The sequence below is a fragment of the Talpa occidentalis genome, unplaced genomic scaffold (assembly GCF_014898055.3).
Source record: "Talpa occidentalis isolate TD23 unplaced genomic scaffold, MPIMG_talOcc4v2.1 talOcc4.5, whole genome shotgun sequence".
NCBI classification, from domain to species: domain Eukaryota; kingdom Metazoa; phylum Chordata; class Mammalia; order Eulipotyphla; family Talpidae; genus Talpa; species Talpa occidentalis.
In genome coordinates this window covers 123983817-124223961 of record NW_023604861.1, presented here as the reverse complement: position 1 = coordinate 124223961, position 240145 = coordinate 123983817, and the positions used below count along the sequence as shown (strand labels likewise).

Here is a 240145-nt window from a genome sequence, read left to right as displayed (position 1 = left end):
CCAGAAGAACAACATTTGCCTCTGGCTTTGCAAGAGAAAGAAATCTAGACAAACTTCCTCTCCCAAGCCCTTGTTTACAGCAAAGCTGACATGGACAGGCTGATGTGTGTTTACCCGAGGCACTTGGGTTTTCAAAATACAGAGGGGTTCAAGCCCTGTGCATGTATGTGGGCTCGGAGGGGGAGCTGGAGAGCAGAGGGGAGTTAAAGATTCAGGGCTTCCTCTCTGGATGAAGTAGTTGCTTCCCCACCTGAAAGCTCATGGCTGCATTATTTGTGAGGAAGGCCTGATGGATCCCATTTTAGAAATGAGGAAAGTGAAGCTCAGTGAGATGAAAAGAAACTCCCTCGAAATACCCAGATTCTCTGAGCAAAACCAGGATTCAGAACCTTTACAACCACTGTGCTCAGGAAGTCAGCGAAATTCTAGAACCTCCCCGCCGGTCCCAGAGAGGACAGGAGAAGAGCCAAGCCAGTGGAAAGTAGACTTGTAATTAAAGCTTGGAAAATCCATGACATCCTTGGAAACTATCTTGCTGACCCTTCTTCACCCCATGCTGTTTCCCAGCAATGGAATTGGAGCACTGGTTCCTACAGGCCCCAACACCTTTCCCCGCCCTGAGCCAATCCTGGCAGGTGTGTCCGCCTCTCACACACCAGCTGCAGCCACTAGAATTACCCTTCCCACCTCACAGCTGTTGCAACAGACACCCACGCATCCACCAACCTTTTTACACCACACTGTCACATCCCCGGCTCTCGGGGAGCTCCTGCTTCTAGGCCTGGGGCCCCTACCTCTTTGGCTGCCCCCTCTCTGAAGCCTTGCCTTGAGCCTGGTTCACTTAGCCTGATGGCTAGGTGATGGGCTAGGTGAAGGCTAGGTGATGAACGCCCATCACCATATCTGATGGGCTTTCAGTTGGCCACCACCCTCCTACCCTTGCTTCACACCCATGTCAAGAGACTCCCCTTTCTGTGTCCCACCCTTGGACCCAAGCAAACTCTCGCCCTTTGTCAAACCTAATCACTGATGTAGACACGGTCACTCTTTGGCTACCTCCCCCAGAATCCAACTCCACAAATGGGTCACCCTGCCCACCCCCCAACCCCACCCCCACCTTCCCAGTATCTGCCTCTTCCCCACCCCCAGAACTAAGATCCCAGCCTGCTTCCAGCCCAACCCAGCTGTTCACAGGTGCAGACAGTGACGGCGACATGCATGCATTCTTTAGCATCAATGTGTAAAACACGTAGGAGAGAACTTGCACTGTCTAACGGTCAACATGGAGTGGCAGGAGTTAGTCACAGCACTGGGGCAATTAATGATTTCTCACCAATAACTTCATAAAATGATTTATTGATTTTGACATGCTGCATCTCACCCGAGCACTCGAGTCCCTGACATGTTACACCAGTATCCCATGCATCCTCCTGCGGCTGCGACGACAAAGCACAGAAGGCAGAGACGTGACAGGGAAGCTGGACGCCCAATCAAGCCGACAGCGCCTGTGGCCTAATACCCAATGGCACCCTCTTGGAGGCAGACCAGACAGCCACGCATGGTGCTGGAAATGGGGAATGAGCAGGACAAGGGACACCGGGCACACTAACACATGGAGATCTCAAATTGCTCATCCACATGGTTTGCTCATGCAAGGCCCTCTTGAAGGACATGGCCATGCAAAAGAACAGCCTAGAATCTTTGGCCTGGACCCAAGAGCACAAGAGAAGCTGACCAAGAAGGTAGCCTCTGCTCTAGGCTGGCTGCACTTCAGGTTTGCCCGAAAGGCCTGCCTATCCCGGCTGGCTGCCCCACCCTTCTGGCAGGCCCCATTTTCATGGCCCCTCCTCTCGGTGGACCTTCTCCTCCCAGGAAGCAATGTGCAGTGGAAAGAAACCTCTTAAAAGCCAACACCCCTGACAAGCCAGGACACACCTCAGCAGCCTCCCCATGACGTTTACTGCAGGCCAGGGACGCTGCACTTTCAACTTTCTCTGGAGCCAGAGCCAGAGCTCTGTTTCTCAGCATCACCTGGAGGCCTTGTTAAACACAGACCGCTGGCATCTACCTAATTTAGTAGCCCGGGAGGGGTGGGGCAAGGCAGGGTGGGGTGGGGGTAGTCTAAGAATTTGCAAATCTAACATTTTCCCTGGGATGCTGAGGCTGTGGTTTCAGGACCACCTCTGGAGACCCGCTAGGAGCCTAGTGAATGCAGAGCGTGCTCTGAGTCACTGCAAGGCACAGGGACTGCTTCCCCATCCCACTGGGCCTGCCTATCCCGAGCCAGAGATGGGACTAGCCAGGAAGACACATAAACGACTCTATTCTCTTGTCCCATATAAGACGTTGTTCTTCCTGAGCCACAGTCTGGCTCTACTATTACTCTGGAGTTCCTGCTTGCTGGGGGCAATCAACGATTAAAAGAGGCACTTAGGGCACTTTAACAACACACCAAGTGGGACAGGGCCCAAGACAAACTTCTTACTGAAATCCAAGCAGCTGTAGATTCCAGCTTCTAGGTCTCCCTGTGTGCCTACAGGGCTGTGATTGACAGGGGCCAGACGGCCTCCTGGGGAGGGCTTGCTCTCAAGTTCCTCTTAGGGCCTCCCCCAAGTTGTGGCTTCCTCCCAGACAGCAGACTTCTGGGACTTCTTTCATTTACAAAGCAAAAGAAACCTGGAGCTCCCTGCACTGAGGCAGCAGGAGTCAGCATCAGCTCTGGCCTCCCACTTTCTCCAGACAAGGACATGGGCTTGGATTGAAAGCAGGCAGGCTCCAGGCTGTTGGTCACTCCCCAAATATGCGACCTCAAGGAGTCTCTCTGCATCTGGTTTTTTTTTTTTTTTTCTCTCAAGGGAAATAAATCTGTCCTAATTCATCAGTTTATCCCATTTTAAAGGACATGATTATTTTCCCAAAAGCTGTAGTTTCCCCCTCTTCTGTGACACTTTCTGAGCCCCTCCTTCCTATTGTATTTTTTTCCTATGCTATCTGTTATTCATCACACACTTGTTGAGCTCCTTCTCCTCACCAAACACTGCACCAAATACCGGACTCCAAAAATGAAGCAGATTCTTGGCCTCACCAGGCTCTCAGCCTGGTGGGAGTGATAGCAAGTATCCAGCACTCCCACTTTATTGGGATGGTTAATAAAAAGGTACACAGAGGGCTGTCTTAAGCAGAGATGATCCCCCACCCCACCAGACAGTTAGTTCCTACCCAATATTTATTCCCCCTTCTTTCTTAGCAACAGAACTCCCAATTTTTAGGTTAACATAAGGCCACCCAGAATGAAGATGAAATTTTCCATCTGCCCAGGCAGCTAAATGTGATTATATGACCAAGTTCTGGCCAATTAGGTGTCATTGGGAATGGCGTAGGGATACTTCTAGAAAGGCTTTCTGAAATCAGTGCCCTTTCCCCTTACCCTTTCTCTCTCCTTACCCCAGTCCCCTTCCCCTCCTCTTGCCTGGAATGCAGATGTGATGGCTGGAATCAGTTGCATCTTAAACCATGTGGATAGGGAATCTCCCACCCACCACCCCAGAAGACAGTACAGTGAACTAGAAGGGGCCTGGATCTCTAACAGCTTTGTGGATGTGGTCTGGGATGCCTATTTCCAAAATTCATTAATATGAGAGAAAATAAAGTTCTATCTCGCTTTCAAGCTGCTGTTATTTGGGGTTTTTTTTTTTTTTTAGATTTATTTATTTTTATTTATACAAGCACTGGGTACAGTCAGAAGCGCGGGAGGGTGAGAGAATTCACCAGAGCCAGAGCGGGGAGCAGAGCAGGCAGAAGGACCGAGGTACACTGCTGAGGGGAGCAGCGGGCGGCAGGAGAGGTCTGCGCACCATGCGGGACCCTCACCCAGCAGTCGGGTCGGGGATCGAACCAGTGCTGCAGAGGCTGCAGGCAGCTTCTCAACCCAGCGCTCAACCACTGTGCCACCGGGGAGGCCCATATTTTGGGGGTTTTCTAGTACACACACTAAGCCAAAGCCCAATTAATTCAAAGCCAGATTGTGCATGGCGTGAGGACTTTAGACTTCATTATGTAGGCTACACAGAGCTACACAGGCTGCAGTAAGCTGTGGAATAACTTGATATGGAGAGATAAAGTAGGAAGAACTAGGTATGACCCAAGATGTGAAGAGAAGCTTATTTACATTGTTAGAAATAAGGGACTTGGGGCCTCCCTGATGGAGCAAGGGGTTATGCACAGCACTATGAAGCAATCGCAGCCTCTGCAGCACAAGTTTGATCCCCAGCCATGGAGCTGAGCCACATGGCGCAGCAGACCTCTCCTGTCTCACCTCAGCAGTGTATTTCAGTAGATCTGCCTGTTCTGTTCCCCACTCTGCACTCTGTCTCTGGTGAATCCTCTTACCCCTCAAACCTCTGGCCTGTAGCACAGCTCTTGTATGCATAAATAAATAAATCTTTAAAAAAAAAAAAGGGAAATGAGGGACTTGGCTTAGAGGAAGGCAGGTAAGTGTGGTGTTAGACTTGTGGACTTGGAGGTGACTGCTATGAGTCCTTATTAAAGAATCCACGTGGGAGCTAGAGATGTAGAAGTGAATCCTGAAGGGAGGTGAACAGCGGGGCTGCACATCTGGAGTCACTCGTGTCAAGGCACTAGCTGGCATCTAACATGGGTGAAGCTGTGGACATTATATGAAGTGAGATAAGCCAGACACAGAGGACAGACACTGCTTGATTCTGTGAGGCCCCTAGAGTAGTCAGATTCATTGGAAGGAGATGGGGGTGCCAGGGCAGCAGGGAGGGGAAATGGGGGGCTGTCTTTAATGGGAACAGAGTTTCAGCTTTAGAAGATGAAGAGCCTGGAGATGGGTGGCGATAATGGTTGCACAACAATGTGAAAGGACTTCGTCACTGACAACATCTTATAATGGTTTAGATGGCAAGAGATAAAGGGAGACGTATATGTAAATACATGAGTAAATAAATAGAGGAAAATCTAGCAACTTTTTACAAAAATAGTCATGCCTGAAACCCCAAGAATAGATGAGGTTTCCTGTGAAAGAGAGAAAAGTGAGCCAGAAGGGCTCACATTTGAGACCAGAAGAAGGAAGCTAAAGAAAGAAGACAGTTGGTCTGAGAGGGAGAGAGAGGAAGGAAAGCCTCTGTCACAAAAACCAGAGAAGGAGAGAATTTGTGGCATGACCAGGAAGCTTCTGGAAAGCAGCAAAGCAACACGAGCAGAAAGAAAGAGATTGCTCCAGAGCACCTCGCCAATTATTTCAATAGCGGCCGGGTCTCCGGTTTAGCATTGAGTGCGAGACTGAAACTACAGGTGGGGACCCTCTAAGCCCGGCTTTTCAAAGCTGCTCAGAGAACGAGTCGTGTACAGCAAGCCTGGCCGCGTGAAGAACAACCCAGGCCCCACTGCGCTGTGTAATCATTTTCAGAGTGACAAGCTGCCTGCATGAAGTACAAAGGAGAATCCACAGAGTCAGCACCTTCCAAGCAGTGGTGGAAACTCAGCAATGTGGACTCAGAAGCGCCTGCAGTGTGCTGGGGGCAATGGCAAGGAAGAGGGTGCAGAGAGAAGGGGTTCCAGGGAGCAATCTTCACTGTCTTCAAACTGCCCACTCCACTTTGGATCTGCCCAGGGAGGTGACCTTTAACAGCTGACCCATCTGTGGTCACCTTAAGAACTAATGGAGGCATATGAAAAAAAAATAAAGCCCAGGTCTCCCTGGTGGTGCAAGGGTTTAGGCACAGCACTGTGAAGTTATCCACAGCCTTAGCAGCATGAGTTCGATTCCTGGCCGGCCAGGGAGCTGAGCCACATGACACAGCAGACCTCTCCTGTCGTGCCCGCTGCTCCCCTCAGTAGTGTATTTCAGTGGATCTGCCTGTTCTGCTCCCTACTCTGTCTCTGGTGAATCTTCTCACCCCCCGCACCTCTGGCCTACATGCCAGCTCTTGTATGCATAAATAAATAAATGTTTAAAAAAAAATGGAGGTTCCTCAAGAAGTCAAAAATAGATATACCATATGATCCTGCAACCCCACTTCTGGGTATTCACCCAAAGGAAATAAAACCACTATCTCAAAGAGATAACTGTACTCCCATATTTATGCAGCACTATTCACAATAGCCAAGATATGGAAACAATCGTATTTTGTGTCCATCAACAGATGAATGGATTGAGAAAATGTAATATATTCACACATACGTATACATGTATATGCAATAAATATTATTCAGCACAAAGAGGAAGACAATCCTGTTTTTTGGAACAATAAGGAAAACGTATGCTAGGAATAATGCTCAATAAAATAAACCAGACAAATACTGCATGGCATCATATAGGTGGAAGTTAAAAAGGTTTTTTTAAGGTCAAACTCATAGAGTAGAAAAGTAGTTTCCAGAGGCTAGGATTGGGGACAACAGGGAAAGATAGGTAAAGGGGTACAAACTTCCAGTTTTAAGATGAATAAGGTCTATGGATCTAGCATTATGTGGTGACTCAAGTCAGTAACACAGTAGCATATGACTGAAATGTGTTAGGAAATAGAAATTAAATGCCCTCACACATCCAAAAGACAAATTTATGAGGAGATGGGGGTGTTACTTAACTCGATGGGGCAATCCTTCCATGAGGTATCCCTACCTCAGGGCGCCACACTGTAACTTTAAACATCTTATAATTTCATCAGTACACCTCAATAAAATAGAAAAACAAACCAGAAAAGGATTTCCTCCTCTGGAAAATGAAGGCTTTAGACTAAAAAAGAAGATTCTGTCATTCCCTCTCTTTGCTGCCCTCCTGTGATTCTGTGGCTTGGGTCTGTTCCAAAGGGGATACGGATTAGGCTGACCCACCTTGGAAATGTGCAGTGCTCATCAGAACTGGAGTCAGCCTAGAAGAAATGCCACAAACACACCCTCTCCCTTCTGTTTCCATGGAGCTCGGCTCCCCTGGAACGCTGTGTCTGTGGAGGAAGGTGGAGCATATTTCCTGTAGGCAGTTGCTTATGTTTTCTAAACCCTCTGGGGAAGAGGCAGCATGACAAAGCTAAAAGCTCGTCAGACATAAAACTGAGTAGACCTGATGCCGGCCCCTCACCAGAGGGTGAGCGTGGCGATTCGGCGGTCCTCTTGGGTCTCCGTTGGTCCATCTGTTATGAGCGGAGTGCCTGCCCTGCCAGCCTCACCAGACAGTTGGGAAAAGGCCTCACAAACATTTAAGGCTAAAGACGAATCCAGTCAAAATGACTGGTAGGACAAGAAAAAGGAGGGGTGAGGGCAGATGATGCATAGTTTGGAGACACCGAGGACTTCCTAAAAGACTTGTACAGTCTAGAAAATTAAAATTCAAACTGGACTGAGTCTGGTAAGAGGCATCGTGGTATAGGTGTGAAACCAGTAAAATTAGAGCATCACGGTTCCAACTTAGCCATTGACTAGCTGGGTAACTTCACATCATCACTTCATCACTTCACCTCCATTGAGTCTCAGTTTTCTCATCTAAAAAATGGGTATAATCTTCTTGCCTTCCTGCTTCCCCAAATTGTCATAGGATCTTCTGTTTCTAGACATGTGGCCCGCTGTGAAGGCCTGTGCACAGGTGGCAGAGCTCCTGGGAATGCTGGCATGTAGCAGGAACTCCTAGGAATCGACCCAGTGAACCAGTGGAGCACAATCCAGCCTCAGCACAGCTGCCAGAAGAGACAGCATGGACAGACACCTATGGGAGGTGATTTGGGAACAACTAGAAGGCTTCCTCTGCCTCCCCACCCCCAGGTTTCTCCCCCTCCCAGACCTGGAAAGCTCCCCATTACAATCACTCTGTGGGGCACCTCTAGCGATAGCTCAGAGCACAAGGGTGTCCAATCAAGGGGCAAGTAAGGGCTAGAGTCCAACCCAAACCCCACCCACAAGGGGCCTGTGCCTGCCCAGAGTGGGGGTGCCTACCTCTAATTCTCACAGAAGGCCTGGCACATGGGCTGGCACATCTCTGTCCTGCAGGTTAAGAAACAAGTGATGAGTGTTTCAGTGAAAAATGTTTCCTGGAATTGGGGGTGGGGGAAGGTGTCACTCTTTCCCTGACTGGTTAATAGACAGACAGCTCAGATGAAATGTCAACTATGTGTGTGAGAGAGAGACAGAGCCACAGACTGAGTAGGTGTGTACGAACATACGTCATACTTGTGTGTGTGTGTGTGAGTGAGAGAGAGAGAGACACACACACACACACACACAAGCAGGAGAGTATGTGTACACCTATACACATACACGTAAGTAGGGGGTGTGTGTGGCAAGAGGTGCTGTGATGAGGCCCAGCCAGGAAGCCCAGCGTTGGCCCTGGGGAGCTAGGAGACATGGGTCAATGCTGGCTGGAGCCAGGGCACAGGCACCCCCACCCCTGCCCCAGGCTCTGGGGGAAAGGGGTGATGGAAGGTAGCTTGACTGACACACCTAACCTCATCCTCTTGCTGAAGCCCAGTCCTCCCAGCACAAGTGACAGGAGAACAACTATAGTGTGTGATATGTGAGGATTCGCCAGGCCCCACCCTCTGACCTCTCCGTTGAGCCCTCAGCCTTCCTCCCGAAGCACTTACAAGAGCGCTGTGCCCCTCCCCTCCCCAGCCCTGCCAGGTGGCTTCCATCAAACAGTAGTGAGAAGCCATGGCCACTCCAAGGTCACTGGTGGAGCTGCATCTATGTGGACTCTGCTGACTGCAAGCCCCTCCTTTCACTCCAGATGAGACACCTCATTGTCTGGGGCTTGCGAATCCTCCAGAGAGTTCTGGGAACTGGATGCTGGGCATGACAATAAACAGAGGTGGTGGAATGTGCCAGCATGGGAAGGGAAGGTTTTCCTTCCTTCAGGGAGGGCAGCACAATAGCTCAGGGTGTAGCTTCCTATAAACCTTGGCAGTGCAGCCTCAGAGCCAAGGGCACTCTCACCTCCCAGCAAGAGGGTGGGGCAGCAGCTCCACCTGCTAGACAAGCACAAGGGCCACAGCAAGGGCTTTCCTCCCAATGGGGTGAGTCTCCACCTCACCGTTTTCTACGGGACTCGCTCCTTCACCACCAGGGCCTGAGAACTCACCCATGAGGAGGAGGAGGCCTGGGTAGAAACCCTTAGCCTCCCTGAGCCTCTCTGAGGAATGGGACCCCTTCTTGCAAAAGGCCTTGCTGTTCTGCATGAAAGTCTAGAAGTGAACCCTTTGAGGCATTTTCAAAGGTTCCTTTAATTTTATTTCTTTTTTTTAAAAATTTATTTTATTTATTTATGCATACAAGAGCTGACATGGAGGCCAGAGGTGCAGGGTGGTGGGGGAGTGTGTGTGAGAGCATTCACCAGAGACAGAGTGGGGAGCAGAACAGGCAGATCTACTGAAATGCATTGCTGAGGGGAGCAGCAGGCGAGACATACATGATCTGCTGCACAATGTGGGTCAGCTCCCTGGCCAGGGATGGAACTCGTGCTGCAGATAGCTTCATAGTGCTGTGACTTAACCCCTTGCACCACCAGGGAGTCCCAAGTTCCTTTAATTTTAAAGCAAGATTGATCTGAAGGCCAAAGGGTCCCCTTCCATCAAGAGCGACGTCACATGTCAACACCACAGGTGTAACCGTTCCCGGCGCTCACTGACAGCCCCCTCACATTGCCCAAAAGTTATCGACTGGTACCCACGCCTTTTCATGCATTTGACCATCCAGGGGACATAAGGGAAAGAAACGCTGGGTAATGCTTTCCTACTCACCTCAGTGTGGGGTGCTGCCTTTTTAATTAGGGTTTCCCTTGGACTCTCATTACAGATACCCAAGATGCAGGCCACCCCCAACATCTGTGGGGAACTGTACAAGAAAGCAAGTAGAGCCTCATTTATGTAGGTCTAATATTTATATCAAGCTAACAAATAAAATACATTTACATATTTATATCATCCTATTTTGACAGAGATATATTCACAATGACTTATATGGTCAGGTTCCAGTTTAGACTCTCACCTTCCTTGAACTCTTGCTACACAGAGAGAGCTGCCCCCCCCCCCCAAAAGGCTCAGCCCCGGGCTCGGGGACTTCTCTTCCCATTTCCCACTCCACTTGCCCTTGTCGCAGTCCACATGCCCAAGCTCCATCCACACAGATGCCCCTTGGGTGCAGAGGCTGGCTTGTGCTGGCTGTGGCCTCTGCTTTTAAGAGGACAGACCTGGGGGGAAAGACCTGAAGATGGCTGGAGGCAGACTCGGTGCCATTCAAGCAGGGAATTCAAAGTACCCTAGAGATTCTGCTGGCACTCAGAGAATGTTCTAGAATTCTCTAGGTATCCAGAAAATGTTCTAAAAGAGATGCATGGGTTCTGGTAGTCACATTCCCTTGATCTGATAGAGACTTTACCCATAGAGAGAGAGAGGCATGGCTAGAAGAGGGTCACAGTGGGAATGCTGTAAAGTCCTGGGCTCAGGGGAGGGGAGGGCATCTAAGGGCATTATTGTTATGTAAAGTCTGAATCCAGGAACTCAGTGCTCAGATGGCAGCCCATGTGACTCTGGGCACACTGCTTCAGCCCTCTGGGGCCCAATTTCTTCCTCTGTAAAATGTGGGATTTGAGCCAGGAATTTTAAGTCTCTTTACAGAACTGAAATCCTATGTGTCCCGTCTAAATTAAATTCCAGGGGCATACATGGCAGGTATTCCATACCTGCCATGGTCCAGGCACTGTGGTGAGTGGTTTCGCATACACCATCTTATTTAATTCATGATACCATCACCCCACATCCTTACCAGTCAGACGAGTTTAGGGTGCTGTGCCCAGGCTAAACAACCCGAAGATACTCAGGGATGGATACTAAGAGTGATGTGATCCTAGCAAGTCCAAGGGCAACCAAGAGGGAGCATCTAAGATTTGAACAAACCGCAGTCCATTGCAGCAGCAATCCCGAGAGCTTTGTGACAGAACTAGGGGAGAATGGAGGACCCCGCCTGGTGGGAAGGGGCATTTTTAGGGCCTCCCATCAGATACTGCTTTATACTCACAAAAAAACCTGGATTATAATATTTACTCTTAGAGTAACAGGTTTGGGCTGGGCTGGGAGCAGTAATGGGGAAAAAAGACAAAAGAAGGAAGTGGGAAGGTAAAGCCTGTGATTCTTGTATTAAGACAGAGGTGGACCTGCAGACATGAGAACAAGACTGCTCCTCCCTCTTTCTATTTCCCTACACGTCTTTAGAACTTAAAAGCCCCCAGTCTGTGAAAATATCTCTTCTCGAAGATTCCTGAGGTCCAGGTGACTCATCCCCCTCTTCTTGGTTAGCAGGTCCTCCTGATCGGGACTTAATTCTTTGACCTCGAGCAAGTTTTCTAACTCACCTGGCCTCAGTTTCTCAGCTGTAAAATGAGCTTTCTGAAGAATCAAGGAAATAACACCTGGCACAGTATAAGCCTGAGTTAAAGGTAGGTGTCATACTCTTTTTCCTCTCACACGGGAGGGCAAGAAAAGGAGAACAGCCCATTTTCGGCCATATTGGCCCTGCTGTCATCCGTAAAGAACCATGTGTCTCTCCTTCCCTGAGGACCTGGGTCTTTGGCACATCGTGTCAGGTACAGGACAGCTTGTCATCACAGAGCAGAGTCGGTCAGTCAAGCACCCCACACCCTCTCTCCACGCAGGGCTCATCAAATATTGACGCAGTGTATAAAGTCTTCTGAACACAATACCCTGCTTCTCAAACACCTGCCTGCCCTTCCCTGACCCTGGGAGGGGAGATCATTTCACATCCCCTAAGCTCTGGCTCACCGGATCTAGCTCACCACGTGGGCACTCCTTCCCTAGCAGGATGGAAGCCCCAGCTGCCTGCTTTTAGATTTTTTTCCTACTAACGCAGTTTCCCAAGAAAGGAAGTTAGGAGATACAAACTAAGGTTTGAAGTACCTCCTCCGTGTCCGGCATTGAACAGGTATCGACCATTTTAATCCCCCTAGGAAGCCGATGGAGTGGGCCGTGCTGGCTACAGTTTACAGTGAGGGCAGGGAGATGAAAGGTGGCCCCCGCCAGATCACATTTGCCCGCGGTGCAGTTGAGATTGAGATTGCACCTGGGCTCCCACCAACACTACACGGGAAAAGAGAACTGAGGACTGTGGGCAACCCCACTGTGGACACACATACCCCCTCATTGTGGACCACTGCCTGGGCCAGACCCACCTAGCTGTACCACATTCCCCAGAGCCGTGTCATGGAGCTGGGCAAAGTCAAATCCATAAGTTCTGTCTTGGCCCCTGCCAAAAATCCCTGCTCAGATCGCATCTCCTGACTCTCAGAACCAAACCTGCTTTCAGCGTCTTTGAAAATAAAAGTACATGTATTCTTTAAGAATCCCCATTAATAGGACATTTACTGAGCTGTCCTGGTAAAGGGCCCTGAGCTAGGTTAGGGCAGGAAGGCACATCCATTCCTTAGCTGAAAATCAATATTGCCCTCAAGTTATTTAAGATCTGTTTACACATCAAAGGAATGTCCATAGTGATCGTTACTTATAAAATGCATTGAATTTAGAATTTAATTCCATGTTAGGACACCGGTAAGGGAAGATCCTCCATCTCGTGTGACCTTCATAACAACCCTGGGTGGTCATAGGCATTATTACTTGGTCACAGAGCAGGTAGGTGACAGCCCCAGAGTCACGCAGCTGCTTAGTTTTGGGCCGAGGCTGGAACCTAGATGTGTCTAAGGAATGATATGAGCTGCCATTTTAGAGCCAGCAAAACACTGAGGCAAGGAAACATAGAGTAGAATGTCTTGCCTAAAGCCACACCGCTGGCCAGGATTTGAGGCCAAGGAGCGGCTCCAGCACCTGGGTGCTTATCCCAACACACTTCCGAGAAGCTCCCAGCACTGGGGAAGCGGAAACCTGAGTTCTGCACTTGGCGATTCCTCCTCCCTTGCCTCTGAGGTGTTTACAAGTTCTCCCAAAGCTTGGCCCAGGTTGATTGACCCAACTAGCCCTCATGATGCCCTCCACGGGCTGCACTAAGGTCTCTCTTCCAGTTCTCCAGTGGGGTGCTCCATGTTCAGGGCAGGGGGGTTGTTCTTCTATTGCAGAAGGGAAGCCCTGTGAGGTTGGTCAAGGTCTCATGGGTCAAGGCTCACCACATGACCAGCCCCTTCGGAGGTCACCATGCCATGCCAACCACTTCTGCTGTGGAAGTGGGGTACAGATCCTCTTTCTCAGCTCCCCCTCTCACTCCCAAGAGCTGAATTCTTTTGCTCTAAGCCAGGTGTTTCCCCCAAACATTCTGCCTGTGCCCAGAGTCTCCTCTGACCTCCTAAAGATAAAGTTTATGGTGCCCAAAGCGCGGCAGGCACCTGTCTCTCCTTCCCCCTGTCAGCACCCCCTCCTGTGACACATCAGACAGGCCCAGCTGCTTGTAGCTGGTGGGAGTCACAGCCGGGGAGTAAAACAGTAAGAAAGAAAATCTGGATTAATACAACAAGAGATCTAGCCGCTTACATGGATGCACATGAGGGAGATCTGAGAGGTGAAGATGGGGTGCTTCGCCAAGTAAATGTATTGAGGGAGGGCTCCACGCAAGTAAACACAGATCAGCCCAGAGGAACAGAGTCATCTCTCCACCCAGCAAGCCAAGGGAAAAGAATACCCCCGTCCAGAGCCCAGAGAGATCTAGTGGTGAAGAGCCTTCTGTTGTTTCTTTCAAGTTCAAATTAGACTAAAAGTGAGACAACTAACTTCATTCATTCTTGAGCACCTACTATGTGCCTGGTGCCGGGGATTCAGCCAGAACAAAACTGATACCAAAATGTGCAACCAATTCAGGAGCGGTGAGAGGCCAAGAGACCCAGCATTCCAGACGGATGCCTTGAACACGCGTCCCCTGGAGCCCTGGCTCCCCCGGCGGGGCTGTCCACCAGGTCACAGAGCCTTGGCAGAGTGCCTGCTCGCTGTGTGTGCTCAGCAAACAGTAGCTGCTCCAAGAATCTTGCCACTATTCTCAGTCTCGCACTCAGGAACCACCAGGCTGTTTGGACTCAGCGGGCACCTCCTCTGTAGACAGGGCCTGGGCAGAAGCAGCCAGACGCTTCACATCACAATCAGTGGCTCACGGACCTCTGTCTCCCTGTGTCCGAGGCATTGGCCTCGGCCCAAACATGAGCTTTGGCTCGAGCATGCCAGGCCCCCGAGCTTAGAGAGAAACCTGTTTCTCAGCACGACTCCCGCATTCCTTTGGAGAGGAATGCCTTTATATGGCCAAGTCCCATGGGCAGGGGTTTAATTAACTCTTTACAAACCTTTACAAGACTCTCACGGAACAATCCCTCTCCCTCCACAGAAAGTGCTGATGCCAAGGGAACACTGTGACTGGGTGACTCCACGGCTCCTCTTGCTAGTTAACCAGGGAAGGGGTCTGTCCGAGCTCCTGGCGGATGGGGCTAAATAGCTCTAGCTGGGAGGGAGCTTGTTGAGCTGGGTCTGTGGTTGGCAAAAATGTCACATGCCTCCTAGGAACAAAGCGCAATGTGAGGTGGTGGAAAAGACGAATTTTGGTATTTCAAGGTAGTCCCTCACATAAGATAGAAAAAATTAGTGGTAAATAAAAATGAAAAATCATCTGAAAGGAGGTTGACCCCCTAGAACATCAGGTGCTCACAAAAGGCCTCAGTTTTGAAGCAGAGGTCTCCCCCTCAAGGGAAGAGCCGGTGCAGCCACTTGATCCTCTCCCACCATCACCCCAAAGTGACTGGCAAGGTCAGGGCGTGTGAGAGGATCCCTGCTTATCTGTGACACACCCACAGAACTGCAGGGCCTGCCCTACTGCCTGTGTAACCTGGCCACCTTATCAGGAGCCCCGTGTGACACAGGGAGTGAGGGTCAACTCAGAGAGGAGGGTGGTGAGGTGGCTCTGGGCCCCATGATGAAAATAGAAAGGCTCAGGCTACTACTAGAAGGTACCAAGAGCCTTCTAGAAGGTCTCCCTGGTGCCAGGCACTCCCTACATCAACTAATGCAAGGCAAGACTTCTATTCTGAAATCTCTGAAAGTGAGTTTGAATCATGCTAATGTCAGTGTGTCCCCTGCCCTCAGTCTGCTCTGCCATTTCCCATGAGCAAGCTCCTATTTAAATGCCTCAGCCCAGCATTCAGTGCCCTTTCATATTCTGATTGCAGTTTGCCACCTTCACCCCAGTACTCATGCTGGTCCCCCTACCTAGAACTCGCTCCCTGACTCTTTGAAATCCTACCCTCTTTTCCAGGGCAGCCTCAAGTGCCCTTTCAGAGAGACTTCTCACACCCACCACCTACCCTTCCTGCCTGCTCACCCCACTCCTGAAAGCACCCTGCATTTCATACCTGTCTGGCATCGCCCATCACTCTCCACCCAGGATGGGGGCTTGGAGGCTGCCTGAACCCCACCTCTGTGTCCTTGCTCACGTCCTGTACATTAAAGGTCTCTGCTTTCATCCCTCTGTGATCCCCACCTGCTCCCTCTCACAAGGCCACGTGAAGCAGGCTGGGAAGAGTCTATGTTGTTGTTCAGCTTCGGCAAGCATACCGAATTAAAATGCTATGAAGTTCTCTCTCCCCTAGCCCAACGCAGAGCATGGCAGACGAGCACTCCAATTTGGCATGACTTGGTAGGTTATTTTTTGGGTCTGGGGATGCTCAAATTTTTTCATGTAAATTAATGCCACAATTTCCATTTACATTAGTGTTAATCCAATATAAATTAATAGCATTCCCAGACCCCCAAAATAACCTACCAAGTCATGCCGAGTAGGAGAGTTCTACTTCATGCCAAATCGAACATTCTGCTTCCCATAGCAGGGGGTCCTGTATTGACTTTTCACTCAGAACTTTCACTAGAAATAGGCCCCTCCTGAATCCAGAAAGCTTGGTCTACCATTTTCTTTCAGGACACCTCTTCCACTTCTCGCCCTACCCCTGATTCCACTTTCTCTGACTTCTCAGCTAGTACCTCTTTCTCCAGAGACTCATTCCCTTTGGCCCTCAGCCCTTTTACTTCCTTGACAGATTTATTTATTTATGCATACAGGAACTGAGGTACAGGCCAGAGGTGCCAGCAGGTGAGAGGATTCACCAGTGACAGAGTGGGGAGCAGAACAGGCGGATTTACTGAAATACACTGTTGAGGGGAGCAGCAGTCAAGACAGGAGAGGTCTACTGTCCCATGTGGGTCACCTCCCTGATCAGGATCGAACTCATGCAGCAGTGGCTGCAGATAGCTTCCTAGTGCTGCAACTTAACCCCTTGCGCCACCAGGGAGGCCCTTCCTTGACAGTCTTTTCTTTAGAGGATAATTTCACTGCGACAGCTCAGCAAATCTTATCAAAGTTATTGACCCCAAAACTCAAATTCTGTTCTCCCAAGAGCCCTCTGGGCATTGGTGCTTGTGGGTGCAGATAGCATCTCAGAATCAGCAGGCTACCTCCCCAAAACAGCTCAGTTCCCTTTACACCCTTCTGAATTCCCTATTCACCAACAAAACTCCCCAGTGCCTAGAGTACCTCCAAAACCCCACCCCTGCTCAGTCATTCTCAGAAACAGTACTTTCAGAACTTATTCCTGAACGATTCTTCCAGCTACCCGTGTCCCAACCAGCCTTCTTCTTCAGGCCACCTGCTCCAATGCCATGCACAGGTGGACCTTCTTCCCTGGCCTCCAATCTTCTTGCTGGGTTCTCTTCCTTTACCAAGTATGTCTGTAGGTGAAGATAGTAACAGACTTGGAACTCAGGACACCAAGAGAAAGAGCCAGGCTGAGTACTGCAGGACTTCTAAGAAAGAAGAGGTGGCCAGATGCGGGGGCTTCAAGGGCATCCACTAGAACAGGTAACTTGGACAAGCAGGAAAAGTGTGAGAATGCAGAGGAGAGTTCAAGAGGCAAAATAGCTCATGGCTGATGAGACAGAACATTTGGAGAGTCCAAATGGAAGAAATGGGCTGAGTCCAGCTGCAGTGTCAAAAAATACCAAACTAATGACAATAATTTAGCTCACTTTTATTGAGTACCTGCTAGACAGCAGACACGAATCTGTGTTTTGTTCATAAATTGTTGTTTATTTCTTGCAACCTTCTGAGGTAATTACTATGATTTGACCCATTACAGAGATAAAGAAACTAAGACATACAATGGTTTTATTACTTGCTCAGGGTCACAAAGTGATTAAGTGGTAGAGCAAAGGGTACAAACCCAGAGAGTTTGGTACCAGATCTCGTTATCCTTGACAGTCTCTCAGGCTAAGGCTTGGTCTTGATGCCAAAAGAATCGAGGGAAGATTAAAAAGCAGGGAGAAGCGTAGGGCGGGAGAGTAAGAAGAATGTCACATCCCAATAGAAAGGAGTATTGATCTATGAGCACTCTGTAGTGTAGATTTGAAAAAAATCCAAAGTCTAGGGGGTGAATTCAGATTCAGAAGGGACAAAATGATGTTATAGAAAGAGTCTTGAGCTTCCAAGGGAAACCCTAGTTTGAACTTCATATCGGTACCTATTAAGCCACTCAGTTCTTTCTTAGGGACTCAGTTTTTCCATCTATAAATTGTAAGAAATGCTGGGGTTCCTTCCAGCTCTGAGGTTCCATGGTTTAATGAGGACTTTATAATATGAGATGATGGATGGTCTCCTGAATTAATTCATGGCAAAGGATCAGCCAAACTCGAGCTCCAGGCCCACCCTTTATGGAGTGTTCCTGATGCAGCCTCTAAGCTGGGCCCTTGCTTTTCATACCATACACTGGTCACTTGTCAGACACACTGGCTCACACCACTGGGGACTTGGAGGGTTATGTCCTCAACTATGCCCACAGCCCCTGGAAGCCAGGCCTCCTTGTCTTTTGCTTCTCTGGACTCAGCATCAAGAATCAGCAGATCTTTATTAAAGATATTTGAATTTTGAATTACCCACAGTGCATACAGGCCTGAGGTTACTGTGCCTGTGGGTTTAGGCCTGTCATTTATATGGTTCACCAGAGAGCCAGGACTTACTCATGTGGTGAATTCTGAACTACACAGATTTTAGATCCCTTCCTTCCCTGGAGTCAAGGTCCAGCCATGTCGCTTTTTGGCTGAAGAGTGCGTCACCCCATTAAGAACCTCTCATCTGTAAGATCAGACTAGTAATACCTCCCTCCCCAGGTGGTTATGAGGACTAAACAAGACCATATGTGTTAATGGCTTCTGTATCCCATGAGATGCTATCTGAATATAAGGTGATGTAAATTCTACAAGGCACCTAGCCGGGTTCTAGTTCTGACTCCAAAGTTGTATGTCTTTGGACTTACCATCTAATTTCTAGTCTCTTCCATGTTCATATGTAGTATATTCCTTTAAAATTTCTCTGGCCCTTCTTGACATGCCCATTCCCATCCACTCAAGTTGTTACAGGGCAGAATGAGAGGCACCCCAGAACCCTCAAACTTGCCTGCTTTAAATGCAACATCAAGAGAAGCATACTCTTTTTTTTTTTTTAAGATTTATTTATTCATGCATACCAGAACCGGGATACAGGCCAGATGTTCAGGAGGGTGAGAGGATTCACCAGAGACAGAGCAGGGAACAGAACAGGCAGATCAACCAAAATACACTGCTGAGGGGAGCAGCGGGCGAGACAGGAGAGGTCTGCCGTGCCATGGGGGATTCTCGCCGGCCAGCCAGGATTGAACCCGCACTGTAGAGGCCACAGACAACTTCACAGCGCTGCGCTCAACTGCCTGCGCCACCAGGGAAGGCCCAAGACAAGCATACTCTTAATGCATAAGACATTCAATATAAAATGAATTTAATACAAGTAGAGTGCAATAAAGAGAAAAGAAAGAATATAGTTTCCAAATGAAGCACCCAAAGTTACCCATCCCTTGTGGATAAATGCCCAGCCAAATAGGGTTAACCCAAAGCAAGGCCACTGAGGCCCAAAGCTTGCCTCGGGGACCCTAAAGAACAGGGCATAAGGAGCAAGATAAATCTGGAAGGAAAAGAGCAAAATCAAAATCATGGTCTCTCACCCACGTCCCTTTCAAGTGTCTCCTTTCATGTCCTCCAAGTCCCTAGTACAAGTGCAAGGCCAAGAAGCAAGCTCATCTTCACATGCCTCTGCTCCCTGTGCCTCCTCCAGTCTTTCTCCTCACCTTCTTCCTTTTGCTTCACTCAGTCCTTTCTCCCAGTCCTTTCAGCTTCCCCTCCCTGCCCAGCTCCATCCCTTAGGGTAGGGCAGGGAACTCACACTGTTACATTATTTCTAGCTTCACCTTCCTGCCCAGCTCCATCCTTCCTTAGAGTGGGAGAACTTACACTGTTACAAAATCAAAATTGATTATTTACTGGATCATCAGAAAATTACCTTTCCTGCCAGTAACTTCATCATGATCATATATATCCATCTTCCCCTCTAGACCAAGGATCAGCAAACTTTTTCTACAAAGGTGTAGATTATAAATATTTTGGACTTTGTGAGCTACATGGTCCCTGATACAATTCCACTATTGTAGCAAGAAAGTAGTCACTGTGAAGTGTAAGTGAATGGAGGTGGCTGCTTTCTACTAAAACTTGATTTACAAAAACTCTGGCACTAGGCCAGAACGAACCCAGAAGATGGTAGTTTGCCCACCCCCTGCTCTGGATATCAGTCCCTAAAGTACCAACATGATCTTATTCATGCTCATGCCTTCACTTGTCGCCTTGAGAAGTTGCAATTAATTAATTGATAATACCAATAATAACAGCATTTTTTATTGAAGCCTTTTAGGTAAGAAATAATTAGAACTCTCTAAAGTGAATATTTATTATTCCATTTTACGAATGAGGAAAATGAGACGTTAGCTTGCCTGGGTCTGCATCCAGCTAAAATGCCATGCCCGAGACTCGTATTTGCAAATGTGGACTGGATTGCATTGGAGTGATGTGGTTGAACTAGGTGTCTTCTGGCATTCCCAGCAAAGTCAGCAAAAGACTTTTCAATTCCCAGCCAGGTTTCCTGTGCAGTCACAAGCTGGCCTGCTGGGTTGTGGGGGAAACAGTTTGACATGCTCATTTGTCTTCTCCTGGCTTGCCCAGAGCCAGAGTTCTGGCACACAAGGCTCGCCAGCAGGCATCTCTGAGCAGAACAAAGGCTGCCTGGGGGACTGGGCCCTTCACACACTGAGTCTGGCACCCCACTCCTTCTCACCCAGAGGCCCAGAGAGTGAGAACTACTGTGAGTGACCCCAAATTTGCTGGGATGGCATGACCAACCCAGACCCTTCAGGAGCCAAAAAGGAGTTTACAGGAGGAGGGGGAGCAGAGGTTGGGTCAGCGGCCAGATCTACATTCAGTGACCCACCTTCCTGGCCCCCAACCCTATCTCAAATCACAGTAGGGCCCCAGGTCTTAGAAGGGCAAGAATGGAAATAAGGAGAAGAACTGAGGGGAAGGGCCAGGCCTTAAAAGTGAACGTCCCCTTCGGCATTCCAGGATCGGGGAACAATGTGAGGAATCTGGGCTGAAGCAGCGTGAACGTACACAACAGAATTTAATCGCTGCATGTCTAGAAGCCATTAAGTATTCTGGCTCAAGCGAGTGAGATTGCAATTTGGGGGAAGGCCTCTAAAGCAGTGGCCAGGAAGAAGGAGGGCAGGAAACCAGCTAGGAGGCTGTTGTTAGCAGTGAGCTGTTTGGAAGCCCTGACGTAGGAGTCTGGAAATGCACACAAAGGCCCACTTGATCGTTGCCAGCACTGCCCATGCCACGGTCTCCACCTGTTCCTTCTGTGTCCTCTGTTCTCTCCCTCACCAGAGAATGGCTGAGCCCTATTCTACAGACACTGTACAAAACATGGCCCTTGTTCCGTTCTCTTTCTGCCCCACCCCGCCTTCCCTTGCCTTCCTTCTTCATGCCAGTTCATCTCTCACCAACCCCTTGCTTCCCCGACATCTTCCTGTGTGCTGCTTTCCAATAGGATCCCAAGGCTGTGGCCTGACCCCCATCCTACCTGACCCCCATCCCACCTCTGGGGGTAGGATGGGGGCAGGGATTGGGTAGAGTTGCAGCAACCAGAGGGCACATTGCCTTTGCAGAACTTGCGCAGAAGCCTTTGGAGCGCAAGCTGAGCTGCAACATGGTGGCAGACCAAACAAATGTGCCGGCTCTTCCCATCTGGCTCAAACATACACCCCACACACCCCTACCTATAATAGACTAGAAAAAGACAAAAAGAAACACACCACCTCCTCCAGGGTAAACATCAGGGACCTAGCTCCCTGCAGTGGAGTCACTAAATGAAACCTGTATATTAGAACAACTGAAAAAATAGAAACTACACTGAATTTTGACCACAAAGGAGATTTAATTTGGGGAGTCACTGACATGAATGACAGGGGAACTGGGGACCCTACCAGGGAATGATGAGGCAAGTAGCTGGAAGCCACTTACAATGACCCACCACACACAAGGCTAGAGAGACAAAGGGAGGGACAGGCAGAGTGACCTAAACCCAGAAGCAGGGTCACCTGTCTAAAATGGAAATAGAGGGCTTCCCTGGTGGCGCAAGGGGTTAAGACACAACCTATGAGGCTGTCTGTAGCCTCTGCAGCCCAAGTTCGATACCCAGCCAGCCAGGGAGCAACCCACATGGCGCAGCAGACCCCTCCTGACTTGCCCGCTGCTCCCCTCAGCAGTGTATTTCAGTCAGTCTGCCTGTTCTGTTCCCTGCTCTGTCTCTGGTGAATCCTCTCACCCTCCTGCTCCGCGGCCTGTACCCCGGTTCTTTTATGCATAAATAAATAAATAAATAAATAAATAAATAAATAAATAAAAAGTAAAATGGAAATAGAAACAGGCCTATTTGGCAGGAATCAGACACCCAAAAGGGGTCACTGCCAGGCATGTTGGTAGAGGCCAAGTAAGACAGGAGAAATACCCCAGCTTTTCCTTCCTTGCCCCTTCCAGTTTGCCACCAACACCTCCCTTTGGTCTCATTGATCAGAAGCTGCTGGCACAAGGCCTCCCAGTGTCTGCCTCCCTGTAGTTCGGCAAAGAGGTGGCAAGGAAGAGATGGGGGGCAAATGGGCTCCTCTGGTGAAGCCTTGCGTTTTCTCATACCATGGACACATGCCAGGCCTCCAGTGCCCACCTCACTTTAGTTTTCGTCCATAGTCAGGACTACACAGTCCCTTCCTCCCTCCCTCCCTTCCTTCCTATTCTCCCTCCCTTAAGCCTTCTTTCTGGTATTCCTCATTCACTCACTTGCTCATGCATGGATCACTGTATGCATCAGGCACTGTGCTGGGAACTGGGGATATGTTGGAAAAGAGAAATACTCCTTGGCCTCCAGGAGGTCAAAATCGAATGACAGTTCCACATAGACCTTTGCAGATGGGTCCATACGTGATCGCCAGGAGAGAAGGGGAGCAAGGGCACCTGCAGGTGATCAGGGAAACCCACAGAGGGGCTGAGGCTTAAGCTGAATCTTGGAGAGCATTTCACAGCTAAGTGAAGGCAAGAGATAATTCTCATCTGGCTGGGGGGAGGGTGTGAGTGTGTGAGTGTGGCGAAGGATGGGGTCACACTGGAGGGGCCAAGTGAGACTAGTCTCCTGGGAGCTTGCAAAGGGTTGCAACAAAGGGAGCCTATCAGAACTGAGCTCGGAAAGGTCACTCTGGCTACAGCATGGAGGAGGGACTGGAGGTAAGGCCTACGGTTGGGAGACCAAGGAGAAAGGTGGAGTCTACGCAAGCAAGAAAAGATGAAAATTGGTGTCCCTGGGAAGATTTCACAAGTCAAGTTTTGAGTATTTAAAAATAAAGAAAGAAGGCAGGCAAGCAGGAAGGAAGGGAGAAGGAGAAAAAGAAAAAGAGAAAAGGAAAGACAGGAGGGAGGAAGAGAGAAAGGAAAGGAAAACAAGCAAAGAAAGAAAACCTGTTTGAAGAAAGTCAAGCCTTTTTCCAGTAGATCAATTGTCAGAGGCTCAGGTTGCTAAGCTACAGGAAAGTGGAACAGCCAGCACTAAAAGGAGCTTTGGGGGGAGGTGGGTGTAATCAGTCAGGTTGCTCCCTCCCCCAGGCCCAGAGCACCAGGTCTTGCTGGGGCAGCTAAGGGGAAGGGAGGGGTGCTGTTCCACCTCCAGGAAGGATAGGAGGGCTCAAGCCACACCCCTACAGCTGGGAGGGGAGACCCTGGGGCCCTGGCGGTGTGTGGTGGGGGGGCCTATGCCCCCAGTCCTGCTTATGGAAGCCTTGTCCGCTACTTAGGGTCACACATTCCAATCGCTCTTCAACCGCATTTTAGGCCATGAAAGTGTGGCTTTTTCTGGCTCTCCACTCTTCCAGGTTTGTTCTGTGTGACTTCAGCTTTTTAAAATTATTTCATCCTCTGAACTCTTTCCATTGGCTAGAACTGGAGGGCATCATGCTAAGCAAAGTAAGTCAGAAGGAGAAAGAAATATCAGATGGTTTCACTTATATGTGAAACACAGAGAAACAAAACAAAGCGCCAGGCAGAACCAGACCTAAAACAAACCCTAGAAATCCGGTCTGTAGAATTGAAGGTAGCAGAGGGGAGGTGGGGGAGGGGAGTGCAAGGTGAGGATGGACTGGGGGGGACTGTGGGTGCCATGGTAGCAGTGTGAAGTGGTGACACGCTCTGAAGGGGTGTGCTGCTGTACCTCTGAATCATACACAGTGTTGTAAACCAATGTTACCTCAATAAAGAAAAAAATTTCATCATCAAATTAGCCACCACCACCTATAGCTCCTTAAACACAGTCAGATAATGAGGGCAAGACAGCTGCCTTACAGCTAGAAGGCCAGGGGCGAGGGCTCAGATATCTTCCAAGACTTTGAATTGATGGTTTTGTCCCTGGAATTCAAACGTGCAGCCTCATGGCCTTATCTGGTGGGGACTCTCTGTGACCAGAGCTCAGAGCATTCCTTCCACTGCTGCTTCCTACCCCAGGCCTGCACTCGCTGCTGGGCTCTGTGTTTGCTTTATAATAATAGTTGCTTGGAGACGAGGTATTCTTAAAGGTCAATCACATCCACTCTCCCTCCTCCTCTGACATGTAGACGCCCCTACGGCCTCTGCCAGTCCCACCGGAGCATGCGCTCCTGGAGGTTAAAGTTTAGGGAGCTGAGGCCAGTATCGATTTCTTCCAAGACCAGACTCAGAAGCAAGAATAGAGAAGTGCTGGACTGCCTAGACACTGAGAAACCACAGAAACAAACGACAAGAAACCAGGAGTCTGGGTGGGGGCTGGTGAGGGATGGTGGAGTCAAGCCTTGATTGAAGAAAGAAAGTCTGACAGAAGAGGTAAACTGAGTCACAAGGTCATAAGAGCTACAGCTGAGAAACAGCAACGAGAAAGTCAAGACTGAAGACAGAGAGGCCTCTGGGGGGAAAGATGAACGGATGAGGGGAAGAAGGGAGAGCCCAGAACACAAAGCTGACCAGTCAATATAGCTGTTGAACGCCCCTTGGGCAAAGCCAGTGCATGTCCAATGTGGACACACGGCCACATGTGCCCAGGCCGCAGAACTCCATGCCCTGGTCCCTGTGTGGCTCTCACTGTAGGCGCTATCCTGCGCACCACCTGCAGGGCCTTGCCGAAATTACTTAACAACACATCAGTTTCCTCCTCTGTAAAATGGGGGTAAAATCTAAAAATAAATTTCATAAAAGTCTCTACTAGAATTGCAAGACTTAAATAAGGTAGTAATGGGCATGTTTAGGACACTGTCTGGCACATAAAAATTACTTAATCAGGGTTAACAATTACAGTTTTTTCATTATTATCATCCTCTGCATTTCATTGTGAGTGTGAAGAGAATGGCTTCTAAACAGTGTATGGAGGGGAACTGGCACCACATTCTATCACCAGGGAAAATGAGGCTGAGAAGATCAAACACTTGTGCAGGCCACACAACAAAATGAGTGTGGATCCAAGAGTCAAACTCAGACCCGCTGGTTCAGGTTATGTCCACTGTGTCCATCTCTCTTGGCTCTGTGCAGCCTTGGTAACGATACACGGGAGAAGCAGCCAAGGGTTGGTGGGAAGAGCACCCTTGGGTCCTGGGCCCCACCTGCTAACTGGGTCCTCTACTCTCTGGACCTCAGCTTCCCCATCAGGTGGATAACAACACCACTCCTGCGGGCTTGTGAGGAGTGCGGAGCTAGCACGGGGGAAGTGGCCCCCCAGAGCATGGTCTGTGTCTTGTCTTAGGGGATCAAAAAACATTAGGTGATTCTCAATCTTCTTCCCAAAACCTCTCATTGCTTTTTCTTCTGGCTCCCTGTCTTAATGCCCTGCCTGCCCTGGGAAATCATTTTAACTTCAATTTCTGAAATCCCTTTCTGCGCTGTGCTCACTCTCTGTGGTTACATTTTCTTTCCTGAAAGTTTACATCTACTAACGAGCCTCCAGTCACTATTTGCAGTTCGTGCTTAGACCTGTGTCCATACCAGGTCTTTAGTTGGAGAATGAAACACGGCCTCACTCCCAGGGCCAACCCAAGCCAAAGGTGGGAATGGGTGGGGCTGGTCTCCATTTCTCCAGCTATGCCAAGCCCAGCCCCAGCCCTGCATTCTCTCTCCCTCCATCTAAAATTGATCTCTGGACAGAATCTGAAACGCCTTCCTCCTGGGGTGATAATAATAACCCGAGGTAATAATAACCATTCTCACCTCCCAAGAACAGTTCTCTTTCCATGAGGGCCAGAACGTCTGCCCAAGTGCTGAGATCTCCCTGCGGAATTTGGCGCATCTCCAAAGGGAAGAAGCTCCTTTCCAAGCACAGGGCCTTCCCTGGTGGAGCCTGGCCACGCAGGTCCCTGGGACCAATGTCTGCATCAGCCAGGCACAGCAATGTCTCTGCAGTGTTTCCCTGCTTGGGGGGAGTTCTGTAATCATGCTTGCCGTGCTTGTGACAGCTCTTATCTCTGTATCTCACAGAGCTCTGAGAATGTTAATTAATGCAAGACATAGTCACACACTTGCAGGCGGCAACCTCCTGCTACAACTGCAGCTCCTTTCATACTGGGAGCCTCCATGAAGAAGAAAGTCAAGTTTCATAAAGTCCTTGTTGTAGCAAAAAAGTAACCCCCCCCCCCCAGGGTTTGGGACTTGAGTTTTAGTTACCTTCCTAGCTGATTTCCAAAAGCATGTCATTATTATTCCACCTGCACTGGGCATCTCTGTCAGTACACAGGTTCAGGTACCAGCTCCCAATCCAACTGCATGACTGTGGGCACATCCCGTGAGCTTCCTGTCTCAATTTCCTCACCTATAAAATGAGGTCATAATACCTAACTCTGGAGATTGTTGTGCACCTTCAATGCGACAATTATCTGCAAAGCATCTCCCTCCATGCCTGCTGCTAAGAGACTCTCAGCGGAAGCCAAGTGCCCTGCTCCCTTCCTCCCCAACATCCCCCCCTTTGCTACACAGCACTGTAGAAAAATAGATACATGCACTGTTTTCCAGTGCATGTGTTTTAAAAAGAGATATATTTGGTGGGGCCTCCTGGGTGGCGCAAGGGGTTAAGCGTCAGCACTATGAAGCAATCCGCAGCTACTGCAGTAGGCGTTTGATCCCCACCCAGGGAGCTGACCCACATGGTGCAGCAGACCTCTCCTGTCTGATCCGCTGCTCCCCTCAGCAGTGTATTTCAGTCAGTCTGCCTGTTCTGTTCCCCACTCTGTCTCTGGTGAATCCTCTCACCCCCCTGTACCTCTGGCCTGCACCCCAGCTCTTGTATGCATAAATAAATAAATCTTTAATAAAAAGAGAGAAAGATTTGGCTATAAAAACCTCAGATATATATATTCCTTTTGTTTCAAGACTTTGCAAATGTTCCCTTTCATCCATTTCTACCCTTTACTAGGAAAGAGAAGAAAGAGTAAAAGATGAGCTGGACAGAAAGCTGTGGAGAGCTGCCTACGCTGATCATTGTTTGACACCCCAGAACATACAGATTGCTTTGAACAAAGAGATTATTTACAGTCTGCAAAATGGATATTAACCTGACCTCGGCGGCAATGTGTAAGAAAGAGACCAGGCAAGTGTCCCCTCCTTCTGAAAGCACCTTGGCAATTCAGTTGCCAGTGGGTGTGGCTGGTTCGTCTCACACGAACAGTGATAAGAATCTGTCCAGTTTACTGTGGCCTTCTTTAAGCCGCCCTGAGTGCCTCCACCATCCTATATGCAGGTAGGTGGGGGTAGGTGAGGCAGGACACTAACTGAAATTGCTAACACCTTTTGGAAATGGGTCAGAACCAAGAAAGCAAGAGTTTGGTGGGATCTAAAGGACTATGAACCTACATTCAGGAGACAAGGCAGGGTGTGAGGAGACCAGGTCAGGAAACAGAATTGCAAAATGTGGGTGTGTCCAGGATGGGGTGCTGGCTGCCAGGAGCAGTCAGTGCCAGCTGATCCAAAAGTGCCAGTCTGGGCGAGGCATCCAGCAGGAGCCAAGTGCCAAGCCTGGAAAGGGAAAGGAGCAGATGGAAGAGGAGCAGGACCAGGAAATAGCTGAAGCTGAAAACAAGTACAGCGAGACCAGGTTAAGGCCAGAGCTCAATGTCTGCAACCCCACTGCCAAATCCAGTGTGAGTGGCAGCAAGACCGGAGTCCAGGAGGCAGGCTAACGGCTGGTGCAGTGCCCCCAGCCGGGACCCAGGAGCACGGTGAGGGCAGGGCTCCGCCTGCCTTGCTCCCTGCCTGTGCACAGGGCCCAGAGCAGAGTCTGGCAGCTCCATCATAAGAGGTACATAAGTGCGAGTGGTCCTTGCCGCTGTTGGAATAGCAGGTGTAGAGGAGCGAACAGGTGATGGAAAAGGGGGGAGAGACTAAGCTGAGGGTACAGAACTTGCAACTCGCCCTTTTTGGGGGGGTTCTACAGTCTTGGAGCGCTGGGATGCGACGCCTCTATTCAGACACACCGGATCTTCCCCTTTCTCCTTCCTCTGTCCTCGCTTAATTTCCTGCGGTTGCCTTAATGGATTGCAACAAATTTGGCGGCTTACAACCATAGAAATTTCACTATCTCACAGTTCTGGGGGTTAAAGTCCAAAACAAGTATCAAAAAAAAAAAAAAAAAAAAAGATCTCCGAGCCGGAACCCGTGCCCTCCAGAAGCTCTCGGGGAGAATCCTTCCTTGTCTCCTCCAGCTTCTGATGGCTGTTGGCATTCCTTGGTTTGTGGCCGCATCACCCCAGTCTTCGCCTCTGGTTTCACATGATCCTCTCTCTCTCTTTCTCTCTCTCTCTCTCTCTCTGTGTGTGTGTGTGTGTGTGTGTGCGTGTGCGTGTGTGTGTGTGTGTGTGTGTGTGTGTGAAAGAGAGAGAGATAGAGAGAGCGAGAGAGCGAGCTCCCTACTTCTCTTGCAGGGACACTTACAGTAGCATCTGGGGTCCCCCTGGATAGCCTCTCCATCTCAAGAGCCTTTGTGTCCTCACATCTGCCAAGACCCTTTTCCTCAGAAGGTAACATCTGCAGGTTCTAGGGAGGAGGAGCTGATGTGTTTGGGGGGCTGTTGTTCTGCTGACCACAGGGCATGAAGTCCAGGGTGCGCGAGAGGACACCAGCTTGCCTTCCCTGGAGCGAGGTGGCAGGGACAGGTGTGTGAGGAGGAGGGGAGGAGAGCTGTTGCCAGGGCAGAGCAGGCATATGGGGGAGGCAGTGGTGGCCACATGGCAGCAGGCAGGGTGACATCAGAGCAGCCAAGGGGCAGAGTGAGCTCAGCACCAGCATCTGGGCAGGGGCATGCTCATGGCCTCCAGGAAAGGGATGAGTCACTTGGACACCCAGCCAGGGAAGGGAGGACCAGGCTGCCCGCTGGTGCTGCTGGGGTGCAGAGCCTTGGGGGCTGTGCTGGGGGCTCCAGACTGAGAGCCTTTGTCCAACCTCCCTGAGCTGGGCCCGGTTGGGGGGCAGAGCACAGGCTGGGGTCCCTCTCGTGGGGGTGGGGAGCCCCCATCTTCATGGGAGGTGGGCATAGCTCCATCTTTACAGGCCTGTCTTCCCTCTGTCTCCTTTTCCTCTTCTAATGTGTCTCTTCTCAGTTTATCTTTTTTTTTTTAAAGATTTATTTATTTATGCATACAAGAACTGGGGTGTAAGCCAGAGGTGTGGAGGGTGGGAAGCAGAACAGGCAGATCTACTGAAATACACTGCTGAGGGAGCTGCGGGCTCAATAGGAGAGGTCTGCTGTGCCATGTGGGTTGCTCCCTAGCCAGCCAGGGATCGAACTTGTGTGGCAGAGGCTGCGGATAGCTTGATAGTGCTGTGTCTTTAACTCCTGTGCCACCAGGGAGGCCCAGCATTGCCAGGTTTTAGAGTTAATGTGGAACTCTGACAAAACAGAACTCCAAAATTGAAGTTAGAAGACATAAGCTCTCTGCCTGTGCTAAGTAATTTACAAGCATCTTATTTAATCCTGGGACGGTTCCTGCAAGGTGGAAACTGGCAGTATTGCGCTTTGCAGAAGACATGGAGTCTTAGAGGTTTAATGGCAGAACCAGAACTTGGACCTGGGCTGTCTCATCCAAACCCATCTTCTTCATGTCTCTCCTGAAGAAGTGCAGCTCTTTGAATGAGTGGTCTTGCTCTGCGATGAGGGCGTGCCTCTGCTTCCAGAAAGTCAGAATGAAGGCCTGCGATGGTTGACCCTGGGGATCTGAAGTGCGCATGTGTATTTACTAGTCCTCCTTGACTCATTTTTAGGAGTGGGCAGTCTCAAGTCAGCAAAATTGAGAGGGGCAAGTGAGCACAGGATCTTTCCAGTGCTTTCTGTGATCATAGGGAGAGAGAAGAATGAGGAAGAAAATTCATTTGAGAAAACAAACAAGTCTAGTTTCTGGTAAGGTCGGAAGCCTTTGACACACATAAAGGTACCAGGCAACACTCTTGTCCCGTCCCAGCAGGCAGAGCAACTGCCGCTGCCGTGCCAGGGTCTGTCATACTAAGCTGTTGTCGCCCTTGGGAAAATCACATGTTGCTCTTCAGACTACTTCCCTTGCATTATTTTACTGGATCCTGAAAATACTCATCAGAGGAGAACATTCCTACCCTCGCGCTACAGAGAAGGCAATGGACTCAGAGGGCATAAGCAGTTGGCCCAAGGTCACCCAAATCATCCATGGCAGTGCCCTGATTTGAGCTTATGTCTTCTAACTCCAGTTTGCGAGTTCTGTTTGTTAGAGTTCCATGGTAACTCTAAAACCTGGCGATGTTCTTCGAAGTTCAGGTGTAAAGGGTAAAGTCAGGAAACAGGGAAAGTCACAACGAGTTCCCTAACCCATGAGCCTCCTTAGCTTTCAGCCAGACTCTGCCCTCTTGAACTTTAAGACCCACCTCAAATGTCTCATTTCCTTGAATCTTTCTAGATTGATCACCTTCTGACTCCAGGTAGAAAAAAAATGTTCTTTTATATATGTTATGTTCCCTCAGGCCCACATGCTAGTAACAGAGCACTTTTAATATGCCCGCCTCCCCATGAGGGTGGGGGCTCCCCACCCCCACGAGAGGGACCCCAGCCTGTGCTCTGCCCCCCAGCCGGGCCCAGCTCAGGGAGGTTGGACAAAGGCTCTCAGTCTGGAGCCCCCAGCACAGCCCCCAAGGCTCTGCACCCCAGCAGCACCAGCGGGCAGCCTGGTCCTCCCTTCCCTGGCTGGGTGTCCAAGTGACTCATCCCTTTCCTGGAGGCCATGAGCATGCCCCTGCCCAGATGCTGGTGCTGAGCTCACTCTGCCCCTCGGCTGCTCTGATGTCACCCTGCCTGCTGCCATGTGGCCACCACTGCCTCCCCCATATGCCTGCTCTGCCCTGGCAACAGCTCTCCTCCCCTCCTCCTCACACACCTGTCCCTGCCACCTCGCTCCAGGGAAGGCAAGCTGGTGTCCTCTCGCGCACCCTGGAACTTCATGCCCTGTGGTCAGCAGAACAACAGCCCCCCAAACACATCAGCTCCTCCTCCCTAGAACCTGCAGATGTTACCTTCTGAGGAAAAGGGTCTTGGCAGATGTGAGGACACAAAGGCTCTTGAGATGGAGAGGCTATCCAGGGGGACCCCAGATGCTACTGTAAGTGTCCCTGCAAGAGAAGTAGGGAGCTCACTCTCTCTCTCTCTCTCTCTCTCTCTCTCTCTCTCTCTCTCTCACACACACACACACACACACACACACACACACACACACAGAGGGAGGGGATTGGGGTGATGCGGCCACAAACCAAGGAATGCCAACAGCCATCAGAAGCTGGAGGAGACAAGGAAGGATTCTCCCCGAGAGCTTCTGGAGGGCACGGGCCCTGCTGGCACTTTGGTTTTGGCCCAGTGATCTGGCTTTGGACTTGGGCCTCCAGAACTGTGAGAAAATACTTTTCTGTCATTTGCAGCCACAAAGATTGCATTCACTTGTGACAACAGTCACAAATCACTAGCACAGCCCCAAGGGGTTGCCCTTACTCTCCTAATTTCACACACACCTGCTGCCCCAGGTAGACAGCTGTCTCAGCACCCCCAGTCCTGTGTTTCATATGGTCCCTTTCTCAAAGAACCTAGAACACAAGCTAGCATTTATTGAGCACCAACTGCATGCCAAGCACGAAGTCGGGAGCCTCCCGTGGACCACATCAGCAATCATGCCACAACCCCATGAGAAAAAGACAGCAGAAGCGACAGAGCTTGCCTAGGAGCTCACAGCTAGAAAGTGCTAGAACTGGGACCCAAGGTCCAGAGTATCTGACTTCAAAGCCTGTACCCATCATGTGGGTGCCTCACTACCCCAGCAGCGGCCTTCTCTTGTTGACTGACCATCGTTCTCCAGAAATAACTGGTGCTCATTACTGCCCGCCATTGTGCTCAGCATGTTAAATATATTGTTTTGTTTTTACCATCAAATTAGCTCCCTAAGGTAGTGGCTATTATGACCTCTTTTTACAGACAGGGAAACCCATCCGTAGAACCAGTGCTGATGCCTGAGTCCCCTGGGGGCCAAGGACCAGGGTCATTTCCTCTGATTTGCTCTGCCTCCCCTTTGCACTAGCACATTGGGCCATAATTTGACTTGGACACAATTTAAACTTCTGAAAGACTTCTGTGTTGTCTGAAGTCTGGAGGACTTCCATCAAGTGAATGGGTGGTGCTCGCGAGTTAGTTTCCAGAGAGTTCAAAAACACCCACCATGCCACAAAAATATTCCACTGCCCAGACATTCACAAACACCCTGCCCACATTTTCCAAAGTCCCCTACCTTGTCCTATCTGCATCCTCCTCCTCCTCCTCATGAGAAAACTTTGGAGTTATACTTCGAAGTTAATATACTAAAAGAGTCTGTAAGATATAAATTAAAATGACAGTCATTACAATGATGATAATATAAACAGCGGGAAAGTGGGAAAATGTTAAGGATTTCACCTAAACATGTATCCCAAGTAAAATTTTTTTCTTAAAATATAGCTTAAGGAGTTGAGTAGAGGAAGGAGGGGGTGGAAGAGGAAGGGAGAGAGAGAGAGAGAGAGAATGGTAGAGTCAGCGAGGTCCCCTATATTTGTAAACACTAAACATCTGAATTTGCCTGCTTTCCTGTGAAATGTGGAAACAGCCTGGCAACAGGAGGCATCTCACTGCCTTTGGAAATGAATTAGGATTTCCTGGAGCATCTTCGCTTTTTGTGGGATTGGAGAAGGAGGAAGAGACCAAAGACAGGGAGAAGAAAACCCTGCCATGGTTATCAATAGAAACAGAGTGATGAAGAGAGAACAGACTGGGCCCAAAGACCTGGGTTTCAGTCTTAGCCCCTGAACTCACTCGCCATGAGACACTGGATGAGCGTGTCCCTTCTCTGGGCTTCAGGCTTCCCTGCAGATGATCTCGACGGTGTCTTCAAATTCCAAAAGGATGTGTGTAACTAATAGAGAATTGCCACCATTGTTGCTTTTCTTCTCAGAGTTACATCATTGACTAAGAGAAGGAGACAAGGAGATATGGTCCGTGCTCTACACACACATTTATCTAGAGGCCAAAGTCACACAGATATTTGTGTAAAAATCTTCAGATAGGGGGCCTCCCTGGTGGCGCAGAGGTTAAAGACAGCGCTATCAAGCTATCACCAGCCACTGCAGCACAAGTTCGACTCCCCAGGTGGCCAGGGAGCTACCCACATGGTGCAGCAGACCTCTCCTGCCATGTCCGCTGCTCCCCTCAGCAGTGTATTTCAGTAGATCTGCCTTTTCTGCTCCCTACTCTGTCTCTGGTGAATCCTCTCACCCCCCCTCCCCCTACATACACCTCTGGCCTGCACCCCAGCTCTTGTATGCATCAATAAATAAATCTTTAAAAAAAAAATCTTCTGTGTTTCACACCCGAATGCAGACTCCATGGAGCTGCCCTCACTGTGAGGGCTGAGGCACTCTTGTTCAGGAGGAGGACCAAGGAGGTCTTTGACTGAATCTCTTTCATTGCAGCACTCCCAGAAAGCCAGAGCTGTCATTAGCCTGCAAAGTAAACATCATCCTTGGCAAAAGGCAGAGTTAGCAGTTACCTAAAGTCAAAGGCACTCATTTAAGGGAGTGCTTTCACCATTCATCACACCACCCAGCCCCGGTTTTTTTTAAAACCTGAAAAAAAACATGGGGCTCCCCTAGGAAATCACTCTGACCTTTCATGCAAAATCTCTGAAGGCTGTGGCCAGCGTTCAGAATTCTGTATCACTGGCTGGCCCAGAACACTGTTTCGGGAGAGAAAGAGGCAGGGCACAGAGGCAAGGTGCTAGATGCAGGAATACAGGAAGACAGTCCTCTCCTCTGTAACTACCAAGAGCTGCAGGTGTTATTAACACATCCAGAAAATTTTACCCAGCGTTCAGACCCTAATCTTATCAATATGCATTTTGTGCACTAAGCATTAATCATAGGTATATTGTGTTTTCACTATATCATTTTATGCTTATGAATTAATATTTGGCTTCATTATTATGTTAAAGCTGTATCTTTTGTATATGTCTTGAATTTGCATGTAGCTAGTAAATTCTTCAAAGGCAGAGGAATTTTCAATTGCTTGGTTTCCAAGCTTAGTGAGATACCCAGTTGAGAATTAGGCCAAGACGAGTGGACTATCTTTACCAGGAAGTCGACAGCAGCTCTTCAGTCTGTGCTCCCCAGGGTCCCTCTCTCACCATGCCATTCCCGTCCATTTCTGTGACCCATAAAGCAATACTTTCCCCATTCCACCCTATCCCCAAGCTCTGGGCATTGAGAAAGGTGTTATTAGTTTCCTAAGTAGCCCAAACTACTATATTCCATCTTGGACTTTCTAAATATTATTATTATTAATAAACATTGAGAACTTACTATATTCATGCACTGCTAAATGCAATACAATCCTCATGACAGTCCTGTGAGATTCATTTTTTCAGATGAAAACACTAAGAGGGAAAATACACAATTAAGAAATAGCCCTGGGGTTCAAATCAGAGTTGGCTGACTTGAACCTGTGTTTCAACACCAAGGATTTAACTGCTTCCCAAACTAGTTTGTAAATTTCTTAAGAGCAGAGATGCTGTCTTGTTCTTTTCTGCACCCTTGCAGAGCCTAGCAGTCAGACAATAGCAGACTCTTGGCATCTACCAACTAACTGATTGATTGATGGGAGATCCATGTCCAGGGCTAACAAACACCAGAGATAAGAGTGACAAACAGATAGAGAGGGATGTTGCAAAGAGAATTTCGAGTGTTGCTTAGCACCAAGCTGACTTAGGATGAGGGAGTGTTTAAGTGTAGAAGCCCCCTCTGGGTAATACTGAGAAATTTCTAGAAAGCCATTAGAAAGAAAGGTGTTGCCTTCTCTTAGAAATGAGTCTCCAAAGAATCATGAGACACAGCAAGGGCATAAGGGTGGCTACAGGACCGACCTAATTTAATGTCTACATCATCAGTGGTCACGTACATTGTCCTGTGCTAGAAAGTGCTCATCTGTTGAATGGGCTGCATCCAGTTTAGAAAAATGAGTAATGCTCGACTGTTCCTACACTTCTGGTGGTCTGCAGAATTTTTTTCCTTTTCCTTAACTAAAGATGTAAAGGATGGCCACTTCATTTTTTTAATGCTTATGTTAACCTATGTTACTTGAACATCAGTTATTTGGAACTGAAGACCCCTTTCCTGTAGGAAAATATAGTGAGGTTGGGATCTCAGGTAGGTCCTAAGAAACTTACTTTACCCATTGCTGATACTATTGTGTCCACTGGTACTGATTACCTATAAATAATAACATTTGTAGGAAAATGCATTCCCGATTCTAACTCAGCACCCCAGGACAGAACACCCACTAGCCCTGAAAGCAAAGATTTCTGAGAATGAATTGGCAGCATTGTGGTAGCTGATTCTCTTACTGGGTTTGGAAAGGATGTGTGGATTTGAGGGTATAAGATCATGAGAACCTTATCAAGGAGGCCACATCTGCTAATGCAAAGAACTCACTCCTTATATCTCTTGGTTCAGGATGACACACATGAGGATATGTCACAGTCCTGACCTCCTTCGAGGAATCTTAGTTCAAAGGCAAGTCCACCATAATCAGCCTGTCAAATCCCTGAAGCAAAGGGTTCAGTACTCGCTAGTTTTAGCCTTATCTCAAGATCCTATCCCAATAAGTCCAGTTATTTGTGCTAAGAGAGTGAGAGTGGAAGAAAAATTGTTTTCAAGAAGCTTTTGCTTATATATATAAAAAAAAAATCACTATAATAGCTACTGGTTTTTTGAATACTAACTTTATGCCAACAACATTATATTATACTTGAAATTTATTAAATTCTCACAACACTATATGTAGATTTATTATTAGCCTCACTTAGAATAGGAAGAAATTGAAGTTTAACATGAAAATACTAACCAAAAAAAAAAAGTGGCCATTATTAATACCAGACAAATGAGTTGAAGAAGGAAAGTATTTATTAGGGGAGGAGATTAAAATTTTAATTTGTGAGGGAGATGTAACAATTCTAAACTTGCATGTAGTTAAATTTCATGTAGGAGTAACTGGAAATGGTCTTATAGGATATACAAGGGGCGAAGGGCATGCCAGACAGAGGCGCAAAAACAGCATGTACAGAGGCCTAAATCATTGGATAATTGTATTGAGAAAGAAAAATTACAACATTTTAAGTGATAGCAATTTCACATTCATGAAGCCTTAGCTTCTATGACACTTTCATGTACCAGAAAGACTGGATCAAGGGCCTCTTTAGCATAAAACCAAAGCCACAACTTACACAGGGGAGGAGTGGAGTAAGAAGAGTTAATGGTGTCATTTTCCTTGGCAAATCCTGCATTGCACTTTTGCGAAGCCCCAAAGTTATTCGCTCTGGTGATGTCATGTTCGCCTCCTCGGGTGATTGCACAACTGCACATCCTAAACACCCATGTGACCCATACCCTTTGGCTACCACCGAGAGTTCTGAACAGTACAGCAGCATTGCTCAGCTGCAGAATGCCAGCAAGCTGCCTTAGTGCCTCACTTTCATAATTACCATCTGACTTGTTACATGTAAGAAAGAGAGAGAAAGAGCAGCAGAGAGGGAAGGCGGGAGGGAAGGAGGAGGTAAAAAAGGAGAAAGAAAAACAAGTGTTGAAAAAGATTTCATATGAATGCCATGACCTAACACTTTCATTTGATTTCAGTTGGCAAAGGAAGCAGAAGATCCAGTTTGGCAAAAAAGATCAAGAATAGTTGCACAACAGGGTTCTGATTTGGGAACGGCCTTTCTATATTGTCAGTTTCTACCCTAACAGGTAATTCACTCAGTCCTGAACAAAGCCCCTTAAAGCCTAGTCAAAAAGTTTTAGGAAATAATGTGCATGTTAAAAGGAACTGCTTTTTTCATTTCAGGCAAAATTGTGTCCCTTGAAATTAGACCCCGTGTATGCTGGTACTTTTAACTAAGGAGTTGTCTAGCATGTGGTGGGTGTTAACACTCATTTACTCATTTTTTATTTTGGATAAGAAAACGGGAACCTGAGATGGGGCAGGGAGGGTTGTCTCCTTTTCCAGATTCTTCAAAAATGTCCTTTCCTGCATATTAAGCCAGGTTTTTGTTTTCACCACAACAGAGAGCATTCTCCACATCAGAAAAAGTGAAGAACAGTCTCAAGCCCTGTGCCCTAGTTTCCCTCCGGCTTTCCATTTTTGTCCTCTGTCCTGCAGGGGCTCTTTCCCCCTCTTCTCTCATTTGCTCCTCCTTCCTTTCTCAGCTCACTTCTGTTCCTTTCTTGTCCAACACAGAATGGCAGAAACTATGCAAGTGAGCACTTTTTGTAGAAGTTGCTTTTAATTCAGCAGGTATTGATCCAGTGCTTGCCAGGCGCCAGCACTGTTCCAGGTGCTGGGAATGCCGCAATGAGCAGAGAGACAGAAGCCTCTCCTGCCACTGGGCTGCATTTGAAGGCCATCAGGGAAGTGCTATCTGAGCTCAGATCTGACTAATGAAAAGGAGCAAGCCCAAGGGAGAACACCTGAAAGAGTGATCCAAGCAGAAGGAACAGCCCATTGCAAAGGCTGCGTGCATTCCAGGAAAAGGGAGGAATTTGGTGAGCCATTCCTGGGGTTCAGTTACTCATACATGAAGGCCATGTGTAACTGCTAGGTCACTGGGCTGGAGCCTTGCAAAGAGAGATGGAAGCAGCCCCTGCCTAAGGTGAGAAATTCAGATTAGAAAGGGTCCCTCACTCCGTGCCAAGCTCTGTAATATCTGAAAGTCCATGCGGCAGCATGTGGCAAGGGCACAGAGTATAAAGATGAGGGCCCAGGGAGCAGAGCGGGGAGGCCAGTGCAGCAGTCCAGGCTGCAAGGTGGTGGCAGAGAACAAGCAAAAAATGGGGTCTCAGACAGGGAGAATAGGGTATGTAGCTTCAAGAGAAAATAATCAGTTTAGATGAGGAACTACGGGCGGGGGTTGGAAATATGAAATAATTTACTTGCTTAGGGCATTTTGCACACTGCATTCCAGAGTTTGCATAGAAGCAGAAGACAGAATCCCTTCGAGACCTAGAGAGGGAGAACTGGAGACAGGTGAATGGAGAGGGAAGCCTCCTGTGAGCCGACAGCCAGACCAAAGCTCCCTCCCCCACAGGCATGTAAGTGAACTTACGCAGTCACACTCACACACATGTGGTGATAGCAGGTGCACCAGGTCAATGTAGTGACTAAAATCAATATAGTGACTAAAAAAACAATGCCAGGTGACTTCAAGTTACTGGTGGTCCCCTCTGTCCCCTTCTGACCCGCAGACTTTCCATGAGAACCCCTGCAGCCTGAATGTTCAGCCGGCCTGTGTGCATCCCAGCCTCAGGCTGGGCTCATTAACCCCAAAAGGAAAGGAAAAAGGCAACAATTTAGCGGTCTACAAAGCTTGTCTTTAAAAATATGTAGATCGGGCTTCATAAAGTGAGGAAGAAGGATGCTGAAGTGAAAAGACAGCCTGTCTTGCTTCAGAGAGCAGAGCTAGACCCATGACTAAAGTTTCAGAAACAAATTTCAGGTTGTAGAAAAAAGGACCTTGCTGATTGCCAGCAGTGGAAGCAGTGAGTGTGCCCAGCGCTGCAGGTGAGTGTTGTTGTACAGCAGGAGTCTGCCCTGGGTCTGAGGACCCTTCCAACTCTCTCAATCTATTAACTGGTTTGTACCTAAACATGACGAGTGTGGCATGGAGCAAGGGCGCTCACAAAGATTTTTGTTCCCTCCTTCTTCAGGACTAGCCAGCTAAAAAGAATTTTCGATAGCATTAGTCATTAGAGAAATACAAACCCAAATCATGCTGATACCCACCCACCCCCACGGCCCCACTAAGATGGCTGTAATGAAAAAGGCAGACAAGAGCAAGTGTTGGAGAGAATGCGGAGAAATCGGAACCTTCATACACGGCTGGTGTGAATGGAAGGTGGTGCATTCTCTCTTGCAAACAGTCTGGCAATTCCTCAAAAGGATAAAATAGAGCTGCCTTATGACCCAGTAATTTCACTCCTGGGTCTATACCCAAGAGAAATAAAAGCAAATGCACACAAAAATGTGCATATGACCATACATAGCAGCATTATTCATAATAGCCAAACATGGAAACAAATGTCCATCAAATGAATGAATAAATGTGGCATATTCACACAATGGACTATTATTCAGCAACAAGAAGAAATGGAGTCTTGATGCATTTCACAACATGGGTGAATCTTGAAACCACAGTCAGTGAGAGGAGCCGGTCACAAAAGACCACCTGTTATATGATGCCGATTAGATAAAATAATAGGCATCATAGACAAATAAGCCACAATAAGCACATCTATAGAGACAGAATGTGTACCAGTTGTTGTCTAGGGTCTAGGAGGGGAGGAGTTTGAGGGGAAAAGGCCACAGAGCTTCCTTATGGGATGGGGAAAATGTTCTAAAGTTGATTGTGGTGGTGCTTGAACTCTGTGAATATATGAAAAGCAACTGATGTGTACACGTGGAATGGTAAAGTGTATGGTGAGTGATACCTCAATAAGACTACTACCATAAATTTTTTAAGAGTTATTTATTTAGGGCCTCCCCAGTGGCGCAGCGGTTGAGCGCCTGGGTGCGAGGCTGCCCGCAGCCTCTGCAGCACCGGTTCGATTCCCGGCTGCTCCCCGGCCACCGGAGGAGGGTCCCGCATGGCGCGCAGACCTCTCCTGCCGCCCGCTGCTCCCCTCAGCAGTGTACTTCAGTCCTTCGGCCTGCTCTGCTCCACGCTCTGGCTCTGGTGAATTCTCTCACCCTCCTGCGCTTCTGACTGTACCCAGTGCTTGTATAAATCAATCAATAAATAAGTCTTTTAAAAAAAAAAGAGTTATTTATTTATGCATACAAGAACTGGGGTGTTAGCCAGAGGTATGGGGGGTGTGAGAATTCACCAAAGACAGAGTGGGTTGCAGAACTGACAGATGTACTGAAATACACTGAGGGGATGTACTGAAATACTGAGGGAAGCAGTGGACGAGACGGGAGAGGTCTGCTGCACTGTGTGGATCACCTCCTGTGCCAGGACCGGACCCAGGCTGCAGTGGCTGCCTTATAGCTTGATAGCACTGTGCCTTAACCCCTGCACCACCAGGGAAGGCCCCTACTATCATAAATTTAAAAAAGAGTCTGGCACCAACATCAGAATGAAAATTGACTGATGGATCCCAGACTAATTAAGATTTTTGGTGGCAACACATGTAGGGTCAAATTTTTTTAAAGAGGTAAATAGGCAAAGAAAATGAAAAGTAAAAAACTACTCTCACAGAAAAATGGGAAATAACATTTCAGCATGACTTATTTGTGATTTGCTTATTAAATATCTGCTTCTGAATTCTGATACTAGAGGGCTTTTTAGAATCATTTCTCCTAAACCTGCATATTGTACCACTCTGAGACCTAGAAAACCGAGACCTGTGACCTACATCCTTATTATACACACACACACACACACACACACACACACACACACACACACACACTAATTGATTAGAAGACATGTGGGTGCCTCTGGTCTTCCAGTTGGCCCAATACAACCCATGACCCTAAACATTTCTTCTTGAGATAACACCTTCTAGGATTCATGAAACACTTTTGTATTTCTCTTATCCCATGTCTTCAAAACAAAAGAAGTTTTGTGGGTTGTGTTGCAGCCGATATTAGAAATAAAAGCTGCTTTGGAAAGACTTGAGTGGCGGAAGCTCTTAGGTAAGAACAGACAAATTAATTAAGTTGTCAAATCCTTCCTCTCAAAGAGTCTGAATGCAATGGATTCTTGCATAACGAAGTATCATTATCCGGGAGTGCCTATCATCCCTGTTCTTGCTCCTTCGTGATCCATCTCTCAGATCTAGAAGTACTTGAATTAGGTGGTGTTCACAGTAGTTGCACACAGTGATAGCATATTTTGCTACAGCAAATAATTCACATTACCTTTACGATATAAATCTATAGAGGCAGATGTAGCATGTATGAAACGTAGTACTGATTCTTTGACAACTAGATGGATATTAATTACCAGGATTGCAATAATTTAATTTTGATAAATATACTTAATAAGATTTGATCCATCAAGGATTCAAAGGTCAAATTTAAGAGTTCAATTTTATTTAAATAATTTTTACTTAAAAGTGGTTGGTGATCATTTTTTTTTTTTACTTTGCCTATAAATGTTAATAGAAACAAATATTTTAAAACAATAACTATAAACATACACAAAGTAATTATAATTTCAAAAATTGCATTCACTTATTTATATTACAATAACAGCTCGGTCTCTACAGACCCAAGCAGAAAAGGGCTTGTGCACCACTGCTTCCCAGTGGGGCTGGAGAGCATCATTCAGAGCCTCCCTCCCGCCTCCCTGAAGCCCCAGAGGACATGCTTTAAAGCTGAGAGCCTCCCTACAGGACTTGACCACTGGGAGATACTGCTCTTCTGTGCTGATGCTCCTCGCATGAATAACAGCTCCAGAGACTGCAGGCCTGGAAGGTGGGGACAGGAAGGGGGCCAGAAGTTCTCTGAGAGACATCCTCAGTCTTGGGCTTGGGCCTTGCTAACTTCCAAGAATTCTGTGCTAGTAAGAAAACCCCATCCCTTCTACACATATGCAACACGAAAGATGCCCTTTCCTCCTTGCAGAAGCAGCCCGGGGCCAGGGAGCTGGGTTTGCCAAGAGGAGCCAAGGCTATGTTTTAGAGCCCAGGCTCCCCTGTGCCTGGGCACCAAGCCTGGGGTACCGCTTGTACCACCAAGAATGTGGTGCTGGCCTGGACAATGGTGGCCACTTTAGAGCAGGGACCCAACTTCTACTGGCAGCACACTGGAGCAGAGATTCCAAAATTCCATGCCATGCACCCCCCAGGGTTCCACTGAGATACTTCTGACCCCCATCTGCAAACCAGAGGCCAACCATAGTAGTTTCTGTTGCCTGAAGTGTAGCACAGGTTTTGTGCTTGTTCTTGTTTTGTTTTTGTTTTTTTTTTAGGAGAAATGTACAACTTAAAACTAATTTTTTTGTGTTATTTTCTGATTTAGATCAGCCCTATCTCTGGAGGTGATGGGAGAGGTTGGGTAGGGAGGAAGGGGGAGATTTCTAGGGACACCAACTTTTGTTCTGTATACCAACAGACATGCTCCCCGATTTGACCCTACCAGTTATTGTCCTTTACAGTTATTTTTCTGTTCCTTGGTTGCTCAGGGAAACTCTCTGAAAATCCAAATTACTAGTTTTAATAAACCTTTCACTCTCAAAGCAGACTAACAATACACATGTCTTAACACACATATCTGAGGGCCTCCCTGGTGGCACAAGGGGTTAAGTCCAGCATTATGAAGCTATCAACAGCCACTGCAGCACCAGTTTGAGTCCTGGCCAGGGAGCTACCCACATGGTACGGCAGACTTCTCCTGTCTCGCCCACTGCTCCCCTCAGCAGTGTATTTCAGTAGATCTGCCTACTCTGCTCCCCACTCTGTCTCTGGCGAATCCTCTCATCTCCCTCCTCACCCCCCACCTCTGGCCTATACCCCAGCTGTTGTATGCATAAATAAAATACACCTTTAAAAAAAATACACATCTGAAAATTCTTCTCGGTATAATCCACTGTAATGTACAGCCAGCAAAGCAACCATAATATTCCCTCATTTCTCAGACTCAATTTAGAAGCAAACATTTTCAGAATATGAAATTAAATAACAAAGGTCATAGGACAATGAATAATATGCTGTGTGTGTGGCTAATTATACTTAGTTCTAAAAAAAAAGTCAACCCAGCCTCTATATAAAAATTGTGTGTGTGGTTATTTCACTTTGAAATGTCATAGGGTTACTTGGTTTCAAAAAGAAAATGGAAAAGCACAAAGATATTTATGTAATACTGAAAGAAAATATTTCTTAAGAGAACGTAGTGTTTAATTCTTTATTGCTTCCCTTTGTCTTGTGGTTGATTTATAAATATGCAATGCACAATTCTTTGTGCTATTGAAATTAAAAGTTCACAGTATTTTTAGTCTTTTCAGAAAAAAAGAACCAAAATAATTTAGATACAGAAAAGATGATTGTTTCCCTACTGTTACTAAATCTGATGAACCATTACAAACATAGGTAGACAGAATTATATCTCATCTTTTCAAAAAATATTTATTTATTTATATTTTACATCATTGTTCATTTTTTTTTTTTTAGAGGCATGTTTTTATTTATTAATTTATTATATTTGTTTGTTTGTTTTGTTTATACATGCACTGGGTACAGTCAGAAGCGCGGGAGGGTGAGAGAATTCACCAGAGCCAGAGCGGGGAGCAGAGCAGGCAGAAGGACCGAAGTACACTGCTGAGGGGAGCAGCGGGTGGCAGGAGAGATCTGCGCACCATGTGGGATCCTCCTCCGGTGGCCGGGGAGCAGCCGGGGATCGAACCGGCGCCGCCGAGGCCGCGGGCAGCTTCGCAACCCAGCGCTCAACCGCTGCGCCACCGGGGAGGCCCCATTGTTCATTTTTGTACAATGTTTGCTTTCTCCTCTCAGGTGTAGTCCCCATAGAATTCCTACCACCGATTCACCTGTGCACCATCGCCAGAGTCTCTTGTGCTCTTCCTTCCCCTGTTTTGATCCCTCTCCTCCCCCTCCCCTGCAGAATGTCTCTGATTTATAGTTCCCCTGATACTTTATTCGATTCCCCTATATTCCTCCTATAAGCAAAACCATCCAATATTTTTCATTTTTCTTCTGACTTATTTCACTAAGCATAATTCCTTCTAGCTCCATCTATGTTGGTGCAATTGGCATGAGTTTATCTTTTTTGATTGCTGAGTAATATTCCATTGTGTATATGTACCACATCTTCTTGATCCAGTCATCTAATTTTGGGCAATTGGGTTGTTTCCAGGTTTTACCTATTGCAAATAGTGCTACAATAAATAGGAGTGCAGGTATCCTTTTGAATTAATGTTTTTGTGTCCTTTGTGTAGATTCCTAGGAGTAGAATTGCTGGATCATATGGTAGCTTCATTTTTAGTACTTTGAGGAACCTCCACACAGCTTTCCATAGTGGTTGGACCAGTTTGCACTCCCACCAGCAGTGTAGGAGAGTTCCTTTTTCTCCACATCCTTGCCAACATTTGTTGTTGCTAGTTTTTTTAATATGTGCCATTCTCACTGGTGTAAGGTGGTATCTCATTGTGGCTTTGATTTTCATTTCCCTGATTATGAGGGATGTTGAACATTTTTTCATGTATCTATTGGCCATTTGCATTTCCTCTTTGGAGAAGTGCCTTTTTAGGTCTTCTGCCCATTTTTTAAAAAATATTTATTTATGTATGCACACAAGAGCTGGGTTATAGGCCAGAGATGTGGGGGGTGAGAGGATTCACCAGAGACAGAGTGGGGAACAGAACAGGCAGACTGACTGAAATACACTGCTGAGGAGAGCAGTGGGCGAGACAGGAGAGGTCTGCCTCACCATGTGTGTTGCTCCTTGGCTGGCCGGGGATCCAACTCATGCTGCAGGGGCTGCGGATTGCTTCACAGTGCGGTGCTTAAACCCTTGAGCCACCAGGGAGGCCCACTTTTGACTGGATTGTTTACTTTGTTTTTGCTGAGTTGCGTCAGCTCATTGTAGATCTTTGTGATCAGTCCCCTATCAGTTGTATAGAGTGCAAAAATTTTCTCCCAATCAGTAGGGTGTCTCTTTGTTTTGGCTAATGTCTGTTTTGCTGTTACAGCTCATCTTTTCCACACAAAAATAACCATACTTTTTAACTTGAAACAAGATGCTGGTTTCACCTACTCTTAATACTGCAGACTTCAAAAATAAAACATGTCTGAAATACCTGAATGAAAGTCACTTGTCTGCCTTATTTTTATTTCTGCTGTAATTACAGCAGGAAACATAATTGTGACTGAATTCGTTCTAATGCTCCAATAAGACAAAATAAATGGGCTATGTTGTGAATAGCAATGATGAAAGTGATAGCTCTGGGCAGTCTTGCAAAAGCTTTCCTGAGACTTAGGGTGTGCAACCTAAAAAAAGACACATTGTGGTCAAACTCACATTTGTTTTACTTTTGCTAATTTTTCCCTGCCATGCCCTGGGACATGAATTTTCCCACTGAATTTTTTATTAGATTGTCCTGGGATTTACACTCTTAATTCTTCTCATTGGTTTAGCAAATGTTATTAGATACTTAATAAGTGTCAGGCACTGTGCAAGATGTCAACAATTCAAAGATAAAGAACACAGTGTTTGGGGCCAAGGACTCCAGTCTACCGGATTCAGACAATGCCAAGACTGTGTGATAATGAGCCACTCAAGAGACATGTGCCGGTTCCTGGTCCAGCCCAGCCCACAGCTTTTGAGACCAGAAGGATTCAGTTTCTTTAGGACAATTTCTGTAGGGCCCACTCAACTTCTAAAATGTTTATGATTCTAGTTGATGCCTTGATGTTTTCAGGGTTCAGTACCCCTTCAATCCACCCTCATTTGGTGGAGAATGATTGTGCCATCTTACTCATTACTTAGTTGCCACAAATTCAAATTCTAATGAAATTTGTCTCTGATCCTTTTGAAATGGCTTTGAGTCTGCAACACATTCGTGTCTCATGATTTATTGGGCAATTTCTTGCCAGTGAATGAGGGTGACCTCAGCCACCATCTCTTGGTTTGCATCATCTAAGTTGGTGGGGTTTGCTGATTCAAGAATCATTCTGTTCTTTACAGCTCTTCTCTGGCCACTTCTAAATAGGTAGAACTATTCTCCACTTTGGTTTGTAAAACTCATGTCTCCTTGCTTTGTTTTGTCTGAAGAAGTTTCGAGAAGACACAAAACAAAATGAGATTGTAGATCAGTGAATTTCAACTGGAGGAAGGGAGGGAGAGTTTTTTTCAAAGTATACAGTGCCCACTCTGCACCACAACCTTCCCTATCCATCGCGCCACTTGAAAATCATTGCAGTAGACAACCATAAGAGCAAATTTGGACCTGGAGCCCATCTGATATCTTGATAGCTTTCATTCTTGGCCTCACTCATTATTCCATCACGAGGTAATGTGAGTTAGATAATCAGTGATTATGAGGAAAGGAATGGAGCTTGCCCTAGGTAGCTTCTTCTCAAACCCTGTCACATGCATTATAAATTCTGGTCCACTCTTTGCCATACATTATGAAGCCAACACAAGTCACTCCACTCTAGGACTTTATATCAGGGGATAGATTCACACCAACCAAAGCTCATAGAGAACACTGTATAGACAGGATTCAAGTTTATTCCATTCTCATGATAAATGCAACCAGCTAACAGACCAGGGCATTTGCTCCCTATAGACAGGCAGAGAACACAGGAACCCTGCTGTATCAGAGCATGAAATCTGAGTAAGGACATGTGGATAAGGGTAAGGATAGTTTATCAAAGGGTACGTTGGTCACAGAGACCCGAGAGCTCAACTCTTAGGACAAAGGCCTTCTCCCCTTAACAGATTTCTGTGCCATAACCTGACAGAATCTCTGCCCACAGCTTCTGTTCATCCAGGCTTTCTCCAGGCAATTGAGTAGTTTTCCACTTGTTAAATGAAAGTCACATTTGGTGCTTGCCATCCTGAGATTACCCCCAGGTCACCTTGGCTGAAGTTACAAGTGTTCCCAAAGTCTTCAGTTACACACTGGTTATCTCTCAATTTATTTCTTTCGTCTACTTATAATGTATGTGTGTGTGTGTGTGTTCACATGTGTGCACATTACAGATTTAACTCTTAGAAGGGAACTTCATCTTCTATTACCAATTTTTTTCAAAGATACTATTACCGCACTTACGGCCAACAACGTATTTTTGCGCTCTTCAGAAAGAAAACCTTCAGTATTATCGTTTTTATTGTATTTTGAGACTTAACTACTTGAATTCAAGCTCTTAAACAAGTTTTCCTGATTTCATAGTGTAATAACTTATGAGATTAAGCTAATAATGATAAATATCTAATAAAGATTCTCAGTGTAAGTCTTTTTTTAAAGATTTATTTATTTGTGCATACAAGAACTAGGGTACAGACCAGAGGTGTAGGGGGTGAGAGGGTTCACCAGAGACAGAGTGGGGAACAGAACAGGCAGATTGAAATACACTGTTGAGGGGAGCAGTAGGCGAGACAGGAGAGGTTTGCTGCGCTGTGTGGATTGCTCCCTGGCCAGGGATTGAACTCATGATGCAGTGGCTGGATAGCTTGATAGTGCTGAGACTTTAACCCCTGTGCCACCAGGGAGGCTCGGTGAATGACTTTTTATGCACTTTTTTATTAAACTTGATAAATTGACCCTTTTGAAAGGAGGGAGCTATCAGGATTCTAGATCTCAGAACGTGTTTTCCAGCTCAGTGATAGGTATGCTAAGGAAAAGATGAACCAGGCCTCAAATGGAAGTTGTTCCTGAGGTTTGCTGTGTCATAAATTCGTTGCTCTTGGTTTGTGTGGGAGGAAGCTGGTTCTGGGGAGTTGGTTCACATTAATCAGAGTTATCATAGACTAGAAAGTACAACACTGTGTATTCAACTGCCAACTATTATAAAATTCATGTCTGTTGATCAATAATATGTTAATATGTTATATCTTCATGTTAGGAAAATATGTTTAAGAACTTAAACTCAGAAGGCTAAATGTCAAATATGGAACCTGGACAAGTCAAGTTAGATGTTTTAAAGAGGAGCTAGTTTCATCAAGCAATGGCATCCAGATACCGATTTTTTTTCACTACCAGGACATACAGTGCTGGCTGGACAAATTATCTACTACTGAGTTGGATAGGGAAGACCAGTGCTTGGAGACATACTGGCAAATTTTACTCCCAATCTCTCCTTTTTCTATATCTGGGCTATCATTTCTCACAGGATTGTCTCAAGGCTACCGACAGTAAAATCACCTTAGGTATTTATTTGAAATTAATGTTTCTAGACTGTCCAACATTTCTAACCTTGGACTGGGAAATGAATTGTAACTCATTTTCTAGGATACTGTAGGCACACTAATGTTTTGAAAACCAATATTAGCTTCTAAACAATATAACCTTAGACAGGTTAGTTACTTAACTTCCTGTTAAGCAAAGAAACATCAGGTTCTTTGTCTACAAAACAAGAATAATAATAGGTCTTATCTTCTAGGATTATTGCCAGAATCAAATGAGTCAAGACTTGCAAAGCCCTCCTAGTAAGCCCTCAATATGTACTTAATATTATTTTCACCACCATTATCTTCATTGTCTTCTTGTCATTCAGTCCACCACATTCCAGTTTGCCAAAGAGTTTATTTATTTTTTTTAAATCAAGCAATGTTAAGTTTATTAGTTACCAGTGTAAGGGAGGTATTACTCCCGTGACAGTCTTAGTAGCATCTCCCAGATTATTTTACACTGGTGATATTTCAAGGTTTCTGTTTCTTAAGGGTGGAAAAAGTTGTATTCTGAGCCATTTCCACCTCAAGTAGCAGAATGGATTTACTTTTAGAAGGGTTTCTAATGGCATCCTCAGTGATTTAAAGTTTGCCTTTGGTATCAGAGTGGCATATCTGTCTTGAAAGTAGATTGCATCTACTTTGGGGCTAAAAGCTCTCTCCCTACTGACAACAGCAGCAAACCAATTTGTTTAAAGTCATCCCCCTGGATGTCATCACTTGCTATGAATTACATTTACACCTCACATTTATGAATTACCCTCACATTTACACCTTCCTCTAAATAATGAACAAAATGTAGGAACAAAGTCCTTTCTGCCAGTATTGGCTGAATGATGGCAATTCTCATTAAAATCAGGTGGCATTCTGGCAGTACCATACTGGCATGAGAGCACCTTTGGAATGAGAGGACCACATACCCTGCTCTGTAAGTTGTCAGAGCTTGCAAGTAGAACTTAGAACAGAACCAATTTCTATCAACCCTCTTCATCTGAATACTTCAGACCAGTTATAAACATTAATTAAACCTCAACATCTCTATGACACTGATAATTACACCAGTCATTCCTGCAGCTTAGATGGCACATTAAAGAAGGAAGAGGTTAAGTGATGTTAATTCTTAGCATTAGGCTGATTCAGCAGCAAAACTATTCAGGGAATTTTTCATCCCTACAATCTAAATAATCCTGCAACTGCTTTCCTTAAGCATAACATTTAAAACTTGGTTGTTGAAAAATGAGTACATTTTTTGCAAACACAAAAATTAAATGTCTACTCTGGTGAAGGAAGATCTAACCAGAGCTTTCTACTCTGACTTCCCTGATGTCCCATCTACTTCCCAGGCCTGGACCTCTCCCCGTCTGGTCACTTTGGAGACTTGTCCCTTACTCTCATTTTCACCTCCCAGTAAACTGTGAGCCAAGAGTTGTTGGGCTGCAGTGGAGAAACAGCAGAATTGCTGGTGATAAGTACAGTCGAAACAGCCTGCTGGGAGAGCGCCATGCCTCCCTGGCCATGCCTCCCTGGCCCGCGGGGTACCTCACTTGGCTCCACCCCAGCTCACTTGCTTGCTGGCTTCTGCTAAACATAGCCCAGTTGCAGGTCACTGGCTGGCCAGGCTTTAAACTATTTTTAGCTAGGCCCAGGGTTCAGGGCACTAAATCTGGATAGGTAGCTGAGATTCAACTCTAGTTTTTAAAAATAATCAATTCTGTTTTGTTTTTCTCTCCTTAAAATTTATCATGTCTTCATTGTAGATGTTTTGGAAAATACAACTGAGTAGAAGGTGAGATGGTTTAGAAAACACATAGCAAAAATAAGAAAATTTTAATTTCCTGTAATATTCTTAATTGATGTTTTAGACATTGATAGATGGATAAATATAAATATACACATATACATTTTAAGTAGACATTCTGATACACTTACATATAAATATATACTTGATTAACCAAAACTAGATTAACATAAAGGATACTCCAGCACTCCAGAAAGTTTTCATTTGCCCCTTCCCAGTCAATAGCCTTATGTCCCAGAGTAAATTCTGTTCTCACTTATTTCATGTTTTATCTGTTTCTGAATATCATAAAATAGAATTCTACATAAAAGATAGTAGATATTTTTTGCCTTTCTTTTTTTCACTCATTATAATGTCTATGAGATTCATTATTACATTACATGGGTAGACTGAGTTTGTGTGTTTGCTTTTGTTGTATAAAATTCCAACATATGAGGCCTCCCTGGTGGCACAGGGGTTAAGTCTCAGTACTATGAAGCTATCCACAGCCACTGCAGCAGGAGTTCCATCCCCAGCCAGGGAGATGACCCACATGGCACAGCAGACCTTTCCTGTCTTGCCTGTTGCTCCCCTGAGCAGTGTATTTCAGTAGATCCATCTGCTTTTCTCCCTACTCTGTCTCTGGTGAAGCCTCACACCTCTCTGCACCTCTGGCCTACACCCCAGCTCTTGTATGCATAAATAAATAAATAAATAAATCTTTTTTTAAAAAATGTAATCCTCTGCTTCCAGTGCTGAGAATTAGATATGACTTTCTTGGGGGAAGGAAAGGATAGCAAACTTTGGTATTTTGAAAAGCTCCCTAGGTGACTGAAAACAAGCAGTCACTTTTTTTGAATGGCACTGATCCACCTGAATTACTAATATATGTGTCAATTAAACTTCAATTTAAAAAAAACGGATCATACAACTACCCAAATATGAGATTGCTCAATCACCTTTTTTTTTTTTTTAAGATTTATTTATGTATGCATACAAGAACTGGGATACAGGCCAGAGGTGTGGGGAATGAGAGGATTCACCAGAGACGGAGTGGGGAGCAGAACAGGAAGATCAACTGAAATACACTGCTGAGGGGAGCAGCAGGCAAACCAGGAGAGGGCTGCTGCACCATTTGGGTATCTCTCTGGCTGGGGATCGAACTTGTGCTGCGGTGGCTGTGGACAGCTTCATAGGTTGCGTCTTAACCCCTTGCGCCACCAAGGAGGCCCTCAATCACCTCCTTTTGGGTGGTTTGTTCCAACCTGGATTGGAAGGGAGGGATTAGAATAACCTTTTTAGCAACTAGAAAGTTGTTCTTTCTAGCAACTAGAAAGAGTTCTTGGTGGCACTGTTAAATTGCATTGAGGTAAAACAGGAAAATGTTCTGCTGATCATTGACTCTGCCACCCTGGAAGACCAGATAATAAAAAATAGGATGAGGATGGGCATGATGGTGCAGGCTCTAGGGGATTCCTGAGTAAGAAGGAGAGAAATGGAAAGAGTAGTCTGCACAGTGCTGTTGCTTTTAAGTAAAAATCAGAGGGAGCGAGGGATAGATAGGCACGTAGCTGAGAATTGTAAATTCCAGATTAAAGTCCTAGCTTTGCAGTTAAGTCAATGCAATTTAATCTTCCTAGATCTGAACTTGCTCAACTGCAGTGTGAGTAAGATTAAAAGTAATTGTACCTTTTTAAAAAGTTCCTAGCTCATATATTCATGCCCTTTTTTCTTTCTGCCTTTCATTCCCCATCCTTTGGTTTCGAGCCAACTCCTTCCTAGCAACCAAACCTCCAGACACCATGAACAGTAATCAGCACCCCACCAACACCCTATGGGATCAGAAATATCAGAGCCTCCCTCACTCTAAGCTGCCTGTCCAGCCTTTGTCTCACAATCAGGGCCCCTGTCTGCCTGTGAATTAGAACTAGAATTATAACCATGCCTATTGCTCAGGGTAGTGGAAAACACTGAGAGAAGTTTTCTGCAATGCCAAATTAGAATTCTCAATGGCTTTCCCCATAAACTTTCTTATAATTGGTGGTGAGAGTCCATATTACCATGGATACTCTTCTACAGTTACATTAAGGATTAAATTGATTTTGCAGACTGATCTGGGAATTTAACCACCATTTGTACCACAGTCTCTGTGGGAAAATATATTCTGTGTTCCAAACAATTGACCTTTTGGAGTTGATCCAGTTCCTAAGTTGGGGACAGCCTGTACAATATTATGTTACAATTTGGGTTTCATTTGTGTGTCCTAGAATCAAAGACTTGTTAGAGCTGGAAGGAGTTTTGGAAATCATTCATTAATAGACTGATTTTGTAGGTAATGAAACCAAAGCTTAGAAAGCTTGATTTGTCAAATATTATTCAGCTACTTGGGCCTCACACCTCCAAGCTAATACTTTCTCCACTATCCAAATCATTTTGTGTTCCTTTCCCCACACAACAATTAAACTATTGGAAAGCTGGAAAGATTGTGTCTTCCTCAGCTCAGACTCAAATACACTAAAGGTTTCATAAATACTTAATTGGTTCTGAATTCACTTTGTTTTAGAGTTCTATTCACTGTGAGGTTTCCTTAAATAACAAACATCACTGGGGCATTGCAATCACAAACTTATTGTAGATTCATTTAAATCGAGTTTAAACCAGCTTAAGTCAAATCTTGGTTTAAAATCAAGACTTAATAACGCCTAAGTATTCTACTTAGGCAGCATTCCACACATAAAAAGAGCTATTGGTATTAGATGTCACTCTAAAAAGTATTTTTCACAGCTCACAGACACTTGGTTTTGATTTCAGGAGATACATGGTGTTAATTTTCATGTAGTCTTAGGAAAGAGCTACTCATTTTATAATTACATTAGAAAATATAATAATGTTTTATGTACCAAAACCAATTGAGACTTAGGACATCATCCAGAAGTAAACCTCCAACTGAAATGGTGACTCATACAGAATTTAGATATACTGTATCAGAAGAACAATCATCATTAGAAACAAAACATTAAAATTGTTTCATAGGAAACTTTTACATTTTGTATACTTTTCTTCACCAACAAAGATATTTAATTATCTTCTGGTTTGAATGAGCAGGCTGGGAGAAAACTAAAAGAGAAACAATCTCAAGTATGTAGATAGTGTGGTTTCATTGTAACAAACTAGGACTGACCTAAATAGACAGCTGGCCCTGTAATCTAATTACAAGGAAAAAGAAGGGTCACAGATAAACAATTAGTCAACTTTAATTGCCTTACAGTTAACAGTTCTATATAGCCAGTTAACTCCTCCAATTACTAGGTGTTTAATTTACCATCTCTTGAAGGATATACCAGAATTATATTAATTATATTAGTTAGCTTAAGAGAAAATAGGGGGTGAAGGGGAGAGAGCGATCAAGCACACAAAGAGAGCATGCACTGGGGTTGGGTAGTGGGGTTAAAATGGGGGAAGAGGGGTTATTAGTCACAGCAGGGGCAGAGGCATTTGGTTATACCTGGCTGTGTAATTTGGGGGCTAAAATGACTGAAGACGTGACTATTGGCTTTGCCGGTAACTGTGGTGCCTTAATTATTCTCTCATATATGTACTGAAGAGAAATTAAAACTAAATATTTTTTTAAGATTTATTTATTTATGCATACAAGAACTGGGGTATAGGCCAGAGGTGTGGGGGGTGAGAGGATTCACCAGAGACAGAGTGGGGAACAGAACAGGCAGATTGACTGAAATACACTGCTGAGGGGAGCAGCGGGCACGACAGGAGAGGTCTGCTGTGCCATGTGGGTTGCTCCCTGACCAGCTGGGGATCAAGCTTGTGCTGCAGTGGCTGCGGCTGCTGAGGGCTTCATAGGTTGCGTCTTAACCCCTTGCACCACCAGGGAGGCCCTAACACTAAATCTAAAGGACAAATCTTGCCTCTGCTCAGGCATGCCATCTAGGCCTGTCTCTGTTTAAGAGAAGTAGCAAGAGGGCCTCCCTGGTGGCGCAGCGGTTGAGCGCTGGGTTGCGAAGCTGCCCGCGGCCTCTGCAGCACCGGTCTGATCCCCGGCTGCTCCCCGACCACCGGAGGAGGAGGGTCCCACATGGCACGCAGACCTCTCCTGCCACCCACTGCTCCCCTCAGCAGTGTACTTCGGTCCTTCTGCCTGCTCTGCTCCCTGCTCTGGCTCTGGTGAATTCTCTCACCCTCCCGTGCTTCTGACTGTACCCAGTGCATGTATAAATAAATAAATAAACATAAATCTTAAAATAAATAAATAGAGAAGTAGCAAGAGCATGTGCCATTGTCTGGTTTCCCAATATGCTTGAATTGAGCTGACTACAAAAGCCTATAATATCTGATTGGCAGAATGGTTACCTCTAAGTTTAACAGTAAAATTTACAACTTAAATACCACTAAAGACTTATTTAAGACTTGATTGAGAGGACTCATATTTATGTAAGGACAGCCCCAAGAGTGTCAATTCATTCATTCATAAGCAATCATGGCTTAGTCAGGACAACAAAGGTCTATATCACTATAACAATGTCTACACTTTGTGACCTAAACTTGTTTTCACGCCATATTGGCTTTTGGCAAATACTGAAAGGCCCATAAAACATCCCTATGAAAGTCTGTGTGGTGTTCTCTATAAGGAAGGAGGGGGCTGCTGCTGCTGTGTTCCAGAGTATCTTTTGTGAGGACAGTCCAAAGGGACATCTCTCCGGTCTCAGCACATTATGTTTGGGTTCCTCAGAGCACTGATCTACTTTGTCTAAAAGGCACAGTGTGTCCCAAGCATTACCTCTCAGTAAATATGAATAATATCATAATGTTGTTAAGACTCCAAATCATGATGCTTGAAGGCCCTTGCAATCAGGAAATTCAATTTCCCTTCACAGACATTTCTGGAATCACCCAAGGATAACAACATGCATGATCCAATGTGATGATCCATCTAAGTGATGTGCCTACAAATGTTTACCAATCAGCTCTTCTGGGGAAAAAAAAAAGAAAAAACACAAAAAAGCACAAAAAAGCTATTAGTTTTTGCTAATTTTCTTGGGGTATATACTTCTACCACAGCCAATATGATGTCACTGAACATGAAATTAGCAAAAAATGCATAGTATCATATCATTAAATAGTGTTTCCACCATATAGATAGAATAAATATAAACAACCTCTACACTATTGATAACAGTAAACTGTAGCAAGATAAATAGGATGTTTATCATGACCTTTGCTTTTAGCAGTTTACCTATTTATAACTTTATATAATTTAATGTTTAGATGATGACTGTTTAAACTGGCTTGCAAAAATCCTGGAAGTTTCACAGTGGCTCTCATGAGTTTAACATTAGTTCTCATCCAAAGTTGACTCCAGCATACCACTATCTAAGGCCTCACAAGGTTGGGAGTCCCTGCTAACAGTTTGCCCTTCAGTCTTTTAGAGTAACGATTCCTCTCTAAAATAAAACAGAATCTTGGCCCAATTCCATTCCTGAGTCCTCACATTCCCAGAAAGAATGGGAAGCAATTTTCTATATGCAGTCAGAACCACTACCATCTGCCAGTCCCCTGTTCCAAAGTCAGCCGGTCAGGCTTGGGTGCTCTACGGGGGTGCTGTCTACCACATTGCCTGGTGCCACCAAAGCTTCCTACACTACTGGCAGCATTCTCTGGGCTCTGTATCCAAGTTGCTGGCTTCCCTGACTGATGACCTCCACTATGCTCACTGGCCACTGTTCACACTCAGTTCAAGAGCCTCCTCAGTAACAGGATCTACCAAGCAGGATTTCTCTCGCCTTGAAACCTACTTCCCCTTGAACCTCACAGTGGTTCAACGGCAACTGCTACTGCTGCTGCTGCTGGCCTCACTATCCCTTCTAGTGTCCAATTTCTAGTCCTTACCTCTTTCCCTGTACTCAATCTCTTTCTTTTTTATTTTATTTATTATTATTTATTAATTTTTTTTGTGGGACCCTTGCCGGCGGCCGGGGAACGAACCGGCACTGCAGAGGCTGCAGGCAGCCTCGCAGCCCAGCGCTCAACTGCTGCGCCACCAGGGTAGGCTGGCTCTCTTTTTTAAAGATTTATTTTTATTTATGCATACAAGAACTGGGGTATAGGCCAGAGATGAGGGGTGTGAGAGGATTCACCAGAGACAGAGTAGGGAGCAGAACAGGCCAATCTACTGAAATACACTGCTGAGAGGAGCAGCCAGAGAGCCAGGAGAGGTCTGCTGCACCATGCGGGCTGCTCCTGGGGTGGCTGGGGATGGAACTCATGCTGCAGTGACTGCCAATAGCTTGGTAGTGCTATCTTTAACCCCTGTGCCACCAGAGAGGCCCTCAAAGTTATTTTTCATGGAATTTCTGGACTCCATAAAAATTGGAGGATTAGCAGACACCTTTAAATGTCCCAAGCATTTTGTTTCTCTTAAAGGAGCTCATGGAAGACATGTGGGGAAATGGCATTCAAATCTACAAGTTGGTATCTTCAAGTCCCAGTTTCAGTTCAGGAAAAACATCTACTCCAATTGTAACTGATCTTCTGCTTGGTTGCAAGAACGGTTTGAATCATATTTGTGGTCTATCTCTAGCAAACCAGTAGGGCCTTAAACCCATGCATTTTGCAAACAGAACTGCTGGGTTTATATTATCTTTCCCACTCTCAGTTTTCTTTTATCCTACTTTGTCTGCATTTATTTTTTGATTTATCCTACCACACATTTAATAAATCCCTGCTACTGGAATAAAGCTTTAAACAAAGATTTAAATAAATGTACTTTGGAAAAAAGAAGAGTGATGAGGTGTCATTTCCTTAATCCAGCGGGCCCCAAGATGAACTGGCAGCGGTAAAAGACTGTAAAAACTACTCTAGACAGAGAACTATTCCAAAACTACTCATCACTATAGCTTATCGATCATTTTATGTCCACCATCAATGTACAAGCTAAATTCTGAAAAAAGAATGATAAAAACACAGAGGCATTAGGAAATCGTAGCTCTGTGAGTCATGCAGATCACTATACAGCACTCAGTCGAACAGTGCTTTTCTCTCTCAAAACCTTTGGTTTCTACTTTGCAAGTCTGTGACATCGCACATGCATATTTAAGCATCCCAGCTCAGACACACTCTGAGGGAGTAGAGCACTCCATGCCTGGGCGTGAATCCCAGATTTGCCACCCACTTACTTCTGTGATTTGGGGCAAGGTATGTAACCATTCTGTGCCTCAATTAATGCCAAGTACAAAGTAAAGGTAATTATAGTACCTACTTCGCAGGGCTAGTGTAAGGACTAAATGACATAACAAGCGTGTAACACTTTAGACAGTGCCAGAACACATACAGGAATCTCAATAAACGTTAGCTATTATTAGTGAAATGTGATTGGGAAAAGCAATGCCTTGAACTTGGACCAGCTTTTCTTGTCTGAGTTTCTGGACAAACACCTGGGGAATGAATAAAACCCTTTGGTCTCTCTGCCTCTAGAACCAACCCCCAACTCTGGCCTGCCTAGATCCTTTGCGTGGTTCTTCTTCTGCCTGCTCTCCAGAGAATGCCATAATTCCATGGCAGAATTACGCCCTGGAAAGAACAGCTGGGCAACCACCTTTCTGAGACTCCTGTCTCTCCTCTCTGTCTTCCACATGCCAGATCCAAGTGGTGGATGCTGCAGCAGCGCAGCGTTAAAAGTAGGCTCACCCAAACGATTATTGCTCCCAGGGAGAGGATGAAGGAATGTAACAGAGGGATGAAGGGTAGAGCACTGTGGACGGCTGTAGCCAGAGAGAGGACAAACAAAAGGTCAGTGAGGCGCTCCCCAGAAGGCGCAGTGGTAGGCACCCCAGTAAAAACACTGCTGACCCCCCCAGGGCCCACTCTTTCCTCATCTGGGGTCACGTGGCAATTAACCTTGTCCAACAGCAAGGTATGAGCCCCCTTATTTGCACGTCCCACTTTTCCAGCGGGGTAACCCCTTCTCGCTTCCACAACGCGCCAACCCGGGCTTCAAAATGGGGTCGCGGCCGCCCGCGTCTCTCGGGTAACGGAGACGTGGGGACCCCCTCCGCGGAGCAGGCACCGAAGCCAAGAAGAAAACTGCGGCGGGCGGCAGCGCGCGTGGGCCCGGGGAGCGCGGGCGGCGAAGGGCAGCGCAGCCTACGCGCGCCCTGCGTCACGCGAGCCTCCCGGGCGCGGCAGCCCCCCGGCCCCTCGGGGCGCCTGCGCCGCCGCGGCGAGTCGGCGCAGTGGAAGAGGCGAGCGAGGACGAGGCACCTGCGGCAAGGCGGCGGCGAGAGAAGCGAGCCTAGTGCGCCTGCGCGGAGCCCCGGGCGGCGGGGGCGGGGCCGCGGGCGCGGCGTCGTGCGCCTGCGCGCGGGGTTGCGTGGCGCGGCGGCGGCGGGGAAGGGCGGTGCGGAGCGAGCGGCGCTGCGGGTGGGGCGGGCGGCGGCGCTGGTGAGCTTTGCGGAGTTGGGCGGTGCCGGGGAGGAGGCGGAGGCGGAGGCGGAGGCGGAGGAGGTGGCAGCGGCGGCGGCTGGGTCTGACGCGGCCCGGTTCTTGGGGGCTCCGCTGCTTGTTTGTTTATTTACTGTGCGGGGCGCGGGCGCGCGGGCGCTCGCGGGGGGGGCGGCGCGGGGGGCCGAGCCGGGCGCGACGCGCGTGACTTGCAGGTGAGGGAGCGCGAGCGTCGCCGCAGCTGCGCGCCGAGAGCCCTTGTTCCCGCGGCCGGGAGGAGCGCTGCTGCCGACAAGATGGCGGACGGGGAGCTGAACGTGGACAGTCTCATCACCCGCCTGCTGGAGGGTGAGTGGGCGCGGCGGGCGGCGGGCCGCGGGGAGGGGGCGCCTCGGCCCCCGCCGCCGCCCGGGGGACCCCCCAATTGCCCGCCCCGACGCGGGCGGGCGGGCCGGGGCGGGGGCGGCCCGGGGCGCGGGCGGGCCTGCGGGGACCCGCGCGGAGGCGCGCCGGCCGGGGATTCGGGGGCCCTCGCCGCGGGGGCGCGAGGCTGTGCGCCCCTGGAACGCGCGCCTGCCGGGCGCTCTTTGTGCCGGGCCCTGGGCTGCGGCGCGTTCTCGTCCCGGGAGTGGGTTTGGGGAAAACCTCCATGAAACGACTGTTTTCGGTCTGGTGCCCTGTGGTGCTGATGCGGTGCTGCGGGGCGAGCTCGCCGGGGCGAGGATAGCGTTAGCTGGAGGGGAGCATCTCCAGGGCCTCGTTCTGCTTCAAATAAATAGTGAGATCCTTGGTGGAGCCCAAATACACGCTGGAATCATGAAGTCTGTGGACTCGTTGGCTCGCCCAGGGGTGAGCTTTCGAGGTTGAGGATTTTAACAGGTTGGAGCAGCATTTCATATCTTTACGAACTTAGTAAATGTCTGCTGTAAAAGCTGCTCGTGTTTGAAAGGTATTTACAAGCCTCTGCAGCTTTTGAAGTTTCCGGGCCCTTGTGTTTTATTGAAGAGTTTCATGCTGGGGAAGGGGAAGGAGAGATGGTGAAGCCGGAATGTTGTTGAAAGTTTCTCTCCATCTTCTGCCAGGGAGTTCCTCCACCCTAAAATTTGCACCATCACTAATTGTTTTGCGAGTGTGTAGAAAAGAAATGAAGCCTTTTTTTTTTGAGTCTTCTGTCAGAAACTGTGGAATGATCGTACCTGCACTCATCTATTACTTGCTGTAGGTAGTGTTTACTGCAGTGAAGCAGTGTGTGCTTTTATTTGGAAAATCATCAAAGAAGGTTGTATGATAGGAGGGCACTAGTTCCTTTTTTCGACTTATGTGTCGCTGCTGTCCTCCTCAGTTCTGTGAACCTGTTGTGTAACGAAATACAGTTTATATTCTCCAGATATGAAAGCCGTAGGGCAGTCTGTCACTAAATTGAAAGCACGTTTACCAGGAACTCTATTTACCTTTCCCTCTACTATCAAGTTATTCCTGGGAGGCCCCCTGGTGCCTGCAGTCAGTGTTCGCTGCTTAAGGCTTCGTGGACTTCAACAGATAGGCAGTCTTGCGGGTCTGTAAAACGTTTGCTTTGTGTTTTCTGCAGTCTAAGTGAGAAGTAGAGTTATTTACAAAATTTAGTATCTTGCTAACTTTGTAAAACACTTGGGCCCCCACCCCATTTTTATGTTGTTTCTTTAAATCTTTGCTTGTAGATGTAAATATTTTAAAAATCTTAGGCTGGCATCTCTGCCACTTCACTCCCCCCCTCCCATGTAGTTATATACTGTGTAAGCATAAACAGTAGCTTGATGTGTTTTCAAATGTTTGACCTGGAACCTTTTAAATTAGACAAGCTAATTATGATTGTAGATACTTCAGAAATTTAACTGGTGAGTTTTTCAAGGTTATTGGGGAAAAGGTATGGTGGGGAAGTATCCTAAGTGTGTGATTGCTTTGGGTGTGTGAATTCACATTAGATATTTGGTTCTGGTTGGACAGTCTCTTTTTTTTTTTCTTTTTTGGTGAGAAATCTAGTCCAGACACATTTTCCCTTTTTTAATCGGCAGCGTTTACTGACCTTTGTGTCAGGCATGAGGAATCCAAAGTTAAGACAGTCTCTTGATTCAAGGAACACCCAGTCTAAACGTAGTGATTTTCAAGCTTTTCAACTCTACTCCTCTGGGTAGAGTTATATTACTTTTCTTTTAATCCTCGGACATATATTTACTTTGATAGTGTTTCCCTAGGAGTCTCAAATTTTCCAGACTCCTTCCCACTTCCAAAATCTAGACCCATTCAAAGACTTCCAAAACAGGCTTGGATTTTCTATTAAGTAATTATTTTCAGTCTTCAAAAAAAATTTTTCTGGTCTGATTTTAAATATATATATTTGTTTACTAATAAAACATCAAAACACATAAAGCAAAATCTGTTAGGCAAGCAGAGAGGAATTGACAGAAACATAATTACAGTAGCAGATTTTATTATACTGCTCTCAGTCTGTGATAAAACAGAAAATAAATGAGCATGTGATTGAACTATTAATAAAAGAGAATAGATAATCTCAAAGTATGTACCCTATAGAGAATGTATGTTTTTCAAATATTCGCAAAACATTACCAATGATGGCACTGATAAACACCATTTAAGTCTCTAAACCAGAAATTAGTCTGACTATACTTTTTGATATCTGGCACAGAGGAATTCTGAAAAAATGACAATAGCTTCAAAAAATGTAAAAACCTCAACTATTCAGAACTATGCATATTTTTAATATGCATATTTTAATATGCATATTAATATGCATATTAAAAATAATCTCCTAAATTACTATCTGTTCAAAGAAGATTGGAAATATAAGCAACAGATTATTTTGAAATGTTAGAAAAATAAATTAGTTTGAATAAATACAGCACTGCATACCCAAAAAAAAAAAAAAAGATTTTTCTTGTCTGGTTTTTTTTTTTTTAAGAGTTTTTTATTTATGCATACAAGAGCTGGGGTGCAGGCCAGAGATGCGGGGTGGGGGTGAGGGGGGAGAGGATTCACCAGAGACAGAGTGGGGAGCTGAACAGGCAGATGAAAAACACTGAAATACACTGTTGAGAGGAGCAGTGGGGCAGACAGGAGAGGTCTGTTGCACCATGTGGGTCACCTCCCTGACCGGGAATTGAGCTCTTGCTGCAGTGGCTGCCAGTAGCTTCATGGTGCTGCATCTTAACCCCTTGCACCACCAGAGAGGACCCTAGTCTGGCTTGATTTTCAGTGATGCACATGCTAATTAAATTTAACTCAGATTGAAGTGGTGGTATTTTGCAAAGCTGCCTAACATAATAGTTAGAGGTTTGGGGTTTTTTGGGGGGGGGGTTTGGTTGGATTTTTTGCTGTGGTGGTTTTTTGGGGGGAGGGGAGTAAATGGACATACAAGTTAAATTTGGCCAGATTTTATATTTGGGGGGAGAAGAACCTGTTCTCATTTAAAAATGTTAATTGTTCTACGTTTTTTCTTCCTTTTACTTTTTCGTTATGTTGAATTGCCAATCAGCTAGAACACATTTAGTAACTACATTTTATGATTTGCTTTGTATTTCTTTGCTAGATGAGTATATATCATTGATGTAATATTTTCACAGTGCCTTTAGAACTTTATTTTTTAAAAAAAGATTTATGTATTTATGCATACAAGAGCTGGGGTACAGGCCAGAGATGCAGGGGTGTGAGAGCATTCACCAGAGATAGAGTGGGGAACAGAATAGGCAGACTGACTGAACCACACTGCTGAGGGGAGCAGGGGCGAGACAGGAGAGGTCTGCCACGCCATGTGGGTTGCTCCCTGGCCAGCCGGGGATTGAACTCAGGGATGGAACTGGTGCTGCAGAGGCTGCGGATTGCTTCATAGTGCGGTGTTCAACCCCTTGCACCACCAGGGAGGCCCCTAAACTTTATTTTTATTGTTTGTTTGGATAGTGCATGTTCTGCCAGTAAGTCAAAGACATTTTCAATTTTATTCTCTGTAAAAGGATACCTTGTAGCTTATTGTAGTGTTCTTGACTACTTACTTAAATTGAAGCTAGTTCCTATGAATATCTTGGAAAATCCTGTTAAAAATCTTGACTTTGATGAATAATAAGCTAAGGAGTTCTAGGGTAGCAGTGGCAGGATAAAAGAAATATCAGAACTTGATTAAAACTAAGTGTTGTATTATTTTGGAGAAGGTGGATCAGGATTAGTAGAATCTGATGTGTTAGAGAAGGGGATAGTGTGGAAAACTCTTTCCCTCTGACTTATAGTGCTAACTGTACCAACCACAGTCTTGAGCCAAGTGTTTAAAAACTGGACTATACCATAATCAATATATGCTTATTTTATATATCATATTGTGCACGTATATCTATATACATATCATAGGTACATGTAAAACTGTACTTTGCTTATTTTTTTATCATAGTTAGCATTTTTTTAACGATTTATTTATACATATAAGAACTGGGGTACAAGCCAGAGGTTTGGGGGGTGAGAGGATTCACCAGAGACAGAGAGAGGAACAGAACAGGCAGATGTACTGAAATACACTGCTGAGGGGAGCAGCGGGCAAGACAGACGAGGTCTGCTTCAACATGTGGGTAACTCCCTGGCTGGGGATCGAACTCCTGCTGCAGTGGTTTTAGTTTGCTTCATAGTGCTGCATCTTAACCCCTTGCACCATCAGGAAAGTTCCCATAGTTAACATTCTTAACATCTGTGAAACAGAAGTAGAACAGAAAAAATCCAAGTCCACTCATAATTCTATGATCAAGATAACTTGTTGAAATTTTGTTCATAAAGTTAGCATCATTAGAATACTGTTTATCTATCTTAGTAGTACATCATGATATTTTTTTTTCCCTTGTCGTTGAAAGTTTGGCCAAAAGATATTTATTGGGTGATGGAAAGTTTTCTTAGGTTTTTTTTGAAACTTTACAACAGAGCTAAGCTTGAATATTAGAACGTGGATTGTAGAATATTAGCATTATATAAACTTCCATGGCAAAAAAATTTTAATTTTTTGGCCTACAAATAATAGTTGCATGCTCTTCTTACTTTGTGTTTAAAACTGTTTTCCGCTTAACATTAATCTGTCAGATGTCTGAAGATGTGTGTGGAATTGCTGTAGATCATTTATTGTGTAGCTCCCTTTCTTGTTGATCATATACTCTTAAAATGTAGTTAAGCTGACAGACTTAGCAGATAGGAAGCTTTCCTCTTATTTGTCCTTTTGGAGTTCAAAAAGGAGTGAGTTTGAACAATGAAATAGAGTCCTGAAACGCCATTAAAGCCCTCCCTTTTAAATAACAGTTTTGTTGAGATATAATTGGCATACCACACAATTACCTATTTCAAGTGTATAATTCAGTGGTTTTTAGTATATTCAGAGTTGAGTAGCCATCACCACAGTCAACTTTAGAACTTTTTCACCAATATTTTCAGAAAATCCCTTTTCTCATTAGATACTACCTTTCCCCTTAAGGTCGTGTCGTCCCCCTGTCGTCGTTGTCGTACCCCCCCCCCCCCCCCCCCCCCCCCGCAACCACTAACTAATCTACTTTCTGTTTCTATGGCTTTGCCTGTTATGGCCATTTTATCTAATTGACATAATTCAATACATGATCTTTGTTATGGGCTAATGTTTTTTCAAGATTCACTCATGTTGTAGCAGTATCAAAGCTTCACTTTTTTTTTAACTTCACTCCTTTTATAGCTGAATAATATCCCATTTTATGAATATACCACATTTGGTTTATCCATTTATCACTTGATGGGCATTTGAGTTGTTTCTCCTTTTTGGTTATTGTGCATAATGTTACTGTGAGTGTGTACAAGTTTTTTGTGTGAGTATGTGTTTTCAATCCCCTTCAGTATATAACTAGGAGTGGAATTGTTGGGTCATATAATTATTTATTGTCAATTGTTTTCTTTGAAGTGACACACTGTTCATTTTCAAGTGTTTAATATCTAAGTGTGTATAGTAGTTTTTCTCAGTTGTACTTTCCAGTAAAAAAAGGTATCCTGTGTAAAAAAGTGGCTAGCAGGTTGGAACTAATAGAGGTTTGTGTTTTTTTCTTTGAGATAATCATATTGGGCATGCAGCAGAATGTTTTATGACTACTTTCCATTTCATTGATGTTGGAGGCGGCCACCCCGCGTAGTGAGCAGAAGGGCCTTGACCCACATGAGTCTTGGAGGAAAACCTCTTGAATGACAGGACTTGGTGTTGAGAGCCTGGAAAGTGACCTGCATGGAGGCAGCCTTCTACATTTCCACAGTCTGAGAATAACAAAATGGAGAGACCCTGCGCAGTGAGCAGAAGGGCCTTGACCCAAGTCTTTAAGGCATGTGAAAACACATGCATTTCAGAGGAAAACCTCTGGGTGACAGGACATGGTGTTGAGAGCCTGGAAGTGACCTGCGTACATCTCCACAGTTTGAGAATAACAAAAATAATGAGCGAACTTCCCAGGCTCTGGCTAGGGGGCGATAAGATTATGTGTGTGAGAACTAACCACCTGGTACCCTACTGTCTGAAGTAAATAGATAATAGTAAAAAAATAGACTAATCATTCATACATGTTATCATTATATGGTATGCTTTGATGTTACACCTGCTACAATTAAAATAGTATATAATGAGCACTAAGACAATAAAGATTTACTGCATGCTGGACATGACAGTCCCCCATGTCTGATTTTCCTCCCCGTCGTGTCCCAGGTTCGGACTCACTAAAAGTCCACAATCATACAGAACATTCAAAAGATATACTCAACAGTCAGGATTTAATCAAATTGTTTTTGTTGATTCATCAGGGCATTCTCAAATAAAACTGGACTTTCTGTGTGTTCCCTTTTTTTCTTTTTTTAAAGATTTATTTGTTCATACAAGAGCTGGGGTATAGGACAGAGGTGTGGGGTAGGGGGGTGAGAGGATTCACCAGAGACAGAGTGGGGAGCAGGGCAGGCAGATCTATTGAAATACACTGCTGAGGGGAGCAGCGGGCCAGACAGGAGAGGTTTGCTGCACCATGTGGGTCGCCTCCCTGGCTGGGGATTGAATTCGTGCTGTAGTGGCTGCTTATTGCTTCATAGTGCTGACCCTCAACCCCATGTGCCATCAGGGAGGCCCCCTTTCTGTGTGTTTCACTAATTGCATGGCAGTGAACACCACCAGTGATCAGTATAGTTTGGCACCACTGATTTTGGCCTAAGTTGCAGCAATTTTACCCACCATTACTTTTATACCATGCAGATGTCAACATAATGAAGAGGGATCATGCTCTGAGAATGGTAGAACTAGCTTACTCTTTCCTCTAGTCATGAAATGTCTAGCCCTTATCTATATCTGTTGTCTTACTCTTTTCTTATTATCTGTTTGCTTACCAGTATATGTGAAGTGACTTTTTTAACTGAAAGAGAATTCATTATACCTTTGAGAATTGTTTTTTCCAAACAGATTTAAGATAAATTGTAATTATGGCAGGCATCTGCCTAATTCTTTAATTTGAAACCAAAAGTCCACATTTGAGCCAATTGTAAAATTTTTACTTACTCTTTGTTGCTTACAGGTGTTTAATACGGCAGAATTGCCATTTCTTCATACAGAAAATTTTTGAGAAATTTGGATTTACGTTAACTTTGCTGTCCATTAGTATGTAGCCTTAAGTGAATCTTTTTTTATTGGTAGTAAAGGTTAGTAAAGATTCCTAATATTTGATGGGACAGATGTGATAGAATTCAGTCCTGCCCCATTCCCAGGCCTGCCTGTCTCCCTCTCTTCTTCCCCCTCACCCCATCCTTTTCTTTTAGAGCAGGTGTTTATTAGTAACTTCTTGCTAGAAAAAATAGCTGCGGTACCTTATAGCTGACATACCTTATATCATTAGCTGACATACCTTATAGCTGACATACCTTATATCAATAGCTGACATACCTTATATCATTAACAATTGAAAGACTAACCTACATTGGCAAAGTTTTTACACAAATATTAAATTTTAAATGTAGTGGGCCTCCCCAGTGGCGCAGCGGTTGAACCCTGGGTTGCAAAGCTGCCCGAAGCCTCTGCAGCGCCGGTTCGATCCCCGGCTGCTCCCCGGCCACCGGAGGAGGGTCCCGCATGGTGCGCAGACCTCTCCTGCCACTCGCTGCTCCCCTCAGCAGTGTACTTCGTCAGTCTGCCTGCTCTGCTCTCCCCTCTGGCTCTGGTGAATTCTATCACCCTCCCATGCTTCTGACTGTACCCAGTGCTTGTATAAATAAATAAATAATTAAAAAATTTAAATGTAGTGATTATACTTTTTTGGTAATCACGAGAATGGAATTCTTTGAGGACAAGATAATTTGCTTAATTGAGGTTCACAGTATGCTCTATCAAAATAAATTGTAACTGTTTATCTGCTAATCCTGCTCTATGAGGTTTTATATATTTTATATTGGGAGATGTTTTTTATGATACAAATAAGTACTGCCAAATATGGATATCAGTCAACAAGTGTGATTTTGAATAAGCATGTTCATCATTTGAAAAGACATTTATAGAGTTGTTACAATGTGGGTTCCAGTGAAGGGTTAACTATGAAGTTTTCAGCTTCATAGTTAATGGATTTTTTTTTTTTTTTGTTAATGGATTTTTGATCAGGTTTGCACTTGCATTGAGATCTGATGCTGCTGAAGCTGTAGTTTGAGCTTAGAGAATATATATCCATTGCAAATTGTGTGGGAATGAAGATCTCACTTGTTTTACCTTTCGACAGCACTAGAAGTGTGTATCTCAACTTAAATGTGTGCTAGTGATTCAGGCTGCATTTAGTTGTCACAGTGACTTACCACAATATACATTTCATGCATAGGAATTTTTTGCCTTATACTAGGTTGGAAAACAGCAGGTTAGTGGCAAAATCTAATTTATAAAAATATAAATAGTAATGAGAATGATTCTTCTCATTCTGAAAAATTTTAATATTAACCCTGAGCTAAAAAACTGTTAACAATAAAACTTCCTTACTACTAAACCACGCAGTGTAGTATGGCAAGTCAAATTGTTCAGCCTTACTTCTGACAAATAACTCATTTGCTACACAATGAGTAACAAGTTCATGAGAGCTAATGAAGTTAGTGATTGATACCACTGGTTCAGTAATACATGGTAGGTTATTTTTTCATTGAGCAGATTTTGAACATTTTAAATTTTCATAAGCTTTGTAAAATTGTCCAACTAAGTCTTTTTCTGCTCCATGTGAATTTTTACCATCTGTATTTGTAACATGGCCTAGCATATTCTACTTCAGGTTGTACTAAATCACTTTTTCCCCCTTCAGCTTCTGTGCAAATATCTTGCCTATAACTGTTCAGCAAAGACTATTCACAGAAACTAACTCTTCGGTTGTTTCAAATTAGGTGTTGGATTATTTAATAGGCAACATTAAGTATTGGTAACATCTGTGAACTTATAAAAAGTCAAGGAAAACCACCCAAAATCATGGTTTTTTAAAATTGCTTATTTTACATTGTTCCTTATGTCCTCCTCAATTCTTCAAGAACTGTTTTTACAGAAAGTTTATCATCTCAGGACATACTCTTTTGGCTTTTCCAATCAAATGGGATTAGTAAATGACTTTACTCGAGTAGCTAACACAAGAGCCACTTGGAAATTTCTTTTGCAGCCTCATTTTGGTTTTATGAGGAAATTCTATTGTGATGGAATTCCATTTTGAAATTAAAATTTTTCAAGCTGTTATTCCTGTGAATTGGTTATGTTAAGATTTTATTACTTTTTATGCATACAAGAACTGGAGTACAGGCCAGAGGTGTGGGGGGTGAGAGGATTCACCAGAGACAGAGTGGGGAGCAGAACAGGCAGAACTACTGAAATACACTGCTGAGGGGAGCAGCAAGTGAGACAGTAGAGGTCTGCTGCACCATGTGGATCAGCTCCCTAGTCAGGTATCAAACTCAGGCCACAGTGGCTGGCAATAGCTTGATAGTGCTGAGACTTTAACCCCTGAGCCACCAGGGAGGCCCAACATTGTATTCTTTTAACACAGCTATAATGTCATAAATGCAGTGCCTTAAATCCACTACATTTATAGTCCACTTCTCTTGCTTTGACATGCTGAACATACACTGATTATAAACAGCAGTAAGAAAGACACGACACTATTGAGTTAAATACAAGACACTATTGAGTTATAACTGCATCTCTGCAGTTTGTAATACAATTTACAGTATGAAGAGAAGCATTGTGAAGGGATGAGAGTGCCGTCTGTGGTCTGTAGCTACTAGTCATCTCTGCCATTGTAGAGTAAAAGAGTTCAGGGATACACAAGTAAGTGTGGTTGTGTTCCAGTAAACTTTACTTTTGGGCACTGAAATTTGAATTCCATCTAATTTTTATGTGTCACAAAGTATTGTGTTCTTCCCCCCAGCTATTTTTTTGGTGTGAAAATTATTCTTAATTCACATGTTACACAAAAATTGGCCTTGCACCCAATTTGTCCGTTGGACTAGAATATTTTTCTTTTATGATGTAAATATGATTGTGTGGGAAGATTATCTTCAAAGGAGTCAGGAAACCATGGTGTTCCTACTAAAGTTGTGTGACTGATTCAGTCATATAAAATATGGGGTTAGGGCCCAAAGTGTCTTTTTATATAATCATGTGGGTTTTTTGTGTACATATCCAATAATATTAATATATACATATCCATTAATATTAAATGTCACCATGACATTGTTGAAAAACAATCAGCTTGGGAAATTTTTGAAGGTTTTGATCTTTGAGAGAAGGGAAGGGCACAACATGGTCTCTACAGTCACTCTGGCTTTTTTCCTGGAGACACAGATTAATGGACCCCAAACAAAAAGAGACAGTCTTGCTGGACCAAAGAGGAGAAAGTAAAGTCTGGGGCTGCTAAAGTGGTTGAAATTTTAAGTCTAAGGGAACACACTCTCATCTCAACAAAGGATGCATTTGGAATATATAAAATTTCTGATGAATTAACAGAAAAAAAGACAATCCAGATTTAAAGAATATACAGACTTAAAGCGAACTTTGCAATTAAAAAGTAAAAATCAAAATCAACAAGCAACTATAAACCAGAGACACACTACAGGATGGGGGAGGAGGGAGTAGGATCAAAACAAGGGGGGTGGGAATTGTATGGAGACAGTAACCAAGATGAAAATGCATACATTGTGCAAAAATGAAAAATGATGTAAAAAATGTATAAAATAAAAAAATAGGGATAAAAAAATAATAGCTAAGTGGCCTATTGAGTGTATGAAAAAGTGCTGAACAAGAGCCAGAAAATGCAACTTAAAATCTCTTTTTTTTTTCCAGACCTCCCTGGTGGCGCAGCAGATTGAGCGCAGTGCTGTGAAGCTGTCCGCAGCCTCTACAGCGCGGGTTCGATTCCCAGCCGGCCAGGAAGATTCCCACATGGTGCCACAGACCTCTTCTGCAGCGCCCGCTGCTCCCTTCAGCAGTGTATTTCAGTCCTTCTGCCTGTTCTGCTCCCTTATGTGTCTGTGGTGAATTCTTTAACTTGCCCACACCTCTGGCCTGTACCCCAGTGCTTGTATAAATAAATAAATCTTTAAAAAAAAAAATCTTTTTTCCCCAAAGATTTATTTATTCATTCATACAAGAGCTGGGGTATAGGCCAGTGGTGTGGGGGCAGTGGGAGGGGTATGTGTGAGAAAGGACTCACCAGAGACAGAGCAGGGAGCAGAACAGGTACATCTACTAAAATACACTGCTGAGGGGAGCAGCGGGTGAGACAGGAAAGGTCTACTGTGCCATGTGGGTCAGCTCCCTGGCAGCCAGGGGAATTGAACTCATGCTGCAGTGGCTGGTGATAGCTTGATAGCACTGTTTTGAATCCTGCGCCACCAGGGAGGCCCATAACTTAAAATCTTAATGAGTACTACTATATACCCAACAAAATGACTAAAAAGAGTAATGATAGTGTTGGCATAGATGTAGAACAACATCATTAGTGGAATTGTAAATTGGTATGCCAATTTTGGGAAATTGGTGGTATTTACTTATTAAAATGAAGCCTTCCTTGTGACCCAGCAATTCTACTCCTATGTTATATTTAACCCCAAGGAAATATAAATGAATATTCATAGCATTGGTAATAATCCCAAGCTGGAAATGACCTAAATAGAATACATAAAAAGTTACGATTTATTCATATTACTTTAGTTGGCTGTCTAACACAGTAGCATGGATGAATCTCACGTGAAACAATGAACAAAAGAATATAATATACTGCTACTAAAAATTCAAAAATGTGATTATACTGAAAGATAAATGGTAACCATGGACATGCAGAACTGCTGGAATTAAAACCTGGGCTTTGTGATCTTATGCAAGATGGTTAATCTCTATCATTGTACAGTGAAGACAATAACTTCCCTTTCTTATTCGTGGGATATAAAAATACTTAAATGAGGTTATATGAAATTGCTTTGCACCTAGTAAATTATGCAGTTACAGTATCTTCATTATCCATTAAGACACTTGGATCTAGGCTCATATACCCAAATTCTGGAATCCCTCATGGGCGTTGTGATAGTGATCTAGTTTCCCTGTGTAACAGATTGTCCCAACTTCTCTTTTTAAGATGACTGGGAAATTTGTAGTGCTCTCGGAAAACTGGGACTACTAGGAGTGCCTTTAAGGAAAGACAACTGGTACTGCCCTGAGCCCAGTCCTCCCAGACGTTGAGCTAAATCATTACTAGGATTTGGTCACTTGACAGAGGCTCACGTTAGAAGTTTTGCCTTTTTTAATTGCATTTCATCAACTTTTAAAGATGTAATTGATTATGAAATACATTGTTTTATGTGCCACAAAGGAGCAGGGAGCAAACTACCAACTACAATTGTAAGAAATTACTGCTCACAAAGTGTGTCTGAGCTTCAGAGATACTAATGGGTAAAAGTGTTCATTTTAGAACCAAAGAAATGTAAGAGATTTTGCGTGGTATGTTTTTGGTAACATATAAATTGACTTATAAATTGAATAACTTTTTTGTTCTATAAAAATATTAGAGTACACATACTCAGGAGCACAGACTTAAACAGATGTACTATTTATGAAGACAAGAGCCAAAGTATTTTGCTTGTCTTGTTTATTTTGTCCCCCCTTAAACTAAAACAGATTGGTATTGGATGCATTGGTGGTAAACCTGTGCTTGTGACCATCATTTCCCACTTCCAAAACTAATGCCAGAATTAAAACTTATTCCTATTATAGGGATTTGAAGCTAAACCAATATTTTTTAGATACTTAGTGAAAGGCACAAAGTTAGGGGTGTGTCTCTCTTTTTTTTTTTATTCTTTTTCTTTTGGTCTGTATCCATGGGAAATAGGTAATTGACCTTTGAGGGCTAATGTAGAGCTGTGCTAAGTTCCCATAATGCAAGCAATTTGGATCATTGTTTTGAATTTTAGGGATAGTTTCAATAACTTATCATTTTTGAAAAATCTGAATAAGGCACATACCAACGTTATGTCTCTTCTTTGCTACTTTTATATATCTGTATTAATGGAACTTGGAATGGCTTTTGCATGTGGAGGTGTTTTTTTAAAGATATACTTATTTATGCATACAAGAACTGGAGTACAGACCAGAGGTATGGGAGGGTGAGAGGATTCACCAGAGACAGAGTGGGGAGCAGAACAGGCAGACTGACTGAAATACACTGCTCAGGAGAGCAGCGGGCGAGTCAGGGGAGGTCTTCTGCGCCATGTGGGGACAGCTCCTTGGCCAGGGATATAATTTGTGCTGCAATGACTGCAGATAGCTCCATGGTGCTGCAACTTAACCCTTTGCGCCACCAGGGAGGCCCCCCCATTCCCCCCCCCCCAAAATAAGCCTATCTCCTTGACCTGGCAAAGGAATCATAGCCTCTTTCAGCAAGAAATGTCTGGACTTAATTGTAAATGGAAGTTGTGCGGTTATATAGAAGTAGAGTCTGTATTTTCCTTTTTAAATGCCATTTCAGTCAAGATTAAATGTCAGCTAGCAGTAATTTAAAGATTAAAGAGAAAGGGCCAGTGGAAAAGGTAATAATGAGAGAAAATGATTACAAGTTTAGTTCAGTAGTGCAAATAGGAACTCCCCATGCATCATTCCTCCTCACTTCATCCCAGAAGTTATTGAGAAGCATATTAATTAAAGGATTTCATTGTTCATTCATATGAAAACTGCTTTGCTCCATCAAAATAGTTTTTGGCGTTTTTTAATACCCTTTAGTGAACATAGTGCAATAAAATTTATTAAATATCTGGCACCTTTTCCAATGTGTTTTGATCAGAAAATGGAGGAAGTAGTTGCTAAAATTGTTAGTACCACTCATAGTATTCTAAGAAAGTGTGTGAAGCAAGTCACCTACTGAAAACTACTTTTTGTCTAGTCTCCCTTTCTTCATAGACATTGGTTCTTCATGGTGGTTTGTCTATTATGTCCTCCTAAATGCAAGATTTTGCTGGGAGACTAGGCCAGAGACTCAGGGGTGCTGTTCTTCAAACTTTTTTGGTTCTCTTGAGCTGCTAAACCTCAGGTTGACTAGTGGAGAGCAAAGAAGAGGCCAGCATTTCCATGGCAAGAACCTTGAGCTGCATCATCAGGAACCAGCAATGATGGAGACAGAGAGAACCCAACCTTACTGTTAGCAGTAGGATACAGCAGCATCTATGGTTGTTTGCTGCCTATGTAACTTCTGATCTTCAAAATATGGACATAACTCTTTTTTAAGGATTATTATTTTATGAATGAATTTCAGAGAGCTGACTTTTATTCATTGTTTACTCAGTACGAGGATGTCGTCCAGGAAAGATTGTGCAGATGACTGAAGCAGAAGTTCGGGGCTTATGTATCAAGTCTCGGGAGATCTTCCTCAGCCAGCCTATTCTTTTAGAGTTGGAAGCACCGCTGAAAATTTGTGGTATGTAACTGGGTAAAATTGGATACAGTATTTCAAATCATGATGTAGAGAAAACAGTTTTGTATAAAAGAAAATTGATGGGTTTTATGTATAAAATTAAATAAAATTGAAACTTGGTAAAATGACAAGATGCAGATGAGGAAATATTTACTATATATACAGCAGGAAATATATATATTTACTATATATACAGCTATTCAAACCATATAAACAGGTCTTTAAAAAAAAAGACAATAAAATAGAAAAATAGCAAAAAGTAAAATAGAGGCAAATCTTAAATCACGGTGATAAGTGAAATGCAAATTAAACCTCAAACTATTCATGGGGAGGCATGTCAAAAATTGATAATCTGGTGTTGTTAAGATGTGGAAATTGGGCATTCTAATGCAATGATTAGGAAAAAACAAGTATACAATTTTGAGGGTGAATGTGGCAATACTTGTGTTCTTACAAATTTTTACTGGTCATTTTAATTTATTTTGATTATATAGCTTTGCAATTTGTATCTGTTCCTCTAAGTGTATTAGTTGTTTTTAACCAAAAGCAATAACTTTCACCTTAATTTGAGCAAGCACGTTGTTATAGCCAGAAAACTTGTTGCACAGAAAGCATTTCTCTCTAGTTCACATAACAACAGGAAGTGGTATAAATAATGCATCACTGATTGTTGGTTTTAAAGTACAGCTTTTTGTTATAGTGGTTATTAGTGTTTATGACATAGCTTTGATAGACTTAACCATCAGTTTTGCACATTTAAGTATTATTTGCTTTATGCAAAAGTGCTCATTCTCCTGCATGTTTCTTAGTGATCCACATTCACAGCATGTAACATGCAGGTGCATAATATGTTCTTTCAACACTTTTTTTCCTTCATGTGCTTTGTGCTCCTTTGTATAGTATCTAGCAAAAACGATACATTAGTAAAGTAAATATTAAATAATTAGCTTGGCGTATCACCTTTAAGAGGTTGCAGTTTGGAATTTTGTAGAAATGATCTATAATATGATTTCAATGAAACATATATTAAGATTAAAATTATTTTAATTCTTTGCAAGGTACGTGTTAAAATTCATTAATATAGAAATAATTTGAAGGTAATAGAAGTTATTTGTATTAAATACTTATAAATCATTGCTATTTGGTGTAACAAAGTGACCTAAGTTAAAATACCAGATAATAAGCATAACTGTACTTGTTATCCATTGTTGTATAACAAATTACCCCAAACTTTGCATCTTAAAAACATTAATGTACCATCTCAGTTTCTGTGGGTTCGAAATTTGGACACAGCTTAGCTGGATCCTGCGGTTCTGGGTCTCTCATGAGGCTGCAGTCAGGATGTCATCTGGGGCTGCAGTCATCTCAAGGTTTAGCGGCAAGGATTCAGTTCCTTACGTGTCAGTGATCTGAGGCCTCAGTTCCTAGCAAGCTATTGGCCAGAGGCCTCCTTTGCCATGTGTATTACTTCATATGGCATCTGGCTTCATTATTAAGCAAGTGAGAGGGCAAGCAAGATGAAAGTCACAATCTTTTATAATTAATCTCAGAAATGACAGCACATCTCACTTTTGTTCTATTTGTTAGAAGCAAGTTATTAACTATAGCTCACACGAAGAAGATTACATAAGCATATAAACATTGCAGTCATTTCGTAGAAACTTAACCACATTAACCAAATTTTCTAAAACTGACTTTTTCTACTTCTAGGAGATATTCATGGACAGTATACAGATTTACTGCGATTATTTGAATATGGAGGTTTCCCACCAGAAGCCAACTATCTTTTCTTAGGAGATTATGTGGACAGAGGAAAGCAATCTTTGGAAACCATTTGTTTGCTATTGGCTTATAAAATCAAATATCCAGAGAACTTCTTTCTCTTAAGAGGAAACCATGAGTGTGCTAGCATTAATCGCATTTATGGATTCTATGATGAATGTAAGTAAAAATAAAAAACACTTTTAATGATGGAAAGATTGCATAATTTTTCCATTCTGAGTTCCTTTGATTCAGATTTTTTTTCCAAATATGACCTAATAAGCGTAGGCCTTTAATGGAAGAGAAACCTGAAACTAGGAAACATGTTACCACTTGTACTGGTTTGGGGAATTCTGGTCTTGTTTCAGGTTAACTGTAGCTTATTCAGCTGAAAGACCCTCTTATAATCAGTTTACCTAATAAAAACATATAGGCAAAACAACTCATTTATATAAACAGTAGCTTCTGGCTTTCTAATATACATTAAGGTTTTAGCATTCTTGTGCTGTAAAATAGGAACTCTTACTGGCCCTGTGTCACAAAAAATACTGAAAAGTTCTGTGCAGTTATTTAAAAGTTAATTATTAGGGTTTTAGTCTATGTTCTAAGTATCACTACTTACCACACTACATTTTAATTTCGTCTGTTACTTTTGTTAGAGTATAAGAATGAATTATGTTTGGGAGCCTCCCCTGGTGGCACAGCGGTTGAGAGCTGGGCTGCGAGGCTGCCCGCAGCCTCTGCAGCGCCAGTTTGTTCCCCGGCCGCCAGCAAGGGTCCCACCAAAAAAAAAAAAAAAAAGAATGAATTATGTTTGGTTATTTGCAGTTAAAATCAATTTCACTGATTTTCTGATTGAATTTTTAAGTGCTGAATTCTGCATTTATTATCTGTTTTTGCTTTTTTTCCATCCTTAAATATGGTAGCGCCCTGTTCAGACTCATACATCCTTGATTTTGTATAGTCATTTATTTGACAAATATGACAAATAGTCATTTATTTGACAATATTTGAGAACTGGTATGTGCTGGTCACTATCCTAAACTCTGGGAATGCAGCAGCACATAAGAGGGAGAATCTCTGTTCTTATGGAGCTTATGTTGTAATTGGGATGATTTTATATTGCATTTTACATTGCATCTTTGTTTCTGACTTGTTTAAATCAGACCAGAAGACAGTTGTATGTAGAACTATAGTGTCCTGTTACTAAATCTGAAATAGAGGTATATGATTTTTTTTATCCTTAATAAAGTTATTTTATTAAACTTCTCTATTTAGCACAAAGAAAACATTATTTCATTAATGGTTCCAAAATTTCTTTAATGATATTTTGACAGTAATTTCAAATGGAGTCACATTCATATGCATACATAGATATGATTATTAAAACACACACACAATTATTACTAGTTGAATCTATATCTGAGGTAGCAAGGAAAGAAAAGGAACTGCCTTCGTCTGGGTTCTTCAGCCAAGAGATATATTCTTAAGGGGTAAATATGGACTTGAATATCTTTGAGGATGGAAATGACATAGAATGAAATAATATATAGGAGGGCAGCTTGTACACATTAAGAGGCAGGTTATATCAAAAGCATAGGAAATTAGTGCTTGTACCTTTGATCCCTTCCCCGGGTTAATTCTGGCAACTTTTTGCCAAATTCAGGAAACTTGACTAAAAAGTTAAACATAATTTGAGACTGTATGTTGTAACCCTTCATGCTGGGCCACAAGAAAATTAGAGCTTTTGTGTTTCTATTTATACTTGCTGTAGAGCCAAGTTGTAATTCACTCAAGTGATTACCAGTTAAGCACTTGAAAAATCTCCTTTCTTGGCAGTAAGTTTATGCTGTTACTCAACATGTCAGAGTTCAGAGGCACTTTTTTCATTTCTGCTTCTTTAGCTAGCTGTTAGGTTATTTCAGAGTTGCTATGTTATAGTGGTCTTAAAAGACAAACTTGTTTGATGTACTTGTTTCATAAAACACCTAGCACAACTTTGAAGTCTTTGTAATAACTTTACTGAAGTTACTGAATGTTGTTTATATTCATTATTTTTTTTAATATACAAGTAACATTACAGAAAAAAGAAGTGCTAGGTAAACGTAAAAAAGAAATCATTTCTAGTGCTGTGACTTTGAGATAACTAATGAGAACAGGTTTAGATTTATTCTGTTTGTTTCTTGTCCTTTATAGGCAAACGAAGATTTAATATTAAATTGTGGAAGACCTTTACTGATTGTTTTAACTGTCTGCCTATAGCTGCCATTGTGGATGAGAAGATCTTCTGTTGTCATGGAGGTAGATTAGTAAATTTGCCTCATGAGTTTTTCTTATTCTTCCATTATTTAGAAAAGACAAATTAAGATGATATGGGAAAGCAAAATGGTGTTTGTGTGAAAACCCAAATGTTTAAAGCTTTTAAACATGAATGAATTCTCAAATTTATTACGTATAATGAAAAATGAAAATTTAGTACTTGTTTTTGAAGAATTTCACATGAGGGGCATAACCAGAGTTTTGTTCAAGAAAAATGGCTTTCCTTTGCCTCAGTTTTAACAGAAATAGATACCTACTTTAGTAAAAATGAGAGAATCGTTATTATTGTTCCAGGTATAATTTAGTTTAATATTCTCACATGCCAAGAATTTAGACTTTATTTAATTAATATGCCTCCTTTCATCCTAAAATTGAGTTTGGTAGATTGATAAGTTATTATTGTGAAATAGTCGACTATGTAAAAAGCTCATTTGAAAGACTTACTTAACATGTGTCTAGCGTTAGCCATGAAAATATGTAGATTCTATATGATTTGTCTGTCTTGAGGAATTTTAAAACCTGGCCCAAATGAAATGTCAGGTACATACTGGAGAATGATGGGATTGGATTCTAGAAACTTGACTGCTGCACACAGAGGTTTGTTGAATGGTTTAATAACCATAATGGGAAAGTGTGACCCTGTTCCCCTAAATCATACACAGTATTGTAAGCCAGTGTTACTTCAATTAAATAAATATATGCAACCATATTGGGGTTTTGTACAAGGAAGTAACTTAATGAAAATACTATAAGGAAAAGTTTTCATCAATATGCAGGAAGAATTTAGGGAAAATGCTAGAAAGATATATGCACTTGTCTGAACTGAGGTAATAAATGGCTTATTACTTGATGGAATATAATTCACTATTAATTGAAACAGCTTGTAGTAGATACTAAACATATATATATATAAGAAATTGTAGTTTTGCACATTAGTATAGCTAAGAATAGCAATGTAGTGATATAAAATTTGAATATTTAGCTTCATTCTTTATGATGATATTTGGATTATCTACCAAGATTACAAAGTATTTTCATATTCTGTTTTTTGCTTTATATTATTCCTGATCAACAGTTCTGCTTTCATAAAGACAGTGTGTTGGAGTGAGATGTAGAGAGAAGTATATTAACTTGGAAGTAAAAATGTTTAAAATTAGTTGATAAAAAGTGGCAAAAGCAGTAGTAAGGATTGGAATTATGTTCCTTTGAAAGGCAGGAAATAGTTGGAAAGAGCAGTAGGACTTCTTTCCTTGAAAATATTTTTGAAATTAAAGGGTATTTAATTCCCGTGGTGGGAAAAAGTGGAGGTGACCGAGTCATAATTTTCTTTTACGGCAGAGTGGGGTTTTATTTAGCAATTCAATATATGTTAAAGATAACATTAAAGGGAACACTTTTAATTTTTTAAAAGATTTATATATGTATACAAGAACTGGGATGTAGGCCAGAGGTGCTTGGGGGGTTGGATGAGAGGATTAACCAAAGAGTGGGGAACAGAACAAGCAGATCTATTAAAATATGCTGCTAAGGGGAGCAGTGGGTGAAACAGGGGAGGTCTCCTTCTGCCATGTGGGTTAGCTCCCTGGCTGGCTGGGGATCGAACTCATGCTGCAGTGGCTGGAGATAGCTTGATAGCACTGTATCTTTAAGCCCTGTGCCACCAGGGAGGCCCAGGGAACACTTTCACATAGGGGTTAAAGAGATTTTGTTTTTAAAAATATATATTATTTATTTATTTATTTATTTATACAAGCACTGGGTACAGTCAGAAGCGCGGGAGGGTGAGAGAATTCACCAGAGCCAGAGCGGGGAGCAGAGCAGGCAGAAGGACCGAAGTACACTGCTGAGGGGAGCAGCGGGCAGCAGGAGAGGTCTGCACACCATGTGGGACCCTCCTCCGGTGGCCGGGGAGCAGCCAGGAATCGAACCAACGCTGCAGAGGCTGCGGGCAGCCTCGCAACCCAGCGCTCAACCGCTGCGCTACCGGGGAGCACTACTTTTAATGCTTTCTTATTTATTTGAGTGACAGAAAATTTTTCAGATCTCAGTACCACACTCTTTTTATTTATAGGACTGTCACCAGACCTGCAGTCTATGGAGCAGATTCGGAGAATTATGAGACCCACTGATGTTCCTGATACAGGTTAAGTATATAGAGAAGTTTATTGCTTTATGTAAAATGTTGGGAAATTTGAGCTTTAGCTATGGTGGAAGTAGGATTTGTTGATATAAAAATAGTAGAGGGTTTTTTTTGATAGTCTGCAAGCTAACTGCAAATGATTTACAGTAATGTAAAATGTTTTACTTGGCACTAATTATTCACCAAAACTCAGAACTCTAAAATTTTGTATCTAATCATAATAATTGTTCTTTTTAGTTTGATTTATTTATACAAGAACTGGGGTGTAAGCCAGAGGTACAGGGGGTGAGAGGTTTCACCAGAGAGAGTGGGGAGCAGAACAGGCAGACTGACTAAAATACACTGCTGAGCGGAGCAGCGGGTGAGCCATGAGAGGTCTGCTGTGCTATGTGGGTTGCTCCCTGGCTGGCCGGGAATTGAACTCCTGCTGTAGTGCCTGGCAGTACTTGATAGCGCTGTCTTTAATGCCTGTGCCACCAGGGAGGCCCCAATAATTGATTGTTCTGTCAAACTTACTTGTCACAGAAGATGTTCATTGATTCCCCTTACCTTTCCTATCTTTCTAAATGCCCTTATTCATAACAACATTGCGTATGTCCTTCAAAGACTTGTTAAAAATTCATGAAGCGGGCAATCTTGTGTCAAGACTGCCCCCCTATAGCTATGCATGTACCCCTTTTTCTTTTTCTTAATAAACCTTCCCTTTTAAAATGGGAAAAAAAAGAATTAGCTCAAGCGTTTTGTCATTGAAATCTTGGACAAGGATATAGTTATCTTCCTTTAAATTATCTGGTAGTTATCTGTTACTTTCTTCATCATCGGTACTTAAGGTTTTGAAGAGCTGTTTAAGCTCTAGAGATGTCAGTTTTATACCATTTTATGTGGAAAAAATCGACTACTCACACTTTCACTGTAATCCTTAGATAAGTCAGAACAAAGCAAGTTCCAATTGAAGATAATACACTGTTTATTACTAATGAACCTAATGTGATTTTATAGATAAATGCAAGCACATTTATCACTATATTTTATTCATTTTATTCATAGAGTACTAGTATATATAGCAAAGGATGTACTAATGATGACAGTCATATAATAATGCTGTGAAATCCTATGAATTGAATGCAGTCCAGCTCTGTTTCCCCAGTTCAGCTTTTAGACAACTGATTCTAAAGTTTATATAGGAGAAGGATTGAAAATGAAAAATCTAGTGTATTATTGGCTCGGGGATAAATGACAAACTAATGGAATAGACTACAGTGGCCAGAAACAGACATTGAGATGACTCTGTGAGGAAAGAATGAACTATTGAGGGAATGCTGCTGAATCAGTTGGTTATCCAAGTGGAGAACCTGTATTCAAAAGCCGAATAGCCCTTTCCAAATACTGTGTGCTCGGTGTACCACACATATTTCCTATAATGGGAAAGTACTGTCTTAGGAAGCCTGACGAGATTGTATGGTCACTTGCACAAAGAGTAGCTAAGTTCTGTGGATTGGGATGCTAGGGAGCCAAGCGATTGTAGTGTTTCATTAAAGGGTAAGAGGGCAGGAGACAAATTGAAAGTGATATAGATATACTTTATTTTTAAAACTTTGTTTTTTTCATTGCTTTGGTCTTTTTTTCCTTCAAAGGTTTGCTGTGTGATTTGCTGTGGTCTGACCCAGATAAGGATGTACAGGGCTGGGGAGAAAATGATCGTGGTGTTTCCTTCACCTTTGGAGCTGATGTAGTCAGTAAATTTCTGAATCGTCATGATTTAGACTTGATTTGTCGAGCTCACCAGGTATGAAATATAAAAACTCTTGGGTATTTTACGGTATTTTAACTTAGCATAAGTGCATTCCTTGTTTATGAGGAAGCAAGAAAGGTAATTATATAAGGATAGCAGAAGGAGAGATAAATGAAGCCTTTGAGCTCATAATTAACAATCTAATGACTTGTTAGCCTTTTCTCACCTCTAAGGGGAAATGTTTCAGAATATATATTTGTAGTACACTGCAATGCTAACAATATTTTCAGTATTTGAAACTTTCTGGAAATATTTTATCTGTTTTAATAGGATGTTTCTAAGTGATAACATAAATTCTGCGGCTATTGATAAAAACAAATGACATTGTAAGAAGACACATTTTTGAGTTGGGGGAATTTGATTATAGACTAGGTATTAGATATCAAGAAGTCATTGTTAATTGTTTCAGCTGTTTCAACAATGATATTGTTAATATAAGAAGAATGTCCATATTTTTCAGAAATGCACCCAGGTATGTAGAGGTAAGATCATATGTCTAGGATTTACTTTAAAATATACCAACAGAGAAACGGGTGGGAGGCTCAAACAAAACAAACATAACGAACTCTGGTAATCACTGATTTTTATCATAAGAGTACGTTCACAGTATAAGGATTTTCTTTTTATATATCTTCTGCCATTAACTCAATTGTACACCCTTTAAGGGGGGAGGGGAGACTGTGACTTGTTGACTTTAGAATATCTTCTGCCTTCTAGAACTAGCATGTATTTTTTCTATGTTGAATAAATGAATGAACAGAAGCTTGTTTTAATGATTTAATATATCATGTTCTCTAAAACATACCTGGTATAAAAGACATTGTATATTTTAAGATTCATGGCTTTTTTTGGTCTGTTAAAGCAAAATTTATTACACGTAGTATATGCTTTCCCATAATATTTCCCTTTTCTCTGGGGTTTCACTCCCCACGATAGTTAACTACGTCTACTTCTTTATGTGATTTTATGTTGACTGGTCTCATTTTCTGCCTGTTCATCAGGCAGAATTTTCTAATTTAGTTAAAATGAAGTCATGTTCCCAGATCCCTTGCTTTTGGCAAAGTTTTCTTTTAATCAGTAAACATTGTCTTTATGATTTTGATAATTAGAGTATTTTTTCCATAGATAACAAGTAGAGTTGCTAGGTTTCCTAATAAAATACTGATAATTAATTTTTTCAGCTGTAGTTCCATTCACTGGTCTTTGCAAAATAGATGATTTTTTGAAAGGTTACTAAGATAACTCCTCCAAAACTCTATTCTATTTATTTTCTGACATGATATCTCTAAAATCATGAGCCTTAGTGATGAGAAGCAACACAAAACTATACTTCCTTTAAAAATTAAACTGTTTTTAGTAATAAAGGTGTAAATGAATGAACAAGTGAATAAACAAAAAGTCCTAAGTACTGAATCCAATCACTTTGCCTAATTTGAATAGATAGGGTGAACACTTTAACAGAAAAATTTAATATCAAAAATCTACATGAGATAATTATAACAGTAGCATGTACCTGGTTCTCAAGTAGGAATTACCAAAAACAGGTGAATGATTAGGAAAGTGCTTATATTAGGAAGTATTATAGGATAGTTTTGCTTAATCAGAGGATGCCTAGTCAAAGAATAGCTCCCTTACTATAAGTAAATAAATAAAATATTTACATGTCATTGCCTACCTCCAATTTGTATCATTAAAGAGCAAATTGAATCACGAAATGACAACGTATTCTAGAAATCATAATCATTAAGGAATAGAATTATACATATAAAAATTAAATCTGCATGTAGTTTTTTTTAGGATCTATGTAAATGAAGTGCAACTAAAGAAGTTTTCAATGTGTACTTGCGTAAAACTAATAGAAAATTAGAAAATAAAATTTGCCACACTGTCTCATATTGGTCTGGTATTATTCACTGAATTAAAGATTTTGTAATCTCCCTATAGATACTATACCTATTTGCATATTTTGATTCAGTCTCAAGAAGAGATTTGGAAATGGTTTTTAATGATTTTTAAATGATTTTTAAACTTTTTAGTAGTAATTTATCTAATTTATGCTAAATCCTTGCCATTATAGAAAAGGCACACTGATTTTAATATTCTAAGCAAGCAAAGTTTGAAATAAAATTTGAACAATTCAGTTTTAATAAAAATAAAAAATGAACAAGTGATGTAAAATATATATAAGTAAATTTAAAGAAAAGAATAAAAACCAAGCTAACAAACCAGCCTTTTTTTTTTTTTTGAGATTTTTGTCATATTAAATTAGTATAGATGATTAAAAATTACATATAAGGAATTGTTTTTTCTTTTGACATTTCCTTTAACAGGTGGTGGAAGATGGATATGAATTTTTTGCTAAACGACAATTGGTAACCCTATTTTCAGCCCCAAATTACTGTGGCGAGTTTGATAATGCTGGTGGAATGATGAGTGTGGATGAGACTTTGATGTGTTCATTTCAGGTATGATAAATAGAAAGTTACAACTGGAAGTCCAGCCAGAACTATTGCCAGAATTTTTATTTCAGATTCTATTCTTTCTTTGAGCAATTGTAGATTTATTCAGAAGTGATTATACTCATAGACTCCTAGAGAATTCACTTTTCATTCACAAAGGTTTTAGCCTTTTTGGAATATATCAAATACTGGGTTTTTCTGGCACTTAAGTCATGTTGGTCATTCTTTGATGCAGATGTATAAATAATTAAATCTCTGTATGACTCCTTGGATAGTGTCACCTACTAAAAGGATGAATTTGATGAACAATTTAGCTTTTTTTCCCCTTTCACACAATGAATGCATAGCACAGATGTTGAGAAAAAAGTTATAAATTCAGAGGAAAAGAGTATTTATATAAGAAAAAACTTCAAATAAATGTAAAGTACCCTGGCCTCCCCTGGTGGTGCAGTTGGTTGAGCGCAGCGCTGTGAAGCTGTCTGCAGCCTCTGCAGCGCGGGTTCAATCCTGGCTGGCCGGCAAGAATCCCACATTACGCGGCAGACCTCTCCTGTCTTGCCCGCTGCTTCCCTCAGCAGTGTATTTCGTCAGTCTGCCTGTTCTGTTCCCCACTCTGTCTCTGGTGAATCCTCTCACCTTCTTGTGCATCTGACCTGTACCCTGGTTCTTGTATGCATGAATAAATAAATCTTTAATAAATAAATAAATGTAAAGTGCCCATTTGTATATACAGAAACACATTTTTCTTTTAAAGATATATTTTTATTTATTTATTTATTTTATTTATGCAAGCACTGGGTACAGTCAGAAGCGTGGGAGGGTGAGAGAATTCACCAGAGCCAGAGCGGGGAGCAGAGCAGGCAGAAGGACTGAAGTACACTGCTGAGGGGAGCAGCAGGCCACAGGAGGGGTCTGCATGTCATGTGGGACCCTCCTCCAGTGGCCGGGGAGCAGCTGGGGATCGAACCGGCGCTGCAGAGGCTGCGGGCAGCTTCGCAACCCAACGCTCAACTGCTGCGCCACCAGGGAGGCCCAGAAACACATTTTTCAAGGAGACCAACTTTAGCTTTTAGTGTGCTGCCTACAAATCATTCTGTTCATAGAATAAACAACTTCAACGCTTTGTTTTTGCAAAGATTATTTAGATCCCTAAAATACACACACTTTTTAATTCCCATTCCTCATTCCTTTTATTGTATTATACTGTTTATATCTAGTGCAATTCAGTGGTAAATAATTGACTTATTTCTAATTTAAGGCTAGTAACAAGATCTTACCATTCATCATTTGATGATGGTGAAGTTGGGTTAATCTTTTTTCATTAAGGTACTCTATGGTCTTCTGAATAGTTCTAAGAAATGTTTCATAAATCCTTTAAAGCATTTTTTGCCTAAATTTTGAGATTTTTCTTTTGTGTAAATCTTTAATATTTTAATGAGTTTAAGTTAGAGCTCTCTCTGCATCCATCAGTAAATATCATTAAAAACTATAAGGTAACAAGCATTGATGTAGATGTGAGGATATTATAACCTAAATACACAGATGAGGCGAATGTAAAACAGTGCAGCTGCTTTGGAAAACAATTTCCAAAAACCTTCCTCAAAAGTTAAAACATAACAGCTTCTGTATAACAGCAATTCCACATAACAGCAATTCCACTCCTGGGTATTTACCCTAAAGATTTGAAAGCAGGTACTCAAATATATGTATATGTATATTTATAGCAACATTATTCATACTAGCCAAAAAGGTGGCAACAACGCAAATGAACATTTGAAGTACTGATGCATGCCAAACATGCATGAATATCAAAAACGTCTCAGTGAAAGAAGCCAGCTACTGAAACCACATGATGTGTGGCTTAATTGATGTGAAATAACCAGAATAGGCAGGTCAATAGAGAAAAAGTAAATTAGTGATTGCTGGGAGTTGAAGGGGCTTAGGAAGTAGAAAGCAGAAATGAGTAATGATAGTTCATGGAACTAAAGCTTCATTTTGGAATACCAAAAACCTAAAAACATTTATAGTATTGGTTGTACAGCTGTTAACATGCTGAAATTCACCAGCTTTTACACTTTAAATGTCATATGTAGAATATATCAGTAAATTTTTTTTTAAGATCTACTTAACACATAAAGTCTGAAAAATTTGTGTCTTGGATACTCTGCTAAGTAAATATGGAGAGAACTATGAGAACCTACTGAATAGTTCTTTTGACTTATTAGTGTTCTTTCCTCACCAGAGATACATTAATTTGAAAAAAAGAAAATGGTTTAAATCAGGGATTAGGGAGTTGACAAGATTCACAATGTACTAAACCTTTTGTTACTAAATTATCAGTGAAATGATACATAATAGCAATATTCAGGCATTCTGACATTTAGTTATTCAGTGTGAGAAATGCTTTACAGAACTAGTTTGTCATTTATTAAAAAACCCACTATTGTAACAATTTTCTCAAGTTTACTGCACCTGAAAGAATAACATTTTTGTTAATCAATTATTTACTTTTTAAGATATTGAAACCATCTGAAAAGAAAGCTAAATACCAGTATGGTGGACTGAATTCAGGACGTCCTGTCACTCCACCTCGAACAGCTAATCCACCGAAGAAAAGGTGAAGAAAGGAATTCTAAAGAATCCATCAGATTTGTTAAGGACATACTTCATAATATATAAGTGTGCACTGTAAAACCATCCAGCCATTTGATACCCTTTATGATGTCACACCTTTAACTTAAGGAGACGGGTAAAGGATCTTAAATTTTTTTCTAATAGAAAGATGTGCTACACTGTATTGTAATAAGTATACTCTGTTATAATATTCAGCAAAGTTAAATCCAAATTCAAAAATTAACCATTAAAGTTACATCTTCACGTTTCACAGTTTTTAAAGTTGAAAAGCATCCCAGTTAAATTAGATGTGATAGTTAAACCAGATGAAAGCATGATGATCCATCTGTGTAATGTGGTTTAGTGTTGCTAGGTTGTTTATTTTTTGGCTTTTTTGTTTGTTTTTGCTAGAATAATGGCAAATATTTTAATTTTTTTTCCCTAAACATTTTAAAAAATGAAATGTGGGAAGAAGAGCTTTAAAGACATTAACTGTTTCCCCTTGTTTATTCACCTATGTACCTGTTTGATCTTACTAAGAAAACTTTTGCCCTGATTCTAGTAAAAAGGAATTTTAGAGATTGGTATTTTTAAAAAATATGCAAACTGTTCAATCCAGTGATTTAATCAAACAGTCTGGGCAAACTTTACAGCTGATAGTGAATATTTTGCTTTATACAGAAATTGCCACTGATTTGGATTTGTGCACTCTAATTTTTAACTTATTGATGATCTATTGTGCAGTAGCATTTCATTTAACTTTAAGATAAGGCTCATATAGTATTACCCAACTAGTTGGTAATGTGATTATGTGGTACCTGGCTTTAGGTTTTAATTCGCACGAAACACCTTTTAGCATGCTTAAACTTTCTGGTAACACTCACCTGCATTGGTTTTGTTTTTGGGTTTTTTGTTGTTGTTATTTGTTTTTAGATCCACAGAACATGAGAATCCTTTTTTGACAAGCCTTGGAAAGCTGACACTCTTTTCCTCCCTCTATACGAAGGATGTATTTAAATGAATGCTGGTCAGTGGGACATTTTGTCAACTCTTGGGTGCTTAACTGTCTAAAATTGCCATGTGACTGTTGTATACGATTGTAAGGCTTATGTCACTAAAGATTTTTATTCTGATTTTTCATGATTAAAATTCATATGATATTGTATAGACATGCTTTGTAGTGAATTGTAGTAGCAATAATTTCTGTACATGATCAAGGGTTTATTGCAGCTTTTCTTTCCTGTTCTCTTTTTTTAAAGGTTAGTATTAACAAATGACAAGGAGTGGAAAGAAAGGATTTTAGAAAGAGAACTTACAAAACACAGATTTGTGATTCTTTGGATGTGACACTTTTGGATGTGATTCTAAAAGCTTTTATTGAGCATTGTCAAATTTGTAAGCTTCATAGGGATGGACATCATATTTATAATGCCCTTCTATATGTGCTACCATAGACGTGAAATTCCTCACCTTAATATTGTCTTTGAAAATGTTAAATTGAGAATTCTGTTAACTTACATTTTATGAATTGGCATATTGCATTATTGCAAGATTTTCAGCCCAGTGCAAAGTTCTTTCAAATGCATTTGTCTTTTTTTTTTTTTTTTCTAATTCCATTTTGTTTTAAAGCACATTTTAAATGTAGTTTCTCATTTAGTAAAAGTTGTCTAATTGATATGAAGCCTGACTGGTTGTTTTATTCTTTTTTCCCCTTTACTGTGAGACATTTAAACACATTTTAATCAAATAGATACGTCTTTGACATACATTGAGTTGATTCTTTCCTGAAGGTGTGTACTTGTACTGGACATAGTAGATTAGGTCACATAGACTTTTATCTAAAGTGATTTAAATATTTCCTAGTTAAATTGTAAGTTGAGCAATTCTGAATCTATTCTTCGTCACAGTGAAGCAAGTTTAGAAAAAAGTCTGGCAGTAGACAGGGCAGCCTTTGATTAATCACACTATTATTTAAAGCACATTAATTTAGCCTTCCTGGTGGCGCAAGGGATTAAGTCGCAGCACTATGAAGCTATCTGCAGCCACTGCAGCACAAATTCCATCCCTGGCCAGGGAGCTAACCCACATGGTGCAGCTAACTCACATGGTGAGATAGACCTCTCCTGTCTCATCCACTGCTCCCCTCAGCAGTGGATTTCAGTCAGTCTGCCTGTTCTGCTCCCCACTCTGTCTCTGGTGAATCCCCTCACCCCTCTGCACCTCTGGCCTATACCCCAGCTGTTGTGTGCATAAATAAATATTTTTTAAAAATACATATAAGTGTATTCTATTGAGCCATGGAACTGAACTGTGTCTGCATATAAGTTCAGATACATGCTTTTATTTTCCTTGACAGTAACATTTGAACCATAAGAACAGTTTACTTCACATCTTTATGCTAAAAATGTAAGAAGTTAATGGTCAGGGTCCTCCCTGGTGGCGCAAGGAGTTAAGATGCAAGCTATGAAGCTATCTGCAGCCTCTGCAGCACAAGTTCAATCCCTGGCCAGCCAGGGAGCTATCCACATGGCACAGCAGACCTCTCTTGGCTCACCCGCTGCTTCCCTCAGCAGTGTATTTCAGTCAGTCTGCCTATTCTGTTCCCCACTCTGTCTCTGGTGAATCCTCTCACCCCCCACACCTCGGGCCGGTACCCCAGTTCTTGTATGTGCAAATAAATGAATCTTTAAAAGAAAAAAAGTTAATGGTCAGGCTTACTCTGCTGTCGAACTCTAAACTTAATCCACCTCCTTTTCCCTGTGAACCTATCCTTGAATCAAAGCTTTGTCTGAGAAAATATGTAATATCCTGAATGTACTTGAGGTATCTATGGAGAAATGTCATCTCTCTTTTTGCTAGTAGATTTCAATGTTACATAATTTCCTAAAATAGCTTAAAAGTGTTCAAAAGACCTTTACGTGATAGCATACCTCGCACAATGAACAATATTTAAGTAAAACAAACTGGGTCCATATAATTATCCACCCAGTTATCTTTAATATCTTGTAATGTTTCTTCAACAAAACAGGAATTTCTTGGTAATTTGATCTGCTGTTAAAGTTGGGATTTTATCTCTCATTTGAATGTCAGAATTCCTAAACAAATCCCCTGATTAGAAAATTGAAGAAGTCAGAAACCTTTGTTTCACCAACCACCTTCTACATTGGCTAATTTAAACCATAAAGTTCTGTAATTTCTTAGTGTAATTTACTGCCTTTTCTCATTCAGATTGCCAGTGTTTTGTGAAATGTTGTAGTTACAAAAAAGGGCCATCAGTCTTTCCTTTTCCCCTAGAGGTCTTTACCAGCTAATGTGGTTATAAAATCTTGAAATCTGGTCACCCACATTGTTTTGGGTATCTATCCGGTAGAAGAGCACAAATGAGTGAGTTGGAGAGGACCCGGACTACCTGAGGCTATTAGATTTTAGCATTTCTTCCATACTAAAAGCCACTCAGGGATCACCAAGTAAGATGGGTGTTGATTTTTGCAGCTGCCTAATCTGAGTAATTCAGTAGTTGTACACTCCAAAATTCTGACCATTAACTTCTTAAAACACATTTTAGCATAAGAACCAGAGAAAGTTTCCAAGGTGTTTCTAAGGAAAAGTGAGTTCCCAGACTGCACCCTAATTTGTAAAATGATTTTGCCATCTTTCTGTGTGAGTCCAAGAAAGAAAGGAACTAATGCATAGTTTGATCAGAGTTGCTGACCTAGGAAGTAATTGCAGGAAGAACCACAAATGAGCAAGGCCAAGTTGCTTTTTAAATGTAACAATTATAGCAGCAAAAAAATCTGGAAAGAACCCAAATACCAAAACGATCTAAATTTGGACCATCAATTGGAATATTATGCAGTTATTAAAATATTTCGATTTACAACATGGGAGAAGGGCATGATGCCAACGGGATAAAATGTTGTACGTTTCGTATACGGGAAATGAAGAGGAAAGGAGATCATGTGATAAAAGTTTAAAACCTGAAGAATTGTTATTAATTTACTAAATATTTATTAAGCATTTTACTACATGCCAGACACGTGTTGAAAGGCTATATATACTAGGTTGAAGCCCCCAAAAAGTTTCCTCTAGAAGAATTTGTAGCTGGAACAGTAGATTGAATAATACAAAGCGCCACGTTATTGACACTTTCATAGTGTAAATAATCTCCATAATATTACTTTGACATCGCAGTAATTGCAGAGTTCACCTCTGATTCCTACGGAAGCAGGACTAAGACTCTTAACTGGGACAGTCCGTCCCCTGCGTCCTGCAGTGAGTGTGGCTAGTGCAAAGCTGGGGCTGTGAGTTGAGGCGTGAAAGCCCGAAGGTCCAGCCTACGGGACCTCAACTTCTGCTCGAAGGGAAGATAAATGGTTCTAGTAAAAGCCTGACTTTGGTGAGTATCCAAGCGAGAGTGTTGAATCAGGAGGCAAACAAATCTGGGAGCGTGGAGGGGTTTTGCCGCGGGAGGGGAGAGCGAGGCCCCGCGAATCCCGGCGGGCGCCGTCCCGGGGGCGGGGCGCGCTCAGGCTCCGCCCCCAGAGCCCGCCTCTTCGCCCTGATTGGCCGGCGGCGCGTCCCGTTTGGCGGGAGGTCTCCGAGCGGGTCGTGCTGCGGTCGAGCGCCCGGCGAGCAACGGTCCGAGGCCGCGACGCGGTGTGGAGAGGCCGCCTGCCCGCGGGCTCCCCTCGCCAGCCCCAGGCTTTCGCAGGTACCTTCCGCTCGCGCCGCGCCCTCGGGCCTTGCGGACCACCCGCGTTTCCGTTGCGTCCCTCCGTCTCCTCACCCCGCCGCCCGCGGTGTGAGGGGGGCGGCGGCCTCGGCTTCTTCCCCACACGCGCCGGGTGAGGTCCTCGCCGCCCGCCGCCCGCCCCTTCGCCCGGCGGCGGAGACAGGATGGGCGGGCGGCGTCGAGGCCGGACCCCGCGGGCGGCTGGAGGCCGGGAGCCTGAGGAGAGAGCGCGCAGCCGCGGGCGCGTTCGGGGAGAAAGTGTGGCCGCGGGCGCCTCCGTCCCGGGCCCGGGCGTGCGGGCTGGCGCCGGCGCTGCGCTCTCGGGGCCGAGGGGCCGCGGCCGGGGCCGGGCAGAAGCTGGGGTGCCGCGGGCCCCCGGCCTCATTCGCGGGGAACGAGGCCCTCGGGCGGCAGCCGCCTGCGGGCACAGCCGCGAGCGTGGCGAGCGCCCGGCTGTCGCGGACGCCGTCTCTGTGCCCGGCGGGCGCGTCGCGCGACGCGGCGTCTGCGGTTGGGGGAGCCGGGCCGGCGCCGCGGACCCGCCCTGTGCCGCTCCCAGCAGGTCAGGGCCGAGCGGCGGGGCCGGGCGCGCAGCACCCCGCTCCTTCAGCACCCCCTCCTTCAGCACCCCGCTCCTTCAGCACCCCGCTCCTTCAGCACCCCCTCCTTCAGCACCCGCTCCTTCAGCACCCCCTCCTTCAGCACCCCGCTCCTTCAGCACCCGCTCCTTCAGCACCCCGCTCCTTCAGCACCCCGTCCTTCAGCACCCGCTCCTTCAGCACCCGCTCCTTCAGCACCCCGCTCCTTCAGCACCCCGTCCTTCAGCACCCGCTCCTTCAGCACCCGCTCCTTCAGCACCCGCTCCTTCAGCACCCGCTCTTTCAGCACCCCGCTCCTTCAGCACCCGCTCCTTCAGCACCCCGCTCCTTCAGCACCCGCTCCTTCAGCACCCCCTCCTTCAGCACCCGCTCCAAAAGCACCCGCTCCAAAAGCACCCCGCTCCTTCAGCACCCGCTCCAAAAGCACCCCCTCCTTCAGCACCCGCTCCTTCAGCACCCCCTCCTTCAGCACCCGCTCCAAAAGCACCCCCTCCTTCAGCACCCCGCTCTTTCAGCACCCCCTCCTTCAGCACCCCGCTCCTTCAGCACCCCCTCCTTCAGCACCCGCTCCTTCAGCACCCCGCTCCTTCAGCACCCGCTCCTTCAGCACCCGCTCCTTCAGCACCCCCTCCTTCAGCACCCCGCTCCTTCAGCACCCCCTCCTTCAGCACCCGCTCCTTCAGCACCCCGCTCCTTCAGCACCCCCTCCTTCAGCACCCGCTATTTCAGCACCCCCTCCTTCAGCACCCCGCTCCTTCAGCACCCCCTCCTTCAGCACCCGCTCCTTCAGCACCCGCTCCTTCAGCACCCTGCTCCTTCAGCACCCGCTATTTCAGCACCCGCTCCTTCAGCACCCCGCTCCTTCAGCACCCCCTCCTTCAGCACCCCCTCCTTCAGCACCCCCTCCTTCAGCACCCGCTCCTTCAGCACCCCGCTCCTTCAGCACCCCCTCCTTCAGCACCCGCTCCTTCAGCACCCGCTCCTTCAGCACCCCGCTCCTTCAGCACCCCCTCCTTCAGCACCCCCTCCTTCAGCACCCCCTCCTTCAGCACCCCCTCCTTCAGCACCCGCTCCTTCAGCACCCCGCTCCTTCAGCACCCCCTCCTTCAGCACCCTGCTCCTTCAGCACCCGCTATTTCAGCACCCCCTCCTTCAGCACCCGCTCCTTCAGCACCCCGCCAGGCGTTCCCATTTAGTTCCTTCCCTCACTCACCCCGCGAGGTGTGTGTTATGCGGCCCACTGCTAAGTCCTTTTTACTGAATGCTTGCTGTGCCCCAGCCCAAAAAGCCGAAACAAAAAACAGGTGCTGTGATGACCTGGGGTCTAGGTGAGGACGCGGGGCTCCCAGGTGTTAAGTGACGCAATCAAGTCCTAGTGCAAGTCGGTGCAACGGTGTTTTTTCAGGTACACGCTCGCCTGGCTCTGTCTGCTGCCTCCAGGTGCCGTTAAGAAGCCTGTCTTTTAAAATAATCCGCATTTCACCATTTTCCTTTCTTTCCTCTTCCTCCTAATAATTGCCGCATTTTAAAGGGAGGTGGGGTGGGCAGTTCACACCTTCTTCTGCACATCGTTTTTCTAGCAGGTCGCTTCTTTAATTCTGTCCAGTAGAGTTTCCATTTAATCCCCCCACGTCTCCAAAGTGTGTGTATCGCTTTATTCTCTAGTGGGTTGGATTTTAGTCAGATTTGAATTTATTGAAGCAGCAGTGCCTGTAATTTTACAAACGCTGTAGCATCTAGCACTTGACTGAGGGTAAGTGCTCTAGAAATATTATATGATTAATGAGTTAGGGAAAAAACTTTAAAATGTCGAAATTGTGGAGATTTGGTAAGAACCCAGCAAAACTTCCAGCGGCTTTGCCAGACTGTCCTAAATTTGCTTAATTGTTTTTCAGTAATTAGACGCTGTGGTTAGGATAGAGGAAATCCTATAGTCATTTCTGTAAGAATTCCCCTTAAAGAGTTAATTTGGCACAAAACAAAACAAAACACCAGGGTAACAAGTCCATCTCTCTTCCCCCCAGCAATGACTTATTTAGCCACTAAGTCACAATTTATTATGCACATTTGCACTGCAGGTGCTAGAATTAAATTTTTACACAGTGTAACTTTATAGCTGGGGTAGGTTTTCCTGGCAAGGGGACACTAAGTAACGTCAGACTGTCTGACTGCTTACCATGAGTCAAGTGTCTTCCCTTTGATTTAATCTTTAAAGCAGTTCAATAGTGGTTAAAGAATATACATCTTTGTTATCAGACAGTCCTGGATTCAACTTCTAGCTTTATCACTTATTTTGTGGCTGTGAGCAAATTTCTTAAACCTCAAACTCCTCATCTAGAAAATAAGAATAAAATACCCGCCTTAAAAAAAATGTTTTCGGATGAGATCCGGCGCTTTCAGGGTGGTGTGGCTTTTCAAAATCAAATAGATAATGCATGTAAAGTGTTTAGAACAATGTGTAGTATATACTCGGTTCAGTGTGAGGCCGTAATTACGAGAAAATTAATACTTAACCTGTATGCCCTGAATTTCCAACGGATATTGCTGTTAGATTTTTCATATAGGCAGATGACTCACCAAGCGACTTCTCTTACGTGATTCTGGAAGCTACCACAACCACAGCTCTTTTTATAACCTCCAGAAAGAAGAAATTATTTCAAATGCCTACAGATTTATTGTCTATTTACAAAAAATAATCCTATTCATGTATGAATTCTGGTAGGAAATTTTTCATATTGAGGGAGTCCTTGTAAAAACTCATTGATAAGGAGGGCCTCCCCGGTGGCACAGTGGTTGAGCGCTGGACTGTGAAGCTGCCCGCAGCCTCTGTGGTGCTGGTTCGATCCCCGGCTGCTCCCCGGCCACCGGAGGAGGGTCCCACATGGCGCGCAGACCTCTCCTGCCGCCCGCTGCTCCCCTCAGCAGTGTACTTCGGTCCTTCTGCCTGTTCTGCTCCCTGCTCTGGCTCTGGTGAATTCTCTCACCCTCCTGCGCTTCTGGCTGTACCCAGTGCTTGTATAAATAAATAAATAAATCTTTAAAAAAAACCTCATTGAAGGATTTTGCCATGTGAGCTTAGTTTCTCTGAGGTCCCTCTCCTTTCCTGTCACTGGCCATTCCCTGAAGTGGCCTATATTTTAATTTGCTTTTCATTCTTTTGCTCTTGCTTGTCATGAAAAATCTCATTCTCTTAGTTTATCTAGGTGAAGAACAAAATTAAATACTACCTCAAGCTACAATTTGACTAAGAATTGATAATTGATAATTTCACTCCTTTGGCTCCTGCTCAACAATTTTCTTGCCAGAGTTTGCCTGTGAACCTCAGTGAATCTATTTGGGGAATTTCAGGCATTTACTTCTCTTTCCATTCCTAAGTTTTTTATGAAATAGCCGAACACATACATAAGGATTTAGTGGGATAATGTAACATTATATTGTGAGCATGACATTTATTTTTTTGGTTGACAGAAAATTTGCATTACATGGTATACTCATAATAGTTTTAATACAGTAACACTATTTTAAGTTACTTACCATTGAGTAAAACTTATCTCCTGGAAGATATACCACAGTTATTCTATATTCTGGCACATTCCAACCTTGAGCAGAGCCCCCATACCTCAATTTGAGAAGCCTGACTATTTAGTTTTTTTCATCTAGATGTAAGGCTGCTCTTACTGGGGAGGGGGAGGGGTAGATGCAATGAGGTCTCCAGCTGTTACCCAGATGGGGTGGGTAGGAAAGAGCAGAAAATTTTTACAGACATATCAAGGCTGAGTTTATCACATTTCTTGTTCTGTGGAGTATATAGTACCACCACCCCCAGCTCCAGTATGCCTTCAGTCTGGTCGGACCTAGACTCTAGGAAAAAAGATAGAGGAAAGGGTGGGATACAAATTGGAGGAGAAGCAATTAGTGAATCAGTTGAATATAATTCTTCCACCTAATACTTCACCTTCTAACTCTATAATGTTTGATGTGGTAGCCGCTAGCCATACAGTGGTTATTGAACACTTGGACTGTGACTGGTACAGTCCAGTGACTGGATTTTTATTTTATTTAAAAATTAAATACCAAGGCCTCCCCGGTGGCACAGTGGGTTGAGCGCAGCGCTGTGGAGCTGTCCGCAGACTCTGCAGCATGGGTTCAATTCCTGGCCGGCCAGGGAGATTCCCTGTGGTGCAGCAGACCTCTCCTGTTGCACCCGCTGCTCCCCTTAGCAATGCTTTAGGTCTGTCTACCTGTTCTGCTCCCCACTCTGTCTCTGGTGAATCCTCTTACCCTCCCATGCCTCTGGCCTGTACTCCAGCTATTGTATAAATAAAAAATAAATCAAAAACATTAAATACTGAGGGAGTATAAAATAATTTTCCCTTACATACTAAACTGTTTGGGTAGGACTACATTTTACTTTAACTGTTGGAAGTTTAGCATCTGAATTGAAGTATGCTATATGTGTAAACAAACACCAGATTTCAGAAGTTTAGTATGAAAATAAAAGAATGTAAAATATCTCATTAATTTTAATAGTGATTACATATTAAAATGATACAGTGGATATACTGAGTTACATAAATATTAAAATTCAATTCACTTGTTTATTTTTACCTTTTAAATGTGGCTTTAAAATACAAAATTACAGGGCCTCCTTGGTGGCACAGGTGGTTGAGCGCAGCGCTGTGTGGCTGTCTGTGGCCTCTGCAGTGTGGATTCCATCCCAGCCGGCCAGGGAGATACCCACATGGTGCGGCAGACCTCTCCTGTCTCACCGGCTGCTCCCCTCAGCAGTGTATTTCAGTTAGACTGCCTGTTCTGCTCCCCACTCTGTCTCTGGTGAATCCTGTCACCCTCCCACTCATCTGGCCTGTACCCCGGTTCTTGTGTGTATAAATAAATCTTAAAAAAATACAAAATTACATATGCAACTCGCATTGTATTGGACAGTACTGATCTAGCCCTGCTATATCCAATTTTATTTTCCATTCCTTCCTTCAGCAGGGAAGTTTCTGAGGGTCAGAAAGGAGACTGTACTTAATTCCTTGAACACCAAGGGAGGCATGGCTGTCTGGGTCACTGTGAGTTCTGGATTCAGAGGTTCTCATTAGGGTCTTAGAGTAGTTTTCTGCTTTGCCTATTCATACCTCCATTTCCTATTACCCTGTAACTACCTTGACTACAGAAGTAATACTAACTAGTAATTATGTAAACTTATCACCACCAAATATGGTAATGATTATGCATATTGTTAAATACTGATGGCTTGACTTTGTTTCAAATTTTATTAGATTATAACACTGTGCACTCACATATACTTTACAGTCAACCACTCAACTAGCATAGTCATACTCTGGTAATTTTAAAAATTAGAGTGATTATTAGAATTCCTCAAAGCACATATACCATGTTTCTTTGCTAGAATTGTTTTTAACTTTTCAATAAATATCAATAAATGCTTGTTGAATAAGTGGATTTTTATATATATCAAGGAATTTATAAATAAGAAAATGTTTTTTTTTGTATATGAGGTTGCTTTTTAATATAATACTTAATAATAATGATCATGTTTTGGAAATAGTTTATATAGAATTATGTCAGTATAAGCAGAACAAAAAAAAAATCAACAAAAATGAATATCACAAGTAGATTATAAACCCAGCATAGTTACTATAGTTTTCAGATTTGGTTTTGAATTCTCTAGTAGTCAAAGCAAAATAATATATAAAATCTTATAATTTGGAAGAGAAAGTTATCCAAGGAAACTTAACTTTTCTTAGCACTGAATTCTAGAAGCAATTTTTCATGTGAGTCTTGTCACAAGAATTAATATTATAATAGGAACTCCAATAACATTTAATATGACTGCATTTCATATATCATCAAATTAATTGTTTTTATATACAAGTGAATGAGTATCATAAATAATTGTATGTTTTATTTTTCCAGGAATCTTGGAAAACCAAAATGAGGCATAATCAGCTGTGTTGTGAGACACCACCTACTGTCACTGTTCATGTAAAATCAGGGTCAAATAGATCACATCAGCCTAAAAAAACCATTAATCTGAAGCGTCCTATTTTTAAAGATAGTTGGCCAGCATCTGAAAAAAATGCACACAATAACAAGTCTAAACGTCCCAAAGGACCCTGTCTAGTTATACAGCGTCAGGAAATGACTGCTTTCTTTAAATTGTTTGGTAGGTTTAAAATATTGTAATAGTGGTAATTGTAAAGATTTTTAAACTTGAGAATGTAAAGATCTGTTTTATGATTCTGTTATTTTCTCTATCAGCTCTTCCATCTCAAATCAAATTTGTTTTTTTTTCACTTAGTCTTTTTGTTAATGTTGGGGTTTTGTTTTCATTACTCTTAGATTAAAAATTCAGACTCGCTTAGCCTCTTGACTACTTAAATTAGTTTTCCGGCTAGCAAATGTAAATTCTAGGCAATTTTGTATCAAAGTAAAATCCTACATAAAATCCCAGGTAAGCCACCTGACCACACAGTTTGACTGGACCAGAGGGGTTTTCTAGAACTTTCACTGCTAAAACTGAGCAGCTCTTCTGCCCACCTGTGACTATGCAGGTGCATCTCTTTTTCTTTCTCCTTTTCCTAATAAACCTGTCCTTTTAAAATATTAAAAAAAAAAAAAAAAGACACCAAAAAAACAGTTAACTGGGAAGGTTAATCAACCTAAAGAAGTTTCATTATTGCAACAGGGGAATATTGTTAAAAATTAGCTCTACCTTATCATACTCATAATGAAATTGATGTTGAATTTGTTCAAATTATGAGATAATGATACTTTGCTGATAAATTTCTTTAAAAAATAGCCGGAAAGAAACTTCTTTAAAGTACTTGTCTTTGCCAAAAGAGAAGAGTTTTTTTTTTTGAGGTAGTACGGTAAGGTAGACAAATTAGAAATAGGGTAGAATAGATGGGTTCTGGTAATTATGAGAATGAATCAAGTCAAGTAGATTGATTCAGGTAACAGGCTTCCTTGTTTATAGAAAAAGGTAGATGTGTATAAGAAGAAGGAGTTGGAGAGAAGAGTTTTTACCCTGCTAAGACGACAGAAATCTTAATAATAATAATAAAGTTGGGGTGCAAGCTATTTAAGATTGTAAAGAAATCCAAACAAGAAGATGAGACAAGAAAAAAATGGGCTTTGCTGGTGGTACAGGTGGTTAAGTCTCAGCACTGTGAAACTATCCCCAGCCACATTGGCCTGAGTTTGATCCCCAGCCAGGGAGCTAACCCACATTGAGCAGCAGACCTCTCCTGCCTCACCTGCTCCCCTCAGCAGTGTATTTCAGATACAACAGGCAGTAGATCTGCCTGTTCTGCTTCCCACTCTCTGGTGAATCCTTTCACCACCACCACCCCACCCTGCACCTCTGGCTTACACCCCAGTTCTTCTGTGTATAATAAATAAATAAATAAATCTTTTTAAAAAATTCTTCAAAAGGAAACATTCTATTTTTAAAATACAAGTCATAGCTATCTTTTGTTGTAGATGATGACTTAATTCAAGACTTCTTATGGATGGACTGCTGCTGTAAAATTGCAGACAAGGTAAATTTGGAAACAATACAATCATTAACCAGGATTCTTATGTTATTATGCCATCAGAGCTTTCATGAAACTTTACAAGAATTTCTGTTAAAGTTAGGAAAGGAGACTTGATTGCTCCTCTAAAGCAGAATCCAGGGGACCTCAAGAGTGGCACAGGAGTTGAGTCTCAGCACTATCAAAAGCTATCAAGCTCTTGCCAGCCACTGCAGCCTGAGTTCAATCCCCAGCCAGGGAGCTGACCCACATGGTGCAGCAGACCTCTCCTGTCTCACCCACTGCTCCCCTCAGCCGTGTATTTCAGTAGATCTGCCTGTTCTCCCCACTCTGTCTCTGGTGAGTCCGCTCATTGTCCCCCTCCTAACCCGCATCTCTGGCCTATGCCCCAGCTCTTCTACACAAAAATAAATGAAATTTGAATAAGGAAATAAAAATTCAGCAAGACTTCATGTCACATTTAATGTGCCAACCAACAGAAATGGAATGAATAGAACACTAGCTTGTAATTAAATACTCAAATTAATATTGGTATTAATACTTAAATTAATATTGGTGCTATCTTTTCTATTTCAAGTTTAACTAAGATGACAAAGATAAAATGGAGGTTTTTAATTTTGGAAAGTTAGTGTTGGAAAAAGACCATGTTCCTGTTGTCCAACTACAACAGTTATCAACTCATGGCTGTTCTCATTTCTTCTAATCCCATTTCCCAAAACTGGATTATTTTGAAGCAGATCCCAGACATTCTAACAATATATCCATGTATATTTCAAGATGTGTCTCTAAAATATGAGGTATATTATAGTGTTATTAACACCTTTAAGAAGTATGCCTTACCAATATTCAGGTCATAATGGAATTGTAAAGTTTAAGCTTTACAAAGGTTTTAAATGCATTACAGTAATTCCGGTTGTTGGACAGCAGGGGGCAGTGCTTTTAAAGTAACTAACTAGGACTGCATTTTAGCACTATTTTAAGATTGCGCTACTGAAAATAACCTTGAAAACTTGGAATCACCTTTGTGGCTAATCCTGTGCAAAGAAACTGAATAAACATTTTATGAGAGAAAATCTAACATATTGATATTATGACTTGTTTTTAATTTGAACAGTCAGAACATGGCATAGAATTCTAGTATCAGGCTAAACTTGTCTTTTTCTTATAATAAATACATGTAAGACACTTTTCCAATGTCAATAGAGCCACATCATCCTAGTTTCTGATTAGAAGTTATTTTTAAAAGATTACTTTAAAAAGTGAGTATGGATGTCTGCATCTAATTCACAGGGTTGGGGAGGTGGGGATTGTATATACATGTCCATCAAGCCAACATGGCAACATATTAACCAGCAGTTAATCTAATGAAGTATGTATGCCTAGTTGTATTATTATTTTTTCAACTTTTCTATAGGTTTGAAATTTAAGATAAAAAAATGGACTTAAATTTAAGAATTATAATCTAAATCATGATAGTCAAGAACTTTTTTACTATTCATATGAATTACAGGAAGTGAAAAAATAAGATCAAATAGCTAATTCTGTAAAAAGGATAAATAATATTTTAATTCATTCATATTAAAAGTAACTAATATAGAGCAGTTTTACTTATTAAAGCTAAATATTAATATCTACTTTTAACTTCTTTTCCTATAGTATCTTTTGGCTATGACCTTTGTTTATTTCAAGAGGGCTAAATTTACTATAAATGAACATACCAGAATAAATTTCTTTATTGCTCTGTAAGTATACTTTATTCTAAGTGATTTTTATGGTAGTTATTTAAAATATATGGTACCTTATTTAAAACAATTTAAAATCTAATATATGTTTCTTAATAGGCCTTCCTGTATAAAGGTTATACATTTTTACTTTAATAGCATATTTTATGTTTTGTTTATTAATCTTATTCTACTGTATGCCTAAGATTTATTTTTCACTTGGGTTTGCATTTTACCTTTCATATTTTTCAGAGTGCTCAATAAATTATCCCAAATTGCCCTCTTGTAGACTTAGATGTCTTTAAAGGTCAGAATATTCTCTTTGAAATTTCCTATTAATGAAAAAATCATCATCATTGCCCTTTTGCATTGAACATCTGTGGAAAATGCTCTTGACAAACTCATTGTGGATTTATGTCTGTCGCATAGTGGTTATTCAGATCTGATACCTGTAGCATCTACTGTTTAATACACTGAACTTTGACCAAGGACTATAGTATGTTTTCCAATTCTTCACTTGACTTTATATTAGGCACTACATCTAGCTCTATGATGTGTTGAATGGTTTTTAATGGCATAGTTTTATAATCTAAAGGTATCTAGGTCAGAAGTCTGACAAAATTGATGTAATTTAAGAATATCTGTATCAGTCTCAAACTTTTCTACCCAGTACCTGGATATAATGGTACAGTTCCCACTACAGCTCCTAACATTGATTAAGTTTTACTCAGTTTGCTTAATTCTGAATGAAAAAATGATTAAAGAAATAGGACTGAGGAGACTGATCTCTGCATGTCTTTAGGAGAGAGACACATTTCCTCATGAACTCAGTGTAAAATTTGATGATGCTTGCCAAATTGGGATATAATAGTATATTATATTATGTGCAAGGAACCACAAAAAAAGTTTTTTATAGCTCATTTAATCTCCCCTATGAGATACATATTTTTACAACCAATACTTTCCCAGTTGGGAAGTTGAGGCTTAGATCTTGTTTCTAATAGCACAAAAGTTATTAAGCCACAGAACTTGAACATACATTCAGGGGTGACTTGCAAGTGGCCAAATTCAGCCATTGATCACTAAGCTATATTGCTGTTTACATATGTCTTATGTGTAGGTGTTCATGCAATATCTATTTTGTATTTTTTCCTCACCTGAAAAGTAAATCAAAAGATGCTTTAGTTTAAATCTTACTAGATGCCTGAAATTGGATTTCTTTGGCTTTTTTGGTAAACTTTTACCAGTGAAACATTGTGTCACCTTACATTGTATAGAAGTCTTTAAGTTGCATTGCATGTTGTATTATAAACTCCATATTCAAAATGCAATGAATTATAATTTTCATTTAATATCTAAGCATAATTTTTGGATATACTGACTTAGTAGTTCTTCTCATTAAATATTTCCCTAGTTACAGGTCTAGCTCAAGTTATTTTCCTCTTTATTATTCTTCCATATTCTTATTTATAGTTATTTTTTTCATACCTAGTTGCCTCTTCTACTTGACTGTAGGTACCTTAAGGGAAAAGAACATGTGTCTTTTTTTTTTCCCGTCCTTTAGTGACTAACATATATAAAGATTTTAAATTCTTTGAGTAAACATATGCAAAAGAAATGGTCTCTACTCCAAGTCTGTTTCAAATTGGATGACAACTTACATGTACACAACACAATCTCATCACATTGAACCTGAAAAAATTGTTAATCTAGAGTAGAATCATAATGTAGTCTGTAACATAGTACATTATATGTTTTTAAACTTTCCATGTTTTGCTTAGTCAGCAAGCATGAAAGGGGCTAACCTCTATCTCTGTTTACACTTTATTAAGAATTATCAGGGATATTAAAGTAAAAACTTTATATAATTTCATAGGGGACATGTTTTGACTCATTATTTAATTGAATGGGTTTAACAATGAGAGGCTTTATAATAAGATTGTCTGATCCTCCTCAAATATTCAGCAAGATACTGATTTACAGATGTCTATAAGGGAGTTCAGCTTCCCAAATGAGGGGAAGACTGTCAGAAAGGCTCAGAGGAAACAGTGCCCACATTCACCCACAGCTGGAAATAGTGCCTGCAACCACCAGCCAGACTAAAAACTTCGTAATTTGCAGGGTATTGAGTAGAGGACTCAAGATGATTTTACCTCGTAGCAAGGGGTAATTAGGCTCACACGGAACATTGCTCTAGATCTACCTAGCAAATTATGAAATAAAATAAGACCTGAAAGGATCTGTTTCCAATTAATTTAACTGCATCCCACATCAGGGCTCAAGATTTATAGGAATACAAGCAAATCTAAAACACAAGATAAAATTCATTCTATGTCTATTTTTGATCTGCATTTCATTATGGGTAAGGTTGAACATCTTTTATGTGTTTAAAAGTGATTTGAATTTTTTGGTCAACTGTCTGTTCCTGTCCTTTACCCATTTCTTTTTTGAGTTGTTGGTCTTCTTTGTTAGGTATCTGGCTAATACAGTTGAAGAAGATGAAGAAGAATCCAAGTATGAAATTTTTCCATGGGCTTTAGGGAAAAACTGGAGAAAATTATTCCCTAATTTCTTAAAGTTAAGGGACCAACTCTGGGATAGAATTGACTATAGGGCTATTGTAAGCAGGCGATGCTGTGAAGAGGTAAGATTTTAAAATACTTCATCTGTATTCTCTGTCTTCTGTTTATATAATTTTCTTTGTCTTGTTTTTTAATGCATTTCTAAGTTTTCACTTTTTGTATAAATAAGGATACTTCATTAGCCTTGATGTTACCTGAATACAACTTGTTATTGCAATGTTTTAATTTAATTTAATTTAATTTTTCTTTAAAGATTTATTTATTTGTGCATACAAGAACTGGGGTACATACAAGAACTGTGGGGGGTGGGGGCAAGAGGATTCACCAGAGACAGAGTTGGGAACAGAACAGGCAGATTGACTGAAATACACTGCTGAGGGGAGCAGTGGGTGAGTCAGGAGAGGTCTGCTGCGCCATGTGGGCAGTTCCCTGGCTGGGGATTGAACTCGTGCTGCAGTGGCTGCGGATAGCTTCATCGATTGTGTCTTAACCCCTTGTGCCACCAGGGAGGCCCCCACAATCTTTTAATTTTATACCACAGTAATTAAAAATTGTCATTACTGTTTTTCAGAGGAACCTACCTCTGTAGTAAGTATCTTTATTTTAGTGTGTCCCTCTTGTCAGAAAGCTCACCAATAGATTGGGGAAGGGTAGTATATACTAATTCAAATTCCTAAAATTGAAGTGTGAACCATATAACTTAAACTTTAAATTGAAAATCATAACTAATTTTATACAAAATACATGTTTCCTTGATGCCAAGTTCTATTAAGATAAAGCAGAAAGATCCTAAAAATTAAAAGATCAGTAATTTAATGTTGATTTTCAATAAGGAAGAAAGTTAATGTTTCAAACTAAAAGCTTCTCATAAAAAATTAAATTGAAAGCAGTGACCTACCTTAAGCCAGTATTGTTGCAAAAAAAAGTTCGGTAAGTGTGGGCTATGTAATGCTTAATTTAATGAAATCTTACTCAGTTAAATTACTATAGACTAGGCCTCCCCGGTAGCACAGCAGGTTGAGCACAGTGCTGTGAAGCTGTCCACAGCCTCTGCAGCACTGGTTTGATTCCTGGCCGGCCAGGGAGATTCCCACATGGCACGGCAGACCTCTCCTGTCTTGCCCGCTGTTCCTTTTAGCAGTGTACTTTGGTCCTTCTGCCTGTTCTGCTCCCTGCTCTGTCTCTGGTGAATCCTCTCACCCTCCTGTGCCCCTGGCCTAGCTTATACCCCAGTGCTTGTATAAATAAATAAATCTTTAAAAAAAAATTACTGTAGACCAGAAGAGGCAATTAGTGGATTAGTGTTAAACCTGAGGGAAAAGTTTTGATCTGTCATGTTTATTAATGAGGTAAGGATGTAACAAATGTGCATATTTGTAGATTAAATTAGGAGGATTGTTGTATGTTGGAGAATGTGCACAGTTTCAAAAATAATTTAGAAGACTGAATAACCAGCTAAGCATTTACAAGATTAAATTTAGTAGAAAAAGATAAAAAATCAGATTATAAGCCACCCCTAAATTAATGGATCCTTATTAAAGGATTTAAACTGGACTCATTTCAGTTACAGGGCATGGAAAGAGTCCTGTATGATTACTTATTTATTTTTTGTCACTACCTCCCCAAGTCAAGAGTTGATAACTTGCACACCTGTTGCCATCATTGAATGCAATAATGGAACCTTATGTGAACATTTTATTTTTGGAAAGAGTGCTCTGTGCCTTGTGGGACACTCAACTAAGAGCAAGGAAGGAACACCAGAAGTAAAAGGCCTGAAAACAAAATGCTCATTGCAGACAAACCTCATGACAAAATGCCCACCTACTCCTCAGATACAACTGACATTTTTAACTGCTACAACTTTCATTTACACTATTGGATCTGAAACTAATGATATTGCTGGCACCAGACTACTAAGTGCCAGAAAATGATGTGACTGTATGTGCATATGTGCAAAAGACTAAAAAGTTTTACACCGCTCTAAACTCAGTTGTATAATAGGATTTACAGAAAACTTTCATGTCCACTTACATTAATAGAAGTATAGTATCTAGAAAAAATGAGGTATTTATTAGATTACACCTAAAAGACTGCATTTGGTTTGGTTGCACTACACTTTAAGAACATTAACCAATGATTGTATGTTCAGAGGACAACAACTGAAATAGAGCAAGGACCTAAAAGAAAAATGTCATATGAGGAATAAAAATGATTAGAGATTTTTAGTATGAGGAAGAGAAGATTCACAAAAATTGCTAGCTATTTTCAAATATTTAAAAGGTCATGGGGGGCAAGATACGGATTTGATTTGTATTTTATAGCTCTAAGGACTTCAAAGACCTGTGAATGGAAAGCTAAAAGATTCACTAATAGCTCAATATGAAGAATATTATTCTAACATTTATCTGATGTGATAGGCCTCCTGAGATAGTGATTCCTATCATTAATAGTTTTTTTTTTAACAAGCAGCTAGTTGTCTTGTAGAGGAAATTCATACTTTGGGTAAGTAATTAAACTAGATCACTCTAAAAATTCCTTCAACTGTGAATTTTAAGAGTATAAAGTTGTAAGTTTTTACTGCCTAAACTGCTGGGCAAGGTAGTTTATTCCCTAACATTTGACAGAATTTATTCACTCATTAAGTAAACATTTATTTAGTAAGTATTAAGTATCAGACATTGTATTCTTGTATTTCTTTTCATTTAAAAAAGGCTTAATGCAAAAATAGTGATATTAACACCTTTTAATTCTGGGTAGTAAAAATATGGATATTATTCTTTATACTACTTCATAATTTTTTAAAGTTTACCAATTTTAAAGGATTAATGGAACTTCAGTTTTACACTTCATAAAGATCACCTTATTTAAATGAATGATTCCTGTATCTTCTATCATAGTACTCTACCCCCTTTTATAGCACTAAACAAAATTTATATGTAGTTGCTTGCCTCTTTTCTGTTTAAACTGAAATCCTTAAATTTAATGAAGTCAAAAATCTAGTGTAGTTCTTCATCTCTACTACCCGTCTGTCCTCACATTGCGTTGAAAACAATCAAATGTTCTCTTTTACTGAGAAAATAAACATAATCAGAAAGTGATGTGAGCATGATCCTGCCATACTGTACTACACACTACCTGCTGTGTACCCATATATTCTTCCTTCTCTTTATTTCTAAGAAAGAGTTATCTTTGCTACTGTCCAAGCTCATTCCATCTATTTTTGCATTAGAGCTCATCTTTTCCTGCCTTCTCAAGGATGTCACTCCAGTAATTGTTTCCCTTTCCAGAATTTTAACACTCTCTATTTTATCAAATCAGTGCCATCAGAATACCATCAATAAAAAAAATAAAACTTTAACCCCTAGCGACCACTACCTTTCTCTGCCCTGCCTCTTTTACAATTAAACGCTTTAAAAGAGTTGTCTATACTATCTGTATTTCTTCCCCTTCCTTTCTCCTTGAGCCTATTAGACAGTCAGTCTTCTTTTAAAGATTTATTTATTTATGCATACAAGAACTGGGGTGTAGACCAGAGGTGTGGGGAATGAGAGGGAAGCTGGGGATTGAACTCAAACTCATGCTGCAGTGGCTGGTGATAGCTTGATAGCGCTATGTCTTTAAACCCTGTACCACCAGGGAGGCCCCCTATTAGACAATCTTATCCCTGTCACTCCACAGGAGTTTGTCAAGATGTCAAATATTTCTGTATTGCCAAAACAAAAGGTTAGTTCTCAGTCCTCAACTTATTCAACTTAGCAGCAGAATTTAACACAGTCCTTCATTTCTTCCTGAAAAACTTCTTCACTTGGTTTCTATGACACAAGGTATTTCTCAATCACCTTGTCAGTTCCTTTTCACCTCACCAGCCTCACTAGCATGACACAGGGCTTAGGACCTCTTCTCTTTTCTGTTGACATTAGCTTACTAAGTGATCTTGTTCACTCTGAGGCTTTAACAGTGAAAACTAACAGTTCTCTCCCCTAATTCTGGATCTGCACATGCGATTTGCTGTTTGTATTTCATTATCTAGTAAATACCTTAAACTTAACATACTAAAAGTTGAGTTTCTGATTTCCCTACACAGACCTCTAAACCTGGTCCTTCTGCAGTCTTTGAAACGTCAATAAATGGTAACTTCATCCTTCTAGTTGTTCAGGTCAAAAAAAGTTGTCACCCTAGACATTTCTTTTTCTTACATCCATACCTTGAAAAAAAAAATACACTTGCCAGTCCCATTTCCTGGATACTTCCCTGCTTAGCCTCCCCCGCTCCCCTTGGGATTCTGTATGTTGCAGTATCCTACCATTTCTTACTAACTCCAACACTACAACCCTACTTTGTCATCTCTTGCTTCAATTATTGCTGTGACCTTCCAAATAGTCTCTTTTATAATCTTTTGCCTAAAACCTATAATCTGTTCCTCATATAGCAGCAAGACTAGAACTTTAGGAAAGTAATTATGACTCCTCTACTCAGAAACCTCCAATGACTTCCCATCTCACATAGGGTAAAAGGCAGTTCTTATAATGGTCTGCCAGCTTGCCTCCCTTATTTGTTTGACTTCTCCCACCTTTGCTCACTTCACTGCAGCCACACAGGCCTTCTTGCTGCTCCTCAAACATAACAAGCACACTCCAACCTCAGGGTTTTTACACTTGCCGGTCCCATTTCCTGGATACTTCCCCCTATCCCAAAACCCTGGAATTCAATATGCTTCACTTTCTCATTTCATTCAGAACTCTACTTAAAGGTCAAGCCTTTTCTTTATACCCTACAGAGAGTAGTATCTCCCTCAGTGAAATAGAACTGAAGAACCCAGAAATAAGCCCTCACATTTATTGATTGATTGATTGATTGATTGATTGATTGATTGAAGATTATGCAAGCACTGGGGTACAGTCAGAAGCGGGGGAGGGTGAGAGAATTCACAGAGCCAGAGCGGAGAGCAGAACAGGCAGACTGACGAAGTACACTGCTGAGGGGAGCAGCGGGTGGCAGGAGAGGTCAGAGCGCCATCTGGGACCCTCGAAGGTGGCCGGGAATCAAACCAGCGCTGCAGAGGCTGTGGGCAGCTTCGCAACCCAGCGCTCAACCACTGTGCCACCAGGGAGGCCCAGCCCTCACATTTATGATCAATTGAATTTTGACCATGGTACCAAGAAAATTCAACAGGGAAAGAATAGTCTTAAACAAATGATGCTAAGACAACGGAATATATACATGCACAAGAATGAAGTTGGACCCCCTACTGTGTGTGTTTGCGTGTGTGTGTGTGTGTGTGTGTGTGTGTGTGTGTGTGTGTGTGTAAAACTTAAGATGGATCATAGATCTGAATGTAAGAGCTAAAATCTATAAAACTTTTAAAACATAGGGGTAAATCTTCATGACCTTGGATTAGGTTTTTTTTATATCAAAAGCACAAGTAACAAAAGAAAATAAAAATTGACATCATCAAAACTAAAAATTTTTGCCCTTTCAAAGGATGCCATCAGAAAGTGAAGCAAACACATAAAATGGGAAGAAATTTTGCACATAATCTATATGATAAGAGAGTTTTATCTAGAATATATAAAAGGCTCTTACAACTCAATAATGAAAAAACAAAAATAGGCAAAAGTTCAGAATAGATACTTCTCCGGGGAAGATACACAACTGGGCAAGACACACGGAAAGATGCTCAACATCAATAGCCGCTAGAGAAATGCAAGGTTAGAACCACAGGAAATACCACTTCACACCCACAAGGATGACTGTAATTTTAAAGCAGGTAAACGTTGGCAAGGATAAAATTGGAACCTTCATGCACTTCTGGTGGGTATGTGAAATGGTATCACTGCTTTGGAAAACAGTCTGGAAACAATTCTTTCAAAGGCTAAATATATGACCATCAATTCCACTCCTAATTATATACCCCAAAGAAATTGTGTCTACACAAAAACTTGTACATGAATGTTCACAGCAACATTATTTATAATAGTCAAAAAATGGAAACAGTCCAGATGTTCATCAACTAATGAATGGTTAAACAAAATGTGGTATATCCATACAATAATGTATTGACAAAGGAATGAATTACTGATGCATGCCACAATATGGGTGAATGCAAACACTACAATGTTAAATAGAAGAAGCTAGTCACTAAGGATCACATATTTCATAGTTATGTGAATTTTCTAGGAAAAACATTCAAAGAGACAAAAAATTAATGGTAGCCAGGGGCTTTTGGGAGAGGGGGAAATGTGTTAATGATTGTTTTCTTTGCAGAATGAAAAGTTTCAAAGTGTGAAGATGTTCTAAAATGATGGTAATGTGTTGGAGGTGGCCACCCCGCGTAGTGAGCAGAAGGGCCTTGACCCGAGTCCCTAAGGCATGTGAAAACACATGTGTCTTGGAGGAAAACCTCTGAGTGACAGGACTTGGTGTTGAGAGCCTGGAAAGTGACCTGCATGGAGTCAGGCTTCCACATCTCCACAGTCTGAGAGTAACAAAATGGAGAGACCCTGCGCAGTGAGCAGAAGGGCCTTGACCCAAGTCTTTAAGGCATGTGAAAACACATGCATCTCGGAGGAAAACCTCTGGGTGACAGGACTTGGTGTTGAGAGCCTGGAAGTGACCTGCGTATATCTCCACAGTTTGAGAATAACAAAAATAATGAGCGAACTTCCCAGGCTCTGGCTAGGGGGCGATAAGATTATGTGTGTGAGAACTAACCACCTGGTACCCTACTGTCTGAAGTAAATAGATAATAGTAAGAAAACAGACTAATCATTCATACATGTTATCATATGGTATGCTTTGATGTTACACCTGCTGCAATTAAAATAGTATATAATGAGCACTAAGACAATAAAGATTTACTGCATGCTGGACATGACAGTCCCCCATGTCTGATTTCCCTCCCCGTCGTGTCCCAGGTTCAGACTCACTAGAAGTCCACAGTAATGGTTGTGAAATTCTGAATGTGCTTAAAGCCATTGAATTGTACACTTTAAATGGGTGAATTGTGTGGTATTTGAGTTATATCAGTAAAACTTAAAATAACAAGTAGAACCTCCCACTACATAGCAGTGGGAAGAATCACTACATAGCACTTCATAGAACTTAACCACCATATAACAAATAGCATATTATATTCTGTTTCACATATCTTCCTAATGTCTCTTTACCCTTACTAGAATATAAATTCCAAGAGGGCAAGGTCTTTATTTTGTTCTTACTGTATCTTTAGTGCCTGAAAAATGCCTAGCTTATAGTAGGTACTCAGTAAATATTGCTGACAGAATAAATGGAACTTAGAGCATCCACTTCTTATGCATACCTTCTTATCCTTGAAATGGAAAAAAAAACACTTTTTCACTTGGCTCACTTAGTACTGCCCTTTACTCTAGTGGCAGATAAACTTTTTTTTTTCGCTGTTCCAATCATTTGAATCAGTGTATATAAAAGGCAACTTTACCTACTAGATTTATTCCTGTTCTCCTAAGTATTCAATTAATGTCTTGTGAGTAAGACACGAAAGTTCAGTGTTGTAGGGGTTATAAAGAAGCAACAGATCACATTATAGGTAACTCTGCCTTATCTAAACATGCTTTTTTTAACACTTAGATTTTTAGATGGTTTTCAAGATAGCTGTTCTTTAATTGTAGTTTTTATACTTAGTTTTACTAATTGTTAAGCTCTTTTTAAAATTCTAAAGGAACACTTTCTGCTATAGGTTATGGCCATTGCTCCAACCCATTATATATGGCAACGAGAACGCTCTGTGCATCACAGTGGAGCTGTTAGAAACTACAACAGAGATGCAGTTCAGCTGCCCCGGGGACCTAGCGCCACACCAGCTGATTGTTCACTCTGTGGTAAAAAAGGAAGATATGTTAGACTGGGACTGTCTTCATCATCATCTTCATTTGGTGATACAGTAGAGGTGATGGAAAAACAGTCTCAAGAATCACACAACTCATTCTCAATGAACATAACAGTTGATCCATCTCAAGCTTATAGCTGTTCTCAAGGTATGATTTAGTGATATGTTAGAATGAGATATATGCAAGTTACTAATAAATCCAAGTTATTTATTGACCAGTAGTCCTCACAGGCAGGGGTACATAATTTATATACAATAAGTTAAATTAGCATTGAATGTTTTCCCATTTCAGTTGTTTCATGCTTTGTAATAATTTTTTTGTTGTGGTAGCTTACCTAAACTACATTTTTAACATGACATATTAACTTGAAACCTAATACATAATGAGTTGCAAGTGTATTATTTTAAGAGACTAAGCCATTTTCTTTGAAATGTTCATTTTATTCAAGAAAAGATTCAACAAAATAAATTTACTTGTACTCTCACTACCCAGCTTTATCAGTGATTAACGATTTTCCTTTATACACTTACTAAAATTGAGGTATAATTTACATATAATGTTATTAGTTTTAGATGTACAATATAAGATTTTTTAAATCACATTTTTAAAAGATTTTATTTATGCATACAAGAGCTGGGGTACAGGCCAGAGATGTAGGGGGTGAGAGGATTCACCAGAGACAGAGTGGGGAGCAGAACAGGCAGATCAACTGAAATACACTGCTGAGGGGAGCAGTGGGCGAGACAGGAGAGGTCTGCTGTGCTATGTGGGTAGCTCCCTGGCCAGGCATTGAACTTGTGCTGCAGTGGCTGTGGATAGCTTCATAGGTTGCATCTTAACCCCTTGCGCCACCAGGGAGGCCCAATATAAGATTTCTTATATGTATACATGGTCAAGATATTTCACTACTATTATCATAGTTACAATTTTCTTGTGATAACTTTTTAAGATCTACTTTCTTAGTAACTTTAAAATATACAATATTATTACCTGTAGTGACCATTGCTATATAGTACATCTCCAGGACTTACAACAGGGAGTTTGTACCTTTAGACTACCTTCAACCATTCCCTACCCACCTTAACCACCTCTGGGAATCACCAATCTGTTCTCTATATCTGTGAGTTTTGGTTTCTTTCTTTGCTACTCCTTTTCCTTCCTTTCCTTCCCCTCCCCCATCTCCTCCTTCCTCCCGTTATTTTTTTAAAGATTTATTTATGCATACAAGAACTGGAGTACAGGCTAGAGGTGTGGGGGGTGAGAGGATTCACAAGAGACAAAGTGGGGAACAGAACAGGCAGATTGACTGAAACACACTGCTGAGGGGAGCAGCGGGTGAGTCAGGAGAGGTCTGCTGTGCCATGTGGGTAGTTCCCTGGCCGGCTGGGATCAAACTTGTGCTGCAGTGGCTGCGGATAGCATCATAGGTTGCATCTTAACCCCTTGCGCCACCAGGGAGGCCCCCTCCCTTTATTTTTTAAGTCTTTTTTTCTTACATTGTTGTTAATTTTTGGACAGTATTTGATTTCTCCCTCAAGTGTAGTCCTTGTAGTTCTCGCTTCACCATAGCACCTGTGATCCACCATCGTCCCTTGCATTCTTCCCTCCCAGTTTGAATGTGATATCATATAGTAATTGTTGGATTTCACTTAACATACCTTCAAGGTCTATCCATCTTGTTGCAAATAGTAAAATCTCCTTCCTTTTTATCTTTGTATGGCTGAATCTCTCTCTCTCTCTCTCTCTCTCCCTTCCTCTCTCTCTCTCTCTCTCTCTCTCTTCCACACACACACACACACACACACATTTTCTTTAGTCATTCATCCTAAGTTGGGTTGTTTCTATACCTTGGCTATTGTCAATAATGCTGCAATGAATACAGATAACTTTTAAGTTAGTGATTTTGTTTATTTCAGATAAATACCAAGAAGTGGAATTACTGGATCTTTAGGTAGTTTTATTTTTAATTTTTTGAGGAACCTCCATACTCTTCTCCATAGTGGCTGCACCAATTTACATTACCACAAACAATGTATAGGGATTCCCTTTTCTCAACAACTCATTAACATATTGTCTTTTTGCAGATAGTCATTCTAACCAGTATGAGATACCTCATTGTGGTTTTGATTTGCATTTCTCTGATGTTTACTGATGCTGAGCATCTTTTCACACACCTGTTGGCTACTTGTATGTCTTCTTTAGAAAAATATTTATTCAGATCTACCCTTTTTTTTTTTCAAAGATTTATTTATTTATTTATAAAAGCACTGGGTACAGTCAGAAGCGCGGGAGGGTGAGAATTCACCAGAGCCAGAGCGGGGAGCAGAGCAGGCAGAAGGACAGAAGTACACTGCTGAGGGGAGCAGCGGGCGGCAGGAGAGGTCTAGCGTGCCATGCGGGACCCTCCTCCGGTGGCCGGGGATCGAACCGGCGCCGGGGAGGGTGCGGGCAGCTTCGCAACCCAGTGCTCAACTGCTGCGCCACCGGGGAGGCCCAAAGCCCAGGCACTACTTTAAAACACTTTAAAACCTACATAGGGTGCCTCCCTAGTGATGCAAGGGTTAAAGTCTCAGTGCCATCAAGCTATCGCTAGCCACTGTAACAAGAGCAGGATCCCTGGCCTGGGAGCTGACCTCTCCTGGCTCGCCCACTGCTACACTCAGCAGCATATTTCAGTTAGTCTGCCTGTTCTCCCCATTCTGTCTCTGGTGAATCCTCTCCCCCCACCCCCATATCTCTAGCCTATACCCCAGTTCTTTTTCACTAAAAAAATAAAAATAAAAAAAATAGAGAACCTTAAAGATGAGCTACACATACTAAATGAAAAAACATTATAAGTTCTTAAAACAATAAATGACACATGGTAAATGCTAAATGCTAAATAAGTGGTGTATATGAATAATAAGCTCTAGTCCTAATTCATATTTATAAAGTAACATATTTCACTGAATGTTTGGTTTACATAACAACAGAACAATTCTAAGGTTCTTTCAAGCTGGTTAAAAGATTTGAAGATAAAAGAGATTCAAGAATTGATACATTTTTTTCTTATAATTTTTAATTATCATTATCAATTCCCCCTTATTACTATAACTCAGATTTCTTTATTTTTTAAATATATACAAGCCATTAAAATATGTATTTGAAATATAAAGATACATAAAAATTTTTCTTAAAATGCCTATTTTATTTTGGTAGCCAATGACCATCAATCAAACAAAGAAAAGAAAAATAATTTTATGAAGAAAGATAAATCTATGGCATGGTTTACAGGAAGTGAAGAATGAGATGGTGCAACAAAACCAACTTGGAATTATTAACTACATAATATCAAACTAACTGCAAGACAAGTGTCAAAATGGGACATATAAGCAGTTTTGAAATGTTACACTTTCTTTAGCTTTTGTTATTTTTCAAAATAATATGTAAAAGTTATACGAATCATAGTAATGGCTAAAATCCCAATTTATGAAAATAGTGATTTGCAATATAAAGTTCTATTTTGATACTCTTCTGTCTTCAAATCAGTTGCTGTCATCTGAGGTACTCAGCCAAGTTGTGGTTTGAACTTTCTCAACTGGACAAGAAAAGCTAATTAAGGGGAGAAAAAAGTAAGGTAACTATAACAATTAGAAGAAAACACAATTTAATATAGCCATTTAATACTCACCAGTATGACCAGTTTGCCAGTGTACAGGTCTAGCAATATAAGGAAATGATCCATATGGAAAATCAGAATATGACTCTTCTGTTGTAAAACAAAATATATATTACAAGGTATATACTTTATAATTTGCTCACAAAACTGTTAAAACACAAATTCCTTTCCTTTTACTGTTAAGTTTGTTTCTCTCACATTTTTTTAAAGCATTTATTTTGGAGCTACTTTGCCAGTTATGTTACATAAACAATTTGTCAGGGATTACAAAGATAAATTTAAGATTTTATATCCAAATAGATAATTCATATCATAAATCAGTGGCTATTTGGAAACCTGTCCTGGCCTAAATAATGTATACATACAACAAGGCCCTAAATTTAGTTCTTTGAAGAATTTTCTTCCTAGAAGCATCTTAGAAGTAGTTACTTTGGGGAATATTAGCTCTTTGCATATCAGCTCCTACTATATTTTTTCCCTTCTAATAATCATTGATCTAAATTTAGACATTTCTTCCTTAGCATATATCAGGTATTTCACAAGTGACAAAATATGACTGTTACAGAAAACTCAGTTCTTCAAAGGTATCAGTTTTATGTAAAAGGCTGTAAAGATCATTATTCTGTCCCTTAGGAATTTTAATTTAATTTAATTTCATTTTAATTTAACAGGATCAATACCACATTTCAATTTCTATTGGAAAAAAAACAACATATCCCTGAGAAATGTTTTTATAATTTATTGGTGAATACATTCAGAAATCCATTTTTCTCTTATTATTGTAAACCCAGGCCTAAATAAAAAAGAAGCTCACCATGATCATCCTCTTGAGACATCTCACCTTCAATTTTCATATTCTTTTCAGAATGTAGATCTGTGTTGACTTTAGGTTCTACTTTTTGTACTAAAATTCCATTTTTCTGTTTTGCAAGACGCACCAACCAATCTCTAACTATAACTTCGCTTATCTTTTCACATGAGAGAGCAAGTTCACAGATACGAATTCCATCTAAAAGTTCAATAACCTGTGTGATACTTTCAGAAAAGTGAAAAATATACTTTAAATTTCTATATAAATGATAATTATATATATATTTAAGTTTACTATCTCTCTTACTCAAATGCAAATGCTATGGTTAAATCAAGGGGAAAGAAAGTAAAAATTAAATTAGGGCACATAATAAGCTATTTCACAGAATACTAAGTAAAAAATATATACAGACCATAATTTAACATTATTGTTAACATTACACTTTTAAACTTTTCTTCTAAAATGTCAGAAGAAATATACATCTTACATGACCATTTATGTAAAGGATGAGTTAAGTAGCAATAAAACTGTATTTGGGACCCATGTTGTATAATAGCAGTATTATGGGATAATATATATATAGCTAACTCAGTTACAAAATGAACAGTTTAACCTGTTCATTCAGGACATAGACAAAGTAAAACTATTTAAAAATCACATTACAAAGAAGAACAGCTACATTACTCACTTTGCTAGATATACAGCACATACACCACCCTGTTTAAGATTTGGGTATAAGACAGGCAAAGCAACTTGAGGATTCAACATATCCAAAGCTACCTGTGGGGACGAGCAATGAGATCAGACTAAGTTCTGTTTAAATAAAGTATAGGTTTTCTGTTATTGTGGTGAAATTACACATTTTTGGAAAGCAATTACTCAAAATATTTCATTTTTTTAGAAAACAGTACTATAAACTGTCATTTTACTGCTCTCAAAAAAGCTTATTTATTATGCAGTTTGTGATATTACTTGACTACATAAAAATTACAGTGGTATGTCTTACACTTGGTAATACTGATAATACAGGAATCTTCCTTTAGCTTTATTTCATATACATACATACACATAAAACATTAAAACTTTAGTTCAGCTTTTGCCATATCACAAATATGCATTTTTATGTTCTAAATAAAATTTCTGAATATTAATTTTAGAGATTCTAAAATATAAGAATCATATCTCCTTAGTCTTAATTCAACTACAGAAGATAAATATAGATGTAACTCACAGAAGATGTCAAACACTAAGTAAATGAAATTTAAAAAAATAATTAAAAACCAAAAAAAAATCTGGTCAAAATAGAAAATGAGAAATTTTTATAGACAGATAACTCCAGTAAATTAAGTGTAGTTGGCACATCAGAATATTTACTTAATTATAAATTACATGAAGAAGGCCACTATAACCACAGTGGAGACAAAAGGGGGAAAATGCTGAAGATGAGTTCTGTGTTAATGGGGATGAGGTGGGAGTGGGGAAGGGACAGACTGTGTAGGATCTTAGGGTTTGGCTTTACTCAGAAAGAGAAAAGCCTCTGTAGACATTTTTAAAGAATGACATGACCTGGGTCTCCCTGGTGGCACAAGGAGTTAAGTCTTAGCACTATGAAGCTATCTTCAGTGACTGCAGCACAAGTTCAATCCCCGGCCAGGGAGGGACACGCATGGTGCAGCAGACCTCTCCTGTCTCGCCCGCTGCTCCCCTCAGCAGTGTATTTTAGTCAGTCTGCCTGTTCTGTTCCCCACTCTGTCTCTGGTGAATCCTCTCACCCCATCCCACAACTCTGGCCTATACCCCAGCTCTTGTATGCATAAATAATTTTTTTTTAAATTTAAGACAGGTAGATAAAAGGTGAGAAATAATAATGATGAAAAGTATAGCTAACATTTAATGCTGACTCTACACACTTTACATGAAATATCTCATTTAGTCCTTAGTGGTATTCAATAGTACTCTCTGAAATTAGTACTATTATTCTTATTTAATACATGAGGTGACTAAGGCACAGAAAAAATAAGTAATTTAACCATGATTATAACTGGCTATTTTGAAGCCCAAGAGTGAACCAGGCTAAATGGACTCCAAACCTTTTCTTTTTTCTACCATCATTTTCTCTTCTTGGAGGTAATAATTTCATGGTCCTGAAGTTGATAATGTTCCTAAATAAATGTATACTTTTATACTTTTATAACATACATAGCTATAAACAATATATGGTACTGTTTGTCCAGTTTTTAACTTTACATATATGTGACCATTCTATACATATTCTTATATAATCCTTTTTCACTAAGCACCATGTCTTTGAAATTTATTGAGGTAGATACAGTACATTTATTTCAGTATGTCAAATACTATGAGTATTCCATCTGTCCCATATTCCTCTTCCATGGTTAAGCTGTTTCCAAAATTTGTTTGCATTTGGTTTTGTTTTTAAATTTATTTTGGATAAAGTACTTTTTTTCTTACATCGTTAGTTTTTGGACAGTATTTGATTTCTCCCCTCTGTTTAAATTTGATAAAAATCATTTTTAAAAAATTTTTTAAAGTTGTTTTTTTTTTTTTTTTTTAAGATTTATTTATTTATGCAAGCACTGGGGTACAAGCCAGAGATGCGGGAGGGTAGAGAATTCACCAGAGACAGAGCAGGGAGCAGAATAGGCAGAAGGACCAAAGTACACTGCTGAGGGGAGCAGTGGTGAGACAGGAGAGGTCTGCCTCACCGTGTGGAAATCTCCCTGATTGGCTGGGAATCAAACCTGCGCTGCAAAGGCTGCGGACAGCTTCACAGCACTGCGCTCAACCTGCAGCGCCACTGGGGAGGCCTGATAAAAATCTTCTATTAGTCGGTTTTCTCTTCTTCTGTTTTGTCTCTGATTTAACATCTAAAAATTTCATTCATTTACCATCATTTTGGATGGCAGGAATATAGGCGAATTATATAAAAGGCTAAGAAGAAAAATTGATCAGAGTTTGAATTACACCAAGTCTTTCAATAAAAAGATCCTAATTGGTCTTCCAGTAGAAGAGTAGCAGTACCAGCAGTTGATTTAAGCTGGGGACAAGGAGAATGGACTGAAGTGTGAAGGCCCAGGAGGGGAGATGGCAGCTAGGAGAGGAATTAAGTAGTCAAAGTGGACAATTATCAACTAGGATAACAGTAACAGAAATCAAGTGGTAGGAACACAAACAGATACTGGTGTTTAATATATACATCTTGATCTCTGGGCAAGTACCACCTTCAAACAATAGTTTTACCAACTGGCGATTTTTAGATTTTCTTAAAGGGAAATTTTTTTCTCACCCCACCCCGCACCTCTGGCTTACACTCCAGGTCTTGTATGCATAAATAAATAAATCGTAAAAAACAAACAAAGTGATCCTTATTAAATGTGAAATGTCATAGAACTCACTTTAGAAAACTTACCGCATCAAATGTCAAAGCTTTTATGTCTTCAGTTGCTCCTGAAATATCTTTATGAATAAAATTCACATTGTCTGGCCATTCTTCTACGTGACTCATTTTCCATGAATCACGCCAGTGTTTGTAATTCTTCTTAGCCAGTTCATGGTGGTCTTTTCGTATTTCAAAACTTATGACTCTTCCTTTTGATCCGACTTAATTTAAAAAAATAGGATATTTCATAGTATTAATCCATTTAGAAAAATGTCATGATTTTATTTTCTCAAAGGTATTACGTGTATGTGAAAAAAATAATCCAAATAGTTCAAGGTTACAAAAGTTGCTGCTATCAAATATCCAATCTCCCTCTTCAAAGGCAACCAGATTTCTAGTTATTTACCCTTCTCAAATGTGCAAGACTTTCTGTCTTAAGGCACATTGTAATGTACTATATACATTGTCCTGTAACTTTGTTCTTACTTACCAATACCATTTAAGCAATTAGCAATCTGCATTCTTTTCAATAGCTACTATATATGTGTGTATAACTATGCCATAGTTGATTTAACAGTCACCTACCAATGAACATTTAACTGGATTTTAGTTTTATGCTATTACAAACAATATTGGAATGAAAGTACTTATGCAAAAGTCTTTGTACACATGAGCCAATATAGCTATAGAATAAAGTCCTAAAAATGGAATTGCTGGCTCAAGGAGTAAATGACTTTTATTTTGAAAAGTTAATTGCCAAATTGTCCTCCCCAAAAAATGACTCCAATTTATACTCTACCTGATAGTGATTAGTATGCTTATTTTTCCATACTTTCCCCAACAAAGAGCTATCAAACTTTTTATCTGTCTGTGACAATTTAAAAACTGAATACAGTGTCTCATTGTAGTTCTGTTTTTCTTTTGCTGTGGATGATGTTGGGTCTTCCATATATTTTTATGTATCTCTGTATATGTCTGAAGAACTTTCAAACTGTTTAGCATAGTAAAACTGGAGTTTCAAAACACTACTGCATTTTAACTTAGGGCAATTTTTCACTCACCTCTATCTGAGGTGATTTTATACCATTTGGAGGGTCTCAAATTAATCAGTCTATAGTTTACTAACGAAAAGCTTAAATCCCAGGACATCTTTTGAAACGTAACTCCAGCTGCAATTCATCATGTTGTCAAAGGAAGAAAATCTAATGTTACAGTAGCACAAACAACTGAAAATAATTATGAAGGAAAAAAATCTACCCCAAAGGTAAATAGCAATAATTTGGCGATCACTTATCATTCATGCCATGACAATGCTCAAGCACTGGAAATGTGAGAATTATAGGCACTTCTCCTATCTCATGAATATTTATAAATTCATTTTGTCAAATGAAAGCATGCATTTAGGGATCTGTCACAGGTTATTAAGAAATAACTGCCTTTAACTATATACAGAAAACAAAGATTTGAGGATCCCGAATGAATTTTTGCCCAGAATTACACACTGGATAACATTTGTATGTGACAGCATTAGGTCAAAGAACAAGAAGTTGGGCCTCCCTGGTGGTGCAAGGGGTTAGTCTCAGCACTATGAAGCTATTGGCAGCCACTGCATCATGAGTTTGATCCCCGGCCAGGGAGTTAACCCACATGGCGCAGCAAACTTCTGTCCTGCCTGCTGTTAACCCTCAGCAGTGTATTTCAGTAGATCCTCCTGTTCTGCTCCCCACTTGGTCTCTGGTGAATCCTCTCCCACCCCCCACACCTATGGCCTACATCCCAGCTCTTACATGCATAAATGAATAAAATAAATCTTTAATTAAAAAAAAGAACAAAAAGTTTAGGTTTAGTTCAGCAGATTCCTAGCTGTACTTTTATAAACACTACTCAAAGAACAGTTTTTCTCTATTATGTGAGGAAGGGAACACTGCTCAGCAGTCAGACCAGCCAAAGCGACCCTGGTCAAAAGAAACAATAATCCACTAGGATAAAAGTAACTAGAAATGAGGTAATAGAAACATAAAAAGCTACTTATGTTTAACATACACCTCTTGATCTTTGACAAGTGCTACTTTCAAGCAGTAGTTTTACCAATTGACAATTTTTAGAGACAGGAAAATTCTTTGTGATCAGGCTTTAACTTAATAGTTCTGTATTATAATGAATTTGTTTATGAACATCAACTGTAATTCTTTGCCCCAATAGTATGACACTTCAAGAGTTGCTGACAGTTCTGTTCCTCCTACATTCTTGCTTTGACACTGTTATTTTTTTTAAGATTTATTTATTTATGCATACAAGAACTGGGGTACAGGCCAGAGGTGTGGGGGGGCGGGTGAGGGAATTCACCAGAGACAGAATGGGGAACAGAACAGGCAGACCGACTGAAATATACTGCTGAGTGGAGCAGCGGGGGAGTCAGGAGAGGTCTGCTGCGCCATGTGGATAGCTCCCTGGCCAGGGATCAAACTTGTGCTGCAGTGGCTGCTGATAGCTTCATAGGTTGTGTCTTAGCCCCTTGTGCCACCAGGGAGGCCCTCTTTATTTGATACTGTTATTAATAATGTGTACATATGTGCTTCAAAAGGCAAGTATAAGAATGTTCAGAGCAGTACTATTCCCTAATATTCAATGCAAATGCCCGTCAACAATGAAACAGATAAACTGTAATGTGTTTATAAAATGGAATAACTATATAGCAACTGGAATGAAAGAACTGCTACATGCAGTGGCTGAATCTCACAAACAGAATGTTTCATGAAAGCAGTTAGACAAAAAATAAAAGACTAAAAACTAAAAAAAAAATTAAAAGGAAAGTAGACTCAAAAGGGTACTCCTATATGATTCCTTTTATATAAGGTTCAAAACTGGTGATAAAGAGAACAGTGGTTACCTTTCAGAGGATAAAGGCAGAAGGGGCATGAGGTGGCTTCTGTGGTGCAGTAACATTCCCTGTCTGGATCTGGGTAATAACTACATGAATGCAGTCACTATAAAAATTCATTGACAGATACACTTACGATCGTGCACATTTCTGTAGTTGTTATGTTCCAACAAAAAGTATAATTACAACTAACAAAAGAATTAAAAAGCATGGAAGGAGCAAGCAAGCAAAGAAAGCAAAAGGTTAGAAAGAATGACTGAAATAAATGAGAAAATTTAACTTTCTGTTATGATGAACAAATTGAATGTTTTGTCATGTCATCTAAATTTAGTTCATTTATCCCAAGCTCTTACCTGCTTTGGATAAAAATAAGCTCATTCCACCGGAGCCAGAGCCAGCTTCCAAAACAGTATCACCTGGGTGGATATTCATCATCAGCAGTATCATACTCACATCCTAAGATTAAAATACAGTATGGGTGACTCAATGACCAATAAATATATACTTAGTACCTTGCAAACTTAAAGAGTTAGGGGGAAACAAATGAGTCCACATCACTCTATATAGTAAGGTGATATTCTCTTCATTTTACAGGCCAGAGACTCCCAAATAAAAATTAAATATGGCTGTTTCCTCTTAAAATTAGCAATCACAAGATATACAAAAGTCATATCCAGGCTTAGAACAGTAAAAAATTTAACGTTCTGAGATGTGTTTTTAACTACATTAATCAGGAATATACTACTGCAATCAATTTTACCCTTTTGGGAGCCAATATGCACCTAATTCCCATAGCCTTACCTTTGGGTACGATATGGCAGGCCCTCTTTTCATCAGTAACACATAGTCTTCTAATGTCGGCCTCTTCAGTATTACGTGCTTACCCGAGGAACTTCTCACTATCTGGCCGGGGAACTTTCCCACAATATCGCTGAATGATACTTTCCCCCAGCTACCATGGAAGTGTCCGGTGTTGCTCAATTTAAATAATTTTTTAGCTTGTGTTTCTCTCCTCCCAATCTCAGCTAAAATCAGCTCCCCAGCCCGAAAGGGTTCCTCTCTGGAAGTTGACCAGGCAGAAGAGATGTGAACGTCTTCGACCCCGGCCGCGGACTGGGCTCGGGCGGGCTCCAGTGCGGATCCCCGAAGAGCGGGACCAGACTGACCCTGGTCTTCGCTGGAGTCCTCGTGCTCTCGGCAGGGTGACTCCTCTCGCGGCGTCGGCAGTCTGAGGTTTCCCAGCGATGAAAGACACCTGGTCCCAAAGCTCCGGACCCGCGGAGGGAGAAAAGGGGGCGACTCCGAGCCGCGGACTTTGCTCTGTGCCACCTGGCGCTGCTCTCCCTCTCCATCTCGTGCATCTCTAGAAGATTCGCAACACAGTGACCGCGCTCCCTCGCGGGGGTCGAGTCCAAAGCCACGTAAGAGCGAGCAGGTCCCAAGTCTTGGCCGCCTCCGAAGGCGCCGCAGCCGCAGCAGGAACTGACCGCCGCCGCCAGCTGACAGCATGGTGGCAGCCGGCGCCGGCGCAGACGAGTGACGTAGGGGCCCCGCCTCTTCCGGCCCGGCGCGCCTGCGCAGCAGCCCTGCGGGCCTTGCTCGGCCTTCCCGTCTGCGTCCCGAGGGTGAGGGTGGTCGGGACCAGGGGTGGGTTCCGCCGGGCCCCGCTTGAGTAGCTGTGGCAGGACGAGACCCTCTCCTCCACGGGGGCCCATTTGCCTCTTCGTAATGAGGGCAGAGTACACTCCTGGCCGCTGAGAAACCGCACCAGCTTCGCTCGAGAGAGGCAGCCCGACAGCGCCGTATAAACTGGGAGGTCCTGTGACAGGTCCACTAGGTAGCGAGTCATCAACACGAACGTCGTGCGATCGCCCCCGAGATGTATAAGTAAAGCACCCGGAGATGCGCTTGGCAGATGTCCTTCGTACGGGCCATCCGCTGGCCAGGGCTGGGTTCCCAGCTGACAGCCACGTTTTTCCCCATGCACGTCCCTTTTCATGGCTTTGACCACTTGACTGACCGCCCCAGGCCCAGGTAGTCCAGGAAGACTGATTGAAATGCAGTTTTCACTATATACTTACTCAAATGGGATTTTAAAAAATAAGGTAATTACACTATAACATAGTTAACTAAGTATTTTGACCTCTCCCTAACTAAGTAGAGCATCTTAAAATGGGAAAAGATTATCTTTGGAGGCCAAAGTCTCATTTATCATTAAATATCACTAACATGATATTAGTTTGTAACAGGGTGGTCCCCAGGAAAAGGGGAGGTTTCTGGATCCCTGTCCCACCCAAGGGAGGATGGAGCTGAGCAGGGAGGAAATACACTGCTGAGGGATGTCGCAGGCAAGACAGGAGACATGTGCTATGCCATGTGGATCAGCTCCCTCTCCGGGGATGGAACTCTGCTGCAGTAGCTGCAGATAGCTTCATAGTGCTGACACTTAATGCCTTGCACCACCAGGGAGGCCCTATATAATTTTAATTTTTTTTTTAATTTTTAAAAAATATTTATTTATTTATATACAAGAATTGGGGTACAGGCCAGAGATGCGGGGGTGAGAGGATTCACCAGAGACAGAGTGGGAAACAGAAAAGGCAGACGGACCGAAGTACACTGCTGAGGGGAGCAGTGGGCGAGACAGGAGAGATCTGTCCCGCCATGTGGGTTTCTCTCTGGCAGGCCGGGAATCGAACTCGTGCTGCAGTGGCTGCGGATTGCTTCATAGGTTGCGTCTTAATCCCTGCGCCACCAGGGAGGCCTCCTATATAATTTTAAAAGTTGTATACCTGTAATGCAAATTCACCAACTGTTTACATTTTCAGCCCTTTGCTTTTTTTTTCCTCCCTCTTCTTTTCTCTCTCCATACAGCACACATATGACACACACTCACATATTTTGTGAACCATTTGAAAATAGATTGGAGACAGTCTTTTATCCCTAAACACTTCAGCGACTATTTTCTAAGAATAAAGACCTCTTACCTAATCACAGTACATATTGTCATACTAAGGACATTTAATGTGATAAGATGGTTAAATGAGATTCACATCTTCACTATCACTTGTTATGTTTATCTTTTTTTTTTAAAGATTTATTTATGTATGCATACAATGACTGGGGTGTAAGCAAGAGATGCGGGTGTGAGAGGATTCACCAGAGACAGAGTGGGGAGCAGAACCGGCAGATGGACTGAAATACAGTGCTGAGGGGAGCAGTGGGTAAGACAGGAGAGGTCTGCGCCATGTGGGTTGCTCCCTGGCCAGCCAGGGATCGAACTCATGCTGCAGTGGCTGGTGATAGCTTGATAGCTGTCTTTAACCCCTGTGCCACCAGGGAGGTCCTATGTCTGTCTTTTTTTTACATTAAAACTATTCTAGGGGTCTCCCTGGTGGCACAAGGGGTTAAGATGCAACCTATGAAGCTCTCTGCAGCCGCTGTAGCACAAGTTTGATGCCTGACCAGGGAGCAACCCACATGGCGCAGCAGACCTCTCCTGACTCCCCGGTGCTCCCCTCAGCAGTGTATTTCAGTCAGTCTGCCTGTTCTGTTCCCCACTCTGTCTCTGGTTAATCTTCTCACCTCCCTGACCTCTGGCCTGTACTCCAGTTCTTGTATGCATAAATAAATAAATCTTTATTAAAAAAAAACATTCTAATGGGCATGGAGCAGTATCTTAATATTTGACATTTTCTAAACGACTAATGATTTTAAGAATCTTTTCAAGTACTTATTAGTCATTTATATATCTTTGGTGAAATATTTATGTAAATCTTATGGTGATTTTTAATTGGCTGTTTATTTTCTTCTTATTTCTTCATATATATATATATATATATATTTGCATGTGGGTATCCAGTTGGCCCAACACTTTTTATGAAGAAGAATATTCTTGCCCACTGAATTGTCTTGGCACCTTGCCAGTATCAATTTCTATGAAAAGCCCTGCTAAGATTTTTATAGGGATTGTATTTAATTTATAGAGCAATTTGACAATTTCCATCTTGACAATATTGAATTTACTAATTCATGAACATGGAATGTCTCCCCATGTATTTAGGTCTCCCTCAATTTCTCGTAGCAAGTGTTGTACTTTTTAAAATTTAAGCTGAAATTCCTTTGCTGAATTTATTCCCACATATTTTAGTCTTTTGGCGCTGTTGCAAATGAAATAATTTTCTTAATATAATTTTCAAATTGTTCATTGATTGTATATAGAAATGCAGTGAAATTTTTGTATATTTGTAACAGGGTGGTCCCCAGGAAAAGGGGAGGTTCCAGGTTCCCTGCCCCACCCAAAGGAGGGTGCAACTGAGCAGGGAGGAAAAGAAGCTGAAAAGGAGACTGGAGTAGGAAGGAAACAGGATGGAGAGCAAGAAGGAGGCCTGGAGGAGGCATGTGGAGCAGAGAGACATGTGAAGAAACTGTGCTTGCTTCTTGGTCCTGGATTCGTTGAAACAAATGTGGGTGAGAGACCCGTGGGGGAGGTTAACAATGGCAGCTTTTAGCTTGATTTTGCTCTTTTCCTCCAGACTTGTCTGACCGTTTCTGACCCTGTTCTATGGGTTCCTGCTGGAAGGTACTTTAGACTTGTGTCAGGCTTTTGGGCCTTGCTTTGGACCAATCCTGTTTGGCTGGACTTTTACCCATGAGGGGATGGGAAATTTCGGGTGCTATATTCTTTGTCTTGTCTGTATTGCATACTAATTGTATTAAAGTTCCTTTCCATTAAAGGCCTTATATGTTTTGTCTTGATGCATCAGATGGCAGAACCTATTTAGAGCAGGCAGGTTTGGGAGTTCTGGGGTGCCCCTCTCCCGGTCCTGTAACAGATTGAACTTGTGTTGACTAGAACTGGTGAGCATGAACAGTTCTGATTTATTCTCAATCTTGGGAAGAAAGCATTCGGTCTTCCACCATGAAGAATAAAGTGAACTGTGGAATTTTTGTTGGTCCCCTTTATCAGATTGAGGATGCCTCCTTTTATTTCTAGTTGGTTAAAAGTTTTTTGTTTTTTTTTTTAAATCATGAACAGGTGTCAGATTCAAAATTCTTTTCTGTATCTTTTGGGATTGTCAATTTTTATGCTTTATTCTATTAATATGGTATATTGTATTTATAGGCTTTTGAGTGCTAAACAAACCTTGAATTCCTGGAGTAAATCCCACTTTTCACAGTACGTACTCCTTTTATATGTTGCTGGACTTGATTTGTTACTGTTTTGCTAAGGATTAGCATTGAGAAGCTCTATTACTCTTTAGGATTGATAGAAATTAGTTAAGTTAAATTCTTAGTAAGGTGGATGAAGGGCTGGAATTGGGGACAGAGAGAAGATTGGTAGGGTCAAGGTTGCAGTTGTGAGAAAAAGAGCAGAATTAAGAACAAGGGTGATAATGACTGAAAATCAGAAGCAGGAAAGATCCCAGTTCAATGTCATTTATGGAGTACCTACCGTGTGCCCGGGGCATGGTATTCTATACTATTAACTTCTTGAGATGAGTTGACTCAGTTTAGTATCCTCACAGCCAGACTTGAAAAATCCTTATAGCAAGAAAGGTCTATTAAGTTTATGAAGCAAACTTTTTTTTTTTTTACTTTTTTTTTTTTTTAAATAGAGGCATGTTTTATTTATTTATTTGTTTGTTTGTTTGTTTTTGTTTTTTTTTATACATGCACTGGGTACAGTCAGAAGCGCGGGAGGGCGAGAGAATTCACCAGAGCCAGAGTGGGGAGCAGAGCAGGCAGAGGGACAGAAGTACACTGCTGAGGGGAGCAGCGGGCGGCAGGAGAGGTCTGCGCGCCATGTGGGACCCTCCACCGGTGGCCGGGGAGCAGCCGGGGATCGAACCTTCGCCGCAGAGGCCGCGGGCAGCTTCGCAACCCAGCGCTCAACCGCTGCGCCACCGGGGAGGCCCTGAAGCAAACTTTTTTTAACTGGGAACGAAGTTTAAAAAATGAAGGAGTTCCGCAAGGTTTTTATGGTAAAGTCTGTTTCCATTTAAGCTTTTAAAAGTAACTATACTGCTAAAGAATATGTCATAATTACTAATTATTAATTCTTCAGCCATATCTCATAATTTATTACTGACTTCCCATGATGGCAATTGAGGATTTAGCTCTCTTTCATACCTCAGTGCTGCCTTAATTTGCAAATATATATTCACATCCTGTCCCTGCATCTCTCAATACCATTTTATTATAACTTTAGTTGAATCAATATTCAGCACTCACATAACTATAACTACATAAATGCTGTTTACAGCTCGATCATGTTTCATTGAGCCATATGAAAGAGCTGCTTTAATATTTAAAATGGCTGAATTTCATATGATTCAATAATCTAATAATGTACATTAATTGTATAGTAATAATATTTACATGTAATATAATAGTAAGTTATTTTTCTCTCAGGCAGAAGTTTTTGTTTTGTCTTTTTATCATCATTAAACATGAAAAAATACTATAAGAATACCTAAAATGAAATCTGGTCTCAGTAGATTTTTTTTTTTTTTTTTTAAAGTGACAGTCCTTTTTTTATTTATTTGTTTGTTTCTTGTCTATACAAGCACTGGGTACAGTCAGAAGCGCGGGAGGGCGAGAGAATCCACCAGAGCCAGAGCGGGGAGCAGAACAGGCAGAAGGACCGAAGTACACTGCTGAGGGGAGCAGCGGGCGGCAGGAGAGGCCTGCGCGCCATGTGGGACCCTCCTCCCGTGGCCGGGAAGCAGCCGGGGATCGAACCGGTGCCGCAGAGGCCGCGGGCAGCCTCGCAACCCAGCGCTCAACCCGCTGCGCCACCGGGGAGGCCCTGGTCTCAGTAGATTTTTAAGTGTATCATACAATGTTGTTATCTATAGGCATAATGTTGTACATCAGATATCTAGAATTTCATTATCTTTCATAAGAGAAATTTTATATATATGTTGATTGGATTAGCATCTGAACTGGAGTGTGGACCAGAGGTGCAGGGAGGCGAGAGGACTCACCAGAGACAAAGTGGGGAACAGAACAGGGGGCTCTACTGACATACATTGCTGAGGGGAGCAGTGGGTGAGATAGGAGAGGTCTACTGTGCCATGTGGTTTATGTCCCTGGGGGGCGGGGGCATCAAATTCATGCTGCAGTGGCCCGAGACTTTAACCCCTGCGTCACCAGAGAGGGCCAGTGCTGTTAGCATTATTTTTTAACACTTATCATTTTTTAAATTTTTTTAAACAATATTTGCTTCCCCCCACCCCCTCAGATTGAGTCCCCATAGAATTTCCTTCCCCAAGGCACCCATGCACCATTACCACAGTCCCCTGTGCTCCTCCCTCTCTCCCTCTGATCCCTCTTCCTCCTCCTCCCCTGCAGTATGTCTCAGGTTTGTAATTGTCTGTTTTTGCTTTGTTGTGTCTTTTACTGTTATTATTATTATTTTTATACTGATGTCTTATTTGGTTCCCGTATATTCCTGTTATAAGTGAAACCATCCAATATTGTTCTTTTTCCTTCTGGCTTATTTCACTGAGCATCATTCCTTCTAGCTCCATCCATGTTGCTGCGAGTGGCATGAGTTTATCTTTTTTGATTGCTGAATAATATTCCATTGTGTATATATTCCACATCTTCTTGATCCAGTCATCAGTTTGTTCAATAAATGGTGCTGGGAAAACTGGACCTCCAAATACAAAAAAAAAAAAAAATGAAACTAGACCGCTACCTCTCACCATGCACAAAAATCAACTCAAAATGAGTAAAAGTACTGGACATAAGACCTGAAACCATAAAATATATAGAAGAAAATAAAGGTAAAAAATACTACAAGACATACATCTCAGAAACATCTTTAAAGACTCATAACCCAAAGCAGTGATAGTGAAGGCAAAGATAAACACCTGGGATTACATCAAACTGAAAAGCTTCTGTACGCCAAAGAAACATTAACCAAAACAGACACCACACTGATTGGGAAAAAATGTTTGCACTCAATTCAACTGATAAGGGACTGATCACAAAGATATACAAAGAACTCACACAGCTCAACAAAAACAAAATAAACAATCCAGTCAAGAAGTGGGCAGAAGAACCACAGTGCTGTTAGCTTTAACTTCAGATATATCTGGAATCTGATCACTTCTCACTGCCTTTACTGTTTTTAGCAGTCCAACCTGTCACTGTCCTTCTCTCTTGTTTCTGCATTCATTCTTGTCTTTTACAGTCTCCATCAGCATCCAGTGGGACTTTTTAAAAATGTAGACTTGTTTCTGTCATTCCAAATATTCTAAAGTGCAAATGCGTGGTAGGTAGTGCACCTAGATACTCCCTAGCCGTAAAAGCTTCAGTCTCCCCATAGCCATGAGTATAATTTGCTTTTTATTTTTTTAATACTCCAGTGGTCTGTCACGCCACTAATCCATAGGGAATGGGTCCCCGCAGCTCAGCCAACTTTCCATTGCTTCTCACACCATGAGCTGCTCTGGGTGGAGCAGGCTGGCGCTTCAGTGGAACCCAAGTAACTTTCACTTTGGCTTCCCTTTTTTTCCTGATCACTTTCTTTCACAAATTTCAGAAAGCTTTCTCAGCTCTTAGATGCTTTATACGCTCAATAGGAACATAAGTTCTCCTGTCAGGGATCTTGCCCTTTACTTGTTTGTTTACAACAGTGCCAGTTGCATGCTGGGTAACATCATAGATTCTTCAAGTTTTGCCTTAGTAACACGTGTGGGTTTCTTTTTTGAACAAGTGCCCATCCCTTTGATGTCTGCAATATACCTGTCCTATAGATTTGCATTTATGTGGCCAAAGGGACAACTAGACATTTTCTAAAAGGCCTAGAGAACGTGAAGCGGGTGCCTCCTCTCTCTCCTTCCCGTGGGTAACTTTGGTGACTTACTGAAAGTTGGTGGTTTTGTTAGGGGGAAAAGGATGTCCTAAAGCTAATTCCATACAGGCTTTGTGGACTCCACCCCCACCCCAGGCCAAAACCAAAGACACTGGGAACTCCAAATCCCATCACCACCAAAGGGAAGGTGGCTGGGACCTGAGGGTGGGGTTAAGCAGCCAAGTTGGTATAAAGGCAGACACGTGGGCTTTGGGGGTCCCCATTTTGGCTCTCCGCCAGCTCGCAGCATCCGGCCAGCTCTGAGAGTGACTTTGGGTTTCCAGGTCGGGGGATCGGGTAGGACGCATTAAAGACTTTATTTCCCTATTTTCTCCCTGAGTTGTACATTTTCCTTATTTCCTTTTCCCTTGTAAATAAACCCTTTATTAACCTTTTGTGTATTAATAAGTCCCTTTTAAGCTCTCGGGGGAGGACCCACAGCCAGGAACCCGTTCAATATTGGGGCTGTCCTATAACAGTTTCAGTGGAAAGGTGAGGGTGGTGTTTTTGTTTTCGCTGCCAGGCAATCAGCTTTGTGTGGTCTCAAAAACAGCTGGCATTTGTTGAATCAGAATGCATATATTTGGTGAATTATGAAGACATTAAACATTGTCTATTTGGTATAGTAACGTGGGATAAGTCGAGGAAATAAAAGGGAATACATGGGGAAAGCTGTTTCAATGGTGGAATTATAAGTGCATATTTCTTTTTATTTATTTATTTATTTTAAGATTGATTTATTTATTTTATACAAGAACCGGGGTATAGGTCAGATGCGCCGGAGGGTGAGAGGATTCACCGGAGACAGAGTGGGGAGCAGAATAGGCAGATGGACTGAAATACACTGCTGAGGGGAGCAGCGGCGAGACAGGCGAGGTCAGCCGCTCCAGGGATCGAACTCGTGCTGCAGTGGCTGGCTGCTGCTAGCTTCACAGTGCTGACAACCCCTTGCGCCACCAGGGAGGCCTGAATATCTCTTTGAAACCTTTACTTCAATCATATAATTGAAACAACCAAAAACCTTTTTCTTTCTTTCTTTTTTTTTAAAAAAGAAACTGTCCTGCTCTGAAGGCGACATTCACTTTCCTCCACACGTCGCTTTCCGCCTCCGCACAGAGGCGTATTGGGCCCACCCGGCCACCGTCCACAGGGTGGGCCAGCCCAGTTCCTGCTGGCGCAGCGAAGACCTCCGCCCTCCGCTCCCAGCGCTCCCTCCAGCCCGGAGCCTCCGCCCCGGCCCCGCCCCACGCCCTTGCGCCTGCGCATGGACGAACACGTGGCTACCGCGAAGCCAGAGCAGCAATGGCGGCGGGCGGCGGCGGCGTTGCGGACCCCCTGTCCCCGGCGGGGGTCCCCTGCGCCTTCTCCCCGCAGAGCCAGGCCTACTTCGCTCTGGCGTCCACCGACGGCCACCTGCGGGTGTGGGAGACCGGCAGCAACCGGCTGCACCAGGAGTACGTGCCTTCCGCGCACCTCAGCGGTACCTGCACCTGCCTGGCCTGGGCGCCCGCGCGGCTGCAGGCCAAGGTAAGGCGAGCGGGGCGGCGGGGGGCGGGCGCCCCCCGGGTCTCGGTCTGGGCTCCCCCTGACACGGCGGCGCGTGGCCCCGCATCGCGCGTGGCGGCCGGCCGCGCGGGGCGCGGAGCTCGGAGCGCGGCGGCAGCGTGGACTGGGCCCGCGCCGGCGGCCCCGCGTGCGGCCTGGCCCCGGGCCCTGCGAGGGGGCGCGGTGGGGCGCTCCGAGCCTGGGGCCTGAGCCCCGCCGGCGGGCTCCACGCGGCCCGCGCCCCGCGCCCGGCTGTCGCCATGTTCGCGAAGGCCCCCGGCCCTCCAGGGGCGACTTCCTCCGGCCAGGCCTCGCTCCTCGGCGTGCGCGCTTCGGGGCTCGGGCTTTTGACAGAGCCGGGGTTTGAAGGTATGTTACCTTTCTACGACCCCCGACTCAGTTCATCGACTTTGCCCGGGGTGGTTGGCATGAGCTAGTCTGTTTCCTGGCTTCCGGGCTGCCCCCCCACCCCGCACCCCTGCCACCCTCCGGCACCCCGCTTGGGTGCCGGCTCACCACGTGTTCCCGGCCACGTTCTGGACGCGGACTCACTTTTGAAAAATCGGTTGTCCCAGGCTGGTTTCTATTTTCTTTTAAACATTCTTCCCTTTTTATTTTTTACTGTCTGCTCCGCTCTCCCTTTATATACCCTTTCCTCCCTCCCCGCCTCCCAAGTCTGAAGTTTGCATTGAGCTGTGAAGATGAAGTGAAGCAGTTTAACTTAAGAGTCTAGTGAAGTTTCTCTACGGATGCTGAGTTAGGCAAGGCGTTTCACTGTTAGGGACCCATCTCAGGTATCTCATTCACTGTTGTGTCACTGCCCTACACTCACGCACGTGGTATAACTGCAGGATAGGGTAGTCACACCAAATCACTCCAAAGTGATACATTAGAATCCGGTATTGTGAGGTGTGTGTCATTTAGCTGAAAGCATATGTGACACCTCAAAAGCTGATATTTAGGACAACGCTTAAGTCCATCTAAGGATTGGGGAACTTTCTGCTAAATTCTGAAGATGGAAATAAGGATACATTTATTTCATTGATTATACTTTGGGAGAGTGTATTTACATATTTCCAGATTTTAAGCTAGATTTCAGTTTTTAGATGAAGTGACTCTTACTGACTAGTAAAAGAAACCTTGTCTAGGTTGTCTCTAGCATAAAATTTGCACTTAACAGTTGTTGTTAGCATTGCAGCACTCTGCACATTCTTCCTTTTCAAAGTTTTCTGCTTGTCTTTTAACAGCCCTGTAAAGTGATATTACTAATCATAATATTGAATGTTTATTAATATATTGAGGGGAAATATGGAGCAGTGGTTTGTTACACACCTGACCCAAGCTATAGTGCTTATATTTGAATCCAAACTTTGCTTCATGGTAGAAGTTATGCTTCTAATTCACCAATTGTAAAATGGGGATACTAGTACCCACTTCATTGGGTGATTGTGGAAATTTAATGTTTTTAAAATAATGAATGAAGCATTTTGAATAGTTCTTGGTGTTTAAGTGCAGTAAGTGTTAGTTGTTACTCGTATCTTACATTTGTTTGGCTAGTTCTTCAAGTTAGAGAAGGATAAACTTCTTACCTTGTTCGGGAAGAAAAACTGAGGCTCTGCAAAATTAAGCAACTTGCATAAAACTAAAAATGGAACCAGGACTAGAATTAAGATTTTTAAAGTGTAGTTCTCTATTAGCTGCAACAAATAGTTAATATTAGGCTGGCAAGATTTTGTTAACCCACTTTGATTATTTGTTGACTTAGCCACACTTTATGCCTCAGGAAAAAAAGTTTGCGATTATACAGAACACTGACACAGTAGGAAGATATCTGGATTTGGTTTCATAAATAGAACTTTTGCTTTTGTCACACTGAACATAACATTTAATTTGGCGGCCCTCACTGAAAAATGAGAGTTGGGCATCAGAAAAAAGTTTCTGTGGATATCAGAATCCTTTTGCCTATATGCTTTGATTTTAGTCAAACAATTGTGAAATGGCCTGAAATTATTGCACTTACATTACGTTATTACATTTAAAAAAACTAATTGTGAATTAGAAATAAGAAAGTTGGAACGAGTTGACCAGGGCCTTAATAAGCAATAAAATACTGGGTTGTTGGAAAAGTTATGGTGCTTTTTTTTTTCCCCCTCCATATTTTTCAAAGAAAAAAATACGTCATGACTTTTCCGACCACCCAGTAGTTGTGGCCACAAGAGTCTCGGTACAGTGAATTAACACTGTCACCCTAGATCTTGAGGTTCAGAATTCAGAGTAGGGAGGAATGTGGAGCTGTCCAGTCCTCATAATTTTGGGATTAGTTTTACTTGAAAATTAGGGAGCAAGGCAGTTTTCCTGGATTAAAACAACCTTAACCTGTTTTATGGTGTAAATTCAAAAGTCCTGTGATTTTTAAATATAGAAAATAGTGTTTTGTAGCAACTTCTTCATCTTCTCTCAAGTCCTTTGAGTCCTTGAGGTTATATGATCCTTGCCACTTAAATTTTAAGATGCTCTTATCTTATTGGGGCTTTAGAGTATGAGACACCAAAAGGATGTTATTCTGAAGCCCATGTTCTGGCATCTTAAGATTTTGGCTTATGGCATATTCTTAAATATGAAATGGACATTATATTAAATAAGGGTTTTTTAGGACTAATTAAGGGAATATATGTGAATGGCGCAACTTGGCCTGGCATGTATGTGCTCAGTAAAGGTTAGTTGTTATTGAATGAATCTGGGAATTCCACATAGGTATATCTACCACTTTACTGCTACATTTCTCAACGTAAATCAGTTTGTGAGAGTATCGTACAGTAGTTAGCATTTGCCACCCAAGGATGTTTAGTGATGTTACTCTTAGCAATGGGAAAAAAATAAATTGATGCTTGATTTCTTGAGTAACAGGAATTAAATATGGCTCATAAATGCAGAATGGTTATAATATGGTTACTTTGCATTTATGACACTAAAGTTTTTCTAGGGTTATACAAATTTTATAACTGAGTATTCCATTTAACTGATGGAGCCTGGGAAAAAAGGACCTCTAATGATGAAAAAGCAAGGAGACAAATTGATGGACTTAGATGAATGCTGTTTTCAGATCACTTCACTTTATATGTGTAAACAGGCTAAAATGGGAAATGATAGGCCAAAGTCACATAGTAAATAACTGAGCCACCTAGGGATTGATCCTACTACTTCATTTCTCCCTTAAATCTTGAAAACTGTTCTCTTTTTTTCTCCCTGATTACTGTGGCACCCTGGAAAACAGACCTTCTCTTCCATTGACTACCATTGTAAAGGTACTTACGCTGATGTGTTGTCACTGTAGTTAAGATGACTCCAGAAAGCTTACTCCTCATTCAGCAAAGCACATGGCATTTCAAATGATGGACAGAGCAAGCACAGTTGCATCAGGGATGTTTCTAGGGAAAAAATGAAGTCAGTATCATGTGGCATAATCCATTGTGGTCCTGTATAGTGTTCTCTCTCTCTCTTTTTTTTTTAAGATTTATTGATTTATTTATTTATACAAGCACTGGGTACAGTCAGAAGCGCGGGAGGGTGAGAGAATTCACCAGAGCCAGAGCGAGGAGCAGAGCAGGCAGAAGGACCGAAGTACACTGCTGAGGGGAGCAGCGGGCGGCAGGAGAGGTCTGCGCGCCATGCGGGACCCTCCTCCAGTGCCTGGGGAGCAGCCGGGGATCGAACCGGCGCTGCAGAAGGCCGTGGGCAGCTTCGCAACCCAGCGCTCAACCGCTGCGCCACCGGGGAGGCCCTATAGTGTTCTCTTAACATCTCTCCAGTCTTAGACTTCAAAAGAAGGGACAATTTGCAGATTAGATTCCATTGGGAGAAACAGACGTTCCTACGTGTTAGAATTTAATTGATTTTGCTATGAAGGCTATATAGTTATTTGCAAAATGCACATATTTTTGTCTACTGTTATCCATGAAACTTAAACATATGCCAGGGTAAATGACAGTAAGGTAGACCAAAAAATGGCATAAGAGACATTGTAGAATGAAACTTGAAACTTTGGCATAATTTTCAGTCTAGAGGTCATTATTTTTGAAAAATAGGTTCATTATTTTTGAAAAATAGGTTTTGATCTATTAGTGGATTGTGAAATAGATTCAGTAGGTTGTGACAGCATTAAAGCAATGAAACAAAATATCAGAGTGTCCTTTGCATGGTAAGAATGTTTTTCTGTGAAGCTTGTTTCAGTAATATATACATGTTTCTGTGAGTGTGTATGGAATCTGTATAGTACTCTTCTTACTCTGGGATCTCAGTGTAGAAAGTTATTCCTTATTGATCCAGTTCAGATTTCTCATCGCCTAGGAGTGTTTTTTTTTCTCTGTCTTCACATCTATACTACTCCTTCAGTCAGATTCTCACTTGGCTTTCTAATTACCTTCTGGATCAATGCTGATAGGCTGTCATCCAACCTGTTATGATATTTTTATTGCTTAGTTCTGTCAGACCTTCATATTGGAAGGTCTTATACGTTTTAGTATAAGAAATCACAATCCTTTTGGTCTTCACTGCTGGTACCTTCAGAAACTCAGATTCTCCAGTCACAAATATATGAACTAAATTTTTAACTTAGCCTTTTCATTACTTTATATATAATATTTACATTTATAGTTAGTGTACACATGACATTGTACTAGGCATGTTAGAGGAAACAAAACTGAACGTGATTAAGACATAAAAATAAAGGTAATTCAGCAGAGTATGCCGTGTGTCTTAAGAGAAAAAGGGCTTGTGGAGATGATACTTGAGGTGGACCTGAAATATGGATATATTTTCAACCAAATGAAAGTTGAAAGGTGAGTGAGGAAAGGCCCCTCTAACTGGAAGGAAAAACAAAAAGTGGGAGAGTATTTGTGATTAGGGAGTGTAATATAAAGATGGAATTAGCAATAAGACTAGAAAATGTGGGGTAGAGGCAGATTATGGGTGCTTTTGAATGCCAGAGTTGTGATAGTGATTCTCTGGGAAGTTACTGAAATTTTTGTTCACAGGAATAACTGGTTCAGATTAAAAATGCCAGCAAACTTCTATTGTAGTCTCTAATCATGAGTAGCACTAAACTCGTTTCAGAAATATTTTGTACGAGGCAATACTTAAAATACTAGGTTTCACGAAAATGCACATTGGTTGTATAAACTTTTTATCAGGCTGACCTTTTTGGACAGTCTCCTCTTGCTGAATGGGAATTTTTTTAAAAAAGATTTATTTATTTATGCATACAAGAGCTGGGATGCAGGCCAGAGGCACGGGGGTGAGAGGATTCACTAGAGACAGAGTGGGGAGCAGAATAGGCAGACTGACTGAAATACACTGCTGAGGGGAGCAGCCGGGGAGACAGGAGAAGGTCTACAGTGCCATGTGGGTCAGCTCCCGGGCCTGGGATCAAGCTCATGCTGAAGTGGCTGCAGATAGCTTCATAGTGCTGTGACTTAACCCCTTGCGCCTCCAAGGAGACCCCCTGAATGGGATTTTTTTTTTTTTTTAATTCTCTGAGAAAATACGCATGAGTCAATTCTTTGAGATTAAGTAATTGAAATATTTAGGGTTAGCCCAGTGAACCTCAAATTTGTGTATAGAGATTTTACTGTTAGTAAAATTAGGACTTTGAATATCTAAGTGTTTAATTTCTGAGATTTATTTGTGCTTCTTTTTTAAAAAAAGACTTATTTTTATTTATTTATACATACAGGAACTGGGTGTAGGCCAGAGGTGCGGGCGTGAGAGGATTCACCAGAGAGAGAGTGGGGAACACAACAGGCAGACTGACTGAAATACACTGCTGAGGGGAGCAGTGGGCGAGCCAGGAGAGGTCTGCTGCACCATGTGTGTAGCTCCATGGTGGGGGTTGGAACTCGTGCTGCAGTGGCTGCAGATAGCTTTGGAGTGCTGGGACTTAACTAACCACTTGTGCCACCAGGGAGGCCTTGTTACATCTTTTTTGTTGTTGTTGCTGACCTAAATGACTCTGATGAATCAAATTCTGCAGATGTAACATCCTCATAAGATAACTAAAAGAAAATGGAAACTGGTTTGTAAATCCGTTTGACATTCTTTCTGCACCTGATGATAACATAGTTTCCATTGATGGTTTTTGGGATGGATTAATTTTTATATATCCTACAATTGTGTGTGTGTGCTGTAGAGGAAGATCTTGGGCTGTTGAGTAAATGTTGTCTTTCCTGAGTTATTGTTCTTTTCTGAACTAAAAGAATGGATTTCTCAGTGCTTCTTTATCTGAAACATAGACTAGCAAGTGCTAACTTAAAAAGTCATAAAGGGGGACCTCCCTGGTGACGCAAGAGGTTAAGATACAACCTATGAAGTGATATGCAGCCTCTGCAGCACAAGTTACATCCCCAGCCAGGAAGCTACTCAAATGGTGCAGCAGACCTCTCCTGCCTCGCCTGCTGCTCCCCTCAGCAGTGTATTTCAGTCAGTCTGCCTGTTCTGTTCCCTACTCTGTCTCTCTTGAATCCTCTCACCACCCCCACCCAACACCTCTGGCCCTTACCCCAGTTCTTCTATGCATAAATAAATAAATCTTTAAAAAAAAAATTAAAAAGTCATAAAGGGCCTCCCTGGGGGTGCAGGGGTTAACATCTCAGCACTATCAAGCTGTAGCCCCTACACGGTGCAGCAGAGCTTGCCTGTCTTGCCCACTGCTCCCCACTCTGTCTCTGCTGAATCCTCTCACCCCTGTGACCTATACCCCCATTCTTGTATGCATAAAAAATAAAAAATCTTTAAAAATCATAAGCATGGAAGAGAAGTTATGAAATTCTAAGTAAAATTTCATCATTATGAATTCTGATGTGGAATTCTAAAGCTGTGATCGTTAATTTCCTTTTTGATGGATACACAGGAGCTGTTCGTATCATTTGGCATAAACTAAAGGAGCCTTGTGGATTTGATCTGAGCATCGGTTGAGACTTGTGCCTCTTAAGAGTCATTAGAACCACCACCACAGTGTAGCTTTAGACTATCACTGGAGCAATTTTTCTAGTCTGCTCTCTGCTGCTTTACTTGCTACAACTGATTGTTGAGTGAAATTGAAGTAAATGCATTTTTATCAAAATAAGAAAACATTTGCATCACTTTTCCTGAAAACTAAGCTAGAGTGCAAAGAAATATTAGGAGGAGAGATGAGGATCTTTGGCTTCTTGGGTGTGGCTCTATAATAATCTGCTTGGAATGCTTCATTTGGACCTGTCAAGAGTGGTTGGTTTCTGATAAGTGGGAACAGCAGTGAGAGCTATCTTATTTGCACCTTCTTTCCAGAGAGGCAGGAGACAGAATTATGAACATCTCCTCTTCCCGTTGGAGTGATTTTTATTTTGGTAGTGAGGAAGAAATCTTCTGAGAGTCTTTTTTTTTTTTTTTTAAATATATCAGTAGCATTCACTTTCCTTTTGGGGGCTAGCGGCTATTTGCATTTATGTGTTAGTGATGTTTGTTTGAAACTAAAATGTTTTTTCTTTTTTTTCTAGGAAAGTCCCCAGAGGAAAAAAAGGAAATCAGAAGCTATAGGAACAAGTAACCAGGTTGACTTGTTGGCTCTTGGTACAGCAGTTGGTAGTATTTTATTATACAGTACAGTAAAAGGAGAATTACACAGTAAATTAATAGTAAGTATATGTGTGCATGTATATTTTAATATAAACAAGATGTAACAGGGATGCTGATTATTAGAAATGAGGCAGTTCTGGTTATGCTCTAGAGTCTATACTACAGGGGCATCTTTCTGCTCCTGCATTTAAAATTCTGAATTTTTTGATGATAATTAACATAGGTCAGAAATGAGAAATTGTTGAATAGGCTTAAAGGAAAAGGTAAAAGGAATTCTAAGCATCATGGATAAGAAAGGAGCTCAGTTGAGCAGCTGTTGCTCTTGTTGCTTTTGTCTCTTAAGGAGGAGGCACTAACTGATTCCTGGTATCCCTGAAGGGAGGTGATGAGACTGATTCTCCAGGTTCTAGAAAAATTACGTATTGGGGTCAGCTGTAGCCAGAAGGATGGTCACTGCTGGGGTGAAACAGGGTTGCTGCAGAGACAAAGAAGGAACAAGTCCCTTGTTCTTCCTCCAGGTTGGTCTCCCTCAGCAGCCCCTATTGGTGGCTCCCACTAGCAGTTCATTTGGCAAAACAGAGTGTGGTACAGAGTCCTGATCTCAACATCACAGCAGAGAAAGGGAGGGTTAAGTGCTGTAAGAAAGTAACTTGAGGGGCTTCCCTGGTGGTGCAAGGGATTAAGTCTCAGCAATATGAAGCTGTCAGCAGCCACTGTAGCATGAGTTTAATAGCCAACCAGGGAGCTGACCCACATGGCGCAGCAGACCTCTTCTGTCTCACCCACTGCTCCCCTCAGCAGTGTATTTCAGTAGATCCGACTGTTGCGTTCCCTACCATCTGGTGAATCCTCTCACTTCCCACACGTCTGGCCTACACCCCAGTTCTTGTATGCATAAATAAATAAATCTTTTAAAAAAAAAGTAACTGGCATAATTGTTTCAGACATTGACTATTACTCTATGTCTGTGGTCACTGGATTCCTGTCTGTAATAGGAATAAAACAAGTATCCCTTGATAATTTGGAACTGAGGTTGAAAAAAGATAAAATTTTTTGCTTTATGCATATGTCTGAAAATATAGCTGGATTCTTGCTTATAATTAATGAATCAAAAGGTTTGAGTGTTAGGCTTTTTGTACATAATACATTAAAATTTTTTCCAAAAGTTTACTAATTTATACTTATATCAGCAATGGAAGGAGGACAGTACGTGAATTTTAGTAGTATTGCCACCACTGATTAACTAGTCCCATTAAATGTAGCACTAACAAAATCCCAGCTAATTTGGCAGGTGGAAAATCTTATCTGATTTTTCAATCTGCATTTATACTATGTTTTTATGTTAAAGGTTGTAAAAACATGCAGCTATAAAAATAAAGCAATCACGGATATATATATGTGTGTGTGTGTGTATATATATATATATATACACATACATACACTCATATCAGTATCTAGCTAGCTTGCTACCTGGAAGGGGATTTCCTTTTACACCTCCTCGCTCCTATTTTCCAACCTGAGTGTAGAAATCATAGGGTCTATTTCCCCCCTGTGGTTGGTAGCTTGTCCTTTGATTTGGTCAGTTCTTTGTGGTCAGCAGGTACCTAGATGTATATAGTATGATAACTGCTTTACCTGACTATTGCTGATGGAACCTAGAACTCCTGTGTAAATAATTTCAGTTCCTCAGAGGATTCTACATAAATTTCTTTTTTCCCCCCCAAAGATTTATTTATGCATGCAAGAAATGGGGTGTAGGCCAGAGGTACGTGTGTGAGAGAGAGAAAAAGAGAGAGAGGATTCATTAGAGACAGAGCAGGGAGCAGAACAGGTAGAATACTGAAATACACTGCGCTGGCTATATAGCTTGATAGCACTGTGTCTTAAACCTCTGCACCACCAGAGAGGTCCTCTACATAAATTTCTAGCAGGGAGTGAGTTTATTGAAATGGAACCAAGAAGGTCATGGTCAGAAGTGTTGGGATGTTATGTTGAAATAGAAAGAGACCAAGCTTTGGACCTAGAATGTCTTGAGGTTGATTCTACTAATATGTGATTGTGGATAAGTAGTTTAACTTACCTCTTACGTGAGTATATTATATACCCTGCTTGACTTTTTGAGATTTAGATGTAGTGATATATTGAAAGTGACTAGTAATAGTATATTACGACTGGCATATAATTGATATTTAATAAGTGTTTGTTGAATGAGTAAATGAATGACTGAGTAGGCAGGTTGCTAGATTGCTTTCCAGAGGGCACACTAGCCCCAGCAATGGATGATACTGCCGTTTTTTACTGTAATCTGACCAGCAAAGTAATACATTAAACAAATTGCTGGATTAACAAACTGAAAAGATTATCTTGTTTTGCTTTGTAGCGCTTGGATTAATAACTTTCAAGATAGGTGTATACTAGTGAATTATTTCTATGGAACTTATCTGTTCATATCCTTTGTTCAATTATTTGTATGTCCATAACATAGGACTTAACTCTTTGAGTAGATAACTGATAGGAGGGAAAGGAAAATAACTGAAGGTAACATATAATAATATTTTTCTTTCAAAGTGGGAGCAGTCTATTTGACAGAAGTAGTGATTCATTTTGTGTATATTTAATTTATGTGAATGCAGGTAGAAAGCGACTATAACAGTTGCTGATAGTGTAGGTGATTTACCACTTCAGTTAATGGAGTGACTTTGTCCTGGAATGTGTGTTAAGTGGGGAGGTTTGGATTTATTCTTCCTTGGTTTATATATTTCCCTCTGAGTGAGTGAGCATCTTGGTATGCTGTGTATGTTTAAAGTGTTTTTTATATGATTTGTTCCATAACACAACACAAACAAGAGTGTTTACCTGAAATCAATGATTACTTTATTGATAGATGGAGTTTTTGGTACTTTTTTAAAAGGGGTTTTCAAGGATATTTTTGATTAGACAAATTTTTACCTTGAGTGTTGTTAAATTCTTTAAAAATTCTTTGATTTTTCTAGTTCACTCAAGTGTCAAGCTTTTTGTCACTGTTCATGACGTATTTCATCATAAGTAGAGCTGGTATCCTTGAATTTATGATGTAAAAGTATGTTTTCCACTGAGATGAGAGGTTAATGCTTTGATGAAGTTATAACTGATTTAATTCATTTTTGCTGTTGAAAAGTTAAAATGGGTAGATGTAGGTTAAGATTTTTAAAGTTAGGCTAACGCTTACCATTTTAGATAACTAGTAACAGACTTCATGTTATGTCAGATGAAAATTTTTATTTTTTCTTTCAATATGCAGAACGGTGGGCATGACAACAAAGTTAATTGTATTCAGTGGCATCAAGACAATGGCTGTTTGTATAGTTGTTCAGATGATAAGCATATTGTGGAATGGAATACACAGACATGCAAAGTAAAGTGGTAAGTAACGTTGATGGGTCTGTGGGATTGGAGGGATAACCTGATTACTGTTTGGAAATGCATTTGAGTTTGGCAAATCAAAACTATATTGCCATAGGTGTTGTTTGAACAGTGTGGGGAATGTTGACATTAGGAAAGTTATACATATTTTTGAGGAACTTTAAATCAGATTTCTAAGATATGTGTAAACTACTGCAGTTGTAGTTTATACACTGATTTGGATAAAAGAGAGTTGAGGGAATTCTTTTGAGAGTGGGGAAAGGAGGCGGGGGGGAGATGGCATGAACAAAGGCTAGGAGGAACAGAAGTAAAGGATTTTTTTTTTTAAAGATCTATTTATTTAAACATGAACTGGGGTGCAGGTCTGAGGCATGGAAGGGTAAGAGAATTCACCAGAGACACAGAGGGGAGCAGAACAGGCAGATGGACTAAAGACACTGCTGAGGGCAGCAGTGGGTGAAGCAGGAGAGGTCTGCTTCGCCTTATGGGTTTCTCCCGGGAATCAAACCCGTGCCGCAGAGGCTGCTGACAGCTTCACAGTATGGTGCTCAACCTGCTGTGCCACTGGGGAGGCCCAGAAGTGAAGGATTTACATGGAATTGAGTAGAGAAGGGGCATGCTGGGGTAGTGGCTGGTAGAGACTGTGGGCCAAAGTATCTGTTGTTACAGATCAAAAATTTCAGACAACTCTTACAGTTCAAACTTCCAATCTGTGACTGGCTGTGTGGTGGCTGTTCAGTAAATGTGGACTGTTGAGTGTAGTTCAATTTATTATGTAGATGAGGACCTGATAGAGGATAATGAGGCCCATGGTCCCCCATAGCTAAGAAGTCTCAGAGAGGGAGTTCTGATCCTGCTATCTTGAATTCAGTTTGGTACAGTGTTTTTCTGTTGTACTAAAACTGCTTGGCATGTAGAGTCTATCTGGTGAGTAAAGAGACACTCAAGGTCAGTGTCTTGGGAATAAAGTCACCAAAATAATGATTTTGGGGAAAGTAATCTATTTGCCAGCACTGTGTGGAATACATGGTAAGAAGCTAGTTCAGAAGCACAGGAGCCAGATCCCAAGTGGTGGTTGTAAAATGGTAAGAGTGGGAAGTAAGAATTAGCAACACTTGGGTAGGATGGAGCGGGGATACTGAGTGACCAAAAGGACTTAAAGGTAACTACTAAGTCTTCAACTTGGTGAACTTACTAGGTGAGTAGTGGTACAGTTAAGAAGACTTATATTCAAAAGAGGGAAATTTCAGTTTTCAGACAAATTGATTTTGAAATACCAAGTGAAAGACAGGACCCAGTAGGTGAGGTGGTATAGAGGCTTAGGGAATAGGGTTGTAGGTACAGATGAGTAATAAATCATCTACCTAGAGGTGTAGTAGGTGTTTGTACTCCCTTTATCTGCAGCAGTTTATACACTGATGACTATTAGAAATACCTGTGGGGTTCTCATCCACCAGGTCTGAGTGAGGCCTATCTAACTGTTTTTATGTCTGGATGACAGTTCACAAAAATGATGCCTTTCACTCAGGAACTGATACTTTTCAAGGCACTGTGTAGCACATACACATAGTTGTATTTAATGCTAATGTTGTGAGGGTGGCTTTACCGTATATTACATTTGAGAAACTGCTGTCTCATATGGTACTTGTGTTTCCACTTTCATTCTTGGCATTTTTATGCTGCTAGTAATTGATTTTGTTTTCCATTTTAGATAACTTCCATTGATTTCTTACTAGGGAAGATGAGGATTTAGCTTTCTTAGCCTTTTTTAATTCCCATTCTTAATATTATATCACTTTTTTTTTTAAAAAGATTTATTTATTTAGGCATACAAGAGCTGGGGCACAGGCCAGAGGTGTGAGTGGTGAGAGGATTCACCAGAGATAGAGTGGGGAACAGAACAGGCAGATTGACCAAAGTACACTGCTGAGGGGAGCAGCAGGCAAGTCAGCAGAGAGGTCTGCTGCTTCATGTGGGTTGCTCCCTGGCCAGCCGAGGGATCGAACTTGTGCTGCAGAGGTTGCGGACAGCTTCATAGGTTGCATCTTAACCCCTTGCACCACCAGGGAGGCCCTATATCATACTTATTGATTAAGCAGTATTTATTGTTTATGACTACTTAAATACTTAAGCTGAACCTTAGACTGTACTAGGCTTATACTAACTTTTTGGCAGAGATTTAATATTTGTCTTAAAGTTCACTGGCATATTTTTACATATTCCTGTCATTAGTTCATTCTTGCTTCTATAGTTGTATAAATCATCTCAGCGATTTTTAGACACATCAGTTGAACAGTTATATATTTTGGAGGCTTCCTCTCCATTGTCAGTTGTTTCTTGGAGGACTTGTCTGCCTTCTTCCAAGGTCCATTGAATCATCATCTTGAAAATTCTCTTGTCAGATGGAACCTCTGTTTTCTGGATTCCACTTTTGTCTTCGTTGGTTTAATCCCTCCTTTCGGTGAAATGGCAGCTTCCTGATAAAAGGTGCATGGATGGTACATTTTTGAGATTTTGTTTGTGCCCCCGCTATTATTATTCTACTCTCACAATTGATTGATGGTTTGTAGATACAGAGATTTAGGTGGGAAATAATTTTCCCATGGGATTTTGAAGCATTGGGCCACTGGATTTTTTTTTAAAGTTATCAGGGTTAATTATCCTTAGTATTCTGAAATATCCTGTGACTTTTTACTTTAATGAATTAGATTGGCACCTCCAGGAACCTTTAGTTATAGACTGAAAACTCGTGTCCTTTCTTTTTCTTCCTGTGTATTTGATAATTTTATTAGTTGTGTTTTCTTTGATCTTTCTCTTCTACATGGTAGTTATTTAGATAAAGCATTTCTTGGACTAATCCTTAGAAAAGTTTCTTTTCCCTCCTCTTTTTTCCTTTTGTCTTTTTCTTGTGTTACCTGGGAGATTCCCTCAATTTCATGTACCATATCTAGGGATTAAAAAATTTCTCTTACTGTATTTTTAACTTTCAGGAACTGTTTTTGTTCCTATTTCTTTTTTGTTGCATCATGTTCTTTTCGGTCTTCTTTGAAGACAGAATTTGGATTTAAAGTTTTTTTCTCTTGTGGATGTATTTCGATTTGTTTGATTTTGGTCTCTTTTATGTCAAAGACATTCTTAAAGTGACTAGACATCCTCGACTGCCTAATGGTATTGGAAAATGAAACATTAAAAAGTTGATTGGAAGGCCTTTGTGGGTGTGTGGCTCCATTGTTGGGCTTCCTTTATAAGTGATCGGTGACCTTCAGATGTCAGTGTGTGTATGTCATTTCTCTGGAGCCACATTGCCAGAAGGAATCTTCTGCCTTTTCACTTTAGTGTGTGCATAGATTAGACTTAGTAGGTTTAGATGGAGGTTTGGGCGTCTTAGTTCTAACAGGTTTCTAGTTCCTACTCAGGGTTACACTTTGAGTTGCAAAGCTGTTAATGGGGACGGGAACAGGGTGTGTGTGTGGTGGAGGAATGTGGTGGTATTAGCTTCTGCACTGGCATTTTCAGAGATAAAGTGGGGAAGTAGATTTGGAAGTTGTCATGGTGGGAATTATCTTTTTTATAATTGTCAGAGCAGTGATAAATTTTGAACAGTGACTGTGAGAATTGATAAGATATTGTCAAAATGTTGGGAACCAATAAGGGAAAAATAAAAGTTTTCGCATAATAATGCTGCATTTTTCTTTATTATTGAGGTTGAGCGGTTTTCTATTTATCAACAATTGGTATTTCTGTGAATTGCTTGTGTATATCCTTTGTCTAATTTTATTTTGAATTCCTGAACTCAGGGAGCCATTTCTTGAATAAAAAGAGCTATTTATGTATTCTGAATATTCATCATTTGTCTAAAGTCTATATCTGATATTTTCTGCCAGCATTTTGGTTTTACTTTAATTTGTGACTTTTTTTAGCAACTTTATTTGTGTATAGTATAAAATAAGAATGTAATGTTTTTTTAGAATTGAGTAATTTGACATATTAACTGACAAAATTACATTCTTCCAACTTCAGAATTAACTTGGTGATATGATTGATACTATTTGTTGTTTTTATAAGTGAGTAGCAAAACTGTTACTGTAATAGCAACAAACTGCAAAGACCATGCTGCTACTCATATTTGAGGCATTAGGAAGGCATCAGACTGTGCTCATCTATGTGGATTTGAGATAGAAATAACCCATTTGATCTGTAGCATGAGGACTCGCTTGTGTTGCTCAGTAAATTAAAGCTCACTTCCAGAAGATACAGGAGCCACGATGAGAATGTGACAAACTCTCAGAGGTATAGCCAGCATGCCATATTATGGACCACAGAATACACAACTACTCATGTTCCATTCTTGTAACGCGTTCTTGTGCTTTTTTTTTTTTTTTAGCACCTTTTGGGAATCATAGTCCTCTCAGGGAGGCTTTACCTTAGTAATACGTCCAAGGTTAGCGGACACAAGCTTTAAGGAAATGCAATTTGGAATACAACCATAGGTGGTCTTTTTAAAAAAATTTTTTTTTAATTTTTAAAAAAGGCTATTTATTTATTTATTTATACATACAAGAACTGGGGTACAGGCCAGAGAGCGCAGGAGGGTGAGAGAATTCACCAGAGACAGAACGGGGAGTAGAACAGGCAGAGCGGGGAGTAGAACAGGCAGAACAATGGAAAACACTGCTGAGGGGAGCAGTGGGCGAGACAGGAGAGGTCTGCTGTGGCATGTGGGTTTCTCCCTGGCCAGCCGGGAATCGACCCCACACTGCAGAGGCTGCGGACAGCTTCACGGCGCTGCTCTCAACCCGCTGCGCCACTGGGGAGGCCCAATCTTTTTTTTTTTTTTTTTTTTTTAAAGGACTTTTTATTTATTTAGGCTAGAGGTGCGGGCAGTGAGAGGAGGATTCACCAGAGAGAGTAGGGAGAAGAACAGGCAGATATACTGAAATACACTGCTGAGGGGAACAACAGGCAAGACAGGAGAGGTCTGCTGCGCCATATAGGTTATCTTCTTGGCAGGGATCAAATTCATGCCGCTGTGGCTGGCAATAGCTTCATAGCACTGAAACTTTAACCCCTGTACCACCAGGGAGGTCCCATAGGTGGTATTTTTAATGACTGATTTGCTTTTTGTTTTTTTACCCTGAATGGTTTTCTCCCCATTTATCAAGATACTTGTTTTCCTTCACAATACAGCAAATGGAAAGGTGACAACAGCAGCGTCAGTTCTCTGTGTATCAGCCCAGATGGAAAAATGTTGCTTTCAGCTGGTCGAACAATCAAACTATGGGTTTTGGAGACCAAAGAAATCTACAGAGTGAGTGAATCAAATTGGTTGTAAGCATAATAGTCATGTATAGTAAGTATGGAAAAAGGTAGAAGTCAGAGCTGTAGACTATTTTATGAAAACAGATTCTTCATTTTCAAGTGTATCAAATAGTCAAATAGTACAATTAATGGATAAAAGTTAACTTCCCAAACTTTTTATATGTATCAGATCAGTAAATGGATTGTTAAGTAATGAAAATAATGTTAAATAAGTAGATATATTAATTTCACATGTTTTAATTGGAAAAATGAATTGAACAAATGCATGGAATTTGAATTAATCTCTACAGTAGGCAGTTGTTATGATGATTTTGATTTCTAGATTGCTTCCAGCATTTGGTACACTTGCAGTATTTAAATGGAAATTTAGAATTGCATATTGAGTGTGCAAGGGGTTACTGAACTTTTGGTGCTGTGATGATGCCTTAAAATTGTGGTTTCGACTCACTGAGAGTAAAATGAAGACCTACAATTCCTTGGCTGTGTCTGAGCACCGAAGTGCCCCTTTAAAAATGGAGAAATTAAAGTGAATCTTGAGCTAAAAAAAAAATCTAAGAAATAAACATTGTGGGATAGATTCATGGGAGTTAGAAGGACATCTAAATTTTTGGAGGGAGTTTTTAAGAAATGGCTCAAATAACTTCAATTGCATAGACTTAGATTTAACTGTTACTCCTGATTCAGATATGTATCATATATGATACATGGAATTTTAATTTTTATTACTGTTTTGTATCCATTCTCTTCTAAATGAGATATAATTTTTTCTAGCACTTCACAGGACATGCAACTCCAGTTTCATCACTTATGTTCACTACTATTAGACCTCCTAATGAGAGCCAACCCTTTGATGGAATTACAGGTCTTTATTTCTTATCTGGAGCAGTACACGACCGGTTACTTAATGTTTGGTATGTAATCTGGTTTTGAATTTGGGAGGTAATTTTGCTTTGAAAGAACTGGTCGCAGTTATGTGGTGGTTAATAATAAATGATGAGTATGAGACTTGCTTTACCGTGTTAATGTTAGAATTTACGTTAACTTGTAATAAAGAATTGTGTTTTCCTAAAAACAATTCCTTAGGAGAAAAATTTAAAAGCATTGTATAATAGAAGGTTCTCCATGCTTGTTTAGAGGTGGAGTCAACTGAGCATTTTTGCAATTGGGCAGTTTCAAAATAACTTTTCCCTAAAACTTAAAAAGAAAAATAAAAGCTTTGATTTTGTTGAAATGGGTGACCTCACTGGGTTAGTGCAGTAATGTCTATTTAGTGCTGGATTATTGAGGACATGAAATTCCTTGACTATGTCTGACCGTTCCCAACTTTTTTGCAGTAATTGCTGTTATTAATTCCTTTGAAACTACTTTTAAAAGCAAAAATAATTTGACATTAAAGGACCATCAAAAAGTTTTTAAATTTAAGAAATATAAGGGATTTCTTGCTTTCCATTTGATGTTGAATTTAACTTTTTTAACTTGCTGTTCATGGACAAATAAGTAGAGATTTAAAAACAAAAGTTGTTTCCTATTCAAATAATCAGTTGAGTCTGCTCTCTTGACCAGATAAAAGTTATTATAATTTATAACAAATACCACTGATGGAAAGAGTCATCAATCAAATATGTAATCCTTAAAGTAATTGTGTCAGGAGAAAGCTTATGAGGCCAAATGTGAACCTTTGTTCACCTTTAAAACCATTCATCGAGTGATTGTTCTGATTATGTCTCAGTCAAACTGAGTTGATTTTCTATTCTGTGTTTGGTATGAGGAGCACCTACTAGGATAATTTCTGTTAGTTTTAGAGTTTTTAACACTTACATAATAAATTAGTATTGCTGAAAACTTAAAATGTCAACTGTAAATGCTTCATCTCTTTAACTTCCTAGACAAAGGGTTCTCTAGCTACAAAATTCTACCTGTAACAGACAAATTGATTTCTGTTGTTTTAAAATCTTGAAAATGGTATGTTTATGCCTGGAACTTCCTAATAACAGAAGAGTAAATTTAAAAAACAAATGAAAAATCCACATTGAAAAAGTGCCTGAAAAGACCATTTTTATGAAACTCCAAAAACTTTTGTGTTTTGGTAGGTAGAGCAACTCCTAAGGTTCCCTCATGGTTACCTTTCAATGACACATTCTGCTTAGGAAGTAACATTTAAAGACTTACTGCCACTGAATGAAGATTAAAAAAATAACCCTTTTCTATTACTCTAAGGAGCTAGTACTTCTTTTGATGGGCTGAGGTAGCAGTTTCTTGTGTGTATAGTCATCTGATGGCAGTGATTTTGAATGATTTCATGTTAGAATGGATCTTCAATTTATTAAGAATTTATTATATATGAGAGCATTTAGAGTTTATCAGATCATCTCTTGTTTCTACATGAAAAATATTGAAAGGCTTTTAATGGTAAATATATAGTTTTACTAGTTGATTAAAAGGAAGCTGAGTTTAAATGATATTTGTAAATCATGTTTGAACTCTTCATATTATTTGTGCCTAGGTTTTTTTAATAATCACTTTGTTGAGGAATAATTGACGTAAACTACACATATTTAGGGCATGTAATAACTTCTTGGGTTTACACACACATACACACACACACGGCCTCATGAAATCATGGCCATTGTCCCATGTGCATTGCTTTTAAGAATTTCCTCATATCCCTTTGTAAGCCCCCACCCCACCCCAGTCTCCGGACTTGTTGACATGTTTGGGACATTATAATTGTTTTGGACATTTGTATACAAGTGTTTTGTGGACATACCTAGATGATAGGATAGTTGTATGTATTTACTTTTTAAAGAAATTGCTGAGTGCTTTTAAAGTGGTTATATCATTTTATATTCCTGCCAGCTGTGATAGAGTTCTAATGTCTTCATATCCTCACTGACATTTGATAAGATCATTTAATTTTTGCCATTCTAATACTTGTGTAGTGATATCTCATTGTGGTTTGAATTTGTATTTCCCTAATGGTTATTGATTTTGAGAATCTTTCATGTGCTTATTTGCTATATGGATATGTTCTCTGCTGAAATGTCTGTTCAGATATTTTGGGCTATTTTTTTATTGGGGTTTATTCTGAATATTAATCCTTTATCATATTGCTTTGATAATATTTTTCAGTCTGTGGGGGGGTGTGTGTGTGTGTAAAAACAACGGTATAGGCAAGAGGTGGGGGTGGTGTGAGGGCTGGTGAGAGGATTTACCAGAGACAGAGCAGGGAGCAGAACAGGCGGAGCTACTGAAATACACTGCTGAGGGGAGCAGCAGGCGAGACAGGAGAGGTCTGCTGAGTCATGTGGGTTAGCTCCCTGCATGGGGATCGAACTCAGGCCATAGTGACTGGCAATAGCCTGGTAGTGCTGAGACTTAACCCCTAGGCCACCAGGGAGGACTCTGTGGCTTATATATATATTTTTTTAAGATTTATTTATGCATACAAGAGTTGGGATACAGGCCAGAGGTGTTGGGGGTTGAGAAAATTCACCAGAGACAGAGTGGGGAGCAGAACAGGCAGACTGACCGAAGTACACTGCTGAGAGGAGCAGTGGGGTGAATCAGGAGAGGTCTGCTGCACCATGTGGGTTGCCCTAGGCAACACTTCTGTGTTTTGGGACCATTTTAAACAGTGAAATTACTGACAAAAAGCAAACAAAAATGTGGCACTAAGTAGATGGCAAAAAAAGTATTTGTAGTATGAAAGCTAAAATAAGAGGGCAGAACTTAGATTTGCTTATAATCTTGTGTTTGTGTCAGGCAACTCTTTTTCTGGGCATGCCTGTTAAAGACCATGAAAGAGCCACAAATACTAACTTTGGAGGCTACAAATAAACTTTAGCCAGCAGGTGACTTCTCAAAGAATCAATGAATACTGAGGATAATTTGCATATTATGAGTGTTTCTGGACAGTAGATTTTCTTGGTATTGCTATGATGTTATTCTCAAGTTAATCTATAGCTTAAATCCAAACCCAGTCAAAATCCCAATAGACTTTATTTTAGAAATGGACAATCTGATTTTAAGATTCAAATGAAAGTACGTAAGACAGAATAGCCAATGCAACTTTGAAAAAGAAGAGAAAGTTGGAGGCTAAACATTGATTTCAGTACCTCCTGTTGGCCTACAGCAACGAAGACAGTGTGGTGTTAGCATGGAGGCAGACAAATAGATGGGTGAGAAGAATAGAGAATGTTACTCATTGTTTCGGTCTCCACAGTGCATTAGTGCTTTCTCTTTTTCCACACAGCCATGTTTCATGATGACAGCCATGTTTTATCCCTTATCTTGGTCTTTTGTCACCTTACTTTCAAAAGATGAAAATGTTGTGTGGGTATCCAATGCTATAACTCTTTCTGACTCTTTAAGTGTTTGCCCTTTTTTTAAAAAAGAAAAATCTTTTATTACCTAATTATTGTTTTATTATCTAGGCAGGTCCGGTCAGAAAACAAGGAAAAGAATGCAGTGATGTCATTTACAGTTACAGATGAGCCTGTCTATATTGATCTGACGTTGTCTGAAAACAAAGAGGAGGTAAATGGCTTGAATTTTGAAATTTGTTTTGAATTTTCACAGGCATCATCTTTATTTATTTATTTATTGAAAAGTTTATTTATTTATGCATAGGGCAGAGGTGCAGGGGGTGAGAGGATTCACCAGAGACAGAGTGGGGAGCGGAACAGGCGGATTGACTGAGACAGGAGAGGTCTGTTATTTCATGTGGATTAGCTCCCTCGCAAGGGATGTTATTTCATGTGGATTAGCTCCCTCGCAAGGGATCGAATTCTGCTGCAGTGTCTGCTGATAACTAATTAGTGCTGAGACTTAACCCCTTGCACCACATATGCCCCATAGGCATCATTTTTAAATCAGGGTTTTTTTTTTTTAATTTATTTTTTATTTTATTTTTTTTTAAGATTTATTTAATTTATACAAGCACTGGGTATAGTCAGAAGCATGGGAGGGTGAGAGAACTCACCAGAGCCATAAATTTATATAAATATAAATTTATATTTATATATATATATAAATGTCTTAAACTCTTTGAAGTAACCATTAAATTTGAGTGATGTGCTCTTACGAGGGGTGGTCACTTTGCTCGTCTAACTTCAGACTGCATCTCTGCATCTCCTTGACCGTTATCTTCCTTGTCTAAATTTTTATTTGAAAGCTTGACAGCAACAATAAGAATCGTTACTATGATAACAGTAATTATATTTTAGAAGCAAGAATTGTGCATTCTTGTTGTTCTATTTCTCTGGCTAAGGGAGGGGAGAGGTGAGGAGAGTTGAATTTTCTTTTTTCTTTTTTTTTTTAAGATTGATTGATTTATACAAGCACTGGGTACAGTCAGAAGCATGGGAGGTTGAGAGAATTCACCAGAGCCAGAGCAGGGAGCAGAACAGACAGACTGATGAAGTACACTGCTGAGGGGAGCAGCAGGTGTGGCGGGAGAGGTCTGCGCGCCATGTGGGACCCTCGCCGCTGGCCGGGGATCAAACCGGCGCTGCAGAGGCTTCAGGCAGCTTCGCAGTCCAGTGCTCAACCGCTGTGCCACTGGGGAGGCCCAGAGAATTGAATTTTCATAAGTAAAATTTCATAAGTATGAATTTCATTAAAACCAAAACAGCAACCAAGTAATTCTCAAATGTGTAGGCTGAAGTACCAAACCCAGTAGAGTAATCAGACATTTTTCTTTTAGCCTGTCAAGTTAGCTGTTGTTTGCAGAGATGGTCAAGTTCATCTTTTTGAACACATATTAAATGGGTAAGTTTTTGAAGTCAAAAATGTATTTTTTTCCTTCCCTAGGTTGTTATTTTTTCATATTCCCACCATCATATACTTTGCATTATATTTCTTTTCAGTTACCTTGTCTTGAAAGCATTCTTAATTCTTTATGTGTTTGGGTACTCAAGAACTGAAGTTTTTAGAATCTTGTGGATTGGATAGGAGAGTGACTTTTTGTCATGTATGCTTAGTAAATGTTGGTAATTCTAATGATACATTTTAAAAGAAAGTGGTTCACTTGGAGATATTTGTTTTGGAACTTTGGTGAAGGCTTAAATTTTGTCTTTGGTATTGCTTCTCCTTGCCACATACATTGGATCAGTGAAGAATCGCAGTGCTGGTGTTTAGGTGGACAAAAGGGGAGCATTGCTGGGAGGACATACAGAAGTGGATTTTATTTATTTTTAAAAGATTTATTTATTTATGCATACAAGAGCTGGGATACAGGCCAGAGTTGTGGGGGGTGGGGTGAGAAGATTCATCAGAGACAGAGTGGGGAGCAGAACAGGCAGATCTACTGAAATACACTGCTGAGGGGAGCAGCGGGCGAGACAGGAGAGGTCTGCTGCACCATGTGGGTAGCTCCCTGGCCGACTGGGAGGCTGCAGATAGCTTCACAGTGTTGTTCTTAACCCCTTGTGCCATCAGGGAGGCTGACAATTGATTTTAAAACTCAAGTCTCCACTGAATTCTGCTCTCTGGAGCGGGTAACATTTTGGTGTATAACACTTGAGACCTGTATTTACCTAGTTACATGAATCCATGGAATATATGATTGTAGGCCCAGGCATTGTGGGCCATCATGAGGACTTGGGTATTTATCCTTTGGGATAATAGTAAGCCATTGAAGAATTTTAAGCAGATAAATGATAGGTTTAACCTGAGTTTTCTGTCATTTTGTCTGATGTGTTGAGAATACTCTATAGAGGCATAAAAACCAAAACAGAGGCCAAATAGAGATGCTTGTAGAGTTACCATACTGTGAATGACTGAGATATGGTGAAGGACAGGATTGGAGGAAGTGTGCAGGTTAAGGGACTGAGAGGCCAAAGTATCAAAAAGTATTCCTGCTGGACAAACACCAAAGAAAGGTGTTCCTAAGGGCTGGTGCTGTACAGAATGACAGTGAGCCAATAAATTTCAAGAAATGTGGGGAAGTGACCCATTGATATTTAGATGATGTCAGGAAGGGGGAGTTAGCTGATTATATGATGACAGTTTCACGAGTTTCAGAGGTGAAAGAGGGAGGGACTAGACTGTTTTGGTGTGTCAGGAGAGAACAAGGAGTTCTCTTAGATCATGTCCAAGGCCCTTGGCACAAAGGGTGTTGGAGAGAAAACAGCTATAACAGGAAGACTACAGGGATGAGCCATTGTAGAGCAGGAAAGTGAAGAGAATCCTTCTAGAAGAAATGGAGGATATAATTTTGCTGATAATTTTGTTTCTGGAACTACATTGCAGAGGTCAAGGTGAGGCTTTCTAGGTTAGGAGTGATTGGAGATGGGGCTGGTCAGATAAGGCATGTACAGAACCATTTGGGGCTGAAGTTTGGGGTAGTGAGAATGCATTTGGGAGCTTGGGCTTCTTGGGGGTGGAATTGACAATGTGGGATGGGAGGGCAGATAGTTCTTAAGGCAGTTTGGTGGTGAAATCATGAATGTTGGCAGGGTGGGGATAGATGAAGTCTTGACAAGTGTCCTCGGCACCCTGGGCCCTCCATATGGTAGTGTTGGAGGGCTGACGAAGGTCACATTTCATGACTTGGTGTCAGCTTCGAAGAATTAGCATGAGTTGTTTCAAATTTTCTAATCTTTAAGTTTTTCATTTCTAGATACTGTAAAAAGCCTTTGACTTCAAATTGCACCATTCAGATAGCAACACCTGGGAAAGGCAAGAAATCAACACCAAAGCCCATCCCGATTCTGGCAGCTGGGTTTTGCTCAGACAAAATGTCATTGTTGCTTGTATATGGCAATTGGTTTCAGCCTACCATTGAACGAATAGTAAGTAGATGTTATTTTAAATGATATATTCTTCTGTTTATTGGAACACATAAGAAGAAAACAATATATTTTTTCTAAACTGAAGAATTTTTCAATGAGTAGTTTATTTCAATTTGTGAGAACGATAATTTTACTTAACCCAATATATTCAAAGTATTATTTTAACATAGAAAGCATTATTTTGGTAGTGTGTCTTTGAAATCTGGTGTATACAGGTGTACCTTGGAGAAATTTCAGTTTCAGACCACTACAATAAAACTAGTCATGTGAATTTTTTGATTTCCTGTAAAAGTTATATTTACACTATAGTGTATAGTGTTGTGTATTCACTGTGCCAATAACATTATGTCTAAAAAACAAACAAACCATGTTACAGACCTAAATTAAATGTGACACAGAGACATGGAGTACAGATTATTTTTTATAAGGATTGATTGATGTGCTTTCTTTAAAATCTGTCCCATTTAAAAAAGATGTGTTGAACTTTTAAAACTATAAATGTGAAACATTTGAGCAGTATGTAACTGAAGAAAGTAAACATAAGGCTCAGCATCTTCGGAATTTACCCATTTTCTTCAGCCACCATCAATCTGAGTGGTGATCAGTGTGAGTGGTTTTCTATGGAAGCTTTTGCTACTTTTTGTATTTTTAGAAAAATACACAGACATTTGTTTATCATATTATTTGTATTCCCAGTTGCTTTGTTTGACTCTTTTTTCTCCTCCTATTGTCTTTTAAAATTATATTCCCAGGCTTTAAATTCCAAAGAAACTCATATGTGTTTAGTAAGAGACATTTCAAACTGCTGGGCCCCAAAAGTAGAAACAGCTATAACAAAGGTGAGTGATTCATACATTAGAAGTAAGAAAAGACTTGAATAATTGAATTGTTTTGTAATATTATGTTTAAACTGCTTTCATTTATCTTTTTGTTCTTTATAGCCTCCTCATGAGCTTGTCTTATAAGTTTTGTGGGTTAAGTTTTAAATGTCAAGATTGTAAAACTTAATTTCTTTTTTTTTTTTTATAGAGGCATGCTTTATTTATTTGTTTGCTGGTTTTGTTTCGTTTATACATGCACTGGGTACAGTCAGAAGCGCGGGAGGGTGAGAGAATTCACCAGAGCCAGAGCGGGGAGCAGAGCAGGCAGAAGGACCGAAGTACACTGCTGAGGGGAGCAGCGGGCGGCAGGAGGGGTCTGCGCGCCATGTGGGACCCTCCTCTGGTGGCCGGGGAGCAGCCAGGGATCGAACCGGCGCCGCAGAGGCCGTGGGCAGCTTCGCAACCCAGCGCTCAACCGCTGCGCCACCGGGGAGGCCCAATTTCTTTGTTTTTTGATTTGTGGAATGAATGGGTGTATAGATGACTAGAAACTGACTGCTTTGGATTTAGTTCTTTCCTGCCCTTATGCATGATTATCTGGGCAGGGAAATATGTTTGGTTCATTATCAATTTATCAAATTACTTAAAAAGTCTCAATTCTTAGAGTAGTGTAACTGTTGAGAGAAATGTATTTCAGGTTGAATAAAAACTGATGGGGCTGGAATTTAACACCATACAAAGAGCATTATTGTGTTGCTTATTTTGAATATAACGTGCCATCTACATGCATGTATCACATGTTTGGCAATGATAGTGAGAGACGGGAAGCCAAGACATGCTGTGATGACACCCACGTGGTTTCGCTTCTGGCTGAGTTTCAGAGATGACACCTTTCTCTTGGCTGTCTGAGCATTTCTGGCAAAATATTTGATTGGAGGTGGTCATTAAATATACAGCTTCATTCTTGAACTTTTTAAAATCACTGTCCTTATGGAATTTGTAGATTTTGTTTTTTCTGGTTTTCATTCTCATGTAGCATTGCAAACTTTGAGATATGATCAGATTATTTAAAAACTTGCTAACATTCAATGAAAGTTTATCTTACTCATATTAAGATAGTTTGAGCTTTCCAGTAGAAAAACTTCAAGTTGTTTTCCATTGGGGATACATCTTGTAAGGACTAAGGTGCAATTTACTCTGTCACCCCTCTTCTTTTGCTGTTTAAACATAGGTGAGAACCCCAGTGGTAAATTCTGAAGCAAAAGTTCTGGTGCCCGGCATCCCTGGTCATCGTGCTACTATCAAGTCTGCTCCGCCACGAGCTGAGGAAGTAGAGAGCAAGAGGAAGCTAGGGGGAAATGAGGTAATATAATCACTTTGACCATAATTGAGTTTGAAATTTATGATTACTGGAGAGATTCTGACAAATGTGTTGCATAGAGCCAGTGGTGAAACTTAAGAAATTTACTGTGTGAACTCCTTTTTGTCCCCAGCAGTGTATGTCCCAAAATTCCAAATTATGACCTTTGTAATAAGATTATTTGGCTGCTATTAAAGGAGACTAAACTCTTATTAACTAAGTTTTGGCCACTTGTTAATAGTTGGAAAACGAATAAATTAAGCCAGGACTTGCTGTGATGACTTTCATTGGTTTCGCTTGTTGCTGAGTTCCAATGATGCCTCTTCTCTTGGCTGTCTGAGCAATTCTGGCTGGCTTAGTGAGTGCTGTTTACTCTAAAAAGTTATTATACTTACAAACTTCAGCTTTTCAACTCCCAGAGCCCTCCTTTGGTTATTGTACTTGTCTATGTAGAGTCCTGTGTTATCTCCCATTCACATTAATCATTCTTGTCTAAGTAAACTACAGTTTTAACCATTTTATCATTAGGGAAGGATTGTTTATGTTTCTTTACCTTTTTTAAATGTCTTTATTGGTTCCGGGGTTGGGGACAATATCTAATCTTCAGTAACAAGATGCTTATTTAAAATCAAGGTGCCAACCTTCTACCATTTTTGTTTTTCATAAGATAATGCAAATGGGGGACTTGACCAAAGCATATCTGTTTCCTTTGGTAGTCATAGAACATTCGCATTTTAATTTAGTTGCCAAGGGGCTGGCAGAATATGGACTTGTTTTAATAAGGGAACTGATGGCATCATGTGTATCTACACTTAAATTTTAAATATTTGTTGGGAAAACTTGACTGATTAGCATGTTTCTGGAAAACATCATTTGTAACTGACAAAGAAAAAAAGAAGACATAAGTTGTTTGGGGAACATAGCTGTCTTTATGCTCTTTTGATACTTGTTTCCTTTTGCAGATACAGGGTTGATGGCAAGGAATAATAATATATGGGGAAGCTTCTATGATAATGTCTTTTCTTATACTTTTGTGATCAGATGCCAGATTTTTGCTTTTTTTGAATCTTATAGAGTGAATTTTATGAATTATATTTCATGGCTTCTTGGGCAGATCATGGCTTTTCCCACTAGAATCTAGAAACTTGGATTGCAGATGCTACACCTGTGTCCAGACTTGGTTTTATGGTAATGAACTCTTGGAATGAGAAAGAGCGTGTTTGTATTTGTGTTTTTCCAGGGTTGAGGTGGGGATCAGTCCATGCTTTTTTATCTCCAGAGACATGAGGGCAAGTAGTTTGACCAAACTATGTTAGACATTGTCTGGTTTAACATTAAAAGATTGTTTTTGTTCTGTAGGTTAGCATTGAAGAACGCCTAGGAGCACTGGATATAGAAACAAAAAAAGAAAAGGAAGACCTACCACAGACAAACAGCTTTCCAGTCCTTCTTGCACAGGGTTTAGAAAGCAATGATCTCGACATGCTTAATGTAAGTATTTTGGCAGTTTTTAAATGAATTAAGATGGTAATTTTTCTTAAAAAATGATTGATCTAGCACATTCGCCGAGTGAATAGTCATGTAGCCATTTTGAATTGTGAGTTTCCTCAAATATATATCACTTGGTGGCATAATACAGTAGTCACCAACCTACAAAGAGCGTACTGAATTGCTTTGAACCTGGAATGCATTTTCTCATGGAAATAATGTTATGAATTGTTATGGGTTCTGAGGCTTTAATTACAAAAGCCTAATATAAACATAGTGTAGCTGAATTACAATACTCAGCATTCTAGATCACAATTTATATTTTTTTCTATAGGAAAATGCGTTCCTGAGTTTTTACTCTGGATTCCAGAAACTTATTTCCCCCTGGCCGTGAGAGGGGGAGTGAGGTGAAACCTTGGCAATGGGTAGGAGGTTTGGTGGAAAAATTCAGGCGGGTTGGGGGTTGTGTTGTGAGATATTTAGAGGTAAAAGTACAAAAAACTGTATGTAAAAAAGGAGGCGTTTATGATTTCTGTGCTTGTAAGTTGGTGACTGCTTGTATGACATTATTTAACTCACTTCTCTTAATTTCCAGAATTTGATGTTGTCTAGAGGAACTGAGTGTAAAAAATTGGATTTCAGTACTGCCTAATCAGATGGCAACAGTTTACCTTCGTTAGGTGCAATTCTTACTGATGCTTAGTGATGTGACTTTAGTATATAACATATATCAGTGACACTGATTTCTGATGGTATTTTGAAATATAGATGGTATTTTAAAAATGTAATACAGATACCTGTCATCATTGCCTACTTATCTATGTTTGAACCCTTGTTCAGTGGGTACAAATAAATCAGTTACTATTTTTTTCTTTCTACTTTTATAAGAAACCATTCAAAATATTTTAAAATAGCACAGTGGCCCCCTATCAACCTAATACCCAGTTTAAAAAAAAATCAGCATGACCCAGTCATATCTGCATTTGTTTGATCTATCTTCCCCAAGTTATAGTGAAGCAAATCTCAGATGTAGTGTTTCATCCATAGATGTTTCCCTTTTCAACTCTGATAGCAGCTCCTTTCAGAAACATAATCATAATTTATTGTCACACCTAGAAAAAGTAGTCGTCATTCCTTACAATTATTGCATATCTCAGTAATGTTCACACATCTGAAAACAGGATTCCAGTGAAGTTCATGCAATATTTGGTAGATGTGCCTCTCCAGTGTCTTGCAATTTATTTTTTGGAGAAGCTAGGTTATTTACTTTGTAGATATTCCCATATTCTGGATTTTGCCTCCTCTAAAAAGCCATTTAATTGGGTCATACAGCTCAGTAAGTGGCATGATTTAGCATGTTTCTTTGTCCTTATTTCCTGTACATTGATAGTTGAATCTAGACCCTCGAAGAGATTCAGATTAAAATCTTTTGGTATGGGATTCCCTGGTGGTGCAGGGGTTGGATTCTCAACACTATTGAGTTATTGCGGCATGAGTTTGATTCTCCAGCCAGGGTGCTGACGCACATGGCGCAGCAGACCTCTCCTGTCTCACCCACTCCTTCCCTTCAGCAGTGTATTTCAGTAGCTCTACCTGTTCTGCTACCCATTCTGTCTCTGGTGAATCCTCTCATCCCCCCACACTTCTGGCCTATACCCCAGTTCTTATATGCATAAATAAATAAAATAAATCTTAAAAAAGAATTTTTTGGTAAGAACATGTCAAAGGTAAAGACAGTGTGTGCTTTAATCAGGTGTTGTAGATTTGTTGGGAGGACAAATGAAATGGTGCTTATGAAAGCACTTCTTAAATTACAGAGGATTTACCTGTTTTTTTTATACATGTAACTGCATGTATGGCCTATTTCATTATTTTCACTATTAAAGGGTTTGACTTGATACGTTATATTAAGTAGAAGTAATTGGAAACTAGTTGAATCCTGAAAACTTTGTGTACTGGACAAAATCTGTTCAAGTTGTAGGACATGGAGCAATGGCAACCCCTAAGGTCCTGCTGGTGGAAATGTAAAATTGTCCTGTTACTTTAGAAGACAATTTGGTAGTTAAATTTAAGGACATATCGATACTTAACGTTAAACCTAGCCCTTCTACTCCTGGGTATTTACCAAGAGAATGAAAAATGTGTTCATACAAAGACTTTGATGTGAATGGTCATAACAACTTTATTGCTTTAACCCCAACCTGGAAAGAAGTCATGTCCCCCAACAAATGAATGAATGAACTGATTGTTTATGTAGCCATATTGTCAATTCATCAACAATATGGATGCATCCCAAGCTAATGCTGTGAGAAAAGCTACATAAAAAAGAACATTTATTGCATGATGATTCCATTCATATAAAAATTCCAGAAAATATAGACCAGTATGGGAAGGGGTATGGAAGGAAGGCCCAGAGAGACTTCAGGTGAGAGAATGTTTATTAAAGTCTTTGTGCATAAATGTTTATGTCAAACCAATCAAATAGTACACTAATCTTTTCATCCAACATTTTATTGTTTTTTATATATCTAATATTGTCTTAATATACTAGAATATAAACAGTAACAAAATATTTCTTGGCCTGGAAGTATTTGATTGTCTAGTGAGGGACATAGACTTAACAGGAAAGCTACTCTGTAATGAACATGTGGATCAGCCCAAAGGTGCAAGTGGCCAATTTTGTACATTGAGGCTGAGAGACAGGGAGGGAAAATCTGGAGCAGGTTTATTGCAGAAAGAGTTACCAAATAGCACACTTTAAATGTGCACTACTTATGCCTCTGTTATAATACAGTAAAGTTGTAAAAGAAAAATTCCATCTTCAATACCATCTTTTTGGTAGTTATAGCTGTGATTTATAGGTTTGTTTTTTTAATCTTTTATTTATTTTAAAGATTTATTTTTGTTCATTTATTTATGCAAGCACTGGGTACAGTCAGAAGCGCGGGAGGGTAAGAGAATTCACCAGAGCCAGAGCAGGGAGCAGAGCAGGCAGAAAGACCGAAGTACACTGCTGAGGGGAGCAGCGGGCAGCAGGAGAGGTCTGCACACCATGTGGGACCCTCCTCCGGTGGCCGGGGAGCAGCCGGGGATCGAACCGGCGCTGCAGAGGCTGCGGGCAGCTTCGCAACCCAGCGCTCAACCGCTGAGTCACCGGGGAGGCCCGGTTTGTTTTTTTTTAATAGTCTTAACAGAAGTTAAATAACAACATCTTCTCTGTCATCATCATTTCACTTGCTTTAGGATAGCCTATTTTTATTTGCTATCAGAGAGTGTTTTTAGTGGGCGTAAGAATTATCTGAACTTGTTAAAACTTTTTAAGTTTTTTTTTTTTTTAAAGATTTATTTATTTATACAAGCACTGGGGTACGGACCAGAGGCAAGGGAGGGTGAGAGAATCCACTAGAGATAGAACGGGGAGCAGAACAGGCAGAAGGACTGAAATACACTGCTGAGGGGAGCAGCAGGTGAGACAGAAGAGGCCTGCACCATGGGAGAATCTCCCTGGCCTGCTGAGAATCGAACTGACGCCACGGAGGCTGCTGACAGCTTCATAGCACTGTGTTCAACCCGCTGCGCCACTGGGGAGGCCCTTGTTAAAAATTCTTTACCCCATAATTTGTAATAACTTCTAATAGCTAAGCCATACATACTCTCTGTTTACCTGTGACAGTTCTGCTTATCTCTTATCTTGGTGTAATAAATAGTGGCTCCTTTCATTCTCAGAAGTATTCCAGTTTATCTTGCAAATTATGTGGTCATTTTACATTTGGAATGCTACAGGATTTTACAAACTACAAATTTTTCAAACCTTCAGCCCTACATGTCCCTCCCTCCCCCCACCATGTTTCTTAACCAAACGTAGTAGAAATTGAAGTGCTACTATCCTACATGGCCATTTAAGACTGTTAAGCCTCGTGGTTTGGGTGAACTTTGAGGACCTCAACAAAAGCAGATCATGTCTTTAAAAAGTATGTCTGACTGGTTCAGACAGAGTATTTCCTGTAACTGGTATATCATTGAAACTTTGCAATAACTGATTAGAGGAGATTGGAGAATGTTTAGTATCAAGCACCTGAATTATTGTTAGCATTCTGATTGACTTATTTTACTTTGAAGTTTCATTTTATTTGAAAATGAAAACATTAGGTTAAATCAGCTCTAGTCGACTATTCATTTATCCGGTGATTGTGTATAAGGCATTTTCTTTTGTGTAAGAAACTATGCAGTTATGTGCTAGTTTTAAAATAGTAATAGATGAATTCAGAGGGGCTTGGTGTTAAGATATTTTTATGAGCAAATAAAATCCATAGGGCGTTCTGAAAGGATAAGCTGGTTAGGACTGTTAACATAGGTTGAAAACAAACTTTCTATATTGTAGCCTTTGGGAACCTCTGCTGTTTGTGTTCTGAGCATGACTTCTGTGACAACAACAAGCACTAAGATAGAGCATTTGTCACCTTCTGAATAGACCCTTCTGAATAAGTATTTAAAAATATTCAAGAGGAAGGGGAGTCAGAAGATTTGAGACTCGAAAGAGCTCTTACATTTTCCCCCTCTTCTCTAGATGAAACATCTGGAGTTTGGAGAAGTTGAAAGGCCTGTGCAGAATTAGTGTCAATCACTCTGTCTTTCAATAATCTGGGGTGGAGACTGGGTTTTGCCTATTGATGGACCCCAGGAGGGTTTTGACTCAAGCAGTCATCATACGATCTTTTTTATTGCCTTAAAAATTTATCAAAAAGTTGACACTAAAAGACTTGTTTGCTAAGTATGACTTTGGTATCTATTGTGCACTGTTGTGGGAATACATTTCTTGATTTCATAAAATGAAGGTTTGGAAACATCTATACATTGCTATGTATCTCTATTTAATGTCTACAGCTATTTGTTTAATATAAAAACTCAGTTCATAGAAGACTAGAATTTTAGAGAAGCTGTTCAGAATAGAAGTCCTGATATCTGAAGACTGTACTTGTCTGATTGCCATAAGATACAGTACAACACACTCAGTCCATCTACCCTGTATTTGCTAGAATTCAGATGGCTCTAATTGCTTTGTTCTTTTTAATAATGTTTACTGACAGTTGTGTCTTTAGTTCTGGAATATGCCTGTCTTGATAGTCCTTTTATTTTCTTTCAGAAAGTACTTCAAACTAGGAATATAAACCTAATAAAGAAGACTGTGTTAAGGATGCCCCTGCATGCTGTAATTCCGTTGTTGCAAGAGGTAACTGAGTTATCCTTTCCTTTCAAGGTCCTGATGTTGTGAATCAAAAAGAAAAATCCAGTATGTAACGAAGCAGGGCATTTAGAGAGTGGGTGATAGGTAACTAGGAGGAATTCCTAAATACCTAGAAAGAAAAGTGAAATTGATGAATTGGGGAGTTAGTAAAGGAAGTGTCATTAGCATTTTTACTTTCATTCTACCAAAGGCAAGTTGTTTCTTCTATTTGTCTGAAAAGCATTTGGAACTTTAAAAAATGAACAATAGAATGGTGTATATGTAGAATGGTATCTACATTGGAATGATTATTAGAGAAATGGTAACATAGAGCCCCCAGATTTTCATTCTGTTTTTTTTTTTCTCTCACCATGTCCTGTGAGAGATCTTATCGTAACATGAAGCTGCTTTTCTATGTGTATATTGGTTTTTCTGAATTGCAGAAGGGCTATTAATCTGTGTATCTGGCAATACGGATTTTAAAGCATTAAGATTACCCAGCCTTGTTATGTATAGGAGTAACTCCCTTTCTTTTAGATAGGTGCTCATTCTGCCTTCATTTCAGTAATTCCAGTGAAGGATTTTTTTTTTAAGATTTATTTATTTATTTATACAAGCACTGGGTACAGTCAGAGGCATGGGAGGGTGAGAGAATTCACCAGAGCCAGAGCAGAATAGACCAGGCAGAGTGACGAAGTACACTGCTGAGGGGAGCAGCGGGTGGCAGGAGAGGTCTGCGTGCCAAGTGGGACCCTCGCCCGGCAGCCAGGGATCGAGCCGGCGCTGCAGAGGCTGCGGGCAGCTTCGCAACTCAGCGCTCAACCGCTGCGCCACCAGGGAGGCCCCGTGAAGGATGTTAAGAGAGATATAGGTAGCAGCTAAACAAGAGGACAGAGAACAGGAAACCTGTGCACAATCCATGCCAGGCTGTGAGTGGAACCAAGGGAAACTGAGTGGAAACCCTGGACTTGGAGGTGTATACTTTACCAAGGCATGTCATATTGAGTACAAATAATTTATAATCATAGGAAACTTACTGTCTCTTAGAAGTATAGACAATGTGATTGAAGCTTGCCATAAAAGAATGTTGATTAAATCAGGCCTAAAGATAGAGTGGATTCTTTGTAATTAGGAGCTATGTTGGGTCACATTTGTTTGACATGCAGACATTTTATGAGAGTAGTTTTGATGTTGGGTGGTTTACTGTTGCTGGTAAAGGAAACTGTATTTAAAAAAAAAAAAACCAGTATCATACATATATTAGAAAAGCCTGTTTTCGAAATGTTAGGTACTCTAAAAACAAAAGTTGCCCAATTTGGATTTTTGTTCTATGTTTTTTTTTTTTTTTTTTTTTTTTGAGGTAAATTCACACACCATAAAATTTACCCTTTGGATGTATACAATGCAGAGTGGGGTTGATTTTTTTTTTTTTAAAAATATAGCCACCAGTTGCACTGCTGTCATAACAAAAAGAAATCGCCAACTCATTAACCACTCCCCATTTTCTGGCAACCACTGATTTGCTTTCTGTCTCTATGGTTTTGCCTATTCTGGACATTTATTCATTTAAAAAATAAAAGCCTAGATTTTTTTTTCCCCAGATACGTTGCTCTTATTGTGAAAATGCATCCCTAGAATAATGTTATAATGGAGTTAGAAAACTTGGGAATAATTTAGGTATGATGATACCCTAATTATATTTTTCCCGTTGTTTATATGGGTGTATGTATTGTGAGAATTGTGGAGATTGGCTACCTCTGAAATGCTAATACTTTTTTCTCCCCTTCAGCTTACAAAGAGATTGCAAGGACATCCCAATAGGTAAGGCATTCAGGTGACTTAAACAGCCTGGTTTTTATAATTATCGTATATGTGATTGTTGAAAACAGCAATGTTTGACAGCCTGAAATTACTGAGTCACTCAAAATTCTAACAGTCTTTAAGTGTTAAATATTATTCTTCTCTCTTATTTTGAGTGATTCTTATTTATAAGACTTTAATGGCTTTTTCTTTCCTTTAGAAAGCTCCCATGTAGGTTTTTCAGCTTCATATACAGGTCTTTTAATAAATTAGTCTCAATGATTCAGTACTAGTCATGACATATAAGATTGCCCAACTTGTGGTAGCTAATATGAAAATATTTTTTAAGACTAAATTCTGTGGATCTTTTTTGTTAATAACTTGATGAATAAATGTTTAAATAGGAAGTTGATAACCTCAAAGGTCCTTTGCTTATAGTTTAGTAATATCAGTGACTACACTATAGTTTTTCTTTTTTAAGTCATTTTATTTATTTTTAAAAATGATTTATTTTATTTATGCATACAAGAACTGGGGTATAGGCCAGAGGTGCAGGGGGTGAGAGGATTCACCATAGACAAAGTGGGGAGCAGAATAGGTGGATCTACTGAAATAACACTGCTGAGGGGAGCAGCGGGTGAGACAGGAGAGGTCTGCTGTGCCATGTGGGTTAGCTCCCCGGCCGGAGATCGAACTCATGCTGCATTGGATGGCAATAGCTTGATTGCACTGAGGCTTTAACCCCTGCACCACAGAGAGGGCCCATTTTTTAAAAGTCATTTTATTCCTGATAGGCTCCATTAGCCTTTGGAATTGACAGAATAAATCAAGAGTTCATGAATCAGACCCGTCTTACACATTTTTGGTCTGCGTTTGTCTTTTAATATTGGTGTGGATATCTTTAGCTGTTTGATGGTGAATAGATGATTGGCTCAAGTATCATTAGCACAAAATATGTCATTTGAGCCCAGTTTAATGTCCTCATGTCGCTTAATTAGGAAATAAATTATCGATTTTTTTTCTTGAATTTTTTTAGAAGAGATTGTTGTCCTGTTTTGCAGTGCATCCTCCTATTCCCCCAACTTCCTCAGAGGATCATTTATTACACAGATCTAGATAGACTCAAGTGAAAGTAAGAAAGGACTGTCAGATTTCATAATACTATTTATAGACCGTCGTTTTGCCTGTCTTTTCTAATTTATAACCAGTAGTACTTACTTTACATTCATGAACATTAATTTATATGGATTTTTTCCCTTGTTTTTTTCTAGTGCTGTTTTAATGGTTCAGTGGCTAAAATGTGTATTAACGGTCCATGCATCCTACTTATCCACGGTAAGTCTTTTCAGCTATAGTTACTGAATAGTTTGTTTGGTTTTGCTAAGGATTGCAAACTGCTGGCTTCATGAAATCATTCTCCATCTGTCCTTCAACCATCAGCTCCATTTTTAGAGATTTTGTTTTCCCCTAGGTGCACTGTCATCATGTCACCATTTTTGCATTTAATAATTGGTTTTCTTCCTCCTGGATTTTAGAAGTAATTTATACTCTATGGAGAACTTTGAAAGACGAGCTAGAGGAAGGAGAGAAGTTACATATCGAAACATTAACCTTCAGATGTTTTTCTGTTTACATAACCTGTTTAGTAAATTTATCTTTATATTTTATGTATTCCCTCCTAAGTTTTAAAGACTTAGGTTTTTAAAGTTTATATGTATGCTAAGATAGTTGCCATTTGTCCCAGGAGGATAAAAAATAACATGATAAAAATAAGATAAACATTTAATACCTGATGTTTTGCTGGGCCTGCTGTCAGTTTTTGGTTATCTGTGCAAATTGGAGAGGGGAGCATAAAATCTGAACGCAACACCCGAAAAATAAAAAGTTTCATATGTCACAGTATGAATTGACTTCTTTACCGCATCATTAAATCAGTTATATTTTAAGCTCGGAATAAAATCCAGCAAAAAGTTTACTCTTTTCTTCGATTACCTTATATCTTAAATTAGATTTTTTTAAAAACCTATCAGTGGATAAGTTGAAAATTCTTAATTGCTCTTTAAACTATGGTTTCCCTTTCTTAAGCAGTTTTACCAACTCCCTGTGTCATTGTCCATCTCAGGCTCCTTTCGCCTTTAGTAGTTTGAAATAGGCAAAACTACTGGATAACCTATTTTGAGGTGAGCAGGTTTTCCTTCGTGCAGATCGCTGCCAAACTGTTAGAATGAGGGAGGAGACAAGAAACAGTAAGAATGGGTATTGGGTTTCCCAGTTTGCAGGGACCCTGGGAAATGAGTTGGGGGCCATGGTGAGTGGCGTGGCTGAGTGGCATGCTGATAGGCATGGGAAATTCACCTTAAGCGTCAGGTATTGGGATGCCGGCTAATAAACAGGGTAGCATTTATTTTTGTGGCTTCAGTTACTTGCTTAGAAGCAAAAAGTGCCATAGGATACTTTGTAGTAAAATCCTTTCTGGAATTAACTACTACTTTGGTAACCTAGGTCATGGTAAAACAAATGACGATAACTAAGTACAGTATAGGGAGGACTTCACAGTCTGCAGTCATTCTTTCTCCTTAGAAAACTGCTTTTCCTTTCACCTTGCCTTCATTTCTTTCTTCCTTACCAGATTATCTTTAAGTAGCTTCTCTAAGCCAAGGACTATACTAGGCACGTGAGAGTTAGTAATTCACAGGACACTGTGATTCCTGTCTTCCTGGAGCTCATAGTCTGAATGGGGACAAATAAAATGGAGATGATGGTAATTGAAATATTATCACATTAAATGTTCCTTTCTTTCTTTCCACTTTTTATGTCTGTTTAAAGTTTAACATTTGAGTGAAACATGTATTTCCACTAAAGTGTCAGAAAGGAGGGCAAGGAAAGACTAATTTAAGTGTGGAGAGTTGGGTCCCATATTCTGTAGTTCTAGAGGAACAAATAAAAGAAATTCTTGTTTTAATTTCTGAGGCACAGTTCAGAGGATTCTTTATTAGTAAGTTTGAAATAAGGTCAGCTTTGTGTAGTCGCTTTGTCCTGCTGGTCTCTAGAAGCTGTGAAAAGTTTTCCCCATTTGCTGGAGCCTTATCAGAGAATAAGCTCATAGGAAAGCCCTCTTTAGCCCAGATACAAGTGGTAAGGATGTTTTAAATTACTACTTTGTATTGACCTTTTCTGAAATAATTTGGTCCTGTCTTACAATTTGTCCTGCCTTGCAGTTTCTTCTTGTGACCTTTCATTATTTTTCAAAATGTATTATTTGTACTGAAGTCCTCTGAAAAGTTGAGGTGTTCTTAGGCTATGTCACAAGCAGCCGCTGGATCCTGTACTTTCTAGTAGATGAATACTCAGATAGATCTGAATGTGACTTGCATGTTTGTTTATTCATATTATGTTTTAATGGTATAAATGATTATTTTCTTTAGTTGCCTGACCTGGTACCTCAGTTGGGTACACTATACCAGTTAATGGAAAGCAGAGTAAAGACTTTTCAGAAACTTTCCCACCTTCATGGCAAACTTATTCTTCTAATCACACAAGTGAGTAAATGAAATTATTTTGTGCTAAAATTTTTTAATGTGATAGGATTGAAAAGAGGAATAAGAATCATTTATATGAACATTAAAGGCTCTCTATTTCAGTAAGAAATTAGTAAATCAGGATGTACTCTTTAACTTGGAAATGTGTTATATGTTTGACATTGTGCCTATTTCAACACATTATATTGTAATAATTGTTAATGCAGCTAGGATGTTGTGATACTGTAAACTCCAAGTTACAGGATATTTATATAGTTATATTTTGACACTGAAAGAAATTCTGATCACCTTGGAAGTTTTTTCAGCTGTGCAGAATAATTCTTGTATTAGGCTAAATTATTTTTTTGACCCATATTTGGTCCACATTGTGTTAAGGTAATCTATTATAGTGGTGAATTTACTGATTGGGGGAGTTAAGATGTGGTGGTGGTTGTGATACTTGACCTATGGTTAACCTCTGTCTCATAATAGCACTTTATTTTCTTTCAGGTTACAGCATCAGAAAAAACAAAGGGAATGACTTGTCCTGAACAAAAGGCTAAATTGGTATATGAAGAAGGTAATGTGGGATGTAGGGTGGAATCTAGAATTGGAACATTTAGTTAATAACTATCACCATATGTAAATATTGCTTTTCTTGTGATGAGAACTTCTGAGATCTGTGCTCTTAGTTTATTTTTTTTTAAAGATTTATTTATGCAAGCACTGGGTACAGTCAGAAGTGCGGGAGGGTAAGAGAATTCACCAGAGCCAGAGCGGGGGGCAAAACAGGCAGAAGGACCAAGGTATACTGCTGAGGGGAGCAGCGGGCGACAGGAGAGGTCTGCGCACCATGTGGGACCCTCACCCGGTGGCCGGGGATTGAACCGGTGCTACAGAGGCTCCAGGCAGCTTCGCAGCCCAGTGCTCAACCGCTGCTCCACCGGGGAGGCTCTGTGCTCTTAGTTTAGATATACAATATAGTATTGTTATTTGTGGTTACCAGGTGTGCATGTCATTATTGGAGTTTGCACCTTTTACCTTCAGCCACTTCCCCACTCTCCATTTCTGGCAACCACCAGTCTATTTTCTCTATCTGTGAATTTAACATTTTAAAATTCCATATGTAAATAATACACAGTATTTGTCTTTTTCTGTCTGACTACTTCACTTTGGCACAATGCCCTCAAGGTTTATCCATGTTGCAAATGGTGGAATTTCGCTTTTTCATAAATGATTAAATAGTATTCCATTGTGCATATGTGTGTGCACACACCATTTTTTCTTCTTTCACCTATTGATGAGCATGGGGGTACAGATAACTCCTCAAGATTCCGATTTTCTTCATTATCTGCCCCAAAGTATACTTGGTGGATCATACAGTAATTTAATTTCTTTAGGAACTGCCTTACTATTTTCCATAGTGGCTGAGCCATTTTATATGTCCATTAGCCCTGCACAAGGATTTCCTCCCCTCTCTGCCCCGCCCCCCTTTTCCTTTTATATCCCTGGCTTAGTTTTTCATGATGGGATTTTAGTACTTTGTCCTGCTTAGTAAGATCTTGATAAAATAATATAAATGTGGTTTTATGCAGCTAGGGATATTAGTGTTACTTTTTAACTTCTTAGGTGAATGATAGCTAAATATAATATTTCTCAGAGTATATTTAGTTTTCAGGACTGTGCCATCTGTTTTTTTACCTCTTCCAGAATCTTCTGAGGAAGAATCTGATGATGAAATAGCAGATAAGGATTCTGATGTGAGTAATTAGTTTTTTGGTACATAAATTTGCCTTTATATATTGATACTTTGTAAGAACAAGACCTTCATGAATGGCTTTCTTCCTTAATATTTCTATCAGGATAATTGGGATGAAGATGAGGAGGAGAAAGAAAGTGAAAAAGATGATGATGATGATGAGAGTGAAGAGGGAGATGAGGATGCTGAAGAAAATGGTGAGGACAGAGATGTGACGAGTGAGAAAGAATTAAATGGAGATTCTGATTTAGATCCTGAAAATGAAAGTGAAGAAGAATGAAGATGGAAAAATAAACCAACTGAACTATATAAACTCTGACTTACTCAATGCTGCCGAGTTCTTCTGGGGAGGGTTTTCTCTGTGACAGGATGCCAATGACTGTTGCACATTTCCAAATTCCTAGTGGTGGTGCCCGTGCCGCCTTGTGTCCTGAGCACCCCAGACTTAACTGTGTAAATAAGAGCGTTTCATTTGAATGTTAATAAAATTTACACAGCAAATAGACACATTTTCTGCAATGTACTGACATGTGTCCAATATATGGTATATTTTTATAATATAATAGTACGATACCAAGAATTGACATAAGTGAGCAAACATTTCCCATATAGGGGTGGAAGAACTGGACTTTGGGAAGGAGTCAGCTTTTATCTCAGGTTGGTATCTTTCATCAAATCCAGATACAAAGCAGCACTAGTGAAAATAATTTTTTTAATTTGTTACATTTTCATAAAATATGAAGGGATAATTTAAAATGAGTAAAAATGACTGTGATTTAAAAAAATAAAATCACCAGTTTCCCTAGCTTATCTGTCAACTGTGATAATCTGATTTGAGTCAGATTGAATATTTGAAATGCTTCCCCAAAACAGCCACTTATTTTTTAAGCTATCACATGGAATATTTTTTAAAAACACACAAACACAATTATGATAATTAAAAAACTAAAGAATTAGTCATATTAAGGACTTTTCTTGACTGGAAGTTGCCTGTAAAGAATCATTAGTGTATAGACTTACAAGTGCTCATTACCTGCAACTTTTTAAAAAATTCAGTTATAGCTGCTTTTGAAGGGGTTTTCATTTTTATTTCACTTACTAATGGATCAAAGAACAATTTTTTATTTTTTTCTCTTTGGTTTTAGATATGATAACCTTGTTGGAATTTTTTTCCAAAGAAAATATTTTTATAATTAAGTAATTTAATGTTTTTCCTTCCTTTTCATTACCCACTCTTGGCAGTGTTAGGGTATCTGTTTACCTTTAAAATAATAAATCTGACTCAAGGTTTTTTATGTATGTATAAATAAGTATTTTGGTGTGCAACAAAAGCCTTTTCAAATTATTAGCAATTTTTTTTTTTTTTTTAAAGAATGAGCCAGTATTTGTTTAGTGCTCTCTAGGGAACAAGCAGATGAAAGTTCAACTCTAAGGAAGGGCTGGGGAGATGGGTTCCTTTTTCCTACCTGTGAATATGTAAACCACAAAACCATTATCTGAGGGATTTTTAATAACATCAGTGGCAGAGCAGATTTCTGTGCTCAAGAAATAGAACTGGAGCCATATTAGCATTTTGGGAAAGCAAGTTTGAGCCAGCTGCTGATGTAATGTACAGTTATATTTGTCTATAAATGGAGCTGTTTATGGCAATTTAATACCATCTTCTTTGTAAAGTGAATAAATACTCATCTTTACGCAGTGCTTGTCTTGTGGTGTGTTAGAGGAACACAGCTACATGGTAGGCCTTATGGTGTGAGGTTTTCAAAAGGCTCTCTTTTCTACTGGTGTTCATAATGGACGCTTTCAAGGCCTGTTAGGTAACTCAGAATTTGTAATGAAGTGAAAGAATCAATAACTTTGTCTTAATATAGTGGTGGTTTCTTGACGCAGTTCCCCTTGGTTAGGTGGCGCGTCCATGAACCAGAGCTACAGTGCCCTGACGCGTGTGCTGTTGTGTTAGGCCCTGTTCTGTGGTTTGAGCCCTGTCCCTGCACCCGACCCTGCCTGCGGAAGTGAAGGGTACAACGGTGTCGTGGTGACTGTATTTGGGTTTGGACAATTAGGCTTGCTACAAAGAGAATTTTCTAGTTTCAGTTATTTGACTTTGTTGGTCCACTCCTAATCCAAACAAACTTTGGTCTGTGGTGGTGTCTGTGGTTGTGATTGATTTTTCTTTTCAACTTCTTAGAAAAATTAACCATCCATGATCGATTCACAGATTCATGTTACATTTAGTTGTATTAATACAGATTGTTCACCCTTACATGTGTTTTTGATTTGATTTGTAAATGAGTCATTATGATTAGATTCTGGATTTAAGTTTTGTTGAGAATAGTAAATAGATGTTGGCATTTGAGATAAATTTGTAAAAACTGTTTTTAGATGTTTATAGATGGGTATACTGAACATATTAATATGTGGTGACATACATGTTGGCTCTAGGTTTGGGCTGTGAAGGCTTAGTGCAGAGGGGTGTTTGATGGTCAGAAATGGGATCTTGGTAGTGAGAACATGGACACGTTGACATAATATAAAAGCTATTTAAGTAATACCTATGGAAGTTAATTCGCATTATATTCATTTAACAAATATTTATTGGTTGCCTGTCATGTAACAAGGATTACTTACTTGCTTGGCACACACATTACTGAATGAAGGCAAAGAAGTCTTTCTGCACCTGAACTTACTTTTCATTACCCAGTATTTCTTGGAGGACTTTCCAAGTTAGTAATTCAGAACTACCTCAGGCGTGAATGTTTAGTAAGAGGGGAAGAAAATAATATGTAAGAGAAAGTAAATTCTATATTGTGTTAGAAGATCATAACTTATGTGGGTATAGAGTGAGGAGATTGAGATTGGGGTCAAGAGATACAGTTGCACAATTAACCGTATGGTCAGTGTTGGGCTTACTGAGAGGTTAAGATTGGAACCGAGGTTAGTAGGAGATGAAGGAGTTAGCTAAGTGGTATCTGGTGAAGTGTATTCTAGGCAGAGGAAACAGGAGTAAAGGTTTAGACATCAAGAAGAGGTTCATGTTCCTGGAACAGTGAGAAAGGAGAGAGTAAGCTAGAGATGCTGGTGGCTTAGACCAGGTGGTGGTAATGGAGTTGTTTGGTTTCTGGGATTGCTTGGGAGTTAGAGATAATGGGGTTTCCTATGAGGTGTGAGTCCAAGTGTGACTCCCAAGTGGTTTTTGCTCGCATACCTAGGCAAAGCCATGGGTGGGGCAGTTGTGGGACGAGATCAGGAATTGCGTTTTGGACATGTTGAGCTATGGAGACCTATTAGGATGCAAGTTGACTTGGAAGCGCTCTGGAAAGAAGTCGAGAGCTGGTGTTGAATGCAGGTTATGGCTGAGCTTCCCGAGACAGTGAATGTACAGAGGAAGACCTCCCAGACCCGGTGCCTCCTGTATTAACAGAAGAACCCCAAGGGATCCCAACCATGAGGTAGGAAGGACTGAAGTTTATTTACTCGTCCTCTCTCTTAAAATACAAATTCATGATACCCGTCAGCAGTGATTTCTTTCACTTGTACTGGTGAATCCTCATTTAGAGGGCAGCTTGCCCCAGATTAAGTACCAGCACAATATGGTTATGGTTATATCTAAGAAACAAATTTGTGATCATATATATATATATATATATGCACATACACACACGTATACACACATATATATATATATATGTGTATACATATACACACACACAAACACGTAAGGTTGCAGTATAGATGTTTTTCTGTGGGTAAGATGTGAAAGCTACTGCTATGTCTATGTGAAGATTCCTCTCAGTATATCTTTGAGATGAGGCTCTAACTTGTGGTTCTTTCCACACACTGGTGCTCTCCACGCTGTCATATACTGTTTGCTGTGGACTGAGTTTGTGTCCCCCTTGAGTTCATGTGTTGAAGCCCCAAGTGGAATCCTCATGGGATTAATGCCCTTTTAAGAAGCAGGGCCAGAATTAGCTTACTCTGCTTTCTGCCTTATGCAGATACAGAGAAGATAGCCATCTGCACACAAGAAGCAAGTACCAGATCTGCTGGCACCTTGAACTTTGAGATCTGAGAGAAGTGGTCCAGGCCATCCAGTCTATAGTAAATTATCAAAGCACCTTGACACAATAGGACATAAACTTGTGCTCGCCTTGTCAAGTACAAGGGCTGTTAGAGCTACCCATTCTATTCCATTGGCCTCTCGTGCCAGTAAATTATTTTCCAGTTACAGCTTTATAATTCATTTTAATTGTTAGTGTCTTTGTACCTTTGAAATACTTTAAGTATTTCTTGTCTTTTCGTTATTTGATATTAAAGATTCTTTGGTTGTAAGGAACAAAAGCTTATAGGTACCATAAGCAAAACAAATATATCATAATTTCAAAAACTCACACGAGTCAGGCAGAGACAGGGACACCAGAAGCACAGGTGCTGAGGCCCTGGTGCCGTCGGCCCTCTGCTGCCCTCTGCTGGCCTCTGCTCGCCTGTCCTCCCTGACGTCTCTCCCCACAGCCCCTGAGTGATGTTGTAGCCCTACCTGTCACCACTGCTGCTCAGGAGAGCTGGGTATTCTCTGCCTCTCAACACCCTCTCTTCCACCTACCTCCATCTGCTCCACGCCCGAGGAAGCCGAGTTTTACACACTGCGTTGGCTCAGCTCTCCTGCCTGCTTGCTGTTGGTATAAGGCAATGGGTGTTCTTGTAAAAAAAAAAAAGGATGAAAAGGGCCTCCCCTGGTGGTGCAGCGGTTGAGCGCTGGGTTGCGAGGCTGCCCGCAGCCTCTGCAGCGCCATTTCGATCCCCGGCTGCTGGCGAGGGTCCCACACAAAAAAGGGAAAACATTACATATAGGACTAAACTAACTGCACAGAATCGCTGGTCCCCTTCCCCACTAGCAATCATCATGCAGAGATAGCCATTGTAATTTCATCTCTTTTTTTTTTTCCCCATGGTAATTTTAGAGTTTGGATTCCTCCAAATCTTTGTATTTGCATGCATAGACATGTGCTTTTGGGAAACAAGGGCTTGCTTTTCCACCACATAAACGGTATCATACTACATGTGACATTCTGCACCTGAACTTACTTTTCATTACCCAGTATTTCTTGGAGGACTTTCCAAGTTAGTAATTCAGAACTACCTCATTTTAAAAAACCGCATCAGGATTGGCTGGAGTTGACATAGATCACTGGGCAAGGAATGAGTTTTCTAACAGTTCCTGGTGGTGGTGCTGACGTTTTTTTTTTTTTTTAAAAAAAGATTTATTTATTTATGCATACAAGAACTGGGGTGTAGGCCAGGGGTGCGGGGTGGTGAGAGGATTCACCAGAGACAGAGCGGGGAGCAGAACAGGTAGACTGACTGAAATACGCTGCTGAGGGGAGCAGCGGGTGAGTCAGGAGAGGTCTGCTGTGCCATGTGGGTAGCTCCCTGGCCAGGGATGGAACTCGTGCTGCAGTGGCTGTGGACGGCTTCATAGTGTTGTGTCTTAACCCCTTGCGCCACCAGGGAGGCCCGTAGTTCTGACATTTTGAGTTCACTTTTGAGACCTACTGCTGTGGGTGATGCTGTTGAACCATTTATTCCCTGACTGATAGACAACGAGGGCTTCTGATTTCTCAGAAAAATAAAAATTGTCTTGGCGATGTCTGCTGCTTGTGCACACGGTGGGGCCTTTCTAGGATGGTGTAGCGGGCGAGTTCTTGGTGATAGCTCATGTGCACTTTAAATTTTAGTAGATGCTGTCAGATTCCCTCAGTGTGGCTGTAGCAAGGTATGGACGAACTTTCAAATTAAAAATAAACCCACTGGGAATTTTAATTAAGCTTGTGATAAACCAGTCGATGAGGAGAATTGATCTCATCATAGAATATGATGGAATTAAAACATACTTTTCTCGTTTAATAGGATTATCATGCAATGATTTTTTTTTTAATTGGAAAATGGTGGCTCTTGATCTGCCTCAGGCTGGAGTCATTGTTTTGGGAGGAGGACTTGCTCTTCTAGGAGTGTGTGTTATTCAACATCTCTTTTAGGCAAAGTCGATAAGATTCTTAATATCTGCTGGGCTGTTTGCTCATGATTGCAAAGTTTTGTGTGTGCATGTAGGACTCCGGTAGGACGGGGGAGGAGTGAGCGTCTGCATTGTTGGGAATCTTTTTAATGAAGGGCGTTATTTTCCTACTCTTCTTTCTGTACATTGGTTGCATTTGACCGTGCTGGCATGTCCCTGGCATTGGGGCCACAGCACTTAGAGTTGCCTGGGGAGATCAGTAGAACACAAAGTAGAATGAAGTCTCTGTTACTGACTTACCAGTGAAGTGCGTGGAAGCCGTGAGACAGGAGAGCTCCGTCCGTTCCTAGCCCGGGAGCAGAATGATTTGAGGACTCGAGTACACTGCTTATTGCTCTCACTCGAGTGACCCAGGCCTCGAGGAAAAGACCTAGGAAGCAAGAATGATGCAAGTAAGAGGCAGATAGATGCTTAATAGGCGCATTCTAGAAACTTGCAACTATACCTGAACACCTTAGAACTGAGGTGCTTGATGCAGTGAAGTGTGAGAAACTACCTAGTTTGAAGAAACCCCATAATGAGTTTCAGGAAAGGAGACCCTGTGGCAGCATTTCCTCGGGTGTCCCTAAAGTACTTTCTCCCTCACTAGACACTCAGTGCCTGGGATTTGGAATGTACGTATGTGCTGCTTATTATTGTCACCTGAGTTTGCTAAGTTTTGTGGGGGAAAACCCTTAGAGCCAGGACGCTGGCCCTGGCATCCTCCCCAGCCTCTGCTGGGTTGTCCTGGTTCCTTTCTTGGGAATGGCAATGCAAAAAATCAGCCACTAGGTGGCAGCCTTGCTTCGTGTAAACTTCCTATTGCAGCTCTAGCATCCTGAGGAAAAAGCTGCTTCTCCTGACCTCTTCTGGGGTCGACTGCCTCGGCATGTGGGGGTGTGTTCTTGTACCCTTCCTGAACTTGACCCAGAAACCCCAAGGTACTGCAAGCTCTCTTTTCTGAACATCTTGAGCCCAGCAATATGCCTCACTAGAAGGGCCCAGAAGTGAATGCTGACCAAGAGGAGACTGACTCTCCAGGTCAGGACTGACCCCTCCAGAGAAGCTGGACGGGCAGGAGGGGTCTACTGACACCCCTGGTGCAGCCACACTCCCCACTGGACTGGAAACATCAGTTAGACAAAAGACCCAGCGGATGGGAGAAGCAGCAGCAGCTGCTGGTCTGTAACAGTCCTCGAGCAGAGGAAGCTTGAATTGATGTTTCCCTTTCTGCATTTCTTTCAAAAGTGAAGCCGTGATAATAAAGCCAAAATCAGCAATAAAGCACACATGTCATACCAACTGCATTAATTTTCCCTATAGACTTTGTCTGCAAAAGCCATGATTTTACATTTTGTCAATGAGCTTATGGGGAAGTGGAATTGTTTTCACTTTTCTGAACTTACAAAAATTTTAAATATATGAAGAAGTTTTAAAAATAGTATAATTATCTGTATGCACAGCACTCAGGCTAAACCGTATTAATATTTTTGCAGTGTTTTGCTTCATCTCATTTTTGTGTGTATTTTTTCTTGCTGGTCTTTTAGAAAATAAATTGGAAATAGCACTTGATTCTTAACTTCTTCAGTGTGAAGTTCTTAAAAGTTATGGCCTACATAACCACAATACCAGCATGGTACCCAAAAAGTCAAACAGTAATTCCCTAATGTTATTAATATCTAGTTCATAGTCAATTTTCCCCAAGTGTCTCCAAATATCTTTTACAATTGGCTTTTTACAAAGTAGGATCTAGTTAAGATTCACTCATTGGGTTTGGTTGCTAGTCTTTTTTTTATTTTTATTTATGCATACAAGATCTGGGGTACAGGTCAGAGGTGCGGGGGGTGAGAGGATTCAACAGACAGGCAGATGGACAGAAATACACTGCTGAGGGGAGCAGCGGCGAGTCAGGAGAGGTCTGCTGCGCCTTGTGTGTAGCTCCCTGGCTGGGCATCGAACTCATGCTGCAGTGGCTGCAGACAGCTTCAGAGGTTGCGTCTTAACCCCTTGCGCCACCAGGGAGGCCCGGTTGCTAGTCTTTTTAATGGCAGTGGTATGAAATAGTCCAGATCTTAAGATTTGAATAGATTTAGGTTTAATAGTTTTAGCGTCTTGTCAAAGGTGAGGTACCAGGAGGCCAAGTAAAGACATATTGTTCTACTATTCATGGTGCTGTTAAAACAGCTTTAATCAAGTACAATTTGCAGTCAATAAAAATATACATTTAAAGTGTACAGGTCAGTAGGTTTCAACAAATATTTATATCTATATAACCACTCTGTAATCCAGATAGGAAATTTCCATCACCCCAAAAGGTTTCCCAGTGCATTTTCCCAGTGAATCCCAAATGTCCCCCATTCACACAAGTCTGAGACAATCACTGAAATGCTTTCCATCACTATCGAATAGAAATTTCTCCAAGAGCTTCAGATACATAAAGTCATATGAACATACTCTTTTGACTCTGGGTCTCCAATGAAGGATTTCAACAAATTTTTTGAAATTCATTGATGTATCTACAGGTTATTCTTTTTATTGCCAAGTGGTATTCCATTGCATAGATCTGTCACAATTTGTTTATTCCTCCACTGATAGATATTTGGGTTGTTTCCAGGTTAACATTGAAAGCTTTGTTTTTCCCTCTAGATGTTGTTTTCACCATACCCTACAAATTTTTTTTTAAAGATTTGTTTATGGAAGAACTGGGGTACAGTCAGGCGTGGGAGGGTGAGAGGATACGCCAGAGATAGAGCGGGGAACAGAACAGGCAGACAGACTGAAGACACTGCTGAGGGAGCAGCAGGCATGACAGGAGAGGTCTGCTGTGCCATGTGGGCAGTTCCTTGGCCTGTCAGGGATCAAACTCATGCTGCAGAGGCTGCCAATAGCTTCACAGTGCGTGCTCAACCCCTTGCGCCAACAGGGAGGCCTAAAGTATGTTCTTTTCTAAGCAGCATATAACCAGGTTTTGTTTTTATACAGTCTCACTCTCTTAATTTGAATGTTTAGACTATTTACACTTAATGTAGTTATTAGTATGACTAGGATTAAGAGTACCATTTTTCAAGTTTCTACTAGTTTTAGCTCTTTTGTTACCCTTTTCCCCTCTTTTTGATTTTTGGATGGAGTATTTTTTTTTTTTTTTAAGATTTATTTATTTACACAAGCACTGGGTACAGTCAGAAGCGCGGGAGGGTGAGAGAATTCACCAGAGCTAGAGCGGGGAGCAGAGCAGGCAGAAGGACCGAAGTACACTGCTGAGGGGAGCAGCGGGTGGCAGGAGAGGTCTGCGCGCCATGTGGGACCCTCCTCCGGTGGCCAGGGAGCAGCCAGGGATCTAACTGGTGCTGCAGAGGCTGCGGGCAGCTTCGCAACCCAGCGCTCAACCACTGCGCCACTGGGGAGGCCCCTGGATTGAGTATTGTTAAAATTCAACTTTATCCTTGCTATTGGCTTCTTAGTTCTACTCCCTTGTTTTATTTCTATAGTGATGGCTCTAGGTTCATGATACAATCACAATATGCTTGACCCTGCCACTTCTCTGATGAGTGCCCTGAGTTACCAGCAGGACACGCTTCTCTGTTTAGTGGGAACGTAAATGCTGTGCAAACTCAGGGAATTGTTCAGCTCACTGTTTCTTGGCAACTGTGTGACCTCTTGAAATCTCACTCTACACGGGAACGTCTCAGTATTCAATGAAGACTCAAGGGGACTCTTAGGCAGATTATTTTTTGGAGCTGTTTTTCTACCTGCCTCTCTCTTCACCAGAACTCTGTTCTGCAGTTTCCAGTTGCAGAACCCCAATTCCTGTCTTCTCAACAGGGCTGGACTGGGCTTTCCTGTCCTTGCTCCATAATCTGGCATGTCCCTGCAATGAAAGCCAGGGCGCTTGTAGGCCTCTCCTCGTCATTTTCCTTGTTTTAGGAATCCCAGTGCTCCCCCGTCATCCAATGTCAGAAAATAATTGTTTCATATATTTTGTCCAGTTTATTTATTTATTTATTTATTTATTTATTTATTTATTTATTTATTCATTCATTCATTCAAGCACTGGGCACAGTCAGAAGCGCGGGAGGGTGAGAGAATTCACCAGAGCCAGAGTGGGGAACAGAACAGGCAGACCAACGAAACACACTGCTGAGGGGAGCAGCGGGCGGCAGGAGAGGTCTGCGCGCCATGTGGGACCCTCACCTGCCAGCCAGGGATCGAACCGGCTCTGCAGAGGCTGCAGGCAGCCTCGCAGCCCAAAGCACAACCGCTGCGCCACCAGGGGAGGCCCTATTTTGTCCAGTTTTCTAAATATGTATTATGGGAAGGTAAATCTGGTCTATGTTATTCCATCATGTCAGAAGGAGAAGTCTTATTTCACTGTTTAATGTAGTTACAGTCTTTATTGTAGTCATCTAAAAAATACATAAATGATCTATGTTCATAGTAGAAAACCTTGAAATACCAATTGAAAAATTATCCATAATCTCCTCTATCCTGTAGCTAGCAAAAATAACATTTTAGCATATATCCTTTCAGACATTTCTGTGTGCCTGCCCTGTTACTCAGTGTGTTTATTTTGTCAAAAGAGGCCATCGTGGTCCTTCCACCTTTGTCCTCCTGCCCCAACGCAGGCAATCCTGTGAGCTCTTTGATCTTTCCAGAAGAATGTGCCATCACTATTTGCTGTGATGATGACAAGCGTTCAGCTGTTTCATGATGAAGCATCAGGACACTGTGCAGAGAGGTTTCAGGAGGATCCGAGCTGGCCTCCGGGGCTCTGTACTCAGGCCACCTCTGGGGTTGAGATTTGCCCTGTGATCTTCAGTTCTGGTTGTAGCACCCTCAAAGCTAAGAATATTGGGTCTGTAACTGCCTGGTAGGATGTGGGACAGAGCAGTGGGTGCCACAGAGGACTCCCAGGCAGGATGTCTTGGATTAGAGAGGGTGACTTTCTGAAGTTCTCTTTGGCCATCCAGGAGATGACAGTCCGACTGGGACTGGGTTGTTGAAGCTGATGGAGGCTTTTTGAACCCATGATATCTTGGTGCACAAAAAGAAACATTTGAAAAACAAACGTTTTGGAACCAGGTAGACCTCTGTTCAAATTCAGGTTCTTGGGCTTTTGACAACCTATGAGGTCTTTGACACATGACTTTCCCCTCGGGTTCCTTAGCCTTCTGAGAGAATAGGGGTGCACCGTTTTAAGCAACAGTGTTGCTGCTCTGCTGCATAGTAGGTGCTTAATGGATGTTCATTTTTTTTCTCTTCCCTTTCCTAAATGCAGGTTAACTTTAACACGAGTTCTGTAACAGTTTCGGGTCATGGGCAGGGAAGTTGTTTTTATTCCCATTTTAAAGATGAGAAAAATGGGGCACTTAGACATTTATTGGTTTGTATGAGGCCACAGGGACAGACTGGCCTTTGGATCCCCTAGATTTTGATGCGATGGTAGAACTGCAATGGAACAAGATGCGCTGGCTTTTCATCCTGGCCCCCACCTGTGCCAGCTGGGTGACTTCTCTGAACCCCAGTTTCCTCCTCTGTCAAGTGGGGGATTTTATTAGTAACTAGCCCCAAATGTCGTGGATACATAAGCTAATATCGAGACAGTTGTGACACTGGCCAACACCAAGCGGGAGCGGACTGGTCAACCAGCCCTCAGAAGGCCGACGATCAGGGACTTGTTTTGGGGTATTTTCTTGGGGCATTCCAGGGCAGTGTCCTTCAGAGTTACGGGGGCCTGCATGTGAATGGAGGTGAAGGGACATCTCCCGTCATCAGCTCCTCCTGCCAGGGCGCGTGTGCCCTGTGGGCCGAGCACACGCGCGCGCGCCTGCGGAAACCCAGGGCGGGCTTCAGGGCCGGCCCGGCGTGGGCGGCTCCATCCGCCTCGGCCTGTGTCCCGCGCGCGCCTGGGCAGGATGTGGCTCGGGGGGAGCTCGCTCTTTATATTCAACTCGCAACTGACAGGCACCAAAAATTGATTTATATCCATGGTAACTGTCACCCAGGGGAACAGTGAGAAACAAGTCTTTTCTCTCCACTCACATCAGAGCCAGTGCCCAGACACCGTCAGCCTCAGCCTGGCCGGTGCGCGCTCCTCGGCGCCTCTCCTCAGGGAGCGCGCGCCGCCGGCGCCAGGCCGCAGGCCCAAGGCTGCGGGGCCCAGACCCGGCGGGCAGCCTGGCTCCTCAGGTAAGGCGAGGGAGCCTTGGGGAAGGGCTGTCAGTCCTATTCTGGAGGGGTGGCACAAAGAGCTTGCATATGGCGCCAGGTGAGAGTCTCTAGAGCAAAGGGCCGTGGTGCTGTGAGGACGCCACTCTTTCTGACGGTGCGAACGCAGCCACTCACCCCTCACCCTGAGGCTGCTTTTATACCTTTCCTGAGGCCTTTTGTTTTTTCTCTGAAGGCCTTTTCTTCTTTGGTTGAGACGACTTTTCTGGAGGGAAGTAATGGAAGTCATGATCTTCCAGCCCCAGCCCGACTCTTCTGGGCACCTTTCTTGAGATCTGATTGGGCTCCATCTTCTCGAGAATGGGATTGAATTGGATTATGAATTTGTGACTCTGTTGGGCTCAAGTTCTGGGCCAGGTGTCTTGGAAACTTTGAGGCAGGTCAGAGAATTGCTTTTAACACGTGCTTCTGAGCACATGGATCCTAAGAAATATTTCGGGAACTGAAGTGTCTCTGGTTGTAAAGGTCTGGAGATTGCTTCATCCTGCACCCCATACCCAAGCATGGCAGTGCTTGGAACATATTAAAGGTCCTGAGATGTGGTACAGATTAAAAAACTACTCAGCATTTTTTAAGTTCCTTATTCTTTTGTCAGCCTATCTATACCACATATGTCCACACCACAGATGTGATTTGTGTTCACATGAGTTGATTTAGGTGTCGCCTTAGTGGTGAGGACTTATGGAGGCTTTCTTTTTAGTCATTACCTTCTCCTCAGCAGAAGGGTCTTCACTGTCTAGAAGGTCTCAGTAAGTTGTTTGTTAATTAGGGAGCTGTCAACTTTAAGGAATGGAAAATCTGCTTAAACTGTCCTAAATAAGAAAAGGCCTTTCCAAGCACACCAGGGCTTGAGGTTTGCTTGACCAGTGGCTCAAAATGTTTCAGGTTGTCACTTGATGAGTATCCAAATGTTCCTGGAAATGCGTGAAACATGACTGGAAATATGGCATGGAAATTCCAGTGCCTGGCTTGGCCTGCTTCAGGGAGAATTGCCTATTACATCTACCCGGGTTGTTACTCTTTCCGTGTTCTTTCTTCATTCCTGATGTTTCAAGTTTCCTTCTTTTATGATTTCCTTTCTGTTTGAAGAACTTCCCCTAGCCAGTCTTTTTTTTTTTTTTTTAAAGATTTATTTATTTATTTCTACAAGCACTGGGTACAGTCAGAAGCACGGGAGGGTGAGAGAATTCACCAGAGCCAGAGCGGGGAGCAGAGCAGGCAGAAGGACCGAAGTACACTGCTGAGGGGAGCAGTAGGCGCGGCAGGAGAGGTCTGCACGCCATGTGGGACCCTCCTCCAGTGGACAGGGAGCAGCTGGGGATCGAACCGGCGCTGCAGAGGCTGTGGGCAGCTTTGCAACCCAGCGCTCAACTGCTGCACCACCAGGGAGGCCCCCCTAGCCAGTCTTTTAAGATAGGTCTGATGATAACAAAATTTCTTAGTTTCCTCCAACTTAAAGATATTTGATTTAATCTTCATTCCTAAAGGAATGTTTTGGAATTTAGGGTGACTGTTTTTTCCTTTAAAGAGGCTTATTTTCTTTATCTTTTGTTTTCTGAACTTTAATTATGAAATACTTGAATGTGGATTTCTTTGGGTTTATTCTCTTTGGGATTTGCTCAGCTTCTTGACTCTGTGGATTAATGTATTTCATTAAAGTTGGGAAGTTTTCAACTATTATTTCTTGGATTACTTTTGCCCTCTATTTATTATTATTATTATTAATTGTTTTTAATGAGGTACCATCCTTTTACATCCTTGTCAGTTTTTTAACAGTATAGGATTTCCCCCCTCAGGTGTGGTCACTTTAGCTCTCCCACAAAAAGCACCTATAATCCTCCATTATAGCTCTTTGAATATTTTTTTTATCCCTACACTCTCTCTCCTCTCTCTCTACTCCAGTAACGCAAATGTTAGATCTTTGATTATAGTCCCACAGTCTCCAAGACTATGTTCTTTTTTTCCCCCAGGTCCATTTTCTCTCTGTTATTCATTTTAGGTAATTTCTGTGGTTCTGTATTCAAGTATATGTAGTCCCTTCTCTTCCCTGGTCATATTCACATTGAGTTGTTCATTTTAGTTGTGTTTTTCAGTTCTGAAATTTCCAGTTGTTTTTTCTTTATATCTTCTATTTCTTTGCTGAGATTTTCTATTTTTTTCCTGTGTTTCAAGCAGATTTATTATTGCTCATCTAAGTATTTTATGATGGCTGCTTTAAAAATTGCTTGTTAGATAACTGTTTCAGTTAGAACTGAAAAATACCACTGAAACAACCTCTGTGTCACCTTAGATCAGTGACACAGTGTTGCATCACTGATTGTTTCCCCTCTCAAGGTCAAGATTGTCCTCATTTTTGGTATGATGAGTGATTTTCAGTTGTATCCTGAGATTGCAGGTCCTGTTCAATCTTCTTTTGTGAAGTAGTCACCTGTGTAGGTGTGGCCCTCAGACTCAGGTGGGGATGGACGTTCACTTCCTACTGGTCCCCACATGCCAGCAGAAACAGGGCACCTCATGCTGTACCTCACTGCTGGTGGGCGCAGATGGAAGTTCCTGCTGGGTTGGGTATTTCAGAAAATGCCCTGTGTCCAGAAATGGGCACATATCCTGAGTATGTGTACCGTAAGCATGGTGAACTTCCACAAAGTGAAACTGTGGGAACATTTTGAGAATTTACTTCTTTGTTGCCTATTCTTATAAAAATGTATCAGATCCTTTTTCTCCATTAGCAACCAGAATTAGTCACTATTGCTTCCTTCCTACCCTCTGCCCTCTATTTGTCTTTCTTTGCATTCTTTGCTACTTCACTTTTTTATTTGTTGATTCATGTGTTAGTTTTCTTCCCTCTCTCCCTCCCTCCATTCATCCAGCCACCCACCCGCCTGTCCATCCATGTTAAAGGAGCAGATCCCTCTCTCATGTCCCTGTGGGCTGTGGGGCAGTGAGCTGCCCCCTTCTCTATAACTCTTTTTTTTATAGGGGAAGGGAAAAGAGAGCGTGTCTTCCGTGTGGAATAAAGGGTTGTCCTCGTGGGAGAAGTCGCTGAGGGGCAGCTGAGGCCAGAAGCAGCACAGTCAGGTCAAAGTCCTGTCACTGCCTTTGATTTCCTCCGTGACCCTCTGGGCCTGCGACCTCAGGTTCTCTCATCTGCCATATGGACAGCCTGGCTTGGTCCCTCTCTGAGCCTGTGGCTTAGGCTGCATGTATTATTTTGGAGTTTCCCAGGAACTTCTCAAGAAATAAGTTGTCCCAGAGCAGGATGTCAGTTGGGTGGGGCCTGTTCTGTGCCCTTGGTGGTGTCTGGTCTCCCCCCAGCCAGTCCCCTGGCTGTCACAGACTGGGCTCTGAGGGGCGGGAGGGATGCGAGGAAACAGGAGTGATATTTTGGCAGGATGCGTCAGCCAAGTGTCAGTCTAGAAGCGGTGCCATCTTGCCTCCATTGTTCTACTCTGCATGGGGGCATGGGCTTGCAGAAGGAGGGAGACTTCCAGCACTCTTCTCAGCCTTGGGCAGGACCCAGAATATAGGGCATCAGAAGGCAAAGGGCCTGGAGGTCATCCAGCACCTGCTTCTCTTGCTTCACAGGTGATAGTTCGGAAGCCTGGGCAAGAGAGGGGCTTGCAGGAGCTCACACGGCAATGTCAATGACATGATTAGAACCAGGACCAAAATCCTACTCTCTTTATCTGGAACCCTTGAGCTGGTCACGTTAAAATCATCTTCTGTCTGGACTCGCTTTATCTTGAGAGGTGAGAAGCTGAGGCAGAGACAAGGGGAGGCCCAGCCTGGGCATCCTGCTCCCCTGGAGACCCCACCAGGGGATCTTTGCTCTATGAGCTCCGTGTGGCTAGGGTGGTAGTGGCTTTAATAGGGCAGTGCTGGCCAGGGGGTCACAGTGCCCTACCCTGTGCCCTGCCGCACAATGTCTGGTGCAGCGCGGAGAGCAGGTGAGCTTGCTCCTGGGAAAAGCAGTGACCACTGAGGGATAGAGAGCCCTGTGCCACTAGCTCCCCACCCCCATGCTGTTGGGGTTCATGTCACTCAACCCCCACATGAGCTGCCTGTGTGCTCTCCCCTCCTCTGACACGAGGCTCTAGGTGCATGGCCCCTGGGCCCTGCCCTCAGGGAGCTCACAGCCGAGTGGGCACGAGCTTGGTTGGGCAAGGCTGGGCAGGGCAGACAGTTGCAGCTCAGGGTGCAGAGTGGAGCAGCAAAGGGGCTGCACCGGGGGCTGGACGAGCAGAGGGATCCTGGGAATCAGGGAGGAGGTCCCTGGAGGGGAGTGGACATGGCCAGGGGCAGTGCGTATCTGAAAAGCTGTGGGGACGGGTATGGAAAAGGCTTTCCAGGAGGAGGGAACAGCGTGAGTGGAGGCCAGGAGTAGGGAAGCTTTGTCTCTCGGCGGGGTCCTCATCCAGAGTCTGGCTGTGCATTTCAGGGCTCTCTGTGCATGTTAGCCACAACGTCCAGGTACTTTGTAATATAAAGTGTGTTCAGCATATCGAGTGCTTCACGGAGCTAGAAAAAGAAGCAGTTTAATTCTTTTCACAAACCAACAAGGGCCAAAAGGACTCTTGGCGACATTTTATTCAGAGAATAAAGTCATATGTAGCTCTCTTTTGCTGACTTAATTCATTAGCATGAAAAGTTACAGCATAAGGGATTTTGGGATCTTCTTGAATTGCTTTCTGGGGAGTCAAGAGCTGCCCTCTGTGAATGTGGGGCTGCTTGTCTGGCCCTATGATTCTATACTATTAGTCCATTTAATGCATTTATTTCAAGTATTTATTCAGGGCTACTACCAGGCCGGCTCTCTGTGCCCGTGCTGGGCAGACAGAAATGAATCACTCACAGTCGTTGTCTTCAGAGGACTCAGTGTGTGGGGGGGTGAGGACACAGGCCCTGAGTCACCAAGCTCGCCGGAGGGAGTGCAGTGTCAGGGAGCCTGGTACAGGCTAGAGGTAGACACAGACTGAAATGGGGTGATTAGGGGAAGGTTTCACCAGCAGGTGTACACAGGTGTGGGCAGGTTGTGGGGGGTGCCACAGGGGTACTACAGCAGCCAGCTGGTCACTGGCACCTTCATTACCCCCAGGTTTGTTGGTGGTGGTTCTAACACCGTAGAGACAGAGAGGGCTGCCTGTCAGAGCTATGATCTTAAGGAGAAGAAGCGTGACCTTCAGCGAGGGATGCAGTCCACCAGCTGGCCAGCTTGGAGGGAGCTGGGGGAACAGGACTCCATCTGGTCTTGCCTCTCCAAGCCCAGAGCCAGAGGCAGGAGGCCTGTGGGTGAGGCCCAGGAGGCTGCTCTCTCAGCCACTTGGCGCAGAGGGCCCGGCAGTGAGCACAATGCCCTGCACCAGGCCTTCCGCAGCAAGTGCAGCTCTGCCTGTGTAGAGGGGAGGCTTCTTCCAGATGTGCTCCTGGGCCCTAAGGAAATATCCCAAATAGGGCAGCTTCAAAACCAGAAATTTCTTGTGTCCCAGTTCTGGACAGCTGAGGGGCAGGGCTGTACTTCCTCTGAAGATGCTGGAAAGGATGTTTCAGGGTTCTCTCCTAACTTCCGGTAGTTCCTTGCCTGTGGCAGCATAGCCCCTGTCCTCACATGTCATCTCCTGGGGTGCAGTCTGTGTCCCCAAGTCCCTGTTTCAGAAAGATGCCATCTTATTGGACTAGGGGCACACTCTCCTCCAGCAGGACCTCCTCGTATACTAAGTGCATCTGCAGCAACCCCTTTTCTAAGTAAGGTCACATTCTGATATCCAGAGGTACTGGGGCCTAGGACTCCAAAATAAGAATTTGGGGAGATGATCAGTCCATAAGAAGCTGTGCCTTGGTAGGTGGGTAGGGATTCCCTGGTCAGGCAAGCACGTGTGCATGTGCATACATGTATATGTAAATGTGTCGGTGTGCACATGCACAGTGCATGTGTGCTTGCACATGTGTATGTATGTGTGTACATAAATGTGCATGTGTATGTGTGTATGGGGGGTGCTGTCCTGGTGGAGCAATTAAGCAGGCACCAGAAATTTTATTTATTTATTTATTTTTACATTGTTGTTTATTTTTGTATAAATTTGATTTCTCCTTTCAGTTGTAATCCCCTTAAAATTTCCACCACCAAGACACCCGTGAACCATCACCATAGTCTCTTTCGTACTTCCCTCCCCTGATGAGTGTCTCTGATTTATAGTTGCTGCTAGTTTTGTCTTTTTCTCCCCTGCTCCCTTGTTTCCCTATATTCCTCCTGTAAGTGAAACAATCTTATAGTTTTCTTTTTCCTTCTGACTTACTTCACTGAGCATGATCCCTTCTAGCTCCACCCATGTTGCTGCAAATGGCATGTGTTTATCTTTTTTGAATGCTGAGTAATATTCCATGGTGTCTATGTACCACATCTTCTTGATCCAGTCATCTGTTTTTGGGCATTTGGGTTGTTTCCATTGCTTAGCTATTGTAAACAGTGCTGCGATAAACACAGGAGTGCAGTTATCCTTTTTAATTAATGTTTTTGTGACCTTTGGGTAGGTTTCTAGGAGTGGAATATGGTAGCTTCATTTTTAGTAGGTTGAGGAACCTCCGCACAACTCTCCATAGTGGTTGGGCCAGTTTGCCCTCCCACCAGCAGTGCAGGAGAGTCCTTTTTCCCCACATCCTCACCAGCACTTTTTGTTGCCAGTTGTTTTTTATTTTTTAAAGATGTATTTATTTATGCATACAAGAGCTGGGGTGTAGGCCAGATGTGCAGGGCCATAAGAGGATTCACCAGAGACAGAATAGGTTGGTTGGCTGAAGTGCATCGCTGAGGGGAGCAGCGGGCGAGACAGGAGAGGTCTGCTGCGCCACGTAGGTCACCACCCTGGCCGGGGATGGAACTCGTGCTGCAGTGCCTGCAGACGCTTCATAGTGGTAAGACTAAGCCCTTTGTGCCACCAGGGAGGACCTGTTTTTTGGAATTTTTTTTAATGTGCCAGTCTCATGGGTGTAAGGTGGTATCTCATTGTGGTTTTGATTTGCATTTTCCTGATTATAAGTGACGTTGAGCCTTTTTTTTCATATACCTGTTGGCCATTTGCATTTCCTCTTCGGAGAAGTGTCTTTTTAGCTCTTCTGCCCATATTTTGACTGGATTGTTTGCTTTGTTTTTGTTGAGTCCTGGGAGCTCTTTGTAGAGCTTTGAAATCAGTCCCTTATCAGTTGCAAGGAGTGCAAATATTTTTCTCCCAATCTGTGGGTTATCTCTTTGTGTTGGTTAATGTCCCTTTTGCTGTACAGAAGCTTTTTAGTTTGATGTAGTCCCAGCTACTTATCTTTTCCTTGACTTTCTTTGCTTCAGGGGGATGGATCTTTAAAGATATTTCTGAGATGTATGTCATGGAGTGTTTTGCCTGTGTTTTCTTCCATATATTTTATGGTTTTCTTCCATATCTTATGTTCACGTCTTTTATCCATTTTGAGTTGGTTTTTGTGCAGGCTGTGAGGTAGTGTCTAGTTTCATTCTTTTGCATGTGACGGTCCAGTTTTCCCAGCACCATTTATAGAACAGACACCAGAAATTAAGAGCCACAGGGTTGGGGCCTGCCAGTGCAGCGCTGTAGGATGGCTGAGAAGGCCTGGAGGTCTGTCTCTCCTGCCTCGTCAGTTTCTCCTCCCTCGCCCTCCACTGCCACATGGCCCCCACTCTGGGGACTTCGAGTCACTTCCCTTCCTGGGGCCTCTCCTGGGCACCTTCCTTCCGGGGTCAGTCCAGGCTTCATTGTGGGGCTTGAAGCTTAACCAGTTGGGGACTTAAGAAAGACAAACTTAGGTACGAAAGTGAGTATTTAGAATGATAAGAAATTACAACAAATGGCTGAGGGCAAGGGGTTCAAGTCTCTTTCTCCTGTGATCTCTTCAGGTGTGTTACCAAAGCTGCCAGATCGTAGCCCGCCTCTGTCCTCCCTGGCAGCCCCCAGCCCAGGGGTCCCAGGGCGTGGGCATCTGCAGCTGCGGAAGCCTCCAAGCCTCCCTTCACCCGGTCAGCTCCTTACTGCGGTTTCAGGCTGATGCCTTCCCTCGCTGGCATCATCCTGGCCTCAGGTGCGGTGGGCAGGTGACCTGGCTGCATGCCAGGAGGAGGCCAAGTGCTTCCCAGGGTCACTCACACTCCCTGTGGGTGGGAAAGGGAAGCTGTAGCGCCCCCTGCTGGGCACAGGGGAACTAGGCACACAGCGCTGGCTTCTTGCCCAGGGTCACGCGGCAAGTGAGATCAGAGCCCTCTGGCCTCAGTGGTTCTCACAGCTGAGCGAATGAACCTCCTTTGGGCCAGCTAAGGAGGGATGCAGGGAGCCCTGCTGGGTTCTCACTCCCTTGCTCAGCACTTCAGGGCAGAGGCTGGCCCCTCCAGGTCTGCGGCCTCTGGCACAGGCATCCCAGGAGAAATGCTTTATGCGCCATCATGCAGCAGGGTCAGGCGAGAGCAAGAGGAGGCGCTGCAGGAAGGCTGTCCAGTCCCGGCCTGTCTGGCATTCCCTGGCAGGGCCTCAGGTTGCCTCTGTAACCCTGGGCTTTTTCATACCTCTCTTGTAAGGGACTCCAAGGAGCACTCTCTTTCTGCTCCTTGCTGCTCTGGCTTCTGGCTTCGAGGAAGTGCTCCTTCCTGGAGCCGCAGTTGGAGGGAGTTCAGGAGGACAGTCCCACTTGCCGGCTTGCCTCCCCTGGGGGCCTGGATTGAGGAGCGGCCAGCGGGCCTGTGGGTTCTGGCCCCGGGCCAGTGCCCATCGTGGGGAATCTTGTGCTCCGTGCTCATTGGCTGCCCCCTTGGCCCCTCCTGGAGCCTGGGTAATGAAAGCTGCTTCTTCCAGGGCCTTAGAGGCTCGCACTGGCTCGCAAGATCTCAGAGAAGAGGAGTAAATTTCAGGAAACTGCTAGAAGGCTGGATGTGTGACCATTCTCCCAGTTGCTCTCTGGCTTTGTTCTCCACACATCTGCTGATTCCTCTCTAAAGAGCACAGAGAGTCTGCCTGGAAAAATTTTTAGTGTGTTTGGCCAGTGGCTCTTTGCAAGCTTGCGTGAAATCAAAATCAACAGGCTGCTGGTTGCCCAGTTCCCCTTGCACGGAGAGGGTGGCAAGAGGGTAGGGTGAGGTGTGGGAACAGTGGTCACTGCAAGGGAAGGTGCCAGCCTGAGGTTTCTGTCCAAAGGACTGAGCTCAAAGAGGAAACACATGGACTGCTAAAGTTCACATTTCCCAAAATTTGGGTTGGGGGTATCTGGTTGTAGAGGAGACCCCAGGCTTCCTGCAATGGGGTATTTCTACGGTATTGGAGGGGCTACTGTGGCCTAGACGGACTCACAAGCTTGATCCATGAACCTGTGTCTTCCTTAGAACAACCCTACGTGGTCAGTGCTATTATTCCCACTTCATAGATGAGAAAACTGAGGCCGAGAAAGGTTAAACACTGACCAGGGGTCACACAACTGGAAGAGCAGGGTCAGGAGTCAGATCCAGCTCTGCCTGCGGCTCACCCCACCGCTTCTCTACATTTAGAAGCAGCTTGTGAGCTGAACCAGAACTGGGCCCAGAGGCCAACTGAGCAAAACCAGGGTCCAGGTGCCAGCGGCATCCCGGGCCAGGCCTGCCAGGCACTCCCTCTCTGCAGCCACCATGCGCGGGGACCAACTTTCTCTGCCTGGCATCCACAGCCCCACAGGACAGATTGGCCACTTGGGAGTGCCCAGGGCCCCAGCGAGCCCCAGAGGAAATGAGGCCAAGGGGAAAGTCTCCTGGCTCCCTCTCCCCCATGCAGGGAGCTGTGGGCTCCTTCGGAGCAGTGGTTGCTATGCAGCCTTGTTTATTCAAGGAGAGCCTGGCAGAGAGCAGGAGCGCGCCAGCAGCGGGCCGGCCGCTGCCCCCAGCACCTGCCCAGACAGGAGGGCAGCAGCCCAGGGCTGTGAGGCTGGGCTGGGCAGGCTGGGCGTGGGGCTGCCCTGTCCTCACCTTCTGGGACCCACGGGCAGCACCGTCTGTGGAGAGACCACGGAACCCGGAGTCCTCCGGTGACAGGGGTTTGGCCTCTGGACGGAGAGGTAAGAGGCGGTGTGTTCACTAAGCTCTTTGTGGTGGGTCAAGACCTCTGAAGTCCTTGAAGGGGTGCCAAGGACCTCATCTGAGGCAAGGACAAAGGTGCCTGGGAGGAGAGGCTTCAGGCTGCAAGATGGATGCTGTGGGGAGGCCTCTGCTCCCCCCCCACCCTGAGCAGCTCTGCAGGGGGCTGCTCTCTGAGCTGTCGGTGCTGTTTGGGGGAGAGCCCTTCGTGGCACCGGCACACACCCAACCCCAGCTTCCTGGGAGTGCTGAGGCCAGGGTGCCAGAGGCATGGGGGTGTGCCACGGGGAAGCTCGGTGCTTACGGGCACCCGGGTTCTGGGCAAAGGGCAGGCCTTGGAGGCCCTGCTCTGGGTTCAAATTCTGGCTCCACCTCTTACTGGCCGTGTGGACTTAGGCTCCTCCTCTCTGAGTCTCACTTTCCTCCCCTGTAAAGTGGGGGTTCAGTGATGCTTTCCTGGAGGCTGCTGGTGAGGAGGGAAACAGAGCTGTCGTCGCTGTAACCTTTATAGTGGGGATCGTGGTGTTCCTTCCCAGAGCAGACTTTGTGCTCCAGGAATGAGGGTTCTGCAAATCTCCTTTCAAGAATGGAAGGCCCACGTTGGCCTGGGACCTGCAAGGGCTGGCATTTCCCTGCCCTGGGTGCATCTCTGAGGCGGGCTGCAGCCTGGCTGCTCCCAGCATGGGCTCCGTTTCAGCCCGGGAGCCTCCGAGTGCCTATACAGGTGATGCAGTGGGAGCAAGAGACATGGTATCAAGCTGAGTTCTGGAGAGACCTGCCTCCAAGGGCCGCCTTGCACCAGGGTCACCTCAGGGTCGCCAGACTCTGCACAGCAGTCCTAGCTTATCATTTATTTTATACCCAGCCTCTTCTAGGCGGAAGAATGCCTCAAACTTATGAACAGTCTCAAGAAGAGTCCAATAGAGTGAAGGTTTATTTAGCTGCCCCTGGGGTCAAGAAATAGATGTCCTGGGGACCCCCCTCCCCACATGGGCCTCTTTTATCTCAGCCACTCCCTGCCCCCAGCTGCATCACTGGCCTCACTTTCCCTGGCTTTCCTGGGAAGTTTTACCATCTGTGCATGTGTTTCTGAACATTGTTGGATTTTTGTCTTCCTTCAAACTTCGTGTAAACAGAGTCCCCTCTGGTCTCTGGCTGGGTCCTTTCACTCACCATCGTTCTGTGGAGCGGCCTGCGGTGTTGAGTGGAGCAGGGGCTTGTTAATTTCCATTGCCGTGGACGAGTGCGAGCCTCGAACGCACCATAATTCATTTTCCTGTCTTCCTGTCGTGCGCTGGCATTCTCTCCAGAGCCTGGCTGTTACCAGTAGAGCTGCCTCGAGCATCCTGGCACTTCTTTCCTGGCTCACACAAGCGAGGTTTTCTCTGGGGGCAATAGAATTGGTGGGAAGAGGGTGTGCCGGCCTTTCCTTGATTGCAAAAGGTCAGGCTGCTTTCCCAAGTGGTCCGGCCCGTTTACACCTTATCTGACCTCACTTCTGCACGTGGTATTTGTCATCCTTGTGGTGTCAGTCTTTGCGGATGGGAGGCAGCACCTTATTCTGACTTTAATTTGTGTTTTCCTGATTAGGAAGGCCAGAATTGATTTTCTCCCTCCCCTACCTCCCCTTTGGGTGCCTTTTCTGTTAGATCTCCACAGTCTCAGCCCTTCATGGTGCTGTTTCCCCACCTCCATTTTCCTCTCTGCCCGCCCCCTCAGTCCCTGATCTTGGGGGACAGTCAGCCGTCTGTGGCATGCCTGTCATTAATCCTTGAGCTGCAGACCTGGCAGCCTAGAGCGACTGTCTGGAGGGCTGATTTCCACTTTGTCTCCTTCAGACTTTGTCTACTGCAAAGTAGAGTGTCTGCTGCTTGGCCCAACTTGAATCCTTTCCTGGGCCTTGCATTTCCTTCCCATGAAGTGAGGACAGAACAAAAACTGGCCTTGCACGGAAGCCATTTCTGTTACCCAGGCACCACAAGCCCTGGACAGGCCCGTGTGAGACTCTGCTTTTGGCTAAGGATTGGCTTTCTCTTGGGAAGGCCTGAGCTGCTGGTCTGAAATCTGGGCTTTTTGCAGGGAGGCCTTTGCAGAGAATCTTTTCCTGGAATGTGACTGACATTTAGATGATGTGGGGCATAGTCAAAATGGCTTTGCTGAGACTCTTGATGGGAAAAGATGTTTGAGTCCCTCCTGGCTCTCTGGCGCCGGGGAGTGTTCAAGGATGGCAGTGTGGTGAGTGGCGCTTCAGCGACTGGGCAGGACCCCTGCATAGCCCAACCCTGCAGTAGCGTTCCTGGGCCACGGACCTGGCTGCTTTTCCTTCAAGACTCTAGGCCTGTGATCAAGCTCTAGGTCAACCCAGCCCTTGATGGTGGAAAGCTCAGGCAGGGCAGAGGCTACCACACCCCATCCGGCACGGCTGCACCGAGAACCTTAGTCCTTGGGAAGGCAGTGTCGTGAGTCATGGCTCTGAGCAGTCCCTGCAGAGCTGAGGCGACTGTTCTGGGGAGGCTTTGGCAAGAGGCTGGAGAAGGAGTTTCCTCCTAACCTGCTGCAGGTCTTTTGGTGATGCCAGAGGGGTGTGGACCCTGGGGCAGGTATTGGCTCTTGGTGGCCCAGAGCCACCTTTTCAGACCACAGATTAACACTTCATATACCAGCCGGGAGGCCAGTTGATAGCCACGGTTTCTTGCAGCCTGGAATTTAGCGACAGGAGAAACAGGTAAAGGCACATCTTATCCCCATGCTGGGAAACACCATCAAATTATTGGCACATGACAGTGGGGGCAGGCTAGAAGATTTGAATTTTGTAAATTTATGTATATGTGATGTGCCCTTTGTCACGAGGGCTGCCTCTCACTCTTACGGTGCCTTAGTGTGAATTGGAAAGCGATGCCTCTTTCTCTAGAAACCACTCTTCACCAGAGAAAGGCTGGAATAAATGCACAGAGCTGTAGTGCCTGCAGTGTGATGCTGTCACCTTGATGAAGAGGTCCTTGCGCAGTGCCCCACCTGAACAATCCTACAGGGCGGCCTTGCCCTGCGTGGTGTTCAGACACAGTGTAAATAAAAGTTCCTCTCACCACTAGGCTTTCCTGAAACCAGTGATTCTCACATCAGTGTTCCTGGGGCCTGGGGTGGAGGTTGGTGAACGGAGCTCTCCCTCCTTCTCTCTCTCTCTCTCTCTCTCTCTCTCTCTCTCTCTCTCTCTCTCTCTCGCCCACACATCCTCTCCTGCTCCCCCCACTCCCCAGCACACACACTGAGCTGCTGCACACGGAAAGTCCCATCCTTCAGTTGTGTTGGGCATTAGGAAAACGTTGAGAAGCACTGACTTTGCCCTCGACCACGTGATCCACGCGCCCGGACGTCATTAAGGTGCAGGCATTAACTGCCTGCTTAACAGACTGTTCTGGTCAGAAGGACTCTCTTGGAGTGTTTCCCCGCTAGGTGGGCTCGAACTGTTCCTCCAGGTGTCCCGCCCCAGCCTGCCCACTGCCTCCTTCTCACCGAGAAAACCGAGGCGACTAATGGACATCTTGCCCCTGCCCCGGGCACCTCCAGTGCCCCCTGCCTCAGCCAGGCCTTGTGGCTTCCTGTCCCAGAGGGTTCAAAAAAGAAAAGTTTCTTTTCTTTTCTTTTTTTTTTTCCTTTTGAATCTCCTTGAGCGTCTGAACACAGATAATAAAATAGTAATTAAGCAAACAATACTGTTAATGGCCCCTGCTTATTGAGTTCTTCTGGGGGCCAGATAGAGTATTAAATGCTTTTCATATTTTATTGAATATTCCCATTAACCTTGTGAAACAGTTATTATTTCCACTTGCTGCTGAACGGAGGCCAGAGAGGTCCAGAGACGTGCCCGAAGTCACGTCGCCACCAGACCATGGCATTTAATCCAGGCCTGCGGCCGCCTCGGTGCACTGAAGTGCTGTGTGCTCCCTTCAAGAACAGGGCCCAGCCCTGGTGCGCTGCAGCCTTGATCTAGTTACTTAACCTTGCTGAGCTTCCATCTTCTTATCTATAAAATAGATACTAGTTGCCATGTTGCCCTATTTCAGAAATGAAATGGCATAATATTTGGCCTCTCCAGCCCAGCGTCTGGCACGTAGCATCTGGAATAAAGTGTTAGTTCTCTTGGCTTCTCCACAGGCCGGCTGTAAAGATGTGCTGTATTCTGCTTTCTTCATTCAGTGTGCTGCAGTCCCCGAGTTAGTGCTATATCCTGTTGGGCCCCGTCTGCCTGTCCTTAAATTCCTGGGGTCCTGAAGGCTGAGCTGCGGGAGGCTTGATGCTGCCTGATCCCAGGGTGGAGGGGAGATGGTGCTGGTGAGCATTAAGGTGCTTCCCAGGGAGGGAGCAGTTCTGAGGACATATTTTCAGATGAAGAAAGCAAACCTCAGAGAAATTAAATAACTTTCCCAAGATAATACGAGAGGCCAGGGCGGGATGTCAAACCAGTTGGGTCTGATTCCAAAACCAAAGTTCTAGGTATTCCAAGGTGGGCCTTTAGGAGCATGCTGGAGTGGAGATGTGGACTTGGGGCGTGGGGCGGGAGGGGTGCTAGACCTGAGGCCTATCTTCTGAAAATATTTCATCGGGGACATATTTGTGGGGCCTCGTTCCCACAGAGCGTGTCTGAAGAGGTGAGACCGCCGACTCCCTGGGACCCATGTCCTCGAGGTCTCTAGGAGGGGTGAGTTGTGTCAAGGCCACAGAAAGAGAAGCTGCAGGGTGTGGAGGGAGTGTGGAGGGTGGCTGGAGGGGGAACTGGGCCTCAGGGTTGGGGGCACATCTCTCCCCTCCCCTTCTAACCCTCTCCCTATCCTCAGCGCCCGTCCCTTGCCCTCCCTCAGGCTGTTCTCGAGGTTGTGTCTCTGTCCAGCTTCCTTGGGAACAAGGTAGACATGGAGCAGGGCAAGGCACAGGGATGCTGGGATTTTATGCTAGGGACTGACATTATTTACTGCGTCAGTCCTAGCTCTCGTTTCTTTCCATGTGAAACCTGACCCCCTTCTGTTACCTTTCTTCATTCCTGTGGTGTCGGTCACCATGAGACCTCTGTAGCCACAGCTCTAGTGGCCGGAGTGGATAGTGGTCAGTTACCTCGAGTTGCTCCATCCCTGAGCTGGGAAACTGCGGCTGTGGGCAGAGGGGGCAGCCTTAGTGGGCAATTCAGAGCATCAGGGAGTGATGAATCCTCATCCCAGAGCCACTGGCAGTGAGCCCTTCAGGGCAGGGCTGGCTCCAGCAGGGCACTGTCACTCCTCAGCGCCCAGATCAGTGTCAGTATAAATGGGGCGCTGTGTGTGTGACATGTTAGGTCAAATGCTAACCCCCAAAATTTTGTCCATGCTTGGGCTGACATTTCTGATTCTGGTTTTCATATTTTGGACATGGACCCCTAAGGTCCCCCAAGATTTTCCTGGGGAGGTACCACCATGTTTCTCACATAAGACATAAGCATGGATATTCATAAGCAGCTGTGACCCTGCACTGGACACCCTCAGGGCCTGACCCTGCGCTGGACACCCTCAGGGCAAGGACGCAGAGGCTGGCCGGGACAGGCCTAACAGGGACTCTGCCTGCTGGGTGGTAACACAGATTGTCTTGCTCTGTTGCTGCTCTGCCTGCTGAGAAGGCTGTGGTGGTGGCGAATATGTGCGGGGTATGGGGGAGTCTTGCTCAGAAGGCCCTTTGCAGTGGAGCTGGCTCCTGAGCCTGATTCTAGCTGCACCCTCAGGCAGCTCTAGATCTTCTCTTTAGCTTCACAGAGTGATCACTTTATGGAAACTGAGGTAGCAATGGCCATTTTGACAACCTTCACTTTATTATAAGTGAATCTGAACCATCACCCAGTGGATCTCAATCCTGAGAGATTTTGAATATCAAAATCACTCAGAAGTTAGGGAAACAAACAAACAATAGTTTCCTGGGGCCCCTTCCCTGGAAGACTAAGTCAGTAGGGGCTTGAGGTGAGGGCCTTGGAATCTGTCATCTTGATCAGTCCCAGGTGATTCTGACCAGTAGCTGAGAACAGGGGCTGGTGCTAAATGTCATTTTTACATACAATCCTCACACACAGACTGCCCTCTGGTTAGATCCCAGGCAGGGTTGGGTGGGGCTGCAGTTTTGCTGCCCCTGTGGCCTGGACTCCTTTGTTTGCTCTCATTCAGGTGTGGAAGGTCCCTCCCTGCGGTGGAAACTTTCCTGCTGGACTTTGCCAGAAGCAGTCACTTGCCAGTCTCCACAGGCTCTCCCCGCTCACTGGGCGAGGGGTAGAGGTGGGGCCTTCTGCCACTTCTCTGAGGAGAAGTACCAGGGCTCGTGGCCCCTCCCGGCTGCTCGTCACCACTGTGTGGGCCTGTTCTTACTCCAGCAGCCACCACGCGAGGATGTGAGGAAGATTCTCCTCGGACAGCCTGAGTGGCAGCGCCATCAGACTGGGCAGGGGCAGTGGTGGCGGCTGGAAGGGGCTGGAACCTCTATTTGGCCAGAGGGTTGCTAGGAGCTGCTCCCCCTTCTGGGGCCTGAGTGGGGATGGTGGCAGCGGGCTGGCTTCCAGAAGGAAGGCAGGTTTTCTCAGTTCCTGAGTTGGGATTTGTCGCTCAGCAAAGGGAGTTGGCAGATGCTGCCCCATCCCCAGATGTTGTCTCGAGAGACAGCTTGTGTCTAGAAATTGGGAGGTGCGGGCTCCGCCCCTGGTTTTATCTCTGCTCGGCTCTGCCATCTACCTCTTTACCTGTCAGGGTGAGGCTGGGTCACCACTATCTCAGCAAAGAATTTATAAGTTGTCTGAAGTTGCAGAATTCATGGGGTGACCCTGGCAACATGGAGAGAAGGTGAAGTTAAGTCACAGACAGGAGCGATGACTGGCCCCAGTGCTTAAGGGGGACTGGGGAGAGACTTGGGGGGGGCCAAGTGGTCATCACAGGACAATGAAGTGGCTGAGAGGTCGGTCAAGGAGGTGGGAATGAGGGCCAGGAACTTCATGGAGACAGGGGCAGGCTTGTCCTGAAGGGAAACCAGGCAGCTGCCCAAGGACGGTTTTAACTGCAAGCTGTTTATGGAAACACAGAGCAGAGTCAGAAAATGAGAGAAGGTGACCAAAACATGATCACCATGGCACCTGCGACCCAAACACACAGTTGTCAATGTCACCCCACCTGTTGCACCCAGGAGATGGAAAATTCAAATGTAAAACCTGATGGTCACAGGTTAGGAGGCAGGAGTCATCTGGTTGTCTCTTACTCGATGGTAGCTGGCCCCAAACTAGGGACTTGCACACAGTGACAAGTGTCCTTTTGTTATAGAGCAACGCCGATATTAAACGGGTTTCTGGCTGTGGGTCCTCACCCGCGCGCTTTAAAGGGACTTATGAATACTCTACTACAGACACACACAAAAGGTTAATAAAAGGTTTATTTACAAGAGAAAAAGAAATAAGGAAAATGTACAACTCAGGGAGAAAATAGGGAAATAAAGTCTTTAATGCGTCCTACCCGATCCGACGACCTGGAAACCCAAAGTCACTCTCAGAGCTGGCCGGACGCTGCGAGCTGGTGGAGAGTCAAAAATGGGGGACCCCAAAGCCCACGTGTCTGCCTTTTGTATCCACCTGGCTGCTTAACCCCACTCTCAGGTCCCAGCCACCTTCCCTTTGGTGGTGATGGGATTTGGAGTTCCCAGTGTCTTTGGCTTTGACCTGGGGTGGGGGTGGAGTCCACAAAGCCTGTATGGAATTTGCTTTGGGACATCCTTTTCCCCCTAACACTTTCTCACAGTGTCTGTTGGAACCTCCGCTGTCCTTGGCGGGGCTGCTCAGACTCGGCCTGCTGTAGTTACTGTCCATGCGCAAACAGGAGTTCAGACAGGACACCGGACAGGAAAAGAAATGACAGCGAAGGCCAGACAAGCAGAGACATGGAAAGATGAAACAAGAATTTATGTTCAAAGAAATAAATGCATTAGGGCCTCCCTGGTGGCGCAGTGGTTGAGCGCTGGGTTGCAAAGCTGCCCGCAGCCTCTGCAGCACCGGTTCAATCCCCAGCTGCTCCCCGGCCAACAAAGGAGGGTCCCACATGGTGCGCAGACCTCTCCTGCCGCTCGCTGCTCCCCTTAGCAGTGTACCTGGGTCCTTCTGCCTGCTCTGCTCCCCGCTCTGGCTCTGGTGAATTCTCTCACCCTCCTGCGCTTCTGACTATACCCAGTGCTTGTATGTATCAATCAATAAAAATCTTTAAAAAAAAAAAAAAGCGAAATTTAAAAAAAAAAAAGAAAGAAAGAAATGCATTAAATTAATTTGATTGTGAACTTCTGTTGTTCCTGTGACGGGATGTAAAAGGGAGAGACCGCATAGTCAAAAGTGAGGAACAAAGTGGCAGGCAGGTGGGAGGCGTCTCTCCCTAGAACCATCTATGGTCAGTGCTGAGCGAGCGAGATGCTGTAGCCAAGGTTGTTAGGCAAATCCCTAAAGCGATGGTTTGATACTTACTCTGACAGTCACACGGGCGCCGCCTGGCTCATCTACATAATAAAAATCCCATAGAATTAAAAACAAACCAGAAAGAAATTGAGAGCTGGTTTTGGGGGAGCCCCCACTGGATGCCCCACCAGAGACAAATGGTGAGTGGAGTCACAAGGCTTGACGTTCATCCTGCGCTTCCAGGCGGCTGGCAGGAATGGGTTTTTGAAGAATGTAGAAGCTGATGGAGAAACAAAGGGTCAGCCGCCCCCTCCCCTTGGAAACTTCCACCTGGTGCGGAGATGTCCTTGTCAGGCCGTGAGCCGGCCGGCCCCTGGGTTCTGCTGACGCTCTTCCTAATGAATTCTGCTCACAGCCAGGCGGCCTGGACGCTTGGAGACTTGGAAGCCGCCGACAGAGCATAAATGTCAGAACAGACGTGCCCCTCGGTCCCCTGAGAGATGTCTTCGCTGCAAGGATGCTCTAGCTCCTGGGGGCGGACTGCAAAATGGTGTAGAAAGAGTTTGCTTTTTATTTGCACTGACCCCTCCCTGCCCTCCTGCCACAGGTCCCTGGATGTTACAGGCTAGGGCCCTCCGGACCCCCAGGACTGTGCTCACAGCCCAGGAAGCGGCTGCTGCTCTGGACGATCTTCAGGCGCTTTCTCTTCCTAGATGGGCACCCGTGATGCCATCTCCCCAGGTAAGGGCTCTGAGATTGGCCATGGGAGCTGGGATTCTCCCAGGGTCTCTGTTCTGCCTGGGAGACGGGGCCAGGTGGTCGGGCCTTTGCATCCCCACCCAGCTCTCTGACGCTGGCCTTCCCTGCTCAGCTTGCTGTCTCAGCGGGGGGGGGGTTTCTCTGACCCCTGGAGGGGCTCAACATGTCCTAGGGACTTGGCCTGAGTGTTGCCTCCACTCTCTGAACTGGGGGGCTGGCTGAGGGACTACCTTTCTATAGCGGGAGCATGAGGGTAGGCAGGGGCTGTGGGCGGGGGCCGTGGGCCCGGCCTCAGGGTGGCTGAGGGTCTGCTTTCCTCGACTGACAGGGCGGGAGAGTGGAGCAATGAGACCAGCTGAGTGTCCAGAGACAGACTTCTAGGTCTGGCGCTGCCCCTGGGGCTGGCTGTGTGAACCTCAGTTTCCTCTCGAGAGTGACAGGGTGGCAGGTCCTGCCTCAGATGGAATGGGTGATTGTGAGGTGGAGAGCTGCCTTTCCCTGGTGGGGTGGGGGGCAGGGGCCAGGTAATCACTTGGAGGGGGCATGTAGAAAACTCTGGAAAGCCAGAACAGTGTAGGAAAGAGGCCGTATGTTCTGGCAGCGCCCTGGGGGTATGATACATTAACGTGAGCAAATACGTGGGTCAGTGCTAAATCAGATCCTGCCTGACATTCGATTCTCATGGGGAAGTGGGAAGTGCTGAAGGCTTAAAATAAATCTAAAAATTTAGAATAGAATGAAGATGTGAGTATATAAATCCCTGGTCCTGTCCAACCCCTTTGTTTTGCTGATCTGAGAGTGGAGACCGTGGGGTTGACTTACTTCCTCAAGGTCACACAGGTGGCAGGACCAGGATGGCAGCCCAGGCCACTGACTCCTGGTCCGGGGAGTGTGCATGGCAGGGTTTCCACCTTTGTGCAGGCTTCTCTAGATGTGGGGGCCAGGGACCCACCACTGCACGGTCCTGAGGTGTGCCTAGGAGGGGCTGAGCCACAAATGAGAAGGGCCAGTGGTTCTGCTGGCAAACGTTTAAGTGCCTACTGACCACAGGAACCGCAGAGAGGGAAGAGAAGGCCCAGGAGGCCCCTGCACCCCCCACCCCCGGAAGCAGGGCCCAGGGCTGCTCTGGGGAGGGAGGCAGGAGAGCAGGGAGTGTAAGATGGAGGTGAGTCTGGTGCCTGGGAGCACCTGGGTGAGACAAAGCTTCTTAAAGGGGTGGACTCTGAGCTGAGCTTCCCCTTCCTCTTTTCCTGACTCTCAGCTCAGGGGCCCTTCCCGTGGGAAGCTTAGCCTGTTTCCACCCCTGGCTGGGCTTGCTGCTCCCACACTGTCGTTGCTTGTTACTCCTGGTCTCCCCTGAGGACCGAGCTGGTCTTGCCCACAGCGTGTCACAAGGACCGTGAGGGCCAAAGTCCCTGACGCAGGGAGGCGCTTGGAAAATGTGTGCGGTGGGACAGATGATGCTGTTAGCTGCTTGGGGAGGTTTAGAGAAGATGAAGGGTCAGTGAGGACAGGCCCATGCGGTGCTGGGGGCTCTGGGGAGCAGGGAGGTAGGAGGTGACTCGATGCTCTGCCTGCCAGTGCGGGGAGAGGTGAAAGTCAAGGCCAAAGTTAGAGTGTTCTCTCCGAGGGTGACAAGGTGTGGCCGTGGGGAGAGCGCCCTGTGAGAGCTGCTGGTGTGAGGTGGGCAGTGGGGAGGGTCAGGCCACCAGGGTTCAGTGTTTTTTGGTGGGGGGTGGAGGACCCATGAAGGAGACTGAAGGTGTAGTCAGGGGGCTGGTGCAAAGCCAGGAGGGAGACGGGCAAGCTGAGAGAGGACAGAGGGGGTCAGCAGGCTGGGAGGCCTGGGGAGCGTGGACGGTGAGCCCTGGTGGTATCCTGGTGCTGCCTGAGGGGGTTGGGGTGGTGGGGCCCTGCCCCGGGGGGGAAGGGGGCACAGAGTGCCCAGGCTGTGTGTCCCAGGCCTGGTCTTAGAGGACTCTAAGATGCTGCCTCCCCATGGTGCGTCCCCAGCCAAGGTCCTGGCTCCGGTGGCCGTGTACTGTGGGAGTGTCCCACGCTCCAGCGCCCGGCCCCGTGTGCTCCCAGACGGAAGCGTCGCCTCCGGCCTGCAAGTGTGTGGAGAAGGTGAGACGGAGGGACCTGCCCTGGGCCGCCTGGTGGGGACTTTTGTAGAAAATGAGGAGTTCTGCTTGGCAGCTGCCCAGTCAGGGCTGAAGCTGGGCCTTGTCTTGGAGGGAGGGGATCAGTATGCTGGAGGCCTGGCTGTGTTCTCACAGCGGGAGTGAAGGGCTCAGTGCCCAGCTGCCCTAGGAGCCCAGGGCTGTCCCGGGAGCCAGGAAGCTGGGCTGGCTGTCCCTTCCTTTGGGACCTGGACAGACATTAGCATCTGGGGTGCCCAGGGCGGTGGGGGAAGTGGACCTTCTAGCTCCACAGCTGCAGCATGATGGTTATGAGGTCACTCAGGAGCCCACCTCTTTTTGCCCAGTCACTTTCCATGTTAGCTTCCCCTTCCAGCTACGGACTGTCTTCCCTGCAGGGCTCCCATCCCAGGCTTGGATGGAGTAGGGCTTGTTCTGATTATTCATCCTCTCTCAGGCCAGTCCCTTCCAGCTCTGTAGCTGGCACCAAGTTTGGTTTTCTCGGGGCCTGGGGCCAGGCCCAGGCTGGTGTCTGTGCCCGGGTGCCGGGTCTCCCGGCGAGGTCGTGGCATTCCAAGCGGAGCCGCGTGCGTGGCAGAGAATCGGAGATGGGTCTGTTTGTGTGCTTTCCCGCCGCTCCACGGCTGGCCTCTCCAGGTCCAGGTCAGATGCCACCACTCTACGAAGGTCCCCGACTCCTCCTCCTCTGCCCGCGCAGAGCTCTCTGTCGCTGCCTCTCCCGATGGGCGTCACCTTTAAGAATGTGTCTTATTTTGCAATAAAAAGTCCTTTAGTGGCAAAGGCGTTTCCTCACCTGGCTCTGTGTCCCCACCGCCTGGCACGTGCTCTGTGCTCAGGGACTGTGTTGAGGGAGTGATCACATAGACCAGGGGCTGCAGGGATTTGTTCAGAATCACCGGAACTTCTCTTGTCACTGGGTCTGGTTGATGATCATCTTGGGAGAGCTGGTTCGATGCTGGAGATCGGGAGGTGGTGGGCTCTGGGCAGAAGGCCTTCCCTGAGTGTGTGCGGCCTGTCGTCTGCGTCCTGGTTCTGCTTGTCGCCCTGAGCGGCTCGGGACACAGGTCTTGTCAAGGTGTGGTGCTTCGTAGGTAATGTTGAACTCTGAAGAGCCCAGAGTAACAGGCACCAAATGGCGGGGCTCAGCACGTTGGTGCTCCAAGGTGGCTCCAAGGTGGCTCCAGGCCTCTCCTGCCTCTGTCTCCTTCAGCATCCCTCCAGCCGACAACAAATGTCCTGCTGGACAAGACTTCGCAGCTCTTGAATGGACATGGGGACCCTGAAAATCTTAAGCTGGATGCCCCCCTAAAAGGCTGGCAGGCCAGGAATGGCCACCCCAGGGACCTTGGGATCCCGTGTCTGGGGCCCCACCCCCTGAGGCCCCTCCCCCTTCTGGAGTCGGAAGCCAACAGTGTGGCCCGGGACACCATCCAGATCAAGGACAAGCTCAAGAAAAGGAGACTCTCAGAGGGCCTGGCAGCGTCCTCCCGAGGTGAGTTCTGGCTCCTATCTACTGCCACCCCTTACCCCATCCTGAGCTCAGGCCACCAGGCTGTGAAGAGCAATAGGCAGCCAGCTGGCATGCTGGGGTCCATTCAGACTGGTTAGGGGGCACCGGACAAGAACCCTCTCTTTATACCCTCAGCCACTTCCCTGGAGACCACCCCCTCTAGGCCTTTGTAGGAGTCTCCCACGGGCCTTCGGTTTCTACCCTTGCTCCTTCTCTTCTTTGCTCTAGAAGAATTATTTTTGCACCAGGTCTGATCATATTCTCCCTCACACTCCCACTGGCTGTGTTTCAAATCACCCAGGGGTGGTTCAAGTTGCTCCTAGATGCTCACACGTGCTGGCAGCCCCCGCCTGTCCCGGCCTGTGCTGTGCTCCCAGGTGGTCTGTGTCTCCTGGGTCTGTGCTGTGCTCTCTGCTGGACAGATACCGGCTGGTCAGTTCTGGAGCAAGGCTCAGGCTCTGGGCTGCCCTCCACCGCTCCCTGTTCCCCACAGGCTCATCCCCCGCTGCTCCCCTTCTCTTAGAAGCCTGCCTCAGGGCAGGGCGGCCTCCCTGACCCCATGTCTGAATCTGTCCCAGTGAGGTTCTAACAACGCCCTGTCGCTTCCTCCCTTTGCTCTTTTCATGGTTTACATTTATTTATTTACTTACGGGATTATTTGTTTAAAAACTGAACCCTCACTTGGCCATAACCTCCACGAGGGCGGAATAGAATCCTGGGTGCAAGGCAGAGTGGCGGGGTATGCGGGGGGTTCTCGAGAAAGGTGTGTTGAGTAGTGAGCAAAGGACCAGGCAGCGGGCACTTACCTCCCCCTCTCATCGGGGGCTGGAAGACCAGGTGGACGGGCCAGGTTCCGATCTTAGCCCTGGTTCTCACGGGCTCTGGCTATCTGGGCGTGTCAGGAACCCCGAGAAGCCTCCACTTCCTCCTCTGTGTAGTGAGGACACGGATACTTCTGTGTCCCTGAGATGGTTCAAAGGAAGTTGTACTCAGAATTCACAGCACCTGGCTCATGGAATAACTTGATAAATTGTTATTCTTCTCTCTTCTGTGCAAATCGAAACTGGGTCTTTTTAAGCTCAAGGGATTTGGGAAATAAAAAGGAATAGGAAGACTGGAGGGCTTGGAGGAAAAGGGGGGCCTCCTTGCGAGGGTACACGGCTTCTATGTCCGACTTGGAGGAGTTTAATCGGCCCCTGAGCAGCTCGCTCCCTGGCTGAGGCCCCCCTGGAGCCCTGGAGCCGCCCCAGCAGTGGCCCTGTGGCTGGGTGTACTGGAGAAGTACTCGAATGTCCATCTGGGGCAGCTTCTGGAGCAGCCAGTCTGGTGAATCCCTCACTGTGAGATTTGAAACCTTTTTCTAGACATGGCATCTTTATTTTATTTTATTTAAACAAAGGAGGAGAGAAAGAACAGGAATTATTCCACTCAGCATAGGGATGGGAAGGCCTTGCCTTACCAGCACACATAGGGACAGGGAACCGCGGCCCCTGGGCGGGGCGGGGCTGTCCTTGACGCCTCTGCTGAGGCTGTGTTGGCCCCTCTGTGCCCCTGCCCAGGTGGAACTCGGAGTAGACATGGGGGAACACAGACTCCACCCTCCCGCACCTCCATCCCCTCAACACACCATCAGGACTGACCGGGACAGCGGTGCTCAAGGGCAGAGCAGAGCCTCCCTGGGCCGGGAGGGGGTGCCTGGAACTGAGAACCTATTTCGACGTGGTTGTTTGAAATAATTATTTTTGCTATAGCTGGAGTAAAATGGCCTTCCCAAGTTAAATACAGTCTTTTTTCTGCTACCACCACCGATATTTGCAAAGATAATCCCGAGTTCTTGGACTATCCCTGTGTCTTCCCATAGGGGTGCCTTGGGAATGCTGTGTTTGAGAGGATGGGGTGGGGTAGTGAGGATTCCTTTGGCCCCAGAAGGTATTTTTTTAATTATTTTTTATTTTATTATTTTTTTAAAGATTTATTTATTTGTTTATTTGTTTGTTTGTTTGTTTATTTATTTATACAAGCACGGGGTAGAGTCAGAAGCGCGGGAGGGTGAGAGAATTCACCAGAGCCAGAGCGGGGAGCAGAGCAGGCAGAAGGACCGAAGTACACTGCTGAGGGGAGCAGCGGGCGGCAGGAGAGGTCTGCGCACCATGTGGGACCCTCCTCCGGTGGCCGGGGAGCAGCCGGGGATCGAACCGGCGCCGCAGAGGCTGTGGGCAGCTTCACAACCCAGCGCTCAACCGCTGCGCCACCAGGGGAGGCCCAGTATTTTTTTTTAAAGATTTATTTATTAATGCATACAAGAACTGGGGTACAGACCAGAGGTGTGTGTGTGGGAGGGTGAGAGGATTCACCAGAGACAGAGCGGGGAACAGAACAGGCAGACTGAAGAAATACACTGCTGAGAGGAGCAGGCAGGCAAGATAGGAGAGGTCTGCTGTGCCATGTGGGTATCTCGCTGCGGACAGCTTCACAGCACGGCGCTCAACCGCCTGTGCCACCAGAGGAGGCCCCCCAGAAGGTATTAACAGAAGAGCTGAAAGGGCAGTGGCCTAGCATTTAGACTAAGTCAGAGGGTCCCTTATGTCAAAATGAATGCACCCCCTCCCCCCATCACTAGCTGAAAAGGAAGTGGGCAACGGAAGTAACTGACCAGCACCTGTCATGTGCAGGTATTTTCTTGGCATTTTATTTATTTATTTATTTTAAATTTATTTATTTATTTATTTATTTATTTATTTATTTATTTATTTATTTATTTATTTATTTATACAAGCACTGGGTACAGTCAGAAGCATGGGAGGGTGAGAGAATTCACCAGAGCCAGAGTGGGGAGCAGAGCAGGCAGAAGGACCCAAGTACACTGCTGAGGGGAGCAGTGGGCGGCAGGAGAGGTCTGTCGCGCCATGCGGGACCCTCCTCTGGTGGCCGGGGAGCAGCCAGGGATTGAACCGGCGCTGCAGAGGCTGCAGGCAGCTTCGCAACCCAGCGCTCAACCGCTGCGCCACCGGGGAGGCCCTTTCTTGGCATTTTATACCAGGCAATAAAGGCTGGCACCCTTACAAGCGAGGTCGTGACTCTTCACGATGACCCCATGATATGGTCACTTTCACTTTACAAAGGAGCAAATGGGGACTTACCCAGGTCACACAGCTTCTAGCCAGGACCAGAACCCACTCTCCCCACTCCTAACCCACTATTCATTTCTTTCCCTTCCTCCCCAACGTGCCTCTGAATTTTAAATAGGTGACTCTCATTGGCACTTTCTACCAAATTTTTCTGGATCAGAGAAAACACTCAGCTATGTCTGCTTGCTCAGTCTTGTGGTGGGGTGGGCTGGGGTGGATCTTCCCTCTGCCCTCTTCCCTCTGCCCCAACCATCCCAGCTTTCCCTGGGACGTAAGACCTTGCTGTCAGCATCTAAATTGTCCCCCCCCACTCCCATGCTCCTAGAACTAACATTTTCCTGGTCCCCACCATGTACAGCTTCTCTGGATCCAGGGGGAGGCCCCAAAGGCGTTCCCCTGAGGAGCACCATCCCCAGGGCCACCTCTCAGAGGCTGCTGAGGGTGCCCAGGCCAATGCCTCCCATCCAGAGCATCCCCACTACTCCCGAGAGCAGTGGAGCCAAGGAGAAGGGCCTGGACCCACCTGAGAGTGGTCAGGGTCCCCAGGAGCTGCGACCCGGTGCCCAGGAGGTAAGAAGATCCCACTGTCTGCCTCGTGCCTCCCTGGCCTCCAGCTTTCTCTCTGTCCTGCTGCAGACACATCCCAGGGGTTGCCCTCAAGCATGGGGGTGGCAATGGGAGGGGCCTGGGCCCTCATTGACCTGGGAGTTCTGGGTGGCTGCCCCAGAGGTGCCAAGCACCCTGAGGCATGACCGCAGGTCCTATGTCTGGCAGCCCCAGGTGCTCTCTGGTCTGAATGTTCCAGAATTCCTCTTGTCTCTGCCCTTGTCCATTTTCGGGAGCATGGTAGAGGGGAAAGAATGTGCGTGAGGACACAGGAGGCCAGGCCTCTGACTCCCCTCTGCCCCTCACTGGCTGTGTGACCTTGGGCAAGTTGCTCCCTGGGCCCCAGTTTGCACATCTATGGAAGAGGGAACCAGACCAGATTTGAAGATCCCTTCCAACTGTCATTTTTCTGAAATAAGGACAGAAAAATAATAACAACAAAAGCGGTTGGAGTGGGGGCGAGGGGACCTTTACCCTTTACCGCCTGGCATGGTAAGGAAACAGTGAGCTTTCAGGGGTGTCAGCACTGCCATCCCAGGTGGCTCCTGAAAGAAGGGGCCACCCTGTGTGTGGTGCCTGGGAGGAGAGCCCCAGGCCCAGAGCCCTCTCCCCTTCCCAGGTGCAGATCTCTGGGCAATACCTGCACTGCAATGACGAAAAGATGCACAAGTCATTGGGGGGCATTGTGATCCCGCCAATCCCAAAGGCTGGGGTCTCCTCCTGTGCCCCTGGCTCCCTTCCCAGCCTCTTGATTCCGGGCCAGGACGTCCTCACGGGCCTGAGGGCCCCCTCCACACGGTAAGTAGCCTAAACCCAGACCACCTTGCAGTCCTCTCTCCTGTTCGCTGCAGATTTCCCTGGGTTCTCTGTGACTGACCCTTCCTGCCAGGACAGACTCTGGGGACCAGATGTGTGAAGGACAGGGCTCCCCACCCATGAGCCACAGATCTGGGGGGGCCTCAGCATTGTTGCCCAGGCTCTTCTGGTCATTGTTGGACTTAAACAATGTCTCAGCCTCTCTCCTCCACCGGTTTCTTGGTGGCTGTGGTGGCTGCTATGAAGAGCAGAGCACACGTTATCTTACAGCTACCGGCATTGGGGGAGCTCTTTGCTTTTATGTATTTTCTTAATTAACGGAGGCTAGAAATACGAGCATTATTGTGTGGGGGCAGAGATGTGGGGGAGTAGTTCACAAAACTTTTGGAATTAAGATACCCCGTACCCTAAAAGGTTGGGAACCAGTGGGGTAGAGGACCTCTGTGTTGTAGTGAATCTGGCCTGGGACTTGTAAGAGGGACAGGTGGTGTTCTCCAGATGGCCACGCCATCCTGTGGTCAGTGCTGCCTGATTTTGGAGCAAATGTGTGTATATGTGAGTGTGCTTGTGCGTGTGCATGTGTGTGTGTGTGTGTACACACGTGAGAGAGAGAGAGATGGCAGGTACTTAGGGCCTGTGGGCCTGGCTCAGCCTGCAGACCATGTGGCACAGGCGGGTGCCTGCTGGGACCCCCGGTTTCCCATTCCCTTGGGCTTGATCTGCTGAATTCCTCCACATCTCTCAAGCATCTTTGCGCTCCCCATCGCCTGTGCTGCAGTCTCTTCTGCGCGCTCCTGTGCCCCCTGCTTTCCCTGCTGGAGTGTGGCAGCCCGTCTACGGACCTGCTCCTGGATTTGACTTCTCTGCTCAGTTTTCACTGTTCAGCCTCCTCGAACAGTGGCCTGCTCCTTCGGCCTTTGCTTTCTCACCAGCAGACGTTCTTTCTTCCCGTTCTCCCCAGGCGCCTGCCTCTTTCTCCTTCTGAGAGGCGACCTGGTGGATTTCGCGACCCTGTAGCTCCAGAGCAGCGGCCTTTCCTATCATCTCGTTGTACTCGATTTCTTTGCATCATTTGAGCAGTTGGTACCCTTGAACGCTTCTCCTTCCCGCCTCCCCGACCTTATACCTGCTCCTTGACCTTCCAGATAGCCTCCTGTGCGCACCTGCTTTCATCCTTGCTGAATCTGTTCCAGGGTCCTTTCCTCCCTGTCTCCCTGGGGATCAGTCTAAGTGGTGGCTTCCAAGATCTCATGGGGTGGTAACTTCTGCACCCCTTATTCTGCCCCGATGACTCTGAAGGTCAGCCTTGAAGTTTCCATCCTCCTGGTGGGCACCTATGGCGGATGCAGGTCCAGCATCAAAGGGGTAAGGAGGGAGAGAAGATGGGCCACCGCCACGGTAGCACGAACAGAACCCCTCACATTTCCTTAGAAGGTCTCCTCATTTTCATGAAGGGGGTGGCATTGTCTCTGATCTTTCAGTTTTACCATTATCTGTGACTCTTGTTCCATCCATCCACCCTTGCATTCCTTTACTCATTTTAAATGTATTAAGTACCTACTACGTGTCAGGCACTGTGACAGATGCTGCAGAGACAAAGCCAAACAAGACACAGTCTCTGAGTTCTTGAGGCTATGGGAAAGATTTAGAAATAAACCATTAATGGAAATTCTGTGAGATAAGTACTAAGATAGAGACTGCCCATCCTGGGGATCCCAGTGGAACTTGGTCTCAATCAGTCTGGGAAGACTTCTTGGAGGAGGTGAGACCTGTCTGAGTTTTGAAGACTGGGGGAGAGTGTGCAAAATACAGAAGCAGGAGGAGGGGCTGGGATGCTTGGTGGAGAAAGGCAGACACTGGTGGGTGCAGGCTGCCTTGGCTTTGGTCTTTTCTGCTGAGGGATTGCTAGAACAGGGAAAGAGGGAGTCTTTCTCAAGGTCCACCCTTGAAGGAGGTAGCGTCGCCTGCTCTGAGGCCAAAGAGGGAAGATAAGCAACATCTGACTTGAGGTGAAAGGGCAAACAGGGCCATTGGCAGGTACGGTCAGGTCAGGGGGAAGGAAGCAACACCTGGGATTCTTGATGCCCTGTGCCCACCTCAGGCAGAAGCCTCCCATGTGGGTCCAGATCCAAGACACCGTGTCTGTCCAGGAGCAGCACTGAGTCCTGGCAGGGCCAGGTCCGCCTGGAAACTCTACCACTTCAGCAGACTTAGGGTCCTCCAAGTCCCCTCAGACAGGGGTCTCTTGGGTCAGGCAGGCCCTGAAGTCAGCTCCCCGGCTGCCTGCCCTCCAGCCCACCCCAGCCTGAGTGTGCTTCTGCGGTCAGGGTTTGTCTTTTCGTGGCTTGTTACCCTGTCAGCCCCCAGAGGGCTCTCGTGTCTTTATGTGTCTCCACTGAGGAGAGAAAATCCACGCTGAGTCATACAGAACTGCTCTTCACTGAAAGTCAGCTCCGTGAGGGCAGGGATTGCTGTCTGCTTGTCTAGACACTCTGCTCCTGAACGGTGCTCAGCACATAGTAGGTCCTTGCTAAATATCTGTTGAATGAGCAAATAGTGCTGCCTATTTTGAAATTACAATTAAACTCGGTGCCAGGGAGGCCCTCATCTTTCCTTTCTGTGGGTGGTTTAGGGGTGGAGCTCTTGTATGAAACAGTGGGGGTTTCCCATCAGCAGCAAAGGGGGTCAATCCCTCTCAAGTGGGGGGACACGGGAATGGGGCTTCATACCCTGAGGAGGAGGGCTTGAGAGGTCAATGAGTCTCACGGGGTGGGTGCAGTTTGGAAGACCTGAGCTCAGTCTTCTCCAAGCTGGGGGACCCACACTTCTGCTGTCTGGTGTCCCTGGAGGGAGGAGCTTCCTTCCCAATTGACTAGTCCCCCCTGGATGCAGCTTCCTGGGCTGCGTAGCCTGAAAATGGACCAGAAGCCGTGGACACTGGCCTGGCCTGGTCAGCTGCCCTTGAGTTTGTGGAAGGAGCTGTGTTTCCCACAGCTTAGAACCCCCTTTACAGGCTCATCCTCATCCCTCCACTGCACCCCATCTTGCTTGGCTTCTGCCCATCCTGGAGCTGTCCCCTCCCCCTCGCCCCCCCCAAGGCTCTCCTGGCCATCTCTCATGGTTCTTGTCTCTCCCCCTTTCTTTTAAGATTGGTTCGGGAGAGTGGGCCTCGGGAGAAGACCCCTAAATCTCTGGGTACGTACCCTCCTTGCACACCCCCACTTGTTATTCAACTTTGCATCCCCGGGGCAGGACTGGGGATCCAAGTTAGGGCCCGAGGAGACCCGAGAGCTCTCGTGAGTGAGCCCCTCATCTTAGGCCCGGGAGGCTGAAGACCCTGGCAGGGCCTCGTGCCAGCTCATGTGGCTTCAGATGACTCAGCCGGGAGAAGTGCTGTCCCAGTCTGACTGGCAGGGGCGGAATGGAGGCTGGGGGCGGGGACCATCTCCCTGTCTCGGAGGGGCCGCCAGCCTAGTCGCACCTGCTGTCAGGTCTGCGGCTCTCCTGCACGGTGCTTGGCAAGTGGAGGAGAGTTTCCCTGGCTGGAAGGAGTGAGAAGCTAAGCCACATCCCATAAGCCCCTTGAGCAACTGGTCCTGGAAATTTGAGTGTCAGGGAAACAGGGACAAATAGGTGGGGCTGGGCCAGAGGCCAAGGTGCAGAGAGGCTTTTGGAGAGAGAGGAGGAGGCTCTGTAGCCCGATGGCTCGGTGCCTGGGAGCTGAGTGGTGGGGGCTGCAGGCAGCTGCTGAGCTGTCTGGGAAGGGGTGGACTCTATCTAGCCCAGCTCCGGTCACTCTGCTGTGAGCTCAGCAGATGTGTCCGCTGGTGAGGGGGAGGCCGTTGCAAGAGGCCGGGGATCAGGACACAGCTGGCGGGGAGAGGCGGCCTGGCCCAGAAACCTCTGTGGCATTTGAGTTGCCCCTGCTCTCTCAGCTGTGGCGGGGTGCCCAGGCTGGAGAACCACACTGGCACCTTTCAGAGCTGACCCGAGGTGCTGCTGGAGGTGAGGCTGCCATGCATAGCTTCCCTCCTCTGCTCACTAGTCAGCTGCTCGAGAACCGGGCCCCCAGGGTCTGGGGCAGGTTGCTCTGCCAGGGCTACTAGGGTGTCTCTTGGAGGGCTAGGTGAGCAGGGGACACAAAATAACTAAGACCCGAAAGGCTCTGGGCCCTCCAGCTGTGAGCTGGGATGACACACCCAGCACTCAGGTGACGGCGGCGTCTGCCCATGTCTTGCGGCACCCCTGCAGTCCTGGCACTGGTCACTGGCACCTGTGTCCTCTGCCCTGCCTCGCACTTCTGGCGGCTTTGCCCCTCCTCCCCCTTCGCCTTGGATCCTTCTCTGGGTTCTGTAGGGTTTCCCTGCACCAAGCAGAGAGATCCTCACAGAAGACAAGGGCTGAGCAGCAGACTGGGGTGACCTGGGGTCCTACTGGAGCCTCCTACTCAAGACACTGTTTGCAGCCTCCGGAAGCCCACGATGTTGACCCCTAGCTTGCAGGACCCCAACGTTCACCCAAGGACCTCCAAACTTTGTGGGCAAGAGAACCAGGTTAACCAGGTTAATTTCTTTGGTTACAAGACAAAAAATGAGCCCCTCCCTGTCACCCCCACCCTTGCCTCTATGACAATAGATTTTTATAAGAATAATCCTCTACGAGTATGATCTTTAGGATCAATTGACTGGGAAAATACAGACTGATGAGAAACCATGGAAGTGGAGGCATTTTATCAATCACAAGAGCATCGAAGGTCGCTGGTCTCGGCTTCCCACTTGTCACTGAGCAGATCGGGCCCCCCCATGAGTTCCCTGCGCGCTTCTTCTGGTCACGGTCCCAGACGGGCGCGTGGGGGCACAGAGCCGTGCGTCAGTGGGCTCGGCTTATTTTTTCTCTCCCTGAGTTGCTCTGAGGTAAGATAGATTTATATTCTCAGGAAACAGCTTAAATCTCTTAGAGGGCAGCTTTGTCCATTTCCTGCCCTGCTTCCTCCCACCCCCCGCTACTGTCTTCGAACCAGCTGGGCAGTCATTGCTGAGTGAACGAATGGCCGATAAATGAATGCAATGAAGAGGCTGTGGTCTCTCACTAGCCCGCTCAGGGCCTCCGAGCGCTTTTCTGTCAAGTCAATTTAACCCGTGTCTTTCTCCATCGCGAAGGCAGTGGACACAAGAATTGAGGGTAGAGGGCCTTAGCCAGTAAAATTTATACCAATTACAGGGGCACAGAACCTCGGGGAGCCCAGTGGGATGGCTGCTACCTCAGCTGGATGCTGGATGTCCTCAGCGCCATTCCTTTTTTTTTTTTTAAGATTTATTTATTTATGCATACAAGAGCTGGGGGGTACAGGCCAGAGGTGCTGGGGGTGTGTGTGAGAGGATTCACCAGAGACAGAGTGGGGAACAGAACAGGCAGATGGACCAAGGTACACTGCTGAGGGGAGCAGCGCGTGAGGTAAGAGAGGTCTGCCGCACCATGTGGGTAGTTCCCTGGCCAGCCGGGGATTGAACTCGTGCTGCAGAGGCTGTGGATAGCTTCACAGTGCTGCGTCTTAACCCCTTGCACCACCAGGGAGGCCCCTCAGCTCCATTCTTCTTGACTCCTCAGAGCCCAAACCCTTGGCCCTGCCCGTCAGAGACAGGCCTGCCGCCTCCGAAAAGCCTGCCTTGCTTTCATCTCAGTCTACTCCCTTGCTGTCAGCCTTCTCCTTCAACCTTGCCAAAGAAGCCCACCCCTTGGTGAAAGAAGAGGATCAGAAGGAGAGTGGCGCCAAGGTATCTGCAAAGCGGGGGGCAAGAGGACTTTGGGGACCACTGGCTGGACCCAGGCATGTTTCTGAAGGATGTCAGTGTGGGAGTGGCTTAGGAAAGCAAGGGGGAGCCCCGAGGCAGCTGCCCTAGTTTACAAGCCTGGAACTTGTAGGTGGGTTTGAGGTGGGGGCTGAAGTAAGAAGCGAGGAGGAGGTCAGGTGGGAGGAGCCAGGTCATGGGAGAGGACAGGGACCAAGGAGGAGAGGAAGATGCCACGCGGGGCTCAGAAGGAAGCAGGATGTGGGGGAGAGTAAAGAGGGGCTTAGGTGAGCCAAAGGGGGTAACTTGAACCAACACCCAAGATAGCAACCGGGAGCAGCTGACTCAGAGGCAGATCAGCCAAAGGCTGTGCTTGACAGGCTGACAAATACCCTGCACTTCAAAGGTGACCTTGGTCCAGACGATTCTCTTCCCTGGTCTGGATGAATTTAGTAAAACGTGGAGCCTGGCTGCGAGGGGACCCACGCTCATTCTTTGCCGCAGATGTAACACTGCGACAGGCACGTCTTGAAGGCCTGTGGGTGCGTGTGTTATGTTAGCCCTGGGACCCAGCGAGGGTGATGTTAAGGTCCGGGCACCAAACTTCCTGTGAGTTTTAGACACTTCAAAATAAGTTATAAAAAGCAACAATAGGAATATTTAGAAAAGTCCACCGCCTCTCTCCACCCCGGCCCCCAAATAAATGGAAGTCAGGTAATGCTCCTGCTCTCCCCAAACCCTGGTGGCTTGCTGGGGGTTTGCTTAGGCTCCTGCCCCAACTCCACCCCACAACCAGTGTCCTAGCTCTCCCTACTCAGAGTGGCCCTGCCAATATCCCTGCTGTGCCCAACCACGCTCCGTGCACCCCAGCCTCAGGGCCTTTGCATGCGGTGCTGCCTCTGTTTAAAAAACACTTGTTTCCTACAAACCCATGCTCCCTCACTTCATTCATGTGTCAGCTTACATGGCATCTCCTTAGGGAGCCCCCTGGGCCTTCTTAGAACAGAAGCCCCATCATCCTCTCTCTCTTGCTTCCCATTCGTTTGTCTTGCCTGGCTTTGAGACCGGGCAGTTTGCGGGCGCCCCACCGCATGGTGGCTCTCTGGGGCAAGGCCTTGCTGTTTGGCTCACTCCGCACAGAGCCTGGCCCCTCGGAGCCACTGACATTACTGACATGCAGATGAATGAAGGCGTGAGAAGCCTTTCTGGGTGGCCGAGGGTAATGGAGTTTGCTGGACCTTGTGCCAGATCCAGGTCACCATCTCCAAGTCTGCCCAGGAGAAGATGCGGCTGAAGCAGATGAAGGAGATGGAGTTGTTCCGGAGGGCAAGGGAGCCGGAGAGAGAGAGGGAGCTCGCTTCCCAGAGCCTGGGCTCCCGGAGGACCCTGATGAAGGAAGGTACTGGTGCCTGGGATGGAGAGACCTCGAGGCCAATGAGTTAACCAGAGGGAGTCTGTCTGCTGCTCCCCTGAGGCTGAGCAGGGCGTCACATGTGTCCTCGCAGCCTGCGGATGGGACACAGGCAGGTGACACGCCGGAACCGCCCCATCCTAACGTCTTTTGCCTCCACAGGCCTCCTCCCCCTCCGGGGCAGTGGGACCTTGTCTGTGCCCACGGGGATGAGCAGCCCACGCAGAAACAACTCGGGCGTCATCCTCAGGAGGCGGGCCAACCGGGCCTCGCTGCCCAGCATCCCTGTCAGCAAGCAGGAGCCCAGCTTCGCTCGCCATGCTTCAGGTGGGGCGCAGACCCAAGTGATTCCTTGCTGCTCCACCTGGGGGTGCTTTGGGGCATGGCAGAGGTGGCCTCAGCTGGTTCACTTCTGCCCACCACTCATGTCGGACTAGGGAGCACCCCAGGGTGTCAGAGAGAGGATCAGTGTCTGGGAGTCAGAGGGGTCTGTGACCCAGGTTGGGGATCTCGGCTCTCGCAGCGGGAATTGTGGGCGGCTGGCAGCTGTCCCCAGACTGGGCGACAACCTAGAGGGCCCGGCAGGGCACCAGGACCACAAATGTTGGGAAACAGCAGCCAAGAAAGTGGCCGACACACTGGAAAGAGGAAGCGAGGGCCTGGGGAGACCTTGGTTTCCTGCCTGTGGCCACCTGGGATGCCAGGCTGGACGGGGCTGGGTACAGACTGGGGTCAGACTGTCAAAAGTGTGTAGGGGCCACCTGGGATGGTGCCAGGGACAGGGGTTCTGTCCCCGTTCTGGCGAAGGCGCTCTGTGCTGCCTCACGTTCGGTGTCCTGGGTGTCCATGGGTGCTTTCATTTCAAAGATTCTGCTACTGAAGCACGTTTGCACGCAGCCAACCTGGTTTGGAGTCTCCTTAAGCGCGGGATGTGGTGGGATGGATGGGAGAAGAGAGCATCACTTGGGTGCTGGAGATAATACTGACTCACTTCCCATTTCAAGTCTCTTTCTATCCTTTTGGCTTCATAAAGTAGAAAGTCTGAGCTTGATGCTGGTCTTTAGCCCCCTTGAAGACGTGCTGTCTCCTTTTTCAATAAAGAGCCTCCTTTTGGCTCAGAGACGCCAGAAGCTGTCTGGGATTGTACAGCTAGAGTTTCTGATGTTTGATTTTTACTGTAAATATTATCATAGTTTATGGCAAATAATAATACCACCTACCATAACTTTACCAGGAGGCTGCCGGTCCTCCTGGTGAAATTCACTGCGTTGCTTCCTTTTCCGTGGCTGCAGCTAACTCGTTGCCTGCGGTACTCACGTTGGGGTCTCCTGAATGGGAAGAAGAGGAGGAGGAGATGGATCTCAGAGCCTTTAAGGAGCTGAGGCCTTTCTCGAACCCAGAGCTGGGGCTGGTGGATGCCCTCCAGTGCCTTGACAGCAGCGACTGGTGAGGACAAACTTCCCCTCGTGTGTGGCACTCACCCCGGCTGCCCCTCCTCTCCTGCAGGCCCTGGCCCCTGGGGAGGAGGAGCCCATGTGTGTGCTGGTGTGTGTGTCACCAGCCTCCCCTGTGTGCCCCAGGGCCCAGCATGTAGCCCCATGCTCTGCTCTCTGGCACAGCAGAAATTTGTGGCAAGTAGAAATTTGACCCCACCCTTCCTTAGGGGGCCTAAGAAATATCAAAGTCCTTTATTTCTCTGAATCAGTTAAATCTGCTCCCTGCTCCCACTGTCCCTCTCCTGCACCGGAGGACACACAGTTTGAGCCGTGAGCCCAGCGATGGGGTTTGGATGTCTGCGGGATGCAGACGTCACGTTCATGGGTCTCAAACCTCATGTTCAAGAGCTGCTGTTGCCAGCACAGCTTGGTGTTGGGTGTCGGCCGGGGTCCTGGGGGAGGGGGGGCATCCATGCCTTCTTACTGGATTGTCAGACCGTGGAGTCTATCGACCCCTCCCTGTTGTGGGTGAGAGGAGGGGTGGCGGTGTGGGCACCCCAGGGTGCATAGGGTGGGGGGATCCTCCCTCTCTCTGTTGGTGACAGAGCCTGGACTTGCTTCACAGGCAGATGAAGGAGAAGGGCCTGGTGAGCATCCAGCGCCTGGCAGCCTGCCACTCGGAGCTCCTCGCCGGGAGATTGCACGACGTGTCCCTGGCCGTGACGGGGGAGGTGAGCCTCCCAGGCAGGCTGTGTGCTGTGTGCCCTGCACCACCCAGCCAGTCCCCGACACTGGCACTGCCACTCAGTGCTCACACAGCAGCCACCGAGAGCCCAGCCACACGGGCACCCCTGCTCATGTCTCGGGGGGAAGGTAGCCACCACCTTACTGGCTAATATCTGGGTACAGAATCCCATGTGTCACAGCCCAGCTCTGTCCTCAGTACTCAGACACCCGTGGGGGGATGGAGTCTTCTGGCCAAATCTCTGACTTTGAGGTGGTTGTAGCATCACCCACGGCCTGTCTCCCCAGGGGCTGAGGTGGGGCTAGGAGGGGCCCAGAGGAGCACAAGATGCCTGTCATCATAGGCAGAAGCTGGGCCTCCTTGGGACTGGACTGTTCTAGTGGGGGACCCACTGGAGATCAAACTGAGCATTGCTCGTAAGAGTGCTTTGAGGACTAAGTGTTGGACCAATGTCAGGTGGCACGACAGATCAGTGATTGTGGTGATCACATTAATAGTGATCTTTTTCAGTGGGACTGTTTTGCCCAGAGCTGCTGCTGGCTTTTCATCCCCAGCCTGGCAAGGCCTGGGTATGGGGTAGGGGTGAGGTACATGGGGGTGCAGCTCCCCATCCTACATGTGTTCTGGCCCTGGAGGGTCTTTTCCATCTCTCTCCAAGGTCACCAACCTCCGCTCCAAAGTGTCCCGTCTGGCCATCTGTATCCTGGGGGACCTTTTCCGGGCCTTGAAGAGGAATATGGACCAGGAGGCTGAGGAGATTGCGCGCTGCCTGCTACAGAAGATGGGGAACACCAGCGAGTTCATCCAGAGAGCAGCCAACCGGTCCCTGGCGGCCATGGTGGAGCACGTGACCCCTGCACGCTCCCTGGTGGCCCTCGCCTCGGCGGGCGTCTAGTATGTGGAGGGGCATGGGGTGGGGCGGAGCAGGGGCCCTGGCATTAGCTGGGGAAAAAGACCCCTGCTTCCCAGTTGTCTCTTTGCTCACCGCTCCTGGCAGGCTGGAGGTGGTGAAGCAGGCTCTGTGCACCAGGTCCCCGGGGAAGAGGTGGGAAGCATGTAGTGGCCTGGAGGTCGGCTGCAGAGGCAGCCTGAGCCAGTGCTGAGGTGCCTTGCCCTATCCCAGGGGAGGGCGTTTCTGATGAAATCTTGAGCCAGATACAAAATCTCACGCTTCAGCCAGCCCCTTGGCCTTCTCCTGAGAAGCCTCTTGGGGAAGCTTTCTGTAGCCAGATTTGTTTTCCCCTCAAGTAAAGACCCAAACCAAAGCAAAACTGGCATTTCCCAGGCCCTGTCTCCCAGAGGGCCAAACAACTCACCAGCACAGTGAGCCACTTCTCTGCGTGGTGCTAATGCTAATGGTATTTTTTCCAATGGGGAAGGAGGGAGTTTTCTGGGAGGCTACTCAGGCAGACCCCAGGCCATGTGGGAGCAGTCAGAGGCCTTTGCAAGCACACCAGAACCCAGGCCAAAGGCTCACACCCTGGATGGCTACTCGACTCTCCTGCACCTTGCTTTCGTCATCTGTAAAACGGGGACAGTAATGGCGTCTGCCCCATAAAATTGTGAGGAGCAAACCAACCGACTCGTGAAAGGCACCAAGAGCTGCCTCCTCTACCTGGCCCCCCCTGAGTGCTTATCGTCACTATTGTTAACTCAGGAGAAATGCCGTGTCTTTCCGGATTCTCCCTTTGCCTTGGCGTCCTCTCCTGCAGGGTGATGCCAAGAGCAGCTCTTGGAGTTGGGTAGATCTAATGGATGAAAGTTACTTCGGGTGTTGCTGCCTTGGAGGATGCCTCACTGCAAAGAGTGGCCACCCACCCTCTCCCAAGACTCAGGCTTGTGTCCCCTGGGGAGCCCCGGACTGTGTTTCTGCATTCCTTGGGATCTTGCTAAAATGCAGCAGATTCAGGTGTTGACTGTGCTGGTCCCTAGACCCCGCCGAGCAGGGAGAGACCGGAAGTCCCCTTGTGTTCCCCTGGGCTGAGGGTCAGGGTTCCCTAATGGACTTGAGAAGAAAGAAATGTCATCCTAACGGGTTTTTCTTATCACATTTTAGCTTTTCCTGTTTGGTTTCCAATCACCCATTAATTCCCTGTCCCTCCATCCTGTCTCAGTTTGCCCCAACAGAAGGGCATTAAGTTCCCAATGAGAGTCAGGCCCGTGCCAGGCACCAGTGGGGCTCTGGGGGTTCCACAACAGGGAGCTCCGAGGCTGCCTGGGAGCTGCAGGGATGCAGCTGTGTTGCCCAGTGGGCGCGAACAGAGCTGCCCGCAGTGGACAGTGTAACTTCAGGGAGCAGTGTAACTGTGGGCTGGGGTGGTGAGGGGGAGGGCAGAGGTGGGGTCTTTCTGGGTGGAGTAAAGGTGGGGCTGTGCTTTTAGGCAAAGGCAGGAACCAGCTCAGGAAGGCACAGAGGATGGTGGGCACGTGGTGCGTCTGGGGAGCATCATGTATTCATGGGACTGCACACCCTCCTGTTTCCCTCCCCCACGGGTGCTGTCCTCACCCCCAGTTACATAGCCAGGAAGTGCTCTTCCCTTAAAGACTCTCGTTAGCTCACAACGGCATGAAACGTAGATGCACAATTTTAAGTCCATGTGCAGTGTCTGGGGAGCTCCACACCCCATTCCTTCACTGAACACTTGACTGTGACTATGTTTCTCTTCAGTCATCGAAACCCCTCAGTCCGGAAATGCACTGCTGAGCACCTGTCAGCTGTCCTCGAGCAGATAGGCGCTGAGAAGCTTCTCTCTGGTACCAGGGACAGCACGGACATGCTGATACACAACCTGGTGAGGCTGGCCCAGGACTCCAACCAGGACACCAGGTAACGCGGGGCCTGGGCCTGGGGCTGCCAGCTCGGCCAGCCCAGGGCAACTAGCCAGCCCGGGGAGCTGATGTGTGCTAGCCCTCCTCTCCCACTGCCATGGTGCTGCACATGGTACCGCCGCCGGGCTGGCTGATGTGCCCTGGAGAGTGTCTTTGTGGTATGGCAGGAGCAGGCCTGTCAGGTGCATTTGTCCACTCAAGCCACCCGAGCACTGTGAGGAGCTCTCCGGTGTGCTGTCCCTGCTGCTCCTTCCTGCATCCTCTGGCCCGGAGGCCTGTATTCTCATGACCTTGCAGTATCTGGATTCTAATTTTTATTGCTCTGATGGCTAAAGTGCAGGCTCATTGTTGTTTCAGAGTCCCCCCCCCCCACCCTTGATTACTAATGAGTTCGAGTGTTTCTTTACCTGTGTGCTAGTCTTTGAAAAACATCATCTCAGCTGCTCATTGGAGGCTGGATAGGGGCTGAGGCGGTAGGTGGAGGAGGGCCTGCAGACAGAGGGCTGCCCCCTAGTCCAGGCAAGGGGTGCTGGGGCTAGCGCTCGGGGGTTCCAGCAGGACGTGGCTGGTGAGGCTGTCAAAAAGGAATCACAGATGCCTCTTAGGTTTTACACCTGAGCCACTGTGTGGGTGATGGTGCCATGTACTGAAATGAGGAATAGTGCTGGGGCAGTAGAAGGTTTGGTTTGCTTGTTTTTACTGGAAATCGAGATGAACATGGCTCCGGGTCTAATATGCCTCCACAGCCCCACCTTTCTTACACTGGCTGGTGTTGACTATACTTTATTTTCTTTCTTGGAACCCTGCGCCTCCTAATCTCTGTGGCATTTCACACCCTGGGTTTCTTCGTCCGTCTGTGGACTTTGCCCTGCCCTGCCTGCCCTCTGCGTGGAGAGGTGGCCAGAGGGTCTTTAGTCCCTGGCCCCGTCTTGCAGCTCTCCCTTAGTGAGCTCATCACTTCCTGGGGCCCCAGTCCACACCCTCTCTGAGCTTGGGTCTCCTCTCTCCAGTGCCCCCAAGAGCCATCCCTGGGTGTCCCAGTGTCATCTCAGTGCAGAGTGTCCCTGAATGGACTCTGCCTTCTCCCCAGGCTAGCTTTTCCAGCCTTGTTCTCCTTGTTGTTAGACATCACTGTTATTCACTGAGTCATCTACGATGCAAAATAGGAAATTTCATACCTTGTTGATTCTAAGACACACACACACACACACACACACACACACACACTTCAATATCTCACATCGGAGGCTGGTAGTTGCCTTTGGCTGGGCAGGCAGCATGACTTGGGTCTTACTATCTGCACATTCGTAAACTTGGTCATTGTTGCTCATGGTATAAACCTCCGAATTAAAGTGTGCCGTGGGAGCCACACTAGGAATCTTCCTTTGCTTGTTATCCTTTGTATTTATTTTAAGAAGTCACTCTGGATGCTCTGTGGGGAGTGGTTGAATTTGGTTGCTATTTTAAATGTCCTAAAGATATTACACTCTCATTTGGCAGTGATATGAAAAGTCCTGTGTATCGGAAAAGGCAAGAAACTAGAATGGTGCAGCTTAAATTAGATATTCATGCAAACATTCATCATCGAAGGAATGACCAAAATTCCACATTTCCTTACAGAACAACCTTCCTTACAGAAGGTCACTACCCCGAGTAACATTTCCTTCTGCTTCGGAGACAGCCTGTGCAAGGGTTGCCTTCACGAGGGCAGTGCCATTGAAAGCAGGGGAAATTGCTAGTGTTTTCCTTTTCTCTGGTGGAAAATAAATTAATGGTCTATTTTACAATCAGTAGAGGGTTAGGTAGAGTGAAATATAGTGATTATAAATGTGTCCTGCTCCACTTGAAGTGTTGCAGTTTTAACTTCCTTTGCAGCTCTTGAATCCAGTTAGGGCTTCTCTCCCCACTCCACTGTCTTATTTCAAGCCTTTATCGCCTCTTGCCTGGGCTATTATGTGACCTCCTAAAAGGTTTCCCAGCCTGTGCCCTTGTCCCCAGAGATCCACCCTCTACACTTTTGCCAGAGACATTATGACTAACGTGCAAATCTGATCATCCCTCAGCTTTCTGTTGCTTGCGCCTAAGGCCCAGCTTCTTCCCATCTCCCTAAACTGGCTCCTGCCTTCTCTGGCCTATTCTCTCCCTGTCTCCACTCCTTGCCCTGATTCTCCAACATCGTACCTGCAGATTGTTTTATGAGCCCTGGAATGTCCCCTCCCTCCTTCCACTTACTCCCTCTTTCCACATTATTTCCTAGTCCCATCCCACTTGCAGATGCCTACTTATTTGAATCCTGCCGCCCCCCACAGCAGTGTGGTTCAGTCAGTCTGCCTGCTCTGCTCCCCACTCTGTCTCTGGTGAATCCTCTCACTCCCCGCACCTCTGGCCTGTACCCCAGCTCTTGTACGCATAAATAAATCTTTAAAAAAATAAAAAGAAAAATGCACACATTGTAAAAAGCCTATGAGAAATAATACTAAAATTAAATAATGGCTTTCTGTCAATAATGGGATTGTGGTTGACGTTTATTCTTTTATGAATCTAGTTTTTAGCTGGGTAGGAATTACTGTGATAGTTTAAAAAGGTATCAAAACTTCTTTTACTATAATTAGAAAAATTATGTAAAGCTGTTCAGCAAATTTATGGTATATTTCTGTGGCTGTTTCTTCATCTTGCTTCCTCCTGTAACAGGTTTTACGGCCGGAAGATGGTGAATATCTTGATGTCGAACGCGAAGTTTGATGCCTTTCTGAAACAGTCCCTCCCATCTCATGACCTGCGGAAAGTCATGGCAGCCATCAAGCAGCGAGTGAGTCAGGGTGTGAGTGGGTCAGGGATGGGGCGCCCAAGCTGACCCTGGCCCCGGCAGCTTTCACGTTGAGCAGGGGGTCAAGAGTGCACTCCTGAGGCTTTGATCTCATCTGTGACTCCCACTTATGAGTTCCTTCTCTTGTGCTTTCCATGTCCCTCAAGTCCCCTGGGGCCTCCGTTCTTCATCTGTGACATGTGACTCTTGACCACCCCCTGCTCCCATCACCATGCTCTGGATGCCCCAGTGGTGCCTGCTGAAGCTCTCTTAGGGGAAGGGTCCTTCCTCTTGCTCTGGCCTAAGTAGGAGTACCTGGCAGCTTCCCATGGGCCATCCTGTGCCTCGTGTTCTGTGTGTATTTTTCAAGGGAATAGAAGATAGTGATGAACTTCCATCTGCCAAAGGCCGCAAGGTGTCGAGGAGTCTGGTGTACGAGAACGGGCTGCCTGGCGAGCATGGGTATGGCTGCTCTTGTCTTTCTGTGATTCTACACACGAGATACTGATGGGGGGACCTGTTTGCCCTGGGCTGGGGCCTCTGGGAGCGTTGTGGATCTGGGCTAGAACTGAGACCCAGTTGGGTCTGCAACACTCATGGGTGAATTTATAGGCGTGCTCCCCCACCCAAAACTCAAGGAAAGCCAGTCCCGGGAGCATCTTCCAGTGGAGGTTGGTTCCAGCAGTCTTATGCGAGTGCGTGCAGTTTCACCAGCACAGGTGGGATGCGGTTTTAGTCAGCTGGGGGAGCTCCGAGCCCCTCCATTTAAGAGCAGTGGATCCTTTGTCACCACTAGAGTGGCCGGCTTGGGGCCAATTCTGAGGCAGAGCTGGGACTGAGGCAGATGAGCAGGAGTGGGCCGAGAGGCTAGAGAGTGGGTGCTGGGAGAGTTAGAGGCCGAGCAGGAACCCAATGGTCTCTCCTGTGCCTAAACTTAAAACTTAAAGTCCTCTGCAGGAAGGACTGTGTCTGGCCTTTGCAGGGCACCCAGGGATGCCCCCTGCCCCTCTTCAAGAGTAGCTTCCTGCACTTTCCCGCGCAGCCTCCCAGCCAGACCAGAGCAGCTTATGTTCCCTGCCCCTCCACGTACTCTCTCCCCACTGAGCCTGGCCCAGGAGGTCTGTGCATCGCCCCAGGGCCATCTGGGTTAGACGTGCCTTCCACACAGGCTCAGCTCCAATGGCCCGAGGCTGATGGGGCTGCGCTCCTCTACGCGGGGTGGCTTGGAGATGGTAGAGCAGCTGCGGGAGTTGACGCAGCTGCTGGAGGCCAAGGAGTACCAGTCTCGGATGGATGGCGTGGGGCGGCTCCTTGAGCACTGCAAGGCCAAGCCAGAGCTCATCACCACCAACCTGGTCCAGGTGAGCAATCCCCCAGTCTTCTCCTCCTGCCCCTTTCTCCCCTGTGGGTCCAACTTGAATTTGGAAAGCTCAGAACAGGGCTGGACATTATTCTGGGCCCTCAAAGTCAAAGGGGGCAAATAAACATTTGCTCTCAGGTTACCTTGGGAAGGCCAAAATCTACCAGGAAGTGGCCAAGGAGGTCAGGGTATCTTGGGGTAGGTCAGAGATATACTGAACACCTCTCATGCCTCTAGCAGATTTGTGGGGAGAAGGGTAGAGTAGAGGTGCCAGGGTCGAAGGCTGCTCCTGGTCTAGCTACACACTGGATGTTTTGGGGACAGACCACGTGTTTGGCCAGGCGACAGGGCAGGATGGCTGGAGGGGTCAGTGAGGAGGAGGCACGGACTGGAATCCAGGCAGATACCTACCCTCTTCTGCAGGGGGTTCCTGGCAGTCCAGCCATGTAGTGACGCTGTTAAGACACTGGCTTGAAGTCAGCAGATCTGGGTTTCCACCTAAGCTATTCATTGTGGATCTGGGGCAGAGCAATTAAGTTGTTCAGTCTCAGGTTTTGTATTATTATTTTGTTTTTATTGGTAAATTGAAAATGAGAACGCATACCTCAGGGCTTAAGGCCATGTCGCCAAACAGAGCACTAGACACTCAGATGCTTTGCACTCACGGTGCTGAATATGTGGTCATAGTCCCCTCTTATCCACCTCCTCTTTGGAGGAGGTGAGCCCCTCCTCATCAGGAAGGTTCTGGCATAAACCAGAGGAATGTTCTTTAGGGATGCAGGAGGAAACCTTGTCGAGGGAGGCTGGTTGAGTTCGGTGAATTCCAAGCTACCTGGTGCTGTTGGCTCCTGCCCAGCCGGGTTCCCATGGACTCTTGGTTTCTGTTCCCTCAATAGGTCTTTGATGCTTTCACCCCAAGGCTTCAGGATTCAAACAAGAAAGTGAACCAGTGGGCTCTGGAGTCCCTTGCCAAGATGATCCCCCTCCTCAAAGAGAGCTTACACCCCATGCTGCTCTCCATCATCATCGCAGTTGCAGACAACCTCAACTCCAAGAACGCAGGCATCTATGCCGCCGCGGTGACTGCGCTGGATGCAATGATTGAGAGTCTGGGTGAGTCTCTTACCTGCAGCTCCCTCCACCCATCCTTAGCCCCGCTGCTTGGGTCTGGTAGGCAAAGCCCCCAATTCAGGTAGCTGTCCCCCTAATCACCATGCCTACTCTTCTGGCTCAGGACTCAGCAGAGCAGTTAAAGCACTGATTGGCCAAAAGGCTGTGTGGGACAGGAGTGGGCAGCCCAGGGCCTCCGGGTTGGCCGACTGTCCAAATCAGACCTGCTGGTGTGTTAGATGGTGGAAAGTGGAGATGTGGAACATTCTAGTCTAATCTCCTCAGAGTACATGTGATGGAAATGATTCACCCAAGGCACACAGCACCACCCTGAGTGAGTCATCAGGACTGGGGAATACTCAAGCCACCCGGCATGGAAAGAAAAACAGGTTAGGGGTGCCAGGAAGGAGTTGGAAAGAGCTGTCAGCATTTCTTTTCACTGTAGAGATGGTATCAGTGGATGGAGCTGGCATGGGCCCAGGCAGGATGCTCTGAGGCAACAGCAAGCCTGTGGGAGAGGACAGAGTTGATGGTGGGTGGGTCCAGGTGTGGGGTCGTTTGATCATGGTGGACCAGGTGACAGGCCACCTTGGTTTCTGGACACGCTGGACCCTCACTGGCTTCTGGAATGAGGAATGGATGAGTCTTGCCTCTTAGGAAGATTGCTGAGCACCAGGGTTTGGAGTTGGTGGTCAGTGAGGGTGGAGTTGGGGCTGGGGGGACGTAAGGACTAAAGGGAACTATGGGGGAGATATCAGGAGAGGGGACAGCCCCTCAGTCCCTTACATGCTGTATGGTGCCGCCGCTTGGTCCTCTGACATTAGCTGGACTCTTGGTGCATCTACTTCTGTTCTCCTTCCTCTCAGAGAGGACTGGAGGTGCTATTTGGTGCCTCTGCTACAAAACTGAAGTGTAAGTTTAAAACCTCAGGTGTATGTGAGAAAGTGGTACGTGAGCAGGTTTGTGTCCAGACGGGTGGAACCAGCAGCTTCTCAAACCAGCATTGCCTCGATGTGAGGAAGCGTAGGAGCTGACAACCACCCGGGCTGGTTTTGCTGCTGTGAGTCCCAAGGAACACCCAGACCTGCCTTCTGGTGAGGCTGGAAGCTCCACCTCTGCTCCCCAGGCCGCACCCTGGCCTGTGCCCAGCCTCTGTGGCTGAACGGCAGCTGTGTCCTTGGCTGGGGCCTCTAGGAGAAGTTCCAGTTACAAATCAAAGGCCTGGTCAGGCCCTTCTCTCTGCCTCTTGAGTTCATAAATATTGTCAATTTCTTCTCTTCACCTCAGAGGGAATTTATGATTTGCTGAGTTTGTAGCTGCAGAACAAACAATATAAATCCAGCTCTAAATTATGGCTTGTTCTCAGTGCCGCTCTGGGTAAGTGAGATTGCTGTTGCCAATAACCAAGGCTCTTGGTAAATCATCGCAGGCCCTGGATTTATTGGGAAAACCGGCATCAAGCAAAATAGGCTTTAGCTATTTGGAGTGAATCAGCACCTTGTCTGGGGAGAGGAGCTTTTAACTCTTCCTCCTTTGGGTGTCTTCGTTCCCACTTTTTTGCACCGCCACCCTTCTTGATCACTCTCTGCTGCTCAGGGCTGTAGAAACTGGGGTCTCCCAGTGTCCCAAGATGTAGGTTCCCCTCTGCGTGGCCTGGCCACCTGGGAAGGGGGCTGGAATGGCCTGCATTTGGGACCTTCCACCTCTTGAGACAGATGGCAGCTTCTGGGGATCACCTGGAGTCCTTTCCTCCTGGGCGGGTTGACCTGTCCCCTCTGGCCTGTCAGCGGAAGCATCTGGAGCAGGGAGAATGGACGCAGGCCTTAGGGGCTTGCTTCTCCCCTAACCCATAGGCCAGCTCAAGGCTGGGATGGAAAGGAGTCAGCTTCAGAGGGGTGGATCAAACTCCCCCCAACCCCAATCCCTATGGAGCCCAGAGGGCGAAGCACAGAGCTAGACTCAGGTCACTTTGGAAGGGACAGCAATGGTTCGGGGGGAGCCAAGGCATCCCTGTGAGCCACACCCCCGCAGCCCACCCAGAAGCTCTGCTTTGGGAAGCTCTCTTAACTACGAAGTCACCAGCCAATTTCCAAATCCACCTTGGTCAGAACTGGAGGGACTTAGTTGCCAACAAGGAGAAGTGTCCCTGCCATTGTCCCAGGGGCAGAATCACGCCCTCTCTGGGGAGGGTCCTCAGCACCTGGAGTGGTCTGGGCTGTCCTGCAGAGGGCATGAAGGATGCAATAACTAAATTGCCCACTGTCCCGGGGGCCAGGTGCTAGAAGCAGAGGCGGGGCAGGTGAGACTGGAAAGATGGGTGTATTTCTCCCTTCTCAGATCACCCCATCTGAGCCTGCGCTTGGTGGTTCTTGGGGGAACTTAGTCTCTGGAAGTGGCTGGAAGTGGCTCAGAGCAGGGGGAGCTTCTCCCGAGCTGCATTGTCAGGCCCCACAAGGGATTCAGGCTCGGGCTGGAGAGGATCTATGCAATACTAAGAAATACCTAAATGTGGGAAGGCACAAAGCGAGCCTCAGCGTGTATCTGTTTCCTGCTCAATTGAGAGGTTGGGGGGTGGAAGTGGCAAGGGGATCAACCAGGCCAGGCCACCATCTGGCAGAAGGTCCAGATCACGCAGTCAAACCAGGAGGTTGGTCTTCTTTGATGATCTCTTTCAGTCACTCTTGATTCTGGAATTCAGTGATACAGTTGACTTCTTGGCCCACGCCGTCTCTTCCAGTTCTTTGGTTTTCCCCGGGGGCATTGGGCAGATGATGTGTGGATTGACAGAGCAAGGTGGGGATTTCTGTGCAGGTCCCCTTTGGGGGGATGCCAGGGAAGAGGTACCTAGACTCCTGTCCTCTGTCCTTTGTCACCGCCAGTCTTGGGGTGTCTTTCTCCAGGGATGAGGCTGGAGTGGCTTCCTGTCTACGCCGCACCAAGACCTGATTTCAGGGAGATGATTCCAGGATCAGGGCAGGCCCAAGCAGCCTGGCTGGTTCTGACTTTGGGCCCTGTCGCTGGGTTAGTTACAGGAGAAATTTCACTAATGAAAACATCAGGCTGATGATGACAGCTCATCCCCTCCCGGCCTGAGTTCCGCATTCAGGCTTCTGAAAGCCGGAGAGTTCTCTTCACTCTGCAGCAGCCCCTGGCCAGTGCTGGGGAGAGCAGATAAGGGGGTGGGAGTGACTTCACATCCATTTTGGCTGTTTTGCTGACTTCACATTCATTATCTTATATAGATGATACAACCAACATGACATTGTTAATGGGATTAAAAAATTAATCCCTGGTGCCCCCCACCCCCCGTATACCAACTGCTTAGAAGCCTTCTTTTATCTTCTATTTCTTGTCTTCATGTCTCTACATTTCCCTGGGTAAAAATCATCATGTAACAACCATTTGACTTCACTGCTATCATTTAACACCACCCAGTTTCTCAGGCTATTATGCAGACTTTCTAGCTAACTTAAAAATATAAAGTTTATTTCCCAGCACTGTACAAGTCCTGCTTAATAATTATCGAGAAACTGGAAAATCCAAAAACATCTGGGAGGGGAAAAAATCTTCGTTATTGTCCCAGTGCCTAAAAGAAACCATTTTTAATGTGTGACTTACTTTTTTCCTCTTTAGATCTTTCTTTTTCTGTATTTGTGTACACAGTTGTGAGTAGGACACATTTAAATTTGATTCCTGCTTTAAATATGATCACACACTGAGTCACTCGACCGGTTCTGTGCAGGCTGTGCTGCTGCTAGCAGCTGCTTGTTCCGGTGGGACGGCCCCAGTTTTTTCCTGCATGACAGACTTGGCTTTGGGGATTGGGAGAAGTGGCTCCACGCTCGACATATCCTGACATACGGGGTCTTGTGCTTATTTGGGAGAGTGCAGTTTGGCTCCAGTTATTTTGCTGCCACTATCCACCATGCTCCTGTGTTTCCTGTACTTTCTTTCTTTGTTTTTTTATTTATTTAAAAAAATTTTTATATTTTTTACATCATTTTTCATTTTTGCACAATGGATGCATCTTCATCTTGCGTATAGTCCCCATACAGTTCTCACCCCCGCCCCTTGTTTTAATCCTATTCCCTCCCCCACCCCCGCCCCTCCCTGTAGTGTGTCTCTGGTTTGTAGTTGCTTGTTGATTTTGATTTTTACTTTAAGCTCTTCTCTGGCTTCTCAGCAATTTCAGAATGAGGGGCCCAGTGGCCCCCCGGGTGCGTAGGGGCGAGGCTACCCAGTTGGAGGGAGGGGAGGTCCAGGGAGGGCAGGGTGGGTCAGTGACTTCTGTCCACTGCCTGGTTTTACTTGCCTTTCTGTGAGGCGAGAAGAGCAGCCTATGGGAACCCCCTGCGGGGCCACGCGAACATGCGTTCCAGGGTTTCAGAAGTTAGATCGCAGCTGCTGGATTGGCCTCTCCGCTGGAAGGTTGCTGGGCTTTCCCAGCATTTTTGGCTAGTAACAGTACTAGCAGCAGCGATAACCCAGCCCTCCGTGGCGATCAGATGCTGAGGCGTTATCCTCAGATTTAGACTCGCTCACTTCATCCTCACAGCAGCTCGAGAGGGAGGAAAGAGTATTATCCCCATTTCACAGCTGGGTCAGCTGAAGTGTAGAGAGGATAGTGACTCATGCGGTGTCAAACTGCGAACCATGGACGGGCCAGGATTTAAATCCAGGTGACCTGGACCCAGAGCCCACACCCTTAGCCACCATGCGCCTCTGCCTCTCCTTACACCTGGGTGTGACCAAAGGTGAGTCTTCACAATGAAAGTGGCCCAAGGAGGAGCCAGGTTTCAAGGCTAAAATGGGGGCAGAAAAGTTAGTCATGAGCCACCTGCTGTGTCCTGTTGGTGAGAGTACAAGTTCAGGCTTGGAGGAGAGCTAGGGCTTCTGATGCTGACCCTAACCCTGCAGAACCCTGCAGTGATCTTTGGTTTGACCATGGCTCAGTGCCTCAGTTTCCCCTGAAAGTGTGTGTGTGTGTATCTCCACAATCTATATCCATCCATCCATCCATTTATCATCCATCTATCTTTTTGCCATAGATTTACCATCTGTTCATCTGTCTGTCTGTTCATCCACCCACCCACCCACCCACCCACCAGTCTTCCATACTCTTTTGCCTCAAAACAAAGCAATTTTGAGGACACAGACAACATTGTAACCAGATCCAGGAGGTAAATCGTGGCCTAATTGGGAGCCAGCTGAACTAATGCAGGTCACTCACTCTTCTCCAAGCACCCCAGATACACTCACTTTGTTTAAGTGGCCCCATTGCAACTGGAGGAACTAGGGGCCTGTTTCCCATGTAGGGCTGCGGGTGCCTGTGCCGATGGCTGGGAACGCTGCAGGGTCCGCAGCACCTGGTCACTGGCTTCCTCCTTCTCTTCCAGACAACCTTTGCCTCCTGCAAGCACTTGCTGGGCGGGTACGTTTCCTGAGTGGCCGCGCGGTGCTGGATGTCACAGAACGCCTGTCAGGTGAGCCCCCAGCCCGCCCCTGGCCTCCCAGGCCTGTGGTTGAGCCACTCATCTTAGTCTGAAAATAGTCAAAGAATCCTCACGGGGCACTGCAAATCTTGATAATTTGCTTTTTAAAAACAATCCCTGCATTGCCAGCAGACGGTCATTGTGTTTGGCTGTACACAACCAAAATAGTTTTGAAGAAACTAGTCTGCATCTCCCACTCTTTGCAGACAGGGCTGCCACTCGCCCATAGCTGCTTCGCGCTGCTGCTTTCTGAGTAGCCGCCACCTCGTGGTGCTAGGCCTGCTCAGCGGCTGCCCTAGAATTAGGTCAGGTTGCCCCTTCTCAGCAGGCACAGCTTGGCCAGGATCCTTGCCCCACTCCCCCTCTGAGCTGTCACCAAGGACTCTGTTCCGTGGAGATGGGGCCTGGGACCGAATCTGTTCTGCCAGTTCAAGCTTCAGCAAGGAAAGCTTGCTCCAAGCCTGTCTCCGCATGAGTTTGCAGGAACAGTCTGAGTGATTTCTTTCTTTCTTTTTTAAAGATTGATTTATTTATGCATACAAGAGCTGGGGTGTAGGCCAGAGGTGTGGGGAGTGAGAGGATTCACCAGACAGAACAGGCAGATGGACTGAAATACTCTGCTGAGGGGAGCAGCGGGGAGACAGGAGAGGTCTGCTGCGCCATGTGGGTAGTTCCCTGGCCAGTGGGGGATTGAACTCGTGCTGCAGTGGCTGGAGAGAGCTTCACAGCGCTGTCTTTAGCCCCTGCACCACCAGGGAGGCCCAGTCTGAGTGATTTCATTCCAGGATTCAAACCCGCTCCTGTGCCCTTGAGGAAGAAAGGACACAGGCTTTGGTGTGGGCTGGCCCTTCTGTCACCTGCCAACTCTGACCTTGGACAGATTTTTGGTTTTATCATCTATTTTGTTTGCCAAAAGCTTCCTCCTCCAACTAGGAAGGAGGCAGAGGACTTAGTCTATTCTCTAGACTCCGGAGGGTCCTTAGAATGCAGATGGCTCATCTACCCCCTGCTCATATGCTTGCGTGGCTCCTATGTTGTCTTCAGTGACATGTTCAGGTTCCCTGGTGTGGCCCAGAGGCCTGTCACTGCACACGTCTCCAGGCTCTGCCCTCTCTCTGCCCGAATTACATGCACTGGATCACTTAACCCCATGCGGAGGGTTTGTTCTTGTAGAAATAAAGAAAACAGATCTCAGAAAGGTCAAGTTCCCAGAGCCCTTGGCCAGTAATCCAAGATTTGTCCCCAGCAGCCTGGGGCCTCAGCCAAGCCCTGACCTGCTGTGTGGGCTCTCTCTGCTCCCCCCACACCCTCGCCTGCCTGGCGCTGGCATTTGCCTCCTCCCAGCGCCGGTCTCTCAACTTCTTGCCTTCACCTCCAGAGGCCCTCTCCACCTTCTTTCTCTCCCAGGCGGGGCCCACCTAGTTGTGCATCCCCGGCTCTGTCTCCCTGTCCCTTTTCCTGCTTGAGGGTGCACAGCACCCTCTCTCCAGATCCCCCACGCTCCATCTCTTGCTCGTGGGCTTGCCTCCGTGCCCTGGCTTGGTCCTCCCAGTGTCTCCAGAGTGGCCCCTTCCTCCTGTCCGAGAGCCAGGCCTTCCTCAAGCAGGTGGGGCTCCACTGTAGCTGCTGTGGGTGCCGGGTGAAAACAGCCACGTGACTGAAAACACCCGGTACCCGGCAAGGAACTCTTTCCTGTTGCTCAAAATCAGCCTTCTCTCCTTCCCTGGCCTTGCAGACATCATCTGTGGGGCCCAGAGATGGGCAGCGTCCCTTCTTTAGATACCCATTTACTGTGAGTACCTTCCAGTTCTCTCCGCGCGAACGCCAAGGAAGTGTTCCTGCACACTCTCTGCTAACTCGGTGTCAGCCAGGGACAGAGAAGGAAATTTCAATTGACACAAGGCTGTGGGCTAAGAATAGCACAGCTTAATGGGAGTAAATCTTTTGCTAATTACCTCAGTAGCTTCTAAGCTCAGCTGTAATGGGGTTTTCTCCCTCATGACTCCTAGTAGGGCCACTGCTGCCTCTGCCAGGTGACCCCGTCTCCCTGTACCTGCGGAAGTGACCCAAGTGGGGGCAGATTGGTGTCCTCCTGGGGAGCAGGCTTGGGGAGGGGAGGCTGGAGTAAGTCATCTCTTCAGGGAGGGAGGGAGCTCCTGGTGTGGAAGGGTGGGGAGGGGGGCTCTGTGAGGGCTGGGTGGGGGTGCAGGGGACCCCTGCCTGGGCCCGGCTCTTGGGGCTACTTCTCATATTCATTTGCAGGTGAGATTCAGATTTAAGAAAACCTTTGAGTTACGGTTGTCCAGAGTAAGTAGCTAAACAGGATCACCGGTTTCCTCTTGGCTCCCCTCACGCCGTCCCTCTCTTGTTTCGCCTCCCCCTGCCTCCTTGGGCTGGCTGGGGTGGCTTTCTGTCACCTGTGCCCTCCTGCTCAGGCAGTTGCCAGCACTCATCTCCTTGCCCGCTTCACGAAATTCCTGGGGGCCCTGCTCCTCAGGGAGCCTTCCTGGTGAGCCCCAACCTTGCTGGTTGCTCACTGGACTGTCCTGTCTTCCCTAAGCATGAGAATCACATTTACTTCTGAGGGTTCTGTGATGTTGGGGACCCCAAGGGAGGCCCCCCAGTGTGGGTGCAGGAACCTTCCAAGAAACGAGGCCCTGGGAGAGTGTCAGGATAAGTTGGGGGGCCCAGTCGTTTTCTCTTTTTTCCCATTGTTCCAGTCCAGCTGCCATCAGAGGGACGGGGCTCCCGCTGGAAAAAATCCTGGGGAACTGGATGATGCTGAGCTAAGGAGGGAAGTGCATATTGGGGGTTTCACTAAAAACAAAACTCCAGATCAGCCTGATACGCGGAGCCAAGCCTCTGTTAGCCGTGTGGTCCTGGGCAAGCTCCCCCATTTTGGCTTCCTCCTGTGAAATGGGTGCCCTTTGCCCTCATAGTCTGGGGTGGAGAGGGGGTTTGGGAGAAGCAGAGCCCACTGCCGCCAGGCTCTGAGCCCCAACTCAGGACTCAGTGTTAGTATATTGGCCCAGGGAACCTTCCAGTTTCTCTGCCCCATAAAGAGCTGCATCTAGCATCGCCTGCCTTCACCAGCACTTGCCCTCGGCAGGATGACAGAGTGAACTAATGCTAAAGAAGCACTGATAGTACTTAGGGGTGATGTCTGAGGCTGGAGGCTGCCATAGCCCCATCCAAAACAACTTGGTGGCCCCAAGTGCCACTTTGATTGACATCCAGCAACCCCAGTATTTACTCTGTGATGGAGGACTAGCTGGCCGGTTCAGCTGCTTCTGGGTCTTTTGGGATTTAGAGAAGACAGAGGGCTTTGGGCAACCAGATTTTGGGGTTCATCACTGGAATGCAGGGTCTGTGCAGAGCTTGCTGGGCTACAAAGCATGACTACGTAAGACCCGTGCTGCTGGTCCTATGGTGAGGTTTGGCATTCAGACCCGTTCTTGATTATTTTAGTTTTTTTATGTCTTATTTTTCAGAATGCTCCATCTGACAGCTTGATTTCTCTCCCTAGCACAAGCTCTCTCTGTATTGGCACGAACTCTCAGAGGCGGGTGTGTGGACCAAGGCTGTGTTAGGACTAGTGACTGTCACGTGCCTTCACGCACATTATTAGCTGATCTCTAACAATAGCAAGAGTTTGGCTCAGGATTATTTATCTTTACTTTTCAGATTATGAAACAGGCTCAGGAAGGTGGGGTGCTTCTGGGGCTCACACAACTAGTAAACCAGGGGCAGGATGCCATCCAGGTGTGTCATCCTCTTTCCCCTGGGCTGCCGGGACCCACGTGACTGTCATGACCTGAGAACTTGACCTCTGCACACTCCTTCCTCCATAGAAATGTACTAAGCATTCTATCTCATGGCTGGTAGCTGTAAATGTGTGTATAAACCAAGCAGATGTCTGCATTTTTCCCTTCTGATTTTTAAGAAGTTAAAGCATTTCCATGGGCTCCCTCATGTCCCATGAGCTGCCGGTACTGAGTTGAATGGGTTTGTCGGCCGTGCTGGGCTGCTGCCCTTGGGGGGACAGGGTGGGTGTTCCAGGAGCAGGCAGAGGGAGGTGGAGAATGCCCGAAGCCCCAGTAACTCTCCTCATTTCTGCCCCACAGTGCTGGTGGCCTCGGTTTACCCCCGAAAACCCCAGGCGGTGGAGCGCCACGTCCTGCCCGTCCTCTGGTACTTCCTGCACCACGCGCTGGGCAACGGCGTGCTGCGCGGGCTGGGCGGCAGTGTCCGCCCGGTGGTGTGCCGGCTGGCCAGGAGCCTGCAGGAGCAGATGGGCCCCCGGCTGCGGGACTTGGCCGCCGGCCAGCCAAAGCACGTCGTCAAATCGCTCCAGGAACTCTTAGACGCCGAAGCCCCGTGACACAGCCCCGGCTCGGCCAAGGGGTGGTTCCCAGAGCAGGACAACTGGCAGCTCGTGCCCCTTCAGCCTGACGGGCGGCAGACTTGAAATGGGCAATCTTATTTTTTATCTTATTTTTATGCTGGAATAATCTCCTGGTCTATTTCCCTTAGAATTCCAGATGTACATAGTATATTTTGAAGTAGAAATAAAAGAATTGCTTATTTTTCTAAGGGTTTACTACCTTGTACTTTTTTAACCTCCAAGAATTTTCCAAAGGCTTTTTTAACCTCCAAGAATTTTCCAAAGGCTAGATTTGTGATGAACAGAACAAAACACGACAAACAGAACAAAACACGACCACTCTTGGGTGAGACCAAGAGTTAGGAAGGAAAAGTTCAGCTGAGACACCCGTGCTGTGGGCCATTTAGGGGCAGAGCCCCCCATCTGTGAGCAGCTGGACACGACCTCCTGAGTTGGTCATTCAAATCCAGTCCATTTGTCA

At 44.3% G+C, this 240145-nt stretch overlaps 5 protein-coding genes and 3 non-coding genes across 14 annotated transcripts; 7 read left to right on the top strand and 1 right to left on the bottom strand.

The window, feature by feature from the left end:
• Positions 1 to 58365: 58365 nt before the first annotated feature.
• Positions 58366 to 87884, top strand: PPP1CB (protein phosphatase 1 catalytic subunit beta). Its single transcript, XM_037528293.2, has 8 exons — positions 58366 to 58510; positions 73003 to 73134; positions 74842 to 75072; positions 77089 to 77193; positions 79283 to 79354; positions 80986 to 81137; positions 83474 to 83608; positions 86119 to 87884. The coding sequence occupies exons 1-8, from the start codon at positions 58459 to 58461 to the stop codon at positions 86221 to 86223; spliced, it is 984 nt and encodes a 327-aa protein (XP_037384190.1). The 5' UTR covers positions 58366 to 58458; the 3' UTR covers positions 86224 to 87884.
• Positions 87885 to 90831: 2947 nt separating this feature from the next.
• Positions 90832 to 120498, top strand: SPDYA (speedy/RINGO cell cycle regulator family member A). 7 transcript variants are annotated; one of them, XM_054701240.1, is made up of 8 exons: positions 91492 to 91509; positions 92826 to 92951; positions 97490 to 97739; positions 99059 to 99117; positions 100768 to 100853; positions 103305 to 103476; positions 111129 to 111426; positions 114478 to 120498. In XM_054701240.1, the coding sequence occupies exons 3-8, from the start codon at positions 97508 to 97510 to the stop codon at positions 114564 to 114566; spliced, it is 936 nt and encodes a 311-aa protein (XP_054557215.1). In that variant the 5' UTR covers positions 91492 to 91509; positions 92826 to 92951; positions 97490 to 97507; the 3' UTR covers positions 114567 to 120498. The 7 variants fall into 7 exon arrangements, with proteins under 7 accessions (XP_037384185.1, XP_037384188.1, XP_054557215.1 ...); XM_037528288.2 differs by lacking the exons at positions 91492 to 91509; positions 92826 to 92951 and adding an exon at positions 90832 to 90926; XM_037528291.2 differs by lacking the exon at positions 92826 to 92951 and having other exon boundaries at positions 91487 to 91509.
• Positions 114450 to 123542, bottom strand: TRMT61B (tRNA methyltransferase 61B). Its single transcript, XM_037528286.2, has 7 exons — positions 122831 to 123542; positions 122383 to 122485; positions 119179 to 119369; positions 116437 to 116528; positions 115752 to 115972; positions 114950 to 115027; positions 114450 to 114870 (listed from the first exon to the last, which is right to left on the bottom strand). Exons 1-7 carry the CDS (start codon positions 123536 to 123538, stop codon positions 114827 to 114829), a joined length of 1437 nt encoding a protein of 478 aa, XP_037384183.1. The 5' UTR covers positions 123539 to 123542; the 3' UTR covers positions 114450 to 114826.
• An 8623-nt stretch (positions 123543 to 132165) lies between these two features.
• WDR43 (WD repeat domain 43) lies at positions 132166 to 174617 on the top strand. Its single transcript, XM_037528285.2, has 18 exons — positions 132166 to 132422; positions 139970 to 140107; positions 143329 to 143450; positions 148638 to 148758; positions 149541 to 149680; positions 153203 to 153305; positions 154474 to 154538; positions 156391 to 156562; positions 157315 to 157401; positions 158615 to 158746; positions 160103 to 160234; positions 165375 to 165461; positions 167245 to 167276; positions 168527 to 168590; positions 170681 to 170794; positions 171284 to 171353; positions 172484 to 172533; positions 172636 to 174617. The coding sequence occupies exons 1-18, from the start codon at positions 132198 to 132200 to the stop codon at positions 172810 to 172812; spliced, it is 2031 nt and encodes a 676-aa protein (XP_037384182.1). The 5' UTR covers positions 132166 to 132197; the 3' UTR covers positions 172813 to 174617.
• On the top strand, positions 149179 to 149263 carry LOC119260028 (small nucleolar RNA SNORD53/SNORD92). Its single transcript, XR_005128668.1, has one exon. It is a non-coding gene; the product is annotated as a small nucleolar RNA SNORD53/SNORD92 (small nucleolar RNA).
• On the top strand, positions 158219 to 158296 carry LOC119260025 (small nucleolar RNA SNORD53/SNORD92). Its single transcript, XR_005128665.1, has one exon. It is a non-coding gene; the product is annotated as a small nucleolar RNA SNORD53/SNORD92 (small nucleolar RNA).
• LOC119260026 (small nucleolar RNA SNORD53/SNORD92) lies at positions 159013 to 159087 on the top strand. Its single transcript, XR_005128666.1, has one exon. It is a non-coding gene; the product is annotated as a small nucleolar RNA SNORD53/SNORD92 (small nucleolar RNA).
• A 29407-nt stretch (positions 174618 to 204024) lies between the features above and the next one.
• Positions 204025 to 239661, top strand: TOGARAM2 (TOG array regulator of axonemal microtubules 2). Its single transcript, XM_037526915.2, has 19 exons — positions 204025 to 204062; positions 206094 to 206207; positions 207453 to 207734; positions 211239 to 211450; positions 212106 to 212284; positions 215451 to 215497; positions 217910 to 218076; positions 219340 to 219490; positions 219665 to 219829; positions 220795 to 220948; positions 221564 to 221669; positions 222342 to 222577; positions 224352 to 224510; positions 227204 to 227321; positions 227689 to 227780; positions 228487 to 228679; positions 229575 to 229791; positions 235185 to 235271; positions 239405 to 239661. The coding sequence occupies exons 1-19, from the start codon at positions 204035 to 204037 to the stop codon at positions 239659 to 239661; spliced, it is 2964 nt and encodes a 987-aa protein (XP_037382812.1). The 5' UTR covers positions 204025 to 204034.
• Positions 239662 to 240145: the final 484 nt, after the last annotated feature.

Excerpts from the sequence above, each read along its gene's own strand:
- WDR43 (XM_037528285.2), top strand. The coding sequence starts at position 132,198 with ATGGCGGCGGGCGGCGGCGGCGTTGCGGACCCCCTGTCCCCGGCGGGG. Across the intron at positions 140,108-143,328 it reads AATTACACAGTAAATTAATA|AACGGTGGGCATGACAACAA; the intron begins GTAAGTATATGT and ends TTCAATATGCAG. Across the intron at positions 160,235-165,374 it reads ATGATCTCGACATGCTTAAT|AAAGTACTTCAAACTAGGAA; the intron begins GTAAGTATTTTG and ends ATTTTCTTTCAG.
- TOGARAM2 (XM_037526915.2), top strand. The coding sequence starts at position 204,035 with ATGGGCACCCGTGATGCCATCTCCCCAG. Across the intron at positions 219,491-219,664 it reads GAGGACCCTGATGAAGGAAG|GCCTCCTCCCCCTCCGGGGC; the intron begins GTACTGGTGCCT and ends TTGCCTCCACAG. Across the intron at positions 235,272-239,404 it reads TGTCACAGAACGCCTGTCAG|TGCTGGTGGCCTCGGTTTAC; the intron begins GTGAGCCCCCAG and ends TCTGCCCCACAG.
- PPP1CB (XM_037528293.2), top strand. The coding sequence starts at position 58,459 with ATGGCGGACGGGGAGCTGAACGTGGACAGTCTCATCACCCGCCTGCTG. Across the intron at positions 58,511-73,002 it reads CATCACCCGCCTGCTGGAGG|TACGAGGATGTCGTCCAGGA; the intron begins GTGAGTGGGCGC and ends TTGTTTACTCAG. Across the intron at positions 73,135-74,841 it reads AGCACCGCTGAAAATTTGTG|GAGATATTCATGGACAGTAT; the intron begins GTATGTAACTGG and ends TTCTACTTCTAG.
- TRMT61B (XM_037528286.2), bottom strand. The coding sequence starts at position 123,538 with ATGCTGTCAGCTGGCGGCGGCGGTCAGTTCCTGCTGCGGCTGCGGCGC. Across the intron at positions 122,486-122,830 it reads CTGCCATATCGTACCCAAAG|GATGTGAGTATGATACTGCT; the intron begins GTAAGGCTATGG and ends TTTTAATCTTAG. Across the intron at positions 115,973-116,436 it reads TGTGCTGTATATCTAGCAAA|TATCACACAGGTTATTGAAC; the intron begins GTGAGTAATGTA and ends CTTTTCTGAAAG.
- SPDYA (XM_037528287.2), top strand. Across the intron at positions 100,854-103,304 it reads ATAAATTTCTTTATTGCTCT|GTATCTGGCTAATACAGTTG; the intron begins GTAAGTATACTT and ends CTTCTTTGTTAG. Across the intron at positions 103,477-111,128 it reads GCAGGCGATGCTGTGAAGAG|GTTATGGCCATTGCTCCAAC; the intron begins GTAAGATTTTAA and ends TTTCTGCTATAG.